This window comes from Phacochoerus africanus, chromosome 4 (assembly GCF_016906955.1).
Source record: "Phacochoerus africanus isolate WHEZ1 chromosome 4, ROS_Pafr_v1, whole genome shotgun sequence".
Lineage (NCBI taxonomy): Eukaryota > Metazoa > Chordata > Mammalia > Artiodactyla > Suidae > Phacochoerus > Phacochoerus africanus.
Genome location: NC_062547.1, coordinates 149580158 through 149866805, shown reverse-complemented (window position 1 = coordinate 149866805; position 286648 = coordinate 149580158). Strand labels below are relative to the sequence as shown.

The following is a 286648-nucleotide window of genomic DNA, read 5'->3' as shown; positions in this document are numbered from 1 at the left end:
TCTGTTACCCCTTGTTGAACTCCAGAAGCGTGTTATAATTACAAAAATAAGTGTCTCTGTTGTAGAAAAGGGGCATGAGAGGAAGATACACCAGGAAAGGTCTTGGGTCAGAGTTTTCTCTGACGCTCAATAATGTAGAGGTATCTGGAGACATTGGTTTACGTTTTCATTCCTTCATTTTTCTTTCATAAACGTTCTAGCTGAGTGTGGCACCTCGCCGTCTCGGTGGGTCGGAATTTCCTCTGAAGCTCATAATGTAAAGGTATCTTGCGACACTGGTTTACGTTTTCATTCTTCCACTTCTCTTTTAAAAAACTTCTAGCCAAGTGTGTGCTGGCACCTAGCACAATCTTGGTGCTTCTGTCACTTTTTTTTCTTTTTTAATTTTTCCTGGGGAAAAAATGCAGTAAGCTCAACTATCATAACGGAAAGCCTTAGGATGTGGCATTCATGAAACAAATGTTGAAAACTAGTGCAAGTTATATTCATGATACGGGTGTATTATGTTTCAGCAAGAAGCGTTGCTCGCTAATTTCATTCTCCAAGTGGTATTTTAGAAGGTTTCATTGAGTTGATCCATGAAATGAGGGTCCGGACTTGAAACCATCGAGAGTTTTGGATTTTGAGTGAGGAATGTCACCCTCAGAATACAACTTTGATTTTGTATCCTTGAAATAACTCTATCTTCAGTTTGCCCATGAATACTTTTTTAAAAATTTGCTAACTATGGAAAAACCAGCTAAGATAAAATCTGGTATTTGGGCTGGAGCTGTCCTCTCTATGTAGCTATATGTTTGAAAATTATCATTAGCATAAAGAGTGCACGCTGAGTAGTTTATATTAATGTTGGTCTTCTCTACTCTCAGTAAACATGTAGTCAGGTGAGGGGGCGAAACTGGGCATAAGACATTGACATTCATTCATGTAATTTGCATTACCTACTAAGGCAAGAGGTAGTGGAGATACAGAAATGAACAACGTAAAGTGTCTACCCTTACAGAGCTTACATTCTTACTCGTAAGATCTTACTTAATAGAATTTTCAATTAAAGAATTCATGGGAAGAGAATTTTTTTCCACTCATGATTTGGTGGTTGAGAAGGATTTTGACAAATGGTGTGGAAATTTTCAAGACTTAAGGAGGAGTGGGAGTTCCCGTTGTGGCGCAGCAGAAACAAATCAGACTAGGAACCATGAGGTTGCAGGTTCGATCCCTGGCCTCGCTCAGTGGGTTAAGGATCTGGTGTTGCCGTGAGCTGTGGTTTAGGTCGAAGATGCGGCCGGCTCAGATCTGGCGTTGCTGTGGCTGTGGTGTAGGCCGGCGGCTACAGCTCCAATTTGATCCCTAGCCTGGAACCTCCATATGCTGCAGATGTGGCCCTGGAAAAGACAAAAAATAAAAATAAAAAAATAAAAAGATTTAAGGAAGAATCTGAACAAAGGCACAATGATGTAAATATACAAATGTTCCCAGAAACCATAGTAAAAATTTTACTGCAGTGGTAGGTGGAAGAATAGACAGATTATGAAGGAAGCACACTTCTAATTTTCCTTTCTTTAATGCTAAATCAAATATTTTAAATAGATCACTGAGCATAGGCAACTCCTACGTATACATTTTAAGGGTCCCCAAGGATCAAATTTTAGAAACACGGACCAAAACATCTGATTGCACTGAGAATTTTCAAGTAGAAAAGAAAATGGAAATGTTAATACCAAAAAAGCAGCAGCTTGACGGGTCCTCCGCTTGATGGAGTTAACTCACCCTGGGTTGCGATGTCTTTGGCAAACACGATGGTACCGATTAAATTCCAACCCCAAACTAGCCACATTCAGTAGGAGCTCCACCAGTCAGGAAAAGTAACGTGAGTCGTTGACATGGGGCACTGCTTCTTGGTGGAAGAGTAACTTCAGACAGAGGGGAGCTGGATCGGTATAGAGTTAAAGTAAAAGGAAGCTGAAATTCTTAAGCACCTAGCCAGAACATCTTGATCAATTATCGTCTTTGGAAATATTCTGCCTCACTCTCTGATGAATTACAAACCTTCCCTGTGGGCACCGCTAGAGTCACACTGAACATTCTTAATCAGAACTTCTCATTTCTCTAGACCCATTTCCTTGGGCTGTGTCAGAACTACATGTCAGGGATTATATTGCTTGAGTTATATTTTCATCTCCTCCACCATATATGGGAAGAACTGTCGTCTAATGAGCGGCACGTTCTTAGAGCTTATTACTTCTGCAGATGGTAATCTCATCTGCTTCACATAGCTTCTCTTGGAGGGTGACATTAAAAAAGGAAATTGCATTTCTTATTTTCTTCATGTAATTGTTATACACATTTGATGTAGAAATTTGGATATAAACATAAACAAAAAGAAAAAACCCAAGTCTTCTATAATTCCGTCATACAAAAGGAAACATGTTACATATGCCATAGGATAATTTGTGCTACAATGGTTTAAAATTGTTTTCTGTGTAATTAAATATCCAGGCGTGAGATTCTCTTTATTTGTTTGTTTTTTGTCTTTTTAGGGCCGCACCCGTGGCATATGGACATTCCCAGGCTAGGGGTCAAATCAGAGCTGTATCTGTACCACAGCCACAGCATCGTGGCATTTGAGCCGCGTCTGCGACCTACACCACAGCTCACGGCAACGCTGGATCCTTAACCCACTGAGCGAGTCCAGGAATCCAGCCTGCACCCTCACAGAGACAATGTCAGGTCCTTAACCTGCTGAGCCACAACAGGAGCTCCTATGAGATTCTTTTTTAATAGCTATATAGTATTTTGTTGAGTTCATAATTACCTGGTTTACTTAGCAAATCCCACATTGTTAGATATTTAGGTTAATTGTATTAGCTTACACATTTTGCTGCACTGAATATTCTTGTAGTTTATTATTTTTGTTAACTTTTTCACCTCTTCATGGGTATTTCCATGAGAAGAGTCTGCATGTAGAATTGCTTGATCATTTACGTCCACATCTTGAGGCTTTTGCTAGATGCAGTCACACTGATCAAGATCTTAGAAGGCTCTGTAATGCGTGTGGCAGCTGCAGTGTTTGAGGATGCTTGTTTGCCTAGATGAAACATGTCCTTGTTTAGACTTGGTCTCCAAATTATGGGGTTTTCGAATTTGGAACCTATGAATTAGTTGATACATGGTGACCATATGGGAAGAATAGTGAATTTCCAATATGATCCCTGCCCGTGGCAGTTACATTTGTTAATAAAACGAGTGAATTAGGTAAGAAGGTCTTTTTTTAAGCACAGTAGTGCCAAATTCAAAGCCTTTAATAGAATGGAAAAGATTGAACGTCAACTTAGGTAACCTGGCTTGAATTCTGGCTCTTTAAACAGGTTCAGTTTTCTCATCTGTAAAATGTGCAGTTTAAGCTACTTTCAGTTGAGTTTTATTTGCAGCCAAAAGCATCATGGCTGATTCAAATGTCTTTTGCATTATGATTCAGAAGAACACAATTTGAGAAGCATAAAAACAAGACAATACCATGAGATGATAATTTTTGATGCGTGTATATGGTTGAAAGAGGACAAAGGTGAAATTTACAAGATTTCCGGAAGATGAGAAATTCTGACATTAGTGTGCAGTAGAGCTGTTCTGCTGTGAGGTGGGAGGTGGAAGCTGGATGGAGAACAGGGAAGGAAGAGATGCTCCTTGGTTTCACACATGCTGACTTCCAGAAGTTCTCTGTGCCCCGTTCTTTTGGTGCTGTGGTGCTTCTCTCTGCCTTCCCCGACCTCTCGGGGGACTTCAGACACCGCCTGCTTCACCAGATTGTTCCTTCCCAGCCCACCCGGTTTTGTCACAGTCCACACTTCTGGCCTGGAGGCCTCTTCCTGGATTCATCGCTTAACTAGTAGGGGGCTTAATGAATTAGCATATGTGAGAGGTTTCAGCTTTTTAGTGGCTTGGGGGTAATTAGGAAAGAAGAGGTTTTTATTACCTTCCTCTCTGCTTGTCTCTCTTCCTGCTGCTTCTGGAGAAACTAGCATTGATGGGGATTTGAATGCACTTAAACTGGTCATGCCGTCTCGTGTCATTTTTCATTAAATTGATTCAGAAATCACCTAGATTCCATGTGGGAAACACTTTCCAAGGATCGGTCATTTCTCCTGTAGACCAGACAAATTCAGTGTTGATAAATAATGCAGGCTTATAATCGCCATAAAGGGCAGAGTGTTTGAAAGCCACAGGTGAAATGTGCTGGATCCCTGCAGCTTTCTCCTGCAAGAAACCCTTTCCACTGGCCAGCTGGGACCTCAGTTCTCTCGTGATCCCCATCTGCTAATTCTCTCCCCACTAATGCACCATGCTCTGAAAATGAGGCAGTTTTAAAATGTTCTTTTTCCCCCACTTCTTGATTGAATATTTTTTGCTCTGCTTTTCTTATTTTACCACGCAGAGGATGAATCAGTTAGGAACTGTATTTGGGGGCTAATGACAGAAACCTGAAAGAACATGGTTTAACAGGGGGAGGTTCGTTTTTCTCTCACATGTAGAGGCAGCCTGGAGGTTGGCTCTCTGCAGTTATCACCGTGGTTCTCTGACACAGTCTGTTCCCTAGGCTGCTTCCATCTTTCTCTTCTATCGCTAGTAGCACGTGACTTCCACCTGCAAGCCAGATAGCTCCAGACATCAAGTCCGTATTCTAGGCAGGAAGAAGGAGGAATGGGAAGATGCCAAAGAGCCTCCTGCCAAATTGAACAGCCCTCCTGAAAACGTCATCCAGGACGAGCTACCTCTTTCCTACGGTGATGCTGGGAAGAGTAGTTTTGCCGTGTGCACATGGATGCCCCCAACAAGATCCAGTTTTTGTTACTACGGATGAGGTGAGGATGGGTAATTACCAGCTTCTATCACATGGCATTCCTGAAGTGTGTCTTAAATAATAATCCTTTTCCAGTAATAATTACTCATATTTGAATAGCATGTTAGGATGTCAAAGCCAAACCCTTCAGTGGTTGTGGCCTCTTGGGGTCTTCGGTGATTTAAAATAACACAGAGACCATTTTATCTGAGAGAACGTGAGGAAATTTTTATTTCCAGCTGTGACCCATCTAAACTAGAGATGGAGGGAGAAAGCTTCTCAAAGATTTTAATAAGTTCAAATATTACACTGACGTCCCCAGACGCTTTCCAGGAGTTTCACCTGAAATCACTCTGGAGCAAAAGGACAGAATAGGAGGCTCTCCTGCATCCTGTGTAGGGATCCTGACCAGTCTCTGACTCTTCCAGTTAGATTTATCTTGTTTCCTGTAGCTTCAGCAGTATGTTTTTTAAGGTCACTTTCTCACCATTTCAGGCAGCAACTAACGAAGGCAACCCAACTAGGGACACAGGAAGTCACTGCAGGATTCTAGGGCATTGCAGGGGGGCAACCACAGCAAAACAAAAGATGCTCATTGTGTGACGACCTGGCCATTGATCATTTTCAAAACTGTTCTGCCTCAGGGAGATAATGGCAAATGGTCGTGTGGGGATGAGCAGTGAGGGCGGTGCAGGAAAGAGACAGGTAGAAAAAGCCTCCACCATCTTCTGAGTTGATGTAAAGAAAAGACTCAGCAGAGAGCAGGTTGGCAAGTGCTCACGCAGAGTCAGTGCCCTGTGCCCTTTGGGATTCTGGGGCCAGCAAGTGTCAGAACGGCCGGGGAGATTCTCTCAGAGGCCTTTCGCCTCCGCTTATCTTTATGCTGTCACCTAGAACTAGGGAGAAAGGCAGAGCGCTGAGACCTTCTTCAGACCCCAAGTTAGAAAACATTTTCTCCACCACTGTTTTGGGACGGTTTAGTATTTGTGGGTTAGGCCTCATCCAGAAGCTATTTCTGCCAACAAAATGCAGTTTTCTTCTCTCCCACCACCCACTTCTTGCCCTGCCCTGCCTCTCTCAGCTGTTGTTTTCAAAGAGCAGGAAGCGGGACTAATACACCCTTGGATTCACTTCTGCTGTCTCCTAACGAGGCAGAGGTTCAGGTATGTGGAGATGCATTGGTCCTGTGAAGTCCCTTGGCCCTTGTCTTCTGCTGATGCCGTCTTAGAGCATTCATCAGTGCTCAAAGTTCAGAGGCAGTGCCATTGTTTGGGAGAGCATATGGAACCTGAGTCTCATTTCTCCCCTGGGACATATGCTGTTAATTAAACGCAGATTCTCAAGACCGCAGTCGGCGTATGCACTGTCACACGGGAGAGAACTGAAAAATCCACTGACTCTATTTCAGCTTCATGTCAGTCATTCTATACTTGAGTGAAAACAGTAAGCTATTCTTTATATATCACATTTAATGGAGGTGGTTAATACGCTGCTTAAAATCCTCCAGTGCATTCCCAACTCCTTGGAGAAATTCTAGACTCTGCAGCAAAGCCTCTAAGATCTTTTGTGGTCTGGTCTCTGGCCATCTACCTTTTCCATGTTTTACCTCCTGCTTTGCCATCTTCTGTGAGGTACTTGATAATCTAGTTGTATCAAGCGAACAGTCCTAAAAGGTCACTTTGGAGCCAGGATCTATGCGAAACTCTCGACGTAGTTTCCATTTAGTTCAGAGATCTCAGGGGCATCCTTCTTAGGGGTCCTGATGCACCTTGTTCATTGGTGGTTGCTGTTCTGTTCTGTTCAAAGTCCCCGAGACAATCATGTGTCTCTAATCACAGTTTGTACCTATGTCCCTAAACTGGATTTCTGCTTGGTGCTCCTGGGTCTCAAGGACGTTCTTCAGTGATGCCCAGGGTCTGCGGTCCGCCCAGTCTCCAGCCCATCTGCGTCCTCGGAGCTGCTGTGACACTTGCATGTCGGCATGTTGATTGACACTCATCTTTCGTTACTGTTAGGGGTGCCTAACCCTGTCACCTGCCCAACCTTGGTCAGCTATTATGGGGCAACTCTGCTTGCCAGAATGGAAAACTGTATGCTTTGGTCAGTATCTTCCATGCAGCCTGTTCTTTTTTTTTTTTTTTTTTCCTGAATTTGAATTTATTTTGTTTCATCAGTCAGCAGTACTTAATCACAACTCATAATATATAAAAATATTCTTCGTATATGGGGAAATAATGCATAAGGGCAAAAGGCAAAATGAGAGAATTCTACTTTGCTACAGGTTTTACTTGTATAATACTGTTTCTATTCCTCTACAAAAAATGATCGTAATAACTTATTTAAAAGAACTTCATTTCCATGCAGCAGCCTGTTCTTGAGATCTCATTGGTGGAGGGAAATATATGTGGGTGTAGAGTGTATTGAAATGATTCATTATAGGTGATGTACTGTAATGCTTTATATGGACATGCAATATATTGTTATAAAAACATATCAAAGACAACTTTATTAACAAAGCAGCATTTTCAGTAGGGTCTAGCTGTACGCAAGGTTCCTCTTTTAGTGGTCACGAAAAATCCTGTGATTTAAATAAATGAGATTAAGTCCTGTTATTGTTATAGATGTGGAAACTGAGGCTTAGAACCAGCTCACCGATGTGTTTAAGGTGCCGTACAGCAGAACAGCTCAGCCAGCGTCCTGGGGGTGGGGGCGTGCACCGATAGCTCTCAGGCTGAAATCAGCCACAGATTTTTGAGAGAGGAGAAGGAAGAGGGCCCAGTAGATTTTGTTATTATAACTTTAAACATTCCGATTTACTGGCAGTTTCATACACACACACACCTCAACACAGGTCTGGATTTCTGTTGAAAAATTAATATTTGTAGGAATGCTAGGTCCCGCCTAGCATTGGTTTCTGGAGCCATGGAGGTCTGTCGTCCTCTTTGAACAACGCTGCCCTCCTTAGTTTGCTGCAGTCCGCACCGCTCTCTCTTGACATTCCCAGGACTCAGCCACCTCCGCTCGTTCCTATCAGCTCTGGCTCCCGTGGTCCTCGGAGGTTAGGGTCACTCTTCAGCTCCCGCGCTCCCTTTGCAGTTCCTCTGAAGCCAAGCGCGCCTTTTCCTCCTTACAGGTGCTTGAAGGAAGGTTCGCTTGCCCTTCCCGCCTCTGTCAGTCCTTCCCAGCACTTTCCACCCTGCTGACAAGGGCCTCTCGAGCACTCCAGGCACACCTCTCTCTCAGTCCTACTGCGGTGTGCTGTACCTGTCCCTTGGGTGTGTTGTTCCCACAGACCCGCAGCCGGCTGGGAGTAGCGCAGGGTCTTTCCCCTCCTGCATCTTGAGGCCCAGATTGCTCTTTCTCGTTAGGATTTGAATGAGTGGATGGATGGAGGGGTGAATGCCTGGTGTGATGACTGGAACTCAGGTAGATACCACTTTCCGCTCCCCTTCTAGCGCAGGAGAGGTGAATCAAAGGCATCTGTGGGGACCTGCCCTTGGCTTTTGACCGGTGTGTAGCATGTGTTGGAACTGCTTGTTGATCTGCTCAGAAGTTGCTTGTAAACCAGAAATATCCAGGAGGAGAGACTACAGTGTCTTTTTCCTCTCAAAAGAACTTAGAGCACTAAACAATGTTAAACCACAGATAAAGCTGAATGATCATTTATATATTTATTTATTTAGTCTTTTTAGGGCCTCACTCGTGGCATATGGAGGCTCCCAGGCCAGGGGTCGAATCAGAGCTGTAGCTGCCACAGCAACGCGGGATCCGAGCCATGTCCGCAACCTACACCACAGCTCACGGCAACGCCGGGTCCTTAACCCACTGAGCGAGGCCGGGGCCCGAACCCGCAACCTCATGGTTCCTAGTCGGATTCGTTAACCCCTGAGCCACAACGAGACCTCCAAAGCTGAATGGTCATGTCGTTTTTAAGAATTCAAAAGAGCACGTCTCTAGGCTTCGGCACGGACTGGGGTTGAGAGCTGAATGCAGCCTGAACGAGTAGAGAAGACAGTTGCGGTCCACTTCGGAGAAACAGGACTGACCAAGACACTGTCGTAGCCAGAACGTTTCTAAAATGCCTCGTTATCCGATTATGCTACTGAAATATTTGAGTTGACTCTTATTTCAACGAGGCCTTCTGCCGTCTGCAAGTAACAATATCTTACGTATACTTTCCCAGCAGTGATTTCGTTTCCTCCTTCGTAACCATTGCACTGTGCAATTCCCCAGTCCAACACGAATTGTGAAGTTAAATGCCAACTTTGTTCTGGTCCTTACTAAAAAAATTATTGAGGTGATATATTCATATGGGTAAAAAAATGACGTAAAGCCTCATAATAAGAAACTGCTGTCCCTGGTCCTGCCTCCCCAGTTTCTCTCTCGTGGCAAGCGTTTCAAACTATTTTTAGTCATGTCTTATTTTAATATTTCTAAATGCTGTGCTTTTACTGCTTTTATTATTAATTTCAGATATTCTGTACTGCTTGTTCCAGAAGATGCTGAATCAGCTCTCTTACGCGATCCCTGCCTCGACTTTATCCTCCCCATCCTCTCCATATATGTGGCCAACGCCACGATTTTAAAAATGAGATCCATGACCCGTCTTCACTACTTTACGTGCAAACGCCACGATTTTAAAAATGAGATCCATGACCCGTCTTCACTACTTTACGTGCAAAATCCCGCAAAGGCCCCTCGTTTCTTCTCCACCCTCCCTGCGTTCTGGTCTTAACAGCAAGCGGAAGGCTCCTTCTACAATGCAGGAAAGATCCTGTCACAGCCTCTGCTCACAGCCTCTGCTCACAGCGGCTCCTGAGCTTACTCGGAGTGACAGCCCACGTCTTTAGTGCAGGGCCCTTCAAGGCCCCGCATGGTCTGGCTCTGCTCTCGTCTCTTCCCGCTCTCTGCTCTGCTCACATCTTTCCGGCTGCGTTGATCTTCCTGCTCTTTGTCAAGCGTCTCAGACCCACCCTTCCTAAGGGCCTCTACAAGGGCCGGCGCATCCGAATGTTACTCTCTTCTCCTAAATACTTGTCTGCCCGACGCCCTTGCCCTCCTCTCAGCCTGCCCTTCTCCTCCCTCTTCGTAGAATTTTTAGGTCCTTTCATTCTGTTAATTCTTTCAGTTTTTCAGTAGCACGTACCGCCTTCTCTTGTATTGAACTTACTCCCTTGGGTCCCCGTTTGCTGTCTGTAACCTACTCCTTGTTAGATCGAAAGCTCCGTGAAAGCAGAGCTCTTCGTTTTTGTTACTTATGTTTGCCTCATACCTAGAAGGGTGCCTTCCACATAGTAGCTGTTGAGAAAAATTGCAGAAGTGATTGAATCAGTGTTGTGACCAGATGTGACATGCTGCAGGGCAGGGCCAGGTGTAATATCATGGGGAGGTCCTCGTCTTTCTCACGCAGTTTCTTTTTCTTCCAGAGTTTATAACTATCCTTTTCTTCTCTTATCCCATGTTACCCATTCATTCCAACTCTCATCCCAAATGTTCTGTAACATCAGGGTTTTGCTTTTAAGGAGGATGACTGATGTTTCTCTGATAAGTATACTTTTGGCTTTAGTAAAAGACTTTTTAATCATATTAAGAGAGCATTCTTACACTATTTTTAAAACAGCCTTTTTTTTGGTCTTTTTTTTTTGCTATTTCTTTGGGCTGCGGCATATGGAGGTTCCCAGGCTAGGGGTCCAATCGGAGCTGTAGCCACCGGCCTACGCCAGAGCCACAGCAGCGCGGGATCCGAGCCGCGTCTGCAACCTACACCACAGCTCACGGCAACGCCGGATCGTTAACCCACTGAGCAAGGGCAGGGACCGAACCCGCAACCTCATGGTTCCTAGTCGGATTCGTGAACTACTGCGCCACGACGGGAACTCCTAAAACAGCTTTTTTAAAAACAGAATTCACAGATCACACAATTCACCCCTTTAAAGTATACAGTTTGATGATGTTCTAGAAGAATGAAGTGTTTTCAAAATTTATATGTTAAAGTTGCAATCTGCAAGATCTCAGAATGTAACCGTATTTGGAGGTGAGGTCTTTGAAGAGATGATGGTTTAAAATGAGGCCATTAGGGAGTTCCTGCTGTGGCACAATGAGATCGGATGCATGTCTACAGCACCAGGGCGCAGGTTACATCCTCGGCCCCTCACAGTGGGTTAAAAGGATCTGGTGCCACAGCTGCAGTATAGGTCCACCTGTGGTTCAGATCTAATCCCTGGCCTGGGAGCTCCACATGCCATGGCGTGGTGAATAAAATAAAATAAGGCCATTAGGGTGGGGTTCTAATTCAGTATGGCTGGTGTCTTTATAAAAAAGAAGAGACACCAGAAGTGCACATGTACCTTACGAGGACAAAGCCACAGATGGTGGCCATCTGCAGGCCAAGGAAAGAGGGCTCAGAGGAGACTGGTCCTGCCAGAGTCTTGTTGGTGACCTTCTAGCCTCTGGACTGAGATAATCCATTTCTGTTGTTTAATTTGTCTAGTCTGTGGTGCTTTGTTATGGTAGCTGTAAAAAACTTACAGAGATTTTCTTTTTTTAGTATATTCACAAAATATATGCACCCATCACCACAGTTAATTTTAGAGCAGTTTCATCACCTCAGAAAGAATCCCCATACCCTTTAGCTATGCCTTCTTTGTCCATCCCAGCCTTGGTCAACCACTAATCTACTTTGGGTCTTTGTAGATTTCCCAATTTCAGCAATTTCACATTAAGGATATCATATTATATGTGGTCTTTTGTAACTGACTTCTTTCTTGTGTGGTTTTTTTTTTTTTGTCTTTTTGTCTTTTTGCCTTTTCTAGGGCCGCTCCCGCAGCATATGGAGGTTCCCAGGCTGGGGGTCCAATTGGAGCCATAGCCACAGGCCTACACCAGAGCCACAGCAACCGCAGGATCCGAGCCACATCTGCGACCCACACCACAGCTCACAGCAACGCCGTATCCTCAACCCACCGAGTAAGGCCAGGGATCAAACCCGCAGCCTCACGGTTCCTAGTTGGATCTGTCAACCACTGCGCATGACGGGAACTCATGTGACTGACTTCTTTCACTCAGCATGTTTTTAAGGCTCTTCCATGTTGTGACGTAAATAAGTATTTCATTCTTTTTGTGGCCTAACACTACTCTTTGTATGGATATACCACTTCTGGTTTTCCGTTCACCAGCTGATGGATGTTTGGGTTGTTTCCACCTTTTGGCTGTCATGAATAATGCTGCTGTAAGTGCTTGTGTACAAGCCTTTGTACACATATGTTTTCACTCTCTGCTGTACACTAGGAGTAGAATTTCTGGGTCCAAAGATGACTCTATGATTGATTGTTTGCGGAACTACCAGACTGCTTTCCAAAGTGGCTGGACCATTTTACATTCCCACCAGCTGTATATGAGGGTTCCAGTTTTGCTGTATTTTCACTAACACTTGTTATTATCTGACATTTTAATTATAGCCATTTTATTAGGGGTGAAGTGGAATCTCACTGTGGTTTTGATTTGCAGTTCTTTGACTAACGCTGTCAAGTATCTTTTCATGTGCTTATTGGCCATTTGTATTTCTTCCTTGTAGAAATGTCTGTTCCAGTCCTTTGCCCATTTTAAATTTTAACAATTGGGCTATTTTTCTTATTATCACGTTGAAAGATTTCTTTATATTTTCTATACACACGTTCCTAATCAGATATATGATTTGCAGGTATTTCCTCCCATTCTGTGGGTTGTCCTTTCACTTTTTTGATAGTGTCTTTGGCAACACAAAGGCTTTCAGTTTTGAAGAAGTCCAACTTACCTATTTTTTCTTTTGTTGCTTGTGAGTTGGTATCATGTTTAAAAATCCATTTCCAAATCTGAGTCCATAGAGATTTATCCCTCTGTTTTCTTCTAAGAGTTTTGTAGTTTTAGCTCTTAGATTTAAGCCTTTAACCCATTTTGACCTAGTTTTTGTATCTGATGTGAGGTGGAGGTCCAACGTCATTCTTGTGCATGTGTTTCAGCACTTTTTTTTTTCTTTTTTTTTTTTTTTTGAGACTAATCTTTCCTGAGTTGCATGGTCCTGGCATCCTTGCTTAAAATGAGTCGATCACAGACACATGAGTTATTTCTGGCTTTCAGTTCTATTCCATTGGTCTGTATGTCTCTCCTTATGCTAGTACTCTACCATCTTAATTCTTATTACTTTGTAGTAAGTTTTAAGATTGGGAAGTGTGATTCCTCCTACTTTTTTCTTCTTTTTCCATATGGTTGTGACTAGTCTGGGTCCATTGCAATTCCATGTGAATATCAGAATCAGTTTACCAATTTCTACAAAGAAGTCAACTGGGATTCTGACAGGAATTATGTTGCATCTGTACCTAAATTTGGAGAGTGTCACCATCTTAAAATACGAAATCTTCTGATAATGAACATGGGATGTTGGCCATTTATTTAAACGCTTTAAAATTTCTTTCAGTATTGTTTTACAGTTTCAAGAGTCTTAAGTTTGCATACTTTTGTTAAATTTATTTCTAAGTATTTTATTCTTTTAATGTTATTGTAAGTGGAATTGTTTTCTTAATTTCATTTTAAGATTATTTATTGCAAGTGTAAAGCAATACTGCGGACTTAGTTCAGTATTTTCATTCTTTTTCCTCTCCACTTTTTCCTCTTTTTTTGATTGTATAATTTCTATACATTTTGCTTCATGTATGCGGATTCTTTCTTCTGTCATTTCAGATATGCTATTGAACACCTCTCGTGAAATTTTTATTTCCACTATTGTACTTTCAATTCCAGAACTGCCATTTTGTTCTTTTTAAAAATAATAGCTATCTCATCAATATTCCCTAATTGATGCAACATTGTCATATTTCGCTTCTTTAATCATGATTTTCTGTAGTTCTTTGAACATATTTTTGGTGCTACTTTGAATGCCTCGCCTGTTCAATCGGACCCTTGGTCGTCTCACAGGCACTTTATTCTCTCTGCTTTTTTCCTTTGTGCGCATGTCGCGCTTCTCTGCTTCTGTGCAGTTTTGATGGAAATTAGCTACTGTAGATAGTGTATTGTAGCAACTCAGTACTGCCTTCTCCTTTGCGGCTTTTCGTTGCCGTTTGCTTAGTGACTGGCGGGATTAGTTCAGTGGAGCGTCTTTCCTCCTCCACCGTGTTAAGCCTCTCGTTTTACTTCTCAGGGGGTGAAGCTGGCATATGCCTACTGTCCTCTTGGATTGACAGAGGTTTTGCCAGGGCTCTCTTCGACTATTCCTTCCCTTGCCCACAACCAACTGTTAAACTCTGTTAAATGCAGGTTGATTACTCTGCTGTTTTTGCTTTTTTTCTTTTAAAATGCCTTGAGGTGTAAATTACTCCATAGATGAAACTATCCAAATTTCGCCTCTTTTGAAAAGAATAGTACCCGAGGTCCGTGGGTTAGTACACTAGCTGCTTTACACCAGTTTCTTCCCATTGCCTTTGACCCATTGTCTCTCACTGTACCTGAGAGTGTCCTTAGGCTTGAACTTCTCTGTGTTCTATTCCAAGTGAATTCAGTTCCTTCGGGAAGAGGTTAGGATCTGTCTGCTTCATGGCCTGCTTCTCCCTCCGGCAGAATATCAGAGAGGGTTCTGGACTGGAGTGTGGGAAAAGGAGCCAGTTCTCTCGGAGTGGTATTCTCCTTTAGGAGCCGAGCTCTTGGTGGAAGTGGGGGCGGTCGTCTTGGGGTTTTCAGCCCGCCTCTCCTGCAAGGAGCCACCACCTTACAAGTTGGGGCAAGCCCCTTGCTTCTGGGCTCCAGTGTTCTCAGAGACAACATCCCCAAGGTGAAGCCTTCATACCGCAGGTGGAGGGCGAGTGGAAGAACTGAGCGCTCACCTCTCGGAGGCGCAGCCTGGAACTGAGCCTCACCAGCAGGTGTCTGGCGGCAGGGTGAAAAGTGCCGGCACTCTGCTCCTCCTGGAAAGACAGCTGTTTGATGTGGGGCTGAGGGAGAGGGGTCGCCGTTTTTCCGTCTGCCCCAGTCTGGAGCCGAGTTTCCAGCTCACTCATCTCAGAGGAAGGAGGAGGGAGTGTGTCTCTGTTGAAGTAGCAGACTCGCTATTATTACCAGGTTTTAATAGATTTTCCTGCGTAAATTTCATTTGCTGTGTTTCCTTGGGGCCATTTCCAGACACTTTAAATGATTGTTTTTGTTTTTATATACTCTCCACCAGTTTCGGGGGCGAGTGAGTGTGTGGACCTTGTCATGTTATCACGGTGCCTTTGCTATTTTTAAACCAGCCCCAAATCAGAACTGGGTCTTAGGTGCTGTCAAATGATTTATTGCTTCTCTTGGTGTAGTTTTATTGTGAATAAGCTTTTGAGATGAAAATGAACCTGAGATAAGGTCCATGAGGATGCAGGTTAGGTCTCTGGTCTGTCTTAGTAGCCTAAGGATCCAACATTGCTACGAGCTGTGGACACGGCTCGGATCCCGCATTGCCGTGGCTGTGGTGTCGGCCAGCAGCTGCAGCTCCAATTGGACCCCCAGTCTGGGAACCTCCATACACCACTAGTGCAACCTTAAAAAGAAAAAAAAAAAGAAAGAACTTTTGTTGTATTCTTCTAGCAAGCATTATTCTTCTGGCATTTTCTAGTGTGTAATAATGTGTCGCTTCATTCAGTTAGCTTTTTCTTATTATCAAGTTTATGTCTGCAAGGGAAAAGCTCCGCATTGGTGTGTGTGTATGTGTATACCCTGATCACAAGTAGGAATAAAACCAGTTATTCCCTTTATAGAAGTTTGAGTAGTTTGCTGTTGTTTTCTCTTTGGGGAAATGAAATAGATTACTCTTTGCTATTGGAAAGTTTGGAGAAATTTTGATCAAAACAAGTGTTTCCAGTTTTGTGTATGTGGTGCATGAACAATTTTTCAACGTATCTAGTTACGAGATGTTCAGATTTTCTCTTCCTTATTGTGACTATTTTTATGTTCTACATTTTTAGGATGAAAACGTGGAAAAGTATAAATAGTGTAGGCCTTGCAGATCTGAATTTGAATTCCAGCTGCGTCTTTTAGTAGCTGGGTGACCTTGGACTTACAGCTTCATCTCTCAAAACTGTGGTTCTTGCCTGTAAATGGAGGACAAATATTTATCTCACAGGGTAATCACAGCAGCAGAAGGAAGGAATGCAGATAAAACACGTAGCGCTGTGCCACAGTGTCTGGTCAGTGCCCAGCAAGTGATAGATAATTCCCTTGCTTTTGAGAAAATAATTTATTTCACATCAAATTTAAAATAATTAGCATTTAACTGTGCCAAGTGTTTCCTGATAATTTTTTCCTATTATCCTGGATGCTCTATTTCCTGCCTCATCTTTAATTTTATCAGTTTTTAAATTAGATTTGCTGTTTGTTGGCCATTTGTTAGTTTTTTCCCCAACACATTATCTTTGGTTATATCAATCTCTTTACATTTTCTTTACTATTCCACCAATTTGTTGTTCGTTTTGTCACATTTACAGTTTTCCTTGTTTTCTTACTCATTTCTTCATGTATATAATAAGATGAGAACTTAATGTTCCTTTATTTTTTTAAATAAAGACAAGTATAGTTATGAGCCTTCCTCTGAATGCTGTTTTGACCACTTCTCATAGATTTTGATTTATAATTATTATTATAATCATATTCTGCTGCTGTGTTCTGAGCACATACATGATTAGAACCAGATTTTCAGGGATGGACTAGAAGCAGGGACTAAGGAAGCTATCCCAGCTGAGAACGGAAAAGGATGTAGCCAACTGTCTAGCTGAGAATATGGTGGGTGCCAGAATCTCTGGGGCTTAGTAATAAAATCAGCCAAGACCAGCTGCATGCCTGTTAGGTGCCCCGAACACTGTTCTCATAGCAGTTTTGCATATGTGTTGCCTTAACTCCCACAGCAGTGTTGTGATGCTTATCTCATTTCTTTTTTTCTGGAATTGAAGATGCTAGAGTACTCAAATGACTTGCTCAACAGCACAGAATAAGTATAATCCATTTCTCAGGAATCCTGGTTGGACACTCTTGCCATTGCTATATGCTGTCACTTCATTGTAAATCTCCTCTAGGCTTCGTCTTAAGCCAGGTCTTATTCTCCAGACTGCCAATGGTGTTATTGCATTGTTAGCTTTTAATTACTTTTGTGGGGACAGAAATGGTTTGTGTTTACTTTGCAGTGTTACTTAAGGTCAGTTACCCTAAGAGAAGACAAGGATGTCAGTGGGAACAATTTTCAAATATAGGAGAAGGCTTACATGTGGAAGAGTTTACTGATCTATTTCACAAGACTCCCTAAGACCGAGCTAGGTACAAACGCTAATAGCAGTTCCGCTTAATTAAACAGCTGCTGTGTGCCAGACACTGTGCTATAAGGATATGACATGCCTCATGTCAATTAATCCTTATCATGGTCATGAGAGGTTTATTATTATTTTTATTCTTACTTATTTATAGGTTCGCATATTGCACTTCATCCCAAGTTGCAGAACCAGGAAGAGGCACAGCTGACAGTTAAATTCAGGTTATCTGACTTCAGAACGAGAGACCTTATCTTTTTTGCTTAATTGCCTCTCTCCTGGGAGCTATAAAAAGGCAGAATATTAATCAACATGAAGGAATATATTAAGAATGTGCTACCTCAGGACCTAGTGGATCTTTTTGTTTCTGGAAGGATCCAAACAGAGGCTTGTGTTCCTCTGTAGCCTGCAGGCCATAGTGGTGCTGACCCTGAAAAATACTCTAGAAGAATTTGTTAGAAATAGGGTAGTATGTGCTGAAAACAGTCAGACTGACTTGTGAGGTAGTTGGAGTCTTGTCAGTGGGTCGGGTGGGGTAAACAGAATAGACTTTTGCAGATGGAGGCTGCATTCGGAGGGATCATTTAACTCAGTGGCCTTTTAATTTTTTTCTGATGACCCTTCAAGGACTTTTACAAATTGAACATCTTAAATATTAATTTTGATTTTGCCAGAAAGAGAAGTTAGGACAGCAGTTTTCAGGTTTTTGAGCAGTGTGGCTCTGATTCAAACACGAGCCATTTAGAGCTCACCTCAAGGAATGAAGAGATTCGAAAGAGCTCTAAACAAGTCGAAATACTGCAGTGTGAACACTAATCCTGCGTACTGGTGCCTCTGGGGGTCTGCAGAAGCATCCAGAGTTTGTACCAGGTAACGTCATCACCCGTCAGCACTGGGGAGACTCACGCACAGCCGTATGCCAGCAAACAGGCGTCCTTTCTTAGGTGCCAGCTAGATACTGCGTTGCACCAATGGTCCCAAACGAGTTCTCTGCATCTTTTCCATAAACCACGCAACTCCATGTTATGCCTGAGAAACTGCCGTAAGAGCGTGAATCAGCAGTTAACGGAAGTGAGTTTCCACATTGAGTAGTGGTGGCAGCGCCCCTGTGTTGAGACCACAGTTCAGTGGTTAAGGGAAGAGCAGTGCAGAAACGGTAATGTTTTGACCACTGGTGCTGTCTGAGCACAAGCTGGTGGCTGATTTAAGGGGCCTTTTATCATGACTGTCCAGGAACTGGACGGCGTCAGTACCTCTTGAACACACCTTCAGTCAGAGGGAAGATCTGTCCTGTATTTTCTGCTGGGCTTCAGTAAGCCCTGCCTGGAGTCTCCGGCTTATGTGAGGAAGTCTGGCTGTGCCTCCGTGGCCACTCTTGCCCAAGGTGAACAAACTCCACAAGCCCTTGTTTCCAAGGCTCTTCTTCCTCTTTTGATTTATTGCTACGAAATCCAGGCAAGTCGCTGAACTTTTGTGAGCCTCAACTTCTTTCCCTGTAAAACTGTGGTATTAGTCATATTTTCTCTGTCAGACTGTTCTGTGGAGGAAAAATGAAATAAAGACAGTGAAAGGTCTTTATAAACTGTAAAGTGCCATGAAGGAGAAAGAGTAATCACTATTTTAAAAGAGAGGTTCTGGCAGAGCCTGGACTGTGGCCGAAAGCAGGCTGACTCAGAAGCAGGTCTGTGGGGAGCTGGGAGCCTGCTGGGGCATTGCCAAGGAAGCCAGCAGAGACGCAGACTGTCACCGAGCCCCATCCTTACCTGCCCCTGCGGGGCCTCCACCAAGAGCACAGACAGTGCGAGGGGCTGGTCACGGATCTTTTGGGGGAAGAAACACACCGGCTTCCATTTCAGGAGGGAGAGACAGCCTGAGCAGCCTCCAAAGAAGGAAGATGTTTCTCTTGCTTACGAAGAGGAGAGCACTTCCTGAACCTTTCTAATCGACGTGGGTAATGCCCTCGGGGAGGCAGAGGGAGAAAGCTGGCTTTTAGGTTTCCTTTCAGAAGGGGAAGCCTTTGTCCCTGGCATCACTTGGATATTTGTAAGGAGATCAAGTTTAGTACAGTGAGCCTTAGGAATCCCCTGGGCTCCGTGGCTGGGTCCCGTCGTCAGCTGCTTTATTGAGTAGAACACGTTTGGGTGAAAAATGAGTCTTGAGATCCCGGGGAGGAAAATTGCAGAAAGTCCCTGTGTGTCCCTTTGTATTTCACAACATCTCTCGCACGTCTCCTTCTTTGCCATGAATACTTCTCCTGCTATCGTCTTGATCTCCATGATTGATTTTTCTCCTTGCTCCCTTTACACCTGTGATGGAGGCGGCCTAATGAAAGTTCCAAATGCAACTTTCCTCATCATTTGTTCTCACTCTTAAGCACGGGTGTTCTCCTCCCCCAGCACTGGAATTGCAGCCCCTCTTGGATCCCTTAAGTTGTAGACTTCAAGGTGATTTTGCTCCTTGACATTCTCCTAACTAGTAAAATGTCAAAAAAAAAAAAAAAAAATCCTCCTGGTTTTGTCTTCCTGGATCTGCTAGTCCCCTGGGTCCTCACCTAGTCTTGTCTGAATGGTGGGTCTGGGCCTCGCCTCTAACTTTCAGCCACTCTAGTGCTTCTTCCTGAAGTAGCTAAATGCACCTTCCCGAGGTAGACAAGGTGTGCCTTCTCCCACTGGGAGTTTTGGTGACTCCCCATTGCCTATAGACGTGCACACTCTTTTCCGTGACATTCACTGAGTTCCTTTTAGAGGCGCTGCTGGGAATTGTGTGACCAAGCAAATAACTGTAGTGTCAGGTGGGGCCTAATGCAGTGTGGCCCTAGCTGAACCCTAGGCAAGATCAAGAGTCTTCCACAAACAAGAAATTGTTGTAGGAAATACAAAGATGCCTGGATATATTATCAAATTGCTTTTTATAAGTGTGTTTTCTGAGAATCCCATTGGTCATTAGCAGCTCTTTAGGTCCCCGAATTACCTTTGGCCTGGATAACTAGGCCTAGCAGAGGGGCCATGTAAAAATGAGGGATGAGTTAAATACACAGACGAGAAAGCCTTTTTTTCCATTACAAATTTGTAAGCATGAAAATTGGACTCGGGACCATTATTATCGAGAGTCAGTAGGTAGGGTTTGTTGAAGAAAGCCATTTATAGTCTGCTTTTCACACTAGATCACACTCAAAATTATATGTATTGTTTAGTTGCTTGTATACTCTTGTATTAATCACTGTCTCTTAATTATGGCTTTAAAAAACAAACCAAAATGTTGAAAAAACAAAGTATCTAGTCCTTTTAGAAATGGCAGTCTTTCGTGGAGGTCTCTTTTTTCTAACAACTTTTCCATTAGGCACTGGCGTAGAATCAGACTGTAAGGTCTTCCGGGTGACAGGCATGTCAGACAGACACACGGAGAAAGGAAAGTGGGACCACGGTAGCTGATCGGGGTTAAGACCAATTAAAAGCAGACAAGATGTATTCATACATGCTTAAAATATTCCAGTGGATACACAGGGAATGATGAATAGTGGTTACTTCTGCAACTGGGTGGGACATTTTTACTTTGTGGTTTATGCACTTTACATATGGAATTTGCTTAACCATGAGCATGTAGTACTTCTATTAAGAAACGATTAGGCATATGTATATGTATTGCTATGGAAGGTATGCAGAGTGCATTATAAACTGAAAAAAGTAAGTGGTAAGTGTTCTGTACTGTATAATTCCATTCTTGTTAACAAATATATATGTATATTTTTTTGGAGTCTTCTCTCTCTCTATATGTGTGTATCAAATTGTTTTCTTTCAGTCAAATGAAATCTGACTTTGAGTATTCATTGTGACAGGAGGACAAAAAATTCAATCTTTGTGATTTGGGGGGAGTTTTCCTCCCTTCCTAGAGTCTGTGTGTCGAGGTTTATGGAAGGTAAAATTAGAGTGAGGATAAAAAAGAATTTAATATCTTAAATCATGTTTCCAGACTCAGTTTACAGATAAGGAACTGAGATTCAGAGAGATGAAGCAACATATACAAGGTTAAGCACTAGTACGTAGCAGTGATAATTTAAAATTCTGATCTCTCTAGCCCCAAAGCTCACTCTCATTTCCTCGGACATTACTGTAACCACATTTTATAGTAAATACAAAGACTGCAAATTTAAGGCAAACTTTCCCAGCTAAAAAAAGCTATTTGAAAACTTGTAGGGAAAAATACCAAATTGCTTGATTTTTTTTCTCCCTTTTCAGACTATATCTGAAGGGCAGGTGTTCTGATAGAGAAACAACCATGAAGTGCTAGGATTGGAGGAGACTTTAGGGCTGAGTTGTTTTGTTTTGTTTTGTTTTTTTCTTTTGTCTTTTTAGGGCCGCACCCACGGCATATGGGGGTTCCCAGGCTAGGGGTCGAATCGGAGCTGTAGCTGCTGGCCTACACCACAGCCATAGCAATGCAGGATCCGAGCCATGTCTGCAACATACACCACAGTTCATGGTAACGCCAGATCCTTAATCCACTGAGCAAAGCCAGGGATAGAACCTGTGTCCTCATGGATGCTAGTCAGATTCGTTTCCTCTGAGCTACAACGGGAACTCCCGATTGTAGCTCATGTATATATGTATTTTTTTTTCTTCTAAGAAGCACTGTCCTAGGTTATGTGGTTTTAAGCAACAGAAACCCACTCTGCCTAATGTATGCCAGCGAGGAAACTACTGAGAAGATGTGGGTGAGTCGCAGATTCCAAGGAAAGTTGACATAGCAGACCTTTGGAAGAGCAGGTCTGGGCCATCTTTTCAGTCTTTTTCCTGGGAGTTAATATGTTCTGGTTTTGTTCCTTATGTGAATTCTATGTTTTAAACTTACTTTCCCAGCGAATCTGATCACCCTGATGTGGTCATGGAACCACCCCTAGGCAGGAGGCCTTGACTGACACCCCATGAGACACTGCAAGGTGGGGGTGGAGGCGGTCGTCTTTGCCCCAAGCTGCCCAGCAAATGTGGTGAGGACAGAAATCACAACCTAGACTTTCCAACTCCAACCCTGGGCAGCTTCCACTTTTGATATCGAGATTATCGTGCATTCCATCCCAAGCACATTCAAATTAGAAGCTACACTGCGGAGCTTGGAGTATTTTTAGGTGCTAAGCTCTTTTCAAGCATTTTTTAAAAACAACCGTATCCAAACAGTCAAGAAGAAAAACTGCAAACATTGTGGGAAGTGATTATCATTCATCAACTGAGATCAGATTTTCTACAAAACTGTTGTGTGTGGTTGATCTGCCGCCTGATTAGAACTGAATGAAACCTGGAAGCCTTTACCCGTCAGCTCTCAAACCTGGCTTCAAGCAGGAGTCAACTGTGGGTTCCGATAAGTGCTGGCTCTGGAGCTGTTTGACCTGGGTTGGATCCCAGCTTTGTTTCTACCCAGCTGCGTGACCATGAAAAGGTTGCTTAGGCTCTCCAAACCTCAGTTTCCTGATCTTAAAAAGCTGACAAATTTACTTTCAAATCGTAAGGTTGTTGGAAGAATTAAATGCAATCCTTTGTGAACTGGCTTTATCATCATGGCTTGGCACCTAGTACATGCTCAGAAATATTAGCAGTAGAGTCCACTGGATTCTTCTTCCTTCACTGTGACTTTTTAGGCTTTGCAAAACCCTTTCACGCATCACACACCGCATCAATCTTCTGCAGCTCAATAAAATCTTCTATAAAAGCTAGAATCCCATAAGGCCGCAAAACAGTTATTTCATGAAAGTAGAATTTCAGAAGTAAATTAGAATTGATCTGCTCTTAGAAATGAAAAGTATTTGATCCACTCTTATAGTTAAATCAAACAGCGCTTGAAAAAGCCACGAAAGATACTGTCAAAAGCAGAGTAACTTTCTCTTCCCCGTGAGGGTGATGACTCCTTTTTGGTGGGAAAACAGCCATCATGGGCTGTGGTTGGGGACCCACTCTCTACTCGCTCCTCTTTGTCACTGAAGAGGCTGCAAGGCCAGGGGCCAAGAGTCAGAGCCGAGATGAGACGTGGTGAGTTGCCTTTTCTTCCCTTCTGTTTGCAAGAGGCCTGTCCCTTGAAGTATCAGGGCGAGAGCAGTGGACAGGCAGGTGGAGGGCAAGAAGGGCTGTGGCTGGCACGAGACACACACAGAGTGGAGATTCCCTGCCGGCACCTGGGGAAGCCTGAGCGCTGATGTCCAACGCCCTGCAGTCCCAGGAGGGCCTCTCTCCGAGGAAACAGGCTGTGATGAGTAGCAAGTAGTGGTCTCACCAAATCCGAACACAGGTGCCGGGAAGCACGCCAGGGTGTGTGAAGAAGGTGACAGTGTGTGAGTCGGTGTTCATTTCACCCAGGTTGGTTTTGTTTGTTTGTTTTTTTGCAGCTAGGGAAAACTACATTTGTATGTAATATTCGCATCTTTTCTGATCCTCGGGGGTCACTCAAGTGATTTTGGCTTACCAGCTGTCTCCGCCCCCACCCCTTCAGGGGTCCATTCCTCTGAAGAGAAGCAAGATAAAATTGCAGATTCTGTTAAATGTCTTTTTAAAATGCTCTCTCAGGTTATACTACGAGTTGTTAGGTTCTGAAAAAAAAAAAGTGAACTTAGGAGCGAAGTCATTGAAACCGAATTGATAGGGCCGGCCGCCGTTGCTAAGGCTTGGAGAGAGTCCTGTGTCGCTAAGTTAAACACCGTGGAGGAACTATTACCAGCAGGTGTTCTACGGACTGCGAACGCAAGGGAAGCGACAAGAATGGATTTTAAGAGACTTAAACCTCGAGATCTTGAGCCTCTTGTTCTGGTTCTCTGCTGCTGTGTAACTTGATAACTGTCCATTTGTAAACCAGTGGCACAAAACACCACTCTCTTATTATGCTTTGGATTCTGGGAGTCAGGAAGGCAAGGGAAACTTGCCTCGGCTTCACGATGCCTGGGGCTCGAGCTGGGAACCCCAGAGGGCTTGAAGAGACTTAGCAGGTTGGGGCTCAGATCACCTCAAGGTCCCTTGTGTGTCTGGAGGGCTTTGCTGGCGACCCACTGGGGCGTCAGTGGGGGCTCTGGATGGAACCTCTCACGTGGTCTTTCTCTGTGGGCTTCCAGCTTCCTCACAACGTGACAGGGGCGTTCCAAGAGGACCAGGAGGAAGCTGCCTCTCTTTGGACGGCCTGGCCTCGGAAGTCGTGTGTGGCCACAGTCTCACCCAGATTCAGGGGCGCTAAGACAGACCCCACCTCTCCCTGGAGGAGCATCTGCTTCATGTCGAAAGAGGAACGTGGGGGATATTTGCTGGGGCCACCTTCGGAAAAGACAGTAAACCATGGAGTTCAATACCTTCAGTCCCTTTCTGGAGATGAAAACCCTTCCCCAGTTTCTGCCGCACACGTGCTGAAGTCCCGGGCCCTGGGATGGCCCCGGCGCCGGACTCCAGCCTCCCCGCGCCCCGACGTCTTGTCCTCTCTTGCTCTTTGCGCTCCTGCCACACCAGCCTCCTGGCTCTTCTTCACACATCAGCTCTTTGTCACTTGGGAGCCCCAAACATGCTGGCCCCTCGGCCTGCTCTCCTCTCCCCTTTGTAATGCCCCTCCCCCGGGGAAGGACTGAAGCAGGATGGTTTTCTGTTCATGGCACCAAGCTCGTATGCTCGTCACCGCACACACTGTCTTCCTCGGAGCCACTGACCCTGACAGAGGGATGGAGAGCGCTAGCCCTGCAGAGCATGCGCCCTCCTGACCCTCCTGGACCTGAGCACAGCATGAAGGAAGTGCGGATCCCAAGTCTGCGGCAGCCCCGGTCTCACCAAGCAGAGGCTGGCTGGCTGGCTGCTTCTGATGTCAGAGATGACAAGTCCCACAGGGCTTTTCGGTTGTTTGTTGTGTTTTGTTTTTCAGATGGGGCACTGCCAATGGAGCTCGCCTGTCCCCACCCCTGCAAGTAACTGCCTCACCCTGGCAGGCACAAGGGGCTTATGATACGGGAGTGCGGCCTCAGTTCTCTGTAAGAGAGGGCCCAGAGAGCAGGCTGGGCCCAGAGAGCAGGCTGATGGCGTGGAGGGCACTTTTCCTTGAACCAGTGTAATTCCAGTACTTTAAACATTGAAATCCTCCCCTTTAGCAGCATCTTCAATCCTGACGATTTCATCTTCTCCAAAGAAACCTTTTCTTATAATCCAGGAAAAGAAGTTATGGCAAACTTTTTCTGTAAAGGGCCAAATAGCAAATATTTTAGGGCTTTGCAGGACATACAGTCTGTCACAAGGACTCAGTTCTGCTGCTGTAGTGAGAAAGGAGCCGCAGAGGATGTGTGAAAGGGGTGTGGTCGTGTTGCAATGAAACTATTTATAGAAATGAAATTGACATTTCGTATGATTTTATTATATCTCATGAACTCTTCTTCTTTTGATTTTTTCCAACCATTTAAAAATAGAACCAATCGGAGTTCCCGTCGTGGCGCAGTGGTTAACGAATCCGACTAGGAACCATGAGGTTGCGGGTTCGGTCCCTGCCCTTGCTCAGTGGGTTAACGATCCGGCGTTGCCGTGAGCTGTGGTGTAGGTTGCAGACGCGGCTCGGATCCCGCGTTGCTGTGGCTCTGGCGTAGGCCGGTGGCTACAGCTCTGATTCGACCCCTAGCCTGGGAATCTCCATATGCCGCGGGAGCGGCCCAAGAAATAGCAACAACAACAACAACAACAAAAAAGACAAAAGACAAAAAAAAATAGAACTAATCTTATCTCTTGAGCTATACAAAAGCAAGCAGTAAGGCCAGACTTGACTCACTGGTCCTAGAAATTTAATTCATTCCTCTAGAATACTCAGTTCTCTCCAATTTACAATTTAAATCATCAGGTCAAATCATTTGCCAGGGGCAACCTGGCTTGATGGTAGTGTTTCTCCAGTTTCTATACCACGGCATCGGTCTTGTCTGCCTTGTTAACTATTACACATTCTTTGAATCTCAGTTCGGTCATTCTCTTTTTAATTTTTAAGGGACTCTCCCTACTGCTTCCCATAATGTCTGTACCAATTTACATTCCACCAGCAGTGCAGGAGGGGTCACTTTTCTCCACACCCTCAGCCACACTTGTTACCTTTTGTCTTTTTGGTAATAGCTCTTCTGACAGGTGTGAGGTGATATTTTGTAGAGTTTTTGATTGGCATTTCCCTGGTGATTGGTGACGTTGGCACCTTTTCATATACCTGTTGGCCATCTGTATGTCTTCCTTGGAGAAATGTCTATTCAGGTTTTTTTGTCCATTTTTATATCATGTTGGTTATTTGCTATTATGTTGCTTAAGCTTGTTATATATATTAGATATTAGCCGTCTATTAAAATATATGGCCTATAAGATATATGGCTAATATTTTCTCCTGTTCATAGGTTGCCTTTTTACTTTTTGATGGTTTCTTTGCTGGGCAGAAGCTTTTTAGTTTGAGATAATCTCACTTGTATATTTTTGTTTTTGTTGCCTGTGCTTTTGATGTCAAATCCAAACATTATTGCTGAGACTGATACCCAGTTTCTCACGACCTGTATTTTCTTCTAGGGGTCTTATGGCTGCAGGTCTTACATTTAAGTCTTCATTGGATTTTCGGTTGATTTTATATATGGTGCGAGATAGTGGTCTGGTGTCATTCTTTTATATGTAGCTATTTTTTAGTCTTAAAAAAGAGGAAACCTTGCCGTTTGTAGCAGCGTGGCTGGATCTGGAGGCCTAATTTGCTCAGCCCAGAAATAAGCCAGACACAGAAAGACAAACAATGCATCATCTCCCTTAAATGCAGACTCTAAAATGCTCAAACTCAAAGAAGCAGAGACTAGCAGCCTGATTGCGAGGGGTTTGGGAGGGAGGTCATGGTCAAAGGACACAAAGTTTCAATTAAGCCAGGTAAATAAGCTCTGGAGAGCCTCTCCTGAGTATCCTGCCTGCAGCATTACCCTATCATACACTTTCCACTTGCTAAGAGGACAGAGGGCTGTGTTAAATGTTCTTACCACACATGCGCACAGTTATGCAGAGACCAGGAAGAAACTGTAAGAAACAGTAAGAAAGATGGCAGATATGTCTGTGGTTATGATGGTGTGATGATTTCCAGGACATATTCTTATTATCAAACTCACGGAGTTGTGTATATTACATATGTACACCTTTTTACTGGTCAGTCATGCCTTAGTAAAATGGTTTCACAAGTCTTCCTAAGATGAACCGCAGTGCTTAGAAAAGCCCTTCAGGAACCTTACTCGGAATTAAACTTTCCCATTGGTTCCTTACTTCTTGGTACCTATAATTTGTATTGTCTTTGTTTGTGGATCAGGTGGATACCACCCATCTCTCCTACAAAACTGTGAGGCTCAGAAGGGAGCCCCGTCTGTCCACTGCACCGCCCATCGCCTCTTAAGCCCCAGCAGAGTGCTTGACACCCAGCAGAACTCCGTAAATGTCTGAGGAAGGAGTGTTTCCTCTGTCTCTGCTCCTGCTCTGAAGCGAAGCAGAGCCCCTGCAAAATGGCACTTGAAAAGTCAGACTAACTGGGGAGGCAATAGAGAATTTCTTGCTTAGGTCTTAGAGTAGGGTAGTTAGAGCTGAACTCAGACCTCAAACACGCAGGAAGGTAGAGTTGCCACAGACTGTCACTCTCCCCGTTCTGAAAGCTCGACCTCTGTGAATTAGATCGTTGCTACTCCTGGTTCCCTCCATTCATACGGCTTACTGCAACTTTAATCATACGTTTATTCGAATCTGACTAGGAACCATGAGGTGGTGGGTCCAATCCCTGGCCTCGCTCTGTGGGTTAAGGATCCGGCGTTGCTGTGAGCTGTGGTGTAGGTCGCAGACGCAGCTTGGATCCTGCGTTGCTGTGGCTGTAGCTTAGGCCGGCAGCTGTCACTCCGATTGGACCCCTAGCCTGGGAACCTCCATATACTGTGGGTACAGCCCTAAAAAGCAAAAAAAAAAAAAATATATATATATATATACATTTATTTGTGTTATTGCGTTATCACTGTTTTCCCTCCATGGCTGGAGGGACTATGTACATTTTGTGTAAAAATTGTCAAAATAGGAAGACTTTGAGGACAAACGTAGAACTAGGAAACTGCATGAGATAAGATAAATGAGCTGGAAAATGAGTCCATTAGGCACATTTATTTGGAACACAGTTTTTGGTCAACTTTATTTTTCAGTTCTTAATTTTGTCTAGTTATTACACTGTGTCTGATGATCTGACGGATTTAGACAATGTTTAACATATGGTTTCAGAGTAATGCCAGGGAAAGGCTGATCATTTAGCATTCATTCGTTGAGAAATGCAAGATTTCAAAAGCATGGTCCTTCCCCTGAAGAAGCACCGTGTGGAATATGCATACCGCTTCCCTTCTCCATCCCAGTCCCATCCCGGACTCACTCTGGAGTCTATAAACTGGCATCTGGTTAGGTCAGATCTGGGTTAATCCAGTGAGCCCATGACCACCAAGAAAATCTGTGCTGGTTTCTGGCCCTCTCTCTGGGCCTCTGAGGTTCGCCCGAGGGAGGGGGATTGTCAGTGTCTTGGATTCTCCGTAGCCTGCGGACCCCCTTCTCTGTCCCTGTGCTCAGTGAGAGCCCAACAACAAGATTTGGCAGCAGCTTCGTGTGCGGAATCTCCTGTCAGGAAAGCATGGAAGCCTGAAGGGCCCAGGACTGCAGATGGGAAACCTCGGTTTCCTCCTGGCGCCTCCACAGACGCACTTCATAAACTTAGGCAAATGGCTTTTCTCTTTCTGGCCCTTAGTTTCCAATACGAGCAAGGAAATGAAAAAATTAGGTAATTGGCCTCTCACACTGTATGCAGGGCTCACATTCTCCCTTTCTACTCGTTACTCCACATACGCCTGTAGTGGAGAAACCGCAGCCACCTCTGAAATGCTCAGCTCTTAGTTTACTAACCATCCTGTTTTGTTAAAGTCAGTTTTTCATTGTTTCTTAAAAAAAACCTGATTGGGTCTCTAGTGGAGAATAGATGAAGATCAAGAGAGGCTCTATGCTATGAAGTGGCAGTTGAAAGGGAAGGGAGGGTTTCACCCTGATTTTGAGGATTTTTTGGGGGAAACCTCTCTTTGGATGAACCCAATCTGATAACAGGAAGAGGGAGAGGGTGTTTCGTTTTATTTTTTATGCCCGCACCTGAAGCATATGGAAGTTCCCGAGCCACGCATTGAAGCTGAGCAGCAGTTGCAGCAACACCAGATCCTTTAACCCACTGCACTGGGCCAGGGAGGGAACACTCTCCCCCACAGCGACCAGAGCCACTGCAGTTGGAGTCTTAACCCACTGCATCCTAGCAGGCACCCCAGGAGAGGGTTTTTATAGTTCAGAACAGCTCACATTTATTGAGCATCTGTTAGATGGCAGGCACAGATTTAATTGCTTTGCATGTATTGCCCCTATTTAATCCTCTCTGCAACAGTATGCCATTCAAACAGAAAATTGAAAGAGTTCTCTTCTAACAGGCCAGCAAGGCACAGGATGCCTAGCACCAAGACGAAAGTGTAAAGGGAGCAATTAAAAATGCATTTTTATGAGTTCATGGCTCTGCAGTGAAATACCAGTGTTTATTTTATTCACCAGAGGCTCTCTAGCAGTCCCTTTGGTCCAAAGCCACTAGCTATTCCATGTCACTGCAGCTTAAATCCCGTGTTTAATTGTGAAAAATAACGGAGAGGAGAAAGAGAAAGAGGCCTGAGCCGGTAGGTGGAGGGGAGTATGTGTTTGCTTTAGATTTACTGGCCTGGGGATGGTTCATGTAGTAATAAATGGGAGAGTGGTTTGAAAGGGTGAATTGAGCAAAATTAGTAGACGGGTTTTATTCTATGATAAAAATCACTGTGTTTGTTTGCAGGGAAGTCAGAAGCCTGATGATGAGTGGTTGGAAGTGACAGATACACGCAGACACAGGAAGCACTAGCCGGCACCAAAGGGAAGAGTTAGGGTGTAGGGCTCGGTCAGGAAAAAGGTGGCAGCGGCTTAGGACCAGGAAGGCCGCAGGGTGTGTTCAGGATGGGGCAGATGTTGGAGGGAGGGAGGAACTGGCAGAGAAGGTGAGAGAGGGAGAATCCCCTCCAGCCCCCCTTTTCCCTGCTCTTTCTACTCAGCCTCTCAAAGGTCCTTCAAAAATCAGCATTCCCCATTTTCTGGAAGAAAACAAGTTCAACCCTGTTTTATTCTAAACACTGACTGTGTCATTGAATAAAATGGAATTGAACTTGTTTGCATTCGATCATGGTCCCTCCATCTTTCCTGTCTCATTAAAAGCATCATCCAATTGTTTATACCTAAAACCTGGGAATCAGCTTTGATTCCTTCCCAGTCCCCTACATTGACAAAACAAAGTTTATAGCAGGAGTTCTCGTCGTGGCGCAGTGGTTAACGAATCTGACTAGGAACCACGAGGTTGCGGGTTCGGTCCCTGCCCTTGCTCAGTGGGTTGACGATCCGGCGTTGCCGTGAGCTGTGGTGTAGGTTGCAGACGCGGCTCGGATCCCGCGTTGCTGTGGCTCTGGCGTAGGCCGGTGGCTACAGCTCCGATTCGACCCCTAGCCTGGGAACCTCCATATGCCGCGGAAGCGGCCCAAAGAAATAGAAAAAAGACAAAACAAACAAACAAAAAAACAAAGTTTATAGCAGACCTTACTCCACCTTCTGGGGATCTCAGGAAAGCTTCCCCCATTCCAGTGCAAGGAGTCGGACAATGAATAAAAGAAAAATAAAAACGACACTGCATGTTGAATGTGCCAAGAAGAACATGACGACAGGAAGGGTTACAAGACTTACCAGGGAAGGACATGCAGTTTAAAGAACATGCTGTGGACGCCTTTGAAGAGCCTCGCTGGGCAAAGGTGGACGAAGTTGAAGGGGTAAACCCTGAGAATTCCCAGACATCCTGGGGGAAAGAAGAGAAGGACTGGTTTAATATTCTAGAAACAGCAGGACATGCGTGTGGTGGGAATGGAGCAGGTGAGTGGGAGATAAGAGCAGAGCAGTGAGGGGAGGGGCAGATCCTTCTGGACCCTTGGCTTATACTCTGAGTCACTAAAGTGGTTTTTTTTTTGTTTTGTTTTGTTTTTTTAAAGGACCGTACCAGCAGCACATGGAGGTTCCCAGGCTAGGGATCCAATTGGAGCTGTAGCCACCGGCCTACACCAGAGCCACAGCACCATGGGATCCGAGCCACGTCTGCAACCCACACCACAGCGCACTGCAACACCAGATCCTTAACCCACTGAGCGAGCAAGGCCAGGGATCGAACCTGCATCCTCATGGATGCTAGTTGGATTCGTTAACCACTGAGCCATGACAGGAACTCCCATAAATGGGTTTTGAACAGAGAAATTACACAAGGAATTCCTTCAAAAGATTCCTCAAGCACTTTCACATCCTGCTGTACTCTGGCACTAGCCTTGTCTCCACCACGACCATCTCTCGCTGAACTTCTTGAAAATCTCATCCTGGCTTTCACAGTGTGTTCCCTTGTCAAGACTGCTCTCTGTGCAGCAAGCGTATGAGCTCTGACGTGTATACTGAACTGTAACGCACAGCTGCCTGCCCAGAAGGCTTCAGGGCCCGATTCCTCGCCACCACCCGCAGTCAGTGTCCTTGCTCTGCTGAGGGCCACGTGAGCCTTCCCTCCGTCCCTCAACCCCTGGACGCTCCGGCCTTCAGCTCTTTGCAGCTGCCTGGAACCATCCTCCCCCAGCCCTTCAGAGGCCCTCTCTCATCTTGGGCGCCTCTTTCTGAGAGACGCCCGGCCCCACTCTCCTCCCGTCAGGCCACCCCGCTCGCCCCTGCACCTCCCCTGTGTGCCCGTTAGGCAGTTCTCTCTCTGTGTGCTTGCTTGTGAGTCGTCTGTTCCTCCTGCTGAGCTGTGAGCTCCCCGAGGGAAGAACTCTTGTACCTCTCTTGCTCAGAGCCTGCCATGGTGTCTGGCACATTCTCGTTGGCACTTGTAAAAAAAACCAAATAAACAACTCAACGAATATTCATTTATTCATAACCGAGGAGAAAGGTTCCCACCCTGGTGCTGTGGGTTAGAATCTGACTGCAGTGACTCAGGTAGCTGAGGAGGCTTGGGCTCGATCCCTGGCGTGGATTAAAGGATCTGGCACAGCCACCACTGTGGTATAGGCCACAGCTGTGGCTCAGATTCAGTGACCCTGCGGGGTTTTTATACACACGCACACATAGTGTATGTGTATATATGTATGTATGTGTACACACACAGACACAGTTCCATCACAGTTGGGGCCGCTGTAACAGACTATCACAGTCTGGGTGGTTTACACAGCAGCTGGTTGTTTCTCGCAGTTCCGGAGGCTGGTCCAAGGTCAGGATGCCTGCAGTCCTGGTGTCTGGGGAGAGATCGCGTCTTGGTTTGAAGACTGCCGTCTTCTTACTCATCCTCGTAGAGCTCAGAGGACTATCCCGTCCCTCCTGTCTGTTCGTGGCAGGGCGCAGGCCCCTTTCAGAATGGCCCCAGCCTCATGACCTCATTATATCCCAAAGGCTGCACCGTCATACTGGGAGTTAGGATTTCAACAGGTGACTTTTGTGGAAACAGAGACACTCAGTCTGTAACACTATAAAAATAAACTGTATTGGTAGGAGGAAGGAAGGAAGGCAAAGGCATTGTTTCCTAAGCCGTCGTAAACAGTCTCCTAGACGAAAAGGGCAGCAAGCACAGTATGAGTCCTTGAAGGAGTGACATTCTTTTACTTTGCAAAAATTGTATTTTTAGTGTGTTCATTTCTCTGCATTTATTTTGGTTCCCGTGGGAACCTAGAGAGGGACTTGCCCTATTTTACCCACCCCTTTGGGCTTCAGTAAAGGACAGTGGGCAATAAGGTGTTCTTCAAGGGTTGCTTCAAAATTCACGGGTCACTAAGTGACTGGGGACAACAGATACTTGCTGAGACTTGCTCGGTGCCAGATGCTGTGCTTGGCATTGTGGAAAAGGAGGTGAATGAGATACAGTGCTTACCAGGAAGGTCAGGGGCCCCTCCAGGAGCCGCTTCAATCCAGTGTAAAAAGCTTTGTGATGGGCTTTGCTCAAGGTGTTATGTGGTTAAAGAGGGAAATCAAGAGAGGTTCTAGAGAGACAGTGCCTAAATTGTGGTTGTCAGGGAGTGGGGGAGAGGGATGGATTGGGAGTTGGGGGTTAGTAGATGCAAACTATTACATTCGGCATGGGTAGACAAAGGATCCTATTGTATAGCGCAGGGAACTATATCCCGTCTCCTGGGATAAACCATAATGGAAAGGCATATAAAAAAAGAATAGATACATGTGTACAGCTAAGTCACCTTGCTATACAAGGGAAAATAACATTATAAATCAAGTATGCTTTAATTTTCAAAAAATAGGACGTAGTCACTATTAAGTTACGGGGCTTTAATGAGGAATGCAGGCATAAAGTATGTAATTTCTCTTGCTCTCTCATTGGCCCACGGAGAAATCCAAATAGTGAAAGCAGCCATTATTCAAGGTAATGCATTTTCCTGCAATTTTTGTGGACCTAATAATTCCTTAACCCGATGATGACGGCCATGGAGGATGTTAGGCTTGGTGGTGGTCCTTGATGCTTGTGGCATTGCTCACGTAAATAGTTTCCTCGTTTCTGTTTTTAGCCTCATCTCTCATCCAAGGTGTCAATGCGTAACCTTAAGTAACTTGAAGACATTGCTTTGTAGATGTCCTTCAGCCAAAAGAAATCGAATAAGCTTAAAACTGAATTCATTGTTATTCTAGAACTATACTGTTCAATATGGCAGCCAAGAGCCACAAGTGGCTGTTGGGCACATGAAACGGGTCAAAATGTCTCTCGAGGACATTTTGAAGTGTCACCCATACTCAACTTCAAAGACTGAGTGCAAGAATGCACAGTATCTCATTAATGGTTTTTATGTGGATTGCATGCTGAAATGATATTTCATATGTATGTAATTAAAACATTATTGAAATGAATTTCACCTGTTTCTTTTTACATTTTAGAATGTGGCCATTAGAAAATTTAAAATTATATAACTTAGGTATTTCTATTGGACAGTGAGGTACTAAAAGATCAAAAGTGGGTGGGACTGCTCTCATTTATGATTAAAGAGTGAAAATAATAACATGATGAAGTTTTCCATGCCTAATAATGTACCTTAGCACTTACATGTATTGTCTCATTTAGTCTTTACTGCAATCCTATGCGGTAGATACTGTGGTTAGGCCCATTTTAGAGATGACGTCTATGGAGGGGAAGTAGCTTGTCTAGTGTTGGAAAGCTTGTAACTTGGATGCTCGCTGTGTAGCTTCAGTTCCTATAAATGATGGAAAAAAAACCATGGAGGCCGTGGGCATGCCTCCGTGGTTCCCGCTCACTGAATCCACCTTTCTCTGGTAGCTTGCTGTGCTATAGACTAACTCCTCAGCTATCTTGGCCTTTAATTCTCATCCCATTTTCTCCTTGAAAACAATATATGCCCAATCTAAAGGAAAACTCCTTCCCTGGGAGCAGGGACCTCTATAATTACTGCAGAATTGACTTTCTTAACTACCAAAAAATGTTAAGCTCTGTGGTGGGAGGTGAGTTTTCATTCTGCCAAGAGGTACATCTTACCTGTCACGGCAGCACATGGGCACGTTACCCATACACATGCGTGCACAGGCGTGCGCACACACACACACGCACACACTCACACACATGTTCATACACATCACAGATCTGTCTTCCCAGACTTTGTAGATATTTACAGCGCCGCTGCATCTTACGTTTGGTCTCAAAAGTTAGTTGAAAGGTGAAAATAATGTACGGGCAAAATTTATAGTGTCACTAGCTGTCTTTATGAAGGACAGCATTGGAAACCAGCCTGCTGTGTCACCATAAACCCAATTTGGCTAATGTCTTCTCCAATTTAAAGTGGATTGTTGCTTCGTTAGCTGCGTGTCAGTTGATGTTGGTTGTTTGTATTTAGGAGACATGTTATTTGAACAAATGTATCACTTTCGGCACTAAAGTCATGCTTAGCACAGAGAGATGTTCATTTCAGCAGAGGTAAGGAAAACTGAGAACAAAGGAAATTCACTCCTCCCATCTCTCGCTTATTCTAAGACATACAGTCCTTGACGGCAGTGGAAGGCAGAAGTGCCCTAATGTATTTAAATCGTTGTTTTTCTCTATTTTTTGATCAGCATATAAAATTGAATTTGTGCAAGTTAAATGGTAGATAACATGGGCTTCTCAGAGGTCTGTGATGCATGACAGTCCTCAAGGGGGGAATTGTGAGAGAGCAGGATGCGAAGTGTTCATCTTTCATGGGCTTGAGGAACGCCTGAGTTCGTTCACTATTCTTACACCAGTGACCGTGTGTCCTCTATATTCCTGATGCCCTATCAGGTGCCAAGAAGTCAAAGATGAGTTACGAGACTTCCTTTGTCCCTAGCTACTCAGAAATTTTTAAATGTTTGCGTATTTTAAAAAACAAATGCAGGAGTTCTCATGATGGCCCAGTGGGTTGAGGCTCCTGTGTTCTCACTGCTTTGGCTCTGGTTGCTGCTGTGTGGCCTCGGTTCGGTCACTGGTCCAGGAATTCCCACAGATTGCCTGTGTGGCAAAAAAAGAAACACACGCACACACCCCCAAGAGAGAACCTGAAATAAATGTTGCAACTCTCATTTAAAATAAAATAAAACAAAATAAAACCCAAGTGCCCAGAAGGGTTATGGGTCTTGTTCCTAAGAGGTCAGATGAATAGTTTACACTTGATCTCATTGTCCTCCCTATCAATATTATTAGAAAAAGGAGGCGGCAGAGGCTGGAAGGAAAAGGAATACTGGAAAAAGGTCCGAGCACTGAATGGGTCCTAGCACAGGAGGCTGAGGGGTAGAGTGAAAAGAGGCCTGAGCTTTGGAAAAGACAGGACACAAACATTATGAGAATCTGAGTAGAAAAGAATTAGAGTGGACTAGTAATAAGTTGTCTTCTTTTAAAGCATTTCTGGTTTAAACTGCGTGGGAAGTGCAGACAAGAGAACTAATCTCTTAAGGAACCAGCATCAACCTTGTTGGATGTTGGAATCCTGCTCTCCGGATAACGTTACCGTGTAACTTACCAAAAAGTTACAAACCTTTATCTTGTCTAATTATCGTTTTCTGTACTGTGGAATGAAGCTTGGAGAAATGCCATCAAATTTGTAGTTTATTTGCCAAGCAAATGTTTATCTTTTTTAAAGAAATTTTGTGCTTCATGTCTCCCCTAAGAGCATGATAACCTTGCGTTGCCTTGAAAAGCCGTTGGCCTGCGATCATCCCAACCCAGCTGCGCAGGGTTTCCACCCGCAACCCAGGCCCATCCCCGGCCCCCAAGTGGTCCTGCGAAACTGGGTTGGGAGGATCATTATACAGCTACAGAGGGGATAAATTCATTGGAGTAAAAAATAAGTTAATTGGAAAAAAAAAGCCAGTTGGGTAATTCATTTCAGAAGTGCCTCCTTGATGTTGTGTTCTTAATCTTGAGTTTATTGTATTTACTGGTGCCAACATGAGAGGATATCTCTATCAACTTTGTACCTTCTTTCATTTTCTGTCCTCAAGGTACTTTATGACCCAGGCTGACTTCTGGATCAGAAAGATACTGGAAGCTGTAAAACACACAAAGCCAGGCTTTGTTATCACCTGCATGTACGGAAGGACACCGGTCCTGAGTGTGAGCCTCCTCGGGCCCCGGTCACGTCTCCTCCGTCTTCCCCACCGCGGTCGCCTGGGTCCATCCCTGGACAGAGGATGAAGGAAGCCAGCGTGAAACCAGGCCGCCTGGAGCCAGCTGCCCAAGCGTGGAGGTGAGTTCCTGTGTTCACGTCTGTTGGAGCAGGTGGAATGCACTCTCGGCGTTCGCAGTGTTGTCTCGGGCTACACCTGCTTCTCTGGGCCTGAGAGGGTAGTCCTCGGCACGACTGTGAGGACGGCTCCGCTCACCTTGGGCGCCAGGCTGCTCCGTGTCCCATCTGTCTGAGCCCAGGTGTGGCCACAACCCCACTCTCGTCTCCCTCGGCGCAGCTGATGCCGGCTGTATTCCCAAACAGCGACATGGTGTCCATGCTGCACTCTTCTCAGTTAAGAAAAAAATGCTTTAAACACATCTGGAAAAAAGGTAATTATCACGTAAGACACGTTCAGTATGGAAAATTCGACAAATACTGAAAAGTGTTAGGTAGAAAAGGCAAAGCATGAACAGGGATTCTGCCACCCAGAGACAGCCATGGGCCATGTTTTAGAAATGCCGCCTAGATTTTTAATCCTGTACCACAGGCATGTCTGCAAGCGGGAAGGTTGCTGACAGGCAGTCCACTTGTTTCTCTTCATAATATTTTGTGAATATTTTTCCATATCATTTAATAGTCTATGATCCACGTTTGAATATATTATGTGTGTATACACAAGTACACAATGCTTTCTAGCAATGTCTCCTATAATTAAAAATCTCCCTTAGGTGGAAAATTATCCTAGAGTCCTGTATGGCATTAATTTTCATGTATGGGAGCTCTAGAGTTCCTCAAAATCATATGTTTTTGGTGTTTTTACTCTCTGGTCTCTCCATGACTCATTGTCTTCATAGTTTATTTTTTTCATCAAAGATTAAAAAAAAATCAAATAATGCAGTGCTTACAGAAAAAGTGATAGTTACCTGTCTGTTTTTTCAACCAACAAGAATCAGTTGTCTCTAGAGAAGAGAATTTTTTGTTTGAGTTCATCCATCAATACTATTTAACTTTGCAAATTACAGGAACACCAGCTGAATTGGTTAGGAATGGGTTTGCTGAATATACTGGAAAAGACACATCAATAGTAGCTTAAATACTTTATCACGTATTTTCTTGGATAAAAAGAAGCCTGAAGATAGGCATTCTTTGCTATGTAAGCTCCATGTTCATCAGAGACCTGAGCTCTGCTCTTTGCCTGCTTCCTCCTGGCGTCCATTGTCACGGCTTCAGAGTGCGAGCTAGACAAAGAAATACATCATGCTTTAGCCATGGCAAGAACCTTGAAGGAGTCTCTGTGGAAGCTGCGCACAGCATGGCTGTTAAGATTTAATTGCCCGGAGCTCAAGCCCTGTCCTGGGAGACTGAGAAGGTAGCCTTTCACTGGAGATTAGTACCCCGCTGAATAAAACGGGGGTTTATTACCCCTAGAAGCAGATGAAGAATACATTTCTTGGCACACCTGAATAGTTGGCAAGTTGTCTGGCTTCAGTCGCAGTTGGACCCAGCCGGTGGTACTCCATGAGGACTTCTGTTCTGTGTCTTGGGGCGTCTGCGTTTGCTCAGGCCTTGTTGCCACTCTCAGACTGGCTCAGCCAGGGTTACAGAGACGGCGGCGGGAGTATTGCATGACGTTGCATCCTTGTGCCTCACTGTCCAGGGAAGGACTCATCTCTCCTTCTTCACTGGTGGGTATTTACGGACGTCTCAGTGTCACATTCTCAGTTCCTTCTTGGGCCACCTCCACAACTTTAAACAGCACGACTAAACTTTGATTTCTCATTCCATTAAACACAAGGATGGACAGCCATTGATTCCCATGTGGTATGGTAAGGACATTAACATCCTTCTTCCATTCCTAACTTCCCATTTCACCTCTCCACCTTTGCCAGTTGTACCTTTATTATATGATGCTGAGATTGAGAAACACACCTCTGACCATCTTAGTTAGGTCGTCTTCAGTGTCCCTACGTTGATTCTCTAAGTTTGGAACCGAACACAACATGTGAATCACTGTGATCTGCAGGCGTCGTCCTTGAGGGTGCGAATGCTGTGCTAGGTGTGCCTCCTTTCCACGTGGTCAGAGAAATGCCTGTGCCGCTGAGGTTCAGTTCCTTCTGGGGTTTTTTTTTTTTTTTTATCTTTTTGTCTCTTTAGGGCCACACCTGCAGCATATGGAGGTTCCCAGGCTAGGGGTCGAATCGAAGCTGTAGCCACCAGCCTACACCACAGCCACAGCAACATGAGATCCGAGCTGCGTCTGCGACCTACACCACAGCTCTCGGCAACGCTGCATCCTTAACCCACTGAGGGAGGCCAGGGATAGAACCCGCAACCTCATGGTTCCTAGTCGGATTCGTTAACCACTGCCCACAGTGGGAACTCTGCTTCTGTTTTTAAATACCACGTTATTATTTCTGTAAGTTTTCTAGTATCCCATTTAAACTGATTTACCCCTTTCTGTGTTTTTCCAAAGAGAGAGCTCTTCTGCGGTCACCTAGGCCAAACTAGACCAAGTACTCTGCAAACCAGTGGCGTGAAAGGTCTACATCCAAGAGGCAGGTGTGGGGCGCTAAAAGGAATTCTGGGCGGGGCACAGAACTTGGGGCCTGTGGTGTGCAAATGGTGGCTAGAGCAAGCACGGTGGATGAAGCGGGACAGGGTCCTGTGGAGAGAGAAAGACTTGAGGAGGGGCTTTGACGTTTCAGTATAAGCCAGAGAAGGAGCTGGCAAAAGAGACTGGGCTTTTCGGACCTCCACATAAGAGACTCAGTGAGCGGGGGGCGTGGTGGATGTGATGCTGAACCTTGCATCCGGAACAGGGGCTCTTGCTTCTGCGTTCCTGGCAGATGGCACCCAGCCTGTGCTTTGGTACCTGCAGTGCTAGACAGCTGCAAATGTTTTTATTTACTTACTATCGCTCGAATTTTTATTACATTTATAGTTGTGCAGTGATCACCACAACCCAATTTTATCACAGCTCCAGATGTTAAGACAGTCTTACAGCAAGCTGAATTGTTCCTCCGTAGTAACCCAGCCCGTTTGCTTTCTTGTGTACCAAACTCCAGCCTTTCATCGTCTCTCTCTGTATAGCATCTCTTGAAAAGGTACGAAATAGCTCAGTGTCCAGTACCTTTACTACCATCAACAATTAATGTTGTTTATATATGGGTTGTTATTATTATGATCTTGTTTTTATTTCAGGGTTGCTTTCAGCAAAGCCTTTAATGCCAGACAAGCTGAATCCTAATCTTGGCTCTGACCCTTTCTAGACATGTCATGTCGTTTCAACACCAGGTTCCTTAACCCTGCTTGGGGATGTGACTAGCAGAGAGCAAGCTCTCAGAGGTTTGTTAGGCAATCGTAAAATAGTGACAACAGTGGTAACTACTACACGCTGCGTTTGCCACCTGGGCGCACCTTGTTGGTGCCCTCAGTGTGTGCAAGTTGTCTGTGACCGTCCCTGTCTCTCCAGTTGGCTTTGGGGGCTTTGAAAAGAGGGATCCATCCTCTCGGCTTATTTGTCACATCCCCCACGGATGAGCACAGGGTCTGACACATAGACGACTGGCAAGACATTTGTGGGACAGATATTTGCCAACCCCTTAGCTACCCATGTTGCCCTTCTTTTTGGTTTTTTTTTTTTTTGTCTTTTTGCCATTTTCTTGGGCCGCTCCCGCAGCATATGGAGGTTCCCAGGCGAGGGGTCGAATCAGAGCTGTAGCCGACAGCCTTCTCCACAGCCACAGCAGCGCGGGATCCGAGCCGCGTCTGGGACCCACACCACAGCTCACAGCAACACTGGATCCTTAACCTGCTGAACAAGGCCAGGGTCGAACCTGCAACCTCATGGTTCCTAGTCGGATTCGTTAACCACTGCGCCACGAGGGGAACTCCCAGATTGCCTTTCTTTAAACATAAAATGATATTTCAAAACATCCACCAACTGTCCTATTACAAGTGACCCCTTATTACCTGTGGGAGACCCCAAAGGGCCTCCACATGTGTAGCCGGAATCTCAAGATGTCAGCCATGCTCACCTGCCCAGCATGGCTCTGATCACTGCCGTTGCTCACAGTGCTTCTTGGTGACAGGCTACTGCTGCCTCTGTGCTTCATGGGGCCACTGCTGTCTGTGCCAGGGAGTCTGGCTCTGAATGACCTGCCTCTCCAGGCACAAGGACAGGCTTCCTCCCAGCTCTGAGCCTTGCTTCATTAGTTGGGACCTGAACACAGAGTCTTGACTTGTGTCCAGCTTTTCACATATCCTTCCTGAAGGCTCCTCTTGGTTTTTGCTTCTAACCCTTCCTCTCCACAGCTCAGACGGATCCAAAGAAGCTGGTGGGGTTAGAGGCCATTCCGTATCCCTCAGTTTTCTCTTTTTCCCACTGTCCTTTCTGCCTTCACTGGAGCCCCATCTTCTAGTTACAGGGGGAAAAGTGTCCAAGTTTACGAATGGGACAAACTGATGTAGGACAGGGGAGGATGGGCCGTGAGGAGGGAGAAGAGACCCGTTCATGTAGGCCAAAGCGCATCAGAAGTGTCCTCTTAAGTATAACAGTTAAAAGTTATCCCCAAATGCCCTTCGCCATGTTAAAATTTAGTTTTACCTTATCCTGAATGTGGCGTAAGTCATGCAACTCTATAAAGTTGTTAAAACTCACAGAACTGCACCCCCAAAAATACAGGAAATTTTTTGCTACATATAAATTTAAAAATAAATTGTAAAATTTCAGTTGTGCCAGAATTTTGCCTGGAAGATCACACTTCTGATGTTTTTCCCGTGACTTGGCTGTTCTTGGAAGATTTTTTTCTTTTCTAGTTTTCCTTCCCAATAGACTAAATATCCATGTAATTGATTTTTACTGGATAACAAAACATGGATTAGTTAACGGCTTGTTCAACCATAAATAGATTAAATCCAACAATATCTGAAAGACTGGAGGACAAAGAACAACTAAGCGGAAAAAAAAAAAAGGGGGGCCAGGAACCTGTTATCTGAAAAGTGATAACTCTGCTTGGCTGCCTTTTATTTGCCTCTCTGCTCTGCTAATTCAGGCAGCTGGCTTTTCAGTGTCAAACTAGGTTCGTGGAGACTTTGCCACACAGTCAGTTACTAACAACACCCTGCTCCCTATCTTTGGATTTATCTGGTCTCGTACGGTCTTGCTCGGTCCTGTTAATCCCCTTTGGAGTAGTCTGGCCTCTGAGCAGGTCTTTCCTGGTTAGAGGCAACCTGAAGCTTCGCTCCTCCTTCTCCAGATCCTCACCCACTTTTCAGGTGCAGACATAATGTCACAGCATCTGAACCCCCTATTCCATGTCACAGCCCCTCCTGCACACACGTCTGTATCTCCCGAAGCCACATCTGCTCCCAGAGGTCAGTGATCGGCCTTTCGTCCACAGGGTTGTGGGTTCCTTTGGCCTCCAAGGGCCTTGGGTTGCTGGGCGACCCTGACCCCCTGGAAAGCACCAATGCAAGTCCCAGTGTCGCGGTCACACTGCTGTCCGTTCACCTCTTAGCAAAAGGCACATCCACTCTAAGCCAGGTTCTTTCTGAGTGTGGAGTCTATTACCCCAGCAGCTTATGTTTTCCTGGGGAGGCAGAGAGTAAGCAAATAAAAGATACGTGAGTGAACGAGTCGCAGAGTGAGATAGGGCATCGGGTGACCTAAACAGAAGCTAGAACAAAAATAATGGGATGGTGGACACCCGGTCAAGGGGACACCTCTCCATAGAACAGATATTTAGGCCGAACCAGAAGAGAAGCATTTCCGGTTTACGATGCAGTGAACACAAAGGTCCTGAGGCCAGAAAAAGCTGTGTGTGGCTAGAAACCTGGAGCTGGGCGTGGCCAGAGCCCCGTGGGAGCGCAGAGCGTGTGACCTGGGAAAAAGGGCGACCAGCGTCAGGACCAGAGCGCCCTGAGGGCTGAGGTGCGCTGTCTGAGCCCAGGCCTCGCTCGGCAGGTCTGGTTCGGGATTGGGAGATAGTCACGCATTGCAGGATGTGCAGCAGAGCAAGAACAAACATGACCCTCTGGAGGAGATTGGAGTCCTACAAACAGCAAATTGCAAACGCTTCTCCGTTTTCAACTTCCTCTAGAGAAGGTTCTGTTAGAAGCTGTTGCCTGACGGAGAATGATTGTCTCGGAGGTAAACTGAGGACTCCCGTGAATGACCCAAGGGCCCATGGAAGCCCCATTGCCTTGTTCTAGGGTTTTGTTTATTCTGCGGTGTTTATTGGAATGAAGCTAGCCACCCTGGCTTTATTATAGGAAAGGTATTCACAGTTTGGTTTCCGTCCTTTTGCAGCTGCATTCAAACGCTTTGTGCAACTGTTTAAATTTTTTAGCAGCTCTTAAGTGGATAGAAGGTATGCAGACTTCAAGTCTGTGAGTTCAAGAGATGCATTGATTTATTTCAGCAGTTTGGATTTGGAATTTAATTTCCATCTTCTTTGTTCCTTCCGCTTTGTTCTCTGCCTACTTTCTTTCTCCCTCTCTGTCAAACACACACACACCCCCTCCCTCTTGCAGCTAAGGCACTCACAGTAAAATAAGCTTGAAACAAGCTTTGAGACTTTGGAGATAACCCCCATGGTGTGATGCTGATAAGGTGCTTTGGCCCATGGCAGCTGCTATGCAGTAACTGCGTAACAGGACATTTGCACCACTCCAGCAAAGTGTGGACAACCAAAAGAGAAAAATAGTACTTGCTTCTGCAGACTAGAAGAACTTAACAATAGAAAACCTTAGCTTTTGTTATTTTATCAATGAAATAATAGAATCAAAACTCTCTTAACCTCCTCGGAGTGGTGTTTCTGGCCTGGTAGCTCCACTGAGCTCTGTGTATCAAAGGCTTCCTGGCAGAGAAACTGGGCCTGGCAGGCATAACCGCCTGATAACCTGGCATGTTGAAGGGGCTCATAGTGGACATTGATAATGTTCAGGCTGCCAGCTGCCATCTTGCCTCCCTAACAGTACCCTGAATTTACTGGGGAAATAAAATCGCCTCCATTGTAATGTAGACTTGGTTGGAGGAACTGGATCTTTCCTGCCTCACTTTCTGATTCAGAACAGGGGGAGAAGACACAAAGCCAACTTTAGCCACTCTGTGTGTTCTCCAGTGACTGTGAACTTGGTTGAAGACCCAGCGATGGATGACTGGCAGAGGCCCCTCACCATGTCAGGGGGGTGACCTGTGGTCCTGATGAGTTTCTCTGTGAGCCAGGTGCTTCACTTTCTGCTTTTTGTTTCGCTGGATCTCTCTTGGTACCTGCTTCTCCAAGCCTGGCTTCCAACATTTTAGCAATTTTATGAGTCCTGAAATAGCATTCCAGTAATTTCCCTTTTGCTTAAGTTATCTAGAGCCCTTTTCTGTTGGTTGCTATTGAAGACCTCAACTGAGATAGCACAATAACTGTTCCTAGAGTGAATGAATTAATGGAATGATGATAAGCCCAGAGTATATTTCAAGGCTTTTGCGATTTTTCCCCTTCTTTTGTCATAGAGAGTTGAATCTCATCTGAAGATGAATTTTCTTGGAATTTGGAAAAATATTGAAGTTTTATACAATTTTCCTTTCAGAGGCAAAGCTATTTTCAAAAAACAATGGAACCTAAGTTTTAAATATAGGTTTATCATATGGTAGTTAGAAAATAAAGATAAAATATTCATAAGCATCTTTCTCTATAGTAAATATCAACTGACAAAATCATGTTTGATAAGTGAATGTAAGGTGGTAGAAATAATAATCTTCCTTTACATTGGGGCTGTTTTCAGCCCTTCAGTCTTACAGCAGATCTGGGCGTTCCTTTGTGTCTCCGGGGGATAAGGACCCAACGTTGTCACTACTGTGGCCTGGGTGACTGATGTGGTGCACGTTTGGTCGCTGGCCCTGGAATTTCTGTATGCCATGGGCACAGCCAAAAAAAAAAAAAAAATCCTGCAGTGAACATACTCTTAGATAAGTCTGTGGACCTTGGCTTACTATCGTTATGATACATTCTAAGTAGTAGAATTGTTGGGCCAAAGAGTTTGCATATAATCATTTTACTTGTAACAGTAGCCCTTTTTAAATAAAGCTGATAAAAAAGAACTTATATTGTGGGAGTCTTTTTCAGCAAAAGCAGAACAAAAACAAACATAAAATGAAGGAAAGGAAAGTCTGTTTCACGTTATGCATCAAAGCAGCCCCATTTAAAACCACATCCCATTAACTGAGGTACCTGGGTTGACCAACCCAACTGAGTAAAGACAGACAGGACAGGAAAAATGGTTAATCGCCCTGTCCCTTCCGCACAACCGACACTGCCCTTGCTCTCTTCATCCATGCATTCAAAAAAGAGAGTTACGGACTCCCTGCTCGGGATCCCTGCTGACGCCCTGGCGTGGATCTAGGGGCTGGGACATAGAAAGGGATGTAAGGCCTGCTGTCCCCTTGGAGACACTTACCATCCAGGGACCCATCAAACCTGCAAATTACTCATCGTCACAGAGTGTGGTGGTCACGGCTGCAGTAGAGAGAGTAAAGCAGCACTGCGGGACTAGGGCCTGGAGCAGTTTCAACTTGTGCGTATGACGTCTATTCTTTTCTCTTGTTCTCTTCTCTTCCGTTAGAAAGAATCCGCGGAAATGGACTGTTCTTTGAAAACGAGAGCGTTCTGGAGAAGGGAGCGATGAGGAGGAGCTCTGTGGAATCCATGAGCACCCAAGAGAGGTGGGATAGGCGGCATCTGGAGGGGGAGGCGGGTACTCTGGAGCGACAGCGTGAGCGCGGGGACAGACGAGAACAGAAGAGCAGGTGTTCAGGGAGCAGACTGCCCGAAACCCTAGGTTCGGGTATACCCGGATGGCTGAACGTAGGGGCTACTTCGGATGGCTGTTAATAATAAGGCAAGGCATTCCTGCGTACCTCTCCAAGTAAAAGAAAGTGTATTAGTTACCTATTCTTGCTGCAACAAATGGCTTGGTGGCTTCAGACAACACAAATTTATTATCTTAGAGCTCTCCTGAGCAGACGTCTCACCTGAGTCTCCTTGCACTGAAATCAAAGCATCGGCAGGGCGGCCTCCTTTCTGGAGACGCTAGGGGAGAATGCATTTCCTTGCCCTCCCCCGCTCCTGCATTCCTTGGCTTGGAACCCCTTCTTCTTCCTTCAAGGCCAATAGCTGGTCAGGTGCTTCTCACGCTGTGTCACTCTTGACCTCTTCTCGGGGCTGTCACTTCTACTTTCAAGGACCCTTTTAAAGGCCCCCTTGTGCCATCCGGGATAATCTTTCATCTCAAGATCCTTAACCTAAATCACCTCTGACTCAGTCCCTTGGGAATAGGGAGGAAAGAACAGGTGTTGGTGGCCGAGGGAGAGGCCCCCTGGGCAGCGGGAAGAGGCTGAGTGGAGACGGGGAGGCGGGAAGAGAGGTGGAGTGGTCTGGGGTGATCGGGGCTCTGTGCGTGAGTATCATCCACTAGGACGATTTGGTTTAGGGAAGTGGCAGTGTGGTAAATCTAAGTGCGGAGCTTATAGTTAGAGAAATAACCAACAACTTTTCCACTCTCCAATTCTGAACGGAGGGTATAAGGTCAATAAATACTCAAGAGGTATACAAGCCAGGGAGAGAAAAGATGGGTAGGAATGGCTGAGATGGAAGTGTTGAGACAGAGACAGGGCACAAGGAAAGGAGGGGAGATGATACCTGGGGTGGGGAGAGACTGCGATGCGACGGGAGAGACGGAAGAGAGACGCGTGTGCAAGGAGGATGGGGGAGAGATGCAGATGGCGAGGAAGACAGGCAGGGCCAACCAAGTGCGGAGCGAGGGGCAGGAACGTCAACCGAGAATCTAAGAAGGGCCCAGCCAGAGGGGTCTGGCATGGACAGGTTAGTGCATTTGCATTGCCAGTTGGCTGGGGTTGGGCTTACAGTTGTAAGTTAATAGTTTTTAAGATTGGAAAGATTGCTTTGCTTTGGAAGGTTACATATGTCCCAGCTTCTCAGTTATGTCAAGAGCTTCCTCGCAGACGCCGTGGGCCTGGAGGCAACAGGCCCTTGGGCCCCGGCCTGTCTCACCCAAGGACGACGGCTCCCCCGACCCCTTCCCCATCCGGCTTCGCTCTCCATTTGTTTTGTCCCTGGAATCTGAGGCCTTAGAAAGACGTCTGAGGAAAACCGCCTTTCAGCACAAGGCGCTCATGCCACAGGCAGAAGCGTGGCTTCAGGCTCAGGAGAGGAGTGCCTGGGCTCCACTTCACAGGCAGAGCCGCGAGCCTGCGCTTCCGCCTGCCCTGGGCGCAGAGGCGCGCGCAACCCCGGGCGGGAACAGGCTTCCTGCGAGCAGGGACGGACGCAAGTGTGGACAGGGTCCCTTAGGGAGGCTTTGGTCCCCTGAAGCACTGGCCCTGGGAAACCGAAGCCGGCACTACGGAGCGCCTTCTGACCCCTGCTCTGAACCAAGCCCTGGGAGTGGGGGCAGGAGATGCAGCGGAGGGGACAGCTCCCGCCAGGGCCCCCACGGCGCTTTCAGTTTGCCCCTTGCCTGTCTTTCAGTAGAGGAAGCGGGTGCTCCGAGACGTTGGCCCACTTGCCCAAGGTCACCCAGGGGCGGCGGGGCGCCATCCCGGACAGGCGCCCGCTGACCCGCCCTGAGCAGGGAGGTCCCTCCGACCCCCTGGCGCCCGCTCCCCACGCGTCCGGCCCCGAGTCCCCGCCCCGCCCTGCCCTGCCCTGCCCTGCCCTGCCCTGCCCTGCCCGGGCGTCCGCAGAGGGCGGTCGCGGGGACCACGCGGGCCGGGGGCTGCCGAGCCCGCGGAGCCAGGCCGGGAGAAGGACGATGCACAGCCCGCCCCGGCCGGGCCCGCGCCGCGCTCCCGCCGGCCTCCCCGCGCGGGGGCTGGAGCTGGCACCCGAGGGGGCGGCGGGGAGGGCGCAGGCGGCTGGGAGCGCGGCGCGGCGCGGCAGCGGCGGCAGAAGCTCGGCTGCGCGGCGAGGGGTGGCCGCTCCAGTCCACCAGGGCGCCGGGTCCCTCGCCTTGGGCGGCGGGTAGGTGCGGCCAGGGCGCCGGGGTGGCACCTGGAGCCCACGTGTGCGCGCGGCGGGGGCGGGGCGCGGGGCGGCTCGTGGGCTCTGGACGCCTGGGACCGGCTTCTCCTCGGGGGTGGGCTGCAGGTGGGCTGGCCGGTGGTGTAGGACATGTCCCCAGCGAGAGACCACGGGGGCCGGGCTCGGGCCCCGCACTTGTGTGCGTAAGTACTTGTGAAACTGCTTGTGTTCGCTGGCTCCGGGAGGTAGTGTGTGTAAAGGGTGTGTGTGCGTGTATCTGACAGAGAGAGCGAGCGAGCCAGGAGCATAGGCTGTGCGTCTGGACCCGTGTGTGCGTGTGTGGCCTGGGTGGATGGTTCTAGGTGTGTGATGGCGAGAGTGTGCTCTCACTCTGTGTGTGGGTGACAAGACGCGCGTGTCTGAGGTGTACAGCTGGCAGTGTGGCTGTGTGTGTAGGGGACCGTGGGTGTGCAGGCTGTGCTGCATGAAGGTTCACCGCGCTGCCGGGACCAGCGCCCTGCGGTTGGTTTGTCTTTCCCAGGATCCCAGTCCCAGTGGAAGCTGCCTTTCCCTCAGCTTGCTGCCCAGTGCGCGTGCCACGGCGCTGCCGGCGCCTTAGGAAAGAGTGCTGTCCGCACAGGGAAGGGGCGGCTGGCAGAGGTGGAGCCAGTCACGGCAGGGATGCTTATCTTCCTAAGAGTTCAGTGTTGAGAAAATGTTGGATTTCCTGTTGGTCCATTAAAATGGGCAAAAAAATGTTTCTTAGGGTACATGTTGTTGTGAACCAAAACGTGGCTTTTGATGGAAGGACACGGAGGCTAGTTTGCTCTCCTCGGCTTGGTGTTGCTGAGATGGAGTCCCCAGGTCAGAAAGCTGTGCCTGACCCTGCAGCTGGTGGGTGGCGTTTGCCTAGGCTCCTGTGCTGGACTTCCTGCTTTGACGATGAGGGAGGAGTTGCTGCGTCCTGCTGGTGAGCCCTGGTGATGAGGGGAAAGGACCTTGGCGAGGGATGCAGTGCCTGGGAAACAAGGAAGAAGCCAGGACGCAGGATGAGACTCAAGGGATTCTGAGGAGCAGCTCTCATGTATGAAATGATAAGTGTGGAAAAAATAACATAAAGAGATTTGCTGCATTCTCAAGTCATTTTTCCGTCTTGTCTATTCTTCCCATGCCATCCTTACCGTAAACTCTCTCCTGGGTTTGCATCATTTCCCCCCTTGGGAAATACCTTTATTATAATTGTTATTGTATATTGTTAAACTCCAGGAAAACCGTAGCACACCAGGCTAGCAGGAGCTTCAGGGAGTGTTTAATTTGGCCCATGTTGAGCAGGTGGAGGGCCCAGAGGACAGCCGTGCTCCTGGTTCCTCTAAGTGGTCTGGATTTCACTCCTGCAGCTGGTTTTTCTCGCTGGGGTATATAGCTGGCAGTGTGGCCGTGTGTAAGTGAGCCTCGTAACCGCCAGTTCAACGTGTTTCATTGCACTTGAGTCCTCCTGGACCTCCTGGACACTCTATTGCTCATCTCTCTCCCCAACCTCACAGACTAAAGATCGCACCTGAAACCCAGGGTGAGGGCCTGCTACCCCAGACCACGTCCTTGCCCTCCCGTCTCTTACGGAACAACCACCATCTTCCAAGTCACCCTGACTGGTACCTGAAGCCACGTTTTTACTTTTCCTCTTTTTTCATCAGTAGCGTCCACAGCTTAGTTAACAGGCAAGTCTTATGTTTTTTATCTCAGTAACTTCTGAATCTCATTTTTTTGTTTGATTTTTATCCCCACTGCCACCACGTTATCAGGGATTTCCAGAGATAGGAACAGGTTTAGACTGAGATTGTTGAAAAAATGTGAAGCAAATGCAGCTAGAGGAGACCCTTGATTTTCTCACTGACTAATAAATAAATTCTTTGGAAGAATCTGCACCTTCTGATGGTTGTAGTATTTCATGACCTGGATTAAGTTTCTTGGCCTTTCTAAATCTCAGTGTCTTCACCTGTGAAATGAAATGGAAGATTTAAAGTAGAATCTCTTGCTAGATCATATCTAAGACTTTTTCCAACTCTAAAATTCCCTGATTGTCTTTGATGTTCTTTGTTTTAGCAAGAATCTTTTACCCTAATGCTTTATATTACTTTCCAGTATTTAACCATCTTTTTTAAAAAATTCAGTTGGTCTTCAGGGAAAGGAAGGGGTCAAAGGGAAGGTCATGAAAGTGCACTATTGACTTCGTGTGGTTGAGAGGCATGGCCCGCATCAGGCCTTGGAGAAGAGAAGATCTGAAAGTTCACCCATTCTCAGCTCTTGTCCAGCACCAGAATCTTCCATCCCATTGTGTTTCTGAAAACTGGAAAAAGAATGTCAAGTTTTATTAAGATGACTTCAGACAACGTCATCATTCAGGGTTTCCCAAACCTCTGCTCATGTTTTGGGCTTGATCATTTTTTGTCGTGAGGGACTAGCTTATGCATGATAGGATGTTTCGTAGCATCTCTGACACCCATGGCAGGCCAATGGTGATTATCTGTTGTGACAGCTAAAAACATCTCTAGATGTTACTGGCATCTCCTTGGGGAACAAAGCCCCCCCCCCAAAAAAAAATCTCTTGAGAATCACTGTTGTTAATTCCAACACAAGTCTTGGGGCCTTAAACAGAAAGACCTCACAACAAAGTATTTTATTGGACGGAGGAACTGCTGTGTTGCCAGCTGCTTCTGCACCCCTTCCAGTTTAGCCTCTCTCACACATTTACCTTTACCTCCTGGTTTCACACTGCCTTGTTGCTATGTCTGGAAACGCTCAAGATGCTGCTGAAGGCTGAGAATCGTTTTAGAGACAACATAATAATAATCCTAATAGCTCACATTCATCCAGCCCTTGTTAGGTGCCTGGCGCAGTTCTAAATGCCTTACACGGCTGATCTCGTTTAATCTGCATTAAGAATCCTGTAAGAGAGATACTTGTATTCCTTCCATGTTAGAGATGAGGTAACTCAGACTCAGAGAGGTGGAGTCCTATGCCCAGGTTTGCTCAGCTGTGAACTGGGGGAGCTGGAGGGGGGCTGTGTGCGCCCGAGTCTGTGTTCGGCATCCTCCGACGGCACTGTCTTCCAAGAATGAGATCTCGATGTCACAGGGTAGAAATGATCTTCAGCAGCATCTCGTCCCTTGTAGACCCCAGTCTGCTTCTGCGAAGGCTAAGGGGCCGCGAGGCTAGGGACCGCGAGGCTAAGGGGCCGCGAGGCTAGGGACCGCGAGGCTAAGGGGCCGCGAGGCTAAGGGGCCGCAAGGCTAAGGACTGCGAGGCGGACAGTTGTGTTCAGCCGGTAGATTGTGACTTCTTCCCTTTTTTGTCTCCTCCTCTCTTTGTGACACAGGTTAATGAGAAAAAGCTCCAAGATGTATGCAGAGTGAGGGGGGTGGTGACAGGCTGAGGAAGATTACAGGAGAGGGGCTCTGGGAAAAGAAGCAAAGAGTGGATGAAACATTTCTTTTTCCATTAAGTCCTCACCATAATCTAAACTTCTTTTATCACCAGAATTAGAGTTGCCATATTTGTATCACCTCCCTCCGTCTGTATTAGTCTTGGCTTGCCCTTTCAGTCTTCCATTCTGCATGCTGTGTTTATACTTTGGGGCTACAGAAAGTGGTACACATTTAGGCAGAGGGAAATATAAGTGTGATATAAATAACCGCTAAACAATATCCATAGGGCTCATCTTTAATAGAGTCAGAGTAAGAATGGCCACTTTACCAATGACCATTAAACCTGAAGATCCAGGGCAAAAGCTCTAAGAAGGTTGACTATTTCCTCTAAGACCCTATGTCAACACATGGATTGGTGGTCCCACCTCCCAGAGTTTCTGATTTAGTGCTTCTGGGTCGGGGTCTGAGAATCTGCATTTCTAATAGGTTCCCAGATGATACGGATGCTGTTGGTCCAGGAACCACAATTTGAGAACCACGTGGTTAAGGCCTAATAACCAAGTAAAGCTCACAACCCACCCACTTGGGATTTTTGTTTGTTTGTTTGTTTGTTTTGTCTTTTTGCTATTTCTTTGGGCCGCTTCTGCGGCATATGGAGATTCCCAGGCTAGGGGTCGAATCGGAGCTGTAGCCGCTGGCCTACGCCAGAGCCACAGCAACGCGGGATCTGAGCCGCATCTGCAACCTACACCGCAGCCCACGGCAACGCCGGATTGTTAACCCACTGAGCAAGGGCAGGGACCGAACCCGCAACCTCATGGTTCCTAGTTGGATTCGTTAACCACTGCACCACAACGGGAACTCCAGGATTTTTTTTTAAATAAAATGGTACCTTGTTTTTAAGATAACTAAATATTTGGATTTAGGAGAATCAGTAGATAGAGCAAGATTGAAAGAACACCGAGCATCTAAGCTTTGACTCTCATTTTGAATTTCAGGAAGACCTTTTATTTTGGTCAGCTATGATACGTCTAGGTTAGGAATTATGGTCTTAGGTCTTTTCTTGTTCCTTCCTCCTGCCTGCCGTTCTGTTTGCGTAATACAATTCCTCTTTCTTCATAGGATAATCCGGCCAGTCCTGAGATTAACAAGTGTGTGTTATCTGCGCGTCCAGCTTTTGTTCCCTCTTGGCTTTTTATTTTCTTTCCTTTTGAATCAGCATCAGCCCAATGGAGAAACCCAGCAGGCATGCATGTCAGAACACTGATATGTAGCTGATTAATTTTTAACATGTTTCAGTTAGAAAAGTTTCTTTTAAAGCCAAATTTCAAACTCATTTAGCTCCGTCCTTCCTGACTGCCAGCATGTTTCTCTTTGCATGGCCGAATGCCTTCCACCTCAGCAGTGTGACGGCAACTACCTCCTCAGACATACTCAGTGATTCTGATGCAATTCAAATTTGCTCTGGACTGGGGGCTTTTACACCTAATCTTTTTTGATTGTTTTATCAACCACTGAGAGACGAGGTGTTTTTCGTATTTAGAGATGAGGAAACCAAGGCCTGGAAATTTAAAGAAAACTCTTTTATTATTATAAGGCAAATTATATGAGTACATATTTTTTTGCTTCTACATAATAAAAGCCAACACTAGCTTGCTTAAACAAAAAAATGAAATTTATGAGAAGGATAATGGGGCTTCTCATCCGTTCAAGCGACTAGACCCCAGGAGGGATGGGAACCAGGTCCTCTCTGGAGACCCCGGCTGCAGGAATTGCTCTGCAGTTAAGGCGGCACCTTCCCATGACTGTGTCTCTTGGTTCAAATTCTTAGCAGAGGAGTTCCCGTCGTGGCGCAGTGGTTAACGAATCCGACTAGGAACCAAGAGGTTGCGGGTTCGGTCCCTGCCCTTGCTCAGTGGGTTAACGATCTGGCGTTGCCGTGAGCTGTGGTGTAGGTTGCAGATGCGGCTCAGATCCCGCGTTGCTGTGGCTCTGGCGTAGGCCAGCGGCTACAGCTCCGATTCGACCCCTAGCCTGGGAGCCTCCATATGCCACGGAAGCGGCCCAAAGAAATAGCAAAAAAAAAAAAAAAAGACAAAAAATTCTTAGCAGAGAGAATCTGATATGCCGGGATCATAGCAGAAGCACAGTTTCCATGGACTTACTCCTGTATTGTGGTGGGTATTCCTAGTAAAAGTCATCGTTTCCTAGTAGGTCTTGAATGAACAGCTCTTGTCCTGTAACTGCTGTTGCAGGGACAGGATTTGATCTCATGTTTAACTGCACATCCAATGCATTTCTCCTACCACAGGGGTCACTGAGAGAGAAACACATTCGTTTGGCATGTAGAAATGGCCACTTGCCTTGATTTTCAAGCCCCCCGTGTTAGACCTGCCTTGCCTACGTCTTGCTGCATTGTCATCTGTGCGCACTTCCTGGTTGCTGATGCTTCTGTGACCGCATCCTGGCTCCACTCCATCCATCTGGTTTCTATGCCGTATGGCCTGGCTGCTAATTCTGCTCATGCATGTCGTGTCTGTCTCACCTAGCACAGCTCTGACCCCTAGATTCTAAGAGCTGGAGGGATCTATCATCTTGTCCCACTTCTACCTGTATTGTAAATAATCATTTCTTTTCTTTTTTTTTTTTTTTTGTCTACTGTCTTTTTTGTTGTTGCTGTTGTTGCTATTTCTTGGGCCGATCCCGCGGCATATGGAGGTTCCCAGGCTAGGGGTTGAATCGGAGCTGTAGCCACCGGCCTACGCCAGAGCCACAGCAACGCGGGATCCAAGCTGCATCTGCAACCTACACCACAGCTCATGGCAACGCCGGATCGTTAACCCACTGAGCAAGGGCAGGGACCGAACCCGCAACCTCTTGGTTCCTAGTTGGATTTGTTAACCACTGCGCCACGACAGGAACTCCTAAATAATCATTTCTAAAGCATGCCAGACCCTTAGCATGAGCATTGCTGAGAGCTCTGTATTTCACCCAGCTCTTCTAGCAGTGCTGCTATTGCCTTCTGGGGGGTTATTTCCCAATAGTGTATTTTTTTAAATATTTAAGAGAATCGTTGAAAGAATTGTATAGGGAATGACTACATCGCCACCAAATAGATTCTGCAATTGCTCTGTCATATTTCTTTCTGTACATTCCTCTACCCATTCAGCAGTTAATTTTTTGGAGGATTTCCATGTAAGCTGCTATCTATTTCTTTTTTCTTTTTTCTTTTTTTTTTTTTTGGTCTTTTTGCCTTTTCTAGGACTGCACCCTCAGCATGTGGAGGGTCCCAGGCTAGGGGTCTAATCGGAGCTGTAGCCACCAGCCTACACCACAGCCACAGCAACGCAGGATCCGAGCTGCATCTGCAACCCACACCACAGCTCACAGCAACACCAGACCCTCAACCCACTGAGCAAGGCCAGGGACTGAACCCACCACCTCATGGTTCCTAGTCGGATTCGTTAACTACTGAGCTACGACGGGAACTCCTGTGTAAGTTGCTATTTCTAATTCTCATTTTTATCACTGGGAAACTGAGACCGAGACAAGTGACATGACGAGGTCACTTAGGAGGAGGTGGTAAATTTAACACCAGCATCCTGACTCCCTCAAACCACTTTCTTAACCACCAAGCAACACTGTATCCCCTGGAAGGGGAGAGAGAAAGGCTCACTCAAGGTCACTGAGTGGCAGGCAGTGCCCAGCATCCAGGTCATCTGATCCTCTAGCTCCCGAAAGTTCCATTGCATTGAGCCATGATAAATATTCTACTTTCTGAGCAGAGGTGGTAGTTCTCCTGCTCCATAAAGATCTGCAGGTTTGGTACTTTACAACCTACTTGAGATCTTTGGAAAATCTGATTTTTGACAAAGATGATTTGGCAAAACTAATAGACTCTTCCTTCCTTCTCAACATTTTAAAATAATTTGTGGAAATGACAGGGCTGGGAAATTACCATTTCAGATAACTTTTTCCAGTGTTCAGAGGACTTTAACATATGTTATCTTATTTGAACTCGATGAGTAATAGCAGCTCTGGAAGACAGGTGGGCTGGATATCAACCATATTGAACAGCTGGGGACCCGGGGCTTATGGAAGCAAAACTCAGTGTCACCTGGTGCTAAGAGCAAAGTTAGGCTTTGGGTAAAAAAAAAAAAAAAAAAAATTCTCTTTCGGGTGTCAGAAGACTCTGTAGGATTTGAGGAGCTGTATAAATATATAGTTAATAAAATTGAGCTGGAAAAGTTAAGCCGGGGGACTGTTGAGATATGGATCCTTTCTGGTAACTTAGTGGTTAAAAGGTCTGGCTCTGGCGTGGCCTTGGACAGCATCTTCTTGTGCCTCAGTTTCTTCATATGTGAAATGGGCATAATTGCAGTGCTCCTTCATAGCATGATGTGAAGATGAAATGAGGAAGTGTAAGTGAAGAATTTGGTATTTAGCACGTGTTAAATAAACATCAGCTCTAGAAAGGGGTCATTACTCCTCTCCTGCTTCCTCCCCAGGAGTCTGATCTTCTGCCTTACATGCACCCTTCTGAAGTCCACGAGCATAGTTTGATCTTTTCTTCTTGGGGGGGGGGGGCGCGGTTTGTTCAGGAGCCATTGGAAAGAAACTGTGGGCAGCAGCCTTTCGGGAGGTAACATCTTATTAGGCCACTAAAGATGCAGATTCTACTTAAGGATCTCCATCTCAGCTCTACGTAGCCCGGGTCCTCTGAGATTGCACCAGCCTGCTTGATTGTTTGTGATAATCAGCACATGGTATCTGGAGTAGAGGGCTTTGTGTACACTGCTTTCTGCTCCGGGGGATTCAGAAAAAAATAGAAAAGCGTGCGGACAAAAGAAGTAAGTCTATTCAGGAGAGACCTTTTTTTGGTATGAACAGCAAATACTGTAGTCCTCCTTTCTCTGCTGATGGAGGCATTCTCGGGCCCAGCTTTCGGGGGCCTAGTCCGTAGAGAAGAGGAATCACTTCTGTAACCAAATCCCAGAGTAGGGGAGACCAGCCTACTCCCTAGGTGCGTTTGTGGAGAAGCCAAGTGTCCAGATTTTGATGACTGGGGCCCTTCTGAGCTGGAGCCCACCTTGTAGCAATAGCTGGCTAATATGATATTGTGAACTTTCTGGGTACCTGCTTTATAGGTATTAATTTTCTTTTACTTTTTGCAATAATCTTGTGACATTGTTATTTTGTTTATCCGTGTTACACAGATGAGTTCTACACAGATGAGTTCGCTGAGGCTAAGAAAAGTAATTTGTCCACAGGCATACTGGTAATTGCTGCCTTGAATCAGGGGCTGGCATACTATCTAAGTGGCTGCCTGTTTTTGTATGGCGTGTGAGCTAAGAATGGTTTTTACATTTTGTAGTTGTTGAAAAAACCAAAAGAAGAATACTGTTCTGTGACGTGAAAATTGTATGAAATTCAAATTTGGTGTCCACGGATAAGTTTTATTGGAAAGTAGTCCTGCTCATTCATCTGATATTGTCTGTGGCTGTTTCCACCCTCCAGCGGCAGGGTCGAGTAGATGTAATAATGACCCTACGCTTAAGACAGCCTCGGGTACTGCTCAGCGGCCCTTTAAGAAAAAATAGCATTGAGAACTTTGTCTAGATACTCATGTTGCAACAGAAGAAAGGCTGGGGGAAAAATGTAATTGTAATGTATACATGTAAGGATAACCTGACCCCCTTGCTGTACAGTGGGAAAAAAATAATAATAAATAATTTAAAAAAAAAAACGAAGTAATGCACACCAAAAAAAAAAAAAAGAAAAAAGAAAAAATCAAAACACCTGCCAATGTCTGCCTTCAGTCCCTCCGCTAGCAGGTCCCAAACTTGTGTTCTTGAGCGCTCCCTTTGTGATTCTTGCCACCTTATGCCATCTGGAATGTTAGCTGACAAGCACTTTTCTTTAGGTCAATTAGTTTTCCTTAAGTAAATTTATTTTACAAGGAAACAAAAGTGTAAGTGGAAACCATTACCACTTGCAAGAAATTGAAGGTATCTGTAAAAGCAAATACGAAAAAACACCCTCAGCTGTGTGTTAGATGTCAGCTAAATAACTGGAGCAGGTACTCTCCCTGTTCCTCCCGTTTTCCTGTGGAGCGCCTCAACATTTCTGCATGTTTCCCCTTGACTTCCAGTGATGAAGCTGCATGCTTTTTGAAGGGCTGGCCTCAGTCTGCTGAAACTGACCTTTCTCACAAGCGCTATGGACTGGCGGTGCCTGGGAATTCGTGTCCGCTGCGGACAGCCCTTAAGCCGTAAATGACGGGGGTGGCAGTATCAGTGCCCCAGTCCCTCCCCACTTGTCCAGGGTAACACCGAGGCACGTGTTTTACACCATGCTTCCCCGTGGGATTAAGCTTCGGTGGCTTAATAACGCATTCCTCCTCATTCACTTTTCATCTCCTTTTCTGGGTCATTACTCCCCTGCCTGTGTACCTGCACCTGCCAGATCCACTGGGTGCATCTGTTTAACCCTCACTTCAGGGTTTGTTTCTTAGGAGGACCCCAGTAAGACAATAGTATTTCTTACAAAAGACTGTGAACCTAGGACCTATTTTTTTTTTAAATTACAAAAGAGAAATTACCAAATATCAGGAAGGACTTGAAGATAAGGTCACACATATATGAATCCTTTTCTTCAATGTAAGTAACAGTGATTAAAATAGAAAATGAAAAGAGAACTCATTTTCTTAACCATATGATCTGATGGCACTTAATGCTCTGTCCACCTGTGGCCTGATATAGTGTGCTTTCTCCAGGAGGCATGAGAACCATGCTTGGAAATCTGTGTCTTACCTTAAGTAATAGTCCAAGAGCAGCAGCAGCAGCGGCAGCAATACCTGGGACCTTGTTAGAAATGTAACTTTTCCACTCGGCCTCCCAGGTCAGAAACTTGGGGTGGGGTGGGGTGAGGCCAGCCATTGTGTTTAACAAGCCTACGGGCGATTCTGGTGCATGCTTAAACCTGAGAACCCCTGTTCTATTATAAACAGCTTCTTAGTTAGTTTTGCTCTCACTGCATTCCTGGATTTCATTAGAATTCAGAATCATCTGAGTTGCTTCCTCCCCTCAAACGTGACGGATGGTTTCCTGGCTTCTCTTTGAGCCTCCCACTGAGATGGACCTTGTTGCCAAGGCACCCAGGTCAATTCCTTTTCTAATTATCAGGTAGAACTTTCATATCATGTCATGCCATTCCCTCAACAAATACTGATCCTGTACTGTGTTCCTTTCCCCATAGAACATATGGCCATACTGGGAGTGAGACATTAATCAAGTAATCAGAAAAGTAAATTTATGAGTAAATACCTCTTGAATCTTCTTTTTTTCCTTCGTAAAATATCCAGATCCATATTTAATTGGATCTGGTTTCTTATAACCTCATTCCACTCATCCCTTTCTTTTGGGGGAGGGGGCAATCTCTGCCTTTAAAAAATCTGATGTCTGGACATACTCTAGATATACTCCATGCAGTTGTGCATGAAAAGGCCGTGCATGTTCCTCCTTTACTTTTCCTATAATTCATTTTTGTCCCCAAAAGGTAGAGTGGCTGTGCCTCTTTATTTTCTCATTGGTTAAGGGCTGTTTTCAATATCAGTTTTTTAATAAAGGGACTACAGTTCCCAGCTGAGAAATGTTGACCTAGGAAGAATATTTTCTTAGCTATTTTGAAAAAAATTTGAAGTCGTTTTCTATGCTAATTGTCTTTATCGGCATGGTGGTCCCTTAAGCGTTACTGAATTGGCGTCTGTATGCATTTTCAGTTATGGAAATGAAACAGCTAGAAGCTGTTTTATTTAGGACTAAGTCTTTCTAGATGACTTAGCACAAATGGTATTTTGACTCCCAGCCCTAGAGAGAGACTCTTGCAATCCAAGTCCAGCTTCTAGAATATCCCCCCCCCCGCTTTTTTCCGGGGTTTATGCACATCTTCACTTGTGCATCATGTAGATGTCTGCATAAACAAACAATGGGGGGGCTTTTAGGGGGAGAAATTTACAGAGAGAAATTCTTTTAGAGAGTATGATCAGCTGATGCAGGTTAAAAACTTGCTGAGACAGCATTCTGCAAGTTCCAAATATTTTCTAGAAAAGTCCTAGTATGTAGCCAGGGAGAGGAATTTTTTTTTCTTCCATGTAGTGGAAATTTGCACAGTTGCGATTTTTCAGATGATCTAAGAGGTTGTTTTTGGTTTTTGGTTGCTTGTTTGTTTGTTTTCCCCCCACAGTGGCGGTTACTAGGAAATCATGATCACCAAGGGATGCAGAAGACGATTTGGGGGGATGCTTGTGTCTTGGCTCCCAGTGAGGTTGGGTGTTTTGGTACCTATGGCTGAGAGGGAGGGCAGTGAGGTGATGAGGTCAACAACAGCAGCTGACAGCTAACTCTTAACAAAATTCTGGCCTGAGTTAATGACACATTGCTCTTCTCTTAATCCCACTTGCTCACAAATGTCTTTGATTGTACGCAGTAGTTGGAGCCTGTTTGAGACAGTGTATGTGAATTGAGCGTGCATTTTTTAAAATTGGAAAATATTCAAGACACTTGGTCTTTTGCTGAGGGTTTGAGAAGCAGAACTAAGATGGATTATTATAGATAGTCCTACGGTTTTAACATTGGAGGAAACCCTATCAGGCACCAAAATCACATCTCTCATTTAGACGTCCTTAAATAGTTATCCACATGCTGCCTAAATGCCTCCAGTGGTAAGCAGCTCGCCTCTTCAAAATTTCCTTTAACTTCCAAGAAGTTGTAATTGTTTGAAAGGCCTCCCTTTACTCACCTTGCCCAGTACTCTCTCTCTGGTCCACATGACTCTCCAGGTGGGACGGTGGAGACCCAGACTGACACACAGACTTGCTGAAGGACGGGAAGAGTGAGGAGCAGGTCCGGGGCTGGGTGGCTCCTGGGTCAGTGTGCCTTCCATTGTGCCAAGCTCCCACCCTCAATTTGGCAATTAAATAATGTTTTACTTATTCCTGACACTTGTCCAAAACAAAGGTATTGGAATATGCCCCTTGATGTAGACATTTAACCCTTGCCGGCATACTCTGTAAAGAAGCACGGTCAACCCATGCACAGTTAGGCACGAATATCCGTCTGTGCAGCCAAAACCAAAGGAAAAACCCCCAAGCGCAGCAGAGCAAGCTGAGGTTATGACATAGTTCTAGGCTGGCAGATGTTGGCACTGTACCAAACTACATGTATATTTCACTCCAGTAGTCCAGTGGGGACTGTTTACAGGTGAGCCCTGTGCTCACACTTCTCATAATAGAGATGCAACTACACACTTTGTGTTAACCGTTCACAAGGGTTCCGCAGCAATCCTTCAGCGTATTCTGGGTAAAAGAACCAGGGTAAAGATGGGGTGTACTTACCTGATGGAGTTGCCCTTTAGTTATTTAAAATCTGTAAACTAGACAAGCAAGGGTTAGAATCAGCATTTAGTGGCATACAGATTTTTACCTCTTCCTCCTCCTCCTCCCATTTTAGGGAAAGATCAGTCTCAACATATCCAACAAGGAGAAGAAGCTCCAAGGAATCCGATGGAGGTGTTTGTTGCTGTAGCTTAGTTTTGTGACAGATAAAGTGTTTCAGATCATGAGGGGCTTGAGCCTGCCTTTTTCCGAGAGGATACTGAGACCTTCATTTGTACCTCCCTTGGTAGAAGGGTTTGTCTGGCTCCCTTTTCCACCCCTTTCCCAGCACTTGCTGTGCTGTTTTTCCAGTTCTGATGATCTTGGACTGTTTCTCTGAAGGAGACAGGGATAAAGCATGACTGTCATTAAAACACATGCACACACATATGCACGTATGTCACAGGCATACAGGATCTAATTGAATTTTAAATTAGAACTTTTTAGGAGTTCCCGTAGTGGCTCAGTGGTTAACAAATCTGATTAGGAATCGTGAGGTTGCGGGTTTGATCCCTGGCCTCACTCAGTGGGTTAGGGGTCCAGCATTGCCATGAGCTGTGTTATGGGTCGCGGATGTGACTTGGATTGGGCGTTGCTGTGGCTCTGGCGCAGGCCGGCAGCTACAGCTCCAATTAGACCCCTGGCCTGGGAACCCCCATATGCCGCGGGTGAGGCCCTGGAAAAAGACAGAAAGACCAAAAAAAAAAAAAAAAAAGGACTTTTAGAAGTGGCAGAGCTTATATCTGAGTATAGGAAATGCTCTCTATTGACTATGCTTTTAATTAACTAGGCGGTGTTTTGTTAAAGAGTCAGAGGTGTAAGGACACAAGATAGAAGCATGGTTCCTTGCACAGCCCCTCCCTCTGCTCAGCCTTCCCAAAGTGGGGTGTCCCTACAGTCAGGACTCTGATTAGATACCTGGGAGAGCGCGGCAGGGAAGAGTGGCCTAGAATTGATAACCCATTCAAGATAGGAACTGATCACCTGCTTCTCTTTTGTTGCAGTTCTTTTATCTCTAACAAAACGCATGTTCTCATTGGCTTGTTCAGTGACAGTTGTTTTGCATTTGGTCACTGAATTTCCCTGAGCAAAGTACAACAGTGTACATTGCTGTGGGTAGGTAGATGTTTCCACGTTACAACATTTTCAAATGTAGTCTCAGTGAGATGAACTTTAGCTAGCTCTTAACTGGTTCTCTTAGTTTCAGCTTTCTTCCTTCTAATCTCTATACAAGCACAATACTGATTTTACTGTATGTAACTGAAGATTCTTTTGGTTTTAGAGAATGGTTGGAGCCCAACTCAAACTGGCTTAAGGAGGGAAAAAAAGAATTTGTTGGCTCATGTAATTGGGAAGTTCAAGTATAAAACCATCTTAAGAGGCTGCTAGACCTTAAGCCTCAAATTATGTCATCGGGACACAGCATTCTCTGTGTCAAAACTCTCTTTTCCTTTGGGTATTCGCTTCATTCTCAGACAAGCTCTCCCCACAAAGTGGCACTGATGGCCACCAGCAGCTTTAAATTGAAAATCTATCAGTTTAGCACCATCAGGGAAAAGACACTCTTTCTAGCAAAAACCCCAGGGCTAGCTTTTCCAGTCTAGCTGGTGAGTTAGTGAATCCATGTGGCCAGAGAATGGACTATTCTGATTGGCCAGTCCTGGTCACATGCTTATCACTGGGATTGAGCAGGGGAGGGGTTCCAGGAAGGAAAAGCAAGGCCCTGTGCTCAGCGAACCAGGAAATAAATGACCAGTATAGCACGAAAGCCCTTTGATGAGGAGATCCCCTTGTTTACAGTGGGGTGAAGTGTGATAGGATGGCAAGGATGATGCAAGACAAAGCTCGACTTCTGAAATTCACAGACCTGAATTTAGTTCCCAGTTTGGTTACATGCTGGTAGGTGACTTTGTCAGGTCACCTAACCTCTTTGACCCTTTGTCTCTTCATCTAACGATAGAGATAAAGACGCAGAGGTTGGAGGATCAGGAAAAGGACAGGATTTGGCACTTGTTCACTCTTAGTAAAGGGTAAATAAATAAGACGAACTGGTTTTTGATACCTGTAAAAATTGCAATATTGTATTCTGGAGTGATTTATACACTACCTCCCAGAGGGAAAGTCACAAAGTCTCAAGCCTCAGTTTCCTCATTTGCAAAACAAATTAACTACTTAGTTGACTCAAGAAATATTTTTGAAAAAAATACAACATGTTAGGCATTTTTCTAGGCACTGCGGTTGTAATGGTGCTCAAGATATAACTATGCCTTCTTGAAACATATTCTAGTGAGAGAAATAAAGACTAAAGAAGCAAAAGAGTATATATAATGTGTGTGCTGGGAAGAAACAAATAGAATGGATACAAAGGATAGAAACTTTCTGAAAATGGGGTCTGAAATTTTACTTAAGAGGTTGTGGAAAAGGCGCGGGGCATGCTTGAGTGAGACAGGGGAGGAGCCGGGGCCAGATGGTGATACAGAGTTTGGATTTCATTCCAAGTGTGACAGGAGGCCACTAGAATTGTGTGCACTCAAGAAATGATCTGACTTACATTTTAATACTGTTCTGGCTCCTGTGGGGAGAAGAGGAGGTAGTGGATCCAGCAGGAGACCAGTTAGGAAAGTTAGGAGACCTGTGGCTTGCATCAGGTGCTTGTTTTGGAAGTGATGAAAAAAGGTCAGATTGAGGAATTCTTTTCTTTTCTCTTTTTCCCTTTCCTTCCCTTCCCTTCCCCTTCCTTCCTTCCCTCCTTCCCTCCCTCTCTCCCTCCTTTCTTTCTTTCCTTTCCTTCCTTCGTTCCTTCCTTCCTTTTGCTTTTTAGGGCCACTCTCACGACATATGGAGGTTCCCAGGCTAGGGGTCTAATCGAAGCTGCAGCCCCCAGCCTACACCACAGCCACAGCCATGCCAGCTCTGAACCTCGTCTGCAACCTACAGCACGGCTCACAGCAACGCGGGACCCTTAACCCACTGAGTGAGGCCAGGGATCAAACCTGAGTCCTCATGGATCCTAGTCAGGTTCATAACCTCCTGACCATGACAGGAACCTCCTGAGGAATCATTTTCAAAGTGGAAGGAGTGAGTGGACTGATGTTTTGGTTGTAGAATGTAAGAAAAATGTGTTGTTTGGTCTGTGTCACTCGGTAAAAGGTAGAGCCATTTACGGAGATGGTGGAGAGCACGAGGGAGGAGCAGGTTGTGGTGTTGGAGTGGGAAATGAAGAGTTTAATCTGAAATCCTCTTTAGTCCCAAGCTGGTGAAAATAGGTAACCGTGTTGTCGTGGTTAAAATCCTACCTTGCCAGTCACCATCTTGTTTCCTATGAAGAGTTTTAAATTTGTTTTTAAGCGTGGATCATCATTTATCACTTTGAGAGTCTAGTAAACTCTTGAGAACCATCTTCCTAGAAAAAAAAAAAATACATGTGCACAGGCATACTCACCCACTTTCTAGGGAGCCCACGATTCCTCGAGGCCACTCTACGCCTCCGGGCTAAGACCTGGCCACTGGAGGCGAGTCAGCCTTTCAAACCACCTGCGCCCTTTAACGCGCAGGCCCTCAGTCCTCTCTACCAAGTCTGTGCTCTTCATCGGCTGTGCTGGTCACTTTTCGGAAGAAGTCCTGTGTTTTTCACCACATTTGTTCCAAAACACGGTGAATCAGAGAATGTCGGGGCAGAGCTCTGTCTGTTTCTTTGGGGGTTTCCCTAAGCACATTCCTTTCTCCTTCTCACTTCTCCTTCTCGGATATTCCGTAATTCTGTCTGCTGGTTTTCCACCTAAATTTCAACGAGGGTAAATTATAAATCTGTCTACGTAACAGAACCCGAAACGCAGCCTCGGCCCTTGGATTCCTTGGTCAGGGCGAACCAAACATATGTGCCGGGAAGCCAGGAAAATAATGACAGGCCGCCAGAGCTGGAAAGGACGTAGATCTCTCTGTGCTCTTCCAAGTTTGTTCTTGACAACCTCTCAGGTTGGCATGGGCTCCCGTGGGCATCTCTGGGCCAGTGACAGGTTCAGGTAGCTTTTTGCTGTAGTATTGTTTATTGAATACCTTTTTGATCATCTGTAAAAGTCCTATTAGAGTTCCCGTCGTGGCTCAGTCATTAACGAACCTGACTAGCTCCATGAGGACGTGGATTTGGTCGATGGCCTCGCTCAGTGGGTTAAGGATCTGGCGTTGCCACGAGCTGTGGTGTAGTTCACAGACGTGGCCAGGATCCCGCATTGCTCTGGCTGTGGTGTAGGCCAGCAGCTGCAGCTCTGATTCGACCCCTAGCCTGGGAACCTACATATGCCACAGATGCAGCACTAAAAACACAAAAAGCGTGTGCCCCCCCCCCAAAAAAAAAGTCCTGTTTAATAGGAAACAATGCATTTTTTTTCCTTAATGGGCTTTTTATTGTTCTGCATTACCTTCTTGCCTAACCTCCTCTTTCCTTCTCTATTGTAGTACCCCCTGGGCACTGAAACCCATCTCACCCATGCCTGGTTCCTGTAATGGACGAACTTGATGCTAATGGGAGGTATGTGACACTGCTGTGCATGTGCTGCTGGAAATTGTGGTCCTTTGAACTCTCAGGCCTCTGAAAAGCCTGTTGTTGTGGAGGTGCAAAGCTGATCGACCTGGGTTTTCTCCAACATTTCATATATAATCACAAGTGTGGTGCTGTTTGATTATTAATTGTTTTCATTTCTGCTCAGATGCTAAATATAATATGGCCGTAAATGATTCCAGATGCCTAGACTAAAAGTATGCATTACGGGAGATGCCGTTCCATCAAAATAGATACTTATATCTGAAATAGGAAAAGAGAAGATATGTTTAAATGGGGGTGAAGAATTTTACCTGAACATCTCAACTTCAGATATGCACTGACATAGCTTTTGTGGTAGGTTCTGGTTGGCCAGTTCTCTGATCACCCAGGTCATTAGATTATGTGACATAATGGTTGCATGGTATGGTTACATAAGCTGAGTCTTTTTTTGGGGGGGAGGCATTTCCTATCGTTCCCTGCAACCCTTGGAGGTCAAATAACATGATGGCTCCTAGGGAAGGTTTTTTTTCTTTAAAGCCTTGTGCACTGTGCTCGGCACAACCAGGTAGCGTGGAGAGGATGGTGTTCAAGAAGGCCTCAGTGTTAGGAGTTGGTATGTGAGGCTGAGGACATCGTGACCATCAGTGGAGAGCAACAGCTGGAAGACAGCCTCAAAAACACACTCTTGGTGCCGTCACGTCACGGGAGCAGTTTTCCTTCACCTGGCATCTGTAGACAAGCACATTTCAGGGATAGATCAGGGCACTGTGCCCCTGTGTTTGACGCGGGAGGACGCTGTGCCAAAAGGGAGCTGTCGCATACCTTGACAGAGGTCCTAGTGGTATGTGACCGGAGTTGCAGAGACGTGCTGTCACCCAACCAGGGCTTCCTTAAGGGCGGACCGTGTCTCATGGCTCATCCGTGCACATGGTGGCTCTTTGCGAAGGAGAGTTTGATCAGCTAGTCACCGTGCCACGTGCCGCTCACATGGGGCGGTGTTTCAGGGCGCAGGTGTGCACAGACACCCACACCCGGCAGCACATCATCTCATCCTCCCAGCGGAAGCATCGCGGACTTCGTCATTTACCCAACACACTGACTTGGTGCCGAGTCTTAGGACTTTGACGCAGATTTTTAGGCTGGGGCTATGTGTAATTTTCCTCTAAAAGCTTGAGACGTTATTTGCACAGAGAAAGCATAGTGGAATCTAGAGAATGTCTTGCATTTTTACTCATTAAAAGGCCAACATGAGCAGAGTGAGCGGTGTTAAGTTTATCAAAATTGTTGTAGGTTTCCTACACTGTATTAAACTGGATCATTTGTTAAAATGCACTTCTTTCTGGATAATCAAGTAGTGTGACTCCTCACATTTCTAGCTTTTGGCATTTATTTATAGCAGAATCAGATTCGAATAGCTGGATACAGTTCATTAAATGCACGTTAGCTGTTCTCCCCGCTGCCGTGGGCCTGTAACGCGGGGTACGGGTGACAGCAATCCTCAGGCTCCTGTCGCTGGACCTTCCTCTCTGTCTGATTTCTAACCTCATCCCATCAGCGTGTGCCCATCCTCACCCACTCCCCCTGTGCCCACAGTACTGGTAGTGGGTAAATGCCATGGCCTTGCCCCCATTTCCTTCTCAGCCCACCTTCGTTTATTTACTCCGTTGTGATGCATACATCACGAGTCATGCGTGATGGTTTTAGGTGGTATGTGAACATCTGCTTCATTTTAAAATGAATAGTTATTATTCATTTACTTAATTTACTTTTTTACAAAAAACATTTACTTAATTTTTTTTTTTTTTGGTCTTTTTAGGGCCACACCCATGGCATCTGGAGGTTCCCAGGCTAGGGGTCTAATCGGAGCTGTGGCCGTCAGCCTACACCACAACCACAGCAGCACCAGATCCTTAACCCACTGAGCGAGGCCAGGGATCGAACCCGCAACCTCATGGTTCCTAGTCAAATTCGTTTATGCTGCGCCATGACAGGAACTCCCATTTATTCAAAATTTAAAAGTAAAAGCGGAGTTCCTGTCGTGGCGCAGTGGTTAACGAATCCGACTAGGAACCATGAGGTTGCGGGTTCGGTCCCTGCCCTTGCTCAGTGGGTTAAGGATCCGGCGTTGCCGTGAGCTGTGGTGTAGGTTGCAGATGCAGCTTGGATCCCGCGTTGCTGTGGCTCTGGCGTAGGCCGGTGGCTACAGCTCCGATTCAACCCCTAGCCTGGGAACCTCCATATGCCGTGGAGCGGCCCAAGAAATAGCAACAACAACAACAACAACAACAACAAAAAAAAAAAAAAAGAAAGAAAAAAAAGGTAAAAGCTATGTTTAAAGAAAAATATTATAGAGCAGTATTAACTGTATTTTCCATTTTGTACTTACTTTGAGAGTTTGCATCTTTTAACCGCCTTCATCCTTGTTGAGAGAGTAAATCCGAAGAGCTCTCATTATAAGGAAAAGTATTTTTGTCTATTTCTTTTATTAAGTGTCTACATGAGACGATAGATGTTCACTAAACTTAGTGTGGTAATCATTTAATGATATCTACCTACCTATATCTATATAAAACTATATAGATATGTCTGATGTGTATAAGAAGTCAGCTCATTATGCTATGTACCTTAAACTTAAACGGTGCCGTATGCCAGTTATACCTCAATAACACTGGAAAAAAAGGAAAGTAGTATGCACCTTAAAAACATTCATTACAGGAACGCCCATCGTGGTGCAGCAGCAACGAATCTAAGAACCATGAGGTTGCGGGTTCGTTCCCTGGCCTCGCTCAGTGGGTCAAGGAGCCAGTGTTACCGTGATTCGTGGGTCACAGACAATGGCTTGGATCTTGCGTTGCTGTGGCTGTGGCGTAGGCCAGCAGCTGTAGCTCCGATTCCACCGCTAGCCTGGGAACCTCCATGTGCTGCGGGTGCGGACCTAAAAAATAAAAAAATAAATAAGTAAATGAAAATATTCATTGATAAACAAATGTGAAAAAAATCACATGGGGGTACCATGCAGATGACTAGGATGCTGAAACCTATGTTCTAGGTATAAATAGATAAAGTAAGTTGGATCATTTGAAGAGTAGGAGCCAGAATTTCTTTTTGTAGTCAGGACATGTCTTCACTTGGTAAAGTGCCCGTATAGAGAGAGATCCTAAGGCCCTGGGTCCCTGGCACAGGGAGGAATTCTTTAACTTGCTCTGAAGACAGCAAGATGAGTGAACAGAGGAGAGAGAAGGTAGGAGAAGGGGCGATCAGAGGAGGGTCTGGGTCCCGCTGGGCAGAAGGGGAAGCATCTGGTGGCTTGGTGGCTGTAAGACACGGAGAGGGTGGGGTCGCATCTTTGCCTTTGTTTGTGTTATGAATGTGCATGCTGTGTGTAGAGACCTCTCCCAGCCCCGGGTTCTCCAGTAAAATTTTCCAGGTGGCTGGGAATTGAGTGTGGAATGTCTACTGTGCGTGAGGTCATCATGGGCTATAAACTTAACGTGTATTATCCCGTTTAATTTTTATTTTATTTATTTATTTTTTGTCTTTTTTTGCTATTTCTTTGGGCCGCTCCCACAGCATATGGAGGTTCCCGGGCTAGGGGTCGAATCGGAGCTGTAGCCACCGGCCTACGCCAGAGCCACAGCAACGCGGGATCCGAGCCGCGTCTGCAACCTACACCACAGCTCACGGCAACGCCGGATCCTTAACCCACTGAGCAAGGGCAGGGACCGAACCCGCAACCTCATGGTTCCTAGTCGGATTCATTAACCTCTGCACCACGACGGGAACTCCCGTTTAATTTTTAAAACAATCCTGGGAGGCCCCTTTTACAATGTGCAGAGACTAAAGTAAAACGCACTCGGGGTCATCAAACCGCACTGCCTCCTCCTGTACCCCAGGCGTGTGTGTGTGTGTGTGTGTGTGTGTGAGTGTGAGAGAGAGAGAGAGAGAGAGAGCGAGCGAGCGAGCTGGTGAGAGGCCCTGCAGCCTTCCAGCCTGGGTCGATGTCATTTAGAGAATGCACACCCAAAAGGCACAGGATGGGAGAAGCGCAGAAATGCCGGAGGAAGTTTCAGAAACCTGAGAGGCAGATTTGGGCTAGAGAATTGACAGATTCCAGCCACTTTCCCCGGATACCAAGAAATAGAGAGTTCCTAGCTGACACTGAGGGCTAAATAAAATATCCCGCTGGAATGTATTTTGTCAGGCCATCCTGGCTATTTCATTTTTTGTTGGTGTACTTTCATTTAATTGAGTTTGCTCTTTCAGCGTGATCCTTGCAGTTGTAAAGCGGCCAGTGGTGTTGGCTGCGAGTGTCAGAAACTAACTTGGTCAGTAGACCTCTCCTCACGGAGAGTGGCCACCCATTTGCTCTTCCCGTAAGCTACTGCGGAGGCAGAGGCAGACATCTGATTGGCCACGCCAGTTACCCGGCCCCCTTTCATAGTAGGAGGTAGGCATCACTCCGGAAGGAGACAGGCAATGCGGGAGAGTTCCGTCCTCCAGAGAAGCTGGTGCTGTTGAGGAAGGGGGACTTGAGGATGGGTAGCCAAAGATATTAGGGTCTAACTCCATTTGTTTTGTAGCAGTTAGATTTATCTGCGGTATTTAACTAGTGTTGCTCCGCTGGTAAATAACAAGTGAGGGTCCCTTCGTTAGTTGGGTGGAGTGACGTGCTAGACAGAGTTCACCCAAGTGCCTGTTGCCGGGATCTCGCCCTAGAAGGCCATCCCACACACGTGGAACTGAACACAGTGACAGGAGGACCCGGCGAGCGAGCAGTGCCCTGAGCTCTACTCTCCGTGAACTAAGAGGTAGGACTCAAAGGAGAGAACTGCTAGGTCTGGATTTTAGAAATGGGAGAAGCAGTACAAGCCTTTTTCCCTGAAGAGCTTTCATCGCAGAGAGCCGCTGATGTGGACTGACTCCTGATGAAGAGCCAGCAGTGACTCAGGCCCTGGTTAGAGAGACAGCTTCCTGGCTGTCCTTCGGTAAATAGGGTCTCACAAACGTCGTAGTGGCCTCTTCCCAGACAGGACGACACCCACCTGGTGTCATGTTTTGGTCGATCTGCTTGTTGTCGGGGCTCCCGAGGAGACTTAGCTGCCTCCTTTTTGAGGGACTGAGAAAGGAGGATGGGGGCGGTGGCTTTGGTCGCGTTTGCAGCAGATCCTTTCTGAGGATGCCATTGGCCTGTGTCTGGGCAGCGAGCCCAGTGGTGCCTGAGTCCACAAGGCTTCTTAATGCAGCTCTGAAGCTCTTACTGCCTGACTTCAGAGATGACTCAGGCCTTTCGGTTTGTGTAACTACCAGGTTCTTCCCATTGACATATGGTTCTCCTTGGCTCAAGCGTGATCCCTAAAGGCGACCTAGGGCTCTGTCCTTCTCTTCCTGCGTATGTTACACATAAGCACTGTATGCTTTCTAAGAATTTTTTTTCCTATCAATTTCTAGTTCCAAAAAGTACAGGATCCAGGCAGGGGATAATAAGAGGAGGAAAAGTCAAATATACACAAACTTGTCTTGGAAGATTTCTCAAGATCAAGACCTCAGACTCTGAGTGAAGAGAAAGTTTGATTCTTTTTGGCTGTGGCTTCCTCCTAGCCTTGACGCCTCTCCTACCCCAACAGGCTTTCCTGCGGCACTGACTGTCTCGAGGAAGAACACCCTGGGTAAACCTCTGTCTCTCCCTTACAGAATAACTGCTGTGGTTTCTAATTAATGGTTCTCGTTAGCACCCAAAAGGCGTCCTATACAAATGGCAGCATTTTCCTGCTTTTGCTAGGGTTTCTAGGAAAGTTGGAGCCACATTTATACCTCCTGCTTGCAGGCGTAGACCACCTCTGGGCAATTACTAGGTCTTTATTTTTCCAACTCTTTTTTTCACTTCATCTTCTTTCGTTTGCTTTCTTAACTGTATCTCATATTGTTTATTTTTGTAAGCCACTTTAAGGAATGAAGGAAAAAAAGAAAAAAAAGAGGAAGAAAAGAATCCAAAAAGAAACCACTTCTCCAAGGGAGAATCTTTGTTTCTTTGTTCTTGGATAGGGCTTGGCGCCGTGAACAGACCAAAATGGCAAGCTTTTGTGTAAAACACAGAAAATCTGAGTAAATACTAAAAGCTGAATACTTTAAAATATAAAATATATACACAATATGAATGCAGTCACCTGCTGTGTGCACAACATTAATTAAAACCATAAGAGAGATGAACATCCAGCTTTGAGATACAGTTGAGTCACATGGATCCAGTTATAAACATAGGGGCTTTTTAATAGTAACTGCTGCGCTGCTACATGGTCCGAGGTTGGTTGTATCCGTGGATGCAGAACTATGGGTAGCAAAGGCTGACTATAAGTGATACACAGATGCTTGACTGCTCGGAGGGTCTGTGCCCCCAACCTCCAAGCTGTTCAAGGGTCGACTCTCATTACCTGCTTGCGTTAATTCTGTCATGGCGCTAGTTGTAGTTCCTCACTTCAAAGCAAGAAATGAAATTAACTGGAAAAGAGCAATTTTTAAAAGAAGGGCATTGATTTCTGGTTTGATTATTAGTACTGGTGACAGTACTTATATTTCACTAGAGTCTCAGGATGAAGTTGGAATTTTTGATGCTAAATATTGTAAAGTCTTGAAATAACTCCTAGAGTTTAAAATCAGTGTGTACAAGTTGTCAGCCCTAAAGACTTAACAGTGTGTAATTGACTTGGAAGTGTAGTTAATTCATGTTTGTAACCTGGCAATCATAGCTGTGAACATGTGCAACTTTAAAGCAGTGAAATGTTTTGCAGGAAATCTCTCTTCAGGTTTTGAAACTGCCATGCGTTAGCATTTAGGGGAGAAAGCGAGTGGGTACCATTTAAAAGTTAGGGTTATTTTTATGTTGCTTCAGAAATGAGAATAATGAGAATAATACTCAACTTCATTGCTTGATACAGTGGTGACTGTTCACTTAGTCTCGTGAACAGATCAGGAGCACAGTAACTGCGAACTGGAACTTGCCCTGTGGTGGAAACCCCTTTCTTCATGGGGTCACAGGGGCCTTAAGGGGGCAAGTGACATTTACATTCCTGAAACAAGGGTCTTTTTGAAGTTCCCACCATGGCTCAGTGGAAACAAATTCGACTAGTATCCATGAGAACGCAGGTTCGATCTCTGGCCCCGCTCCGTGGGTTAAGGATCCAGTGTTGCCCTGAGCTGTGGTGTAGGTCGCAGATGTGACTCGGATCTGGCGTTTCTGTGGCTGTGGCATAGGCTGGCAGCTGCAGCTCCGATTCGACCCCTAGCCTGGGAACTTCCATATGCTGTGGGTGTGGCCCTAAAAAAAAAAGCAAAACACAAACAAATGGTCTTTTGCAATGTGTGAAATTGACTGGTTGTGATTGTGGCGCTAGGCTAGCAATCTTCTACTTGATGTCACACTATATAGCTTCCAAAGGATGCATGTACCGCAGTGGCTTCACCTGGCAGCACCACCAGAAGCTGGCAGAATGGCGTTTTGAGAAACAGAGTGATACAGTTTCAAGTCTTGGCTTTCCCACTCACTAGATACAAGACCTTGAACTAATTATTTCATCTCTCAGAGCCTTTAGTTTTGGCATCTGAAAAATGGGGGTTTTGTAAGGATTATAAGTAATATAGGGAATACCCTTAACTTAGTATCTCACACATGTATGTATGAGACAAATGGTTCGTGCTGTCTTCATTGGACGCAGTGGTCATGAGACATAGGTTTTTATTACCCTTAGGACTGCTAATTAATTACTGCATGCTACAAGTTTCTTGATTGCTTAAATTCAGTGCCCATTTAGTTGGCTGACCTTGTTAATCACTCGTTAAATTTTTTGACTCTCTCTCCCTGATTGTGCCCATTCTCTGTCGAGGAAACTGAGGCTCCCAAAGGTGACAGAAGCCCTTCACCGTTGGGGCTCATAAGTGGCATAATTGGGATGAAACCGCTGCTCTTCTTATTCAGCCCTGTTTTCTTTTCACTCTGCAGTTTCCATCAGTATGGACCCATTCCTCTTTGGGAATTGGAGGATCTGGGATTAAATCCTTTGTCTTTCTGACTCAGTTTTGTGCTCCATTCAAGAAAGCCATCTTCTCTTTATATGCGGTGCCTTCCTTGACTGAGGGTCTTAGTTCAGAGACAAACACCTCTCTGCTTCTGTCTCTGTCAATGTCCAGTTGAGAAAAATAGAAGCTATTTAATGACTTTCAAGCAAAGGGGGGGCTTAATGCAGGGAACTGGTCCCAAAGCTCCCTGGAAGGGCAGGAAGAAGGGGACGTTAACCAGGGGTTTGTTGCAAGCCCTGCTGCCACCACATGTGCTGCCTGAGGAATCATTGGCTGCCTCTCTGACTCTTGATGAGACCTGCAGAGAATGCTGGAGAAAATGGTTCTTTTCCCCTTTCGTTGTCTAATTTTCCACTCCGAACTTCCTTTTTGGAGAATATAAACAGAGGCCAGCTGGCAAGGAAGTGTGGAGAATGTAGTTTCTAGACTCATCCTCCGATCGAGGTGAGTGCCATCCTCCAAAGCCACATTTCTGGTGGGAGGTGGAACCAGTGTTTTCACCCAAGTTTGCCTCATGTCAGAGTCTGAGTTTCACAGTTTGCAAGGATTTCTGTGTTGTAGAATGTGTGTTGCTCTGCATTCTTAAACTTGGGTTCCCACACGAAAGGCCAGGTACAAACCTGTCTAGGTTTTTAAAAATTGACTTAAGTGCCTGTGGGGAGGCTGGGGACTGTCCAGTTTACCTGATCCTATTGTCTACAAAGAGCCATTACCTTGCCTTCTGCAGCCACAGGGTCCAGTTGGTCAGAGGCTTCAGTCCGCCTGCCACACCCTTAAAGGCTTTTTATTTTATCACTTAAATTTTGAAAACAGTGGTAAGAATCATCTCCACTTTTATAACCATATTACAACACTTAGTACCTGCTTTTTTCTCCCTGGAAATTTGTTTTATTACCATTTAGCAAATAGGGTTGTGTTGAATTAAAGAACTTTTTTCAATTAAGGAATTGGAACAGGTTTCTAAATAAATACTTGTTAAGTGATTGCCATTTTATCCGTCAGGTAATGATGTTCAGGCAGTGTGCTTATTTGCATTTCTAAAGAACTGTAAGAATAATCTTTTTTTTTTCCATTCTCCTCTTCCCACTCACTTGCTCCTTAACTTATAATAGCTTCATTCGTTTCAGTGCTTGCAGAAGTACTATACAAAGTACTCATCCTCAAAGGTTCAGTGCTCTCGTGCCTTTTGCATAACAGATACAGATGCATATCGACTGTAAGGTCGCACTAGCAACCGTGTAACTGACATTTTTAGCCTCACCTTATTCCAGATGTCGCTGTTATTCATCACGTAGATTTGTTACAGTATAAACCCTCAAAAGGTGAATTTCAGAAAAAGTATATGTGTACATAATATAGAGCTACAAAGTTGCTTTTTAAATATGAAAAAAAGACAACTTATCAGCTTTCAGAAACTATTGTTTTCCTTCGTCGATGAAGAAGATTAGATGCGGAAGGTCTTGAAATGTGTTCCACCTGCGCAGAAGAGGGAGGAGTCATGGCAGGTATCTGGGGAGGATGCCTCTGAATGCAGACTGAGCTACACGGGGTGACAGGGGTTAGGGGCCCAGGGACTCAGGAGGCTGTTACACTTGTCTAGAGTACAGTGGGTAAGAACCAGAACTAAGATGGAGGTAGCAGGGATAGAAGGAGAGACAGGTTCTGGAGGAAGTTAGGACATGGAGTTCGTGGTCGCAGGGGACCAGGTGCCTGAGAAAGAAGAGGAAGTGTTGAGAGTGACCAGGGAGGAGAGGGTGTCCGGAGAGAACAGAGCACAGGCTTGGAGCTGATGGAGACGGGGAAACTCGGAGACGCACTGCGGAGAAACCTCTGATGGAACGTGGGCTGCAGTGGTGCGGAACTCAGAGGGGACTGTTTTGGGAAAGATTCTGATCCCAGCTGATACACGATGGATTGACTAGAGTAGAAATTGACCCCAAAAGCTCTGCTGATCTTCTAGACAAGGGGAAAATTGAACGTAGCTCTCCAGTTGTTAATATCAAAGAGACTGCCTTTCTATGAAACTCCTTCCTTTTTGAGACTCTAGGGATTATTTTATTCTCTAACTTACAAGTAACAAGGAAGGTTTGCATAAATAGGATGTGTGTGACCCTACTGAATTTCTAAACTCAGAAAGCTTAGGGGAGCAAGCCACTTGCTGTATGTCTTTAGGTAATCTGGAAATATGAAGTATTTCCTTTGTGCTTCCATTTCTAGTCAGTGCGATTGTGGAATTGAGTCTAATACATTTCATGGTAGATAAATTACGTAGGACTCATGGGGTTCTGATGTAAGCACTGCGGGAGCATTTGGAACGTAGTCGTGCATTGACTAGTGTGAGATTGAGACAGGTTGTGATAACTGGATTTCAGCCCGTGTAGTGCTTTAAGAGAGGGTAAGATAACACCCCCTCCCTGCAAGGAACGTTTCGGTGGCTTGTCCTGGGATTCAGCTGAATCTTATCCTTGCATCCCTGGCAGACGTTTTGAAAGGAAGTTGAGTTGCCCCACCGAGTCGAGAGAATCAGGAAAATGGGGCAGATTTCTCGTTGTAACTCTGACTGTGTCCTTTTCTGTGGTTGATCATTGATGGGCGAGCATGCTCGTAGTTGGGGGGGGGGGGGGAGTTAACAGCCGGTCTTCCAGGGCGTTGAGAGGTTTTTTAGGCCTCTCAGACCCGTGCTCTGGGCAGTCAGCCTGAGGTCAGGGTGATGACTTCCTGCACTTACGAAAGAGGACTCGGCTCTGGCTGCAGATCCGCTTTGGGGTCCCGGGAAGCGTATTTGCAGAAATAGAATCTTAAGAGAAAGGTCCAGTCCACTTCAGGAAAAAACCTGCTTCTGAGAACCTCCCTTTAATTGTTTGCAGGAACATTGATGCTGCTGATTAAAAGCAGGAAAGTTGAAAGGTATTTAAAATATCTCATCTAGTCAAAAAACAAAAACAAAAACAAAAACAAAACAAAACAAAACCAAAAAAACACAAAACCCTAAGCAGTTAGTCATATTTTTTAAAATTTTGTAATTCATATTGGATTAATTGTGACATACCTCTATCCAGTTATGTGGAACCGATGAGGTTTTACTCTGTGAAGAAAATAACTAGTAACCTTTTTACACCAGCTTAATTTTAGCACTGTTTGCTTTAGAGTTATGTAACCTTGACTCTGCAACCCTCTCCTTCCCTCCTGTCGTTTCTGTCATTAGACGTCACCGTTTCTTTGCTGAGGGACTGGTGTCCTCTCCAGACTCTGTTTTCGACTGCGGCTGACCCACCCCCGATCGGTGTTGCCGCGCAGTGCCCAGCCACCCTTCTGTCGCTGTCTTTCATCAGGCCCAACCCCTGGCTTTTGTCCACGCCCTAGTCACACCTCAAGTTCAAACTCACCTTCTCTAGACCCACAACAGTACTGTTTGTCACTGTCCGAGTTGGTTGCAATGACTTATTTCTCTGTCTACCCCTCCTGCTAGATGTCTTGTGGCCCGTGTGTAGCAGGCTGTCTGGTGTGTTCCAGTGTGGGAGGAATCTCACTAAAATTGAGAAGGCCCTCAGGTTTCACTCTACAGCTCTTTAGGCGCTGTCGCGTCCTCACTGAAGTCCTGTCCTAGGCGGGTTTGCGCCCAGTAGATCTCAACAGCCTCCACCTTCACCGCCCCCCCCCCGCCCCAACCCCCCCCCCCCCCCCCCCGACCCCCGCCGCCCCGCCCCAGCCACTGAATTTCATTTGCAATTAGGGAGTCTCGGGCTGTGAGATTTGGAGAGGAGATGGGAGGGTGAAAATTCCAGTTCCCTCTTTAAAGGTGACAGGGCCTGTCCTGTGGGCTTTTCACAGATGACCCCCTCCAGGGGTCAGTGCTCCCTTTGTTTTGCATCCTGTACCTGGGTAGACGCCTTCCTGGTGCTGCCCTCGCCCCACCACCCCTGTTATGTCCAGCTACCAGGGAGCCAGCACTCAGGAATGAAGGTGCTGTGCTGAGTACTTTCTCAATACTTTCTCGTTAGCCCCGTCTAATAGTTCTGTGGAGGGTGCTCCATCGTCTGCATTGTATAGGTAGTCATGTGAGACTTAGATTAGTTAACTTGCCCGTGGCCACACAGCTCGTATGTGGTAGATTCAAGGGTCAAGTCAAGAGGTCTGGCTCCTGAGCTCCAACCCCTGACTCCTGCACTGCAGGTTCGTCCGGACCGCTGGACCACAGCAGTGCGTGGCTGATGCTGGCATCAAACCACCATTGCTCCTTCCTTCTGCAGCTTCTACCACGACTTCAGCTCTTACGATTCATTCTGTTGTTTCTCCTGTCTCTACTACCACAACGTTGCGTTCCTGACGCTTTCTTTGGTCCAAATACTATGCCAAGTGCTTTCTCGACAGTGCCTTGGGTCCCTGGGTCACAGTGCCGATGGGCAGACCTGCGAAGGAAACTGTGTTGCTCCAGGGAGGGGAGTCCGGGGCTCTGTGGTCAGCTCCCCAGGGGAGCTGCTGCCCCGCTCAGTGGGCTGTTTCTCTTTGCCTCGCTTTCCGCGCGTTCTTCTTCACCTCTACCCGGAGGTCCTTTGCTGCGTTACCTGTATGATCTCCCCAGCCTCAGGAGAGACTGAGAACGGCCGAGGACCTGGAACGCCAGCGTAACTGTGGGCCAGCAGAGACCCTCGGAGAGTTGCAGCCTCTCCTATGTCTCAGAATCCCCACCCACTGTGGTGTCCTGGAAAGTAGACACCTGCTTCTGCTTGGAAATTCCAGTCCTCTTTCTTAGTAGGTCGAGGTCAGGGGTTAAATTAGACTTAACCTTCAGTTCAGTCCAGATTATCACGTATTTCAGTGGGGCAAAGCAGCCCCGGTGGGGTTGTGTCAAATTATGCAATATTTTAATAGTCAGGTCTGGCAATAGGTTTTCTTTTACAAACTGTTGAGCTCGCCCTTGTCCCTTTACTCTTCCTCTCATTGTCTGTGCTCTCGCCCAACTTGCTAGTTGTTTGTTCGTGCAGCTGCCGTCCCTGACTCTCCCCGCAGAGAAGATGGCATCTGTATCTGCCACCAGGGAACAGGTTCGCTGGGCTGGACGGCTTGCCTTAAGACAGCTTCAGGGGGCCCATTCTTTCCTACCGCCTTGAAAGCCCCTGGGGAGCACAGAACCCCTTTCCATCTCAGTCCCTGGGTTTCCCAGGCAGATAATTCTTGTTTAAGAACGACGGAGGCCTGTCTGCTCTGTCACCTTTTCCTGTGCGCTGCTGCCTTTTCCACTCCTCCTCTTGCTCTTGGACGTTGTGTTACTGGCTGGTCATCTTGCATCCCGGTCACCTGTCTCCACGGTTCTCATTTCTCTTGCCTTTCCACTCTGTCCAGCGTTCCTCCTCTCATTTACGCCCCATCATTTCCTACCGCTTCTTTTTTCTCAGTATTTTCATCTCTCCTGACCACCTCGCTGACTTCACCGGCAAACATTTCCCTTTTACAAGTGGGTTTTAGGACTGCTTGCATACACATTTGTGGATTGACGAGTGGTCACCGACTGTCCACAGTATGTCTGGTTGGTTGTGGTTGCAGAAAAGTCTAAGAGTTCTGGCTCGTGAGAGGGCCTTCTAGTAATAGTTTATTCACATGGTATTTTAAAGTTTACAATGTGCTTTCACATCCTGCAAAACAGGGCAAGTATTATTAACCTAACTTACGGATAAAGGAAATGAAGATTTGAGAAGTTATAAACAATTTTCCTAAAGTCGTACAACTGATACATGACAGAACCAAAATTAGAATCAAGATGTTTTGATTCTTTATCCAGTGTTTTGTTTTTCACTATACGTTGGGCAGGAAGTGCACATGAGAGTATCGTTAAGTATATCAGCATGAAAACAGCGACGCTGTAAGATCCTAAAATATAAGCAGAGAATCGTGATACAAACCTAGGTATTTGTCCTACGTTGGGATCTATGGAAAGGCAGCTACTGAGATCTAAGGACAAATGATCCATCAGGACATGGAGAAACATAACGAGCACATAATGGAAATATTAGTCCATACAGTGACGTGATGATAAGCAGCTGGTATCAGGCAAATTCAGCAAACAGTAACATTTGTACCACAGCAGTAGGCAGTCTGAAAGTTGACTATTTCAAAACCGTATGGATTAGTGTCCTTAGGGAAGTTTTGCAAGGTGTACTGGCGGCTGGTGGGAAGGACGGCGAGGGAGACCTCTGCTGCCAAAGTGACTGGGGTTTGGGGACACTGCCACAAGAGTAGGAGACACAGGGTGCATTTTGTCACCAGTCACAGCGAGAAAGTAAACTGGCAGCTGGGTCTCAGGATCCCCACTGAAGCCAGGAGCCCAGAGCTGGGCTCCCATCCCAGTGAGCAGTAAGGACGGCTTGGTGCTGAGTATTGTCCGTAACTCAGCATCAGTTACTGAAGTGACCTGTGAATTCTCTCGGTTGTGGATGGGCCACATCTTCAAGGCAGGGTCTCACAAGGATAATGTGCCCTATAGAGCATTTATTTGAAAAGGATAGAATAAGAAACTTAGGGGGAGCACACACATCCACAAGAGAGACTTCTTGAGAAGCCGCCTTTGAAATACAGGGAGAATAGACATTATCCGGGTAGCACTTAAATTGTAAAGTGCTGTTAGTCAGGATTCTTCCGTTTGCAAGCCAATGAAAAGAAGCTTAAGCAACAATGAGAATTTATTAGCTTGCTGAGAACTGCAGAGTTCAGGAGCAGCTGGACCAGGGCCTCAGACAAATCCTTGGAATTGCTCTGTCTGCTCTCCCGTCCTCTTGAAGCGGGACCTTTCCGTGAAGTGATGCCTTGACGTCGCAGGCGTACATCCTCTGGGCTGATGAAACCAAGGTCTCCTTCCTGTCAGAGTCCCACGGTCACGTCTCCTGGGCCCGTTGACATCCGTGCAGCCATCTCTACACCACTGCGGTTTGTGTCATATGTCTCCGGACATTAAATGTGCTCTTCCTGGAGATGAGAGGCGGGAGAATAGTCTCAGTCCCACCAGGTCACAGGGACTAGAGCAGACGTGAGACGGTCACCTCAGGAAGGGGCATTCCTGTCCCAAAGGAAAGAAGATGACTGTCCGACAGCCTGAAGGTGCAGGTGTTCGGTACAGGAGCCAAACTCCTTACTTAGAGGAGACTAACCTCAATAGTTAAGAATTTTTTAAAGTGCAGATGTGAAGGAAATCCTTTATTTCCTAAGTAAGAATGTATCATCATGCAAACTTTTGTGCAAATGTATCATTATGTAAAATTATCCTGTCACTCTGGGTGGACCAAACCCGGTTTAGATCAGGAGTTCGATGCATTTGGCACATACTGAGAGGTAAGTGTGCCAGGTGATAGGTGCCAGTGACATTGACAAGGCCATAAGGACCAGGTGGCTCTTAGGATTCCGAGAGTGCCCAAGTCCAGAGAGGACACTGAGAGCCTGAGAGCTAGTTGTGGTGAATCACTAGAGGTTCTCATTCCAGGGAATGAAAACCAGTAGGTTTGGCTTTCATGCTCTGCTATGTACCAGCAGCCCTGGAACTCTTAATCGTAGGTGGAAGACCTAACACTAGGATTGCCTTTCAGTGAACTGGTTTCTAGTCAGGACACAGAAGACTCAAAGTTCAAACACTCTTGAATTTCAGAGAAACTCTCTGATTAACAAGCATGGATGAAGCTCTCTCATTCAAACAAATGACTGCAGTTGACTGTAGAAATGCAGACCTCACTGTACCCAGTGATTCGGCTAATATTCCTTCCCTAGTCGTGGGCATTCTTCAGACACATGCAGATACGGTTGTGTGCACACATGGTGCGCGGTATACATGCGAGGAGGTTGTGGGGACTGTTCTTCTACGGGGATGTATATTCTTGAGGGGGTGTGAGTTGTGGATACAACAGATGCTGTGTCTCAATGTGGTCTTCTTAGTCTGAAACAAGGCTGGGCTTAGAGATAGGAAAGACAGTGAGAGCTAAGTGCGTCTCCCCCACTGTCACAGTGTCACAGAAACCTGGAGAGAGGGAGGGACTTCACACAACAGCTCTCTCCACTTGAAATGGGGTGAGGACCACAAATGGGCTGCAAATGTGATTTGAAATTTTCTAGTAACTGTTTTAAAAATAAGTCAACTGCGAAAAATGAAATTGAGTTCAATAATTTGTTTTAAACTCGACATATCCCAAATATTATTCCTGCGTATAATCAGTATAAAAATTATTAATGAGATTGTTCACATTTTGTTTTCATACGTAGCCTGCAAAATCTGCTGTGTTACTTCCCACTTAACAGCATATCTGAATGTGGACTAGCCACATTTCAAATGCTCTCATCTGCATATGGCTAGTGGCTACCATAACAGACAGTGCAGTTCTAGAACTCCCGTTGCAAGGTCAACAAATCCCTTGAAAAAGCCACCACTCTCTTCTCACCCCAACCACAGACACTCCCAGTCTACCACTCTTTGTTCCCACGTCCTCATTCTGTGATGTCCCCCGCCTTGGGAACAGGTTTTGAGGCAGCCGCTCCCAGCTGGTCAACTGACTTAGAACCGTCTCGTCAACGCAGATAGTTCAGCCTCTGCCTTTCCTCCACCGTCTCCCCCTGGACTCCGTTACAGGTGGCCTGACCTGGCCTGACCTTGCCCTGAAGAAACCGCTAAGTCTTTGTCTCTGTTTTCCTCGAATATGCTGGCAGGTTCAGCCTCCCACACCGAGTTTGTCTATTGCCCGTTCTTGTACCTGGCTATTTATAATGGGTATTTTTAGCATAAAAAAACCTCAGAGCTTAACATTTTTTAAAATTCTTTTTATAATATCAACTGCCTCATTTCTGAATAAACAGGCTACATTTTCCAAGCTCCTTCTTGGGACCTGATAGGTTTCATGTTTTTCTATTTTCTTTTGTGACTCTGTCAAGTTACAGCTCATTTCCTGCTTTGGCCTTTTTTTTGATCTTCCTACTACAGCTCCCCCAGTCTTGGCTGGACCAAGACTGGACCAGGGACTTGCTCCTCTGCGGACTCCCAGCTGCATGTCTGGTCTTGCTCTGTGTCTGTGGCCAGGCTGTGTGGGCGCCTGCTGGCTTCATTAGTGCTTTTCTTGGGCTTCACTGCAGATCCCTGGTGATAGCTCCACGTTGTCTGTACATAACATTTGGTCTGAGGCAAGAATCTGAACAAAAAACAATTTTGTTTTGAGTCGAGGTCAGTGCCTTGGGTTTCCATTCCATTATTAACTTAAATGATGGCCTAGTTTTAAAAAATTTTGCTTTCTTGGTCAAAAGAGACAATTTTATCCAACTTAGGGAGATATCTTTGTTTTCTTTTACTGTTGTTTGTAAATGCATTTGCTTTGCAGGCATCATTAATTTTTGTTCATTAAGACTTAATATATTATTAAAATCCCAGTGTTTGACGGATCAGGACAGTGAGATCCAGCGAAAGACCCAGTGGTCCCAAGTCCACCTGTAATTAATTACAGGCAGAACCAGACCGATTTCCTAGTTCCGACTCCAAAGTCAGAATTTTTTATACCTGTTCCTTTTTTTTTTTTTTTTTGAGATCCCTTCCTCCCTCTTTCCCTTCCTTCTTTCAGTTGTTTCTAGGGAAGCTGGATCAATTGCAGTCAATATAACCTTTACAAGGTATATTCCAGATACACCTACTAAATCAAACAAATATGAAAGCGGTTGGGATTCCTAGTATGTGTTACCATCTTCAGTATATCTCTGTGATTGCCAAAGCCTCGATAACAGTGACTAGTAACTTGTATTAAATCAGCAGTGGCCCTTAACCTTGAGCTTTCAATGTTCACATTTATTTCTAGACTGGGGATTTTAATGGTTAACCAGATTTGGGGTTAGATAGATTGAAAGTAATGGGAGGCTGCACCTGTCACGGTCCCCCAGGAAAAATAACATGAATGGGGTAAAGGTGTGCAGGGTTAAAAGAAGAGGGGTGAGGGCGTACCTGGATCTCACCCAGCAGGGAGCTGTTACCACCCCTGTGTCTGAGGCGCAAAGAGAGAGAAGTATTGCCAGAGTCCGAGGATGATCTGTAACTGGTCGTAGCAGTTCACCCATGAGAAGCCGTGGTCTTTGGTACCGGAACACAGCTGCTGCCAGCTGAGGGCCCGGCAAGAAGAAATGGAGCTCTGGCTTAACTCTGCTGTTGAGAAACCCAGCCGGAAGCCGGGGGGAAAGGGAGCGGATCGATACGATCCCCACACAGAGCCGCGCGGAGAAGGCTGGTGAGCGGATCTGGAGCAAGTGGAGCACAGAGGCTAGCGGTCGTGAATAGTTACTGCTTCTGGCTTCCCAGCACCTGTCCCGCCTTTGCCTGGTAACAGCACCCTGATTTCGCTCTAGGGAATGACCCCTCCTGATTCTCGGGCTCTTGTGTTCATTGAGTGTGGTGACTTTGTCTCCAGGCTCCAGAGTGGGCGTGTCCTCCAGGCTTGGCTCCCCTCAGAGCCCTGGCTCAGGTGTGTATCGTCCGCGTGACCCCCAGGCCTAAATCCGAGAAATACTCTTTACCTGGAATTCCTGAGAACACAGAGCCCTAGAGGTGCTGACCCGCCATCTGGTCACCTTTAAGGTAAAGCCTTCCTGAGAGTTAAGCTGTTACACAAGAGGGAACTTCTGGGAGGCAGCGAGAGGGAGGTCATGGCCCACGGACCTTGTCTGAGTGTGTGGGTCCTGCTGTGCGTTCAGCCAGCCCCTGCTAATGAAACGTTCAACCCTCTCTCAGCCATACTTTCACTTTGGCTTAAGCTCCTTGGAGGTGTGGCTTCTGACATGTAAAACCGAAGAGTCCTAAATAATTCACCACTGTAAGAAGTTAGGTAAGAGGCTTTTACTAGGTTAATACTAGTAAAAATGGAAAGGAAAAAGTGGTGTAGGACTGGGGACTTAATAAAGATATTTACGGTTGTGTTCAGGAGACGAGCAGGAGTATGCAATAAGGTTAGTAAAATTATCTATAGCTGGTGGTTTATTCTGTTAACTATTTCAAGTTTTATGGCAGTAGATAAATAATGGCAGCATCGCATGGAATCCATTGAGGACCCTTTTGGCTCTTGTTGAGTTTGTGAGGCTTGTTATGACTTGGCGTATATGGGCATGCAGCTCTTTAAGAACGAAATCTGCGTGTGCGCAGAAGATAATCTAGCGTGACGAGCACCGAGATATTTGCGGTGCTGGTCTCTTGTGAACAGGATAAGGGATAGTGATGCTCATTTGTGTGTCTGTATTTTTCTGCTTTTTTGTTAATGATTACGCATTGCTTTGTAATAAGAACAAAATAAAACAGCCTTAATTATAGTCAACAATGTTACATTTTTCACCACAACTAAGGAGGGTAAATGTCGATCACAGCGGGTGGGAGTTGCTGTTAAGGAGATGGAAAATCCCCTTGTAATTACTCGGTTAGAGGAGGTGAACTGGTGAGGGTGGAGAGAAGACACGCAGAGATCAGGCGGGAGGCTGTTGAAATAGCCCGAGTTATAGGTAGTACAGGCCTGAAATTGGCAAATGGAAATAGAGGCCGTCTTTACCTCCTTCCCCTCTTGAGCCGATGATCATTACAGCATACCATGCCAACTTCCCATCGAGGAGAATTTTCAACACATCTTGGAAAAATAAACCACCAGAAAGGTTTAAAATAACTGTGCCTTCTCCCTTCTCAGAAAAATGCAGAAGCATGTGTGTCAAAAAGTACTAACCTCTGTGGCTCTCCAGACAGTTCACTCCCGGGCTCCTTCTATCTCTCTTCGTGCAGATGCTCGGAATCCATTCATCCAGCACATCCATGGCCCTTGTTGCCTGGCAACATGAGTGGAATTGCTGTGTTTGCTTCTTAATCACTATAAAGTCTTGTCCTTTGCTTTATATCAGAAAATAGAAAAGGGAAAGAAAGACTATGGGAAAAAAGTGAAAAAAAAATGCTCAGACCATGTCTTCCAACTGCAAATTAAATCATAGCATCCGAGTAAATTTAGGCAGGGGAAGATTTTTCAAAAAGATTTTTGGTTTCACCTGAAACCAAATGAAGATTGACAGATGACTGACAGATGAAAGTCCTGAGTCGGCGTTTTGCCTGAGCAGTTGGCAAGCAAGGAGGTCAGTCATTTCTTCAGGAACTTCTGTCTGTAAGGCCACGAGGGCCGGAAAAAGCCCCACTCGTTCTCTTTCTTGGAAAGTTGTTATGAGCAGTGGTTTGTTTGGGGTTTTTTGTTTTGTTTTGTTTGTTTTTTGGAAGCACAGCATCACATTAGGGTTGTTCTAAAATCCCTCGTTTCCTTTATAACGCTCCTGAAACTTAAAAAATTGGTATAAATAGAATTTTTAGGTTCTACAACTTTTAGGATAGTGAATTCCATTAATTGACTTTTCCTTGAAGTCAGATTTCACTCAAGGGTTTTTAAGATCAGTGCCTAAGATGTATTTTCACACAGTTTAAAAAAAAAAAAAAAAAGATCCTTAACAGTTCCTTCAGCTGCAAGCATTAAAGTACAATATACAGATGTGGAGACAGCAATGCCCTCTTTCAGTAAATCCATGTCACCATTTTTCTTCTCTTGAGAACCATGTGAGGTAGTTGTCGTCTATTTGGGGGGGGGCATGTTTTTAGAAATTCAAAAATGCATGTCTTTGCTTACCTGAATTACAAGCAGAGTGGCAAAGTTTGTACCCACTGAAGGGCAAGGGGAGCTGAGTTGCCTGAAGGAACAGCTGGTACCCAGGTCCTTCTCATGCTTTTGGGGGGCATGTGGTCCTCCAGGGGAGTGGTGAGCGGAATGCCTGCAGTATTCAGTTGGCCCCTTCCTTTCTCTGAGTAAGTGAAATGAGTGTACAATGCAACTTCATTAGAAGTCGTACTTTAGTTTTCTGTCTATTATCGTACCGATTTTCAGGCAACAAGGGGGATCCCTCCTTCTCTTTTTCGAGAAATCGGTGAACAAATAATTATTCACTCTTAATCCCTATCACCAGCCCAGAATTAAAGTACTGCAGACTTGAAAGGGCTCTTGCGTGCTATGAACCAGTCCCCGACCTGACGTAAGAATCCCCTCTGTATTTACCCCCCTAATAGAATATGTCATCTTGATTAGCCCCCTAGGCGTCGATGGTTGAAGGTCACGTGAGCTCAGAGGCTAACATAATGTGAAGTCCTCCTGCTTCCGTCTCTCAGGACGCCACCATCTCTCTCCTGGCTTATTGCAGCACTTCCTCCTGGGTGTCATGGAGGGACTGACAGAATGTTCTCCTCGCCTGTCTCCCTTCCGTCCATTCTCATACCACGTCTGGATGCTGTTCTGGAACGTGGATCTTGGTATATGCCACTTCCCCACTTAAAAGGCGTTAGCGGTTTCCTGTTGTCCAAGGTCCCTAACGTAGCCTTTCGGGATGTCTGCCCTTTGGCCCTGCTCCGTCTCTCTCACATCGCCCGCTCTCCCTGTGCTGCTTGCCTTCGGTCCTGCTAGAGGACTTCCACTCTGGCGCGCGTTGCGTGTTGCGTGTATCCTCTTACTGCTGAGAGCGTGTTCTTCACCTGGGGAGTTATGTCACTGCCTCCAGGTCTCAGCACAGAGGTTGCTTCCTCCAGGAAGCTTTCCTGCACCACCCGAGCCTGGATTAGGGGCCCTTTCAAGGTGTTCCTGTAGAATTTCATTTGGCACTTAGGATGTTGATGAGACATGGTATTTGCCTATTTGTTTTCCCTACAAGGTCTTAAGATATAGGAAGGCAGAAACTGTCTTATTTTACCCAAATTCTCAGCACAGTATATGCTCAATAAATGTTAGCTGAGTAAGTGCAAAAGCAAACTGGGTTCACTCTTTGGCTCCAGCACAGTCTTAGCTGCTGCTTGATAGCTAGCTCTTCAGCCAGCCAAGGCTACGTAGGCTGTGTTTTTGGACAGACTTCCTCAGTTAGGGTGTAGTCCCGACTACCTCAGTTTCCAGTTGTAGTTAGTGTAGAGGAGGTGTCTGGGCTGTTGGACTCGTCCTCATTTCAGCTGTCATCCTCCAGTACTCTGACTGGAACCCACAGGGGTCAGTGGCTTGGCAGCATCCAACTTCGCCAGGTTAACTCGGAAAGCCTAAAGACGTAACTTCCATGGTTTCTTCATTTCTGCATTCACTCCCCTGAAAACTTCATCCCTGAGTCAGGTGGGACTTAATCCTTGGGACTCAATTATGTTTTGGATTCTAAAGAAAGAAAAGGGAATCTTGTGGTAGTTCCATCACAGTCTCCTTATTCTTCCGGACGGACCGTCATGGGCCCTGTGCATAATACCTCATTGCCGCTGCCGGAGGGGTTTGGCTCTCGGCCAGGCTGGGCCTGGGCCACTCGCTCCGTCTCTGGAGAGGAGGTTGCCCCTCCCCTCGGGCCACCTGGCCTGTGTGTGGGGCTGGGGAGATCTGTTACGATGACTTGGGGCCTGGTTAGAAGAAGAATGGGAAAGCATGCTGAGGGGAAGGGGTTTGGGATAATAAAAATCCTTCAAAAATGACTGTTTTAGTTCCTTCACTTGTCTTTGCTCAGTTCCTGGCCCCCGGACAGCCTTTATTATTGCTGCCCGTGGTAGAGCATTGGACAGGCCAGGTCAGTGTTGCAGCTTGAGAACGGTCTCAGGTTGTCCGGTCCAGTCTGTGCCTGCTGCTTTTTTCCGTGTCTTTGTGGTGGTCTGAGACCATGGAAAAGCGGGAAGCATCGTGCGCCCAGGCACTGCAGTGAGCACCTAGGTATTTTATCTCAGTTAACGAATGGGGAATCGGATGCCTGAGAGATGAAGCGACTGATCTGAAGATGGAGAGGAAGGGACGGAATTAGACTCCGGTCCTGACCAAGCTGAGTCTGAAGCCTGTGTTTCCCCACAATACCTTTTTCTCCACCCAGGAGGAGTATTTAATCGGATAGGACTAGCTTTATTCTCTGGCAGTGGTTTCCTGTAGCATTGCGTAGGTGGGAGAGGCATGGAAACATGACCGGGTAGGCTTTATGTCCACAGAGTATCCACGTCCTTCGGTCACGTGGTGCAGACTTCCAGCTGTGGTTTTCTATACGAGGCTGGTTCATAGAAGTGACAACGGAGTTAGGGACTATGGATATAACCATCATCAAATACTTCATGCAGGCGTAAACCGTAGTGTCAGGCACACAAATTTTACTGAAATTTACAGTACGTAAAAGCTTATTTTTAGCCATCATTACATACAGGCTTGAGCGTGTATGTCGCCTCCTTCATGGAGGTTTGCGTATGAGGATCAGGAGCTGCCTGACTTGTTGTCCCCAGAAGGGACATCGAATTTGCAGTAGCAGAAACAAACATGTGGATAAAAGTAGAGACCCAGTAGAACACAGAGGAAAGTGTCCTGGCCACATTAGACTCCCTGGGTCCTGTTGGTCCGGATACCTAGCTGCACCAGTACCCTTTATTGTGGTTACGTGAGATATTTCAGTGAGTTTCTATGTCGCCTGAGCTGTGAAATAGAATGGCATAGTGATATCTTATTTTACGTGATGGCTTTTGCATTTTTTGCAAAAGAGTTTCCTTCCATCACCTCATTTAATGCCAGCCGTCTTCTCTATCTTCCAGCCAGATGGCCTGGGCAGTGGTAGAAGAGTTTTATTCTTGGCACAGGTGGGCTTGTGACTTCACTGTTTTGCCAAGAGTTGCAGCTGTATGAGGGATGAAGTATTCTAAGTATTTGTAACCTTCTATATGTAAGTGGCATTATTATCTTAAGATGTCAGCTTTGATAAAAGGTGTTTTTGGAATCTCTTCAAATGAATGTTGGATTCCGAAGTCAAAGACATCAGGAGGACTAGGAAATGACTTGCTTGAGAGAAAATAGATTGAGGAAGAGCCTGATGAGAACAGAAAATTTGCTTAGTTTTTCCTAAGTAAAAGTTTGGTTGAAGTATAAAATGCACCTAGAAATGTGCCCAGATAAGAATATACCTTGATAAATTTTCTCAAATGAGGAGACTTAAATAACTGGCACCCAGATCAAAAAATATGTTTCCTAGCCCGGAGCTGCCAGTCACTGCCCCCCATCAAAGGCAACCATGATCCCACTGGCTGACGTAAATTAGTTTGGGTTTCATAGAAATGAACTCATAGATTCTATGTTCTTTCACTCGCCAGTATAGCTCTGCGGTATCTTTCTATCTGTATTCATTTTGTTGCTTATAAAAGCTGTAGTGCATTTTCGAAACTCTTAAAGTATTCTGTTTGTGCCAGCATACCACAGTTGATTTATTCACTTCGCTCTTGGGTATTGAAATTGTTTACAATTTTAGGCTAGTAGGACTAGTAGTCTATAGACTTTTTTTTTTTGTCTTTTTGCTGTTTCTTGGGCTGCTCCCGTGGCATATGGAGGTTCCCAGGCTAGGGGTCAAATCAGAGCTGTAGCCACCGGCCTATGCCAGAGCCACAGCAACGCGGAATCTGAGCTGTGTCTGCGACCTACACCACAGCTCACAGCAACGCAGGATCCTTAACCCACTGAGCAAGGTCATGGATCGAACCCGCAACCTCATGGTTCCTAGTTGGATTCGTTAACCACCCGCCATGACAGGAACTCCCAGTAGTCTCTAGGCTTTTTTTGATAGGTGCGTGTACCCTAGTTTCTGTTGTGCATGAGTTAGTAGTGAGGTTGCTTGGGCCACAAGATGTGCGTGTGTTCAGCCTTAGAGAAAACAGTTTTCCACCAGAAGTGTGTGAGAGTTCTAATTGCTCCACATCTTTGCCAATGCCAATTAGAAAATGAAATTTTTGTTAAGTCTTTTGCCCATTTTATTATTACGTTTACTGCTTTTTCCTTATTGATTGTTGGGAGCTATTTCTATATTCTGAATTAAAGTCCTTTTCTCCCTAATATATGTATTGTAAATATCTTCTGCCACTCTCAAAGGTGACTTTTAGTGTATAGAAATTCTTAAAAATGCAACCCAATTTATTGATGGCATTTTTTATGGTTCAAAATTTTTTATATCCTGTTTAAGAAATCTTTGATTACCTCAAGGCTAAGAACATATACCCTGAAGGTTTCTCCTAGAAACTTTATTACTTTATCATTCACATTCAGATTGATACTCCATTTGGGATTGAGTTTTTATATGTGGCAAAAATTAAAAAGAATTTTTCAATATAGATATTTAACTGACCCAGAGCCATTCATTTAAAAAGCCACTTATGTCCATTCGACTCAGTATCCTGAATCAGCGATGAGTATGTGAGTGTCTCTTTCTGGACCCCACCCTGATCTTCCGACTGATTAGTCTGATTTATGGCTACACCACATCGTCTTAATTATTGTAGTTCATCATTTAAAGTTTCTTTTGATAGTTATTTTGTTACTATTAGTAGAAATAAAATTTACCTTTAAATTGACCTTGTATCCAACAAATTTGCTATTTCTTTGGTTAATTCTAACAGTTTGTTTTCGTATTATTTTGGGTTTTCTCTCTCTCTCTATAAAACAAGATCCTGTTGCAAATAATGACAGTTTTGCTTCTTTCATTTCCATCTTCGTCTTTATTTTCTTGCCTTTTTACACCGGCCAGGGCCTCCAGTGCACTGCTGAGTAGAAATGGTGAAAGTGAATGGCTTGGCCTTCTTCTTGATCATATAGAACAGTTTTTACTATTTCCCTATCAAGTATGATATTTGGTGCAGTGTTTTTATAAGATATTCTTTTAAAGATTAAGAAAATTTCCGGAGTTCCCATCATGGCTCAGTGGTTAAGGAATCCGACTAGGAACCATGAGGTTGTGGGTTCGATCCCTGGCCTTGCTCAGTGGGTTAAGGATCCGGCGTTGCCGTGAGCTGTGGTGTAGGTCGAAGACGTGGCTCGGATCCCACGTTGCTGTGGCTCTGGCGTAGGCCGGTGGCTACAGCTCTGATTTGACCCCTAGCCTGGGAACCTCCATATGCCACTGGAGCGGCCCAAGAAATAGCAAAAAGACGAAAAAAAAAAAAGTGAATTTCCCTGTATCCCTAGATAAGAGCTTTTTTTAAAAATTACAAATAGATGTCAGACTTTCTCAAATGCTTTTTCTAAGATAATATGAGTATTCCTTATTTTATTAATGGAAGAATTACATTTATTTATGTTTGAATGTTTAACCTCACATTACTAAAATAACTCTCATTGTTGCTTTAGATACTATTGCATTGAATTTGTGTTTCGTTTAGGGTTTTTGAATCTATATTTAGGAGATAAGTTAGCCTATAATTAGCCTTCTTGTAATGTCCTTTCTGATTTTGGTACCAAGGTCATGCTGGTCTTTATTTTCCAGAAGTTTCTGTGTAAGAGTAACGTAAACCATTTCTTCACTGTTTTGAAGAATTCACCGGTGAAGTTACCTGGTTTTGGAGATTTTGTGGAAAGGTTTTGGGTTATAGATTCAATTTTCTTTAGTAGACATGAAGAATAGATTTTTGAAATTTCTTACTGAGTCAGTTTTATAAATTATGATTTTCTAGGAAATTATCCATTTCACCTAAATTTTAAAGTTAGGGTGTTCATATTATCCTTTTTACTACCTTTGTAATGATTATAGAATCTCTGTCATGTTTCGTATTTTATTTATGATATTAATAACTTGTGTCTTATCTCTCTCTTTAAACATTTTTTTTTAATAATATCTATCCTGGGTCAATTTTATTAGTCTTTGCAAAGAAGGAAGTTTGGGTTAGTTAATTTTCTGCGTTATTTGTTTTAATTAAATTAATTTCTGCTTTAGCCTTTTCTGTTTCCTTTATTCTACTTTCTTTGGGCTTCTACTTTCTTTAACTTGCTCTTATTTTTCTATCTTCTTAGGTAAATATTTAAATCATTTAAGAAGTTTTTAATTTTTGTTATGGTCTCAATAAATGCTTTTTTTTTAATAACATATGCATTTAAGGTTATAGCTTTACCTCTAAGCACTGTTTTATTTGTATTCCACAGGTATTAATGCATCATATTTTAACTTTCATTTAGTTCAGAATACTTTCAATTCCCATTTTGATTCCTTCTGTGACCCTTGTTTTATTTAGAGATAGATGTACTGCTTAATTTCCAAATATTTTTTAAAATCTCCTAATTATTTTGCTTCTAATTTCTAGCGTGACTCCACTGTAGTCACTGGATTACTCTGAGTGATACAACTTTTCAAAAAATTTCTTGAGCTATACTTCTAATCAGGTTTGATACATTTCCATGTGTATGGGCAAAAAATATTCTGTCATGGTTGGGTACAGTGTTCTCTGTGTCAAATAGGCCACATCTCTTAATCCAGGTCCTCCATCCTTATTGTTTTTTTTGTTGTTTTTTGTTTTCTTTTTTTGTCTGTTTCTTCTTACAAGTAGGAGAAGAGTGGTTACTGTCCCCCACTCTGATTGTGGATATATCTTTTCTTTTTTATATTTGAAGATATTACATACCTGAAACTTGGAATAAATGTATCTTCTTGTTTCATTGACACTTTTGCCATTTTGAAATATTTCTCTTAACGTCTGAAATAATTTTAGCTTTGTCTGTTCTGATGTTACAATAACCATAGCAGTTTTCTTTTAGGTAGTGTCATATGTATATGGGCATGTGTGTATAGACACACAATTTGTATATATACACCCAATTCGATTGCTGAACCTTAGGGAGGATAGGAGTGCTAACCCCTCGCTGCAGTCAGAACTCTGCACACAGTTTATAGTTGGTCCTGAGTATATGCAGTTTCTTCACATCTTTGGCTTAAACCAACCTGGATCATGTTGTACCATAATATTTACTACTGAGCACAGTGCACGTGTAAGGGGAACTGCACAGCTCAAGCCCTGTTGTTCAAGGTGAACCGTACTTATATTTATATTTATTCGTGTCCTTATGTTTATATTATATGCAGCCTATATATTTTTTTTGTCTTTTTTGTTGTTGTTGTTGTTGTTGTTGCTATTTCTTGGGCCGCTCCTGCGGCATATGGAGGTTCCCAGGCCAGGGGTTGAATCAGAGCTGTAGCCACCGGCCTACACCAGAGCCACAGCAACGCGGGATCCGAGCCGCGTCTGCAACCTACACCACAGCTCAGGGCAACGCCGGATGGTTAACCCACTGAGCAAGGGCAGGGACCGAACCCGCAACCTCATGGTTCCTAGTTGGATTCGTTAACCACTGCGCCACGACGGGAACTCCTATATTTTTTAATCTAGTTTATCTTTTCCTTTATATTGATGTATTTAAACGATTTACATTCCAACTTGAGTCTGTCTACAATGTCAATTTTTAATTTCTAGTTGTCCTACCTACTATATGATTTTTTTTTTTGCTTTCGTGCCTTATTTTGGACTAGTAATTTATTTTTAATTAATGCATTATCTTCTTTATTACCTTCTTAGATGTCTATCCTTTTAGTCATTACTCTAGAAATTAAAATATGCATTTATGTGTTATTAGAGTTATATACAAATTTGTACTTTTACCACTTCTCAGACAACCCTAGGTTCTTAAATGCTTTTTCATTTATCTTCTCACTTTCTTTTATGTTTTGCATATTGGTCTACATATATTGTAAACACCACAATACATTATGTGTTGTTTGTACAGTAAAAAATAATTTAGGTTTATGCATATATTTAGCTTTCCCATTGTTCCCCATTCTTTTTCTTCCTTCCTTTCTTTCTTTCTTTCTCTTTCTTTCTTTCTTTCTTTCTTTCTTCCTTTTTCTTTTTTTTTTTTTTTGTCTTTTTGTCTTTTTGTCTCTTTAGGGCTGCACCCATGGCATATAGAGGTTCCCAGGCTATGGGTCCAATCAGACCTATAGCTGCCGGTCTACACCACAGCCACAGCAACGCCAGATCTGAACCACATCTGTGACATACACCACAGCTCATGGCAACGCCGGATCCTTAACCTGAGCAAGACCAGGGATCGAACCTGCGTCCTCTTGGATCTTAGGTTGATTTCCGCTGAACTCCCCCATTCTTTTTCATATTCTGTTTTACTCTGGGGTCATTTTCCTCCATAAGGGGAACTCTCTTTAAGACTGCCTTTGGTGCAGGACTAATGATGACGTGTTCTCTTAGTTTTATTTGCCTGAAAGTGTTTTTATTTTTCTTTCACTTTTTAAGGATATTTTCACTGGATATGGAATTTCAAGGTTGACACTTTTGTTTTCTTTCAGCACTGCAAAAATATTGTTTTATTGTCTTTTGACTTCTGTACTTCCTATTGAGAAGTCTGTTGTAAATCTTGTTGATTTTTTGAACAAATGTGCCTGTTTTCTCCTCATTGCTTTAAAATGTTTCTATTTGTATTTGAGTTTTAAGCAGTTTTTATTTTTTATTTTGTGCCTAGATGTGCTCTTTTTACTTTGTAGTTATCTTGGTTGGGTTCATAGTATTTCTTGAACCTGAAGTTTGATGTATCTTAGCAATTTTGAAATTTTCTTCTGGAGTTCCCATCATAGCTCAGTGGTTAACCAATCTGACTAGGAACCATGAGGTTGCGGGTTCGATCCCTGGCCTTGCTCAGTGGGTTAAGGATCCGGCGTTGCCCTGAGCTGTGGTGTAGGTTGCAGACGCGGCTCGGATCCTGTGTTGCTGTGGCTGTGGGGTAGGCCGGCAGCTGCAGCTCCAATTCGACCCCTCGCCTGGTAACCTCCATATGCCGTGGGAGCGGCCCAAGAAATGGCAAAAAAAAAGAAAAAAAGACCAAGAAATTTTCTTCAAATAATGCCTTAGCCTCTTCTTCTCTTCACCTTTCTTGAATATTAATTGCATTTACATTACGCTTTTTTTTTTGTCTTTTTGTCTGTTGTTGTTGTTGTTGTAGTTGTTGTTGCTATTTCTTGCGCTGCTCCTGCGGCATATGGAGGTTCCCAGGCTAGGGGTTGAATCGGAGCTGTAGCCACCGGCCTACGCCAGAGCCACAGCAATGCGGGATCCGAGCCGCGTCTGCAACCCACACCACAGCTCATGGCAACGCCGGATCGTTAACCCACTGAGCAAGGGCAGGGACCGAACCCGCCACCTCATGGTTCCTAGTCGGATTCGTTAACCACTGCGCCACGACGGGAACTCCCTACATTACGCTTTTAATTGGTCCTATCTGCCATGCTCTTTTTCTCTATTTGATTTTTATATCCGAGATTCAGTCAGCATTTTTCTACTCTCGTATATTCCTGTTTTTTAATCCTCTCTTCATCCATATCCAATCTGCTATTCGTCTCATCTATTCCATTCCTAATTTCAATAATAGTATTCTAATGTTATAGAATTTCCATTTGGGTTTTTAACAGATATTTAAAGCTTTTTCTTGTGTAAGTCTGGCTATCTTGGCATCTGTTTTCTTGGACATATGAATGAAACTGGTTTTAAAGTCTGTGTCTTAAACGGGCAGCTGCATGTAAATCCGTTACGCTAAAGCATGTCCTCACGTCATGCACGAACATGAACTTAAAATGGCTTAAAGCTGGAAACCTAAGACATGATACCATAAAACGCCTACGAGAGAACACAGGCAAAGCATCCTCCGACACAGACCGTACCAGTGTTTTTTAAGGTCAGTTTGCTAAGGCAATAGAAATAAAACCAACAACAAACAAATGGGACCTAAGCCAACTTACAAGCTTTGGCATATCAAAGGAATCCATTGAAAAAAAATAAAAAGACAACCTAGCAGATTGGATATGGATGAAGAGAGGATTAAAAAACAGGAATATACGAGAGTAGAAAAATGCTGACTGAATCTCGGATATAAAAATCAAATAGAGAAAAAGAGCATGGCAGATAGGACCAATTAAAAACCGTTAACAAATGATGCAACTGACAAGGGCTTTATCCCCAAAATATAAGCAACTCATACAACTCAGTAACAACAACAACAACCAAAAACACCCAGTTGAAAAATGGGCAGGAGACCTAAACAGACATCTCTCCAAAGAAGACACATGGATGACCGACAGGCGCATAGAAGACGCTCAGCATCGCTAATTGCTAGGGAAGTGCAGGTCAAACTATAGTGAAGTGTCAGCTCACGCTGGCCAGAAGGGCCGTGGTTATTAAGCCTACAAAACAAATGCTGAAGAGAGTGTGGAGAGAAGGGAACCCTCCTACACTCTTGGAGGGAATGTAAATTGGTGTAACCACCGTGGAAAACAGGATGGAGAGTCCTCAAAAACTAAATGTAGAACTACCGTATGATCCAGTAGTCCCTCTCCTTAGCACATATCTGGACAAAACTGTAATGCAAATAGGTGCATGCACCCTACATTAATTGGAGCACTGTTCACAGTAGCCAAGGCATGGAAATAACCTAAATGTCCGTCAGTAGAGGAATGGATAAAAACGATGTGGTGTACCTATATGCAATGGGATACTGCTTAGCCATAAAAAAGAATGAAATAATGCCATTTGCAGCAACATGGGTGCAACCAGAGATTATCATACTAAGTGAAGGAAGTCAGAGAAAGATAAATACCATCTTATATCACTTACATGCCGAATCTAAAATATGGCACAAATGAACCTATCTACACAACGGAAATAGACTCACTGACTTCGACACACTTGTGGTGGCCAGGGGGGGAGGGAGGAGGGCGGATTGTGAGTTTGGGGTTAGTTGATGCAGACTATTACATTTATAATGGATGAGCAATAAGATTATAGCACAGGGAACTATATCCAACCTCTTGAGATAAACCATGATAGAAGATAATATAAGTGTATATTATAAGTGTATATAAGTGTGTGTGTGTGTTACTGGGTTACTTTGCTGTGTAGTAGAAGTTGGCACAACATTGTAAATCAGCTAAATTAAAAAATAAAGTATGTCTTAAAAATTGTAAGTGAGTCTGCCAATGATACATTCAATCTTTGAATATGAGTTTTGTTACCAGAAGGAAAGCTGCTGGGAGACAAGCCCAAGGATGTTAGCCACACTGCTAAAGAGCAGGTTTATTTTAAGTAGAAGAAGATTTGGTCAGAATCCATTAACCAGATGTTTATGTAGTACCTGCCGTCTGCCAGGGCACTTTTTAAAATGCCGAATTACGTGGCTTGAAGATCGCATGGACCGTTAAACTTCACTGACTTCACTTATTTTGCTCTCAGCTCCTGGGCTTGGAGCATCACTTCCCATTCCACCCCTACCTGTCCTTCCCTCATTTTCTCCTTGCTCTTTCCGCGGTCTTGTTGCATCTACACTTTTGCTGGTCCTACTGTTTCCTCTTGGTCTCAGAGTTCACTGGACTCAAGCTTGGTGGCTACCTAAGTAATCTCATATGAGCCTTTCTCTGCCTTCAGCAACATTTGGTCAAGAGCTTTGAATGTCTGAGTGAGAGCTGGACTTTGAACAGTTCACAGTGAGACTCAGTCTAAGGGGGAAGTTCGGGAGTGATGAATTTGAAGTTTGTTTCAGAAAGGTGAGTTAGGACTGCTTGTGCATGAATTAGGGGTAATTGTACTGATTCATTGAAAGAAAAAAAAAAGAATTGCCTAAGACACTTTTAGAGACTAGTTTTATTATCATCGTGTTCTAAGCACATTTTCACAGAGGTTGTGCTCGTCGCTTAAAATGGTGTCAGATAACTAGAGTCCACACACTCTTGGGTTGGGAGACTGCTTATTAGCACTTGCTTAATTCCTGCGTCCGCATCTGCTGCTCTCGGTTGTAATGGAGGCACAGAAGCCACGTGCTGCAGTTGGTTTCCAGCTACAGTCTTTGCCCGGAAGTCTGTGGGCTGCTGATCGGTGCCTGAAGCAATTGATCTTCTGCACTGTATTTTTAACTCACTTGGAGAGATAAAAATATGATGTTGCAGTGATTATTAGTCATGGCAGTAAATAAGTGTGTCACTACTCTAACTCATGCAGCCCACAGTTTTATGGATTTCATCCCTGTAAATGGGTGGCAGCATTTTTAGAGTTTATATTATTTAAATTGGAAAAAGATTTTTAAAGCTATTTTTTTTTGAAGTTACTGAAGGATGGCGTGAGCAGGGGCCACAGGAAACTTAGAAATGATCTGGCACATCAGCATAAAGGGGTAGGAAAGGACAAATTGATCTCTTTATTACACTTAGAATTAATAGTAATTGCTTTCAGCAAGGTGATTTACATAGAACAGTCAATGCGTCAGTCTCAGGCTAATAATTAATCATGTCAGTATAAATCAAAACAACAAAACTATATGAAGATTTCTCCTGCTGTAAATGTTATATCACTGTATTATAAGATCTGTAAACAGCTCTCCTATGTATGGGGCATTTGTTTTTTTCTTTGTGAGTAGAGCATGTTCTGTGTCCTGAGTGCTGTCAGTTAAATCCGGCTCAGTGAAGTTTTTGGAAGAGATGAATGTGAGGGTACAGAGGCTGTGGGAAATCCACTTTCTGGCTTTGGGAGGCAGTCGAGGATCTGGCTTTAGCAGGAGGTCAGTACAGGTGATACTGGTTCTGATGCCTGCCCGAGCCCAGAATGTGAGCTGTGGCTCTGCCCAGTGGTGATAGCAGGGCTGAAATTTTCTCTGGAGTAGGCCCATAATGTTTGTTTGTTTGCTTTTTTCCAGTTGAGTAGACTCCAACCCTAGCTCTTTGGTCTTCCTAGAGATTCCGGAACTTCCTGGGTCTTTAATAAAACTCTTCTCTGTCTTAGTTAGTCAAGGAGTACTTTGCTCTTTGCACCTGGAAATCTTAATATCCCTCTATTATGCTGTTTTTTTTTTTTAAAGAAATTACGTTTGCCTGGAAATAAGTCACAGTGGTTGTTTCCACCCGGTGGGATTTCTGGAGAGTTCAATCTCTTACGAGTTTGTTTTTCTTTATTTTTGAAATTTTCTGTAATGGATAGAAACTATTTCTCATGTCAAAGCTTCTGGGTAGTAAATACATGGGAAAACTTGATTCTTTTTTATTTATTTTTTTTTGTCTTTTTGCTATTTCTTGGGCCGCTCCCGCGGCCTGTGGAGGTTCCCAGGCTAGGGGTCTAATCGGAGCTGTAGCCACCAGCCTACACCACAGCCACAGCAACGCAGGATCCGAGCCGCATCTGCAACCTACACCACAGCTCACAGCAACGCCGGATCCTTAACCCACTGAGCAAGGGCAGGGACTGAGCCCACAACCTCATGGTTCCTAGTTGGATTCGTTAACCACTGCGCCACGACGGGAACTCCAAAACTTGATTCTTTATAGTGTTAATCCATTTATGGAACATGAGAGACGAGAAATCCTATTGATTTTCTGAGATTAGACTGAAATTATCGTAAAAAGAAAAAAGAGTCAAAGCCATAGCACTTCTTGAAGATTAAGGAAATCAGATTCATTACCAGCTTTATCTCTGACTAAATGTGTGACCTTGAGTACATCGTAGCCTCTTTGGGCTTATGTTCTTTCATTTGCACAGTGACTGGGTTGAGGTAGATGAATGATTTTTAAAATTTGGTTCTATATAGCTTCTGTCTTTCTGGCCAGCAAGAGGAGGATTACATGTGCCTGGGACCGCAGTGTCCTGTAACTTACCAAAAGAGGTTGACATGTAGCTCTCCTTTGGATTTCAAAGTTTTTTGAAAAACAGTTTCATGGCTAATAACAGTTTTAAGAATCTATGCACTGGGAGTTCCCATTGTAGCTCAGCAGAAACGAATCCAGCTAGTATCCATGAAGATGTGGGTTCAATCCCTGGCCTTGCTCAGTGGGTTGGCGATCTGGTGTTGCCATGATCTGTGGTGTAGTTTGCAGACACAGTGTGGATCCCGTGTTGCTGTGACTGTGGTGTAGGCTGGCAGCTGTAGCTCCAATTTGACCCATAGCCTGGGAACTTTGATGTGCCGAGGGTGTGGCCCTGAAAAGCAAAAAAAAAAAAAAAAAAGAGAGAGAGAGAGAAAGAGGGAATCAGTGGTGGACCTAAATTATCGCAAATGTCCTTTGTTCCTTTTTGCCCTAATATTTCACGATTCCATTATTTTTCCTACTGAATTGCCCTTATTATAACACTAGGTAGCTTTTGTCTCTTCTCTCTCTCTCTCACTCACACACACACAAAACACAGAAGTTTCAGAATTTTGAACCTCAGCTTATCACTCTTATAATTTCTAATTGTATCATCTGAGAAGCAAGTTCCCCTTTAAGAGCTTACTTGACTTAAGCATTTATATGTTTATAAGGAGTCTATGATTATATTTATCATTGGCGGTATGTTTATAAGAAATACAATACCTTATTATTGGAAATATATTATGTCGTGACTGATATCTGAACAAATGAAAGTAATTCCAGCAGCATTACTTAAAAAGTAGAGTATTATTGCTAAAACTTAACAGGTTTTCACTACGAAGCAAAATGAAGAATAACAATTTCATCACCAGGAGATGTGTGATAATAATTCATGATGAGAATCTTGCACCTGACCTTTTTGGATCAGCTCATTGGTTTTCTCTTAGCATATTCCAAGTATATTTGCAGGGATCAAAGTAGATTTAAAATTGAGTGTGATTGAAGCATTGGTCATTTAGAGGCATTGAGGTGAAATTGGTAAGAGATAAAAGCATAAAAGGAACATGAAATTATCAATGGCCTTGAATTTTTTCTTAGATTTTGTATTTTATTTTGAAGGCAATAGAAAGGCCATAAAGATTTTTAAGCAGAAGAGTGTCAACTGTATTTGAATTTTAGAAAGATCAGTCTGGCCACAGTGTAGATAATGAATTAGAGGAGGTCAGGTTTTATAGCAGAGGGAGTAACTGGGAAACCTATTTCAGAGATGAGATTCAAATACTATATTAGTTGTATTAGAAATGGAGGAAAGTAGATGCATTCCAGAAAAAGTAAAGAGGTGGAAGCCATAGGACTCACATATTTGGATGTGGGAGTAAAGAAATGAGAGGCATTAAGGATGATGCTGTGTTATATTCTTAGATAATTTGCTGGAATAAAATCAGAAGGAAGAGGAGTTCCTTTGGTGGTTCAGTGATAATAAATCTGACTAGTATCCATGAGGATGCAGGTTTGATCCCTGGCCTCGCTCAGTGGGTTAAGGGTCCAGCATTGCCGTGAGCTGTGGTGTGGGTCGCAGACACGGCTCGGGTCCCGCGTTGCTGTGGCTGTGGTGTAGCTTGGCAGCTATAGCTCTGATTTAACCCCTAGCCTGGGAACTTCCATATACCACAGGTGTGGCGCTAAAAAAGCAAAAAATAAAATAAAAATTTTTAAATTAAAAAAATAAAATCAGAAGAAAGAGTAAAAGAGTAAATTTGGAAGCAAATGATGAAAAGTCCTATTTTGTAAGGTACATATGTGAGGTTCGGATTTATGCTACTTTAGTAGTCTTGGAAAGCAACCCTAGAAAATATCGTAAAATTGGATCTGGAAGGTTCCTGCCTTAAGAAAATTCAGATATCCTCTGGAGAGACATGCTGTATTTGTTTTCTAGAATTCTCACAGATCAAGTATTACCAAAGATAAACTCAGTCTAAAACTGTGAAATATATGAGAGAAAAGATTGTTTTCAGTGGGAGTCAGCAGACCCCCCCCCCCCAATCAACAGGATTTTAACTTTAAGAACTTGAGATGGTAAACCAATTTTATAGAAATTATAAAGTAATCATTTACAGTGAATAAAGCCATTAAAGAAGGAATCAAAACCGTGTCATGAGAGATGATAATAACGAATAAGCCAATATAACCAAACAGAACTTCTTCTTTTTTTTTTTTTAATGAAAACTAGTTAAACGTTTATTGGATATAATTTACATGCCTATATACAAGAATTAGTTTTCATTTCTATCAATTGTCTATAATTTACGGAGTTTTATTTTATTTTTATTACTCAAATGAATTTATCACATCTGTAGTTGTATAATGATCATAACAATCCAATTTCACAGGATTTCCATCCTACAACCCAAGCACATCCTCCCACCCCCCAAACTGTCTCCTCCGGAGACCGTAAGTTTTTCAACGTCTGTGCATTAGCATCTGTTCTGCAAAGAAGTTCAGTCTGTCCTTTTTTCCAGATTCCACATGTCAGTGAAAGCATTTGATATTGGTGTCTCATTGTTTGGCTGACTTCACTTAGCATGATAATTTCTAGGTCCATCCATGTTGCTAAAAATGCTGGTATTTCGTTCATTTTAATGGCTGAGTAATATTCCATTGTGTATATGTACCACATCTTCTCTATCCACTCCCAAACAGGACTTCTGAAAAGAAAAATATAGTAATTGAAATTAAAAATCTTCAAAAGACGTTTAAGTGTGAGATACGCTAGAGCTGAAGAGAGAATTAATGAACCGAAAGGCTGAAGTAAGGAAATGAGCACAGTTGCAACAGAGAGAATACCTTAAAATTTAAAAGATGGAAAACAGGGGGAAATTAATATTTAATCTTTAGTACATAAAGAGACACAAAAAAGTAACTTAAATGAAAGAAGAGAGGAATTATTCAAAGAAATTATGGCTGAGATTTTTCCAGAATTGATGACTATTAATACATAGGAATCACAATGAGTCCTAGGAATAAACGAAGAGTAAATCCATTTATAAACACATTTCAGTGAAACTGCACAACACTAAGGATGTGCAGAAGACAAAGTTATCAGAAGGAAGAAGAGCAGCAACACACTTTCAGCAGCAGTAGAGGCTAGAAGACAAGGGACTATTATCTTCAAAGAGCTGAGAGGAAATAGTTATTAATTTAGACATCTCTATCCATTCAAAAATCTTTCAATATTAATTCTGAAATAAACGCATTCCCAGACAAGACCGAAAGCACTTATGTATCCATCCCTCATTTAAGCATTAAGGGTAGAGTTTAGGAAGAAGGAAGCTGAACCAGAAAGTAGAAATACAATGCAAAAGGCAATATGAAGCAACGAATTTGATCAACGTACGAAAAATGCTAAGCAAGTGCTTGTTCTTCTGTTTTATTAAAATAAAAGTAATACTAATTATTTGGTGAAATAAAAATAAGGTAGAACTGAAATCCTTGTGAATATAGCATTTTAGATTAGAGAGATATTACAAACACCTAGGATGGTGTTAGAGTAGGGAAAACATCTTTCGTAAGACACATAAAGCACAATCTAATAATAAAAGGTTGACATCTTTGAGCATTAAAACAAAAGTTTCTATATAGTAAATATATAAAAACAAAGTTTAAAACACAAGCCAAACTAGAAAAGTTATTTGTGAATGATAACACCAACAAAGTATGAATATATGGAATATAGAGTTCCTACAAAATGGTAAGAGAATAAACACAAAATGAGAAACAAGGTATTTCTTTGAAGAACAAAACTGAATGACCAATAGGTAAATGGAAAGCTACATGATCTCATACTTGGGATACCATTTGATACCTGTCATATTGGCAAAAATCAATAAGGCAGAGATACCCAGTGATGATGGGAATACAGAGAAACGGGAACTCTCATTCATGGGATGATTAAAAAGTATAATTATTTTGAAGAGCCATTTGATAAAATTTGCATCTGTATATTTTGTGAAACTTTGGTATAACTCTTCCGGAGAGCAGTAGAATGGAAGAGCCCACACCCAGTAAGTTAGCCATTCCCCTCTAGGTTTCCTGCTTGGAGTTAACTGTCGAATTTGTGCACAAGGATGTTTAAAGCAGCTTGCTTATGACAGCAAGACTGGAAACAAATCCTCTTTCCTTCATAGGAGGGGGGATAAAAGGATCGTGGATCATTAATATGATGGCATGCCACTTAAGATGAATTCACTCAACCTCTTTGAATACTGCAAGGTACGTTTCGAAAGCATGACGCTGAATAAAAGACTATACAGTCAATATGATGCCATATTCATATAGACAGGGAGATACATAAAATGTGCAGGAACATGAACGTGGTGTGTTTGTTTCTGTCTGTGCGCATGTGTAGTAAAGGTACTACAGCTTAGCAGCGGGTGGTGTGCAGTAGTGTGCTGGTAACTCCTGGGGAAGGAGGGTGGAGGAACGGAGGCTGCAGTCATATCTGGTTTGCCCCAGAGTTGAGCGGCTAGTCAGTGTGACATCTTGCTGTTTCTGGACCTCAGGGCTTTTCTCCAGTAAACCTTGCTGAGGCCTGGGTGTCTGGTCATTTCGCCCTGGCTTTCTTAACTCAATGTGTTGTTTTCTTTATGTTTTGCAATGTAGGAAATGTTTCACAATTTAAGATTGTTTAGAAACTTTAAAGAAGCTCTTAATAATGGCAGGTGGTACAGTGACGAAGTTAGAGGGATGCTGAGAAAAGGCTCTTGCTCCTGTTGTCACAGAACTGATGAATAGTTTAGCAGGGGAAGCCCAGAGCTGGCTGGTGGCAGAAAAAGAGCTTGCTTTGAGTCTTGGGAATCTTGTTTTAAAGTTTCTTCCTTCTGATCACACTGCTTCCCTTTTTTGGTTAAAATTATTTAAAATGTCCCTAAATCTAGTTGGCAGGGTAACAGGGAGCGGCTGATCGTAAAGGGAGTGAGAGCAGAAGAGCCCACAGCTGCAGAGGCTGGGGCGGCCAGCAGAGGAAGTGGAGGAGGGCAGGGCTGCCAAGTGCAGCTAGCCAGGCGCCTTGCATGCGCAGCTTGCTGTCTGCTGGGAGGTGTTGAGTCTGATTTACCGACTCTCGGTTCTTGGTAGGCCTGGCGCTGGAGCCCAGGTGAGAGTATGAGCAAGAAAAGGGAAGAGAGCCCTGCAGCCCCAGTTTCCCTGTGTTCCAGGCTGTCTTGTTTCTCCAGAGGCTTAGTTAAAGGAACATCACTCTCTCCCACAGTTTGGATCCCCGCACAACCTGCTTGGAAAGAGTAAGCAGTAATTAGTTATATAAAGTGACAGAAAAGATACAGATACAAATTAGTGAAGGAGGCTGAAGGCGCAAATGTGTCATTATGTGGGAGGAGCAAGCATCCTACCTTTAAGAGTGCTGCTGGGAGGAAAAGCCTGAAAAAGGTGGGCTCAGCCCAGACAAAATCTTGATGATGTTCTGAAAATCCACCCCGTTCTACCCAGCTTCCTCCCACTCCCAGGACCTCAAAGCATCCTTGTCCTGTACCAGACCAGTTTGGTATGATAAAAGCAAATTTGATTTCCTGTCCCAGATCTGCCACGACCTTGCTCTGGGATTTAAATACGCCATCTGCCTTTCCAGGCTTCACATTCCTCATTCTCAAATGAGAGAAGTGGAACCAGACAATATCTACATTTTTTTTTTCAACTTTGATAGCCTGTGCAACTTGAGATATGTTTAAGATGTTGGTCTGGCAAAATTAGCCCTGGATCCTTTACTCATGGTCATACGTCATCTACTGCTAAGAGCTGGGAAAATTACATTTTAGCGCTAATACCAAGACGGCAAGCTCAGATGTCTTTGGGGAGCAGGGAGGTAGTATAAATTTCTGAAGCAGGCAGGTGTAACATAGTAGGGCAGTGTAGGCGTTGGGAAACCTGCGGAATGTCTGCTTACGCAAAGGCGTTCATGTGCAGATGTTTCATAAACACTGGGCTGAGCAAACAAAGAATTTCTGGGGCTGGATTTGGGCCAAGAGCCACCAAGTACAGCCCTTGATAAAAGAAAAGGAAAATCTGTGATGGCATTTCAGGCATCGGTCACACGAGGTTTAAGAGGGTTGGGGCCGCAGGGGGTGAAAGGATGAGAGACAAACGTTGACTGTAATGGTTAGTCGATTATAATGATTATAGTCAGTTATCACTTTCTCTCTCAGCCAGCGTGCATCTGACGTTTTAGACGGGTAGCCTGTGGTGGATTTCACCCTCACCTCGCCCCTGTTAGTTGGAGTCAGTCTGTTGGATCTAGAGGCAAGTATTAGGCTTCACTTCCCTGCCGTTTCGCAGGAAAGGGCTGGAGTATCTTTGTTCCAAGATATTTTCTTTATCTTATATTCTACAAAGCTAAATATGAAATGGCTGCAGGATTCATTCATTCAACATAAATTGCCAGGCATAATTCACAGGCATAATTCACAGGCATAATTCATCAGACGAAGATTTGCTTCAGGAGCCTAAAATTCTAGAGCTGAGATTCAGCATCCACTTGACAAATTTATTCACTAGCAGTTCTGTTTCCAGGCATTGTCCTGGCCTTTGGAATGTAGTTGTGAGCAAGGTAGACAAGATTTCTAATCCTATGCAGATAGCAACAAGCATTAGGGGAAAAAAATAGTAAGATGATTTCAGCGGGTTACATGCACTAAGAAGAAAATGCTGGGGTAAGGATAGTATTTTCAGAGGTGCTGTAAGAAAAGTGGCAATCTACTTGAGACCTAAATAATGAAAGAATGCCATCCAAATAAAACGAGGGAGGAAGAACAGCCCGATGAAGGGGGCAGAGAGTGTAAAAATCCTAAAGGAACAAGCTTTGCAAGTTTGAGGAGGGAGATGATGGCTCCTGGGAAGGTGGGTGCAGTGTCTTCAGTACGTGTGTGGAACAGTCTGGCCATGCAGTCATCACGGGGGAGTCTTTGCTTGCTCACTGGTGCTTTTAAACCACCACTAGGGATCTGTTTTCATTTGAACATCCTTTATGTGGGTTTTATACATAAATACACACACACAGAGAATGAAAGAAACTTATCACTTAGCAGAGCTTTGGGGGGTATCAGTCAGATGCCAGGCGGGGTCGTGTAACTGGAAAGGATATGGCCCTGGGCTCCTGGCGAGTGGACTCTTGCTGCCCGGCCAGTCCTGGTTCTGCCACTACCTCAGGATTTGAAGACACTTCTTTCCTCAGTTTTTCCATCAGTAAAATGGAGAGTTTGAACCAGAAGAAATTTAAAGGATCTTTGAGTGGCACCTGTTGCTAATACGATTTATGTCAATTGTGGGTTGGCGTTTGAAAAGCAGGAAGGGTGTTGGTTTAGTAGGCAGAAAATGTTTTATATGCTGTTATAAGATGTGAGAGAGCTTTTGAATACCAGTTGGGTTAGATGGGGTGAAAGGTTTAAACTAAATAACAGGGAGTTCCCGTCGTGGCGCAGTGGTTAACGAATCCGACTAGGAACCATGAGGTTGCGGGTTCGGTCCCTGCCCTTGCTCAGTGGGTTAACGATCCGGCGTTGCCGTGAGCTGTGGTGTAGGTCGCAGACGTGGCTTGGATCCCGCGTTGCTGTGGCTCTGGCGTAGGCCAGCAGCTACAGCTCCGATTCAACCCCTAGCCTGGGAACCTCCATATGCCGCGGGAGCGGCCCAAGAAATAGCAACAACAACAACAATAACAACAACAACAAAAAAAAGACAAAAAAAAAATAAAAAAATAAAATAAATAACAGGTAAAATAAGATAGAGGGAGTCATATAATCGGGAAACAAAGATGAAATGTAAATACCAAAAGAGCTGCATTTTGCACTCAGCAATGCAAATACCACCATCAAGTTGGTGTTAAGAGAAAGGAAGCTTCTGGATTCTGGTGTGGTCATTTCCAGGACTAGAGTTTCAACAGTAGTTGTCTCTAGGTGTATTCAAGAAGCAGCAAAAAATAAATAATAGATAAATAAAAATGGCCAAGCGTCTTCCCAGAGAACAGTGGGAGTGCTCACTGCTGCATGGCCTTTGCCTGGCTTGTGTGCGGAGCGAGTGTGTGGGCGGTGCTTTTGTAGGCTTTTGCGGTTCTTCTTTCTAATACAAAAGTGATGGTGGTGGTGCTGGTGGCAGCTAAGGTGAATTTCTAAGGGTTCACAGTATGTGCCATAGCCTGTAAGAACCACTTGGTAGATTTTATCTCTGAGCCTCAATTTCTTCATCTATAAAATGTGGGTATAGTTGTCTCCACCTCGTTCTTTCGTAGAATGAGTAATTATTAGAGACCTAGTTAGCAGCAGTCACCCAAGGGACCTCTGTACTAGTCTCACTTCAAAAGGTCTGCCTGGAAGATGAAATCATGAAAACAGACTAATGCTGCGCATACTAAGTACCTGGAAGTGTTTGTCCTCGTTTCTTTGTAGCCACCTGACTTTTTCTGTGCAGTGGGCACCTTTGTTCCCTTGACATGCTCGAGGTTCACGGGGTGGGAGTGGTTCACTGCATGTGTCACGATTCGGAGATGCTCCCACAAGATCTCCTGCTCCCTGCAGTACGTGCTCCTTCACCTGTGCGCTCAACGGAGCGCCAATCCAGATACCGCTGTGAGGGATTCTGCAGATGACCTTAGGGCACCATATTAGCGGACCTTGAAAGAGGGAGATTATCCAGGTAGGCTTGAGCTAATCGCATGAGCCCTTATATCTCAGTCTAGAAGTGAAAGTCACGGAAGTAGGAGAGGAAGTTAATATGAGGGAAGATCCTGGCTTCGAAGATGGAGGAGGCTCCATGGCATGGGATGTGGGCATCAGGAGCCCCAGCTGATGGCAGCAAGAAATGGGGTCCTCAGTCCTTCAACTGCAAGGATCTGAATTTGCCAACAGCCCTGTCAGCTCCAGAGAGGACCCTGAACTACAGATGAGGCCCTGATCTGCATGCATCTTGATATTAGCCTGTGAGATCCTGAGCAGAGAACTCAGACATAATATGCTCAGGCTTTTGACCTACAGAGCTATGGGTTAAAGAATGGGCATTGTGGGAGTTCCCGTCGTGGCTCAGTGGTTAACGTATCCGACTAGGAACCATGAGGTCGCGGGTTCCATCCCTGGCCTTGATCAGTGGGTTAAGGATCCGGTGTTGCCGTGAGCTGTGGTGTAGGTTACAGATGCGGCTCGGATCCCACGTTGCTGTGGCTCTGGCATAGGCTGGGCAGCTACAGCTCCGATTGGACCCCTAGCCTGGGAACCTCCATATGCTGCGGGAGTGGCCCTAGAAATAGAAATGGCAAAAAAAAAAAAAACCCAAAAAACAAAAACAAACAAACAAAAAGAATGGGTGTTGTTTTAGGCCATTGAGTGTGAGATAATTTGTTGTCTGGATATAGAAGACTGAGGTGCTTACCTTGAGACACATGACTAGCTGATGGCAGAGCTAGGATTTGAACTCAGGCCTGGCTGGCCCTAAAGTTTTGTTCCCAATCTCTCTTATCCTGGGGAAGTATACACATTCCAGATTTTCTGTTAGGCAAGAAATAGGCTTGGCTATTCTAAAGTGCTAAGTGCAAGTTTAAAATGCAAGTAAATGACTTGGTGGATTTGGCGTAAACACTGAGAATTACGAGGAAAATAAATTGCCTGAAAGTTACACATTTTATGCATAACTCAACCCAAGATGTTATTAAAATGAATGTGAAAAGGGAAGGTTGGCTGTGCCCCCAGGCTTCATTTAAAGAAAGAATGGTGACATAGAAATACTTAAGTGTATTACTCGTTGCCACATTAAGTTGGCAGAATCTGACAGCTGTGAGTGCGCTTAGGAAATTCCTCTGTAAGAAGAGACTGCCCGGAATTTGGACAGATAGAACCTGGTGCACAGAACCCAAAGACTGAACTTTGCCATGGGTTCCACAGTGTTTTGAAGGGCACCTGGTTTCTGAAGGCTGGCACAAGAGGCAGCGGTGGGCAAAGGGCATCGTGATTCTTCCGTGGGGTGCCATGCATTGGGCTTGGGAGTGCCATCCTAAGAACAAGGCATAGGCAGTAGCTATCAACAATAATAATAACCACCACAGCAGTATTTATCAGGGACCCCCCTGCGCCAGACGCTCCTCTAAATGCTTTGAGTGAATGTCCTCATCGAATCCTCGAGGTTGATACTTTTTTGAAGAAGCCTGAAATACAGAAAAGTTGAAGAGTCCTAGTAAATAGTAAGCACTAACTGGGACTCAGGCATGTCTCCAAAGGCTATTTTCTTAGTTGCTATACGCTTCTCCCTGGAAAAAGTGCCACAGTTCTAGGGAAATGTATTTTCGTTTACAAGGGGAGCGTATTAATATGATTAAGAAATAGTGTTAGGAGGAGTTCCCTTCATGGCACAGTGGAAGCGAACCCAACTAGGATCCATGAGGATGTGGGTTCGATCCCTGGCCTTGCTCAGTGGGTTAAGGATCCAGCATTGCTGTGAGCTGTGGTGTAGGTCGCAGATGCAGCTCAGATGAGGTGTTGCTGTGGCTGTGGTGTAGGCCGACGGCTACAGCTCTGATTAGACCTCTAGCCTGGGAACCTCCATATGCCACGAGTGTGGCCCTAAAAAAAAAAAAAAAAAAAAAAAAAGAAGAAGAAAGAAAAGAAAAGAAATAGTGTTAAATGAGAGTGTACGTGTTACATTATCACTTCCATAAAAAGGAAAGCCACACTTGTTCAAACAATGCTATATCCATATTGAGTAGAAAAGCGCTCGTAATTACTAACAGCAGATGTCCCAGCGCTGTGCATAGAATGAGGCCTCGAGTACTAGCAAAGTGAAGTTAAAGTTTATTTGAACTGCTTGAATTTTTTCCCTAGAGAGTTTGTAATTTATGATGCTAAAGGTCAAGGTAACAGGGTAACACACCGTGTAAAGAAACAAGTTTCCAGGTACCATCTTCCAGCTCAGGGGATGAGGCATTGCAGACACAGTTGAGTCCTCTGTGTTTGCATCCCCTTGCTACCCCAGCAGAGGCACTTGCCCCCCAGAATTTGGAGTCTGTTGTTCTCTTGCATTTCTTTATACTTTTTTACATTAGTGTATATTTCAAAAAAAATATTATTATGGCAATACAATATTCATGTTTCATGTATTTTTAACTTTACATAAACAATACACTGTATGTATTATTCTATAGTTTACTTTTTTAAACTCAGCATCATATGTGCACAATGTCCTTTTGTTTTTTTTTTTTTTTGGCTTTTAGTGTCACGCCTGTGGCACATGGAGGTTCCCAGGCTAGGGGTCCAATCAGAGCTGTAGCTGCCGGCCTACACCTCGGCCACAGCAACGCAAGGTCTGAGCCACATCTGAGACCTACGCCACAGCTCACAGCAACACCACATCCTTAACCCGCTGAGAAAGGCCGGGAATCGAACTCGTGTCCTCATGGATGCGAGTTCGATTCATTAACCACTGAGCCACGATGGGATCTCCTATGCGCAATGTATTGACATGTTTATCTAGATTAATTTTTTCACTCCTGCATAGTAGGCCACTATGTGACTATAACTTATGTTTTAGTTCTCCTGTTGATGAATATTGAGATAATTTCCAGTATTTTGTAATTATAGGAAATTTTTCCATAATCATCTCACCTTGGATAGATGAGTGCATCTCGGCAGGTTTTCGGCCTCAGAGTGGGGCGCGGAATGTATACATCTCGGCTTTATCTCTGCAGTTCCCAAATCCTCTGCAGTGCGACGGGACTGCGATAGCCGTTCATAGGCAGCTCCACTTTCTGGGTCTCGGTCCCCACACGGCCATGTCAGACATTACCTCTTGCTGATCCAGTTTTGTTGACTGAAGAATGGGTTCATGTTTTACCCATGTAATTACAAAGATAGAGAAGGGGGAGGAGAGCGGCAGAAATAGAGACAGAGAGAGAGAGAGAGAGAGAGAGGAGGGAGGGAGGGAGGGGAGGAAGGGAGAGAGAAGAAGGAATCGGGCCTCAGGCACAGAGAAGGAAAGGAATCCTGTCACTGAACGTGGCGCGACGGTGATGCCTGGGTGGATGGGGCCACGCTGGCACATGGGCCGGCAGCGTCGCGGGTTAGGCCTCTAGGTCGCTGACCAGGGCTGCTCACCTTTCCTGTGATCCAAGGCTGTATTAACCCCAGGATTGGCGCTTGAGAGGAGCCTGTCGTGGCACTAGGTTGGTGAGAAGAGACAGGTAGAAGCAGGTGGGCAAAGAGAGGACCACTCAGAAACTCTCCTCTGGCTGGGCCAGTGAGCCCAGTTCCGTCAGCCAGTCGGCCCTTCTGTCTGCAGGTGATGGAGCGCATTTTCAGGGTCCTGGGTGGTTAACTCGCAGGCGGACACAGTCGTTAGTTACCCGGTAATGCTGGCTTCCTCTTGGGGTGTAGTAACCAGCTCCACCCTGAGGACTTTTTAACGGCATAAACCAGAGAAAACTAGTTTCTGTCACTTGGCGATTTATGAAAAGTAAAATGGATTCTGTGGTGGTTGGAAAAATTTAATTTAACGTAGAATGTCAAAGATCAATACTACCCCTGAGGACAGGGGCAGTGCCCTCTGCTACAGGACTCAGGTCTCTCGAGCCCAGCCTTCCAGCACCAGCTCTGGGGGGCGTTGGGCTGATGAGGTGGTTCTTTCCCCACTGGTCAGTGTCGACAGAGGAGGCCGCCCATGCTGGGCACGCACCCGTTCGGGGCTTTCCTGTGCATGCGCCACCGTGTAGACTCGGTAAGAGTGAGTGAATGAAATTAATCTTTTTCAACCTGAGTTCTCTTATCTGAAAGTATCAATTATAATAAGGATTGTAACCTCTCTGAATTATTGTATAGACAGGAAGAGCCCGGGAAGCTTTCACTGACTGAAGGTGGACTTCAGATATTAATTTTGAAAATCTATCCTATGTGTCTGTGTGTCTGTGTGTGTGTGTGTGTGTGTGTGTGAGAGAGAGAGAGAGAGAGAGAGGGCCTTTGGTGTGTGTCTGCTGTTTTCTCACCTGCTGTATGCGTCACTGGCCAGGCTGACGACGGCTAACGGGCTTTGGGTGAACAGGGTATCATTTCCTCCCCGAACCATTTGCTGTCCTGCCTGTAGATGAACAGAAAGGCTGCTAGTCCGGTTCCGGCTTTTTAAAGGAATATTGGTAGCAGTACACATCTTGCTGTAGAGGTTTCTCCCAGTGGAAATCTTTTGCCTTTCTTTTTTGTTCCTTTTTAGAGCCACACCCATGGCCTATGGAAGTTCTCAGGCTAGGGGTCAAATCGGAGCTACAGCCGCCAGCCTACACCACAGCCACAGCTCTGTGGGATCCGAGCCACATTTGCGACCTACGCCATGGCTCACGGCAACCCTGGATCCTTAACCCGCTAAGCGAGGCCGTGGATCGAAGCTGGGCCCACATGGATGCCAGTCGGCTCATTACCGCCGAGCCGCGATGGGAGCTCCCTTGCTTTGCTCCGTTTGATGTTTCCGATCATCGCCTCTGCTTTGGAAGAGAGGCGGTGCCGTGGGCTCTTCTGTGGAGCAGAGAAGCAGCACGAATCGTCCGTCCGTGTTTTGGTCTGTTTTCGTTGCGTCACAATCACTCCAGTGCTGGGCCATGTGGCTGTTGCCAGACTTCAGTGCCAGAATGTCCCAGCCGGACCCAAGGGCACACAGCGCCCACTGAGCTGCTTGTGGTGCCCGTGGTGCTCCTCCCTGTTCTCGCCTCTGGGCACCTCGTGGGTTTGAAATCCTCTCTCCCCCGTGGCCGTGGGCGGCCGTGTGTCTCGTGTGTCTCGTTGTGGTGCTCAGCGAGTCGTCGAGTGGGAGTGACGTGAGCCACCTTCAGGCAGGGCGTTTGGCGACCAGTCTGTGTGACACGCGCCCCCTCCCCCGGCCCCTGTCGCCCGGGAGCAGGGCGCTGGCGGTGGTGAGGACAGCGGCTGCCCTGCAGTCTGGTTCCTGGGCCAGCGTGGTGAGTGGAGCCTCCCCGGCCACCCTCGGCGGCCACGCTCCAACATCGCGGGAAACGTAAACCTTTGCCCTTTGCAGCCGCTGACGGCTGAGGCTTGTCTGTGCCTGGAGTAAGATGCAGCCCATTCTGAGTGACGCAGTGATGACTGAGGACCCTCCTCAGAAGCGTTCTCAGGACAGCCTTTTAGCTGTGCAGGTGGACCAGACCCGTCCTAAGAGAAGGACGTGATTGTCCTTTTCCCTTTGGTTCCGTTGAATTCTCCTTCCAGTGTTCTCTCTCACTGGACCCAGTCACACTTTTCACCCATGTTTTTAACCCATTTTCTCAACTTGTCGTGCAGAGAATAAACCAAAGGGCTTTGTAAAAATTCTGGTAAACTTGATCTAGATATTATTTATTGTGTCTCCGGATACTCATTATCCAGGAGAAGTCTCAGGATGTCCTTGGACTTCCTGCAGCTCTAGCCTTCCTGTCTTTAGGATCCCAGAACCTGCCTGCAGTGTGTCATATCCTAAGGCGAGAAGGGGGAGAGATAGTGAAACGTCTTAGCATCGGTGGACTGACTGTCCCGAGGGAGTCTGGGAACCGCTGCAGTCAGACTGCTGAAGGCGGGAGTCCTACAGGTAGGAAATGATGGGTGGAGAGCGAGAGACTTGAGGTTGAGATCGCTGGGAGTTACAGCTCTTGGTAATGACAAGTGCAAGGTTTGAACATTCACGTGAGTGACCGAGGGAGAAGGGACACAGCTTGTTGAAGGACAGCAGGCTCAGAAACTTGCCGGGGTTCTCAAAGGAGTTTCTGAGGGGTTATCAGAATAGTTTGGGGGAGGTAACTAACGTTTATATTCATCTGTATTCCAAATTATGTATTTTAAGTTTTAGATTATCTTCATAAATTGTGTCACTGATTGTTAAATTTTTTCTAACATGTTAGAACATTTTTATCCTGGTACACCATAGATTCTGGAGTCAGGGAGACCTAGATTCAAATCTTGAATTTACTCCTTAGTGGTTATATGACTTCAGGCGCATTAATTCCAATCTTTGAGCCTCAGTTTCTTCATCTGAAAATTGAATAGAATAATAACACCCGTCTCCATAAGCTTGTTGTCACGGGAGAACGAGTTAATGCTTGAAAATCAGCGTTCTTGCTGGTGCATAGTGGCCCGCAGGTAGTGATGATAACTATCCTTTATCCCGTTGTCATTAAAGCAGAGAGGCCAAAGAGGCCTGAAGGATGGGAAGGCCGCGACAGCCAACCTTGAGGGACTACCCTGAGGTCACTGCATGGCATAGCATTACATGACATGACATGACATATTGCAGCCTCGCATTTATTTTCAAGCTAACAACAAGATTAATTTTTCTGTCTCTGCAGTGTGAGCACATGGAAGCCTTTCTACCCCATAAATTATTGAGAGAGAATAGCACACCCACAAATACCCCCTCACAGAACTCCCCAAACTTGATTTGTAAATATTGTCAAACTAGATGTTCATGAGATAATGAAATACAGCTTTTTATGGAAGATGTGTGTCACAGCTGTTAAAAATCTTCAGAGCTGTGAATGAGAAGCGCTTGAAGCTAGGGCAGATCTTTCTCATTTTCTTGATAGAGAAGTGGTGGGCAGCTTCTGCCTCTGCCCTTTCATGTCCAACTTTTGAGACTCACTGATCTTCTTAGCCACGGATTTCCAGGACTGCTAAATCAGGACCACTGTAGTGCACTCGTTTTAGACAAGACACTTAACATTCCAGAAAGTAAAGCAGCCAAGCTCCTGAAAGTCATTACACTTTGCTGGAAGTGATGCTCCATCGTAGCCACTCTGCCACTACCCTGCCCTTTTTATTTTTAAGTATTTATGTATTTATTGTCTTTTTAGGGCCATACTCGTGGCATATGGAGGTTCCCAGGCTAGGGGTCGAATCAGAGCTGTAGCTGCCGGTCTACACCACAGCCACGGCAATGTGGGATCTGAGCCGAGTCTGCGACTTACACCACAGCTCACAGCAATGCTGGATCCTTAACCCACTGAACGAGGCCGGGGATCGAACCCGCATCCTCATGGATGCTAGTCGGGTACGTTAACCACTGAGCCACGACGGGAACTCCCTACCCTGCCGTTTTTAAAACAAATATTTTATACTACCTCTTGAATATACCGAAATGAAATCCATGAGTAAAATAACCCATCTATACCCAGTTTTAAAATTATGCACATAATTCCTTGAATAGAATACAAAAAGCAATAAAATGAGTTATTTATAAAAAATAGTATGTTTCATTGTACAATGCTCAGACGTGTCTGCAATGGCAAACATAGTGAAGCAGTCAGATACGTGTGCGTGTAAATCACTGTGGATGCAGCAACTGCTCTCGAAGTCTAGCACTGGGTTTTGTTGTGTTGGCAACTCTGGTACACTGAGTGGCATTCACTCTTGTTTTGAACCAAGTGAAAGCAAAATTTCACCTTCATTTAGTATATAGAAATTACCTTGCAAAAAATTATTCATGTTTTTATGTAAAAGGAATTAAATTCCAGCTTGGGTAACTATAAACAAATTTTTCACTTACTCAAAAGGCTGATAGGACATTCTAAAATTATAAAGAATGTGGGAATGGCATTTTTTTAAATGAGGGATTGTCCTTCATTTTTTTTTTTTCTTTTTAAGGCTGCACCTGTGGCATATGGAGGTTCCTAGGCTAGGGGTTGAATCAGAGCCACATCCGCAGTCTACACCACAGCTTGAGGCAACCCCGGATCCTTAACCCCCTGAGTGAGGCAGGGCTGAGCCTGTATGTCCCTCATATTGTAATGTCCTCTGTCCTCTCCCTAAATGCCCTAGTGTTGCCTGGTCTTAACCACAGCCTGGTGCCCTACAGGTATCTCATACAGCCTCTGGGTGTGGTGCACTTCTACTGAGAACCGCATTCTAGATGTGTTTGCTGCAGTACAATAAATTAAAAGATTTTTTAAATTACTAGGGACAAAGACCATCTAAAAAGAAAAAATCTGCAGTTGTCCCTCTATGGCCCAGACATGTCTAAATGCAAGTCTCATCTTGTCGCTCTGATGCCCACCCTCTTCAAACCATTCGTAACCCCACACCAAGCTCACAGTGAAGGCCTCAGTACTGAGCCCAGCCTCTGGTCCCTCCTGATCTGACGCTGGGTGGCCCCATCTGATGGTGGCTTCCCTGGCTCCGGGCACTCCAGTTACGTTGGTCTGCTTTCAGCTGCTGGAATAAATCACATCCTTCTCAGTGCTGCACTTCTGGCCCTGGCCCTGACATTTCCTGCCTTTTTTCAGCCAACTCCTGCCCTTCCTAGAAAGCCCGTAGACGAAGAAGAAAGAAAGAGACCGTGGGGAGGGAGGGAGGGGAGGGGGGGAGGGCGGGAGGGAGGAGGGAGGGAGGGAGGGCGGGAGTAGGCGAGGGTGAGCGGGATGGGCGGGATTGGGGACGAGAATGGGACTGAAGGTATCGTAGGGATTGTGGAGGTGGAGCGTGAGTGCTTGTAGAGGATCGGGAGTGAGGGCGAGTGAGGGAGTGTGTTCGGCTGCGTCGTTCTAGGGAGCCTGATGAAGCGAGGTACTTGGAGGATGCGGAGCTGTAGGGTGTCGGCGTAGTTCGTAGTCTTCGTATTTCTTCGTTTCTTTCTTTCTTGTTCTTTCTGCTTTATTTCTTCTTCTTCCTTTCCTTCCTTCTCTCCTTCCTTCCTTCTTCTTCCTCCTCTTTCCTTCCTTCCTCTCTCTATCTCCTTCCTTCCTTCCTTCCTTCCTCATGGCTGTGCCTGCAGCACATGGAGGTTCCCAGGCTAGGGGTTGAATCAGAGCTGCAGCTGCTGGCCTACACCAGAGCCATAGCAACACAGGATCCAAGCCTCATCTGCGTCCTACACCTCAGCTTGTGGCAACACCAGATCCTTAACCCGATGATTGAGGCCAGGGCTCTAACCCACGTCTTCATGGATACTGGTCAGGTTCTTAACCCACTGAGCCACAGCGAAAGCTCCCTGTTCTTTCTTTAAATGGCAGCTCAGTTATCATCCCCTCAGGAAAGTGTTTTCTCATCTTGAAGCCCAGTTGGCACCATCATTTACCCCTCTTTTCATGGCCTCTGCTGAAGCTGTGTATGCATCGTCAGATCCACGTCTGTCTGCTCTCGTGGCCTCTGAGCTTTCCGAGCAAAGGAACCAGGCCTGTTCTCTTTCCTCAGGGCGTCAAAGAGCAGAGCCCCTCACGTATTGTGTTGCGTGCATACACAAATGGCTGAGCAGACACAAGGATGGTTGAAGGGACAAGTGACCCAGCAAGATGCCCTTGGCTAGGCTGGCAGGCCTGGGCCCAGCCTAGTGGAGTCCGTGCGTTTGCTTGCACGGCAGAGCTCACACGCACCTGCTCAGACACATGAGTGCTGTCGTGTGTGACTCAGGAGGCAGGAGCAGCAGGCTGGCCTTCTCGGGCGGCCGGAGAAGGGCCGTGGTGGGGAGTCCAAGGGAAGGCGGAGGTCGCCGCGGGCAGCACTTCCTCACGCTTCGGCGGAGCGTGCGGCACCTCGGTCTGTTCTGGCGAAGCCCCGGGTGAGCGAGTCTCCCATTGCCTTCTACGCCCCCACCCAGCCTGCGTGTCAGTAGCACTTGGGTGTACATGCTGCTGGCCGTAGCCTCTGAAGTTACTCCTGTGTACGTGTGGACACACAGGCGTCCGTAGCTCCCCTCCTCTCCGCTTTTGTTTTCCTGCCCAGGCTGAGGGTATCATTATGGGATGGGTCTATGATTTTTTTCATTTGACCACGTGGCTCGGAGATGCTGTTTTGTTAATATTTCATTTTACCACATATATGTAAAGATATACACACATATTTTTCCATTTTAAAAATAAAACACCTCAAATATAACCAAAGCTTCAGATACAAAACATGGCAAAGCTTCAGATGCAAAACATGACAAATGCCATTGTTTGCCTCCTAAAACAATGGCACCCTCTTCTTGCCCCACCCCACAGTCTACCCAGTGCTTGCCTTTATAGTTGTTTTTTGTTTTTTGTTTTTTGACGTGTATACAGATCCTTTCTCATTCGTTTTCACATCTGCATAATATTTAAGGTTGTCTGAATGCACTGGTTTAGTTAATCACGCCTAGATGGGTGAACCTTTACACTGTTGCCAAGCGTTTAGCGTTAGAAACGACGTAACAGCACACACCCTTTTCCATCTGAGCAAGTCGCCAGGCTTTTCACTGGAACAGAGATGTGGGAGATGTGCATTCACAGTTTTTAAAGGTCCTGCCAAATGAGCATCCACAAAATTTGGCAGACCTATCTTTTCCCCAGGTAGCCGCTTAGTACCTTCTTAGCCCACCTTGTCTCAGCTCAAAAGGTTGTTAATGTGTTTCCAACCCAGTGGGTGAAAATGATCTCTCCGTGTCTCTATTACATTTTCGTAACCACTTGCAGTGTATGCACCTTTAGGCAAGTTCACAGACCGTTTGTCCAAATGGTCTTTGCAGCGTATAATTTATACCACACGTTCCATGAGGACAAGGACCATTCTGTCTTGTTCTCCCCTGTAGCCCCAAGACCAAGCATGTTAGATACATAACAAATGCTAACTGGTTGGCTAGTTGACTTGTTGATTAATTAATTACCAAACCCTCATGTATACTTTGAAAAACTCACTGAGTAGAAATGCTCAGTGAAGAAAAATGAGTCTTGCAGACTCTTGCCTTTGGAATGGATTAGCTATGAGATCCTGCTGTGTGTGTAGCACTGGGAAATATGTCTGGTCACTTAGGATGGAGCCTGAGAATGTGAGAAAAAAGAATGTGTACATGTATGTGTAACTGGGTCACCATGCTGTGCAGTAGAAAATTGATAGAACACTATAAACCAGCGGTAATGGAAAAACATAAAAATCATTATATGAAAACAAAAAAAAAAAGAAAAAAGAAAAATGAGTCTTGCAATACTTATGGCAGAACAAGAAAGTGGCACTAAAGAGTGGCTAAGAACCGTAAACATTGAAAAAGAATACTTCAGCTGGGCTTTTATAAAGGCAAGAAGAGTGGAGAGGACAGACTTACTGTGGTATCTGCTGGATATAAAATATGTAGATTTGTGGAAAAGATAGAGTGTTTGATTTTTAAGCAAATGATAAAAGCATCTGAACGCAGTACTTTGGTCACAATAAATAACTGCATGTTATCTACTGTGGCCTGAATTGTGTCTTCTCTCACTAATACACTGAAACCCTAACCCTCAGCATGATGGTGTCTGGAGATGAGACCTTTGGGGTGTAATGATGATTAAACTTAGATAAGCCTCTCAAGGTGGGATCAGTGCCCCTCGAAGAAGAGATACCGGAGACCTTGCTCTCTCTCCACTGCGTAAGGACATGGAGAGAAGGCAGCCTTCTGTAAGCTGAGGACAGAACTTCCAGCCTCCAGAACTGTGAGAGAATAAATTTGTGTTAAGCCACCCAGCCTATGGTATTTCGTTTTGGCAGCTTGAGTAGACTAAGGCATTATTGTAGCAGGTGGTATAACCATGATTTATAAGATAATGTAATGGCATCATTTATTCCTTTACTTATTTAAACCAATATTTGTTGATTACCTGCTGTATGCCAATAAAACACAGGCTCTGCTGTCATGATGCTTACAGTCTATGGGAGGGTGGGGGTGAGGTGGGGAGGTGCATTCAGTAGACACCGAAAGAATCAGGCAATATGTTAAATGAATGCCGTGAAGAAAAATAAAACCGGAGAAGGAATTTTACAAAATGCCACATTTCTTTTATCAGTAAATTAACTAATTTTTAATGGGCCTTTCAAAGGAGTTTCAAGGGGAAATTTAATCTCAGACATTTTGTGGACGTCTTCCACAAGCTGGATCTTTTGCTTTCCAGTCCACTTTGATCACCACAGCTAGGCTAGTGGTCCACTTCTTTTTGGTCCCTGGAAGAAAGGAGGTTCCGCTGCTTCCGAGTTGAGCTGGACGCTGGAGCCTTTGGTTGGAGTGCTTGGTCTCCGTGGGTGCTGAGAGCAGGGTGGCGTTTCTTCTTGCTGTTCTTGGGGCCTGCAGACCCTGCTTTCGTCTTGTCGTAGCCCTTCAAACCTCCCTCCTTAGCTGATTCCCTCTGGCCTGGTCAGGTGCCTGTGTTCTGGTGCCAGAAACTGTTGCCTTCTGCCCTGAACTTGACAACCCTGTAGTCAGGGTTGCTGATCACTCAGAACCCAAATCTGTTATCTTCTTGGGATAGAGGAGAAAGATAACCACTTGTTCCTTCTGGGGTTTTTTGTGGTTTTCAGAAAAAGGTCACAGATTAATCTCTCAACAGTTATTTTTTTGGACCCATATATATACATATGTGTATATATATATGCGCATTTTTACAGAAAATGGAATTTGTGCTTCACTGGTATTTACGAGAACTTCCCCTGTTGTTAAACATTCTTTTCAAACCTGGGTTTTAATGGCTGTGTAAATATTAAATAAATGTGGAATTACTGATGTAAACGATCCCCAAATCTAGACGTTTGGGTTGTTTCCAGCTTCCCTAATTATAAGCAATATGGTTGTGAGTCATAATATGCACAAATCTTTAAGAGGACCTCTCCTTAGTTACTTCTTTAGGATAAGTTCCTTAGAAGAGGAGTTATTGGAGCAGGTTCTTTTTACACTTGTCATAAACGTAGCCTGGACATGCGTTTACGATCTGTAACACAGTACAGCTCTCAGGTTGCCAGGTGCGATTGCCCCAGCCTCATTTTTCAATAAACTTGCTTTATCGGCTCTCGGGATGGGGGGGTAGGACATCCAGGTGGAGGGTCTGAACGTGATCTGTTTGCCCCTGGTTGACAGTTCTTCTCTGGGCTCTCCTCCATTCCTGCCACTTCTCAGCCTGCTCTTCGGGATCATGCATGTGGAGGCGAGAGGAGTGTGCTCGTGCCGATGGTGAACTTGAATGCGGCGCCGCTCTCGTCAGAACCCTCCTACCCCATCCCCTCGTCTCATGCTCCTGGCAGCTCGGCATGCTTCCAGATCCTTCCCCTCACATGTGTCTATTCACCTTTCAAACTCCATCTCCACGCCTGTGAACTCTCAGCTTTCCCATTTGCTTTTCTCCCAGTTATGTCTGGAAAAACTCCAGTATATTCTTCCTCACCATCTCTCATCTCTGGACTCTATTTTTAGTTGTTATTGCAACAGCCCCCAGCCACATTACAACGTGCTGTCATAGTGATCAGTCATCGACCAGACTTTGTTGCTGTACCATGCGCTGGAGAAGCAGGAAAAAAATGTCAAGGCCATTTGTGCATTTTTGAAATAAACAGAAAAGGTGAGCACTCACAGCATTTATTGAGCAGGTAGTATATGCCAGGCAATATCCCGTGTGTTTTCCAGGTATTTTCTTAATTAATCCTTCCAACATCAGTACCTCGATGACTGAAAATAGATTAATAAGTATTGTTTCAGAAAGTCGATGTAGAAGTATCATTAGCCTTCAGAGTACAGCCTGGGAGAGGCTTCCGACGTTCTCTGGAGCAGTTAGCTGACTATTTGGTGATCTGCATGTGATGCTACCAGGTATACCTTGCAGTTCAAAGAGACGCTCAGTGGCTCTAATACACCTGACTCGGGGCATGACTTAGATGTAGGGTTAAATACAACCGTTCAGTTGAGGAAATGGAAAAAATACCTTTACGTTGATTGCTACAGTTTTTTTCTTTTAAGCAAGGGCTAACATATATCTTTTTACTTGTTTGGTACATGTTTGTTGTGCTAGGCACCGTGGATACTAAAACGAATTAGATAGTATGGATAGGGTGACATATATTTAAATGCATACTTAAAATATAGTGTGATTAAAAACTACAGCATGCAATTATAGAGTCCCATAAAGCACGTGAGAAGTTGTTGTCAAGGATGGGATGGCTTCCCGGAGGGTAAGATACTTAGCGGAGCGCCAGAGGACGTGCAGGGGCTGCCGGCTGAAGCAGAAGGAGGGGGTGTCTCACTGGCCTGAGCGGCCGTTGGGGCGCTTCTCTGTGGTGGAGTCGGTTGTGGAGAGCGTCAGGACGCGCCGGGGAACCGCGTGTGGACCAGGGTAAACCAGGTCCAGGTGGATTCTTTACCCGCGTTGCAGTCGGACCACATTAAGGATTTGGGGCAATCTGTGGAAGGTGAGCTAATTTCTTCTTGCAAAAACCAAAACAAACGTCGTTACTTGGTTGCTGATGACGGCTGGGAAGAGGCAGCGTCAAGGCAGGTAACTAATGACCGCGTCTCCATCCATTTCTTCACTTCTTCGTTCATTCCACAGATACTGTTTGAATACTTGTATGTGGCAGGTGATGTTTTCGGTGCTAGAGATACATCTGTAAACCTAGTAGACCCAAGTCCTGCTTTCAGCAAGATGACAGGCCGTTCTAGTGTGTGGGGCGGCAGGCTGTTAGCAGCTGTGATAATCAAACTGAAGACACAGGAATCGAGAGTGAGGCCAGAGGTCCTCTTATGAACACGGGGGTCAGGAAAGCCTCTCTTCAGAGGTGAATCTGAGCAGAGACCCGAATGAAGTGAGGGGCTGAGCCGTTCTCACTCCTTGGGATAAAGAGATCCAGCAGGAGGCAGCATCAAATGAGAGACACTGCGGTGGGAGCCTGGTTGGCTCCTTGGGGAATGCTGAGCCGCCTGGGAAAAGGAGAAGGTGGGAGGCGCCAAGGTCACGGAAGCTGGGTATCACCGGGCTGTGCTAGTGTAGGACGAGCCATCTCAGGGGTAGTGAGGCGGATGGTAACATGCTCCCCCCTGAACACATGACAAGGCTCCGGGTCTGCTGGTGGAGGGTGGATTGTGTGCAGGAAACAGTGGAGGCAGGATGCGCCGTCGGGAGGCCTTCGCCGTCGCCCAGGTGGGGCGCGATAAAAGGGGAACGAGGATGGCGGTGGTGGAAGAGCTTGGAAAGGCTCAGCATCAGAAAACACGTCTAAGGAAGCGTCTCAGGATTTGTTGACATAGGTGAGGTGTGAGAGAAAGAGACTTGTTAAGAATTAATCCATAGTTTTTGGCCTGAGCAGTTGGAAAAATAGATTTGCTGCTTGTTGAGATGGGACGCAGGTTTGAGGTGAAGGCAGTCTGGAGTTCAGTTTTAGACTCGTTAAATTCCAGGGAGCAGGTAAAGTGATACCTGAGGACACCATAGCCGTAGTGGCTGTCATACTCCAGGCAAAGAGAACAGGAAGACCTCCATTGGAAAACTGACAGCAGAAGTCGGGAATGAACCCGAGTAGTGCCTGTGAGGACATGGGTTCCATCCCTGGCCTCTCTTCGTGGGTTAAGTGTCCGGCGTTGCCCTGAGCTGTGGTGTATGTTACAGATGCGGCTCAGATCCTGCGTGGCTGTGGCTGTGGCCTAGCCTTGGAACGTCCATATGCTGCAGGTGTGGCCCTAAAAGGACCCCCAAAAAAGAATATTGACAGCAGACTGAAGAGAAGTGAAGAGACTTAAGAAACACTCTGAGTAGATAAGGACCTAGGCAATGAAGACAGAGCAGTGCAGGACGGTCCCCTGGAATGATACTGTTTTCCATTAAATGAGGAAATCCAGAGAAGTGAATGGCTCCCAGTTCAAGAGGTGCCTCTTCATACTCTCTTAGAGGATCTAGTATCTCTGCGCCATGTTCTTTCGACCGAAAATCTCTCTGATTCCGAAATAGCAGGGATCATCAACCTTATTTCATAAAGGGTCCAGAATAAATAGTTTCAGCTTTTGTAGACCGTACAGTCAGTGCTGTAATTACTCAACCCTGCCTTTGCAGTGGAAAGCAGCCATTGAAAATACATAAGCAGGAGTTCCCGTCGCGGTGCAGTGGTTAACGAATCCGACTAGGAACCACGAGGTTGCGGGTTCGGTCCCTGCCCTTGCTCAGTGGGTTAACGATCCGGCGTTGCCGTGAGCTGTGGTGTAGGTCGCAGACGCGGCTCGGATCCCGCGTTGCTGTGGCTCTGGCGTAGGCCGGTGGCTACAGCTCCGATTCGACCCCTAGCCTGGGAACCTCCATATGCCGCGGGAGCGGCCCAAGAAATGGCAAAAAGACAAAAAAAGAAAAAAAGAAAAGAAAATACATAAGCAGAGTTCCTGATGTGGCTCAGCAGGTGAAGGACCCGATGTCGTCTCCTACTTCCATGAGGCTGTGCATTCTGCCACTCAGTGGGTTGAGGATCTGATGTTGCTGCAGATCATGGCACAGGTCGCAGATGCAGCTTAGATCTAGTGTCACTATGGCTGTGATGTAGGCCTGTAGCTGCAGCTCCAATTCAGCCCCAGCCAGGGAACTTTCATACGCCACAGGTGCAGCTGTAAAAAGAAAAAAGAAAAGACATAAGCCATTGAGCATGCCTGCGTTCTATTGAACTTTTATTTACAAAAACAGACAGTGGGCTGGATTTGGCCCCCAGGCCATTGTGTGGCTACCCCTGCAGTAAAGTAACATTAAACACTTTCTTCTTTCATCTGAGCCTAAGATTTTTATATTATCGGAAGCAGAGGTGAGATAGGAAATCCTGAGTACACAGCAAGTCAGGACCATGCAAAATATGCAGAGCTGGATCCATTAGCAGTTAGGCCCAGTGACAGAGGCCAACTTGAGCAGAGCGATGGGAACAGGTCGTTATCAGGGTGTGGGAAACTCTGTCTCTCCTTGAGGCCTTTTCCTTCTGATAAAGAAGGGCGTGGAGAGGCCCCATGTGGTCCCTCTTTTTCCCTGGGCTGGATTTCTCTTAACCACAGGAATAATTTCAAAGAAATGATCAGCCAAATACTGAAAACATGCCACGTGTTTTATTCCAAAGGAAGACCTTTCTGTACCTGATGAACATTTTAATTATGGGCAAAGAGGTATTTGCCAAACAAGCCAGAGACCCTACACTGAATCGCCATATAAAGAAAAAACGTTATGATAAAGAAGGAAAAAAATCTTTCTCTGGACCTGTTTGCTCAGTCCCATTGGAAGAATGAGTTTTCTTAAAGTGAGACGCACCTCTGAGGTTTAATTTCCTGATGCTGTCACCTAGTGTTTTCTTTCCTAAAAGAATGGAAGCCTTGGTAGTTAACATTCTGTGCCGCAGTGAGGATCTTGTCGCATCAGCTCTGGCTTGGCTTTACGTCCAGACATGGCCTCAGAGAGCAGTGTCTTTGATCCTGCTATCTTTTGTGTTCCTCGCAGCTTTGAACTCCATTATATGCCACACAGACAGATCCTTTTTAGGCTTTGAAGTTTTTCTCATGCCCAATATATGTGATCTTTGAGGCTCTGGAAAAATCCATTGAGAGCTTGCCACATGAATTTTCCTCTGTGTGTTTCCACTTGAACAATAAACCTCTCTGACCTCCTCATGCCCCACTCCCCATCCCCACCCTCCCACCTTCCTCCATAGGCCCTTCAAAAACTATCGAAAAGAACTTTTAGCAGTGCAGAGAAATTCCACTAAGCATAATTTCCATCTGCATGAATTTTTTTCCCTGCCATTTTCTCTAGCCATCATCATATTTGTACAAGGCATATTAAACTGTCATCATCAACATTTTTAAGTTCCTTTTCTTCGTTACTCGATGAATTTTATCACACTTAGAGTTGTACAGTGATCATCACACCCCAGTTTTACAGCATTTCCATCCCAACCCCTCAACCTGTCTCATTTGGAAACCATGAGTTTTTCAAAGTCTGTGAGTCAGTATCTGTTCTGCATCATCAACATTTTTGATACTAAGTTTCTAGACACAAAGTAAAACTTTAGTATGTCTTTTTTTTTTTTTTAAGGAAATTCATTCAATTCTAAATGAGCATGTTTAACACTTAGTGGGTGAGGCATTAGGTTTGTAATCTGAATGTGTAGATTTAAATCCCAATTCTGCCCTTTGATAGCTGTAGAAGTTTTTTTTTTGTTTGTTTTGGCCTTTTTAGGGCCACACCCATGGCATACGGATGGTCCCAGGCTAGGGGTCGAATCAGCTGCAGGCCTACACTGCAGCTCACAGCAGCCCCAGATCCTTAACCCACTGAACAGGGCCAGGGCAAGACAAAAAAAAAAAAAAATCATATTGTTTAACCTGTGACTTCATGGTTACTTGTCAGGTTCGTTATCACTGAGCCACAACAGGAACTCCAATAGTTATATCATCTGAAGACTCCTAACCAGGCTGATCACCAGTCTGTTCTGAAAAAAAAAAAAAAAAAAAAGAAGGGAATTGTGCTATAGATTACATGGTAATTGTGCAGATGAAAGGAGCCAACATTAAAATTCTCCTTAGTGTGTTGCTTGCCATATAATAGGCGCTTGGTAAATCAATGTAACAGTCTCCCCACTTCCGAGCAGGAGGTTTCTAAACCTGTGAGAAAGAAAGTAACGGGCAATGGAGAAATGAGGGTTAGGGTAGTGCGTCTCTTAAAATGCTTGAGGTCAGTTGGTCTTCAAAGTGTAATTTCCAAGCATCACCTGGGAACTTGTTAGAAAAAGAGCTGTGGAGCCTCCTCCAGATACTTCGAATTAGAAACTGGACTAATGGTGGGTCCAGCAGTCTGTGTTTTAACCTAGCCTTCTGGGTAGGTGTGATGCTACCTTGTGATTCTAGAGCACCGCTACTCTGATGTTCTCGTTATAGAGACATTTCATATGAATTATTTATTTAGTCCTTCTGTTAAAAAGAAAAAACAAAACAAAAAAACATGTTTAGGAGTTCCTGTTGTGGTGCAGCAGAAACGAATCTGACTAGGAACCACGAGGTTGTGGATTCATTCCTTGGCCTTGCTCAGTGGGTTACAGATCCGGCATTGCTGTGAGCTGTGGTGTAGGTTGCACATGTGGCTCGGATCTGGTGTGGCTGTGGCATAGGCTGGCAGCTATAGCTGCGATTCGATCCCTAGCCTGGGAACCTCCATATGCTGCGGGTACAGCCCTAAAACATGACAAAAGACAAAAAAAATGTTTAGGAAAAAAAATCATACTGTTTAAAAAAAGCTAACTGGGCTACCTGAAATGCTATCATTAAAAACCCAAGGTAACACAAGCCAAGAGTATTTATTAAAGAAATACTTTTCCCCCAGAAAAGACTTTTACCTACTTTGAAAATACAGGATTCCAGGTAAGTGTAAAATCTAGAACATATCTAGAATGTGAAAACAAAGATCAAATGAATGAGGACAGAGACTGTTTAGAACTTGCTATGGCAGAGGAGTCAGCCATCAGCACTTGCATTTAGTCACGCCTCCAAGTCACGAGGGCAGTAGCAAAATGTATATTGGAAAAAAACCAAGGCTTCAGCTGTGCTCTGATCAAAGGTTGTTGACCTAGAGAAGCAGGAAGTGCCCTAACAAGAGGTGGGGCATCCAGTATAACCGCTTTGAGGAACATATTTGGTTTTCTGTGGTTAGTCTTTAGTTGGAAGCAGGTAGGAGGGAAAATATGGAGACTAACAGCCATTGAACAAGGGCTTGTTGCTACAGAGATCATCAGAGTTCTGTCGTTACTTAGGGTCTGGCTATTGTTTGTACATCAGTGTCTCAAGAAACCTGGGAAAAAATGTTCCCATATTTACGGAATGATGTTTACTTTAAAGAGGCTACAGCTACGTTATTTCCCAAGTGTTTTGTCTGTAGAGGAAATCAGTGAACATACTTGTGGACTCTACTATTTCTATTTTAATTAAAAAGGCTTTTAAAAATTAACTTACATAAGAAATATTGCCAACCCAAATATCATCTGAGTTTAACTTTCCTGTTTTGTTCATGGGGGGCAATACGTGCATGACCCTGTGAATGACAAAAAACAACGTACTCTGTTAAAGCAAGAATTGTACTGGACAAAGTTAACAAGTAAAGGAAGGATGACTCTTTTCAAAGCTGTTGCAATAGAGGAGAGAGACTGGAACACAGTCTAAACTCAGTCGCACTGCAGCAGTGGTCGGGAGAGGTTTGCAGAAGTGGAGTGGAGGCGGTGGGGTTGGGGCAGGGGTCCTCGGCCTTCTGCGTTTGCTGACTGGCCTTACCTAAAGGAAGCAGGAGGTGGTCTCACAACTGGGAGCAATGTTCCCACTGAAAATGGGAAAACAGGCTTCCACCGTCCCACGGAGACTGGGAGACGGGGGCTCTGTCTTCCTTGGTAATTTCAGAGGGGGGCTACCAGGTCTTTGCAGGAGACACCTTAGCTTGACAAGCTGGCAAGAAGCTTTTAAAAATGTTTACGTCTGAAAGGGCCAGAGGAAGAATTTACGGTTGCACGTTTTCTGAAGTAAAACGCTGTGAGACAAGGGAGGCCAGAGCCTGGAGTCCGGAGAAGCCTATCGAAGGGTTACTTAAAGTGTCTGACTCCTAATCTTTTCTCATTATAGAAGACACCAGAGGGAGACCTTGCATGTAATGTTAAGAAAAGTCACACTAGGAAGAAAAACATCCCGTTTTTCTTTGGGCTGCGTTCTTTGTGCTGACGGTGGAGGGAAGAAAATGAGCACTGCCTTCTCGCGTACACACAGGCATCTCTCAAAGGGCTTGCAGTGCTGGGCACGATGGTGACGGAAGCCCCTGGATGGGGGGACTCCGAACGGCTCGGAGTCTTTTGTGGATGTGCTGGGTGTCTTTTCCAGAAGCCTGGTTCCTGAGTGGTCGGCACTCGTGACGGTGGGAAAGGAGACACCTTTGCAGAGGTTGTTGGTCCAGCGATGGAGCGCTGTTGTCAGAATTTTATTGCCAAGTTCAGAACAGAGGAAGAAAAGGGAGAAGCACTGTCGTTGCCCTGCCTCCTTGCTTCCCTTCGTTCCCAGAAGCGACCCTGTGGTGTCCCAGGGAACTAGAGGGGGACACGTTTTTCCTCACTGGACACTTTCTCTGCGCTTGGCTTCCACAGCCACACTCTTACCTCGTGGTCCCCACACACCCCTGAGGAGGCCTCCTCTGCTTTCTTGCTCACCTTCTGCTGCTGCTTCCTTCTTCTGTCCTGTGTTCTCGGTTCCGGGGTTCATCAGGACTGTGCCCCTCTTCTCGGATGACTGCATGCTTCCCGGGGGCTCTGAATCCCAGGGAAGTGCTGCAAGTACCAAGCGTGTATCTCGGGCCCAGCCCTGCTTTCTGTGCTCCAGCACGAGCATCCGTCTGCCCACGTGACGTCTCCACGTGGGTGTTTTGTACATATCCCACACTTAACATTTTCCCGAGCTCTTGGAGTGATAGCATCATTCACTCAGCGAAGCGAATCGGAATGGTAATTTTCCTTTCTGCTTCTTCCTCTCCACTCCTGGATCTGTTGCTCCTACCTCTCCCTTTACTTCCCCAGCGTACCTTTATTCCACCCACTTCTCTCCACCCCCGGGGCCACTGCCCTTCTCTCAGCCGTCGTCTTCCCTTTCCTGGGCCTTGGCAAGGGATCCTTGCCCTTCTCTTACATCCACATCCCAGTGTCGCTTTTCTTCCTGACTCACCTCACTGCGTCCTCCTTTATCATCACATAGAACGTCAGCTTCTCAGCAGCACATCAAAGCCCTCAGGCTCTGACTCCTGGCTACTTTGAGAGCTCATCTCAGGTTCCCTGTTCCCTGCTCATTCCCTTCCTTTAGTGGAGCACAGAAAGTCTTTGCTGCCTCAGGACCTTTGCACGTGCTCCTCTCCTAGTTCCTCTAACTCAGGGATGCTTCACGTGTGTCAGAACAGCCAGATCCAGCGTTCCCTGCCTGCTCCAGGTTTCCCTCTAACCCACTTGCTCTCTGTCGCCATCATGCCAGTGCCCCTGATAGTCCTGCTGCCCCAAGTGGGATTGAGAGCCAGTGGCGAGAGCATCACATCTTCACAAGCCTGTGTATGGGCTCGGGAGGAGGGCACAAGCCTAGACCCCACCCCAGACCAAAATAGTCAGAATCTGCATTTTGCCAGTAACTTCAATAGATTAATATGAATTTTAAGATTTAAGAATGTGGGAGTTCCCGTCATGGCGCAGTGGTTAACGAATCCGACTAGGAACCATGAGGTTGCGGGTTCAGTCCCTGCCCCTGCTCAGTGGGTTAACGATCCGGCGTTGCCGTGAGCTGTGGTGTAGGTCGCAGACGTGGCTTGGATCCCGCGTTGCTGTGGCTCTGGCGTAGGCCGGTGGCTACAGCTCCGATTCGACCCCTAGCCTGGGAACCTCCATATGCCGAGGGAGCGGCCCAAGAAATAGCAACAACAACAACAACAACAAAAGACAAAAAAAAAAAAAAATTTAAGAATGTGATTTTGAAACACTGATCACAGACTATATTTCTTTATATTTTTATACTTGCTTAGCGTCTGTTTCCGCCAGTCATGTGAACTCCATGAAGGTGGGGGCCTCGTCCACTTTCTTCACTGTCATAACCCAGCGCTTAGCACAGATCTTGGCATGCGGTTGGCAATGAATACATGTTTGGGAAACCAGAGGTTTACTCCAGCTTCCTGGGTTGACCCAGGGTGAAACTGAGGCTCAGAAAGGCAAGTGACTTTTTTGAAGTTATATCGCTGTTGCTAACAAAGCTGGTACAGGGAGAGAGAGAGGCAAGTATTTTTGACTACTAAGACATTGTAGTGTGTGTGTGTGTGTGTGTGAGAGAGAGAGAGAGAGAGAGAGAGAGAGAGAGAGAGAGAGAGAGAGAGAGAGATCTTGGAACCAGTTTCTCTGGATGATACGGCAGAGCGTAACCTTAAACTTCCTTGACTGTTGTCCTTGGCTTCTGAGTTAATGCCGATGGTTTTACTTACATTCTACTTTGCTCTTCACCGTCCTCTTTGACATACACTGTCCTGTGTGGAAGTTTACCCAGAGTTCTTGTCACAGGTTTTCTTTTATTAAGAACAAAGGCACTGGTAAACAGACCCAGCAAGCTTGTGGAGTTTCTTTATTAATAGATCAAGAGATCACTAAAAAGGCAAAAAAGAAGAGAAAGTAAAATTTCTCTTACGAATAACTGTCCAAGAACTGGTTTGGTGACGTGGAAAGCTCGTTGCCAGGTGAAAACTGTCTGCTGGTGGTTGACACAGTTCCTGGAGGGTGTCAGAGGTGGCACGAGGATCTCACCAGGGAGTTAGCAGAAGTGGCTCCTACGTTATTTTCATTATCGTGGCTGGACTTGCCTTCAGTTCAAAGGACAGTTCTGCCTAATTAAAAACGCTCCTTCTCTGGTGACATCTTTCTCTTCCTTCACAGTTTGGTTTATCTCTTTCTGCCGCCTAATTGGCGTGGCCCCAAATGAACCGTAACCCTGAACCTGGGGTGCTCTGACCCTCCCATTCCCCCGTTCAACTTTGCTTTGAAACATACAGTCTCCAGAGCCAGAGATGCTCACTGCAGGCCCCGCGTCTGTTGAGGAAAGACAGTGCAGGGGTGGCTCTGACGGTGAGGGTGGGGATGACGGACCCTTCACGTCTGAGGACGTGTTCAGATCGCTGTTCACAGATGAGAAAGGGACCTGGAGTCAGCCAGTCCCACCTCCTGCAGGACGAAAGCCCTGTGTGTTATCCTCACGTGTGGTCATCCCTGCATTCTTCTCCTTACCTGTGATAAAATAGACGTAATATAAATTTTACCAGTAATAGCATAAAATAACCGTTTTTCATGTACAATTCAGTGACAGTAAGTTTATTTTTATTTTATCTTATTTTTATTTTTTTGCCTTTTTAGGGCTGTGCCCTCACCATATGGAGGTTCCCAGGCTAGGGGTTGAATTGGAGCTGTAGCTGCCGGTCTACACCACAGCCACAGCAATGCTAGATCCAAGCCACATCTGTGACCTACACCACAGCTCACGGCAATGCCAGATCCTTAACCCACGGAGCGAGGCCCAGGATTGAACCTGCATCCTCATGGATCCTAGTGGGATTCGTTTCTGCTAAGCCATGATGGGAGCTCCCACAGTAAGTTTATTCACAGTGGGGTGCAGTGGTGATCATTCTCCATTTCCAGAATTTTTCGCTACCCCAGGCAGAAACTCGGTGCTCATTAAATCCCCCGCCCCCGTCCCCGGCAGCCCAGCCCCTGGTAACTGCTCTTCTACTTTGCTTCTCTGTGAATTTGCATGTTTAGACTCCTCATGTAGGTGGAAGTATATGGGAGTTGTCTTTTTCTGTCTGGTTTGTTTTGCTTAGCGTAATGTTTTCAGGATTTCTGTAGCATAGATCCAAGCTTTCCTTGTATGACTGAACAGAATTCCGGAGTATGTACCTGCTGCATTCTTTCCACCCTTTCGCTGTTGATGGGCACGTGAGTTGTTTTCACCGTTCGGCTGCTGTGAACATTGCAGTGAATGTATCTGTTCGTGTTCCTGCTTTGGTTGTTCGGGGTGCGCTCCTGGAGTGGTGCTGCTGCACTTGATACTTAGCTTTTTGAGAAACCGCCCAGCCGCTTTCCGCAGCAGCTTCACCAGCGATGCAGAGGCTCCAGTTTCTCCACAGTCTCATCGACACTCAGTTCCGTTTGTTTTGACAATAACGATCCTAATGGGTGTGAAGTGATGTCCGACTGACACCCGGGGATTCTGCAGCACTTCCTGAGCCAGGGAGCTCAAGACACCACCAGGGCGTTCTTGTGGGTCATCCTTAGTTATTAGAAAATCCCTATTCTCTGCTGCCAGGTCTCGCCTCCCTCCGGCACCGGTTCTCCATCTCAATTTCACTCCCCGTCGCTTGGGAGCTTTTAAAATTCCAATATTCAGGCTTCACCACAGACGAATTAAATCGGTGTCTTTGTGAACAGGGCCCTAGAAGGTACGGTTTCTAAGACTCTTCAGGTGATTTCACTGCTTACAGTCTGCTCGCTGGGTCCACTTAGTTACATAACCTACAGGGCAGAAAGTGTGACAAGCCTGTCACTGAGCCTTCTCTGACAATCCCCATTAGATAGCCAGCATCTCAGCTCCCGCTAATAGTCTTGTCTCCTTTCCCTCTTAGATTTCTTTCCATAGTTCGTCACTAGCTCACTTTTCTTGTTTTTTTGCTTATCTAATCATTAGTCTCTGTTCTGCTTATGTATGCTTCCCAAGGAATACAATGCCTAATTGAAGACAAGGGCTCAGGATTATTGAATGAATGAATGCATAATCTATTCTTATTTCAAAGGACAATCCTTCAGATAGTTAAAAATAGCTATTAAGGAGTTCCCACTGTGGCTCAGCGGAAATGAATTGGACTAGTATCCATGATGACGCGGGTTCAATCCCTGGCCTTGCTCAGTGGGTTAAGGATCTGGCATTGCCATGAGCTGTGGTGAAGCTTGCAGACAAGGCTCAGATCCCACATTGCTGCAGCTGTGGTGTAGGCCAGCAGCCGCAGCTCCAATTAGACCCCTAGCCTGGGAACCTCCACATGCTGCAGGTGCAGCCCTAAAAAGACAGAAAAAAAAAAAAAAAAAAGCTTTTATGTTTCATCCTTGGGTCTTGTCTTGATTAGGTAAAATCTTTTCTGTACTTTTAGCCTGTCTTCAAAGACACTGAAGAATAAGCTTCACCATTGTGAATACAGCGTCTTTCGCTCAGTTGGGGAGTAGCCGTGCCCTTCCTGTGTACTAATCTGCCTTTACACTACACATGCTGTAGACGCTGGGCCAGCCCCTGGGGGTTGCGGTGAAAAGATGACCTCAGTCAGGATATGGGGGTGGGACACAGGCGGTAATGATGGACCCAATTTCAGATACGGCACGCATGCTATGAGGCGGTGTTGGCTGTGACACATTAAATGGGGGTTAGCTTTCCTCTGAGGCCTGAATGATGAGAAGAAGCTACGAGTGAAGAGAGCTCGAGAGGGGACAGGTTTCAGAGGGGTTCTGAGTCGCAGCCTCTGAGAAGGGACGAGGACAAAACCACCACCCCCTCTTTTATTAGACACTTTACTTTGATTGGCATGGCTTCAAATCAGAATGATTTGGGGTAGCCACAACTCCCGGTTGAAGTCTTTTTCCTCGTTAAATGGTACCTGTCCATTATATGTACTGTCTGTAGTTGGAAAGGTGATTTAGAGGAGCCCACCTCAAATTTCTTTTCATCTGCACCCTGGTACTTCAATCAGCAGTGAACACACTTGGGAGCAGAGTGGAGCTTTCCGACTCCTGATTCCAGGTGTCACCTGTCTTCCAGGCAAGGCCAAATGGAAAGAGCTTCAGACACCACCAGAGCCTGCACTTGGGGCCAGCAGCCATCCTGGTTTTGTCAGAAATGCTCAGTAATACAGATCTTTCTTGACCCTGTGGCCAGTGTTTCCTCTGGTGGCCTGCAGAACAAACAGCTTTTCCCAGACTAGCTTCTAACATGCTTTCCCCACCCGGGTCCCATCCCTGGGCCTTAATTTCTCCATGTTGAAAAATGTGTTTGGGTCTAAGAGTTTTAAGATCATTTGAAATTTCCTTTGAAAAGAAGTTTTTACTGCTCTATTAAAAACCAAATCTTTTTCTGTTGGTTCTTAATAACCTGCAGGTGTGCTTTTATTGACAGAGACCCCCCACTTTCAAGTTACAGAAACAAAATGCACAGTTGACACTAGGAGAGCAAGGTTTATAGAATTAAATCAGCTGCTGAAATGCACAAGAACACAAATTTGAACTTACATTCATTCAGCAGCAAAAGAAATGTGGTTCACGGAGTTCCTTTTGGGGCGCAGTGAAGGCGAATCCAACTGGAAACCATGAGGTTGCAGGTTCAATCCCTGGCCTTGCTCAGTCAGTTGGGGATCTGGCATTGCCTTGAGCTGTGGTGTGGGTCACAGACATGGCTCAGATCTGGCGTGGCTGTGGCTGTGATGTAGGCCAGTGGCTATAGCTCCGATCAGACCTCCTAGCCTGGGAACCTCCACATGCCACAGGTGCAGCTCTAAAAAGCAAAAAAAAAAAAAAAAGAAATGTGGTCCAAGGGCAGTGACAGGAGTCCCTGAGCTTATTGATTGTTATCTTTCCAGTGGGCTTTTCAGCAGCTGAGATCAGTTTGTGCAGGTCAGCCACATAAGAACAACCTTCAAACCATGACCTGTTTCTTGGACAGCTCGCCTGCACACAGCAGCTTCTGCAGGGGCTCGGCTGGGATGTACTGAAAGCCAGGTGGCCCTGGTATTCAGCAGACCCCAGTTCAAGTCCCCGTCTTTCATTTACTTAGCACCGTTTTTCTTTCATCCACTGACTATAAATGATGCATTGAAATTGAGCTGTCAGTGGATAAAACAGATGAGGTCCCTGCCTCCTGGAGCTCACAACCTAGCTGAGTAGGTGTGCCAGACAGGGACCGACCCAGTGCCATTTCTGAGCGCAAGCTGAGCTAAGTGCTCTGAAGGAAAACGGCGAGTTTCCTGATGCGGAGAAGCACTGTGCAGTCCCAGGGGAGCTAATCCAGCTCTCTGAGCCTCCTCTTGGCATGTGGGCGTCCCCCAGGGTAACATGTAAAGCGACAGGTGCGGACATTGCCACACATCAGGTGCACAGTAAACGTGTGTTGCAGCTTCGATGGTGAAGTTTCCTTCCTGAATATTAATGAGGGAAGATTAGGGTTCTTCCTTGGGTTTCAGAGTTTCCTTCAGTTGTGTTGGCCTGTGTGTCTTTCAGTTCCAAGGAGGGTTTCGGGTCCGTGGAGAAGGTCGTGTTGCTCACGTTTCTCTCGGCGGTTATCCTGATGGCTGTCTTGGGGAACCTGCTGGTGATGGTGGCTGTGTGCAGGGACCGGCAGCTCAGGTGAGTTGCTGGAGGTGACCGCACGAGGGAACCTGGGTGGAGTTCTGGGGTCTCCCTGGAGAACTGAGGTCCGAATGTGTAATTCCCATTATCATATAAAAGGGGATGACGCTTGGAAAATAGAGCAGGGAAAGAATCACACACAATCCCACAGTTGTGACACAGTATAAACATGTAAGTGTGATTTCCCCCTTCCCCCCGCCCTCCCTCTCTCTCCCTCTTCCTTCCTTGCCTCCCTCTTTGTCTTTCTTTCATATATATATATATATATATATATATATATATATATATATGTAAAATTCTCTCTTTCTTATATATGTGTAACTATATAATATATATATATATAAAATGGCTGAGAGCATATCTATTCTAACCATTATTAATTGGTTCGGAGAAAGGGTAGCTGACGAGGGGCTCATGTAGGGTTTAAACCTGGGTCTTTGGCTCTTTCCACTTTATTCTCATCCCTGGCTGCAAATTAAAAGCATTGGAAGGCGTTTAAGATTAATCATGTGTGGCGTGAGTGTGTGCCATGCAGGATTTGGGATGTACTAGAAAATCACTCATTGTTTATCTGAAATTCAGAGTTAACTGGGTGCCCTGTATTTTATCTGGCAAACTTGCGGGTGGGTAATAAGTTCATCATCCAAAGTCCCTGAGCTAAACTGACCTGGCGTGAGCCCTGGGCATCAATACTTTGAAAAAGTTACTGGGCGATTCTCTTGTGCTGCCTAGATTCAGAGGCGCCAGGCTGTAAAGGGGCTAGAGAATGCAGTCCTGCCCCCTCCTGCCGCCTTTCTAAGCAAGGCATGCTCTGATCAAGAAAGTGGAAAAAGCCAGAGTTCCTGTCGTGGCCCAGTGGGTTAAGAACCCAAGATAGTATCCAGGAGGATGCAGGTTCAATCCCTGGCCTTGCTCGTTGGGTGAAGGATCCGGCATTGCCCCAAGCTGTGGTGTAGGTCACAGATGCGGCTCTTGATCCAGCATTTCCGCGGCTGTGGTGTAGCTCTCAGCTGCAGCTCTGATTCATCCTTAGCTTGGAAACTTCGGTGTGCCGCAGCTCTGGTTGTGGAAAAAAAAAAAAAGGAAAAAGAAAGAGAAAGAGTGTAAAACGAAATTCTAGCAAGTGTGACAAATGGGAGGCCCATGGTCCTCAGTCTAAGAGTGGAGTTTGACGAGGCTCCTGAGGGGAGGGGAGCCCAGGCCTGGAAGGTGGTGGGCGGGGCCAGGGCTGCGGTGGGCGGGGCGAGGCCTGTGAAGGCTCCAGAGGGGCCGAGGGGGAGGCAGGGAGGGCGGGGAGCGCTTGCGGGGCGGGGCGGGGCGGGCTGGAGAGCCCCACATGACAGGAGGGGACACGGAGGCGAGACCCATCCGTCTGACTTCGCTCTCCTCTGCCCTCTCTTTGCTTCCTGACCCGCTGTGTGCTCTCCTGCTCCTGCCCCCACTTCCTCCTCCTGCCCCCCCCCCCCCTCCACTTGGCCTCCCACAGGAAAATCAAAACCAATTACTTCATTGTGTCTCTTGCCTTTGCGGATCTGCTGGTGTCCGTGCTGGTGATGCCCTTTGGAGCCATTGAGCTGGTCCAGGACGTCTGGATTTATGGGGAGATGTTCTGCCTCGTCCGGACATCTCTGGATGTCCTGCTCACGACGGCATCGATTTTTCACCTGTGCTGCATCTCTCTGGACAGGTAAGACCAGAGCCCTGCGAGTCGCGGAGCTCCTGCTGGAGACAGCCAACGTCTGGGCTACTGGGCTGTGTCTCTCTCTCTCTCTCTCTCTCTCTCTCTCCCCCCTCGTTCTTGGGGACGTGAGCCTCAGAGACGCAAACCTGGCTGTTCACTTTTTCCTTTGCTCTTCCTTTGCAGTCAGACGCTCTCTGGGGCCCTGCAGACCCTGAGCTGAGTGAGGCCTAGAATCTGCGGTCTCCATAGTGATACATTCTGCAGCCCCGTTTCTCGTAGGTACAGCTCAGGTTGTACCCTGATGACATGAGCAAAACTCTGAGGATGCCGAGAAGTGGGAATGAGTCTATCTGTCCAGCTGGCAGCAGGGCATGATGGTATTCTCTTTGAGCATGACCTCCTGAAAAAGTGTCCGTATCCTAATTTCGTGGGCTTATTTAGGTTTGTGCCTATGACTGTAGAGACGCTTCTCCAGAAAATTAAAGGTGGTTGTGAAACCCCACGAAGTACCTGCTTTTGGATCCACCGCTCATTTCATCCCTGTGTCTTTCTCTTCACTTCTGACTTGAGGAGGCCTAGTGATGCCCATCTTTACGCCATTTGTCGGAGGGGCATGCTCATTTATAGGCAACAAACAGTCAAGCCGGAATGTAATTAGAAATCACCCGACCACACACTGCCATCACTGCCGTCACATCTCAGGGGTGGTTCCCAGAGGAAGATGTGCTGTGAAGACCACATGTTGCCAGAGTTGCAGGGACAAGCTCTTACTGTCTCTCGGTTCGTCCGGCAGACCCGTCCTTCCCTCGTCTTGAATGGGTCACTCTTTCTTTAACGGAGTTCATTGGCTTAAAGTTAGCGCTTTGGTATATCTAAAATGTGGCCTTCGTACACTAAAATCAGAGCTTTCCCAGATAGTTACTCATGCTGGGAAAGCTCTGTAGGGACTGAAACCAGCTGAGGGACCAGCAAATTCATCTCCTTTTTTATGGGACAGGTGCTTACTGATTGGCATGGCAGTTGGGAGTTCCCACTGTGGCACAGTGGGATGGGCAGTTTCTCTGCTGCTCCAGGACACGCACAGGTTCGATCCCCAGCCCGGCACCGTGAGTTAAAGGATAAGGCATTGCACAACTGTGGGGTAGGTCGCAACTACGGCTTGGATCTGATCCCTGTCCTGAGAACTCCATATGCCACGGGGTGGCCAAAAAAAAAAAAATAATAATAAATCAGTAAGTAAATAGAAAGGAAAAAAGAAAAGAAAAAAAAAAGAAAAACAGAATGGCAGGTTTCGTAATGGCCTGCTCTAAATCGTGCATGTGTCTCCCTTTCTCTCTCTTCCAAGAACATGTAGATGCATGTGTGTAATTTAAATGCAGGGTATAATGAGACTCCATTCTACAACCTCAAAGAATAACATTGGTAAAACTGAACTGTTGGTTGCAGCCAGAACCACAGTGTCACAGTTGGATTTTCTGTGCAACAGTCTGACTTTGGTGCATAAAAGGCTTTTTAAGATGAGTTCCCGTTGTGACACAGCGGTAGCGAATCCAACTAGAAACCATGAGGTTTCAGGTTCGATCCCTGGCCTCGCTCAGTGGATTAAGGATCCGGCGTTGCCGTGAGCTCTGGTGTAGATCGAAGATGCAGCTTGGATCCCATGTTGCTATGGCTGTGGTGTAGGCCTGCAGCTGTAGCTCCGGTTCAACCCCTAGCCTGGGAACCTCCACATGCCTCAAGTGCAACCCTAAAAAGCAAAAAAAATAGAAATAAAATAAAAAAAATTTTAAAAGACTTTTTAAGACAGTTGGTATACACTAAAAAAGTTGCCATTAGGAAAAAAAAAATGCGAGGAAGGAAAAAAGATATGGAAATCCTGCAGGACAGCCTGTGACCGTTGCCAGAATAAGTGGTGAGACCCAAGGTATTACGAGAATGTGGAGAAGGCAAAGCTGAAGAGATCAAGGCAACTGGAGGGAACCTTGAGTTTGGGCAAAAGCCAGGGAAGGCGATGAGCAGGTGGGGAGCGAAGAACGGGGGAGGCGTCGAATCGTCTTCCTAAGGGGAGGGTTTGCTTTGGGAGGCTCGGGGAGAAGAACTCAGGTTTCCTATGAGGTTAGCTCTCATATCCTTTGGAAGGCATGAAATTTTCCCTGAGGAGGCCTGAATTACCGTGCAGCAGTGTGGACTCATCCTTAAGAACCATCTGCTTTAGAACTGAGGATGTCTGGGTTCAGATCCCAGCTCAGCCAGTTTTTAGCTGTGAGAATGGCAGTAAGTTCCTCAGCCTTCATGACTCTCAGTTTTCTCAGCTTTAAAACTAGCGCCAATAGCACCTATTTTATAGGGCGACAGTTAGGATAAAGTCAGATGCTTCGTTTAAGGCATCGCCTTTACCCAGCTTGGCACAGGCCTCAATGTCCGTGTGTATTAATTTCAGCTGCTTGTAGCCCTCCACACCATTCACGGTCTTTCTTACCCCACTGTGACCTCCTTCTCTGTAAACGGCTTTGCCAGCTGCCACGTCTAGAGGCCAGGTATTTACTCTTAAGGGGGTCTTTCCCGTCCTCTGCATTTCAATAAGGACAGTTCCTGTAGATTTTCCTTCGCGAACGCGTCTTCGTCTGTTTCGCCACATCTCCATCATCCTAGTCCAGACCGAGAATGTCTCTTGCGTGTCACTGCCGCCACCTCCGATTGTTTTCCTCAGTCTCTCCTACCCGCACCGGTCCCCTCGGTCCTCCCAAGACCTCACAGCCGTCTTTTAACACTGCAGCTCTCATCCCACTGGTGCTTTGCTTGGAACCCTTCCCTGCCTGTTCGTTGCCCTGAGGACCAGAGCAGACTCCGTGGTCTGTAGGGTTGGGTAGCATCCGTTTCCTGGCTGGGCCCCCGGCCCCTCACGCCCTGCACCGGCCTCTCTGTCCAGGCCTTCTCTCCCTTCCTCCAGGGCTCTGTGCTCAGCCGCCCTGGCTCCTCCTCCCCCCGGGAAAGCTCCTGCACCCTCTCCTCTCCTGCACCCTCTCCTCTCCTGCACCCTCTCCTCTCCTGCAGGTCCTTTATGTTTTAGCTCAGTCCTCTCTTCCTTGTAAGAGTCCTCTCTGATCTGACCCGATCAAACCCCACTTCTCCTTTAAAAACGTCATGCATTTATGATTAAAACCACAACTAGTTTTTCTTTAATTTTTTCCCTTAAATGTCTCTATCTCCCTCAGTGGGAAAAAGCACAAGGGTGTGAATAAGGACAAGGCTTCTGTCCTCACAGACTTACCTTTCAGTTGGGAGATTGACGGTTAACCAGTAAACACATAACTATTGACTTGGCTGGTTTGTGAACACGTTGAACAAACGCAGTACTCAGCACATTCTCTTTTTGAGCATGGCTGCCAGGAGTTCCATTACCTTCTCCAACTGACATCAAGACTCCAATAGTTGAAGTGAAATGGGATCAAATGGTTTTTTTTCTTCTTCTTCTTCTTCTTCTTCTGGTGCCTGGCAAACTTGCCGTCATTTCCTGTTCCACGAGGCCCATTGAGGTGGAAGGTCCGCTCTGGACGCTAGAGGACATGTGAGCGTTGCAGAGTGTGGTCTGACTTCCACCTGGCTTCTGTTTTGCCGTGTTCCTCTTCTTCTTCTCCGCCTCCACTGCTGTACACTTTGGAGTTAACAACTATAAATAGCAGCCCCTGCAAATTCCAGGCATTGCATGTGCAATGAGCAGTCTTGTTGTGTGAATATATTTTAGTTTACTCAACCGGATGTATGTTTTAAATGAGCTTTTGCAGAGGGCTTTCCCTGTATATATCCTAATGAATTCCCTGCGTGTAGTGTTTTTCCCAGCTTGCTTGCTGGATGGTACAGTAGTCCGGTCTTTTTCAGCGGTGTGTGGGACAGAAAAGACATCGATGGTTCGTCGCTGAAAAGTCACAGGCTTCAGACATGGTTCTGCAGGGTTTGAACGCTGTCATCTAGTCTAGCTCTCTCCCTGTGTTTCTGTCTCCCCTCCTCTTCGTCTCCCTTTCCTGCTCTTTCTCTTTGTGTCATCCTCTCTGTCTCTGTTTCTGTTTCTCTATGTCTGATCCTATCTTTGTACCCCTCCCTCTTTGTCCATATGCTGTTATCTTGTTTCATCCACTCTCAGGATTCAGAAAAATAGCTATAGGCAACGTGAGTCTTAAACCATCCTTATCGTCTGAGTCCAGGGAAGAGAAACCGAAGTGCTACCTCTCATTGAGGAACTTAGGTTGGCTTTGTCTGAGTCAGTCACTCTCCTCTTGACCGGTCAGGCGGGGGATGACACATCTGGTTGCTGGGCAGAGGTGAGGCACTGCGATGGTCAGCTTTACCAGAAGCATTTGCTGCAGGAGAATGGCATTTCCCTCTGGAAGGACGAATGTTGAGCAGACAAGGATAGCAGGTACCAGCTTCTCTTAAGCTGACCAAAGGCATCTCTCTGGAGCCTCCACAGCAAGACAGAGGTGTGTCTTCCCCAAGTCTTCTTTATATCAAGCCACATGGTGCTAGATCCTTCCACTGGCTTCGGATGTCTTACTTCTCAGACTTTTAACCATGCTGATCCTCCTTCTCTGATCATGCTGTATCTTGCCTTATATTTGGCTCAGATGCAGTTTCCTTTAAAAAAATCTATTTCAGCTCATTGAGGATACCATTGCTATAGCATTGCACCCATTTTCCTCTGATAGGTCCAGGTGAATTATCGCCCTTCCTCCTGGCAGCCCAGGAATTTGATGTGTTTTAATCTGCAGAAAAATCCTCCAGCAGTTACTCAGTCACAGATTTTCTTTTAAAACAGGTTTTCTTATGAAACATAAAATTCTGATTCAAAGATGACGTATTTCATCTTGTTCTAGAAATTAGTGTGCCTGTGTTTCCTAATGATCTCTCTGGAGCCAAAGTAAATGTTGTAGTGTGTAAATGCAGAGTGTCTGTCCCTGGAAACGTGTGTCACACAATTGCGTTTGTTTTCCCAAGAGGATTGAAAGGCATCTCTGCAAGGGGTGCCTCTTTTACGTTTCCCCTTCTCACATACTTTCGCTTCGTATGTAATAGTAATGGTACAGTAATGGGAATATTTATCTACTATTAAACAGTAATATTTATCGAGTCAGAGTTGATGCTTGAGGATATGAAATCTTATTCTTATATTCGTTTCATCAACTATTTATTGAATGCTTACTGATTGCCAGGAGCTGTGCGCAAAGCACTGAAAGGACGGTGGTGCACCATCCGAAAAGCTCTGAATCATGGAGGTTTTAGTCCAGTGGCAAATCCAGAGAGCACACAGGGGATTACGGTAACATCGGTGGTCATGGAAACGTAGTAAGGAGAAGTCAAGGAAGTTGCCTTCAGTGCAGGGAAAGCTTTCAGAGAAAGCGCTGCTGAACCTGGGATCTGTGCATGATGTAGAGGCGAGGGGGTGAAAGGGGAGAGGGCGAGGAATGGGCAACGGCCATTCTAGGAAATAACTTCTCTGAAGCTCGAGGTTTCTTCAGTGACACATTATCAACTAAAGGCTAAATGCTTAGCTTATTTTCGAGTACTTTTCCTGGAATTATCCTCAGTCTGCCTTTCCCATCTCAGCTCCCACCCATGAGTGGTCCGTTATCATTTCCTGAGTGTGCCGTGTGTCCTCATCGTTCCATGTTGTACCTGTGACTTGATTCCTTTTCTTTTCCTGGTGAACATGCACCTTCTTCAATGCTCACCTTCTCCACCACCTGGCTGAGCTTCCTTCCCAAAGAAGATGTGTTGTTTCTTCCTTTGCGCTCATGGAATCTTAAATATTAGCATAGTAGTTACCATTCATTTTAATAATTGTTTGTTTGTTTGTTTGTTTGTTTTGGCTCACCCTCCACCACCAGCTCCTGGAGAGTCAGCTTTTATCTCTTCTGTTGCTGTGTTTCTCTTACAGATCCACAGTAGCTGCTCCAGGCTTATTTAGCTGAGCATAGAAGGATCTCGATGTGACTTGTCTGACATGACTTTGGTGTTAGCTTTTCGACACTTTCAGAAGTCTTGATACATAGATGTGTGAGAATGAGGCCTGGGGTGCTAGGTTTCCTGGATTCATTCGAAGCCTGACCCCTTATCAACTGTGTGATCTTGAGAAAGTTAAATTTTCTGGGTTTGATCTTCTCATCAACGTATTTACACTAACAATAGCATGTTCTGCTTGGAGTTTATGTAGACTAAATTATTTATGCAGAAATCATAAACCGGGGTGTGGCCTCTAGTAGGCATTCAGTAAATGTTCACCACAATTATTATTCCATTACTGTTTTCCTTTCCAAGTGCACATTTTTAGGGGCTGCTATTGGTAGTTACCTTCTTCCCGTTGCGTAGCTGGGTGTCCTTCAAGGTGGGCTCCTCGGCCTTCTGGCCCCGGGTATCTCTCCTTTCTCTCTTGGAGAGGTCACCCATCCTGTGGCGTCACCTACACTGCTGCCCTCATCTCCCCTGCGGTACTGTCCCGTGCTGGGTCCTCGGGGCTCTGCTGAACAGGTAAGCTGCCTGTTCACCATCTCACCCTAAGTATCTTTCTGTCTTCTCAAACCCAGTGTGTGCAAGTGGAAATTTCCATCATAAGCTAATATCTTCCTCCGCTTTGTACATCAGAGGTGCATCTTTCAGTCACCTTTTCGTCATTTAACCGTAATTCTTCTTTTAGGGCATCTTTTACTAATCTACCTCGACCAGCCAGATGCCAAGTCACAGCCGGTTCCCAGTCCGTAGTGCGTTCACGCAGGCTTAGATGGACCTTGTTTTAGGGGGATTTCAGGACTTCGACAATCCTTCAGGTTTTGATATTCAGGGTTTCTGTGCTTTAATTGTTCCCAAAGTGGTTTGTAAAGAATTGGAAGAATCCCCCAGGGACCTTGAAGAGGTGGCAGAGAGAAGTGACAGCAAAGAGGGAACATCCCGGCCCTCAAGGGGCTCCCGGGGTCAGATTCCAGCTTGGTTCTTACCCGACTGTGAGCTTGGACAAGTCTCGACACTTCTGTGTTCCTGTTTCATCCTCTGTGGAGTGGGTGCACTTATAGCTCCTATCTCCAAAGGAGCTGTGAGGACCAAACCAGATGGTACAGGTAGAGGCCTTGATATGTAAATGAAAGATAGCTCTTGCCGTCAACTCAGCCGGTGTGCTTTGCCTGAATTCCAAATAACTTGCAGAGTCACTCGCTGCTTTGGTCTGTCACTGTTGTGCATGAGTTTGGGGGGCAGTTCGTAATAGGACAGATCTATTTCTTGTTAGCACTGGCAGTGGTATTCCCATGGAAGTTTTAAAAAGCAACATGATGGGTAAAAATCAAGTCATTTCCTTTCTATCTGGTCCTTGATCTATAGACAAGTTAATTTTAAGGAAGCTGCCTCCATTAGTCAGTTAATATTAGAACTCAGTTTTTATTTTTGTTTTTCTATTTATTTAATTTTTTTTTTTTGGTCTTTTTGTTTTTTTTAGGGCTTCTCCCATAGCATATGGAGGTTCCCAGGCTAGGGGTCTAACTGGAGCTGTAGCCGCCGGTCTACACCACAGCCACAGCAGTGCCAAATCCGAGCCACGTCTGCGACCTACACCACAGCTCACAGCAACACTGGATCCCTAACCTACTGAGCAAAGCCAGGGATTGAACCCACAACCTCATGGTTCCTAGTCAGATTCATTTCCCCTGCGCCACGACGGGAACTCCTAGAACTCAGTTTTTGTTAATCACTTATTTAGTAATGTTTGTTTTCACATACTTAATTTAGGTTCTTGAATGCAGCTTTCAAGAAGATGTTTATTTTTCTAAAAACCTTAGTTAGAAAGCAAAGATTGAAAAGATATGAGGAAAGAAATTAGAAGGATGTGAAGTGGCTTATTCATGGTAGCTGTCTCAAGGGTGTTGAGGCTTTGGTAAGAATCTTGGGCCCATAAAGTCAGGTGGATGCCCTAATTTTCACTCCAAATAAAAACCTTATATTCTCTACTCCATGCCACTTAAAAATCAAATTATTTTTATTGTGAGACACAGCATTAGATTGAAGATGTAGAGGAGAAGATTTAAGTAAAACATTTAAGTAAGACACAATTTGGTATTTTTATTATTTACCTTTAACTCTCATTCACAACTCAATCGATGTAATTTAAAGAAAAATAAACTTTTCTTTTTCTCTTTACTTACTGCTAATTTTTAATGTAGGAAGTCAAGGATTTCCCCTCCTTGGCCAGCCGCTGCACACCGTGCAGGAGTAGCCTTCATCACCTGCTGTGCAGGGACCCCTGGCTGTGTCCCACCTTCGCCCCCTGGGGCGGGAGAGCTGTCCGAGCAACTTCCTTGCAGGCACTCAGTGTCTGGGGCGCAGTCTGCAGGCGAACGCGCAGCGGGTGGTGGGCCGTGCGCTGCAGGTGCGTGAGCCCCTTGAAGCTGAATCTCAGAAGGAAACCTGTCACCACTATTGGTTTCTCTGTAGCAGCAGCGGGCCTAGCAGCCTATGGTGATGCAGATTGAAGCTTAGACATCTGGACAGCAGGACCCAGGGAGATTTTACTGTCCTGCGCTGTGTTCATGACGCCAAGGGAATCAGACGGCCGCCCTGGCTGCGCTCGACTAAGGCAGAAAGGCTTTCCTAACAGTGCTTAGAGCATCGGCATGGCTGTGTGTTCAGAGAGCCCTTCTGTAAGTTCTCTGATCTTCCCGGCGTAGTCCTCCAAGCACCTGCATCCGCTTACGGAAATTGCAAGTATCCTCATCTTCCTCCCACATACATTTTCTCCAGCAAGGTGTTTAATTTGGCTTTGTCTTTTTTGAACTTTTGGATTTATATGCCAAAGGGGCTCCAACCTAAATTGCCAAAATATTGTCTTTACCCAATATCTTGACATCCGGTCCACACCTCAAAAGTTATAAATTATATGACAAATGGGGCAGAATCTATTTTTCATGTACCCCTTGACTGTCTCCTTTGGGCTGGAGGATGAAAGGTGCTGTGATTTTAGCTATGATCTGGAGGCGTATTGAACAAAAACAAAAATGTTCTTACTGAGAACAAAGCATCTGTGAAGGACATATCTGACGTGCAAAATCATTTTTACCGAGGCAGAGTACTTTGGTTGTAAGTAACAGAGACTGCCTTTAGCCAGTTATTAGCTTTGGCTGGAGCTGTCGTCACAAACCCCACAAACTGGTGGCTTGGAACACAAGGGTATTTATTGTCTAACAGTTTTATTGGCTACAAGTCTGAAATCAGGTGTTAGCAAGGCCCTGCTCCCTCTGAAATTAGGAGAGGATTCTTCCCTGCCGCTTCCTGCCTTCACGCGTCTTGCTGGTGGTCTTTGGCTTGTAGAAACACCAGCTCAGTGCTGTGCCTTCACTTTGCTGTCTTCTTTCTGAGCACATCCGTGTTTAACTTTCCCTTTTAATAATGATGCCATCATTGGATTAGGACCCCCTCTAATGGCCTCGTTTTAATTGTGTTACCTCTCTAAGTAGTCTCTTTTCAGGTAAGGCCATATTCCAAGACACTGAGGGTCTGGGTTTCAACATCTCTTTCAGGAGAAGGGAATACACTTCAACCCGTAACACGAACTTCAGCAAAAAGGGAATTTGGGAGTTCCCGTTGTGGCGCAGTAGAAACGAATCTGACTAGTAGCCATGAGGATGCGGGTTTCATCCCTGGCCTTGCTCCGGCGTTGCCATGAGCTGTGGTGTAGGTCGCAGATGTAGCTTGGATCTGGTGTTGCCGTGGCTGTGGGGTAGGCCGGCAGCTGCAGCTCTGATTGGACCCCTAGCCTGGGAACCTCCATATGCCGCGGGTGCGGCCCTAAAAAGCAAAAAATACAGAGGGGGTGGCCTGCAGTGGGTAGATATGAGATGACTCGTTTAACTGAAGGACAAGCTAAAGGCTGAGGACCCGAAGGGGCGAGAGCACAACCGCACCGAGATCTGAGGAGCAGGAGCCGCTCTCAGCCCCTCCAGGCGGCTGTGGGAATGGAAGGCTCTTCGGGGAATCCCTAGTTGTCTCTGCATCGCTCAGTGTGACGTTCAGAGTCCCAGGAAAATGTCCGACTGTGTTAACTTCCCATCGAAAGAGCCCCGTTCTCAATTTTTCCAACCGCGTGACAGCAACAGAGAATTCCCAAAGGATTCGGGGTTCTGTTACCAAGGAAAGAGAGGAAGAGGGTACGTGTCTAATCTAGGCCCCGAAGCTGGGAATGAAGAAAACAGCAGAATTGGGAGGGAAAGACAGAGCGGTTTTCGTGTACTCCGAATTCATCAACTCTACGTTAGTAAACTGATGATTCTTAATACAGCCATTCAGAAAACGTACCACTGTGATAAAATTCGCTTTTCTTGTGTGTGTCAAGGGCACGGGCAGAATGGAGAGTTATCTGCGGTTGGATTGGGTTCTCACGTCAGCTTTGTGGGTAGAGAAAACGAGTTCCTGAGTGATTTCCTCTCCCACTGTTTTGTCTGCTGTTTGAGCTCTGGCCCAGTTCAGGACACTCCACTGTCTTGCTGGTCGCAGGAAGCTCCCTGGGACGGCGTGGTCAGCTCCTCTTTGAGGCCACGTGGGGAATCAAAGCCCCTGACATACTCCTCTCGTGCTCCGCCGCTGGGCTCTGCTTCTCATTTCGCTCTCTCGCCCAGCTCACCTACCACCGCTTTGTTACGTGAGTTGCACTTAAGAGTTAAGAAAAGGAAGAGGTGGTCAGATTAACACTGACCTGCGTCAAGTGAGAAGTATAAGGGGCGGTCCTCAAGGAGTGGTATTAAATATGAAAGCCTAGACTTCGCCTCCCAGCTGCCTTTTTGCAGTTTTTCTTTGACTCTTCTAAAGACGTAGAGCGGCCAGATCTACCATGGTGTTTCACCTGGCGTCAAATTCCACGAACTGTCTCGACGTGGAAGTAGCGGTCTCTGGGACTGCAGTGACCCCCAGCGTGTCGTCTGGGGGTTAGAGAGCAGACTCTTGAGTGGGGCAAGTTGTGCCTTTGTCCGGAGGACCAAGAAAGCTAGCGCCGTGGGCAGAAACCAGGCCTGGGGAAGGATGAGCAGGGAGACCCACGGCAGAGGCCATACCCGGAGGCATGGGATTGAGGTGGCCTCTAGCAGTAGGTAGGCAGTCATGACCAGGACACATTGGGGACCTGACGTTCTTGGCATCAGAGGAACAATTAAATGGTTCAGCCCAGAAATAACATGTCAGTTCTGCTCATGACTCAGAGGCTGGAACAGTCACTTGGCCCCGCTCAACCACGCGGAGGTTGGGAAGTGCAGGGGCCTGCGAGGGGGGTTGGACGTAACGGAGCAAACAGCAGTGATCATTCCGCTCTGTCAAAAGGGCGCACACTCCAGGTTCCTCCCCAACAGCTCAAGTCCAGGAGATCCTGGGACTTTGCGTTTTCGGTGGGTGTCCCCTGGAGTGTCTGATGCAGGGGAGAAAGGCAGAATCCTTGGACCGCAGTTTAAGGAGCGCGGACTTGGACCTTCTCCTCCGTACAGACAGGTGATGGGGAGAAGGAGGACCAGTTTGAGATGCCGCTCCTGGAGCTCAGGTGTGGGGCCCACTCTGGGTCACCTCAGGGCGCTCTCAGAGAGGACGTAGGTGTTTTGGACCCTGCAGCCCGGAGGGTGACGCAGAAGCTCCCAAATGCCCAGGCCTGTGGCTAGTTTTGGATCCGTGCCTGAGACAGAGCAGACCCGCGGGTGTTTGTCGAGCTTCTCGGGTCCTGGGAGAGGAAGGGGAGCGCGGGCCTGAGCCCTGGTAATGGCTCTTATGTGTGTGATCGACAGTGTGTAGGAGCAGAACCTCACCGGCCAGTGCCACACTCTATTGTACAGTTGCTTTTTCCCTCTTCTCCTCCCTCCTCTCCCTCCTCTCCTTCCCTTCGTCTGCGACCCACGCACCTCACTTCCTCGCATTATCTCCTTTTCCTTCCTTCTTTCAATTCCCTGCCTCCCCCTCTAATTCCCTCGGCCCCACTATTTCCTCCTCTAAACTGCCGCATCCTGCCTGCCGTCTCTCCTCACGTCTGCGCCCCTGCTCCTCCTCCCACCTGCCCTTTCCCGTGGCCCCTGCCCGGCTGTCCTCTCTCCAGGTACTACGCCATCTGCTGCCAGCCTCTGGTCTACAGGAACAAGATGACCCCTCTGCGCGTGGCGTTAATGCTCGGAGGCTGCTGGGCCGTCCCCATGTTGATCTCCTTTCTCCCCATAATGCAAGGCTGGAATAACATTGGCATAACTGACCTGGTGAGTACCCTGCAGACCCCGCTGCTCCGATTGGCTTTGTGTGCCTGGGAGTCTAAATAAACAAGCAAAGTCAGGTTGGGTGGGTAGGCTGAGAAGGAGCCTGCTGGTGGTCTGAGTAACGACCCTGACGGCCAAAAAAAGCGGGCCAGCACATGTGAAAGCCGACCGTGTGCCGGAAAGTGTGCTTAGTGCTTACAGTCCTGAAAACATGCCTTTGGGGAAGAGTCGAATAATTTCCCCCCATTTCATAGGGGACAAAACTCAGCCTCAAAAAAGGTGAGGTGACGTGCCCAGTGTCACACAGCCAGTGAATAGCAGGACCAGTGTTCAGAGGCTAGCAGAGGGGCTCCAGAGCCTGAGGGGCTCCAGGAGGCCTGTGTCCCACGTCCTGCTGAGATGTAGGAGGCTTGCGGTGACGCACAGAAACCCTGTCATGCGGGTGAAAGCTTCTGGAGAGTGAAGAGAGCCCTGGGCAAGGAAGGAGTCAGGAGGGCTGGGCCCTGCGCCCAGCTCTGCCCCAGACCCACTTCCTGGAGGGCGGTGAGGAGAAGACCCGTGGTCCTCAGGATGGGGCAGTGTCTTCGGGTGGCCCAGGCGGGCAGCACCCGCCAGCTCCTGTCTAGATGCTCTTTAGGAGTCTCCAGCTCTGACGCGCTGTGTTTGTAATCCCAGACTTGGGAGGAAGATCACAAGCTGTGGTCTGGATCCATGAGCAGATTATTCCCTAAGGAAGTTACGGGTCCCTTCCAAGTGGGTCCCGGGACTGTATGGAAGCAGGGAGGAAATGGGGAGGAGAGACAGAGAGGGAGCTCCGGCCCCGAGGACCAGTCAGCGCAGGAGCTGCCCCTTCCTCTCTCCGTCCCATTCCCAGCCCCTAATCTTGCCTTATTCTTTGTCCAGGAAAGGCCATCCAAACCAAGACTGGGCCAGGATTTGCATGTGGTATGTGAGAACACGAGTTCCTTGGGCTTCTGAAGGAAATGCTTGGGACAGAGGAGTGGAGCAGTGAAAGGGGACCCGTGCAAGGCAGACTGTATGGATATCTTCTTAAGTCCTACCCCTCTTCTTTCGCACCTTCAGTTTTATCATTCCTGGGGGAAATGAAATTCAAATTCCTAACAACCAGGCTAGTAATAATAACAAGGCCTGCAAATGTTGACCGGTGTACTCTGTGCCAAGCCCCACTTTTTTGGGGTCTTTATTGGTTTGTTTAGGGCGGCATGTGGAGGTTCCCAGGCTAGGGTCGAGTCGGAGTTGCAGCCCCCGGCTTACACCACAGCCACAGCAACTCGGGATCCTTAACCCACTCGGTGAGGCCAGGGATGGAACCTGCTTCCTCATGGATGTTAGTCAGATTCATTTCCCCTGAGCTGTGACAGCAACTCCAAGCCCCAGGTTAATTTCGTCATTATTTTCTTGCTCAGGTCTCACATCAGTGCTATGAGGTCAATCCTGCCATTGTCCCCGGGAAACAGAGGGTCAGAGAATGGGGGTGACATATCTCTAAGCCCGGGCTTACGGGACTCCAGAGTCTGTGCCCTCGTGTGTGGGCCAGACTTGATCCCCGATGGAGAAGAGCTTTGGAAGCATGAGCTTCGGTGCATCAGAACTTACAAGGGCATAGCTCTCTCAGCTTCTGCCGTAGACGTTCCCAGGAACCTAACCTAGGGAATTCTGTTCACTCATGCGCATGAGGTGGAAGCATCCTCTGTTTACTTCGTGCGACTGGAGAATGGGGCATGTGCCTCTGTTAACACGCGCCTAGTGCTCGCTCCGCGGTGTTGTAATGGCAGTCCGCGTCTTTGACTCTGTCTAGAGAGCTGGCATAACCCACATGCTCACAGGACATGGACACTTGCTCTTCATCAGTCACAGTAATTAGGGTCCATAAAGTTGCCCCAAACACTGAATTAGCAAATTATGTGTCTTTGCTCCTGGGAGAAATACAGGGTTAGGTTCCCGTGACTCTCTGGTCACAGTATTTTCATCAACCAATCAAAACATAATTTATGCTGCTTATAAGCGAGGGCCATGAAATGTAAGGTGACAGAAAGGTTGAAAAAACAATGGAAAAAAATAAAATAGGCAAACACTAACAGGAAGAAAGCTGCTGTAGCTGTTCTCATATCAGTGATAAAAATAAATTTAATGTACTTTGTCATATTAAGATAGAGATTTTATAATGGTAAAAATGTCAATTCAATAGGAGGATATACTTAGCCTTACAGTACACTGTAAGACAAGATACTCAGTGTGTATACAATTAGTGAAATAGTATATTGAGTGAAATAGTATGTTTTTATTCATATCTGTTCATGTGTATATTAACATTGGATGTAAGCTGGCTTCAGGAAGGGATGTACCATTGGCTTACACAGCTTTCTTCAGCCAAGAACTATTCCTAGAGAAGGCCGATAACTAAGAGCTGTTAGGAGGCAGAGTTTATAGTCAGAAAAAAAGCGTTTCAATTCTTAAGAGGGGTCTTATATCACAGGATCCAATACAGGTGAGGTTTGTTCCAGAAATGTAATCATGGTGATTCACTGCATTAATTAAAAAAAAAAAAAAAGCAAGGGAGGAACCCACTGGATCATCTTGTTACTGCCAAAAATGCATTGACAAAATTCAATATCCAATCTTAATTTTTAAAAAATTCTCATTGGGGAATTCTCTTGTGGCACAGCAGGTTAAGGATCTGGCATTGTCACTGCAGCAGCTTGGGTTGCTATTGTGGCAAGGGTTTGATCCCTAGCCCAGAAACTTCCACATGCCACAGATGTGGCCAAAAACGTTAATAATGATATACAAAGATGAAAATTTACATCAAACTAAGAGTAAAAGGGAACTCCCTATTTCTCAAATAGAGGGCTCGACGAAAACACTTAACAGCAAGTATCATGTTTAAATCATTCTTAAAAGTAAAATATTGAAAACCAAGATGGCAGGTCTTATTAAGTTCATTGCGCAAGAAAAAACGGTGTTAGAATAGAAAAGGAAGAAATGAAATGTTTGACAGTCACATGAGTGTTCATGGGAAAAATGCAGAAGAACCTAGAGTTGAAGTGTTCATTACTAATTTTACAAAGTTGCTGGTACATAGCTAACATACAAAAAATTTTATCTGAAGTCTACGTATTAGCAACAGAAAATTAGGAATACGAATTTTAATGTGCTGTTTGCAATAGAATAAAAGACAGTACTTAGGAATAAATCTAGTAAAAGATGCACAAGACGTTTACACACAAAATATAAAGTATTACTGAAATAAATATTTAAAGATTTACATAAAGGGAGAGAATTACCATTCTGTGAATTGGAAGACAACAGTGAAAAGATGTCAGTTTTCCTTGGTCATTCTATTCTAACTCTAGTCCAAATCCTAGATTTTTATGGACTCAATAAGCTAATTCTAAATTTTATCAAGAAAATACTGAGATCTAAGAATAGCCAAAGCAGGGGAGTTCCCTTCCTGGTGCAGCAGCTCGGATCCCACGTTGCTGTGGCTGCGGCGTAGGCCAGTGGCCACAGCTCTGATTCGACCCCTAGCCTGGGAACCTCTGTATGCCATGCGTGAGGCCCTTAAAAAAAAAAAGAAGAGGAAGAAGAATGGCCAAAGCAGCCAAAAGCACATTCCTTTCTGCCGTCATGGCTCTGTGTGTTGTAGGCTTGTTCGAAGAAGAAGAAAGGCTGTTTTTTTTTTGATGTCTTCTTTTTTATTTCCTTTCCCCTTCACCCTTTCCTTTTCTTCATCCCTCCTTCTCTGTTCAACACCTCTTCTACCGTCCAACCCCTCTTTTTCTCTTCTTTTTTCTTGTAATTTTTCTCCTTCCCTCCTACTTCTTCCTCTTCCCTTTTTCCTTCCCTTTGTCCCCACCGTCCCTGTCTCTCCCTCCACCTCTCAGATAGAAAAAAGGCAGTTCCGCCAGAATTCGAACTCTACGTCCTGTATCTTCATGGTCAACAAGCCCTACGCCATCACCTGCTCTGCGGTGGCCTTCTACATCCCGTTCCTCCTCATGGTGCTGGCCTATTGTCGCATCTACGTGACAGCTAAGGAGCACGCCCACCAGATCCAGATGTTGCAACGGGCAGGGGCCCCCGCAGAGGGCAGGCCTCCGTCCGCAGACCAGCCCAGCGCCCGTCGCATGAGGACAGAGACCAAAGCAGCCAAGACCCTGTGCGTCATCATGGGTTGCTTCTGCCTCTGCTGGGCTCCGTTCTTTGTCACCAACATCGTGGACCCTTTCGTAGACTACTCTGTCCCCGGGCAGGTGTGGACCGCCTTCCTCTGGCTCGGCTACATCAATTCCGGGTTGAACCCCTTTCTCTACGCCTTCCTGAATAAGTCTTTCAGACGTGCCTTCCTCATCATCCTCTGCTGCGACGATGAGCGCTACCGAAGACCTTCCGCTGCGGGCCAGACGGTCCCCTGTTCAACCACAACCATTAATGGATCCACGCACGTGCTAAGGTGAGTGCTTGGGGGCAGGCGTGCGTGCGTGATTGTCTTCATTGGCGTGACTCAGAAGAGAGGACGTCCCGGTGTCTGTTTCCAGATGGGTGATTCTTGGAAACCTGTGCAGTATTTTCAGAGATGAAAGAGAATTCTGCCGTCTGGAATAAAGCGGTGGGTGAGGGCTCAGGTTCTGGGGAAGAATGACGTGTGTTCAAATCCAGCCACCTCAGTTCTTTGACCTTGGGCAAGTCATGTAACCATTCTGAACCTTAATTTTACTAACCCCCCCCTGAAAATCAGCATCGCGATTTCCACGTCACAGGGCTTTCGTGAGGATCACACTAGCTCCTGTCGGTAGGGCACGGGGTGCAGAGGCTGACGTCAGTAGGTCATGGCTGAAAGCATGGTAGAGTAGCTTTGTTTTGATTCTCAGTGCCACTACTGTCACTTGTGTAATACTGCTTGGTCTTTCTTTTCTTCAACTGTTAAGAAATGATAATAATAATATCCATCTTGTAGGGCTTTTGTAACACTCAGGGGTATGTGTTCCTGTGGGGCCTGACACACAGTACATGCTCATGCTACTGCTAATAGTGTTGTGAATATTAGTAGGAATAGTCATAAGAGCAGGTAACCTGGCACCCTGAGGTAGCCGTAAGTAACGTGACAAGCCAAACTCAGTAAACTAATGAACAGGCAGTAGCAGTGCCATGTGATAAAACACGTAATGAAGGACGGGCAGTGTCGAGCGTGGATTTGAGCAGCAAAGAAAGGGTTTCGGTTCAGGGAATCCAGGAAAACGTCACAGAAGAGCGTTTTCTAAGAATTTGAGCCTTGGAGGAGCTATCAAGGAAGGCATTCCAGATGGAAGGAACAGCCCGAGGAAGGGTGTGCATTATGAGCGAGCATGGGCCGCGTGGGTGGTTAGCCCCAGGGCACACAGCCCAAGGAGGCGGGACTAACTTTGGAGGTGCATTTCAGTGGCCAGGCGGGATGCCTCTTGCCAAACTCTGAGCGTCTTCTTGCTACCCTGGCTTAGAGTTGTTCTCACCTGTGAAAAGTCATGTGTGATAAATACATTCCTCCTGTGTCTAAGATGAATTGTCAATGACAGTTTTTTTCCTTTGCCCTGAGATGCATAGGAATTTCCAAAGAGCAATTGCTTCTTTTGGGAGAAGCACTTAATTTTTCCTATGATGACGATTTTAGCTCTTCTGGCAGCTGAAAGTTGGGCACTTTTCATTTGCATGTGTAAGAAAAGAAAAAATAGGAATTGCCACGAAATACAAATACTTCTTCAGAGACTGCTCGGAAGCTTGAAGTCAACTTTGTGCTACTAGTGTGGGCAAGCTTGTGGCCGAAGCCTAGTATGGTGTTGAGATTGCAGCTGGTGGAAGGGCCTCAAAGGGCACTCCTGCAGGCTGACATTCTTTTTTTTTTTGTCTTTTTTTTGTCTTTTTGCCATTTCTTGGGCTGCTCCCACAGTGTATGGAGGTTCCCAGGCTAGGGGTCGAATCGGAGCTGTAGCTGCCACTGCAATGTGGGATCCGAACCGTGTCTGTGACCTACACCACAGCTCACGGCAATGCCGGATCCTTAACCCACGGAGCAAGGCCAGGGATCGAACCCGCAACCTCATGGTTCCTAGTCGGGTTTGTTAACCACTGAGCCATGACGGGAACTCCCAGGCTGACATTCTTAATCATCGTGCCTCAGCGAGTGTCATAGAAAGGATCCAGCAGTAGAGTGTGTGCGCAAGAACTTCCGTGTGGGTGCCAGAGAGTTTCCAGCAATTCGAGCGTAGCATTTGCCCGTGCAGCTGTCAGCTCGTTCCAGAGTAAGCGGTGCACTTCCTAAGTCAGCTGTTTAGAGCTGGCACCTTTCCCCGTAGAAACCATGCTGGAAAGATGGTACAAGAATCCGGGTTCTTGTTCACGGCGGTCGAAGAATGAACTGTGCAAACACACAGCCAGCAAGCAAGCCAAGTTTTTATTAAAGGAAAGCAGATGGCTCCCAGGTTTACTGGGAAAGGGGAGAAGAGCCCCCCCCTTCTCTATTGTCCTATAGGGGTTTTTATTCCCTAAAGTTGGGGGGCAGGAGTACCCGCGTGGGGTCCAGAGAGGTGTGGTCTTCTCCCATTGGCCTTATCCAGTACGGTTCTAGGGGTGGAAATGTCTCGTAAGTCTCATAGTTTCTTTGACCTTTTCCTCCCTAAACTGAGTCACAGGGGATTAGGGATTAAGGTCCATCCTCCCTGTAGTCAAAGGGGCCTGTGGGGTTGTTACTCCCTGGAGCCCTTAAGCCACGGATGTTCATCAGTGGCCATATCAAAGAATGCCTGGAAGCCCCTGCTCCTGCACTGAGGGCCCGAGTTAATATTCTGCCTCAGAAACAGACCTAGACAGAGTTGAGGGTTACTAGGGCAAACCAAGACAGGTGTTTTATTAATACTGTACTGTTTTATCCCTGCTTCTTCTGCAAATCTGTGCATGATTGTTAAACAGAGATAGCAGTTTAGAGACGGCTACGTGTATTCTTATTATACTCCTTACAAATATCTCTTCCTGAAGTCATGAAGAGTGCGGGAAGTTGGTCTGAGTTATTTTTCTGTGGGGGGCGAGGGATTTTGTGAGAGTGGGGATAGCCTATACTGAGAAGAGAAAACTGTTTGGAACTTGGATCCACTAGAGTATAAGCCTTGCAAGGACAGGAATCTTGCCTCTTTATTTCCTGCTACATAATAAATATCCAATATGTTGCCTGATATATAGCAGAAACTTAAACTCTTGATGAATAAATGAACAAATCTTAACAATTAATTCTCCACATCAACTGCTTTAACTTAACACAACCTAAGAAAAATTTGTGTTTTTCCTAAAATGCCCACAAGTAGGACATCAACAGATTCAGATGAATCCATGAAATATGAAACCAAAACAGTGAAAAGTAAAATCAGCTTTTATCCTGCCAACCCTACCCCTAGCTTCGGAGACAGCACTTACCACTAGCCGGGCAATCTTTTCAATGTATGTACACCCATTCCTAAAAACAGACAAACTCATAGATTTCCGAGGTTTTTCTCCCTTTTATTTTATATAACCGGGGCCATTCTGTGTGTACTTTTCTGCGTCTTGCGTTTTATCCCTGAACAATGCATTTTAGGTATCACCTCACCTCAGAACATATAGATCTAACTCATTTTTTAAACTGTTCCATAATGTTCTGTACTTAAAAATACCTATTAGATTTTGTTTAATTGTTTCCCATGAGTGATATGTGGGTGTTTCAATCTTCTGCTATTACAGACTGTGCTATTTTCATTGCCGTGGAACACACTTCTTTGTGCATATGCCAGTATTTCTTTTAGGGGGCTACTTGGCATGTATATACATTTTTAAATGTTCTGTTCACCATAAAGTTGACCTCCCAGGGTACCATTTCATCAGCAGGGTGTGACAATATCTGCTACTCAGATTCTCCTTCCCTCACCAGCACTGGTGGTTATGCATCTTTTATTAGCATGCTAATTTTAAATACACGCATTCATTTAGTTTGCATTTCCCCGAGGATTTGGTCGGAACCTTTTTTAAATTAGTTGTTAACTGCACCACCATATGCTTGGTGCATTATCTGACAGCTTTGGTCTATTTTTCTCATCAGTTAATCTTTGGTTATATAATTTGCAACTACATCTTCCCATCATCTGCTTAATTTTGAAATTTGGTTAACTTTGTCTTACAGCAATTTCAAATTTTGAAAAAAGCTTTTCTTACTTGACCTTTTCCGACTGACCCACCTTCCTTCTTGAAATCTTTTCCACGTTAGTTTTCCTCAGCACGGTCCTTGTCCGGTTCCCTCCTGACTAGCAACCTTGCTTTGCATCCTCTGCAGTTCTTGCTCCTCCGCTGGCCTCTTCAGAGCTTGGTTCCTGACACGCTCCTTGAATGACAGTCTCACGTCATGTGATTTTGACACTGACAGCACGTAGGACTCAAATGCAACCAGAACCCAGATTGGGACTTGAACCAGTGGTTTTAAAATTAGAATCGCTCACCCCATGTCTGGACTTACTGAAGTTCAGGTTCTTTGTGCTTCAACACAGAAGGAATTCAGTGAGACAAAGCGATAGGCAAGAAATACATTTATGAAGGTAAGATGCAGGTGGCAGGCAAGGAGGCTCTGCCCTGAGGACCAAGTGGGCTGTGTTTTTATAATCCAAGGGAAGTGGGGGTGGGAAGAGGCCGCCCCCTCCTCTTTCTTAGTAGAAGCTCCACTTTGGTGTCCGGTAGGAGAGTGTTTGACCCTGTAAGGTCAAACTAGGACTGTCCGGGTGCTCATTCAAATCAGCAGAAGGGCGGTCCTTAAACTCCTGCCCTCGGTCTGAACCCGAACGCAGGCCTCACCCATCCCCCACCCAATGACCTGAGGCCTCGCTCCTGCCTCCACTGTCAAGCAGGCCTGCCTCCTTCCGATGACCCTCCTGAGGGATCACCAACCCACAGTGATCTCCCGAAGCTCCCCAGGCCCCCTCTCCATCCACGGTCCCCCACTGGGACCCCCACAACCACGCGCGCAGCGGCCCCACTCCATCCCTATCAACTTAACCGTCCATGGCTTTAAATGCAACCTTCATGCTGTCAGCTCGCTCTTTAATGACCATCTCCAGGGCATACCCCGAACTCTAGACCACAGGATACAACTTGCTTCCTTGATAACCCCATTCAGGTGCCAGTTTGAAGTAGCAAATTTACTTTATTTTACTTATTTATATTTTATGGCCATACCTGTGGCATATGGAAGTTTCTGGACCAGAGGTCGAATCGGAGCTGCATCTGCCACCCTACGCCACCACCACAGCAACTCCAGATCTAAGCCGCATCTGCAACCTGCCCCACAGTTTATAGCAATGCTGAATCCTTAATCCACTGAACGAGGCCAGGGATCAAACCCACATCCGCAGGAATACTGTGTTGGGTTCTTGACCCTTAGAGCCACAACAGGAGCACCTAGAATATCAAATTTAGTGCATCCAAAACAGAATTCTCCTGTATCTCACCCCCAACCACAGATTTCCTGAGTCTTCCGTTTCTCCACGAGTGGAACCATCATCTACCAGACTCTTTGTGGCTCTGAGGGAAAACTAAAATGTTAGAAGGCAGACTTAAAGATTTTAGAAAGGGACTTCCTGTCATGGCTCAGGGGAAACAAATCTGACTAGTGACCATGGGGTTGCGAGTTCGATTCCTGGCCTTGCTGCTCAGTGGGTTAAGGATCTGGTGTTGACATGGGCTGTGGCGTAGGTCACAGATGCAGCTCGGATCTGACGTTGCTGTGGCTGTGGTGTAGGTCCGATTCAACCCCTAGCCTGGGAACTTCCGTGTGCCATGGGTGTGGCCCTAAAAAAAAAAAAAAAAAAAAAAAGATTTTAGAAAGGAGAACCAACCAGCCAATATTGGAATATAGAGTTAAATAGAAATAAATGTAAAATTCAACCAAAGTAGCAAAATATAAATCACAGAAATGTGGGATGATGCCTGAACGAATGTACAGCTGCGTATGTAAAACCTGGAACTTGGTAGGTGTACGTTCATTTTCCCTTTTCAAGGCACCTGTTGACAAAGAACTGGGCAGGGCCTCAGAGACCTCCTTCTACATTATTAAGAAAAATGATCATGACACCTAACATAATTCTGGAAAAGAGTGTGCCCGTTTTGAACGCACTATTGCATTTAGCTTGTGTGACTCTCCCAGATTTCGGTCTTATAATTATCATTGTCTTAAAGGTGAGGAAAGCCAAGGTTTCGAGAGGGTACGTCACCACCCTGACTCACACGAGTCGGAAGCGACAAAGCTGGGACTCAGACCCGAGCCACTCCAACTCCAGAGCTCAGTCTTGCCCGGGCACTTAGAGTCAGGGATGAGGGGACCACTGCTTGTGCTTCCCTTGACTCCGTGGATACATCTGGCGAGACATTTGCCAGCCAGCTCTGCTGTCCTGCTCGTATTTCTCTATCTTACCTGCACACTGTGAAGGTTAGTAACTTGGTCAAGTCCAGAAAAATTTCCGTCTCTTTTCTAAAGAGGAACTAAGGGTAGATCAGAAGGGCCTATTCTTAGTATTCTCATGGTGACTCCTGTCCCTGGGTACACACTGAGTATTCCAAGAAGTCACCCATTTACTAGAAGCTCACTTCCGGGTGGATACCAAACTCTCCCTTCTATGGAAAACACCCTTGTCCTCGTTTCTCAGTTGGGTCGTTGGTTCATTTCGACTTCCTCTGAGTGGCAGTGGCCTGTTGACCGTCCTGTTTTTCATGGAGTTTGAGCTCTTTCATAAAACTCTTAGTTTAAGTCCTATAAGACAGTTATTTCTTACAAGTAAGAACTTTGTCTTACAGGTAAGAACTTTGTCTTTTTACAGTGTCTGTAAAAAAGTAGATAATCAAATGATCAGTACATTTTTGCTGGTGAAATATCTTCATGATTGTTTTCAGGTTTATGAAGTGTTCTCATGCTCAAAATTGGAAATTACCTGTTTTCTGAAAATTCTTCCCTGGGACTCTAAAAAGTGTGGAGACATTAGTTTACAACCCAAGACTCACTCTGGGGAGACTCAGTTCACGGCAGCCCTCTGAGACAGTGGGCATTTCCTCTTGAAGTCTTCTTGAGGGACTGGGGTTGTATTTTGTCGGTTGAATTAAAATCAAGCCAGTCTGGCCTCAGTGGTTTAGAACAGCAGGTTTCCGTTGCTTGGTCCTGTCCTCCTAGTCCTCACCTGATGTCCTCGTAGCGCTTACCTGAACTCGCCTGATGTTTATTCTAAAACAAGCAGTTGGGCAGCCAGTGAAATAAAATGGGCTTTTGCAAGACGTTTTTAGAGGACTTAGGTACCCAGATTGTGCTGAATAGTGTACACAGTAGCTGAGATGGCCACGGTTGTATTTGGGTTGTCGGATAATTGTCGTCTTTGGGAATAGTGAGCCCAAAGTCAAAATACCACTTCAGCTTCGATACCATTTGACTGGCTAATGAAATAGTTTGTCCAGATATATTGGTTACACAGTTTTAAAAAAGAGCTTCCAAACATGAATAGTTGTCATGTAAATGTTTCTTGGAGCAGTTTTAATATGTATGCACACGTATATAAGAAAGAGGCGTAATGCCAGCACATAGGCGGTGGATTCTTACAGGTTCAGCTTGTATAGGAACTGATGCTTAGTGAATCTGGAGCCTGCTTCTCTCTCCTTGTCCTGTCTGTAACCTGATTCTACAACTGTTTTCCCCGTCGGCCAGTATCTCCCTTAGTCTTAGAGAAGTCATTTTGCCAGTCTAGGGAACACATCAGATATGAGGGCAGAGAGGGGAAGAACTAACCTAATGAGAAAACATTGGCTGCAAACCCGCTCAAGTCAGGGATGAGGCGTGGATGCCTTGTCGCCTCTGCTGTTCAACACTTGGATACAAAACCCAAATGATAGAAAGGAGAAACGTAAGGTATAAAACTTAGGAAAAAAGAGCAAAGCTGCCACTATTTATAAGCAATAGGATCACCTATCAGGAAAAATCGATCGTACACTGTGAAAAGTAAGTCATTGCGCAAGGATGTCCACATATTAGGTGACATTTGACCTTCAGTGATTCTGACACACTAGAAACAGTATGAATATGAAATAGAAAAAACACTACCATCCACAGAAGCAATAGCTAAAATTACTAAAAAAGAAAAGAAAAGCGTAAGACATTTATCAAAGGAAACTTTAAACTTTACCGAAGGAGAAGAGCAGGGATATTGCTAAGGGTCCATTGTGGATAGCAGAGGACATTTCTGTAAAACCCAGATTTTTCTTTGAAGTTACAGGAAATTCATCAGAAATCCAGGTTTGCATATTCTGGAACTTGATGTATTAGGTTCGAAAGTTGGATTCACAGTAATAGTGTGCTGAGCACCTAAGGTGCCAGGGACTGTGTATGACCGGGTAGATGTAAAAATAAATTAGAGGAGTTTCCGTCGTGGCGCAGTGGTTAATGAATCCGACTAGGAACCATGAGGTTGCAGGTTTGATCCCTGGCCTTGTTCAGTGGGTTAAGGATTCGGCGTTGCCGTGAGCTGTGGTGTAGGTTGCAGACGCGGCTCGGATCCCGCGTTGCTGTGGCTCTGGCGTAGGCCGGCGGCTACAGCTCCGATTGGACCCCTAGCCTGGGAACTTCCATATGCCGCGGGAGCGGCCCAAGAAATAGCAAAAAGACCAAAAAAAAAGAAAAAAAAAAAGATCCAGTGTTGCCGCAAGCTCGGATCCTGCATTGCTATTGCTGTGGCTGTGGCTCTGGTGCAGGCTGGTGGCTGCAGTTCTGATTCGACCCCTAGCCTGGGAATCTCCATGTGCCAAGGGAACAGCCCAAGAAATGGCAAGAAGACAATAAATAAATAAGTAAATAAATTAGAGGTGGCGTTCCACTGAGCTCACAGCCTGAGGAGGGAGAACATAGACAATGAATCACGGTACAGTGGATGTTGCTGGGGTTGTGCACAAGGTTTAACAGGAGCTGGAAGCATTGTTGCCTAACCAACAGTTTTCTCGTCATCGCTGAAAGTCGTTTAATTTCTGCTTGAACTCCGTAATGAGAGGAGCTTATTACTTACTTGATGAGCTTGCTCAATGGTCGAGCGGCTCCATAGTTAACAAGAGCTTTCTTATGCTGACTTGAAGTCTCTAATTCCTGTGGATAGATTCAGAGAACGCTGGAGCAGAAGACAACCAAGCTTTGTCTTCTTTGTTGAAATGACCTTTTTTGTATGTTTTAGTCGTATTTTTTTTTTCTGAGATTTTTCTTGACAGTCTAAATATCCCAATTTCAAATTTGGATCATATTATAGAAGGCGATGGCCATGAGAGCTCGAAGAGTGGACTGATACCGTTCACCTGGTCGCAGTGGAGTACGGGGAACTCTGTTCACTAGTCTGTGACGGCCCATATGGAAAAAGAATCTGAAAAAGAACGGCTATGTGTGTATGGATAGCTGGATCACTTTGTTGTATAGCAGCAATTAGTATGACGTTGTAAATCAATAAAATCAATAAAACTTCAAAAAAGATAACTGGGAGCAATCTGGAGGGGGCATAGGCGTTGATGCAGTTTATGAGAGGTGATGATGAGCTGGTGTGGGGAAGTGAGGAGGCAAGACAGATTGAATATGAACCAATAGGACTTTGTTGTTGATGGACATGTAAATAAATAATTCCCATTTGTTGCTGTTAGTCTCGTAGTGCAGGCACATACAGGGCGCTGTACAAGGTCAGAGAAAGCTTCACAGATGAAAGGACATTTAAGGAAAGGGGAAGCTCACTGAGCTTTACGACCTGACGAGTGGGAGAAACACGATAACATGATGTGGTTGATCCGGCAACCAGATGTTGCGGATTCTCAGTGGGGTTTCTTGTTAGAGTTACCTGGGAAGCTTAAAAAAAAAAAACAAAACATTAATGCCTAAGACCCACCGTGGGAGGGCCAGATATAAGTAGTCGGGTGTTGGGCCCAGTTACACATGCGTTTCCAGAGCTTTCCAGGTGATTTTCACGCGCTGCCCGCATAAGGCCGCTGGGCTACGCAGCAGCTCACCGTGGTTGGGGCTGGGCGTGTTCAGAAGAGCGGGGTACTTGAAGTCAGAGGTTAGCCTGATGCCATACGAACCCGGGACATTTTTCAGAGTAAAAGGAAGCTGCTGACAGTCATTTACTGGGATGGTAGGTGACAACCAGGACGGTTGCAGGGTGTGGATGTTTAGTCACACCGTCGTATGAACTGTGAGGAGAACGTGATGTTTCTAAGGATGGTGTGTGATTACACGTCATGTTTGGAACTGTTTTGACTACAGCAGTGTGGGGACGGGGTTGGAGAGGGCGAAGGCTGAAAGCAGGAGCCTAGGTGGGAAATGATTATAATCTTTCAGAGCAGCAAGACTGTAGACCCAAGGAACGATTTGGTTGTAGGATCAGAGAAGAGAAAGACAGAAATGTCACGGAGTCACCTTGGCTGGAATCATAGCACAAGTTGCTCTGGGCTCAGTTAAACCGGCAGGGAACATTTTATTCAAAGCTACTGCAGTAGGGAAGTGAGAAAAGAACTTACTTCGAGCTCAACGCCACTGAAACAAAGGTTAGGAGGCTTTCATTTTTTTAATGAGGTGTAGTTATTTTACATTGTACTATTGGTTTCAGGTATGCAGTGTGGTAGTAAAGATTTTCAAAGATTTTGCTCCATTTAGAGTTATTGTAAAATAGTGGCTGGATTCCCTGTGTTGTGCAATATATCCTTGTTGCTTATATAGTTTATACATAGTTTAAAAAAAAAGAATAAAAATGAAAGAAATACCCCAATTTCTTCCTTTATTCTCCATGCAATATTGCTGAAAGTTTGGAAAACATACTTATATTTCCATATTTGAAGCCTTTATTTTTACTTTTCTTGATTATTTTTCCTTCAAAGAATGGTCAGAAGACCACCTGTATTAGAATCACCTGGAAGGGGAGTTCCCTTCTGGCACAGCAGATTAAGGATCCAGCACTGTCATTGCAGTTGCTCAGGTTACTGCTGTGGCTTGAGTTCAGTTCCCAGCCCAGGAATTTCCATGTGCCTCAGGCATGGCCCCAAAAAATTTTCAAAAAAAAAAGAAAACAAATCATCTGGAAGCTTAGTAAAAACCCCACATTCCTAGGCTCCATTCCCTGAATCACGGCAAGCTTAGGAAAATGGTATTTTTGTCGCGATGACTCTAATACATGTCAACCTTTGAGAACTGGAGTCCTGAGCTTTTTTTGCATAGAAACTGCCCAATTGTATGCTGTCATTGATGGTGCTTCGGGATTATTCCACACTTCAGAATTCTTAGGTTCTTTTAGAGTCTTTTAGATGACAATAGTTTTATCTGCTATTAACCAGTAAAATATGGGAAAATATTCCTTTGGGAGCTTGCCTCAGCTCAGCCATTCTTCAGGCCAAGTGACGCCCGCCCTCCACTTGGGAGGCGGAGTGTGAGCACGTGGACTGTGACCACATGTGGTCACACGAGTGATCGGTGACAGGAATAAGCCATGTTGGTTTGATTTGGGGTTGTGTGGGGCATTGCATCAGGAGTTCTTCGTTCACTGGATAAATGCCAAGGAGTGTGCCATCTCCTTCACAGCTGTATCCTCGGAGCCTCGTAAAGTACCTGGCACATTGTGAGACTTGACAGAGGGATGGAGGAATGCTTCTGTTCCTTCTTCCCTGGCCTGGCTTCTCTTTGGTTTAGCGGTCTGTTAGCCCGGATGCTCCAAGGCAGAGTCGGAACTTGGAATGCTAACTGTAGCTTCAGGAACAGAAACTTTTCTCTAATGAAATCCACTGAGAATTCCAGTTTGGGCTTCTTGGATAAATAATTCCCATCCTGCCTATCTCACTGCCTCACTGTGAAAATCAAACAAATAATGGATGTGAAATTGCTTTGCTAACTGCAAAGCTCTGTCCTCAAGGGAGAGATGATTATAAGAGCAGCCTGTTTATAAGTTAAGTAACACAAGCAGAGATCGTATGCCTAGTTTAGCATTGGGGATGGGTTTCTCTGCTCATGCCAGGCTTCAGTATCTTCCCAGGTTCATCCAGTTTAGATCGTGCTCCAACTTAGGTCACTCACCTGATTCCTGAGAAGCCTGAAAATTTTGGCCAGCACTTCCCAAAGAACTTCTTACCTACCTAACTTGGATCTTGGCTCTCGTCTTCCATTACACAGCCTCAGTCCCCCGACCAGCCAGGTGTTCCATTGTCCCGGAGGTCTCTAGACCTGCCGTGTCCAATGTGGTCACCACTAGCCACATTCCAAGAGCTCAGGAGCCACACCTGGTAAGTGGCTACCAGATTAGACGTGCAAAGGTAGAATATTTTATTCATTGCGGAAAAGTTCTAATGGACAAAACAGCTCTGAGGCAATGTGAGCCTTCTTTCTGGAAGGAGGCAGTGTGCACTCTTGTCATCCTCCAAAGCTCGATGGTGAATAAACTGATTGTGGTGGACAGGTTGTGAGGCTTTGCCATTTCCATGCTCAGGATGAGTACGTGCGAGAGGTATATGTGGACTCAACAGAGGAAAAGATACGAAGCTAGAGGAAAAATGAAAGTGAAGAAGAGGCAAAGAGAATGAGGTTCCCCTAAAAAAGAGTAGAAGAAAGCAGGAGTTCCTGTTGCGGCACAGCAGAAACGAATCTGACTAGGAACCATGAGGTTGCGGGTTCGATCCCTGGCCTCACTCAGTGGGTTAAGGATCCAGCATTGCCATAAGCTGTGGTGTAGGTCGCAGATGTGGCTTGGATCCGGTGTTACTGTGGCTGTGGCATAGGCTGGCAGCAACAGCTCCAATTGGACCCGTAGCCTGGGAACCTCCATATGCTGCAGGTATGGCCCTAAAAGGACAAAAGACAAAAAAAAAAAATTCCACCCAGGTCATTACTGCCTTTTGTTATCACATCTTACAATTGTACTCATTTATTTTTTACTTCTTTGTTATGAGTCTCCCCAGTCAGACTGTCAGTACCTGAAGGCAGATAATGTCTATTTTACTCCTAAAATTTCCTGCAGGGACTAGCACACAGCTCAGGGAATTCATTTGTTGAATGAACATGCCCTTTTCAGATCCTATCCAGGCTCTGTCACTCCCCTGGACTCTGTACACTGAAATACATTTTCACCACCTGAAAAAAAATTTTTAGCTGGAACTTAACTTGAATAGTTGTTTTTTCACTGTGAGGCGGCCACTTGCCAACTTTTAATTTCCCCGTCCAGAATTTCCCACTTAAAGAAAGGTTTTCACATACTAGATTGGAAGATTATACATGGATGAGGAAATAATTTAGATTTGATTTACTTTGGATCCTTAGAGGTTTCTGCTAGTGTTGGAAAGCTGTTTGACATTTAAAAGCATTTTTTGGCCTTTGCCTTGAACTCTGGAGATTGCGGTTGCACCCACCATTTAGCTCATTGTTTTGAGCCGAGGCGGTCTTCAACCCGGTGGAGCAGAGATGGATGAAGACGACCCTGCCGTCTGTTCCCCGGTCGCCCCCAGGGCTGGCCACGTAACTTGCAGCCCCAACTCAAAATGAAAATGTGGGTCCCTTCGTTCAATGGGGAGGAGCAAATTTCTGTTAAAAGTATTACAATGCAAAGCTTTTTTCTTTCAACTGTAGTCTTTCTCTCAACTTGTCATGTGTATTTTATTTGCTACTTCCTTCTCTAGTAGAAAAACAAAATGCAATTTTAAATTATTAGCAGAAAATTCACCTTATGTCTTTATATTGTGCAGTGACAGTTTTAAAAGCAAAGATAAGAGAATTTAATTTGTGTGTGGAATCACCGAAATCACACAAATTGTATTTTGTAGTTCAGACACGCTTGTGTGTTTTATTTTTGTCAGCACACAAAACTAAAACAACTTTTTAAAAAAAATTTTTATTGAAATACAGTTGATTTACAATGTTGAAACACACTTTTTTGTTTGTTTTTGTCTTTTTTGGGCTGCACTCACAGCACATGGAGGTTCCCAGGCTAGGAGTCTAATTGCCGTGGCAACACCAGATCTGAGCTGCATCTGCCACCTGCAGCACAGCTCATGGCAACACTGGATCCTTCACCCACTGAGCGAGGCCAGGGATCGAACCTGTGTCCTCATGGATACTAGTCTGATTTCGTTTCCGCGGAGTCAGGACTGGAACTTCAAAACAAAACTATTTTTATTTTATTAGATACACACACATCTTACTAACACTGTCTTTTTCTCCTTTCTGAGGAGAAAAGAAGGACTAAAGGGAAAAGAACCATGACTTCCTCTGTCTTTTCCTGTCTCAGCCTTTGTTTTGATGTCAGTGTTTTCAGGGTAGGTGCTTGGCTAATGCAGGGAAGCAGCACAAGAGAGAAAGGGCTTGATAGGATTCCTCGATGGTTCCTTTTCCTTAGATAAGTCACTGCCTTCTTTCTGCATCCGGAAAGTGCAAAATGGTAGTGGCCCTGTGATCGGTGGGAACAACTCGGCAGATACAAGGGAAGCATGTTACAGAAGCTGCGGACGGCGAGACCGCAGAAGAGGGAAGAATGCCTCGCGGATGTTGTGTGTTCATGTTGTATTTGCTCGAGTCTTGCTAAGCCTTGGCGTCTGCTGGGTCCACCAGAGTCCTGGGCCTCACTCGTGATCGGCAGCGAGGAACCACTGCGCGCACACGTCTTGCGCGTGTCTCTGCTCACGTGCATGCTCAGTTGTGCCCCAGACTTCACGGGTTCAAAGATAAAGTTATTGAGAGGATCCCAAGATGAGGACAAGCTGAACAGGGCACCAACTCTGGATTCTCCGTCGCTGCTCTGGTCACACAGCCATGAAGCTGGCTCTGTCCCCGGTCCTGCCCCGATCCTCGCTTGAAGCTCCTCTCACCAAACATTGCTCTTGTTGAGGTCACACCAGGAAAACAGTGAGACTGACGTCAGAAGAAGCTGCACTTGGCTCATCAAAAAGTCAAGGTTAGAAAAGGTGGGACTCTTTGCAGAACGTACCTGCACAAGTTGGGTAACCAAACGGCTGAAGCTGCCCTCCGGGATGCCCGCTTCTAGGCTAACGTGCTGAGGTTTAAACATTAGCGCATCTGCTGAGACACGGCGTCAAGGACGGGTCCTGCCTCTGATGCAGGAAGAGGGGCTTTGGTATGGAACCCAGTGAGGCATCCTGGCCGTAGGGGCTGGAGTCTGTCCCACCTGGGCGTCAGTCCCGTCTGAGACATGTCATTTACTATCTGTGTAACCTTTCGCATGTAAGCAAACATCTCCAGGCCTCTGTTGTCTCGCCTGCGAGATGGGGATAACGTTAGAGCCCCTGCTGAAGGTTAAGCATGGTACCGTATTGGCAGAGCTCAGCCCAGCTCCTGTTACCCAGAAAGTGCTCCATGAAGGGAAGCAGCTGTCACTGTTGTTATTGTAACTGCGCAGCTATTCCCCTGTGGCACGGTGGGTGAAGGAACGGGTGTTGTCACTGTGGCGGCTTGGGTTGCTGCTGTAACGTGGGCTCATTCTCTGCCCCAGGAACTCCTATGTGCTGCACCCCCCCCCCCCCAAATTGCAGATATAATAACATCGTTCCTATCTTGCTTAAAATAAACAACTTCTCCAGCTTCCTGATAAGCACTTTTTAAGAAATGAGTCAATAGAATCTCTCTGTTCTAAGCACAAGCACTGCTGCTTAAACCAGGAATGCAGAGCTCCCTCTGCTAGAAGAAAAGCCAGAAATAAATGAAATTAAATTAATCACACTATAAATAATTGTTTAAGCAACACGAGGCAAGGCTTGTTTGCTGGGTACCTCATGCTCTGTGATGAACAATTGGGACTATCATTTTGAATATGCCTTCTGGCTTTTAAATTACCTGTAGGCATTTCTTTAATTTTCTTTCTTAATTTTTAAGGTAAAACTTGCTAACCATGTTGAATAAGTTGGGTTCGTTCTGTTTTCCCCTTTTCGCTCTGCACATGCTCTTGTTGCTAGGGTGGTAAGGGTCTGTGTAACAGGCCCCTGAGATTGGTGCCCCCTCTGCGTGCCACGTGGCAGGGCACATCCCAAGCCACACCCAGCTCCACAGGGGGCCAAGTGGTTTAATCAGAGGTCAAGGATGGAGCCAGTGTGCTGGGGGCTCTGACCCTTGACTCTGGCTGCACGCTTGTCACCTGAGGGCTCCTGAGTTCCTTGTGTGGAGATTGTACTTTGATTGGTCTGGATGGAACCCGAAATGCACATTTTTAGGAGCTCTAACGTCCAGCGGCACTGAGAACCATTCCTGGAAAGAGCAGGAAGCCTGTCTCCTCACCCCTTACTGATCTTGGCACCAGTGAAACAGGAACGTCGGAGTAGCTCATGCTTCACATTGAGGCCTGAGTCCATGTCTTCAACCGCTGAGAGAGCATGGATTTAAACTGGCCGTTCTTGAGGGGGGACCAGGAGACATCTGGCAGCAGCTAGAGGCACTTTTGGTTTACCCAGCAGGTAGATGCCCCTGGCGTCCCCTGGGTAGAGGCCAGGAGTGCCACCAAACGTCCGAGATTGCATGGAACAGGCCCCCCACCCCAAGAGAATTGTCTGGTCCCAGATTTCAGAAGAGTGCTGAGGCTGAGAAAGCCTGCTTGATGCCAATTCTCTGCGCTTTGCAGCCAAGACCCTCCTTCCCACTGCCGGGGGGCAGCAGGAGAGGCCTCAGGGTTGTGCCTGGAGCCGCGTGTGCATTTATCTGCCCGCTGCAGTGCAGCTCCTGCACCCACGCCTCTTCCTCCGCATCCTCCCCAAGACGAGACGAGACAAGGGGGGGACCCTGGAGAAGGCAGCTGTCGTTTCGGGAGGAAGGGCCCCGAGCGTCTGTGGTTGGAGCGCCCGCGGTAACCTTGTGGCGAAGCCCTTCCACGAGGCAGCCTCCGAGAGCTCGTTCCCTCACAGCGTGTACTTGGCAGGGACACGGCCTCCCGATTTAGTCAGAGCAGCTGCTCAGGAAGGACCTCCTCCAGAGCACACGGAGACACCCGCCAGAAAACCATCCCCTGTAAACGTGTGCCTTGTCCACACTCGTGATCCCCGACCCCAGCCCAAGGAGCGGTGGGGTTTCATCTCATTCTGGGCGTTGACAACCTGGAGCGTCTCCGCGAGACGGGAAACACCATGATTTTCCTTGCAGAATTCCCGACACGTGCAGAACAGCGCAAGGAATGGGCGATGCTGGTTTTAGGGCTCAAAGGAAATTTGGGTCCGAAGCATTGTTTTATCGGAGGGCTGTTTTGGGAAAGAAGGACCCGATTTGTTCTGGAAGGTCCCAGGAGAGAGAGGCGGATTCAAAGGACTGAAGATTTCAGGGTACATGTCTCAGCACAGGTGGAACAGACCCCCTACTAAGATGAACCCGACTAGGAACCATGAGGTTGAGGGTTTGATCCCTGGCCTGTCTCAGTGGGTTAAGGATCCGGTGTTGCCGTGAGCCGTGTGGTAGGTTGCATACTTGGCTGGGATCTGCTGTGGCTGTGGCATAGGCTGGCAGCTGTAGTTCAGATTGGACCAATAGCCCTGGAACTTCCATGTGCCACAGGTTCGGCTCTAAAAAGACAAAAAAAAAAAAATTGACCCTGAGTCACAGGAAGCACTGCCTGCTCATCGGTCAGCACGGCCAGGGAAGGGGCGGGAGGTCAGAGGTGATCTAAGACCCTCCCTTTGTGATTGTGTGAGTCCCTGAACCACGAGGTGTCCCCCCCCCCCGCCCCCGCGGTGCCACACCTACTTCAGCTGGCATAGCATTTTGTTTGGTCGAAGCTGGAGACCTTCTGGAAGAAAGGTCGCCAGTGGGAAGAGATGTGCCAGAGGGGATCCTGTCCATGCCAGGGGGCATCTCATTTCCTTTAGGGTTCCTTTAGCTGCCTGGCTGGTGGGGAATGTAGGCACATCTAAGGAAGGGCTCTGTAGGTGCTCAGTGGTGAGCAGCTGATGTGATGTCTGGGATTCTTTTTTGAGAAACATGCTGTCATATCCCCCCTCAGGGTCAGTGTCTACTGTTTGAGGCTTTGCTATGAAGAGAGGCATCGCTGTTTCAAGATTTGTGTGGAGAAGGAGACCTAGACTGAGATTGAAGAAACATCCCCTCAGTCTGGTTTTCATGGCCTTCCTTTTCGATGGGGACAGTTAAGACCAGGGCTTCAGGCTCTGCAAGTAACAAGGCGGGAGCCTCATGTAGGAGAAACCAGAGTCCTGGGGAGGCAGCTCAGAGTCAGGGCTAGAAGCGCAGGACTTGGCATTTGAGGGACTTGAGTCTGAATGCAGGTCCTGCCCTTTGAAGCTGCGTCATCCTGGGCAAGTTGCTTGATCTCTTGGCGCGTCGGTTTCTTCCTGCACAAAAGTGACCCTGCTCTGAGGCTGGTGAGAGATACCAGACAGATAGCGCCTGCACCAAGCAGTTACTGATAAATCGTGTTCTCCTTATCATAATCGTCATCTTGGTAGGCAAAAAGGCAGGGACACAGGTTAGGAGGTTACAGCTCCTGTTTCTGGAACACTGATTTATGGTCAGAACCGGGTCTGCGGGGAAAGTGTCAAAACCACCGTCATAGCTTCCTCATCGGGGACAGGGTAGTCTCCTGCAAAAGGAGAAGGAGAATGGCTTTAGCTGCAAGAATAGGGGAGCTGTGAGGAAGGGAGTGGGGCAGAATGCTCTAGCTGCTGTTCTGCAAGAAGTGCTGTGAAGTCGTCTCAGCCCCTGAGCAGGGAGATCCAGTGGATGGCTTCTGGTTATACACGCAAACACCTGAGTGAGCTCGGAGTAACATTTGACCAAAGAGCCAAGAGCCTGCTTTTCACAAAGTGATGTCTGAATTCTTTTCTCATTCTCATTTTTCACAAGATTCTCTGAAACATTTCATGGTTAGAATTGTTCCTGAAGAGCTTTTTAGTCTCTAAGAAATGGGTAAGTCTATGTTTTGATAAACCTGAAAACAAATATATTTGGTGCCTGTTCATGTTCCTTTTATTCTTTTCCAACGTTTATGTCCTTTGCTGGCTGGTATAATGGGATTTCTCTTCTATTGGTAAAGTGGCACTGTCCGCTTTGAGTTTCTCACTTTGGGGGGAGAGAGAGAGAAAGACGGAGGGAGAGAGAGACTGGCGGTCATGTTTAATAACTAGTTGTCTGTGAGTCATTAGGTTTCCTGGTCCAGGCATCGCTATAGCCATCATCGTCATCTTAGCATCTGCCGTTTACCGAGCACTGGTTTTATACGCCAGACAGTGAGTTGAGTGCATTACACGTCATCCCATCGAATCTTTAGCATGAGCAATGAAGTAGGTATTGCTATCCCCGTGTTACAGACCGAGACTCAGAAAGATGAAGTAACTTGACAACTGTTCCATAGCTAGAAAATGGTAGGGCCAGGATTCTAACACATGTTCATCTGATTTCAAAGCCCCTGCTCTTAGCCACTAAGCTGTGCTCTTTGCTAGTCAATTGAAAAATCTTGAAATAAGCACAATTTTTGATTCTTAGACATGGGAAGGGGTTCGAAAGGGCTCTGGTCGAGTATCCCAACCAGCGCCGTGATCTCTCCTGCAGTTTACCTGGTAGGTGGTCTGCCTCACCCCCCAGTGAGGGGCAGTTTACTATTATTGAAGACAAGACATTGGCAGGGGTGCACATTATAATTTTTTGCCTCTGATTGTCTTTTGGGACTATGTGTGTAATAAAGCCAGAAGCTATTTCACGTGTATTGTTCAAGCGGCTGGAGGGGCCCTTCAGGCATGTGGGATTTTAAACTGGAAATGCCAGCTGGATTGAGCTATCACGGAATAATCGTGGGCAAATAGTGTGACTTGCACTGGGCAGATAGTAAAGGGCTTATAAAGAGCTTCTTGCCCCACCCAGTCTGATTTTTATGACTTATCTCCCTAAACGCTCCCCTGATTTAACTCTCTGCCCAGTGAATTCTTGGGCCTCTGGGTTACTTTTCTGCTGCCTCGGGTGCCCTTTCTCTTTGCTGCAGGGCACAAGCTCACTCACTCCTGGGGGCGCTGTGCCAGTATGAACTCGCTCGGCTTTCCTGAGCCCCAGCCCTCAACCTTCCAGCCAGTCATCTCCTCCTCTGGGCTCTCGCACCACATGCTTCTCTTTCTCTGGAGGCTCAGCTCAGCTCGTGGGATCTTTCATGCACCTGACACACTGTCTGCTCACCGAGGCAGCTTCTCGGGAGCAGGACACTTTCCTCCTACCTGCAACGCCTAAGAGTCAAGGGTGCCTGTTTCGTGAAGGTGCACATGTGGGGAGGCTGGGCCACAAAGCTCTGAGTCGCATCACCTGGTTCAGGTCATGGCTGCACCTCTCCTGAGATGTTTGACCTGGGCAAGTTCCTAGGCTCCATTCCACTCAACCAGAGCCTGTAAATAAGAAAACCTGTGTCACAGGATTCTTGTGAAAATTATGCGAGAAAATCCATGACTAGCTTAGCGTGGTCACTGGCACATAGTAAACAATAAATATTGGCTGATTTAATTATGGGTCCGTGCCACCAAGACACTTTCTCCTACGTATTTCTAGCTTCTGTCATACAGAATAGTTCCGCAGGAGAAGCGGGCAAACAGTCTGATCCCTCAGATGCTCAAATCTCCAGTCTTTTATTTGTCATGTAGGAACTGCGGTGGGTAGTGGGGAAGAAGTTCCACAAGGCAGCTGGTTTGGCCTTAGTTGCATGTGCTGATGGAGAAACAGAGGTGCATGGGCATTGGGATAAGCCATGCCTACTGATTTGGTCTTGCGTTCGGTGTGTTAAAACATGGACATATTCGAGGCTGAGGATGGAATGAAAGAGCCCCTGAGAATACATTGTGTCCAGAGGCAACATGGTCAGGCCCTCCAAACTGTGCAAATGCAGCTTTCTGAGGTCGTTCTGCAAGCGGCACAAACTAACAGAAAAAGCGCCGGCCTAAGATCCCAGCATGTCCGCCCTGAGGATGTGTTTCCCTGCGTCTTTGCTGGGACACTCTGCACTCTGCAGTTAAGTTTTGTCATCTGTCTGATGGGGATTTTTGTCATTTGCCCGCTGTGTTCACATTTTTTACCCATATCAGCACTTCGCCTGGGCTATTTTCAATCTAAATAAATCTGTGTGTAAAGGAAGCTCTATGTCATAATGTTAGATGCAAAACCACATAGAGAAGATCATTTTAAAAATAAACACGTTGAAAACGAAACAAATTATTATTTTACATAAATTGTTATTATTAAAGTTTAATAATATTTCTTGCCAGAGGCTCTGAGCCGAAGGCCTTCTCTCCATTTTATTAGGTGTTGGAGACTTAAATAAAAAGCCAGAGTGGGGCCACACCGAGTATTTCTCTTTAAAATCAGCAGAATGAGTGAAAGAAGCATCGGGTCTCTTTACTGGGTCCACAGCCTTTAGTGCTGTGCCCTGTTGTTTGGCATATGGCCTGTGGCACGTGCCCATGTTTGGGAAATACTGGATCTTCCAGAGTTACTCTTCTCTTCTGGTTGATAGTAATCTAAAGACAAATGAAGAAATTGGCTTGGACTATCTCCTTTGAGTTGTTGAAATTACTGATAACTCTACTGCTCACTGTTTATAAGCAATTCAGTTAGTTTTTCTTTAATCAGCTCATTGTACCCAAGCATTCTATTTTTTATCATATGAAAAACACGTTAAAAATATTGCCTTGTGCACCTCTTTAGGTTTTTAGCCATCTCATTTTCATAATTCGTCACCAAGCCTTTTCTCATTTCTTCATTGTCAGTGTCATAAAAACGAACAGATACCTCTTGTCCGCGTTGCTGAAATGGCCTGTGTGTGCATCCGCTGCTTCCGTGCTGAGCCCTGTGCCCAGTCCCTGCATGCCTCGTGCCCAGGCCGCCAGCTCCGGCCCTTCCCACTGGCCTGTCCTTTGTCTTTCCTGCCGTCTGTGTCTCTCGTGCTAAGCTCTGCCTCAGGCGTGTGCAGAGCAACCGGACGTTTATCTCCTCAGAGGAGCTTACATGCCTGAGAGCACTTTCCAAAAAAAAATGTTATTGCAGTATAGTTGATTTACAGTGTTGTGCTAATTTTTAAAAGTGCAGATTGCCTGTCACCCCAGCCTCCCCCTCGGAGGTCTGATGTGGGTCCTGGGAATCCGTATTAGAGGTCCCCGCGGTAGTTCTCATGCGCGTAGTCTCTGGACAGGTTTGTGAAGGATGCCTTAGCTAACGCTCCTCTCCTGTCTTCCTCCTCTTCCCTCTCCTCCTCCTCCTGCAACAAAGGCGACTGCAGTTCTCTTTCACCGACCGTTGGTATTCAACTTCGTCACCAAACTTCTCCCACCACACAGATCGTCTCCGTGTTTCCCGATAGATGGAGTCCCTGATGTGGGGGGCAGGATGCCTGGCTTCCAGCACTAGGTGGCTGCGAATCAGCCCCTACCCCCCATTGCCCCCGCCCTCCTTCCTGACAGATCTGAGCTGGCTCCGTGCGAAAAATGATACCAGAATGCTTCCTAAATTGTAGAGGATTTTACCAGGATGATTAAAACAAAAAATTGCATTTTAAAAACTCATCTGTTAAAACATCCGAGATCCTTTTTTAATGGTATTTTGCGTCAGGGATTTTGAGCGACTCTGCCAGTGTTTCTGGTCAAGCATATGTTTGAGGACTGACAGTTGTGCTCTCACTGCATTTGACGCTGTGGCGTCTCAGCCCCTCCCTGTCCTATCCTGCCCAGATATATTTAACAGCTTTGTAAAATAATTTCACAGATTCAGAAATTGAGGTCTTCCAGATTCTTTAATACAAATCCAAAAATTATCCTCCCTGGGTTTCCAGCAAAACTTCTTCCCTCCACACAGAATATAAAGCATCAGATACTAACAATAGAATATTAAAAGCCAGATTTGAAGCAATTACCCACAGCTTTGGAGAACAGTCCCACACACAGCTGGTGCCCAATCAGAAGGTCTGTATCTGTCACCCACCATCTCTGCTACTCACAGGACTCGGGTGTCATAGCTGCCCCACATCTGACAGATGATCCTCTGATTTAACGAATAGGGAAAGTGAGGCACAGGAGAGGGACTCAGCCCTCAAAGGCTTGCACGGATGGAGGCTTAAAAGGCATTCGAATCCAGATTCCTATCTTAGGGCTTAATGATCCCATTGCTGCGTTAGTAGAGTGGCTTTGGAGCTGAAAGTGAAAGGGGCTCACTGAGTGTGAAAGCCGAGGGCACTGAGTGTGATTTGTTTTGCAGGAACCAAGTTGCTGGGGCTGCAGCATTTTGAGCCATGATTTTACATCTAGAATGAAGACTTGAAGGGCAAATGACATTAAACTGTTAGCTTTTAAAAATTAAATTAATATTGTAAATCAACTATACTTCAATAAAATTAAAAAAAAATTAGGTGCATACCATAGTGTAATCGGAAAGGCCAACGAGGGCACAAGATTACCTTAGCGTTATTCTCAAGTACCATTTTTCCCTGCTGAGAGGGAGGTGGTTGTGAGTTCTCCGTGGAGTTGAGAGGCTTGGCCGTTCCTCTTTCTTCCTGACTCCTCTCCTTGGCAAGGGTCATGTTGATGTAGTCTGAATGAGAAGGAGGGGTGCCACACAGCCCGTAGCGACTGTGCATAAACCTCAGTCGTTGGTTGGCTCTAGGGAAGGATTATGAGAGAAACAATGGAACGTTTAGAAACACGTCTCCAGGAGCCTCCTCTTTGTGCCCCAACTGCCCTGGAGCCTTCCACACCCCCAGCTCTGTGGCTCTTTAGTCCTGGGCTTCCTGCCTGTCTTCTATCCACTGTCCTCATTCTTTGTGTTTATTCACTTAGCCCCTTCCTCTGCTCTTTCTGCTTTCCTCCTGACTTTGCAGGCTCTTTTTCCTTTTCCACCCAGTCTCCCCAATTCTGCATCACAGAAAATATATGCACCACCTGGCAAAGGATGCTCCTTTGGTGGGCAAGACAGGTTAGCAGGAAAGATTCTCTTGTTAAATAAAGTCCAATCACACTGTGTTTCAATAAAAGGAGGAGCCACATCACACTGTAGGCTTCCCACAGGAGGAGCCGATGTGACATACAGATGTACACCCATGTACATATTCCTTTTCACCCTGGAGTCTGTGATGACAGACAAGGAAATGCTAGAGGCAGCAGTCCCTGGACTTAGTGGTAGTTTTCATGATGACAAGTGACAGTATATCACGACCATTAGGAGCCCAGACTTTGGGATGAGAAATGACCTGAACGTAAGGTCTGATCCTACCATGTATTAACTGAATACATTTTGGCAAATTATTTAAACTCTGAAACTCCATTTCCTTGTCTCTTAAGTGGGTATAAAATACGTGAATCCATGCGTACAGCCCCCTTAGCCCCGCACACAAGCGCTGCCCTAGCGGCAGTGGTTTTCACTGCTGCCAGTCGTGAGGATGGTAAGTGCAACACGGAGGGGGATGAGAAACTTTTCCTTCCTTCCCTCCTCCCTTCCAGCCCGCCCTCCTTCCTTTCTCTTCACCCATTCTTTCTTTTAATAGCTATGTCTCATGACTAAAACAGATGAAAATGTGAGGGGGTGTGTCACGACGCGAGGCCACACCTCCTGTTTTCTGCAGAGCTTCTAGTTGAAAAATGGCCAGTGGGAAATCGAGAAGACAGAACATATAGTGAAGGATAAATTAAAAGCTGTGTTCAGAATGAGTAGCAAACCCAGAGCTAGTTAACTGCTATTATTTAGGGGAGATACCTTACATATTCTGCTCTAGTAAGAGTAGTCTTCCCAACTGGAAAGAAGAGAGCTGCTGCCTGGGTCGACAGAAACCTTCCAACTGTCTCTGAACCAAGATATGCGAAACCTCAGAGGGTTCAAGACCTGCTCGTGGAGACCTCTGACTGCTGCGCTTTTGTGGACTCAGGGTGTGGTGGCAGCCTGGAGACCAATAAATACTACCCCAGGACTCAAAGACGAAAGCTTGACTTCACGAACCCTAGACTTGTCTCTGGAAATAGACCTGACCAAAATTCTAAGACAGTTATTACACACATGATTTGCAAGCCAGAGCCAGCGTTATTTCATTAAAAAATAATTCATGCCAACTAACTGCATTATCTATTAAGACAGATTTACTGCTCAGCAGAGACATCTCAGCAAGGCTTGGCCCCGAGTCTTCTATGGGTGGGTCCGTTCTCAGGCACTCTGTTTGTTACCCTTTTGCTGGGCTGCCAGGCTGTGGTGGGTACCACGATTCCCGGGCGTAGCCCTATTCAATCAGTGGTTTTTTCTCTTCACTCAAGAGTCAGGATCTAAATGGCCCGTGATACTAAACTGAAAGGTTATCTGATCTTCCTCTGTGCTCGTAGACGCCTTAAGGTTAGTTCGAGTCTGTGCTGAATAATCGAAATCTTGAATGTTGAAATTGTTATGATACAGAATTGGCTCAGTTGACTAAAATGATACCAAGACAATAAAATGAAATTCAACAGAGACAAAATCCATTATTTGGATTAGATGAATAAATGAATGAATGAATAAAAATAAACTAAACTTCACCAGTGAAATCAAGAACCGCAGGAACTGACAGCTGTGTGTCAGAAAGCTGAACGGTGGCAGTGGCCTGAGCATATGAGCAGGAGCACGTCTCTCTTGCCAGAAATGAACTTAGTGTCGCCTGTGTTCGCAGACGTGAACTAAACGGATGGCGGACAGGCCGTGCCCGGTCGGGCTCCCTGTGCAGATTGGGGCTCTTGCCTGGTACCGAATTTCAAGATAATTACGGTGAGGATTGTGTTTAGAAGACAGTGCCCATTATGGGCACTAATCTGGACGCTGTAATATATAATGAACTGTCACAGAAAATGGACGCGTGTAGCCTGGAGAAGAGGCAGCTTGGAGGGTAGAAGGAGCAGAGGGAGAGTTTTGAGGGGCCTGGAGGGCGTGGTCGTTCCACGGGTAGAAGCTGCAGGAAGGCTGATTTGGGCTGGACATTAATGAGCTCTTTCCAGTGACTGGAGCTGCTCAGACTCCACCATGGCCTCTGGCCGGTCCGTGGAGACGTGTACGCAGGGGCCGCACGCCCTCCCGTCTGCATGCACAGGGCTTTCCTGCAGGGGGGCTCTTTCACCGTCCGCGACGTCCGGTCCAACTCTGAGGTTCTCTGGTCTTCTCCCCTCTCTAGGGATGCAGTGGAGTGTGGTGGCCACTGGGAGAGTCAGTGCCACCCGCCAGCAACTTCTCCTTTGGTGGCTGCTCAGCCCAGTGACACTTAGGGCCTGGGGCCGAGACCCTGAAGACAGCATCCCTCTGAGAGCAGGCCAGGTCCTAAGCTGCTGCGTGTATGTGACCGCGCCCCGTGTTGTCCTCCCCCAGCACCGCACACCCATGGGGCTTCTCCTCCGGGATTCCAGCAGGTGGCACTTGAGGGGGTCGGGGGCAGGAGGCCCCTCGTGTTCCCTGGGGGCTCTCCTCCAGAGATCCCCCTCGAAGGGCTCTTTTTATTTCCCTCTCTCTGGCCTTCGCCTTCGCCTCCCCCTTTCCGTTGTTCCTAATATGCCCCCTTCCTGTGCCTTGTTTGTCTCGCTCATGTTCCAAGCAGAAGCACTCACTGCGTCCTGTCTCAGTCACAGAGTCTCCAAATAGTCCTTCTTGGCTTTGCCTGCTCGCAGACGCTGTCAGAGCAGAACCGACCCTCCCTGTGCTGGCCTTGGTCAGAGCTGTGTCCAAAACACGCTTCTCCTGCCCGTTCTCATCTGTCACAGCCGTGTTGGAACTACTCCCTGGCTCATCTCTGTCATGCTCTGTGCCAGACACGGGGGCACTTCCCCCCCGAGTCTGGGTCCAAGTGCACCTCCTCCCGGCAGCCCCCGTGCCAGGTGCAGACTCCCCTTGGCTGTCCCTGTGTCCATGTCGCTGCTTCTCTTCAGGACATGCTCTGTGTATTCACCGTGGAAGGAGCAGAGTAAAGACCCTTCAGAGGAAACAGCCTCTGCAGCAGCCTCGGAGGGAGCTGAAGACAGGAGCCCCCCAGTGCCGTGGCCTGAGGCTCTTCTGCCCTGAGATGCTCACTTTCCTAGAACAGATCTTCTCCTCAAGAGCCTTGGGCAGGGCTGGCAGCGTCGTAGTGTTTGTGAGAAGACTTTGGAATCTTTCCCATGAGCTTGCGGCAAAGCCCACGGTACCCGTTTATAATCCCTGAATCTGGCCCTGTTGCTCCCAGAGGAGAGCCGTGCTGGGGGCTCACATTGCCCAGACTTGTCACTCACGGTGGTCTCCCCAGGTGGAGGAAGCAGGACCAAGCAGCGCTGGACTCGACGTCAGAGGACCTGACTTCCAGCCCTGGCTCCTCTTGTAACGTGCTGTGAGATCGTGACCCACGCTAGCCCATCCCTGGACCTCCCTTTCTGCATCGATCAACTCAAGTTTGGACCAGGGGATCTCTACCTTCCTGTCTGTTTCCATGACAACAGGATGCTGCTATAGCCATCAGCTACCTCGAAAAGGTGTGGCCTGCCTGCCTTTTGACCTCGTTTCAAAGAAACTAGACGCCTCCTCTGGGCCTTCTAGACCTTCGACTTTGCCAGCTTTGCCCTTCAGATGACTCTGGATGTCTTCCATTCAAAGCTGAGTTCATGGCTCTTGCCGTCTGCACTGGAACGAAGGTCCCAGGGAGGTGAACACTGCCGCATCCCAGAGCCAGGGAGGCGTCCGTGTTCGTCTTGGCTGTGATGTGGTCGCATCGCAGGACTTCATCACGCTGTCCTTGTTTTTACTGCTTGAAGTCACTTACCTTTACCAGCGATGCTTGCTTCCGTTGCGGAATTGTGCCAGGCTGGAAAGGGACTTTGGAGTGAGGAAGAGAAGATGGCCCCCAAACCATCCAAAGGCCAAAATAATAATAATAATAATAATAATTCTGTGTCCTGCAAAGGCTTATAATTTTGTTGGGGAGAAAGTCATGCCTTAGGGGAGTGTGACTTGGAACTCCCAACTGCTCTTGAGAAATACTGGGCCAGGCTGAAACCTCCTGGTGTAGGCTGGGGCACTCGCCGGGAACTGACGGGGGACCTATTCTCGTCATGTGGGAACAAAGTTTAAGTCCTAACTTGTGCGTTGACTCTGGACGAACCAGTCCCTGTGCTTCCTTAAGTCGCTGCTCCTCTGCGGTTGCGAGATTGGGGTTTTGGAGGCAACCACCTTTCTGGGGGTGGGAGGGTCCTTCCCTTTGTCTTAACGATGGAGGGAGCAACAAGGTTTTGAGTCTCAAGGCCCTGAACCTGGCCATGAGACTCACACTGTCGGCCTAGCTGCTACCCACACTGCCCGTGGCCTCCATGCGCCCAGGCAGTGAGGACAGGGGGGCGGCAGAGTCGCGGCACCGAAGCAGTGTGGGCTTACCATGTGACTCTGGACCCCTAGCTCTGGCCTCAGAAACAGTTTCTCCTGCCTACTTCACAGAGTTGTGGAGATGAAGGTAATTTTTGTGAAAATGTTGTGTAAATCATAAAATCTCATTCTGTTTGTTTGTAACTTTGAGTTACTGTGGATGCCCCTGGGCTTTCAGGGACTGAGACTTCCTTCAAGAGATGAGCCAGTGTGGAGAGTGAGCTTTCTGTGCTGAAAAACAATATCATAGGGCTCTCTTTCTGGGGTCCATTCTTCCAGATTCACCCGTCCCCCCACAGGTTACCCACAGCATGCCAACACTGCAAATTCATATGTCACAAACACTCTCATTTGAAGGGATTTTGTTGTTCTCAAAGCAGAGAGGTGGGTGGAGGAGTTCCCGTCATGGCGCAGCGGAAACAAATCCAACTAACATCCATGAGGACGGGGCTTCGATCCCTGAACTCACTCCCTGGGTTAAGGATCCAGTGTTGCCGTGATCTGTGGTGTAGGTTGCAAACATGGCTTGGATCCTGCGTTTCTGTGGCTGTGGTGTAGGCCAGCAGCTGCAGCTCCAATTCAACCCCTGGGCTGGGAACCTCCATATGCCTATGAAGAGAGAACCTTCCACTGTGGATCAGATCATGAATGACCAGCTGACAAGAATTTTATATAAAGATTCTGTTAAGATACTGAACCAGATAATTTTGAGACTTTTTTTCCCCCAATTGATAGTCTGTGTGAATAATTGTTAGTTGTGGTTTAATGTTCTTTAGTTATCATTAAACACATTAATTCTTTTACATTTTTGATAAAGCAGAATTACAAGTAGGGCCACTGACACAGTTTCTGGTGAACTGAGTCCCCTTGTGGAATCCACATATGAAGCACACATGTGCCCATTATATAGAACATGCAGCTTAATGACGTAACTTCAGAGGCATACAAATTTTTTTTTTTTATTTCCCCAATGCATTATTTTTTTTTCTACTGTACTGCATGGTGACCCAGTTACACATACACGTATACATTCTTTTTTCTCACATTATCATGTTCCATCATAAGTGACTAGACATAGTTCCCACTTAATGATGGTTGTATTTTTGGTTTTATGAAATTGTTAGTTATGCTTATGATTTACTTGAATCTAAAAAAGGTTTGAAACACAAGGATCCCTGATTCTAATTTATCTCTATGGAAAATATCCTTGGCTTTATAATGATCTGCTTTTGTCACAGTTCCCAAGATGCATTCTGGGAAGAATAGGAGCCTATGTGGACTTTTTGGGGAGGTAACTGATAAATTCTATTTATTGATAAACATTGATAAATTACACATTTATATCTGTGCATTCTGTATACATGTTTGTATAAATCGTACATGGGGGAAATCTTCAGTCTTCAAGCTGGTAATGGAATTTTAAGTACATAATAAAATGCCAAAGTCCGTTCCTTGCCCAGTTCTGTGGAGCGTCTCTGTAACCTCCGCCTCAACTGTTAGGACACGTCTCTCTTTCGTGGGTCATGTCAAGAACACAGGAAGGGCAAGCGTTCAGCCAGCCGCTCCGGGGCACACGCCCTTCAAGGCAGGGTGACCGCAAGCCTGTACATTCAGAGGTCTTGAAGTGGGTCATGGAGCATGGGCCTCCTTTCCTGGTGTCACAGAGCCCCTGGAATCCTAGAGTCCCACTCCCTTGCCCCGGAACTCCTGGGGTATTAGCCTGGGCCATGCGCCGGTGACATCCAGGCCCCAGCTCTTCTGAGGGCAAGGCGATGGAAAGACCCCATCAGCACTCAGGGATGGGGTACCCAGCCCTGTTATTCTGTTTGGTCCATCTCATATGTAGAGTGCAGGGGTGGGAGTTCCTGTCATGGCTCAGCAGTTAACGAACCCACCTAGTATCCATGAGGACACAGGTTTGATCCCTGGCCTTGCTCAGTGGATTAAGGATCTGGCTGTGAGCTGTGGTGTAGGTTGCATATGAGGCTCAAATCTGGTGTGGCCGTGGCTGTGGCCGGCAGCTGTAGCTCTGATTGGACTCCTAGCCTGGGAACCTCCATGTGCTGAAGAGAAAAAGAAAAAAAAAAACAACGTGCAGAGGTGGCTAAGAATGAGGTGTTCAGCCAGAATCCTTTCTCTGTACACAGATTTACCGGGAACTGCGTTACAGTAGCCGGAGTAGGGTGGTCAACGGGGATCTGGGTCCCTCGTCTCTGTGTGTTATTTATTATCCATCCCTGAAAGGAGACTTCTTGGCAGCCAAAACACCTAGGCAGCTGGACCAGGCTCTTTGCACTAAAAGTGGGTGATGGTGCTTGGTTTCCCTCAGTTTTCCTAAAGCATGTCTGAGACTCCTGTGAGCTGTTTCTCCTGATCACTTTGCTCAGAATCACACCCGTCCACGTATCTCCTTCCCGCTTCCGGAAAACGCCCCATGTCCTGAACCGTCCATCTGGAGTGACAACCTGAGCCTCCGCTCTCAGGGGAGCACCTGCGCTGTCAAGGCCGAGAACTAGACCTCAGGACCTCAGCCCACCTGGCCTTGGACGGCTGTCCTCTCTTTGCTTCTCCTTCCAAATCATCTTTCCTCACTATGGAGCCGCGGGTCTCCAGACCCACGCAAGGCGGGGGCACCAACACTGACTTAAGAGTCACTGTGCTAGGTGACTTCTGTGTCGTATGGAGTTTAATTCTGTCAACAACATTGCAACGTTCAGAGAAACATATTTTGTTAAACACGTACCACGTTTCAGGGCCTGTAGCCAGAGGTCCGGTAATAAACAATACTTATGAGATCTCTGCTCCCTCATTTGGGTGGCAGAAAATACACAAGGAGACATATATCCATTAACCAGACCCCCAAGTGCTGCAGAGAAGGAGGCATAGAGCTGAGGCAGGGATGCGTATGCCCCCTGGGGTAGCAGAAAGCCTCCAGGAGGAGGCCAGCCCCCTGTGACCCAGGACAGGGCCCTTGAAGAGTCAGTCAGGGGTCAGTCGTGTTAATTTGGGGGAATGTGATGGCAGGCAAAGGGAGCAGCCAATGCAGAGAATCTGAGGCAGAAACAAGCTTGGCACGTGTGCATGGCATTCAGCGAATGTGGGGAAAATGGTAGGATATGGGGTCAGAGAAGTAAGCAAAACTGACCATAACATGGTAGCTTTAGTTATCATTCATCGGCTGCTTACTATGGGCCAGGCTTTGTAGGAAGCATTTTACATGAAACCCTACAAGGTAAGTATCATTTTCCCATCACATAGAAGTTACCCTGGGAGTTCCCGCTGTGGCTCAGCAGTAACAAACCTGACTAGTATGCATCAGGATGTGGGTTTGATCCCTGGCCCTTCTCAGTGGGTTAAGGATCCGGTGTTGCTCTGGCATAGGCCGGTAGCTGTAGCTCTGATTCTCTCATTCGACCCCTAGCCAGGGAACTTCCAAAGTTAACCTGATACTTCCCAAGAATAAAGAAATTATCCAAAGCAGAAATGAGGAAATGGAACCACACCCTGCCAAGGCCAGCCTTTATCCCTGTGTCCACCTGCTGAGGTGGCTCGATCCACTTGAGGCCTGTTTTCTTTAGCAGCAAGAACCATCCTTGAATCAGGAGAATTTTCTTCTTATATGTGTGTTTCCTCTTGCCTCTCCTCTTTCTCCACGGAGTGTTGACTGTCTGTAAATGAGTGAAGATGCATTTCTACAGTGGTTCTTCACTGATTTTACATATGCTCATTCCAAACAGCGTCTAATAGGAAGTAAAGACCAATTCTTAACCAGCCGGAAAGCGGTTTTCTATAAAACCATTCATTGCATCAGAGATGAGAGCACGTGCGATCGATCTGGTTATAAACTCAGTCAGTTTTCCTCACGCCGCTTCTACCTCCATCCTTCCTGACATCATCCTTCTGCGAGGGGTGCTGTCTTCATCTGCACCAGGAAGTCTGGCTCGAAAACACAACTTTGAGGGCGCCATTCCCCGATCACAGCCTCCAAAGGACTCCTCCTTGCCAACCAAACGCTGGCCGTGCTCAGTTTCCTAAGTCTACTACTGAGAGTTTTGCCTCCAGCCATGCCTCTTTATTCCTGCAGAGCAGACTCTCTGCTCGATGTTCCCCTCACCTGCTCTTTGCGTTTCACCCTCAGCGTGTTTGCTGCTTCCTTCTTTCCACTGGGTGCGTGTCTCCTAGGCCTCTGACACGGTCTGTCTCAGATGCCACCTCCACCTGGAGTCTTTTCCAGCCTTCACGACAGCATGGGGATTTCTGTTGATTCCAATCCCCAGAGCACTTTACCTCTTACTCTCCTGGCGTTTTCCTGTGCTTTTCAGTGTGGGTCATGGACGATGCCTACTCTGAGCGTTCCTCCAGATCCCAGATTTTGAGCTCCTTGAAGACAGGAGTCCCTTCTTACCGATCATCTTTTTTTTAATCCCTCTTCCTTGTGTCCAACACAGGATTTTATGCACAGTAGCTCTGCAGTAAATTCACTGAGTTTGCTTATTTGGAAGAATGTGGAGTTTTTATTCACAGCAGCTGCACTGCATCATCCTGCAAAGTTCTTTCAGCTCTCGCCTCTCACTGCGGCTCTGCTGGGTAAGACTCCACATGTTGCAAAATCTGCAGCCTTCTGATAAGAGGAAAAACTTTCTGTGACAGTTTTCAATAAAATCAAGATATTTATCATATTTCTTACAAGGAGCAAAGGATTAAAGTTTTAAAATATTTTTATTTCCCTAATTTATGGCAAGGTTTCCCCCCGCCTTTTTTGGTTCATGTCTGTCAGTCAAAAAAGAACTTAAGCTTATAGTTTTGTACGTCTAGAGTGTGGTGGTGGATCAGGCTGAAGTGTGAGTTACCAGATGTTGTTGTGTCATCCTGGAGAACAGGGGCACCCCTTCCCCAGTATTAGCGTTTGCAGACGTGGGGCAGAGCACCGCGTTAGTGGGTGGTCTGGGCTATGGGTGCGGAAGGGGCACCGTGGGAGTTGCTCAGAGATGTCAGGAAATGTCCCGTTTCCCTCCTCATCCTAACCTGCTGTGTGGCTCTGCACAAGTCTCTGCCCCTCTCTGGCTTAAGTTTTGCATCTATAACTTGCGAAGCTTTTTGTGCTTGAAAGCTTGGGCTTTGTCATTAGCTGGACATGAGTTTCAATGCAGGCTTTTCTAGTTACTGACTGTGACTGTGGGAAGGTTTGGGACTCTCTGAGCCTCTGTTTCTTCTTAGTGCAGGGATGGGGGGGTCACCTGTCCTGAGAGTGTTGCCGTGACGCTTCAGCAGGTGAACGCTCAGCAGCAGCGGAGCAGAGTCCCTGCGTGCAGGCGGCACTCCCTGGAGTGTAGCTGGATGCATTTGAAAGCCGGGACTGCGCGTAGAGACATGTGCAAAGGGTATGGAGAAGCCAGGCGTGGGGAGCTGGTGAGGGCGGCCGGCGGTGTCGTTTCCATGACAGCCCCCAGTCCAGAAGGGGGCAGGCTCTGAACACGGCTCAGGAGAAGCTGGAGCGAAGGGATTTGGTTACAGAGCAGAGAAGATTCACATGAGGGGTGTGGGCAGGACACAGAGTTCAGCTGTCTTATTAATGGGACGCCCAACATGTCTCTCTCTTGTCTCCAGTGTGAGTTTGCCAAGCCATAGTCACACTTGCCCTTCCAAGACGGTGAGAGGGCCCAACTGTATCGAGCCTCTAAGATATGTCAGTACTCCTCTGACACTTTGCATGTCTTTTCACATGTAATTCTCAAAAAAAAAAAACGTTGCCTGCATTGACTCCTAGCTTCACAACTGCCATCTGTGTTTCCTCGGGCCAGTTCACGTCTGGATCCTCAGTTTCCTCATGAGTGAGATAGAGGCGTCGGTGCTGCCTGACTTAGGAGGTTGTGGAAGTGGGGTAGAATTGCACTGTGGGACGTCCCCAGGGCCTGCGACGTAACTGCACAGTTTCCTCCGCCGCGGCTTGGCTTCCAGCCCTGGACCTTCCACGTGCCACGAACCCGGTTTAAAATAAATGTGCGTGTCATAGCGATTAGAACACCACCAGGCAGATAGTTGGCACTTTACTGTCATTTTCATAATTCTAAATAATAACCCCATCTTTCGGATAAATAAAATGAGGCTTAAGGTAACTAAGCTTCTAAACAAAGGACCTACAAGTGATAATGAGCAAAACCAGGATACAAGCCTAGATTCGCCTACCCGAGAGTTCCTCCTCTCTTTTCCTGTCTGTGTAGAAGGTAAGGGACAGAAGCAATGCCATCAAATTTTGAAGAGACTCTCCCTCCAAAATTAGAAGACATTTCATAGTATGTGTGAGTATCTGGGCAGCCTGGATGAGAGGTCAGACATTATCTGTGTTTTTAAATTGGTCTGGAGCCTTGGATGAAAGGTCAGACGTTATCTGTGTTTTAAAACCCTGGGTCGACAGATAGCTGCTCCAGCCCCCAGGGGGTGCTGCACTCCTGAGGAACAGCTGCCCAACACCGCCAACCCCCTGAAAGAACCCCACAGCCTAAAAACACCAGAGCAAGATCTGCATGACCAAGTGAAATGTGCTACCATCGTGGTGTGGACCTCCCACTCCTGTCTACCCTCAGGAAGTCCTCCTTTGCTTCAAAGAAACACTGTTAGCCCCATCAACACTCCAGAAAAGGCACACTGCCTCAAAAAAGATTGACCAACAACGCCAGCCCTCAGGAAATATTCCACGGCAGTGACAAGGCAAACACTACCCGATAACGGAGAGTACAACTCCCTCAGGAGAAAGAAAACAACAAGCAAGATGAAGAAGCTGAGAAACCACCCCCAGCCAAACCAACAGGAGAACTCACCCAAAACAGTCAACAATGAAACAGATCTCTGCAGTCTGACAGACCTGGAGTTCAAAAGAGAAATAGTGAAAATACTGAAGGGATTAAGAGAAGATATGAACAGTAATGCAGATACCCTCAGAAAGGAACTAGAACATATAAGGAGGAGCCAAGAAAAACTAGAACATTCATTTGCAGAGATGCAAACTGAACTAAGGGCAGTAAAAACCAGAATGAATAATGCAGAAGAACGAATCAGTGATATGGAAGGTAGAATAATGGAAATCACCCAATCAGGTCAGCAGACAGAAAACCGAATCCAAAAACTGGAAAGCAATGTAAGAGACCTATGGGATAATATAAAGCGGGCCAATCTACACATAATAGGAATTCCAGAAGGAGTAGAAAAAGATAAAGGAATGGAAAATATATTTGAAGAAATTATCACTGGAAACTTCCCAAATCTAAAGGATACTGGTTCAAGATACAAGAAGCACAGAGGGCCCCAAACAAACTGAACCCAAATAGACCCACAGCAAGACACATCATAATAAAAATGGCAAAAGTTAGTGATAAAGAGAGGATCCTAAAGGCAGCAAGAGAAAAACAGAATGTTACCTACAAGGGAACCCCCATAAGAATATCAGCTGACTTCTCTACAGAAACACTACAGGCCAGGAGGGAATGGCAAGAGATATTTAAAGTGCTCAAAGGAAAAAATATGCAACCTAGAATACTCTATCCAGCAAGAATATCATTTAAAATAGAAGGGGAAATAAAAATTTTTTCCAACAAACAAAAACTTAAAGAATACTGCAACACAAAACCCAGGTTAAAGGAAATTTTGAAAGGGCTTCTCTAAACCAAAAAGAAAGGAAGGAAAGGGAAGAAAAAAGAAAAGAGAAAAAAAAAAGAAGAAAAGGAAGAACTAGGACTGAGGAAACCGCAATCAGAGAGCAGTCACTCAAATAAGCCAGCATACAGATTTAATCATGAACATGCTTCAAACAAAATAAAATTAAAAAGAAAAAAATAAAAAAGAGTCATCAAAACCATAAAATGTGGGCAAGGGATGTTAGGAAATAAATAACCCTTTTTGTTTGTTTGTATGTTTCTCTTCTTAATTTTAATATAGTAATGAAGTGTTTGAACTTACAGGACCATCAGGCTAAAACACACAATTATGGGAAGGGGTTAGCATACTTAAAAAACAGGGCAACCACAAGCCAAAACCAAATATTGCATTTGCAAAAAATGAAAAAAAAAATACACTCAAGCAGATAATAACAGGAGACCATCCAACCAAAAAAAAAAAAAGAAAGGAAGAATGGAGAACCATAGAATCAACTGGAACATGAGGTTCAAAATGGCAATAAATAATCATCTATCAATTATCGCCTTAAATGTCAATGGACTGAATGCCCCAATCAAAAGACACAGAGTGGCTGAGTGGATAAAAAGGCAAAAACCTTCAACATGCTGCCTACAAGAAACTCACCTTAGGACAAAAGATACATATAGATTGAGAGTGAAGGGGTGGGGAAAAATATTTAATGCCAATAGACATGACAGAAAAGCAGGAGTCGCAACACTCATATCAGACAAAAATAGATTTTAAAACAAAAGACATAAAGAAAGACAAAGAAGGACACTACTTAATGATTAAGGGATCCATCCAAGGAGAGGATGTTACTATCGTCAACATATATGCCCCAAATACAGGAGCACCCAGATACATACAACAAATATTAACAGACATAAAAGGAGATATTGATGAGAATACAGTCATAGTAGGAGACCTTAATACACCCCTCACACCAATGGACAGATCCTCTAGACAGAAAACCAATAAAGCAACAGAGATCCTAAAGGAAACAACAGAAAAGTTAGACTTAATTGATATCTTCAGGACACCACATCCAAACAAATCAGAATACACATTCTTCTCAAATGCTCATGGAACATTCTCAAGAATTGACCACATATTGGGACACAAAGCTAACCTCAATAAATTTAGGAGCATAGAAATTATCTCAAGTATCTTCTCTGACCACAATGCCATGAAATTAGAAACCAACCATGGGAAAAGGAAAGAGAAAAAACCTACTGCATGGAGACTAAACAACATGCTACTAAAAAACCAATGGGTCAATGAGGAAATCAAGAAGGAAATTAAAAACTACCTTGAAACAAATGATAATGAAGACACAACCGTTCAAAACCTATGGGATGCTGCGAAAGCAGTGCTCAGAGGGAAATTTATAGCAATACAGGCCTTTCTCAAAAAAGAAGAAAGACCCCAAATTGACAACTTAACCCTCCACCTAAACGAATTAGAAAAAGAAGAACAAAAAAGGCCTAAAGTCAGCAGAAGGAAGGAAATTATAAAGATCAAAGAAGAAATCAAGAAAATAGAGACTCAAAAAACAATAGAGAAAGTTAATAAAACCAAGAGCTGGTTCTTTGAAAAGGTAAACAAAATTGACAAACCCCTGGCCAGACTCACTAAAAAGAGGAGAGAAAGAACCCAAATAAACAAAATTATAAAGGAAAAAGGAGAAATCACAACGGATACAGCAGAAATACAAAAAACCATAAGAGAATACTATGAACAACTATATGGCAACAAGTTTGACAATCTGGAAGAAATGGACAATTTTGTAGAATCTTACAGCCTGCCAAAACTGAATCAAGTAGAAACAGACCAACTGAACACTAGAAATGAAATTGAAGAGGTCATAAAAACACTCCCTACAAATAAAAGTCCAGGACCAGATGGCTTCACAGGCGAATTCTATCAAACATGTAAAGAGGAATTGGTGCCCATCCTCCTTAAACTCTTTCAAAAGGTTGAAGAAGAAGGAATACTCCCAAAGACATTCTATGATGCGACCATCACCCTCATTCCAAAACCAGACAGAGATACCACCAAAAAAGAAAACTATCGCCCAATATCATTGATGAATATAGATGCAAAAATTCTCAACAAAATCTTCGCCAACCGAATCCAACAACATATCAAAAAAATTATACAGCATGACCAGGTTGGGTTCATCCCAGGTTCACAAGGATGTTTCAACATACGCAAATCAATCAGCATCATACACCACATTAACAAAAAAAAAGTCAAAAATCATATGATCATCTCAATAGACACAGAAAAAGCATTTGACAAAGTCCAACATCCATTCATGATCAAGACCCTCGCCAAAGTGGGTATAGAGGGAACATTCCTGAATATAATCAAAGCCATTTATGAGAAACCCACAGCAAATATAATACTCAATGGGGAAAAACTGAAAGCCTTCTCCCTCCAATCTGGAACAAGACAGGGATGCCCACTCTCACCACTGCTCTTCAACATAGTTTTGGAAGTCCTAGGCATCCATATAGGAAGAGAAGAGATCAAACTGTCACTGTATGCAGATGACATGATACTATACATAGAAAACCCTAAGGACTCAACCCCAAAACTACTTGAACTGATTCATAAATTCAGCAAAGTAGCAGGACATAAGTTTAACATTCAGAAGTCAGTTGCATTTCTGTATACCAGCAATGAAATATTAGAAAAGGAATACAAAAATACGAGACCTTTTAAAATTGCACCTCACAAAATCAAATACCTCGGAATACACCTGACCAAGGAAGTAAAGGACCTATATGCCGAGAACTATAAAACTTTAATCAAAGAAATCAAAGAAGATGTAAAGAAATGGAAAGATATTCCATGTTCCTGGATTGGGAAAATCAATATTGTAAAAATGGCCATCCTACCCAAAGCAATCTACAGATTCAATGCAATCCCTATCAAATGACCCAGGACATTTTTCACAGAACTAGAACAAATAATCCAAACATTTATATGGAACCATAAAAGACCCAGAATCGCCAAAGCAATCCTGAGAAACAAAAACCAAGCAGGAGGCATAACTCTCCCAGACTTCAAGAAACACTACAAAGCCACAGTCATCAAAACAGTGTGGTACTGGTATCAAAACAGACAGACAGACCAATGGAACAGAATAGAGAACCCGGAAATAAACCCTGACACCTGTGGTCAGTTAATCTTTGACCAGGGAGGCAAGAACATAAAATGGGAAAAAGAAAGTCTATTCAGCAAGCATTGCTGGGAAACCTGGACAGCTGCATGCAAAGCAATGAAACTAGAACACACCCTCACACCATGCACAAAAATAAACTCCAAATGGCTGAAAGACTTAAATATACGACAGGACACCATCAAACTCCTAGAAGAAAACATAAGCAAAACACTCTCTGACATCAACATCATGAATATTTTCTCAGGTCAGTCTCCCAAAGCAATAGAAATTAGAGCAAAAATAAACCCATGGGACCTCATCCAACTGAAAAGCTTTTGCACAGCAAAGGAAACCCAAAAGAAAACAAAAAGACAACTTTCAGAATGGGAGAAAATAGTTTCAAATGATGCAACCAACAAGGGCTTCATCTCTAGAATATATAAACAACTTATACAACCCAACAGCAAAAAAGCCAATCAGTCAATGGAAAAATGGGCAAAAGACCTGAATAGACATTTCTCCAAAGAAGATATACAGATGGCCAACAAACACATGAAAAAATGCTCAACATCGCTGGTTATAAGAGAAATGCATATCAAAACTACCATGAGATACCACCTCACACCAGTCAGAATGGCCATCATTAATAAATCCACAGATAACAAGTGCTGGAGGGGGTGTGGAGAAAAGGGAACCCTCCTGCACTGTTGGTGGGAATGTAAACTGGTACAGCCACTATGGAGAACAGTTTGGAGATACCTTAGAAATCTACACATAGAACTTCCATATGACCCCGCAATCCCACTCTTGGGCATCTATCCGGACAAAACTCTACTTAAAAGAGACACATGCACCCGCATGTTCATTGCAGCACTATTCACAATAGCCAGGACATGGAAACAACCCAAATGTCCATCGACAGAGGATTGGATTCGGAAGATGTGGTATATATACACAATGGAATACTACTCAGCCATAAAAAAGAATGACATCATGCCATTTGCAGCAACATGGATGGAGCTAGAGACTCTCATACTGAGTGAAATGAGCCAGAAAGACAAAGACAAATACCACATGATATCACTTATAACTGGAATCTAATATCCAGCACAAATGAACATCTCCTCAGAAAAGAAAATCATGGACTTGGAGAAGAGACTTGTGGCTGCCTGATGGGAGGGGGAGGGAGTGGGAGGGATCAGGAGCTTGGGCTTATCAGACACAACTTAGAATAGATTTACAAGGAGATCCTGCTGAGTAGCATTGAGAACTTTGTCTAGATACTCATGTTGCAAGGGAAGAAAGGCTGGGGGAAAAAAATGTAATGTATACATGTAAGGATAACTTGATCCCCTTGCTGTACAGTGGGGAAATAAAAAAAATAATAATAAAAAAAAATAAAATCCTGGGTCGAGATCAGAACATTTCATTTCAATTGCGTCTTTCCCAAGGCCGAGTGCCAGTGGGGTTACGTCATGTCTTTTCCAGCCTTGGTTCCCGAATGAGCGTGGTAGTCACCAGCATATGTTCTTCTTGTCACCAGGGTCCACGTGGGGCCATATGCCCCCGAGTAACGATTAAGTTCTTGGCCAGAACACAGACTGCCCTCCTCCACCCCGCAGGCTTACGTCTTCCTCCAAAGCCTTCGCACGCATCTCGTTATCATCCTCAGGAGCTTGTCATGGAGGAGACGGTGAGGTGTCCGTCTCTGGGGCTTTGAGAAAAGGAAGTCGAGCGAGGGACTTATAATTGGAAGTGAAAAGCCCCCGGCTGGCTGAGCCAAGGCACTGTTTCTGGTGGACGGCTTGTCCTGGCCAGCCCGCGAGTGGGCGGTTGGCCAAGGGGACATGAGTCAGGGGCGGAACCAGGAGAGAGGGGTCTTATCGAGGGCATCCTTGGGACTGCATCTCCTCTCCCCACACAGAGCCTCCGGAAACATGCAGTCAAGAAAGGAAAAGGCCAAGTTATTCCAGAACTCTGTCTCATGGAGCAGTGGCCCTCTCAGTGGAGAGCAGACTCTATTTATTTTCTAATTTCCTGGCCTTTATTTGCTATTTAAACCTTCCTTTGCAACCGATTGTTTCACTTGCGATAGACTGGAAAAAAAACATGGATTCTGATTTCACCTTGAGTCCTGCCCTCACCAGCTGGGTGACTTCTCGGCAAGCCACTTTCCCTCTGGGCCTCAAGTTTCTCATGAAACAAATGCCTTAGCCCTCCTCACAGATACCAGATTTTATTTATTTACTTGCCCAAGGTTTTTGTGCTGCTAGAGGAGAGAGAAAATACATGAACTTTGCTGCATGGGCCTTTGTGGCCCCACGTTACTAGTCAGGAAAAGATAGAGTCGCAACAACTAGAAAGCCAGATAAAAGAGCTAAGTCCCGGAGGCTAATGACGCCGCCGTATTCTCCAGTGTAGAGGCCCGGCCGACAAACGCGGAGTATTGCTGTTACTGTTTTGATCGTCTTTCCAGATACTCCAGGTGAGAGGTCATCTCTGGTTTCTTTACCTTTCCTGCCGGTTCCATTTGGTCTTCAAATCCTCTACCTTCGAAGACACTTCAGTCTGGCCTTTCCTCTCCGGGTTCCCTGCCGCCTCTGAGCACCTGTTTCCAGTCCCCTCATTGTGGATAACTACCTTTATCTTCCCGTCACATCTGTAGAGAGTCATCCATTTTCAGGGCCACACATATGCACAAAACACCTAACAGAAAGAAAAACTAACACCCCCCCTAAAATTCTCTACGCTGCAAGTGTTCTGTATTCAGCTCTATTCAAAACCGTAAGGTTTCTCACCGATGTACTGCCCACATGCATAACAAGATGCCCAGCTCGGAGTGAATGACTGGAAAATGGCCCAAGTCCCACTTCCTTTCCAGCCGTCAAGTCCGGATGGGATTTCTCCCTGCACGGCAGCAGCAGCCACTCTGCCCCTCTCCCGCCACTTGCAGGTTAAAGCAAGGTCTAGTCCTTGGGCTGCTTTGTCTGTGAAGCCCAATCAGCCCGCTCTGGCCTAGGCCCACGGGACCTAACTCCCCAGGGAAACAACCCTAATCTCCCAGGAAGGTGCGCTCAGGCTCACAGGCAAAAGAGAAGCATCCGAACGAGCCCTCTCGGCACAAAACCATCACCACCCACAAGCAGGACGAAGTACAACGCCCTCTAGATGCCAAAGACCAATGAGTCAAACGACTCCATGTGCACAGGCCACGTCAGGGAGCAGCTCGAGAGACAGTGGAATGACGCAGTCGTCATCTCAGGAGTGTAAAGCCCAGTTTGTACCTGCGCCACCCTTCTCCTGGTCTTCATTCCGACGATTTTTTATGAAACACGCGGTGTCTGCTAGGCGTTGTGCTCGGTGCTCATGGTGGAAAAAACAAGCCTCGGGCTTGTTGCGGTGGCCGTCTCCGTGGGCCTGCTCCTGGGGTAAAGGTAAAAACGAAGCGAGCCTCCTGCTGCGTCTGTGGCTGCTCTTGCCCTGTTGGTTTCCCCGAGGTGGGTCAGTGCACCCAGCCCGGACGGGTGATCACCTTCGCGCGGGATGCCCGCCCACACGCCGGCGCCAGGGCACCGGGTGAGCTGCGCCCGGAGCCCACACGGTGTCTTGGGACTAAACAGAGCATCACCCTGACGGGGGCACCTGGAAAACCTAGTGCCGATCACTCCACACCAAGTTTTATCCTTCCCCTTTCCTCGTCAGGTGCAAACTACACTGCAGCAGTTTTATTGGAGTTCTAACATTTAAGGCATACTAAAACTCGTTGAGAGGCTGATAAAATCTATAGCCTTTCTCCTAGAGATCTGAAGTGAATTTTGAATACATTTCCAAGAAGTTCACTTGTTCCCTGAGGTAAAAACCCAAGGCGAAAGTGAGAATCCCTGCTTTACGGTGAGGCTACTTTGGCAGATGCAACTGTTAACTTGGTGAGGTCACAGAGTCGCCCCTTTGGTCCTGTCTCTGTACGTGTTTCAAAGGCGGAAGTGGTGTCCCCAAGAGCCACTGTTGTCAGCAGAGCAGTTCATTGTGAAGATCGCATTTCTTCAGGTGACACCTTTCCTCCCGGAAGTGCTGTGGAGGTTATCTCCTGAATGGTTAGAGGCTCCCCGTGAGCCAGGGAGAGGACTGATACGGCACTGCCTTCGCTTGCAGGCTCAAACACCACAAGGTCGAGAGAGTTTGAGCAAATGGCTGGTATCTTGGCTAATCCCCGAATCTAATGAGAAATCAGCCTTCTTTCCCTCAGGAGGGATTTGCAGCATACCCACTGTGTGTCAGGCACTGCACTAGGCCTCAGGTCTGCTCCGTCTCGACTGTGTCTTGTCCCCACGTCTGTTTGAATAGAAGAAGCCTGTTCTCTTTGGACAGTGACCGGGATGAGTGCGGCCAGCGCCTCCAACACAGTGGTCATATTGTACGTTTTCACAGCATACATGAAAGTGGGTTGACACACTTTCTGGAAGCAGAGGAAATTGGATTAGAATCCCGCTTTCGATTACTGGAGGGCTTGAGCATTAGTTTCCTTATCTATAAAGTTGAGATTGTCTCTGGAACAAGGATCATCAAACGAAGGTGGCCACGTCCAGCCGTCAGCCTATTTCTGTGTAACCTTTGACCTAAGAATTTTTTTTTTTCAATTTTATTTATTTTTATTTTTTATAATTATTTTAATTTTTTCCCATGATAGCTGGTTTACAGTGTTCTGTCAGTTCTCTACCCACAGCAAGATGGCCCGGTCGCACAAACATATTTACATTCTTTTTTTCTCACACTGTCAGGCTCCATCATAAGTGACTAGATAGAGTTCCCGGTGCGGCACAGCAGGACCTCATTGCTCATCCCTTCCAAAGGCAATAGTCTGCGTCTGTTAGCCCCAGGTTCCCAGTCCATCCCACTCCCTCACCTTCCCTTGGCAACCACAAGTCTGTTCTCTGTGCCCATGAGTTTCTTCTCTGTGCCAAGGTTCATTTGTGGAATTTTTTTTTCATTTGTAAAGCAGTGTAAAAAAAAAATCAACAGCAAAAACTAAACAGACCACAAAAAAAAATTCCCCCAAAGAAGAATATGCAACAGAGATGGTATGTGGCCCCCAAACCTAAAATTCCTTTTTTTTCAAATTTGAATTTTCTATTGAAGTATAATTGATTTACGGTTGTGCCCGTTTCTGCTGTATAGCAAAGTGAGGAGACTGGATCTAGTTCCTCGAGCCGTAAAGTAGGACCTCACCGCCCATCCATGCTACATGTCCTAGTCGGCGTCCATCAACCCCACGCTCCCACTCCATCCCCGCTCCCCCTCGGCCCCGCAAGTCTGTTCTGCCCGTCTGCGAGTCTCTTTCTGCTTTGGGAGTAGGTTCATTGGTGCCCTATTTTAGATTCCACGTGTAAGTGATATCATAGGATATTTGTCCTTCTCTTTCTGACTGACTTCACTCAGTATGAGAATCTCTCGTTGCAGCCACGCTGCCGCCAGCGGCATTATTTTGTTCTCTTCTGTGGCCGAGCGCATTTCATTTGTAACACATGTGCCACATCTCATCCATGTGATGGACGTTGAGGTGGTTTCCATGGCTTGGCTATGGTGAATAGTGCTGCCGTGAACGTAGGGGCGCATGTGTCTTTTGAAATCTAGTTTTGGCCAGATATGTGCCTGGGGGCGGGGCTGCCGGATCCTACGCCAAACCTCAAATTCTTACATCTGGCCTTTTGTAGAACGAGTTTGCCGACCCCGTTCTGAAATCCGAATGCCGGTGTTTAATTCCTTTGGCCTCATCACCAGCTTGACCTTGAGCAGCTCACCTAACTGCCACATCTAGTTTTTCTTGTGTGTCAATTAGAGATGGCAGTAATACCTATCTCACCTGATGAAAGGATATTAATATGCATAAAATGCTGACACTTCAGAAATTTAGCTGTAGTTATTAATATCATTATTCCCATCCTTAGCAATTTTGCAAATGATGCTTGTGAGTATTAATGAGAGGGCGTCTATGAAACACCCACTAGGATGCCCTTCTCATGATAGGCACTCGACGAATGTGTCAATAACCTAGTTCTCATCACCACCGTCCTCACTGCAGTTTCCAAAGCTCTTTTCACATCATGTCATTAAAAATCTCCCAACATCAAGGATCCAGCATTGCCGTGAGCAGTGGTGTAGGTCACAGATGGGGCTCAGATCTGCTGTGGCTGCAGCTGTGGTGTCAGCTGGCAGCTGTAGCTCCGAGTCAACCCCTAGCCTGGGAACTCCCATTTGGCACTGGTGTGGCCCTAGAACCAAAACCAGCAACAACAACAACAACAAAAATCTCCCAAAGCCCAGTGCTTGACATTATGACTGTTTTCTTAAAAAAAAAAAAAAAGCAAACAAACAACAAAAGAAACAGAAGCTCACAGAAGTGAAGGGATAGACACGGAGCCCGGAAGAGGTGGACTGCGGAACAGCAGTTCACTTTGCGTTCTGGACCAGTGTGTCGCCTTTCCACACCGTGTTGCCTGTTCATCAGAACACCCGAGGATCTGTTTGTTAGTTTTCTCCAAATGATATACTTTGAGTCCTGGGAGCTGACAAGGCCGGCAAACATGACTGTTCTTCCCTGGCAGGCTCTGCAGACAGGAAGCTGGGATAATTGGATTCCAGCCATTAGATCTTAGGACTGCATTTGTAACCAGCCAACTGCTGATGACCAAGCCTGGTGGAAAAAGCCCTGACCAAACAAACACCCCCTACTCCCCCCCCACCGCCCCGCCAGGACCTCATTGTTAATGCTGCAGGGAGTGAAATGCATCAACAACAGCCAGCACCCTTCTAATGGTTCCCATGCAGGGCAGAGATGGTTTCAGAGTCCCCAGCCTACCACGAGGGACACACAGGAGTGCACAGAGCAGAGAAGGGTGAGGCAAGGAGCCAGGACATTTTTGACAGGGCTGGTGTGGTCAGAGCAGAATGTATTTTATTTGGTTTTGTTCAAAGGCTAAAGCACGGAACCAAGGGTGCGCTCAGTGTGACGTTTACAGCGTGTTGTTAAGATGGTCGTGTTACAGCCTTGGAGTGAGTCAATGACAGCATGAAAGTAGGTAACTCTTCAAAGTTACCCTGTAAAAGGAGTCCCTGTCATTTGCGATCAATTTTACGGTAACTTAAACCAACTTGAGCTCAGAATTTTTTTTTAAGGCAGTAGATTCACATAGGCACTGTTGTTGGGCAATATGTAAAGTTGTGTTTCCTGATATTGTTGCTGCAAAAAATAATGAAAATTACCCTTCAGAAGCTTCAGCATTGCCCCTTGTGTGTAGGGCATAATGAATGGAAGTATATATACTTCGTGGATGGGGTATGCCATGTTACTGCTTGGGCTATGGCAGTAAGCTTTGCTTAGAAACAGCTCTGAGACTTGGTCCTCCTCTGGTCCAGGAGACAGAGAACCTTCAGTCTGAGCAAGAGGCTTATATGCCCTCCTGGCCAGGGAGGGCTCCCTGTGTTGGGCCAGATGTTGGCTTCTCATCTGAACCTGTGGCGAATGATTTTAAGATATTAGCTCAGTTATTTGTGGATAAGAGTCTTTCAAGTAGCAAAGAGTTTCTCTAAGAGGACAGGGATGGAGCAAATCAGGACACCAGGGCTCTTAGTCAAAGCAGGTTGCAGGAGGTGTGCAGATGTTCACAGCACTCTGAGCCGTTGTCTGGGAGCCCAGCTCTCGGCTGGGCCTCTCTCTTCTATCTGCCACCAAGCCTGGTCTTCTTGGCTTTGAGGTTTTGGCCGACCACCAACAGATCCCCAGCCTGTCACATCCCCATCCAAATAACAGCCGAGGCAGCTTGCTGTCTCCTGGGTCTGTGACCTACCCCAGCTCTGTCCCAAGCTGCCGGGCCAAGGCAACATGCTTGAACTTGAGAAAGGCAGGGCCCATCAGGTAGCCTCGACGTCTAGGCAGGTTAGCCTTGTCTTCTCGTTGTCTGGGCAGGACGAGGGATGTGTGACTTCTTCCCTGCTCACACTTTCGTAGCACTAACCTCCTGGGCTTCTAGTGAAAGAAAATAAAACGATGGCTGCCCGGGGCTTAGTGAAGTCACGGTCTGCAGTACAAGCGCGAGGACCAGTCTCTGCGAATAAAAATGGAGATGCAGCGGGGTAAGGGCTTCGGTGAGGAGTCCAGCCAGTAGAAGCAGAGTCAGCCAGAGGCCGCAGGAAAACTATTCAGCAGGGTCGGCGTAGCCGGGGGCAGCAGTAAGTCCTCACTACAAATTGTAAAACTCATAAAGTGTAAATTTTCATTTCAATATTTTAAATTTCATCTTAGTATTTCTTCAATATGTTGCTTTAATCGTGTCTCCCATTTTTAAGTGTAGCCCAGCACCAAAAAGAGTTTGTAAAAATGGTATCTTCTGGGAGTTCCCGTCGTGGCTCAGTGGTTAACGAATCCGACTAGGAACCATGAGGTTGCGGGTTCGGTCCCTGCCCTTGCTCAGTGGGTTAACGATCCGGCGTTGCCCTGAGCTGTGGTGTAGGTTGCAGACGCGGCTCGGATCCCGCGTTGCTGTGGCTCTGGCGTAGGCCGGTGGCTGCAGCTCCGATTCAACTCCTAGCCTGGGAATCTCCATATGCCGCGGGAGCGGCCCAAGAAATAGCAACAACAACAACAACAACAAAAAAGACAAAAAGACAAAAAAAAAATTGTATCTTCTGAGACTTTAACAGGGAACGTTTTTTTTAGCCAGAGTTGCTCTCTACTTTCAGACATGTCTCTAACTCACCTACACATGGCACTTTCAAAGTTTGCTCATTAAACTCTTCTACGGCTTGTATCCAAGAAAAGCAATGTTGTTACTCAAATTTATTTTTATTTTATTTTATTTTATTTTATTTTATTTTATTTTATTTTATTATTTTTGTTGTTGTTGTTGCTGCTGTTGCTATTTCTTGGGCCGCTCCCGCGGCATATGGAGGTTCCCAGGCTAGGGGTCGAATCGGAGCTGTAGCCACAGGCCTACGCCAGAGCCACAGCAACGCGGGATCCGAGTCGCGTCTGCAACCTACACCACAGCTCACGGCAACGCCGGATCGTCAACCTACTTAGCAAGGGCAGGGACCGAACCCGCAACCTCATGGTTCCTAGTCGGATTCGTTAACCACTGCACCACGACGGGAACTCCTCAAATTTAAAAGGAAATGTTGGAGTTCCCGTCGTGGCTCAGGGGTTAATGAATCTGACTAGAAACCATGAGGTTGCGGGTTCGATCTCTGGCCTTGCTCAGTGGCTTAAGAGTCCAGTGTTGCCGTGAGCTGTGGTGTAGGTTGCAGACGCGGCTCGGATCCCGTGTGGCTGTGGCCCTGGTGTAGGCTGGTGGCTACAGCGCCGATTAGACCCCTAGCCTGGGAACCTCCATGTGCCGCGGGAGCAGCCCTAGAAAAGGCAAAAAGACAAAAATGACCAAAAAAAAAAAAGAAAGAAATGTATAAATATATGAGTAGTTAAATTTTTAATCAAGTAATCACGAAGTTCTAGTAAAACGATAGACATGCCAAGTATTAGTTTTTCGTAAGAGTTCATATTGTCCTGTGCATAATCCTAGCCCCACACGCATCCTGGAAACCACTCAACCCGGAGGACCCGGAGCCCAGGAGGGTGTGTCGCTCCTCTTGCGCCAGAATCCACATCAGGGCCCCTCGGCGGGAATGCCAGGGACTCATCTTCTGATTTCCAGGAAAGCACGGCGTGCAAACAGATACCCAGATATTTAAATCTGCAACTGATTATTTATAGCTCACCAAAAGTTTCTGTTTCTTCCTTAAATTTTCATGCCAGCATATGAGTTACTGAAGTTGGAACTTTTCCTGGAATTATGTACATAGTGTCTGGATGTAAGCCTTAGAGCCTTGTTTGTGAAAGGATATTAAAACATGTCATCAGGCTAATGAAGGGCTAGAGAGAAGCAGTGGAAGGAAGAAAAAGTTGGGGGTCCCTCTCCCCATTTCATCGTGTAATTAACTTAATGTTGACTAGACTAGACATGGCTCATGTGTTCTGAGTACCATGGCAAGCACGATGAGCACATATGAGCAAGCCTCACCATAACTGGCTGAGGGAGGTACTGTTTTTATCTCTGGGTCACAGGTGAGGAATCCGGCACAGGGAGGTCCAGGTTTATAAGGCCACTAAGTGATGGAGCCGAGACCAGAATTCTGGGCGTCGCACCCTGAGCCACCATGGCTTGGTGAATGGTCAGTCCGCTAACAGTGGCAGACGAGCAAGTCATGGTTCCTCTCCGAAGAAGCTCGTCATTTATCTGGAAACGGGCTATTCCAATGCATGCGCCGCAGAAAGGGCTGTCACAAGGCAGTTTATATCCCCAGGTAAATTGTAGAAGCAGAAAGTGCTGTGTTTTAAAAGAGGGAAAAGGAATATATTGAGATGGCCAGAGACGGCTCTAAGGAGGAGGTTGTAGTGGTTCATACCCAACTACCTTCTCAGAGATTCCTCGCCATGGACATATCATAGGAGATTAGCTAAGAAAGAAGGGCTCAGAGGATGGTCTGTGCTTTTTAATCTTTATGGTGAATTATTTTAATCAGATTGCCCTGAAAAATTCTAATCCCAGGAGTCTGGCTTTCTGCCTGGCCTCTTGCCTCTTCTGAGGTGGGGCTAGATGTGTTGTTAGGGGAAGAGGTGGGCCCAGTCGGGAGACCTTCTTAGGAGCTGGGGCCCTGAGGCTGTGGAGGGGACATGGGATAGGGTTTCCCAAGCCTGGGGCTGGGTGTCTCTGGGACACGTAAGGGAGCCATGCATGGCTCTTCCTCCTTGGAATGGGACCCAGAGCTCAAGAACAAAAGAGGGTCGGAGCTTGCCTGGCCCAGAATCAGGCTGGGGGCTGGTGATGACGGGGGTGGGGGTGGGCATTGGGACTCTGAGACGGGGGTGCTCAGGGTTTGAGGGGGTGCGCTAGTCAGAGGGGCCGAGTCACCATCTGCCCTCTAACTAACCAGACTATCCCAGGGACACTGCGTCTAAGCCTCAGGTTCCACATTAGAAAATGGGGTTGGAGGTGCCCACCTCACAAGGTCGGCGTGAATATGATGTGGGATGCTATATATGGAATATTTTCTTTGGGACTGTTACGTGGGGCGATTCACGCAGGGAAGACAGGATGGAGGCTGACTCGTGATGGGGAAGCGGGAGGGAGGCCGCAGGGTGGCCTTCTGTACCTGACCTGGCCGAAATACCGTGAAGGCTCCTGTGAACACTTAGCTTTTGCTCTGCTTTGGATGCTCGCGCCTGGGCGCCCCCGGACGGGGAGCTTCCGTCTGCGCCTGCTTTCTGACTTGGTCACTTAAGGGGGTAAAACCACACCGTGAAACTCAGAGGAGCGTCTCACACACGGCTCGAGCTGTGCAGGAGCTTCTTAGAGATGCAGTGTGGTGTGACCATGCTGTGCAATAATTATGCTCCCTCTTAACCTCCCTCAGGCCCTTTGAGCCTCGGAGAAGGCTCGCGTGGGCTAAGATCACCTGTCCACTAACGTCTGCGTTGTCTTTCTCTTTTCCTTTCCCAACTTCTGCTTGGCTCTTCCTCACCGGTGGCGGTTTTCTGTTCCAACTGGAAGTGGCTGTTCCTCTGTCTCCGGCTTCCTCCTGCTCTTCTGCAGTAGACCCCTTCCTGCCTAGCTCTGAGCGTGCTCTGTAGGTCTGTCACTGTCCGCGTTGTGCGTCTCCACATCTGTCCGCTTGCGTCTTCCTACAAAGCGCCCTCGGTTTCTGCTTCTTCTCCTGTCTTCCCTGGATCAGGTTGAGGCCGGTGGACTCCTCGCGTGTCCGGGAAACATCACCGCTGTGGGCGGAGGCCCGCCGCGCCCAGGGGTCCTTCTGGACCTTGATTGCTGTTGACCTGGAGGCCAAAGATTCATGGAGCTTGAGGGCTGTTTTTAAGTTTTCTATTCCTTCCTTGTAGACTTTGCTTTGGGCTTCTTCCCTGTTCTGGGGGCACAGCCTTCCCAGGCCCTGCGGGAGATGGGTGCTTGGCCTTGATGAACTCAGCCAGTGTCATTGTGGTTCTCAGAGGGCCTCTCGTCTGGCTGACCCCAGGCCACCAGGTCACCCTGTATCTATAAGTGGTGAACCCCATCTTTCTCAAATAAATGATTGTAACCAAACTGATTTTCCATTTTTTAAAAAAGTTTATTTTGCATCTTTTGCATAGCTATAGAAGAATGGTACAAAGAATGCCTCTGTCCCTCTCCCCCAGCCTCCCCTCGTGCTTGCATTCTACATAAGCGTAAGGCATTTCTCAAAGCTAGAAAATCAGCATGCATTCGTACCACTCCGTCAACGACAGGCTTTATTTGGCTTTCCCCTAGCATCGAGCCAGGTTTTGAGCAACTGTGTCCAACGTCATCGTTTCGAATTTCCGCTGTGAAGTTATTTTACACTGCGGTGATGGCCTTGAAATAGTTTCCTCTGCCCTCGGTGGCCCTGGTGGGTTCTCCTGTGTGGATTTTCGGTGGCTTTCTTATGTTGCTATTCTCTTTGCTCATGTCAGCCCTCGTTTTTTCCTCCAGTCCGTTTATCCACCTCTGGTGTTCCACATCCCCCTCCCGGTCCTGGTTTCCAGGCTCTTCTGCGGTGTGCCCCAGAACCAGGCTTTCCAGGGCTCTGTGCAGACGAAGGTTTCGTGTTCTCTGAGTGAGAAGCCAGCAAGGCTGCCAAGGAAAGCCCACCCCTTTGGCAGACTGCTCTGATCACTCAGAAGAGGCTCTGAAAAGAACAAACAAGCCAACAAAACCCACCTCCTTTCAGGATTCTGGCTAGTTAAGGTCCCTGGATGCCTGCCCTTTGGATAAACCAAATGTTGTTAATGAAAGATTCACAGAAACGCGTGCCCCTCGGGCAGTTCTTTTACTCTTGATGCCTTGGGTTTTCCTGAATTAGTGGCTAATGGCCAAAAGTCCTGTCGCCACCGCCTGCGCTGCTGTTTCCTCTCTCTTCATCCCCATCTCCCTGCGACTCCCAGAGACCCTGTACTGGTCGCTCCGTCTGCTCCGGCCAGATTCCATGGACTTCACACCAGCCATTTGATTCTCAGAGTGTCACACGCTGGGCAGGCCAGCATCAAGGTGGAAGCACATCGGGTTCCTGGGGAATCTGCCCCCTGCCTTGCAGACAGGTGCCTTGTCACTGTCCCCACGTGGAAGACGCACACACATGCACACACACCCACACACACACACATGTACACGCACACACAGCACTCAATTCTTTCCTCTTCCTCTTTTTTAAATTTTTGCTAAACACAATTACACTTTTTTTCTTTTTTAAAAAAAAAGGTTGATGATTTTTTATTTTTTTCATTGCAGTTCCCATCCCAGATGCCTCACCCTCATGACCTCATCTAGACCTGATTACCTCCCAAAGACCTACTTCTGTTGTGAATTTGGAGAGAGAGAAAAACATTCTGTTTATAATACTTTCCCATCCTGTGCCAGCTGAAAATACTCTGTTTTTATCCTCAGACTCCCAGCTTCTTTGCTAGGTGGTTTCTGTGAGAATGGCCCTGCCCTGGATATGACTTGTGTGCGAGAATGGCTCTCTCGGTCTCCCCGTGGAGAAACTGAGGCCCAGGAATCCCCGCAGCAGGGCTTTTCCCAGGAGGGGGTGTGTGGTGGGGCTACATCCCCCAGCCCATCCTCCAGAAGACATGGCATATTGAACACAAAATAATGGGCAGCGACATCGCAAGGCAGAGGCCATCTGGGGGTGCGGCACACAGGGCTGCCGTGAGGTCGGGGAGAGCGACTGCCAACATCCCTTGTCACCCGTGCGCATCCCGGGCCGCGTGGGCAGGCGCGTCTCGTGCTGCGATCCCCTCGGCGAGTGCCTAGAGTCCGTGCCCTTCGGCGCGCTGTGCGGCATCGCGAGCCAGGTAGCAGGTATTAAAAAGAATGAGGCTGGAAACGCTGAGTGGGAAAAGGGCTTGGGACTCTCGCCTGCGTGGGTTTGCGTCCCGGCTTTGCCGCTGCCAGCTGAGTGACCTCCCGCAAATTGGAAGCGAGCTTCTTCGCTTCCCTCCTCTGTAAAGTGGAGGCGTGTCGGTCGCATCAGTGCCGACCTCACAGACTCCTTATACGTGTTAAAAGCAGCGATAGTTTTCAAGTTCTCGGTGCAGGGCCTGGTGCGGAGGGCTGGAAGATTGTTACTTCTTAGAATAAAACGCGAGCTTTGTGTTCCAGGAGTGTCAGGGGGCCAACGTGTGTCCAGTCAGACGCCTGACATTAGCGGGCAGTCTGTGTGCCTACAGGCACTAAATGCTGGTGGATGGGTAGGAGGCTGCGGGAAGGAGGTGGTCTTGAGGGCGGGTGGGCTTTGGAAGTGGCAGGGCGTGGGCGGTCATTGCAGACAAGGCAGACGGGGGATGTGGGCATCACGTCATTTAGAATGCTTTGTCCTGTAAGTGCTGGAACGCCTGACTGAAATGAACTTTAAAAAATAAGGTTGTTTAGGAGTTCCCGTCGTGGCACAGTGGAAATGAATCCAACTGGGAACCATGAGGTTGCGGGTTCGATCCCTGGCCTTGCTCAGTGGGTTGAGGATCCGGTGTTGCTGTGAGCTGTGGTGTAGGTTGCAGACGCGGCTCGGATCCTGCGTGGCTGTGGCTGTGGTGTAAACTTGGCAGCAACAGCTCTGATTTGACTGCTAGCCTGGGAACCTCCATGTATATGCTGCGGGAGCAGCCCTAGAAAAGGCAAAAAGACAAAAAACAAAAAAACAAAACCAAAAAACAAACAAGGTTGTTTATCCTTTTACAAGATAGCAAGCCCCAAGTTTGCTAGTTTTAGGCTTGGTTAATTCCGTGATTCAACAGCAGTGTGAAGGACCCAGATTCCCTTTACCTGCTTTTCTTAGCCTGTCCCTTTTCATCCTGGATGAGCCTCACATGGTCACAAACTAGCTGCCACAGCTCCAAACATGACATCCTCCTCACAGAGTCATAACCAAATGCTAGACGGTGATAAAGCAGACTCTTGTAGTACTTGCCTTTATTCACGAGGAAAACATTTTCCATGAGGTCTCCCCGCAGACTTTGAAGTCCTTTCAATCAGAAGATCCCAGGCCAAGCCGTTAGCAGTCACGCATCTGGTGGCTCTGCCTGTCCCAGGAGACAGGCTTCCTTAGACAGAAAGAAGAGTGTGCAGGTGCATGCTTTCAATCAGTCACTCACAGTGTCCACGCCAGGCTGGGCGTCCATTCATGCTTCCTAAAGAAACCCAAGGGAGACTTATTGGAAAGCTGCAGAGGTATCTCAGGGGCCCCCCGAAGAGGCAGTGCACTGGCCTTCACCGTGGACGTGAGGGACGCGCATGCTCTCAGGAGCCAGCAGCCCCCTTCCGTCTCTCAGAGACCGTGCTCTCTGGTCTGTGTCACCGCACATCACCGCGTTCTTTTCTCCCCGGACTCCACCTTTCTCTACGTCTCTGAGCCCATGCGTCCAGCTGGGCTCCCCGGGCGGCCTTTCCCATCCTCACGACAGGCGCTGAGACCTTGACGCTGTCTCCAAGTCCCCGGCCACGTGCTTCCTGGAGAGAGAAGCAGAGTTCTCCGTGGCCGGGAGATAGAGCCTGCTGCGGGGTGGGGAGGTTCCTTGGGCCCCGGGACGAGGCTGGAGAGCACTGCCCCTGCTGTGCCCTGTCGAGGGGGGGGGCACGGAAGCGACTGCAAGCCCCCGGCGGCATGGGCTGGGGGCACCAGGAGAGGAACACGCTCCAAGGCAACGTTCCCTGTTTTGGAGTAGTTATCAATGCCTGGGTAAGACCGACAGCTGATGCCCGGGTGTGGGTTTTGATCCTGGCTCTGCTGATAACCAGAGAGAGGACCTGAGGCCAGGATCCCTTCACCCTTAACTGGAATCTCTGTCTCCTAACGACGAAAAGAAGCACGGCCAGAGCATAAAAGCGAGCAGCTGAGGGGGACCGGGAGCCGTGGTCCCGGAGGCGCCCTGAAGGACCGAGGTGGGGAGGAAGGCCCCCGGCCGAGGGCCCGGTCGTTAGCGGCAGCAGCACCCACGGGGCCTGCAGGCCCCCCTGGGACGGCGTCCTGCCCGGCTCCCTCCTCCCGCTCTCCTCTCTCCCTGTGCTCACGCCCGAAGGACGAGCCCCACGCTGGTCTCAGGGTCCCCGTCGGCCCAGTTTTTCCCCGCGGCGCAGTCGGGGTCTCTCTCTCTGTTACTCACATTCAGCCCAACCTCTCAGCCCCGCTTCTGAGACCCGCAGCGAGGCTGCCTCGACCTCCTTTAAGCCTCCCCTCCCGGCAGCCCCTCCCCACCATGTGGGGTGTCCCGTTAGAGCCTGTTCCCCTCCCGCAGACAAAGCTGCTCCAGGCTCTCTCCCGCCTCTGCGCCTGCCTAGCCCGTGCTGTGCCTTGAATGCCCCTGTGTCCCCGCCATCAGTGGGTCCTGTCAGCTCTGTCTTCAAGATATATACCCTGGAGTTCCCTTGTGGCACAGCAGGTTACAGAGCCGGCATTGTCACTGCAGCGGCTCAGGTCGCTGCTGTGTCACCCGTGCGATCTCTGGCCTGGGAACTTCTACATGCTGTGGGTGCAGCCCAAAAAAAAAAGATGTATCTTGCGCCTGACTGCTTCTCAGCTCCTCCACTGCTACCATCCCACAGCTCTGAGTCACCAGCATCCGTGGACACCCTGGAATCGCCTGTGACAGGCAAAGTAGTGTTCCAAGAAGGCCCCTCCTAATACCTAAAATCGGTGACCGCATGACCTTAGGTGGCAGAGGGGACTCTGAAGATGCGATTAAGCCGCACGTATTGAGATGGGGAGGTCCTCCTAGATTGTCCAGGTGGGCCCCTGGAATCCCCAGCATCCTTATAGTAAAGAAGCAGGAGGGTGCAGAGGTCAGAGCCATGAGGCCACGAGCCAAGCAAGGCAGGTGGGCAGCCTCCAGAAGCTGGAAAAGGCAAGGAAGGACCTTCGGCCCTTTTGCCGACATCTCCCTCCTCTTTACCCGTTTACCCCCCACCTGTCTTCGAGTTCTCACCTCCCTCACGGAATTAGCATGGTCACGCTCTCCTGTCACACTAACCTGGGCCACATCCCCTATGGCGTGTTCTCACAGCACCGCCCGCTATCTCTCGTCCCTAACGCTGCTCATGGCTGTGACCTTGCATCCGGCCCTGGGTCTCCCACACTATCCTGTGAGCGCCACGAGGACACAGACTGTGGATTTTCCTCCCCGCCCTGCTGCCTCCAGGACAGGGTACGGTGGTGGACTCTCAAAATATGTGGGGGTTTTTCCTTCCTTTTTTTCGTTAAGGGCTGCATGCGCGGCATATGGAGATTCCCAGGCTAGGTGTTGAATCCCAGCTGCCGGCCTCCGCCACAGCCACAGCCACAGCCACAGCCGTGCCAGATCTGAGCCGACTCTGCAACCTACACCACATCTCACAGCAAGGCTGGATCCTTAACCCACTGAGTGAGGCCGGGGATCAAACCCAAATCCTCATGGGTACTAGTTGGCTTCGTTACCACTGAACTACAATGGGAACTCCTTAAAGTACATTTTTAAATAAATAAGTGGCTGAATGAATAAATGCCTAGAATTTGAAAATCTCATTTCTCCCTGAACATAAAACAAACAAACAAACAAAAAAAACAAAACACCCAGTATGAGATCTTTGTTTCCGGGTGATGGGGCTCTGGCTTTCGTGAAACTCTGCCTTAGGTCTGCATCTCTTTAGACCCGTGCGCCTTTCATTTTAATAATTAAAACTTCTTGCAAGCGCCCCCCTGTGAGCACTGCATGCGGGGGAGGGCCGGGCTGATGTGTGATAAAGTCTAGTCATTTCCTTATAATACTAGGCTGGGCAGGCAGAAGGCTATTATTATGCGACTAATTACTGCATCCAGGCTGCTCTGAGTGCCATGCTAATTGCTCAGTGAATGAATTTGTAGACTCAGGTAATTACCAAACCTAATGTGGCTTCCGTCATGTTTGAGTAAATTAATGCAAAGATGGAAAGCAACCCAGCTTGAAGGGAGCGGCCTCCTGCGCCGCCGTTGCTTGGGAAACAGCAGGTGGGCTTTCTCATCTGGACTTGGAACTGCCCAGGCGCACCCACACACTCGGGTCAGAGCTCTGCAGCGTGGCTGCGGGATTGCAGGTGGGTCCCACACCAAACAGCTGGGAGACTTTTAGCCCTATGAGTAGATGACCCTTTCTCTCTGGAGCTGGCTTTTTGTTTTGGGGTTTTTTTAAATCTGTAAAGCCACCTTGATGGTTTCTTTCAACCCTGTCATCCAGGCTATGTGAACAGACATTTGATCTGTTATTAAAGAATGGATTTCTGCACAGAATCAGCAGTCAAGTACTGGGTTCAAGTCTTAGGTCTGTCATCAAGTAGCAGCAGTGCTAATAAACATTATGGAGTGTTTATAGCCGGCTGGCACTGTTAGAATAAGCATGTTGTGTGTGTCATCTCACTGAGTGCCCACAACACCCCGGAACATTTGGAATAATTCAAAGTGCTGGTCAGTGCCAGAGGCAGGATGTAACCCAGGCATTTTGACTCAAGAGCCTATATGCTTAACTACTCCATACACAACTACTTCTCTGACCCTGGAAAGTCACACTTCTTGCACCCTTGACGATTCCTGCACCCACTACTTGTCAAGCCCTCTGCTGAGCTGTCTAAAGATGTTCATTTTCTCGCCGCGGCAAAGCCATGAGGTAGAGTCCTAATCTACGTGACTGGGTCACAGAACCAGTAAATGACAGAGTCAGGGAATGAATGCTGTTCTGCTTGCCTGCAGTATCACATGCGTTCAGGCCTCTTGTTAGAGAAATGCTGCAAAAAATCCGTGACTGTCACCACAACATCAGGTGGACCCGCATGTAACCGAATGCAATGCGCAAGGCGCTAGGAGCTCACAAAGTGGCTGCTAGGTCGTCTCGAATCTGCCCAGGTCGCTTATTTACCATCAAAGTGAAAGTATCAAATTAAACATATATCTCATGAAGGAGTTCCTGCTGTGGCTCAGCGGGTTACAAACCGACTACTATCCACGAGGATGCAGGTTCGTTCCCTGGCCTTGCTTGGTGGGTTGGGAATCAGGTGCTACCATGAGCTATGGTGTGGCTCACACACACAGACGTGGCTCAGATCCTGTGTGGCTGTGGTGTAAGCCGGTAATTGTAGCTCCAGTTCACCCCCAAGCCTGGGGACCTCCATACGCCCCAGGTATGGCCCTAAAAAGCAAACCTGTCTCTGGCTCTAGCTCTCTGTCTCTGTCCTCGATCTCTCTCTCTGTATATATCTGTATCTACATCTGTGTACAGTTTGGGAAAACCTCTGCAGGCCAAACGTCATGCTAGCGTGCTGCCCAGGGAGTTAGACGAATTCCTCCTTTCTGGGTGTACCACCCACCATGAGGAGAGGACCACCCAAGGGCTGTAACAGAAAATATGCCTGTCTGCCCCCCACATCTGTAACAAGAGATGCCGCCTCTCCACCGAACTCTGGAGAAAGGAGCTCTGCTGGTCCTGCCTGAACAGCTTACTTGCTAGCATGTGAAAGGCAGATACTCAGGAGACACTGTTAGGTAGAGGGTGCCTGAGTCCATGGGGGCGTATCTTCGAACACGATCCGAAATATAAACACGGTACCTCAGCCAGGACACCTGCCTCTCGTGCACTGGATTGATGGCCAGTGAAAACGGCTTATTCGCGGTGAATAGGGCGGAGGTGCGGGGTGTGTTTTGAGGGTGAGCGTGAGCATCACTGACCCTGTGACCTTATCACTCCTCCACCTGCTTGACTCCTCTGAGCCTCGGTTTTCTCAGCTTACTGATAGGAAGTCTCAGGACAGTTGCTACCATTTAGGGCTGTGAAAAGTAACTGGTATAAGTGACATCATGTGTGTGATGATTAAAACTGTGCACGGCACATACCCTAATTCCTCAATAAAATACGCAGGGCACGCTTTCTTCTTCCTATTAGCAAAGCTTCTCCTGCACAAGCACCCACTTCGGGGACATTTCTGCGGCTCAGCTCCTGGAGCACAGCCCTATTTCACATGGACGTTGGACTCTGAGCCCTTTTTTGAAGACCTGTATTCAAGTCATGAAGCAATGCCATTCAGGGCAAGAGCAGCAGGCAGGAGTGTGGCCGTGGTGCTGGCCAGGCTCTGCCGCTCATGCACTGTGGCGCTCAGCACTCACTCAGCTGCTCCGAGTCCCACTTTCTTTTCTGTGTAATATCAGTCTAGTTGTCTGTCTTGTCTGTCCCGGATGGGAAAAGCAGTCCTTGCTGCTTTGGTGTGTGCATGCGTGCCACAAGAGGGCTTGTGATTCTGATAAGGGAGAAATGCAAGATCTGGGAGCCTTCTCTATCTTGAGTTCTTGTAGGTTTTACCTATAAGAGAAATAAAGGAGGAAGATACTTTTAAACAGTCAACTGCTGGGTGTTCCTGTCATGGCTCAGCAGTAACAAACCTGACTAGTATTCACGAGAACTCACGTTTGGTCCCTGGCCTCACTCAGTGGGTTAAGGATCGGCCTTGCCATGAGCTGTGGTGTAGGTCACAGACATGGCTCGGATCCCATGTTGTGTGGCCCTGGTGTCAGCCAACAGCTGTAGCTCCAATTCGACCCCTAGCCTGGGACCCTCCATATGCTGCAGGTGCCGACCTAAAAAACAAACAAACAAAACAAACAAACAGTAAAGTCTAAGCGTGTATTATTACCCCCATTATCATATACTCATAACTAAATGAGGTATTGCGGGCAAGAAGTAAGCAGGACATTTCGATATTTGGAGATTCTGTCTGTGCCAGACCCTGTGCCACTGGTTTTCATGCATGACGTAGTCTGGTCCATGCCCCCGTACTGCAGGGTAGGCAGGAGCATCCCTCTGTTACACTGCAGGGAAGCAAGGCATAGAGAGATTCAGTAACTTGCTGCATATCACCACGCTGGTGCGCGGTAGAGCCCGGTTTGGGGTCTGTCTGACCCAAGCCGTGGTTTAGGTCCCTCGGAGCGTCACACAGCCTCTGGTTGGTGAGACACGGCAGGGGCAGCACAAGCACACGTGATGGAGTCTGAGCTGTTGTAAAGGCTAAACCTTCTGGTGGAATTAAGTATACCAGCCACCTTCTCGCTCCCCTGGATTGTCGCTGGGCTCCCTGGGCTCGGCCCACCTCCATTCCATCTGCTCTCAACAGAGCAGCCAGAGGGAGCCCGCCAAGAAGTCGTTCAGATCACGTCAGGGCGCTGCTCAGAGCCCCGGCCCTGAACCCCTGCACTCCGGCCTCAGCTCTCGCCTCCTTCCGCGCTCCCCTCACTCCTTCTGCCTTGGCCCCGGCGTCCTGCTTTTCTTCAGACGTTCCCGGCAGGATCGAGCCTCGGCTCCTTGGCACAGGTTGTTTCCTCTGCTGAGAAGAGTCTCCTCCCAGATGCGCCCACGCCTCCCCCGCTTCACTGTGTCTCGGAGGATCCGGTCAGAAGGCAGAAGCCGCTCCTGCTCTTTAAACAATGTTTCAGCATAAAAGATTGTGAACTAGGCACATAGTTGCTAACTACTGAAAGGGTATACAAGAATACCCTATGGTATCATGAGGCAGCAACCACAGGACACAGGTACTTCCTTTAGGGCTGAGGGAACAAAGGGAAAAACTAGAACGACTGGGAAACTTAGAGGGGCCCCACAGAGCAGAGCCTCGGACCCCGAGAGGAGACACTCTCCCTGAGGGGCGGTCCTGAAGCTTTGCAGGAGCTGGGGCGACTGTACAGTGGACTTCCTGCTGCTTCTGGAAGGCAGCACCTCTGCTGGGCTCCGGGAGCTCGGCTGGGATGACGCTCGGGTGACGCAGGGACAGGTAGGAAGCTCCCTGGAGGGTCCGGCCCTTCTGCCCCTTCGGCTTCCCTCCCAGCGCCCCCGTTGGAGGAGCCCGCTAGGAGCCGGCCTGCAAGCCGACATGTGGTCTGCAGAACTGCAGAGCCAAGCGTGGGAGGGTGATGAGCCGAGAGCAGGTGGGTCGTGCTCCCCCGGACCTCTGCTCCCCGACTCGCTGGGACCCGCCCTGGCCGTCCGCGCGGAGACCGGGTGGTCCGACCTCTGCTGGGACCTTTCCCGCTCCCCCTCGCTCCCACGCAGGTGCTTGCGCTGCTTCAGGTCATCTCCCTTTGCTCGGGTCTGTCTTCGCGGCCCCTGCAGGGGACGTGTTCTGAGAGCAAAGACGCGTGTGTTCCTCAGCTGCACCTGCTTCTGTCCAGCTACGAGGGCGTTTTATTCTGCAGCATGGTTCTCAGTCGTGGTGCTGTGGACACTTCGGGCCTGGCGACTCTTAGCTGTGGGCATCTGTGCTGTGTATTGAGCCACATTCAGCAGCACCCCGACCTCTACCTACCCAGTGTCAGTAGCATCGCCCCCACATGACACCCGAAAATGTCTCCACATGGTCCCTCTTGAGAAGCACTGTTCCAGTCTTATACCAGGTCCATGGTGGTGTGTGACCCAGTTAAGCAGTGGGTGCTGGGGTCAGACAGACCAGGTTTGACAGACGGCTGCTGCGTATTTCCTTTACTCCTCTGGGCGAGTAGCGGAAGCCATGCATCATTTTACTTAAATGAAAAATAACCATAATGCTGGTGTGCAGGTTAAACAAGCTTATGTGTGGTCTATGCCAACCAGCCGACACAAGTCAGCAGCATGCCGCTTCATTCAGCGTAATTAATGTAATTCTTGAGAAACTGCTGACAAGTTGGCTGTCCACACATGATGCCAAATAGCTGGTACGTGTTTGTTAAGTGTTTTACTGAATGCGGTTGGCCCTGGCCTCACGAGGGAGTGGTCGGAGTGCTCCTAGACTTAGAAAGGTCCCAAGAGTAACTGCCAGTTGCTGGAACCCGGGTGGCTGAGGACAGGACCCACTTGCCATCGAGACCGATTTAAATGCAGTCAACATAGAGACTGCAAGTGTGTGATGCTGCAGAAAAATAGTCAGCGCTTGTCCCGCAGTAAATTTCACTCCGATTCTTAGTGTCAGCTTGCTGTGCCAGGTGTCACCGCGGGGAACCGGCCAGACCCGTGCAGCCACAGCGCCTTCCAGACTCTGGTTTACAACGCGCAGCACTGGACGGGTGCAAGCCCCAGGTCCCTGCTGGGGAAGCGGGGTCTCCCGGTGCAGCGCGAGGTGGGGTTCATGCTGACACCCGGGCCCCAGGCTTTGTCCCAGGGACTAAGTCGAGGCTTCCAGGCCCAGCTCGGCTCCTCCCTCTCCACGTACCTGGGCCTGTCCTTCCCGCCAGGCCTTCCGTTCCTCCTTTTCAAATGAGCTCTTCTGACGTTCTTGGGGCTTCTTCAGAGCAGGTTGCATCCGCCGCGCGTGCCGAAGCCGCAGCCTGCGTGGAGAGGAATTCTGGCGTCGGGGGAGTGCTCTCCTGGGAGCATTTGCAGGCTGTCTTTCAACCTCTCAAGCTTTCTGCCCTTCTCCCCAGGTATACAGTCCTACACAGTGGGCGTCGCCAGGAGCTCGAGAAACTGCCCGTTCACAAGGACCCCGAATCCTTGGAATCCTGCTTCTGACGGAGGGCGCGCTCCCAGCGAAGCTGCTCATCCCCCTTCGTGTCTGCGCGAACAGGGTCCCCTGGCACCTCTCCTGACCCCTCATCACCCCAGGGAGGCCCGGGCGGCCGGCCGAGGCCCAGGGAAGGTCCGCGGATGACAGGCTGGGACAGGCCCCGAGGCCGGAGCGCAGAGAGCCTCAGAGGTGAGCAGGAGCTTCGGGCACCGCGAGGCCCAGGCTGCCACCGCGGGCAGTTCCTCTGTTGTGCAGAAGCGCTGTTGCGAAGGAAGCTCTCTCCTTTGCTGGGACACAGCACGTCCCTGCTGCCGGTGCGTCTTCTCTGGCGGCGAGCATGTTGGAATCGAGAGACGATGATCTCCCCCCACCCCAAAGCCTTCCCTCTGGAGCCGCGGCTCCGGTGTGCTTTCCGCTCCGACCCTCTTCTGGACACGCACTGGTGGGTGAATTAATCAAGGCTCTTTTAGTGAAATTAGCCTGATATCAGTGCCGAGATGTCTGTCCAGGAGCACTGAATTATGACAAGTGACGCGTCAGTGCTTTTTGGTTCATAGACATGAAAATTTGTCTGTCTTCTCTCTTTTCTTGGGGGTAGACTTTGGAAATTCTGCTTAGGTTTTAATTTTGGATGCATTTCCAAAGGTCATCTTGACAGCCAGTCTGGGGTGGGTGTGTGTGTGTGTGTGTGTGTGTGTGTGTGTTTAAAGCTGACATTTGCTCACGGGCACACTGGCTGTGCGGTCACTGGAAGTAAATCTCGAGTCTCTCCCCTTCCGTGTCCAGGGCAGGGACCGACCCCGGCACAGAGAATGCGTGTCGGGAGGCTCGCGACTTCCGCTTTGGGGAGGGAAACTTAGTAACGTGGACCCCACGGCTTCTGGGGCTCCCAGGGCCCCATGCCGAGGCAGTGCCTGCTCTCAGGCCGGGCACTCTGTTCATTTGAGCAAAGACGCAACCGCAGACCAACTTCCTTTCTTGGGAAACCTCATCGGCTTCCCGCCTGTGAAGCGCCTGAGCTTCCATCTTTTACGTCTTTTCCAGTGTCTCACTTCCTCCACATTTCCAAGGAGATGACTCTCTGATGTCCACACTGCCCCACACACTTACTCGGGGTGAATTATCCTCTCAGGTGGAGACTGAGGCTTTTCAGTTGCCTCTCTTTTGGCTGCGGATAAAAGCCCTACTGAAACGGTTGCTTGCGGCTCGTTGTAGGAAGCCTGGCGACAGACAGTGTAGGGCAGTTGGGCGCATGTGTGACCAGCCCTACAAGGTGGAGACTCCCCAGCAGCCTCTCACCTCAGCAGCTCTGCTTACTTCTACTCAGCCTGTTGGCCCTGCTTTCCTTCCAGCCCCTTCTTGTCACTTATTTATTCCAGGAGGGAAGCACCCCATGACGCCCCTCTTCTCTGTCCCCTGATACAGTGAGAAGGCTGGTCAGACAGGTGGTGTTGGCCCAGAGTGACCCACACCCTGGTTTTAGCCCCACAGTCCCACATTCCAGGAACGCCTCAACGGCAGACAAACGGGCTGGTTGGTTCCCCGACTGTGGGCCCCTCCCTGTGCTGAGAGAATGAACCACCTCAAGGGGCATTTCCACTTCCTCCCACTTTGTCATGGAAAGGCAGAGATGCGTGAATTTGGAGGCATCCAGAACTTTCCACGTACAGGCCGAGTGTGGTCTCTGTTCTCCAAGCACAGAGGCCCTGAGAGGCCTGAGAGCCCTGAGCGGCCCTGAGCGGCCCTGAGCGGCCCTGAGAGCCCTGAGAGCCCTGAGCAGCTCTGAGCGGCCCTGAGCGGCCTGAGGGGCCCTGAGCGGCCTGAAGGGCGCTGAGCGGCCCCAGAACCAGCACACGCGACGAGGAGCACGTTCAGTACTTGGAGGCAGCGGGCCGACGGCAGTGTCTCCCAGACTCAGTGAGTTCTGCCGTTTCATGCGTAGTGTGTCCACACACACGTAAACACAGTAGGTAGGGTTTCTTCCCTGTGAAATTGTTCTTTTCCCAGAAGCTTAGCAAATGCTGTTTCTCCGTGGCAGTCTCCCACGTTAAGTGGCAACTCGAGTTCCGCAGGGATCCATAGATTACAACACGGGTGGGAAAATGAGATCTTACCAAGCCATGGGCCCGCATCTCTTGGGCTCCCTGGTTATGCTTGTGGGGCCAGTCCGTGATTGGCGTCTGTGGAGGTCACAGGCGCTCTTGGGCAGGGAACGGACAGAGCCTGCAGGAGTAGGAGCCCTTGCCGTTGTCAAGACGAAGGTCCCCTCTCAGAGGGGGCCGGACAAGCAAATTCTGCTGTCTGTTTGGAGCAGGGCTGGGACGGTGTGGGTGACACACCCGGCGCTCGCATGGGGGTTCGCGGGGCAGAAGCAGACTTGCTCTACCTGGATGGTTGCGGGCCTGGCCTGCCTCGAGTCCAGGCGCGTGTGTGGGAGACTCAGAGGGAGGAGGCGTTTTGCCGTTGTCTCTGAGAAGGCCGTCCTCTTCCAGAAAGCCCGCCGCGCCGCGTCAAGAAGGGACGCTCCCCGGGAGGAGGGCCCGTGGCCACGCCCGCCGGCTCGGCCTTGACCACCACCCAGGCGAGGACGCCGCAACCAGAGTGCCCTGTGCCTGGGGTAAAGGGGCCGCCTGTGCTGCCTCGCAGCCGGCTCTCCAGCCCACGGGGCTGTCCAGGTAGAAGCCCTGAGACTCTGTCCAGCTCATGGTCAGCGGCTGGAAAGCAGCAGGGCTAAAGAGACTTCCACTACCATCCAAGTGTGTGTTGGCAGGAAACCGCGTTCTCGCTGAGACTTCGTCCTCCCGACTCACCAGCATTTCCGCTTCCTGCTGCTGACCTGCTCCGTCCTGAACCAGACGCCCTCGGCTGGGGGAACCAGGGCGGGGGCGCGGGCAGGGCTGTCCCGAACTGCCTGCGATGGCGTCTTCAGTAAGAACAAAGCCACGAGTCTTGGTGCCGGGCTGTCTTCTGCTTTACGGCTCTTCCTTGCTCTGGCCAAGGTCCTTGCCTGCTTGGTGGTCCGGGGGTGGGGGGAGGAGACACGAGTGCCTTGAGCTCTTGCAGCTGTAATTTCCACCCGCCTTTCTGTCGAGGCTAGAAAACTGAGGCAGGATGTTTGGGTTGAGTTTAAACAAATCAGGGATGGCTTTGAAGGCCTGAGGTTGGGACACCACATGGCTTTGGGTCTCAACCAGCGCTTGTCTCACTTGTCTCATCTACAGAAGGAGGCATTCCCTCAGCGGGCAGGACGGTTGAATGTTCCACCACGCATCACCCAAGGACTTTTACTGAATGTGTGTCCTGCCTGAGCATTTATTACAAAGTATTTTTACCTAAGTCAGTCACTTCAAGTTTTCACTTACATAAATTTATTTTAGAAACATTCTATCGGTACTCCAGAAAGAAAATTGGTATTACTTACCATAAATAAATAGAAAGCAGCCATAGAGAGAAATAAATGAAAATAAAGTAAGGTTATTTAAAAAAAATTTTTTTTTTGGTCTTTTGTCATTTTTTAGGGTCGCACCTGTGGCACATTGAGGTTCCCAGGCTAGGGGTCAAATCGGAGCTGTAGCCGCTGGCCTACACCACAGCCACAGCCACGCCAGATCTGAGCCACATCTGCGACCCACACCACAGCTCACGGCAACACCGGATGCTTAACCCACCGAGCGAGGCCAGGGATCGAACCTGCAACCTCATGGTTCCTTTCCTGTGTGCCACGACAGGAACTCCAGAAAGTAAGGTGATTAAGTTCTAACTGGCAGCCTGCCCTCTGCTTCCGTGTCTGAAAGGGGGACATTGTCAGAGCCGTCGGGGCGCCCACTGCACGCAGCGGGCTCGTTGGGCTGGGGAGGCCTGAAGGAGAGCTGACCACAGGCGAGCTTGCCGCCCTGGGCTCACGTGGTTTCATGACACGCTTCCTTCCCCGTATTCGGGCTGCGGGGAGAGAGGGAGTGCACCTGGGTGTGTTCTAATTACTGTTGTGTTCAGCTTGGGTTCCCCTTTCCCTTTGCTTCTTTGTTCAGCTCGCTCCAGAGCGTGTCTTAGACAATAACAAACCAGCAAACTAATGACGTAGCAGTGAGAAGAAAGTAACACTTAATGAGCTCCTTTCTACCGGGCACTGTGGTCGGCGGTTTACGTGGATTAGCTCACTTGATCCTCATCCCTTCCTAGCGAGATGCGAAGCAGAAGGTGCCCTGCTTTCCAGACGGGCACACGTTCACCGGGAGACCTGGCGATGAGCCTGAGTGGCAGGCCTGGTTCGTGTGGATTGGAACGGGAGCACCAGCAGCCTGACTCCCAAGCCCGCAGCCCGAGATGCGGCCACCTCGGCCCTTGTCAGGACGAAGTTATCCCACGTCCGCCTGTGGGACCCTGTGCTGGGAGAGAGCAGTGAACGAGCCACGCTCGGTCTCTTGCCTCATCTCGGAAGACCCTCCCTTCCAAGTCGGCCGGGACGCGGAGAGGGACTTGGGACGTGCCCCCTCCTGGGGACGACGCTGCCACACACCTGCTGTATCGTCTGTCGCTCCCGTGACCTCTCTGAGCCTCCATTTCCAGCTTTAAATGTTGCCAGATTCAGGCGGATGCTCAGTCCGGAGGAAAGGCCCTTCCACACACAGCCGTCCGGCCTCCCAGGGTTCAGCAGCCTGGAGTCACTGGATAACCAGCCCGGGACCCCGAGCATCGGGTATGTATGAGCCCAGGGTTAGCCTTGTATGTTTCGGACCACCCCCGGGGCCATCCACGCTGCCGGTGGTCCCAGCGAAGGCAGCTTGGCGCCCCGTGTTCCGGCAGGAGCTCAGGGCGCTCCGTGGCCCATCAGCTCAGCGCCGCAGGCACGTTCGTTGCGCTGCACCTTCACAGCTCCGTCTCTGAGCCTCTCGGGGCAGCTCGAGCGGAGGGATTACTGACTTCATTTTGCAGAAAAGGAAAGGTGAGCCATGGGGAAAGCCATCTGCTCAGGACACAGCCCTTCTCCGGCCGGAAGTCAGGGCTGAAAACGCTCCCTTCACTCCATCCCAGCAGGGCTTTCTCCCCTCTTAACACCGGCTTCGAAACGTGCAGACGTGTTTGCAGACGAGCTGGGGGATGGCTTGTACACAGAACGTGTTTACGCGCTGCAGCCTCATTGTAAAAGCGCTGGTGCTGGAGATACTGCACCACACCCCCGACACCCACCTCAGCCCCGCTCCCCTCCCGAGGAGTGGTTGCTCTTGTCACCTGGCTCATGTCATGCAGGACATGTTCTGTGTAATTACATATGTCAAATGTACATGCAAACATTCATGGTTTTGGTTTTATATATAAATCAGATGATGCAGCATGTAAGAACTGCAACTTGCCTTCTCTTTTCTTTTTCTTTTTAAGCCCGCACCCCGGCACATGGACGTTCCCGGGCCAGGGGTTGAATGGGTGTTGCAGCTGCTGGTCTACACCACGGCCACGGCAACGCCGGATCTGAGCGGGGTCTGTGATCTGTACTGCAGCTCACAGCAGCGCTGGATCCTTAGCCCACCAGTGGTGCCAGGGGTTGAACCTGTGTCCTCAAGCATGCTCGTTGGGTTCGTTACTGCTGAGCCGCCCCGCGGACTCCCTCACCTTGCCTTGCCAACGGCACTCCTTCGTATCTTCCTTGTCAGCAGGTGGCCCTTCATTCTTTTCTGGGACTGAACTACCCACATGAAGGTCAGCTGGAGCTGTTTCAAGTTGGAGTGGCAGCAGCCACGCTGACTGGGCAGCTCCCTGGGGCCGGGTCGGGTCGGGGGAAGGCCTGGCCTCCTCCCTCCCTTTGCGGGACTGAGCCGCTTTGCTCCGTGGCACAGGCTTTGGAGTCAGCCTGCTCCCACCACGTCCTAGAAGCAAGGTGTTTAAGCTCACACAGCCCAGCTTCCCCAGAGTCAAGGGGCAGCGTCAGTGTTGGTGGGAGGAGGGGGGTGCAGAGCACTTGGCACACGACCTTAAAGACGCTTTCATTTCATAATGTGTTGTTGGCTTCTCTTAATGGCCTCACCAGTTCTGTCTCTGCTTCCTACTATCCTAAGGAATGGAAGGTTCTGGAAAGGTAAGTTACAAAAAAGAGAGAGCCTTTTCCTCCTCCTTCCACTTGCATCACGTTGTCCATTCGGCGGACGGTCAGTGGACCTTCACGCCTGCCGTGTGGGCTGTGCTGCCATCTTACACGTGAGGAAACTGAGGTTCCAGGGACGGGGCAGAGCCGTCGCCTCGTCCCCCAGCAGTCCAGTTGCCTGAGGGAGTCAGAACGTGAGTCCAGGGAGTTCCCCTGTGCTACAGCAGGTAAGGATCCACTCTTGGCGGTGCAGTGGCTCCGTTGCTGCCGTGGTGCAGGGTCCATCCCTTTCGATACCTGGCCTGAGGAGTTCCAGGTGCCGCAGGTGTGGCCAAAAAAAAAAAAAAAGCCCAAAAAACAAAAACCAAACAAACCCAGAATGCGTATGTACTTCCTGGAAGAACTGTGGTGCCAGATGTTATTTAAAGTGATTGCCAGGTTTCATACACCTGGAGGCATTGTTAAGAAAGACACGATTCTCTCTCAAACTGACATTAACTCAGTAATCCATCCATGAAACAGTTTTTTTTTCCTCCCCTTGGTCTTTTTAGAGCTGTACCCACAGCATATGGAGATTCCCAGGTTAGGGGCTGAATGGGAGCTGTAGCCACTGGCCTACACCAGAGCCACAGCAAAGCCAGATCTGAGCTGCATCTGTGACCTACACTGTAGCTCATGGCAACGCCGGACCCTCGACCCACTGAGCAAGGCCAGGGATCGAACCTGCGTCCTCACGGATCCTAGTCGGACTCGTCTCCACTGAGCCATGATGGGAACTCCCAGAGACCAGACACTGCACTGCAGCAGGTGGGCAAACGGCAAGCCTCTGGTCCATCAGCAAGAGTGGTTTTTTGTTTTGTGAAGTGGTTGGAAAACAAAGCAAAAGACCTTTTGTGATGTGGAAATCATATGAAACTCAGATTTGTGTGCAAACACGAAGCTCTGTGGCGACACAGCCAGGCCCATTCCTTGACGTTTCCTCCGTGGCTGCGGCTGCGCACGTGTCACAGTCGCCTGCGGGCCTGCGTGGAAGAGCTCAGCCGACGGCTGCCGCAGGGCAGGGCCGTCGGCCCAGCCGGCCATCCCGGACGTTTACCTGGGGCCTGCCGCTGAAGGCGCCCTCCCAGTTTTGCCTTGTTTCTGAGGTGTTGCGGTCCGGGCATCTTCGGAATGATTTTAGTGTTCCTGGCTGTCCTTCTCCTTGTTCAAGCCGTGCATCTAGTGACCGATAAACCACCAAGACTTTGAGAGCAGCCGCCGCTGGCGACGTCCCATCTACGGGTGTTCTTCCTCCACAGTCTCGCTCTGTTCCCACGGGACGGTCTGGTTACGACGGGTGCGGTGAGAAACTGGGTTTAGACGGAGTCTTAGCTGCAGGCTGGGCTTCTGCATTGCTTTGGAATCCCGAGTGGCCCGTCGTCTGTCTCGCGCCTTCTAGTGATGGCAGTTTTAACCTGGGGAGTGGGCAGAGGGGAGCTGCGCTCCACAAGGCGGGGAAGACAGCGCTGGACCCTTCTTCCTAATGGCAGCAGGAGAATTTTCAGTCTTGGAACAGAGAGAACTTTGAAGAGAGCCACTGACTTCCTGCACACTGCTAGGGTCAGGAAAAGCTGCCGGCACCTTGGGTTTCTGTGACGCGAATGACAGCGGGACGTGGGCCCTGAGATGCCCGTCCTGCCAGGCCTTAGCCACGCCGGACCGCGGGGAGCCGTCTGCCTCCTGCGCACCAGTGAGTCCCTGCTCAGTAGAGGGCCGGACCCGCCACCTCCCACGCAGTTACGGATTCCGTCTGGGAAGCGTTTCCAAAACGTCCCCACGGACCTTCCGTTGGTGCACCTTGCAGAGGTCACTCAGCTACCAAATGGCAAAGCCAGCCCCCCGAGGAGGTGCTGCTCTGAAGGCTTTTTGGCCTTAGCCCCTGACGCCCCAGTACGGCATGTAGCCCTGCTGTGCATCAGGTGAGCTGCTCTTGAGGAAGCAGAAAGGACATCTTGGGACGACCAGGTATGTGGAGAAATTCCGCTCTTCCTGGTGTTCTGCGTCCTACGGAATTCCGAGAGCTGAACCTCTTCCAGCAACAGAACTTAAAAGAAAGCGGTCAGAACTTGGTTTACAGTGAAGTCTTACTCAGACGCCCCTTTACGCTTTGCTTTTCCACGCACTACCTTGCACTCGTCCGTAACATGAGGGATCCAGTTCCAAGGCAAGAGAAAAGTTTTTAATAAACTTTTATTTTTATAGTCAAGATAAAGCATATACACAATTGAATATGGAAATAAATAACTAGAAATGTTTTTTGGGAAACTTTTCCATTTCCTCTTCAAACTCAGTTTTGTTTTTTTGTTTTTTTAAACTCATAAGTCTTTTTACTTGATTTTAAGAAATATGGCAACCAAAATACCAAGAGAAAAAAGAACCACCATTTTGCACAAAAACAGAGCCACCTCTGACTACAGGGTCTAGTTGGTGTTTTAATAATAACGAAAGCAGCACAAGACACAAAGACGCTTCAACAGGTTCACTCGGACGGACGGACGGCTCTGCTGGAGAAAAGGCACAGATTTAAGGGATGACTGGCAGGGATGTTAAGACTGCAGTAAATGGAGGCTCAGCCAAAAAGTGACCCTTGATGAACTAAGTCTGGAACAAAACGGACAAAATGAACTCTTTCCAATTATCTGCCTTCGTTTAAATGACTTCTTAAATTAAACTGCATAAACACAGGCTATCCAGTGGGTTCTCAGCAAGGCTCTTTGTATTGTTCCTCTGTGTACACACCTCGTACACAAATTCGATGCTCGGCACCCATTTCCTACAGGCCTCGCCGAGCCAGGGCCTCCCGGCTGCACGCCCCAGGCCTCTGCGGAGCTGCCTGGCAGCTGGCCGGCCCCGGGGCTCAGGGGCAGAGGGCGGGAAAGAGGGCGGGCCAGCTAAATGTAGTCGTCTTCCACGGGCTCGCCGTTGACATCGCAGTAGTGGATGAAAACGGCCACCACGCGCTGGAACACGCCCTTCTTCATCTGGCGCATCTCTGAAATCTCCTCGCCTATTGTTTCCATGCAGATGTCTGCAGACAGCTGCCCTTTCCTTCGAGGCGCGTAGATGGTACCTTGGGATTTGGAAAGCAAAGGGGAAACGTGCAATTAATTATCAGAAGCATTGGGAAAGTCGCTCAGATTGAGCTGGTCGAGGAGACAGGCCTGCAACTCTCAGGCGGTGTGACTGCTGCACGCGTGGCTCACGGCCTCAGTTTGGTTCTGCACCCCGTCTGCTGCCCGGGAGAGCACGCGTGCCCGAGGGGAAGACGCACCTGGGGGTAAGTCATATACACGTGCAGTTTAGGAAATCCGCCGCCTCCTCAAACATCTGTCACATGTCTTACAAGTGGATATTGAGGCGTGCTCACACTGAAAAGAGCTGTATTCCCAAGCTCCTTCAAGGGCCCCCGTCGGGAACCTACACCTAAGTCCTGAGTTCTCATGGGCTACCTAACAAGCAGCAGCTCCTACGGAGCAGAACAGGGAGGGTTAACTGGAGCAACTGCGAAGCGACACAGTTGACCACCTCCTCCGGGCGCAGCAACGCGGGTGTGCAGGTTGAGGTGACGAGATTTCGAGGCAGGAAAACCTGTTCTGCTAACCCTTCCCACCAACCTTCGTACGGCCTCGGGGAGTCAACCAAGCGTCTACCGTTCAGTTTACAGTCACTGCTTTGCGGCTGTTTGTCTTCCGAAGGGAGAACCAAACAGCACCCAGAAGCATTCTTACGGGGAGTGATTTAAACGCTCTCCTACGTGTGACCTCAGAGAAAAGATTACAGGTTGACTTAACACAGTAGGACACCTCCACACTAGAGCATAAAAACCACGCCAAGTCATAATTACTTTCTTCGTCATCCTCAAAGTCGTATCGGGCGAAACTGTTGGGTTCGGCTGCGCGCAGAGACCTCAGCCAAGGGAAGTCGGAGATCATGGAATAGGGCGCTCCGTCCACGACACCTGCGGGGAGACGGGGGAGCAGGGCCGCTGGTCAGGACGGGGCGGGCGCTGCGCTACTCTGTCTTTCCCTCGCAGCCCGGCCCCGAGATGGGGATTCTGCCTCGAGCTCCGCTCCTACTTCGTCAGGCGATTTGGGGCACCTTTTGCTTTTGTTAAGCCTCAGTTTCACTCTCTCCACACACACATACACGCACGCACGCACACACACGCTATAAAGAGGCCGAGACAGATGCCCTCAGGTCGCCAGCAACCCTCCCACCGCAGCAGGTTTCAGTTTGCGTCTGCTTTTTGTGTCTTAACGCCGCTCCGCGTTATCTCAGGGATGGCAAAGACGCCAACGGAGCAGCGCGCCTCTGGTCCTGCTCCCTGCCGACAGCCAGTGCCTCTACCACCCTGAAAAACCGCGAGGCCCCCGTCCCGTCTTCCCCGAGATGCTGACAGCCCGTTTGGCTTCCCCACCGTTTATAAACCCAGGCTCACCTTCTAGAGTATAGATTTCTCTACCCCAGGGGTACTTGGGGTACTTCTTTAAGTCATCTTCACTGCGCGTGGCCTCAGGGAAAAATTCATACTTAATAAGCTCTCTGGAGGCAGCAAGAGAAATGAAATAAAAATGATAAAACTGACGGTAATGCTGGGATGTGGAGGAGAACGGAACTAGCAGAATGTGTCAGGCCTAGATTCCCACGAAGACCTCAGACAAGACCCTGAAGAATCACTGCACTCGAAGCGCAGGTTTCCGAGGGGCCAACGGTCCTGAGAGCGCTCGTCTGATCTCCTCTCCACGCCCAGCGACTCACGGGACGAAGCTAAACATACACCAACAGTCCGTTTTTGTAATTTTTCTCCAAGTTTGAAGATAGAAGGTGACGGATGTATATGTATGCATTTCAGTTTTAAACCCTCATTTCCTTTGGCTTTTCCTGCTATATTTCCTATGTTTCAGTGCTTGAAAAGCCCAGATGAAATCACTTAAGGTAAAAAAAAAAAACTACTAATAATTAGAGCCAGTTTCTGGCGGCCTGCTCTTGAAACGGACCGAGAAGGAGCAGCCGCCGGGGCTGCAGCTGACTTACTGGTTGATGTTTGCTATCGTGTCCATCCAGCTGCGAATCCGAACCTTGTTCCGGACGTTGGGAGGGTTGCTGAATTCATGGATGATACATATGTGATAGGGGTAGGGGCCACTAAATAGCTTCTGCTCCAGTGTCAGAGTGTCCACCTGCGGAAGACATCAAAGAGGAAGGGACCAAGGCAGAGAAGGCTTTAGAGATGCATCTCCTGGGGCTTGAACAGTCTCTCCTTGGGACTTGAGTTTTTTGATCTCTGGCTGATTGGAAAATCGTCACATTCTGCGCTGAACCCCGCTTGCTGTGCTAGGGGGGAAGCTCAGCAAATTCATCTGTCTAGCCAGCTCCATCTCCCTGGTATTCGAGTATGTGACCCCAGGAATCCAGCTCTGAGAACACCCTAGACAGGCTGTGTGACCGTGCAGGACCACGCGCCTCGCTCTAAGGAGACTTCTGCCTGGTGCCGAGCACGCAGCACACTCCCTCGTCCCTCCCCGAGGCCTGTGCTCCCCCTGCTTCCTTCTCATCCCTGTCTTTCCCCATGACATGCCCCTGTGCCATCGTCAGGACATCTAAGCCTACGTCCTTGGAAAAGCACCTTCCAAGGCAAGAGCGATGTCCTGGGTATTTTTCAGCCCCAGCAAATGATACACACGCAACAAGCCATTTGTTGGCTGAAATGCCTCTTTTGGGGCCAGGCTCAGACACTGCCTGCGAAAGTTCCTATTTCCTTTAAACTTTGTTTTGACATGAAGCAGAGTCTTCTGTGCAGGGCTCCTCTTCTCTAACCCGCGTTCCACTGAGCCGTAGCTGACACACACCACGGTCCAGGTCTGAGATGTGCGCACGGCGCGACGACGGCCTGACTGACATGGATTTGCGACACGATGGCTGCAGGAGGCTCCGCCAACAACCGCCGTCTCACGGAGGTACAAGACGACGACTGCGCTTACTCTCAGCACTCCTAATGACAGCCGCAGCAATTATCGTGTGATTGCTGCTACGCGCCAGCAAGCATTCTAACACCTCGCAGGTACCACTGCAGCCACCACCGTAACTTTAGGTTTTTATTCCCCCAATTTGAGGGCTGAAGAAACTAAGACACAGAAGTTAAGTACCTGCTACCTACCGGTCAGTGAACCAGAGCTGGAAACGGGAAGTCTGAAACTAGCATCTGCTCTTAACCACAGACGACCTGAAGTAAGGGCAACACTTGCTGCAGAACAACTCCTCATATGACCTGCTAAACCCACAAAGCTCTACCACAAAAGTGCTGCCGAGGAAGACTGCCGAGGCCGTCCAGCTTGGTTCAAGGAACTCTCTGGAATCTAAAGGCTCATCGCTGTGGGTTCCACGAATGAATAAAAGCTACTCCCTCCGAAAGAAAAGGCTGAAGACTTAAAGAAAAAAAATCACTGTAATGCGGGGAGCACCAAAGAGACGCAGAGCTCGTTACCTGCTGCATGGGGCGAAGGTATATGATGCGGTTTCTCTCCGGGGGCATCCTCAGGATCTGGTCCAGCACCTGATCCATATTCAGTTTCTTGCATTGTGCGTAGTCAAATCGGTTTACGATCGGTGCGTTTTCCACTTTCAAATGTTTCAGGACCCTGCACCTGGTGGCTACAAAATGAAAACAGTGGTAAGCTCGAGAAAGAATTCATGCAAAATAAGAGAGCAGTGTACAGCTTATGTGGAATCCTCTCTGGAAGACTGGTCCACCTTTGATTAGCATAAAATGATACAGACGTACACATCTTTCACGGACAGTTATCCAAACGAGTTGAAAATGTGATTCCCTCTTATTCGAAAGAAGGAGGTCACGCTTACACTTGACAGGATGTTAAGATACCTTTTCCCGTCTAAGATGTTCCTGGCAAGAACTTCAAGTCTCAGAGAACGACTTGGAATTGCTTAGGAAATAATCACTGGCGAGAATGAACAATAGCAAATACTGAATTACATAATTTTATGGGTAATGGTTCCTGGAGTAACTCACGTGTAATTGCATATTCACCCGCAGGAAATGAGCAGTGTTGGTTTTAAGTCTTACCTCAAGCTTAAAACCAGAACCTTCAAAAACAATGATTTAAAAATACCTGGATACTTTGGTCTAAAGTACAGCCCAGCCCAGCCTGGTAGCCACTAGCCACTTGTTGCTACTTAAATTCAAATTAACTAAAATGTAATAAAAGTAACAATTTAGATCCTCAGACACTAGCCAGAGCTCAAATGTTCAACAGTTACATGCAGCCAGCGGTTATCATATGGAACACTGCAGATACAGAGAAATGTCCATCACTGCAGAAAGTTCCACTGAAAGTGCTGCTCTGAAACATGAGAACTAGTCTTCCCATTTCTCATACAAAATGTGGGGGTATAGGGGAAAGCCACTGTGATATAACAGACATATAACTATAAAATATACCAACTGCAGAAAACTATCCCCTTCCTTTTCTAAAACCTTGAATTTCAACCTGATCCAATTTTTCCCATAGATTTTGAACCTGGTTCAATTCAAGACAGAATCAGCTGAATGATACTCTAAATCCAGTGCGGCCGACGTGCCTGATCCTTTGTCTTTTCACCCAGACGTGTCTGTAACATCCCTGACCCGAGTGCCAGCATCCTCCCGTGCAGTCGAGCCCTGTAACTGATGCTGAACACTGAGCAAGTCCCCTGCCTTTCAGACTCCTTTTCTCCGTTGGGACGTGGCAGGAGGAAGAGGAGGCAGTGACGGGGACAGGAAAGGGAGGTAGAGAGGACTAGATGGTGAAGAACCAGACGTGGCTGAGGTCTGCTCTCACCTCATCCACAGTGAACAGGCAACCTGTCCATCAGGGGGGTGCTGGGGACCGAGCTGCGGTGAGATCCTCTGTCCCGTGAGAAGCTGAACGGAACAGTCGGTTTGAGGGAGAGAAGGCTGGGCCTGAAGCCATGTGAGCCAACATTAGTTTAGAGAAGATGCGGGGAGGGTCACCAGAGTCAAGTGCCAAGGCGGACACCAGTCGGTCGCTGAAAGCGCAGAGCAGAGGACTGAGTCACCTGCGCAGCAGAGTCCGAAGGCGAGGGTGAGTCTCCGACCGCGGAGGACAGACAGCCGACGGCCCGAAAGCTCTCACAGTGCCGCCTGCAGCTAGGCTGGGCGTCCCTGCCGTTAGGATCTGAGCTTTGGAAGGACTCCTCTTCTGTTTTAGGGGTACACTCCAAAAGGAGAGTCACTTAGGAGGTGTTTCAAGGCCGCCCCGGTGGGAGTGGAGCAGGGGAATACCCTGTAAGGGAGAACCGGGGTTTGAGGGTCCCCAGGTCTGGAGTCCTGGGAATTGGAGAAACAGGAGGTGCTTACACGTTGAGTCTCCTGTCGCCTTCCTGAGAGTGTCCTAGTTTATGACGAAGTGTTTACTAGGCCTGTCCTTGTCTTGTTTACTAGCAGCACTGGAGAAGCGCAAGGGAAAGAAATCCCCTCAGTGTTTTTTTGCAACACGAATCTGATACAAATGAGCATCTGCTAGGTTTTAGCAGAGGTGAGCCCTCTACGGAGTGTGTGTGTGGGTACACACGTCTACACGCACGCACGTGGGCACGTGTTGCCCTCCGTTAACCTTCACAAAGGCTTGAGGAGGTGGGCATAGTTATGTACGCCTTGCACACTGAGAAGAGCGAACACAGAATGTATACCTTGCCCAAGGCAAGAAACAAGTCAGCTCTGCATAACTTTACATGGTTAGGCATGAAAAACACGGTTTGGGGCAGTAATGGAGAAAGAAACAGGTCATGTACGAGGTGAGCTAAGGATAACCGGGGTCACGGCCGATCCCTGGACTCAGATCCAGAGGAGGTGAGGACTTAAGGCCCAGCCACCACGCTCCCCCAACACGCCTGACACGGGTCCGGCATCGCACGGCTCGGAAACGGCCAAGACAGGATTCGGGGTGAGCTCTGTGGGACTCCGAAGCCCACCCGTGTGCTTAACCTAGCCTCGGTCCGTCAGGCAGCAGCTGTCACTTGCAGAAAGCCGGACCCCGTCTGGGCACCCGGTCCCTCGCCAGTGCCATGGAGTCGGTCGCAGAGAACCGTGGCACGAGGACAGAGCGCGAGAACTCCAGCCTCCTGACTCTTTGGAAGACACGGCGCCGGGGCTGCAGCATCTGCGAGGCACGGCTGCTTTGAGCTGGATCCGTGTGTGTGTGTGTGTGTGTGTGTGTGTGTGTGCGCGCGCGTGCGTGCTTTGAGCTGGATCCGACCCCGTGTGTGTGTGTGTGTGTGTGTGTGTGTGTGTGCTCTGAACTGGATCTGACCCCGTGTGTGTGTGTGTGTGTGCGCGCGTGTGCGTGCTTTGAGCTGGATCCGACCCTGTATGTGTCTGCTTTGAGCTGGATCCGACCCCGTGTGTGTCTGCTCTGAACTGGATCCAACCCCGTGTGTGTGTGTGTGTGTGTGTGTGTGTGCTCTGAGCTGGATCCGACCCCGTGTGTGCGTGTGTGTGTGTCTGCTCTGAGCTGGATCCAACCCTGTGTGTGTGTGTGTGTGTGTGTGTGTGTGCTCTGAGCTGGATCCGACCCCGTGTGTGCGTGTGTGTGTGTCTGCTCTGAGCTGGATCCAACCCTGTGTGTGTGTGTGTGTGTGTGTGCTCTGAGCTGGATCCAACCCCGTGTGTGTGTGTGTGTGCTCTGAGCTGGATCTGACCCCGTGTGTGCGTGTGTGTGTGTGCGCTGTGAGCTGGATCTGACCCCGTGTGTGCGTGTGTGTGTGTCTGCTTTGAGCTGGATCCGACCCCGTGTGTGTGTGTGTGTGTGAGCGCGCGTGTGCGTGCTTTGAGCTGGATCCGACCCCGTGTGTCTGCTTTGAGCTGGATCCGACCCCGTGTGTGTCTGCTTTGAGCTGGATCCGACCCCGTGTGTGTGTGTGTGTGTGTGTGTGTGTGTGCTCTGAGCTGGATCCGACCCCGTGTGTGTGTGTGTGTGCTCTGAGCTGGATCCGACCCCGTGTGTGCGCGTGTGTGTGTCTGCTCTGAGCTGGATCCGACCCCGTGTGTGTGTGTGTGTGTGTGTGTGTGTGCGCGCGCTCTGAGCTGGATCCGACCCCGTGTGTGTGTGTGTGTGTGTGTGTGTGTGCTCTGAGCTGGATCTGACCCCGTGTGTGTGTGTGTGTGTGTGTGTGTGTGCTCTGAGCTGGATCCGACCCGGTGTGTGCGTGTGTGTGTGTGTGTGTGTGCTCTGAGCTGGATCTGACCCCGTGTGTGTGTGTGTGTGTGTGTGTGTGTGTGCTCTGAGCTGGATCCGACCCCGTGTGTGCGTGTGTGTGTGTCTACTCTGAGCTGGATCCAACCCTGTGTGTGTGTGTGTGTGCTCTGAGCTGGATCCGACCCCGTGTGTGTGTGTGTGTGTGCTCTGAGCTGGATCTGACCCCGTGTGTGTGTGTGTGTGTGTGCGCGCTCTGAGCTGGATCTGACCCCGTGTGTGCGTGTGTGTGTGTCTGCTCTGAGCTGGATCCAACCCTGTGTGTGTGTGTGTGTGTGCTCTGAGCTGGATCTGACCCCGTGTGTGTGTGTGTGTGTGTGCTCTGAGCTGGATCTGACCCCGTGTGTGTGTGTGTGTGTGTGTGCGCTCTGAGCTGGATCCAACCCTGTGTGTGTGTGTGTGTGTGTGTGTGTGTGCGCTCTGAGCTGGATCTGACCCCGTGTGTGTGTGTGTGTGTGTGCTCTGAGCTGGATCCAACCCTGTGTGTGTGTGTGTGTGTGTGTGCGCTCTGAGCTGGATCCGACCCCGTGTGTGCGCGTGTGTGTGTGTGTCTGCTCTGAGCTGGATCCAACCCTGTGTGTGTGTGTGTGTGCGTGTGTGTGCTCTGAGCTGGATCCGACCCTGTGTGTGTGTGTGTGTGCGTGTGTGTGCTCTGAGCTGGATCCGACCCTGTGTGTGTGTGTGTGTGTATGTGTGCTCTCAGCTGGATCCGACCCCGTGTGTGCGTGTGTGTGTGTCTGCTCTGAGCTGGATCCGACCCCGTGTGTGTGTGTGTGTGTGTGTGTGTGTGCTCTGAGCTGGATCTGACCCAGTGTGTGCGTGTGTGTTTGTGTGCGCTCTGAGCTGGATCTGACCCCGTGTGTGCGTGTGTGTGTGTCTGCTTTGAGCTGGATCCGACCCCGTGTGTGTGTGTGTGTGTGTGTGTGCTCTGAACTGGATCTGACCCCGTGTGTGTGTGTGTGTGCGCGCGCGCGTGTGCGTGCTTTGAGCTGGATCCGACCCTGTATGTGTCTGCTTTGAGCTGGATCCGACCCTGTGTGTGTGTGTGTGTGTGTGCTCTGAGCTGGATCCGACCCCGTGTGTGCGTGTGTGTGTCTGCTCTGAGCTGGATCCAACCCTGTGTGTGTGTGTGTGTGTGTGTGTGTGCTCTGAGCTGGATCCGACCCCGTGTGTGTGTGTGTGTGTGCTCTGAGCTGGATCTGACCCCGTGTGTGCATGTGTGTGTGTGCGCTCTGAGCTGGATCTGACCCCGTGTGTGCGTGTATGTGTGTCTGCTCTGAGCTGGATCCAACCCTGTGTGTGTGCTCTGAGCTGGATCTGACCCCGTGTGTGTGTGTGTGTGTGTGTGCTCTGAGCTGGATCCAACCCTGTGTGTGTGTGTGTGCGCTCTGAGCTGGATCCGACCCCGTGTGTGCGCGTGTGTGTGTGTCTGCTCTGAGCTGGATCCAACCCTGTGTGTGTGTGTGTGTGTGCTCTGAGCTGCATCCGACCCCGTGTGTGTGTGTGTGTGTGTGTGTGCGTGTGTGTGTGTGTGTGTGCGCTCTGAGCTGGATCTGACCCCGTGTGTGCATGTGTGTGTGTGCGCTCTGAGCTGGATCTGACCCCGTGTGTGCGTGTGTGTGTGTCTGCTTTGAGCTGGATCCGACCCCGTGTGTGTGTGTGTGTGTGTGTGTGTGTGTGTGCTCTGAACTGGATCTGACCCCGTGTGTGTGTGTGTGTGTGCGCGCGCGCGTGTGTTCGTGCTTTGAGCTGGATCCGACCTTGTATGTGTCTGCTTTGAGCTGGATCCGACCCCGTGTGTGTCTGCTCTGAGCTGGATCCGACCCCGTGTGTGTGTGTGTGTGTGTGTGTGTGTGTGCTCTGAGCTGGATCCGACCCCGTGTGTGTGTGTGTGTGTGTGTGTGCTCTGAGCTGGATCTGACCCCGTGTGTGCGTGTGTGTGTGTCTACTCTGAGCTGGATCCAACCCCGTGTGTGTGTGTGTGTGTGTGTGTGTGTGTGCTCTGAGCTGGATCCAACCCTGTGTGTGTGTGTGTGTGTGCTCTGAGCTGGATCTGACCCCGTGTGTGTGTGTGTGTGTGTGCTCTGAGCTGGAACCAACCCTGTGTGTGTGTGTGTGTGTGTGCGCTCTGAGCTGGATCCGACCCCGTGTGTGCGCGTGTGTGTGTGTGTGTCTGCTCTGAGCTGGATCCAACCCTGTGTGTGTGTGTGTGTGCTCTGAGCTGGATCCGACACCGTGTGTGTGTGTGTGTGTGTGTGTGTGCTCTGAGCTGGATCTGACCCAGTGTGTGCGTGTGTGTTTGTGTGCGCTCTGAGCTGGATCTGACCCCGTGTGTGCGTGTGTGTGTGTCTGCTCTGAGCTGGATCCGACCCCGTGTGTGTGTGTGTGTGTGTGTGCGCGCGCGTGTGCGTGCTTTGAGCTGGATCCGACCCCGTATGTGTCTGCTTTGAGCTGGATCCGACCCCGTGTGTGTGTGTGTGTGTGTGTGTGCTCTGAGCTGGATCCGACCCTGTGTGTGTGTGTGTGTGTGTGTGTGTGCTCTGAGCTGGATCTGACCCCGTGTGTGCGTGCGTGTGTGTGTGTGCGCGCGCGTGCGTGCTTTGAGCTGGATCCGACCCCGTGTGTGTGTGTGTGTGTGTGTGTGTGCTCTGAACTGGATCTGACCCCGTGTGTGTGTGTGTGTGTGCGCGCGTGTGCGTGCTTTGAGCTGGATCCGACCCTGTATGTGTCTGCTTTGAGCTGGATCCGACCCCGTGTGTGTCTGCTTTGAGCTGGATCCGACCCCGTGTGTGTCAGCTCTGAACTGGATCCGACCCCGTGTGTGTGTGTGTGTGTGTGTGTGTGCTCTGAGCTGGATCCGACCCCGTGTGTGCGCGTGTGTGTGTCTGCTCTGAGCTGGATCCAACCCTGTGTGTGTGTGTGTGTGTGTGTGTGTGTGTGCGCGTGCTCTGAGCTGGATCTGACCCCGTGTGTGTGTGTGTGTGTGTGTGTGTGTGTGTGTGTGCGCGCGTGCTCTGAGCTGGATCCGACCCCGTGTGTGCGTGTGTGTGTGTCTGCTCTGAGCTGGATCCAACCCTGTCTGTGTGTGTGTGTGTGCTCTGAGCTGGATCTGACCCCGTGTGTGTGTGTGTGTGTGTGTGTGTGTGTGTGTGTACTCTGAGCTGGATCTGACCCCGTGTGTGTGTGTGCGCGTGTGTGTGTCTGCTCTGAGCTGGATCCAACCCTGTGTGTGTGTGTGTGTGTGTGTGTGTGTGCTCTGAGCTGGATCTGACCCCGTGTGTGTGTGTGTGTGTGTGCTCTGAGCTGGATCCGACCCCGTGTGTGCGTGTGTGTGTCTGCTCTGAGCTGGATCCAACCCTGTGTGTGTGTGTGTGTGTGTGTGTGCTCTGAGCTGGATCCGACCCCGTGTGTGTGTGTGTGTGTGTGTGTGTGCTCTGAGCTGGATCTGACCCCGTGTGTGCGTGTGTGTGTGTCTGCTTTGAGCTGGATCCGACCCTGTGTGTGTGTGTGTGTGTGTGTGTGTGTGCGTGTGCTCTGAGCTGGATCCGACCCTGTGTGTGTGTGTGTGTGTGTGTGCTCTGAGCTGGATCCGACCCCGTGTGTGCGTGTGTGTGTGCTCTGAGCTGGATCTGACCCCGTGTGTGCGTGTGTGTGTGTCTGCTCTGAGCTGGATCCAACCCTGTCTGTGTGTGTGTGTGTGCTCTGAGCTGGATCTGACCCCGTGTGTGCGTGTGTGTGTGTGCGCTCTGAGCTGGATCTGACCCCGTGTGTGCGTGTGTGTGTGTCTGCTCTGAGCTGGATCCAACCCTGTCTGTGTGTGTGTGTGTGCTCTGAGCTGGATCTGACCCCGTGTGTGTGTGTGTGTGTGTGTGCTCTGAGCTGGATCCAACCCTGTGTGTGTGTGTGTGTGTGTGTGTGTGTGTGTGTGTGCTCTGAGCTGGATCTGACCCCGTGTGTGTGTGTGTGTGTGTGTGTGCTCTGAGCTGGATCTGACCCCGTGTGTGTGTGTGTGTGTGTGTGTACTCTGAGCTGGATCTGACCCCGTGTGTGTGTGTGTGTGTGTGTGTGCTCTGAGCTGGATCTGACCCCGTGTGTGCGCGTGTGTGTGTCTGCTCTGAGCTGGATCCAACCCTGTGTGTGTGTGTGTGTGTGTGTGTGTGTGTGCGCGCTCTGAGCTGGATCTGACCCCGTGTGTGTGTGTGTGTGTGTGTGTGTGTGTGCGCGCTCTGAGCTGGATCCGACCCCGTGTGTGCGCGTGTGTGTGTGTCTGCTCTGAGCTGGATCCAACCCTGTGTGTGTGTGTGTGTGCGCGTGTGTGTGTGTCTGCTCTGAGCTGGATCCAACCCTGTGTGTGTGTGTGTGTGCGCGCTCTGAGCTGGATCTGACCCCGTGTGTGCGCGTGTGTGTGTCTGCTCTGAGCTGGATCCAACCCTGTGTGTGTGTGTGTGTGTGTGCTCTGAGCTGGATCTGACCCCGTGTGTGTGTGTGTGTGTGTGCGTGTGCGCGTGCTCTGAGCTGGATCCGACCCCGTGTGTGTGTGTGTGCGCGCGCGCGGGCGCGGCCGGGCCGAGCACCTACCGTGGATGAAGACCATCTTGGGACAGTCTTTGAGCACGAGATCGGTGATGCCGCAGTTGGTCATGGTGACTCCGACGAGGTTTTTGGATTTTAATATGAGGACCTAGAAGGAGGAAAATGCGAAAGATTTATCGTGCTGTACGTGCTTGCTTGCTTAAGCTGAAAGGCTTTCACGGCCCGAGGGAGAAGCAACTGCTGCCCGTCTCTTCTCTTTGGGGCGGAGACGCTACAGAAAGACGGACGCTTTCGTTCCTTCCCGTTGTCCAGGAACGAGGCTGGACGGAGCGGCCAGCGAGGGCTCCCCCTTCACCTGCACGTGGTCGTCCTCGATCACAGGGTCACTGGTACTGGTGGACTTATCTGCCGTCCGCTTCCGCTTCACGGCGTGGCGTGGCTTTGTGTGGGCAACCTCTAAAAAAGGCAAGAGGAAAACCCAAATTTTAGCCTTGCCCTCTTTCCCTCACAGACAGCACCTCCAACTGCCTATGTGTCAACTCCATCACGGCACCGCTCAATTCCACGACGTGGTTCCCAAGGAATCCGGTCCGAACACGGCTCCCACGGACTGTTCCAACACCAGAGGACCTCCCACCGTCTCCAACGTGTCGGCATCACCCTGGGCCGTTCCAACAGTCTACTGACAGCCTCAGCCCTCGTGCTCAACCCATCCCAAATCCTCCCCCCGGGCACATGGACTCCCTCTCTCCTGCTCAGCAACCTTAAACCACTGACTCCTGCTGAACCACTGAATTCATCTGAATGCCTGACATTGGCAGCTATGCTTTAGTTCTAACTGTTCTCAATTTCCGTTCATGCCACTGCCAGTGCTTCTGACGTCATTAATCATTCTAGGTTTTTCTGCCCAGAATACCTTTCCTGACTTCACGTTGGAAACACTACACACCCCTGAAAGGCTCAGCTCAAATACCACCTGCTCCAACAAGTCACCAGGACGCCCAGCTGTCACGTGTGGTTCTGGAACCCCCCGTGTATGTCTGATGCCTCCATTTAAAGTAAAACCTCCTCGGGAACACAGTGCTGTCTTATTTCCCCCGTGTACCCGCGTCAGCCGCTAGCAATGAGCTAAACTGAGCAGTGACTGGCAGCAGAGGCAGTCAGTATTCACCGAATGAGTGAACGCATCAGATACGCGCACGGGACAACGCTAGCAGCACGTAGTTACTGAGCGCTTACTGTGTGCCAGGCCCCTTTCTCAGGGTGTTTTTACCTGCATTAACTAACTGAACAGCCCGCCGAGGTGCGTTACTCTCCTTACTCTACAAGTGAGCAAAGTGTGGCGTGAGGAGGGAAGACAGTTTGCCAAGGTGTTTGTTACTGGGCTGGAAAATCTGCGGTCATCTACCTGCCAAACCCTGGCTCGGAAGGCCCCAACGCCTTTCCAAGTTCTAACTTCATCTCAGAAACTTTACAAGCACACACAGCTTCCAAGACAAGGCCCTCAGAGTCACTGTCCTCATTTCTGATGGTCATGGGGCAGCAGGGCATGAAAGAAGCTTGACCTTCATGACTCCCCCCGCCCCCAACCCCCGCAAACTGCTGCTACTAGATACGAACGTTTCACCTGGTCATTTTCTACCTTGGAACGTGGGAGATTATAAAGAAAGACAGGACACAAGGAGCAGAGACTGCCAAGGGCCGAAGACCGGGGCTAGGCAGGAGCTCCAGAGATCCAGTCCCAGTGTTTTGTTTTGTTCTGGAGCCACCAGTGCCCTCTGCTCCACCATTCCAAACCTTTGTGCAACTTTACTATGCACAACAACCAAAAGCAGCTACTCGGGATGGATCCTAAAAGGGAGCCCAAGAGTTTTATTCATCCAACTCCCTTTAAGGACCCTGAATCCAAGTAAAACCCCAGGGTTCTAGAACCCTGAAAGCCACCTTCCACAGTCTCCCTGAAGGGGCTTCATGAATAATCTATCTTCATTGACGAGGCAGCACATTTCTCAGGACAGCAATTCAAACAGCTGTTACAACCCATAATAGGTCTTTGTTCCCTCTCCCAGTGCCACACAAGTGAAAGCAAATGAAACACAGGGCTGTTTCCATTCCTTCATCACAGTGTCCAAAAAGAATCTTCCATAGCAGTCTCCTTGTAGGTCCAACGTTCAGACTTTTCACCTTCATGGACCGCCTTCTCACCTCTTCTTTAAGTGGTGAGAATAGGGGGTTCAGAGTCACATTTCCTGTTCTCCTGAGCAGGAACTGTTTTCTAAGACAAGCTATCAAACTAAGTCACGCTTCATGTACAGACAATCCTGAAAAACAAATGCTACCTAATGTAAAAGGAAAACAGGTCATCGCGCTGGCAGTTCCCTTACAACTCCCTCTGCTTACGACACGACGTCTTGTTGAGGGAAAAGCCTAGTGATTTCACACGCCCACCAACGTCAGCATACCTCAGGGGTCGGTCACTACCACTTATCCAGGGCACAGGGCTTCACTGAGCCGCCCACCACGTGAGACAGGGCGCTAGTCTCTGCGGATACAACGGTGAGCCAGCGGGCAGTGTCCCTGCCCTCGGGAAGCCCAGAGGCTACTGCAGAGACAGACAGGAGGAGGCGGGATGCGACACACAGGCAGTCCACACGCGCAGAGGCGATGCCGCCGCAACGCAGACAAGCAGAGCAGTCCAGGCACGGGGTGCCAGGGACGGAGGATGCTGTTTACGGCACCATATCGTATTCACCTTAAAGGCTACTCTTTTGACAGTCCAATTATTTTTGTGATGTGCGTTTTACGAAGTATTATACAATGAGGATAAAAAGAACAACTTACAGGCATTTATTCCCAGAAGAGGAACTCGCAAGGCAAATGCCACTTCTAACATGGTTTTAACGAGACAGGAGGCCATAATTTAAAACCAAATAAAAAAACCCAAACATTTTCTTTGAAGTGATCTTAAAAAAATCCCCAACAATCAAGTTCGTTCCTTTTTTAGTTTGGATTTTTCTCCCGAAAACTTTTAAAGCAGAATGGCCAAGAGATATCAAAAGCATGCTAGATTAAAAATAACAAGTTGAAAGCCACCCAAATAATTTGGTCTTCTTTCCAAAAGAGATCTGGATAATTTAAAAATGAGCAGTTTGACATTATCCCGGAAAAGTTGTTATTGTAAGCAAATGAACATTTGTATTGTGTTTAAAAATACTAGGAAATAATTTACCTGCCATACACACATTAGCTACACACATTAGAATTCTTTTCAAACTGGGGGGGGGGGAGTTCAAGACAACAGAGTAATTTACCTAAAAAAATAAAAAGCAAAACATAAATTATTTTTTGCTTCAATTCTAAGAAATTTCTTAACCTAAGAAAAAGTTCTGATCATGAAACAACTCAGAAGAAAATGGCAAAGGGGACGCCTAACACAAGGCAAAGAAGTCAAACCTCCTCTATGTGGGATTCCTATTCAAGATGAAACAAAACAACCTGCCCCAAAGAGCAACACCTATAAAAATTTACCAAGACAAAGAGCCCAAAGTCATCCCTAGATAGGAAGATTCAAAGCTGTAAAAATGGCAGTTATCTTTTTAGTCAACCGACACAATGGAATTCCAAACGAAACGTAAGATCTGTTTCTGGGACGTGTCAAAGTTATTATCAAATGAAACTAAAAATAAATGACAAATGCATGACTAGCTAAGGCAGTTTTGCAACAGGACCATGAAAGAGGATGGACCATCGGAATCCGACAGGAGAAGAGAAACTGCAGTCCAGCCGAGGCACACGATCAAAGAGAATCAAAAATAATGACATGAGAACGGATGTCCAACAGGATTGCGACAACGTGGAATAAAAAAACAGAGCTGGTTCCCGCGGATTAAAATAAAGAACTAAGCTAAATTAAGCCAGTAAGTGAATACAAGACTGAGGTGACGTGAATAAGGACGTGCGCCCGTGCAGACAGCCTGCCAGGGCGCGAAAGAAACACCTCGCGCAGGGGAGTTCCCGTCCCGGCTCGGCGGTTCACAAGCCCCACTAGGATCCTTCAGGACGTGGGCTCCCCGCCCGGCCTCGCTCAGCGGGGGAAGGACCCGGCGTGGCCGTGAGCTGGGGGGGGGTGGGTCGCAGACGCGGCTCGGGTCCCGCGTTGCTGTGGCTGTGGTGCCGGCCGGCGGCTCCCGCTCCGATCCGACCCCTAGCCTGGGAAGCTCCAGAGGCCAGAGGCGCAGCCCTCCAAAGATGAAAAAGCCAGCCAACCAACCAACCAGCAGAAGCCCCCGCAAAACAAAGAGAGAAATCACAGAGGTGAACAGGCAGGCGAAGAAAGAAGCACCGAGAGGGTCCAGGGGGCGTTTCTGCTCAACGGGGACGCAGCAGAGCGGGGCCGAAAAGGCCGAGGCGGTGCTGACGGCCGACGCCAGGGCGACTGGACTGAACGCCAGCGACCCGAGCTTCGAGCGCTCTGCTCTGCGTCAGACAGGCCGAGGACATGCAAGGGCAGCCTGGGCAAACCGGCCTCCCCACGGCAGACCGCGTGCGCAAAGCGTAAGGAAACCTCCAGACGAAACCCCGGTACTGAACGCGAGTTTACGCGACTCTGGCGAGCCCATCACCGAGTCCCATCTTCCGCTCACGAGAGCTTGCTTCCGTCGGCGGCGTAAGGCCACGCGATTCAGCCAGCTCTGTCTAACGCAGACAAAGGCGCTCTGCGTCCGGGATTTTACACCTGAGGGAGACTAGAGGTCGACTGGTCGTTGACAGGTATGTGCGACGTGGCGAAGGCAGGAGAGGTGACTTACCTAGCAGATCAGAAACGGAAGAAGAATCAGGATGAAGAACGGCGCCCACGCTCCAAAGCCACGGCCTCAGCACGCTCAGGAGCATTAGCGACGAAGCCGTCCACATACGTTTGTTTGAAACACGCCTTGGCAAAATCACTCGGCTAAGCTACTTGCTCACCCGCTTGCCTTCAGGCCGCCCTGACCGGGAGCAGCACCTGCACTGGGGAAAACACCCCTACCTCCTGCAGGGGCGAACGGAGGGCATCCCCACGGGCCTCAGCTGTGGCTAAGGCTTCCACCCGTCACTCAGAGTTACCACTCGGCCGTGTGGGACGGGAGCAGAATTTGCACACTGGGCGTCAGACATCAGGGTCAGCCCGGGCTTTAGAGTCAATGGAGGCAGGTATGGTTTTCGCGGAAGCTGAGCCACTGGCGTGTTTCTTGGTGGGCTCTCTTACAAACCGTTTCACAGGCCACCCCCCCCTCCTGCTCCCACCCCGCTGCCCCACATCGCCTTCAAACCCAGGCACCCGCAGAGCCCCAGCAGCGGCTGCGGGCGAGGCCGCTTCCCGCGGAGCGGGCAGCCTGCGCGAGTCCCACCCCGCAGCGGCCAGTGCAGGGCGCGGCCTACCTGACTCAGACACCAGCGGCACGTGCGACAGTCTGCTCCTGGCCCGGGTCAGGGGCCTCCGAGGGTAGAGGTCAGGCGCCTGCGCGGCCCCGCTCTCGGGCTGGGGGCGCCCCCGCCCGTCCTCACCTGCAGCCCCGGGGCCAAGCCCATTCGTCCGCTGGGCGTGTGCTGGGCCTGCAGACCCCCCTGGTGGCAGAGTCCGAAAGGCAAAGGCGGATCTCGGACCATCCGGGCCACTCACAACGCAGGCTCGGCTGGTGGAAGGACGTTCCTCGTCAGAACACCTGCTAGTTCTCCTCTGGGGCTCCGGGGGCCTGTGGCAGCAGCATCGGGGGCAGACGGAACTCTCTGCGTCTCCCTCCTCCATGGCCTCCGAGTCCTCTGACCCGCCGGGGGAGCAGACACACGGCCCGGACGCGTCCACGTCGGGAGGGCCCGGCTCGGCCGAGCCGCTGCTGTTCACCGTCCTCGCCAAGCCGGGGCTTTGGGACGCGGGGCTGCGTGAGCTGGAGTTTCCCACTGTGCCGGCGGAGGCGCTGCTGCAGCTGGGGTAAACATCCTTGCTTTTTTTCTTTTCAGGAAGATCCCTGGCTGCTTTCATATCGGCTTTGATCTGCTCGCTGGTGACCTGACAGCCCTTCTCGCAGCTGCTTTCCTCGAGGGGAAACTGCTTCGATGGGCCCGTCTGATGGGAGGTGTACCTCTTTCGAAGTGGCGTCTTGCCTTTTCCACTCACTGCCGACAGAAAAAGAAGAACGGCCCGAGGAAAAGACAAGATTTCAGCACACGTCCTGGATCAAAGGCAGAGTCAGTCTGGGGCAGGAAACAAGGCCACTACCTTCCTAGGGCACAGTGCTGACCACCTCCCTCGGCCGCTGCCAAGCTCCCACGGCCTCCTTGTGCCCGCCCGGTGTACACGCCTCCGCTGCGCCGTCAAGGCCACGACCTAACTGCGAGCTAACCCTCCGTGCCCGTCCAGGCGACACACACACTGCACCCGGCCCGGGGCTCTCCGACGCGCCCCCCACCCGCGGCCTTGCCGGGAGCCTCTGCTCTGCCCACATCTTCAGCCGCGGCTTCCGCTCAAGCTCTTCGCCCCGCCCCCCAGAGCCCCTGCAGTACATGCCCGGTGATGGCACCGTTCATGCCTCCGACCTGATTCTCCCACCAGACTAGAGGTTCCCGAGGGAGAGGGAGAGGGAGAGAATTCCGGACTCCTCGTCTCTGTTCCCTCACAGCACCGCACGCAGTGCCCGGCGCACAGCAAGGCTCAGGCGTACACAGAGGAGTACTTTCAACACGTGGGGTTTTGAGGGGCTGACAGATCCGCTTTCTAAGTTCAGAAACTCAACTTGCCGGGAATCGCTCGTGCATCAGCGTGTCACATGGCTTTGCCCACATTCAGTGTCCATAAAATCTTTTCGACCATAGGGCAGATAGCCACATTTCTTACAGGGAGTAAAGTAAGAGTTGAGTGATGGGTCAGTGGTTACGAAGTTTTTCCAAGTGTCAGGAACGGAGCTTCCCTGCACACAGAGATGTGTGGATGTTTCCGGCTGGGCGTTAAATGCACACACATACATATGCAGCGCTCAGCTCTATCAAGGAGTAGGTACCCAAGAAAAAGCGGGTGGACAGTTTTAAAAAAAACCTCATCCTCTGCAGACAGTGCTAAGTATATGGTTCTGAGAAGCAGAAGGGAAGGCAGGGAAGAAAGACACGCCTCAGAGTTTAGAAAACGCTGGTTTCTTGATGAGGCGAATGGCAGGAGGCTGGTGCCCGATGCAAAGGGGGACACGTGCCCGGGGACCTCCTCCAGCACCAGGCCGGCCACCAGCCTTCGCCGAGGACAGGCTGCGGCGGGGGACGCCGCTGCCTCACTGCTCCGCACGAGCCCCCGAGGCCGCATCCCTCAGCGGCCCCGACACCCCGACGCCTCCGCGGGGGATGGACCGGCCTCGCAGCTTCTCCCGGAGCCCTGACCCCGCAGCAGCCTCGCGCTGCTCTGGCCCGAGGGCGCCGCGGCGTCCTCCTCTGCCGGGGCTGCCGCCTTTCTCGCCCCGCCGCACGCCCTAAGGAGGGGGGAGCTGTCCCGCGGGCTGCGACAGGGACAAGGACGGTCACAGAAAGGCCGGAGGGGCCGCCCTCACCTGGCAGGTCCCGCGGCGGTGGCGGCGGCGGCGGCGGCGGCGCCGACTGTCCGCCCTTCTCTTCGCGCTCGGAGGCGCGCCGGGCGCCGCTCTTGGGGACCCACACCTCCTGGAGCTCCAGGCTGTCCTCCTCGTCGTCACTCTCCGAGTCATGCACAGTAATTGGGGTGGGTTTCACCACGCGCTGCAGACCGCTCGGCCCTAAGACAGAAAGCACAGCGGGCCCCGTCCCTTTCTGCCCAAGAGGGGCTCTCCCTCAGCGCTGCTCCCGCGGCTCCGGGCTCGGGGAGCTGCCTGGGCTCTCCCTGCCGCCCCCCCCGCCCCCGCCCCCGCCCCCGCCCCTCAGACAGCATCCACGTGGCACGACGTCAGAGCCTTCTGTAAACACCACCAGCAGACGGTATCCGTCTGCAGGGAAAGCCACAAAGGAAGAGCGCGCGGCATCCCCGCCCGTGACCCTCACTGGCTGAAAGGGGCACCGAGCCATCCTGAAGGTCGTCAGAATAACAGTCCTAATAATCATTAGAGAAATACGTCCAGGAGTTCCCGAATCTTGCACATGTGAGAATGAGAGCAGAGCGAATGCAGGTGAGCCTCCGACAGCTATGGGACTGGTGAGAACTCCGCCCTCTTTAAGTTCAGGTCCCACGCGCCGGGGGCTGCCGATCTGTTCTCAGAAGGCTCGACGCATGGTGCAGTTTGGTCATTTGAGTATGTAGAGCTACGTTAAACCATGTTTTATCTGCTTGACATTACACACTGTAAACTCTCAGCTCTCACAACCCACTCTGCCGAGTGCCTGAGAGCTGTCTCATGAATAAAACCTAAGTTCCAAGCAAGCTTCCCTTTTGCCTGTCACACTGTACAATGCCTGGCACAGAGGAGGGAAGCAGTAAGTGTTTGTTGAATGAATCGCTGCCTCTGTAAGACACTTAAAACAAGGGTAGTTAATGATATTTTCAATTCAAAGACAAGGGAGCATATGAACAGACCAGGAGTGAGAAAACCTGAGTTCTCATCTCAGTTCTGTCCTTCGAACTCCGGCTAAGTGGTCAGGAGGAAACCACTCAAATTTCTGAGAGAGTTTTGGTTTCCCATCTGTGAAAATGCACGACTGGCTAAGGCAACCTCTGCGGGCCAACGCCTGCACAGTGACCCAACGCGAAACAGACTAGGACCTGGCCTCCTGAGTAAAGCAAGTCAGCCTCGCCACCTGCTCCTCCTCCTCCCAAAAGGAAGGGGGAGAACAAGCAGACTATTCCATCAGCTCTTGTATTTTCCCATCTGTAATCTGAGCGCTTTCTTTCTCTACCCCCCCAACACACACCCATTTGTATGTATACACACAAATGGAAAGACAGGCTGCTGCCGCCGTTATGAAAAATAAAAACCCCAAACTTTAACACACACACACAGAGCGAGGAGAACACCAACATGTAACACAGGCCTCGTCAAAAACAAACACACGTGTTTGGTTGTAATGTCAGAAAATAATCATGCTCGGTGCGTTCCTTTGCTCATCAGCCAGGCCCTAGTTTTCAGGGCCAGGGATGAGGGAAGTCACGTGACCGACTACCTGCTTGCTCCTCATCCGCGTCCACAGGGATCACTGCCTGACTGTGAGCTGGCGTCTCAGGCCCACTCCCGGCCACGTCTCCATCCTCGTGCACCATGTCTTCCATCTCGTTCAGAGCTTAAACGAAAAGAACCACAGTCAAGGCAAAACCAGGAGCGGCCTGTACACCGCAGGGCAGGCGGCTCCCCGGAGAGACGGACCGCCCAGGACGCCCGGGCCCCTTGGGCAAGGGCAGCCGCTGACTGTGCTTCACTGTCTCGGCGTCCGTCAGAAGCAGCCGATTCTACAGGAGGGGAGATCACAGGGGCGGAGCAGCACCCGGTGGAGAGAGCGGCCTTTGCAGGTGAAAGCAGGGAAGAGGCGCGGCGCACCGAAGGAGGCGCACGGCCATTCCCGAAAGTCTCCGCAGGGACAGCGGGAGGGGGCTGCTGCCAGACGCGTGATCACCCCGTGAGCCGTCAGTCCTGCCCTATCTGCCCGCCCGCCCCCACGCACCGGGCGGGCGAGATCCCACCCTGTGATCCTTTCGCCGCTTTCTAGAGACTGTGGCATCGTTTTCGGCCAATGCGCGGCAGGTCGGGTCACGAAACCCACCAGGGACATTGTCAACATCTCAGCAGCGCCCTGCGGCTGCTTTCTTTGCATCCGCGTCTTCGCTGGGCGTGTTTGCGCCTGTCAGTGAGCGGGAACGTGTCAGTTTTCGCAAATGAGCACAGGGAGCAGTTTCAGACAGACGAGCATCAGTGAGTCTATCTGCATCGTCTTAAGACGAAACAGTCCCTCTCCTAAGAGGGTCCTCAGTAAACTAGTGCCCGGCTTTGCCAGCTTTCGCAAGATCAAGGCCAAGTCTCTCAAGGCGGCCCTGAAAGCACTCAGGCCAGCACCCTCCCTCTACCTCCACCCAAGCCTGGTCCCTGGTCTCCGTCTGAGTCAGGACAGTGCCAACGCTGTGCTTTCCGTGTGCAGCGTGGTCACGCCTCCGAGGGCGGCAGAGGGCGTCGAGGCTGTGCACCAGGTATCCGCAACGCCCAGGGGAGCTCAACCCCACGGCTGTGAAATCAGGCGGTCAACCATCTGAATGAAAGGAACAAACCCACACGAAAGACAGGATCCTGATCCAGGAAGAACTCAAGACAGCGACCTAAGAAGACAGGAGAAGTTCACAGAAACCACAGAGAAATGAGGTAAAATAAGAGCACGCCAGCCAGAAGAGATAGAGACAGATGCCAATGAAAGGCACAGCGGCGAGGCCAGAGGTTTCAGGGGGACAGCAGGGGACTCCCGCTTGCCTTTGTCCCCCCACCCCGCATCCAGCCCAGCCCTCAGTATCAACAGGTCACTTAGGGCCAAAAACAGGACTGACCTGGCCAAGCACCATTACATGATGAAAGCCCATCAGCTGTCGTCTTTCATTAAATTCTCAAGAACGATTATCAACAGCAGCTGCTAGTTCACGTGTGCATGTGCTACGCCCAGCTCCATGCTAAAGGCTCTTCATTCAGCACGTTACTCGTCGACTCCTGACAGCCGTCCTAGGAAGGTACTACCACTGGCCTCGTTCTTCCAGCTGCAGACACTGAGGCTTAGCAGGGCTGGTGATTTGCTAGATTTTGAGCATTAGTCTGTTTCCGGAGTTTGCTACAGTGTACAGACAATGAGTAGATGAGCAATTCACAGTCCCTGCTCTCAAAGGGAAGGTGCAGCTTCTGGCAAAAATGTCATCCATACAGAATAAGGTCAGGATCTCCTCACTGGGGGCTAGAACAGACCACGCCAGGGGAACACGGGCAAAAAAGAAGCCGCTGATTCTCCTGCTGGACAGGGGAGGTTGCACTGGGATGGGATGGCATTTCATTGATACCAGGAAGCTCCGTGACATGTTCCAGGAGAGCAGGTAGTCAAGTTAGAAGAACACGTGTTTGTGTTTTTTCTTGTGATGAGAAATTTTAAGATCTACTCTCTCAGCAACTTTCAAACACGGTATCACTAACTTTCGTTACCACGCTGCGCACGACATTCCCGTGACTTTTATTTTGCTCTATTTTGTTTTTTGTCTTTTTAGGGCCCCACCTGTGGCGTATGTAAGTTCCCAGGCTAGGGATCGAATCAGAGCTACAGCTGCCGGCCTACCCCACAGCCACGGCAACGCAGGATCTGAGCCGAGTCTGCAACCTACAGCGCAGCTCACGGCAACGCCAATCCTTAACCCACTGAGCAAGGCCAGGGATTGAACCCGTGTCCTCATGGATGCTAGTCGGACTCGTTTCCACTGAACCACGACGGGAACTCCTGTATTTATTTTACAACTAAAAGTTGGTACCTTTTGTACACCTTACCACTTTACACAGCCACCAGTTCGGTCTCTGTCCTCCCCCCGCCTTTGAATTTCGTTCATGAGGTACTCCTATCTGATTGTTCTCACTACTGCTGATTCATAAAGTCCTCCCCTCTCCCGGCTGGACCAAGCGCCACGAGAACGGGGATGGTTAACCATCGCCACCGCTGTTTCGCAGCACCAAGGAACAGAGAGGCACTGCAGCCGCCTCTCAGGAGACATTCGAAGGAACAAACGCAGCTGAAGAAGTTAAGCTGAAAATACTTGGGGCCCTGCATCTGCGCAGGTGCTGCGGCAAAACCTAAAAAGCAACTGCTCGGCAGCGCTGGAGAGCAGCCTCCCCTCACAGACCTCAGCGTGCCTCCTTCCGCCTGGAAGCGGCAGCTGCAAGCCCTTCTCGGTCTGGGACCCGGGCTACCCTTCCCGCCCCGGCTCGTTCGCACCCAAGGACCCTGGTGCGACTCTTTGTGCTTTCTCTGCTACTTTTCCTTTCATTTGAATTCTTTCCACTCCTGGTTTTGATCAACAGTCACTGGCCTTTCTCCAGCCAGGTCCTTAATTTTTGTCTCAAAGAAGCAACCTGACAGGTGTGTCGTAAGACACACACGTTAATCTACTGCCAACCTGGAGAGTCGGGAACCTAAAGCTGGACGCCAGTTTGCACTTCCCTGCACTGCTCTCCCATTCCGCCGCCGTCTGGCACGCTCGGGCTTCCTCCTGGCCAAGCCTGGCGAAGCCTGGCAAAGCCCTCCAACTTGGCGTTTATGTCGCTCATGTCTTTGCTTCTCAGCTCATGAAGACACCACATTTGACAGATACTGAACCTCAAGTATTTGGCTTGTGCGCCCGTCTCTCATCCACTGAAGCGGAGTTTCAATGTTAGGTGATTTACATTTTATTTTTCTCTCCTGACTCAAATCCAGGGATCTGGCACGTGTTCCGGCTCCCGCTGCATCGACGGCACCATGAAGGCCCCCTCCACTCCACGGTGAGAAGCCAGTGCTCGCGGACCTGCCAGTGGCATCTGTCATCTGCCCAGTAAGTACATCAACCTCAACCACAACCGGTAGGGTTCGCGTGGTTCTGCTCTGCAAGTGCCGTAACAATTTCCTGCAGGGTCTGTGTGCTCTCAAGTCCAGACCTGGACAGTGGCACTTCGGGGACCACGAGGCAAAGGACCCTTGACTTCATCCTCCTCCTTTACCCCAGCACCTGCCAGCCCTGCACGTTTGCTTTTTTATTTTGGGAGGAAAGATTCAGCCACAACTCTGAAACGCCTAAGAATACGCGTGTGGAAATGAAAAGCATGAGGTATAACGCCAGTTACTCTGAAAAACAGAAAGATCAAGAGCCAAAAGCAAAGATGTATAATTCATCAGCACATGAAGCCTCGAGACCGAATGATCTCTCGTCGGGAGAAAATGTGCAGAGGAAAACAGGAAGAGCAAGGACTGGAGAGACCGAGGAGGCGCTGCGAGGAAAGGACACCGAGGCAGCGCGTGTCCAGGGAGACGGGAGGAAAGCGGGACGTGGTCTGAGATGCGGGAGAAGCAGATGACCTCAGGGAGACACAAGGGCACATCGGTGCCGCGTGCTGCTGCGATGTCACAGCCGACGCAAGCGGAGAGATGGCTACAAGCCTCTGCAAGGGCCGTGATGGCTTTGCCAGAAGGCGAAACGGAGGGTTCTGTGGGGAAGACGTGGGGGGAGGAAGATGACGCCTCCCGAGGACCCTGGGGCCGGGACCTGCCCGCCCCGAGGGATCCTAGAGGAAACGCAGCTCGGCAGGCGCAAGACTCGCGCCAGGAAGGGGCATCTTGTTTCTCAGGAGCAAGAGACTGGGTGAGGCCAACACCAAAAGGCGGCCAGAAGGGACGCCTCTGCCCCTTCTCAAGGGTCAAAAGGGGAAGCGGAACGTCTGTGCAGGAAGCAGCTTCACTCCGTCCTCACGCATCCGCGCGGGAGGGGCTCGGCCAGTTTCCGAGAGCTGGGGGACAGTTACCTAAGAGAAACCCCCCAGGGCCTGAGCAGCGCGTGGACTTAATTTTCTGGGTGCCCATGAAGACCTGACGCTGAAAGGCACGAGGGAGGGTCCGTCCAGCGTCTAGCACGGGGCCGCTATCCCTCTTCCCAGTTCGTGCGGCATCCAAAAGCGACCTACACATTCAGGTTCAACGGGGCTCTCAGAGACTCACGGAGAGGCGCTCCTCCGCCCTCACCCTCGACGCCACAGTTCCGACAAGCCAGGCCTCTGAGGCTCACCGCCCCCTGCCTTCCCTGGCGGCCAGGGGTCCCTGCCGCCCGCCCCGTCCCAGGAGATTCTGCGGAAAGAGGCGTCACAAAGACAAGCCAGCGATGGCAGATTCCATCCACCCGCTCGGCTGCCCTGTCAGCGAGGCCCCCCGGGTGTAAGGGACAAACTGAGGCGGGGGAGAAAGAGTACACGAGAGCCACAGAAACACGCCCCGGAGGAAAAATCATTTCTGTGTGGAGCTCACAAAAGATCTGGGTTACCGTCGGCTGCAAACTGCTGCTCTCCCGGCTGCAGGTCGTGCCGGAAGTCGTTGTCCTCGTCCGAGTCGTCCGGGTGATGGGCATTGTTGTCGTGGAGGTTGGCGTTGTTCTGGGCGTTGTTCTCGTTGTCGTTGTTGGAGTTCTGGTTGCTGACAAGGGCCGAGGAAACCCCGATTCCTGTGCCTGCGCTCAGCCCCACCCGAGCACAGCCCTAAAGCAACACAAAACCACACGCTTACTGAGACCCTAGCGAGAACGCTCCATTTTTACTATTTCTTCACCTTTACGTAGAATATTTACATAGCACTTTATGAAATATTTTCACGTGTGTGTGTATATATATAAAACCTCGTTTAAGGCCCACAACACTTCCAGCAAGATAAAACACTATTCTTTTTTTTGTCGTTTTAGGGCCGTCCCTGTGGCATGTGGGGGTTCCCAGGCTAGGGGCTGAATCAGAGCGGCAGCTGCCGACCTGCATCACAGCCACAGCCACAGCCACGCCAGATCCGAGCTGCATCTGTGACCTACACCACAGCTCAGGGCAACGCCAGATCCTTAACTCGCGGAGCGAGGACCTGTGTCCTCGTGGATGCTCGTCGGGTTCACCACTGCTGAGCCGCAGCGGGAGCTCCCACTACGTTCTCATTCTTCGCTTACAGACAGGTGTAAGGGGAAGGGGGCTGCCCAACAGTCCTGACCAGGAAGTGGTCCAGCTGGCACCTGAAACCCAATAACCTGCCTTCAAACCCCCGGGCCCCCGCTCTATCCCACTTCCGCACCGGTGGGACCATGACATTGAGAACTGAACGCGAGGGAACACGGGAAGTTGCAACGTCAACTTCTACTGGAGTAGGTACAGAGCTTTGTTAAGTTGTTTTCAAATAACAGTTTGGGAGTGCCCATCGCGGCTCAGTGGAAATGAATCTGACTAGTATCCACGAGGACGTGGGTTGGATCCCTGGCCTCGCTCAGGGGGTTAAAGATCCGGTGCTGCCAGGAGCTGGGGTGTAGCTTGCAGATGTGGCTCAGATCGGGCGTGGCTGTGGCTGTGGCACAGGCTGGTGGCTACAGCTCCAACTCGACCCCTAGCCTGGGAACCTCCATGTGCCATGGGTGCGGCCCTGAAAAGATGAAAAAAAGAAAACATAAAATAGCAATTCTGGGCAACTTCAGAATTCCCCGGACAAGCAAGTCTATAGAACAGTTAGCAGCAAAGTAAAACATGTTCAAAGGAAATTCCTAACCCTTACTTCTATTTTGGGTTGCCAGTTAGTGATTTAATCTTCCAACTAATTACTCTGAGTAATAATTTTTGCTTTAGCTCAAATTTCCCCCTTTGCTCTTACCTTCAGTTTGTAAAACCCGCAGAGACAGCTTTCCACTCACTTTTCCCTTTCCCTTCTCTGGAAACCCATCCATACACATAATAAAAATAAGAGGCTGTATATTATGATAATCTTTATACCTTCACTGAGCCTGGCAGTAAAAAGTCAAATTATAACACTGTAAAGGCATACTATTAGGAAAAAAAAATTATGTAGGTTGTTTTGTTTCCTTCCTCCGGCACTATAACAAACAAACAAACAAAACAAAACCTCCCTCAAATGTGACTTACTTTGGGTGGTTCTCGAAACATCTGGTCCAGGGAAATAAACTCCAGGCTGGGCAGCAACTCAATAAACTGGCCAAAGGAGTCCAGCTTCAAAGCGTGGCAGCGCACCAAGTTGATATCCACCAGTCGAGTCCACCTTGAGTGGTCTGTGGGCGGAATGCTAAGGTCAGAGGGCACGGGACCGAATGCCCCCGAGACTCGCTCCATCACTCGCGAGTTCAGCTCAGGCCACAAGACGGTGAAATTCCTTTGCTCCGACTCCATGGCCTCTGACACTCGATGACGCTGTCAACGATGATGCCTCCTTACCTGATTTCACCTTGAGACTAACTGTGAGGTTTGGAGGTCACCACCCTGAAACTAAGTCAGTCTTTACCGAGACGAGATCCACATAAAACCCGCGTGCCTGTGTAACAGCAGGACACCAGTTACAGCAACGGTGGTGCGGCCCTTGAAGAAAACATGATGTAACTATTTTTTTTTTTTTGAGGGCTGCACCTGCGGCATTCGGAGGTTCCCAGGCTCGGGGGTGAATCTGGGCCGTAGCCGCCGGCCTACCCCACAGCCACAACACCACCAGATCTGAGCCGCGTCTGCGACCTACGCCACAACTCACGGCAACGCCGGATCCTTAACCCAGTGAGCAAGGCCAGGGATCGAAGCCGTGTCCTCATGGATGCTAGCCGGGTGTGTTAACCGCCAAGATAGGAACTCCCTACGCAGCTATTAAAAAGAACTGAATATACTTGTTAATAGGGAAAGCCCTCCAAAATATTCTTAGTGCAAAATACAAGCTACAGGACAGTGGATACGTAGTAAGGTCCTCTCACACACACAAACCATTTTTAAAATGCTACACAGGTATAGGCTCCAGTGTGCACACCAACAACCTGTCCAGAAGAACGTAAGAAACCACTGACGGTGGTTACCTTTGAGGAGAGGAGACTCTCCGTTTTTGTACCTTTCTGTATTGTTTGATGTTGTTTATCAAGTGCATGTACTACTTTTAGTTTTAAGTGTTAACAGGAGTTCTGAGCGATAGGATTATAGGCCATTTGTTTTGTTTGGTTTTCTTCTTTCTACTCTTCTGTATTTAAGAAAACAAACAAATCAAAAACCCAATAAACATTGTTTTTTACAAGTGATCTGCGCTTGCTATGACCTCGAGTTTGTATTTCCCACTAACTTCCTGGTGTCGCTGGGCCGGGGCAGAATTTCTCTTTTCATGGGTGAGGCATGGCCATGCTCTGGAGTGAGCACAACACAGCCCCCCACCCGACAGGTCCGGGGACGGCTTCGGCGAGGAGCTGCCGTCTCCCCATGCAGAGGCTCAGACGGCAGCGGAGGCCGGCCTGCAGGTGTCAGTGAGGGGGCTTGATGTGGCATAAGGATGTCACAACCAAAGTTCTCTAGCTCTGAACTTAAGATTTGTGGACTTAGGGAGTTCCCGTCGTGGCGCAGTGGTTAACAAATCCGACTAGGAACCATGAGGTTGCAGGTTCGGTCCCTGCCCTTGCTCAGTGGGTTAACGATCCGGCGTTGCCGTGAGCTGTGGTGTAGGTTGCAGACGCGGCTCGGATCCCGCGTTGCTGTGGCTCTGGCGTAGGCCGGTGGCTACAGCTCCGATTCGACCCCTAGCCTGGGAACCTCCATATGCCGAGGGAGCGGCCCAAGAAATAGCAAAAAAAAAAAAAAAAGATTTGTGGACCTAGGTATTTAAGAGGGGCCTTAAGAGAAATAAACAGCATTCCCCTCAGGGGAAGACGAACTCCCTTCCTGAGGAAAAGTACGAGGTACAAAGTCACACTTCCGCACACAGGAGATGAGGCAGGGAGGGGGCTCTGGAACAGCCTGGGGTTTTAAGGAAACAGAAAGTTTCACCACAAGTCCATGTTTAATGTCACCTAATTAAAGCTATTTTTTTTTTTTAAAATACACACCCGCTGTGTTCAAATGATAGGCCATTTGAAGGCAGTCCAGAGAGAACAATCATCATAGCCCCCGCAGCAGCTCCTGACTGCGATTCGAGGCGCCTGGTCCAGAGGAAGGCTCGGTGCAGCTCAAGCCATAAGCTAGACGGGCCGGCGTCTGGGCCAAGAACGCGGGGCGTTCAAGGACACACTGCCAGTACTTCCCACTCAACTGTCGAAGGGTCCCAGAACGTCAACACACAAGCTACATCAGAGACCTGCATTTTACATTAGGAATGCAACGCGAGCCACACGCGGGCCCCACACACACACTATCTCGACCCCAACCAAAGAGCGCCACGTGCAAGCGTACGGTACCTGAGAGCCAGTTGTAGGGGTTGTGCAGATGCGGGCAATTGTAAATGGCTAGATACTTGATACAGGAAAACACTTCATTGACTGCCTTCATCCCTATGTCAGTGATGATGCCAGGGTTTTCCACCACATCAGCCAAGCCATACTTCACCAGATCTGCATTTGCCATTCTGCCTAGAAAGAGACATTGATTAAAAGCGGGGGGAAACAGACTCTTGGGTATCACGGAGGGTCGCCACTTCTTTATCTTCACCCCCAGGAAGACCGCCCTGTGATCCTCTCAGGTCATCCGTCCATCGTCAGGCTCCGGTTCAGGTATAATCCCAGGCTAGGCGTTTTGTACCAACAGTGCATTTCTTGAGCAAAATAAGAATTTCTATTAAAAATCAAGCGACAGCTAGTAGGAAAAATTATTTTCCACTGTTTAGAAAAGGAAAAAAGAGTGCAAGTCTTAAAGCGAAACTGAGGGATAGACTGCACTGGTTCATATTTATGGTGACGTTTTAGTCACAGCTTTTTAAAAAAAAAAAAACTCTTAAAGATGGAACTCTCACCGTACAAGGAACATGTTTCTGGAGTCAGTGTGGCCTTATGTAGAGAAGAGTACACTTTAGGAATTCAGATTTTTTTTTTTACTTTTTGCTTTTTAGGGCCACACCTGTGGCATGTGGAAGTTTCCAGGCCAAGGGTCGAATTGTAGCTACAGCTGCCGGCCTCCACCAGGGTCACAGCAACGAGGGATCTGAGCCACGTCTGTGACCGACACCACAGCTCACGACAACGCTGGATCCTCAACCCATCGAGCGAAGCCAGGGATTGAACCCGCATCCTTGTCAACACTAGCTGGGTTCGCAACCCACTGAGCCACAACGGGAGCTCCCCGATTCATTTTTAGAACCTGGGTATTGGTTAGTAAATATACCCCTAACCTCAGGAAGCGGACTTCCACTCGGACTCAGCCGCGCGCTCTGCCCTTCTTGGGCTTTCGTGCGCACTGTCTGGTCACAGACGGGGGGGTGGGGTCCTTAGGAAAAGACCGGACCCCTCGCTTCCTATCAGTACTCCCGCCAGCTGCCTGTCCTTGACGCCGCAGGGCAGTCCACCTGATTGGGGGCAATTTGAAGGAAAAGGGGACTCTGCCCAGTCTTAGGTTTCCAATGCCGAGCACGGTGCTGGGAAACAGGAACCCAATCAACTCCTCCCACAGTCACTGCGACCGACTGACACGAAACACAAAGAAAACCCCTCTGCTCTGGCGAAGCTGCCCTGCCCATCACGGGCGTTTATGCCTTCAGCTCGGAGCCGCCTCTCACAAGCCATCGACGCCCAGATCTTCCAGGTTCACCTGCATCGAGCTCACGGTCTTTCTCCTCGAGTCCTCGTGTGGTTGTGCCTTTCCTGGCATTTCTTGGAGACTTCACCCTAACCCAGTCTTCATTCCTTAGCAGTTTTCTCTGGCCTCCTGGTAAAAACTTCTTTCTCGCCCTCTGGACTCAGAAGTTGCCTTCTGCCTTATGATCAGGTAGCTCCCGAACTGACCCCAAGTGCTGTCGGCACGAGTGCTCCAGCCAAGGCGACACATCCACGCCCGACGTTCCTCCTCTGAGGCCACCGTCCTCTTCCTGCTCTCAGGGTCTCCCGACGGCCCCACCTCCTCAAAACGCCAGCGACATCACCCAGCACTCAGGTTGTCTTTCTTCGTTAGCCCACGGGTCAGCGAAAAGTAAAAGCTACGGACGCTTCCTGAGTGTCAGAGATTTAATAATAAAAGCCCGTGTTTTCTCATTATTTAAATGGAGACAGGGCTGTTGCCATTTGCTTCCTGGGTGGCGTGAATCCAAGACAGGACCTGCCCAAGGTCCCACGGTTCATGAAATTCCAGCTCCCTCCCTCTCTCCAAAGCTGCAGCACTACACTGGTCTACCATTACCTCTGCATTTTAATGAGCCAGACGCCCGACAGCCTTGATGTGAAGCTCTGAGATCATAAATCTGTGTCATGTAACTCACGCTTCTCTGTGACCATTCAGCCTTGAGTTACTTTTCTCATATTCCTAATACACCGCGGCAACTTGTCAGCACATCCATGTCCCCAACCTGGGACTGTGCGGGGATGAAAGCGGTATTTCTATTTCTATTTTGCCAGACTCTTGGTAACAAAAAACGGGTGCAAGTTTTACTCAGAGCCGCCCCAACGTCCTGGAGATGCTTCAAAACCCAAATTCCTACGAAGGAAGAGATTTCGGGAACGAGTGTAAGCACTGCCCCCTCGCTGCTCTCTACATGGTCCGCTAGGGGCACCTGGCACCTGTTCCGACACAGCAGATCCCAGACCGTCTTTGAGTCCCTGAGCAGAGTACGTGTACGGGAGAAAGGGGTGACTGCAGGGCAGAGACTATTCAACATGAAGGGGACCGGGAAGCAGCTGGTGGACAACGCCAGATAACGCTCATCAAGATGCAAAGAGCTTTCCGCCTCAAAGTGTGCGCGCGGGGGAAAGCAACGCTGCAGGGAAATCACTGGTTGTGCAGATACGTCGCCAAGACTGTCTTTCAGTGGCCTTCCACCTGACCATCTTGAGGATACAAAATTTGCCGAATTTGAGCTTTTGGCAAGAACAAAACACAGGGCTATGGAAAAAACGACTGCCAGGCGAGTAATTTTAAGTGACGACATAGCTCCTGTTGAGACCAGAGAATGTCAGCAACATCATTCAAAACCAGAAAAGCCTCGTATCACACACACTGCTTGTATATGAAGCTGCTATACTGATTTCGCATTTTAAGCTACATTCGTAAAAAGCTGACTTTTTTCAAAGCCATAGAGGTCAGAATTGATTCCTGTGTTTACACGGCTAGGAGATAATTCTTTGATTTTTTTTGTTTAACCCTTGACTTACATTAATGGAACTGCAAGAAAGTAAAAACAAAACAAAATCAGGCAACTATTCTTGCGACATGGGCCAGCAAGGAAAAGGACCCACAGCAGTCACGCTGTTTGCCCCGGACTGTCTACGGAAGCCTTCTTAGGTTCTTCTACGATGCAAACTGCACTCAAGAGGACACGCTACGTGGTGTGGCAGTGAGAGTTTAAGAAAGACGTGTTACAAGCTACATGGGCAAGAAACTAGTTCTTGCAAAAATGAAACCATGCTGACGGTGTCCGTGTGCCCGCCTGTCTGACTAGTGCCAGGTGATGAACCGACACGCACTCACACCCAAAGCCATGACTCCCCAACTGTAAACGCATTTCAGAAAATGCCGGGAGCAGGCCCTCCAACAGCAGCCATCATTACATGAACACTGACCATTACCTGCTCACACTCTCGGGGGGGTCCAGAACCCCCAGCGGCTTACATGGACATGAAGAGCCTGGGCAGGGGACGGGACCGCATCTGAGGGGACCACCAAAAGCTTCAAGAGGAGTTCCCGTCGTGGCGCAGTGGTTAACGAAGCCGACTAGGAACCACGAGGCTGGGGGTGCCGTCCCTGGCCTCGCTCAGTGGGTTAAGGATCCGGCGTGGCCGTGAGCTGTGGTGGAGGTCGTAGACACGGCTCGGGTGGCTCTGGGGTAGGCCGGCGGCGACATCTCCGATTCGACCCCTAGCCTGGGAACCTCCATGTGCCTTGGGAGCGGCCCTAGAAAAAGCAAAAAGACAAAAAAAAAAAAAAAGCTTCAAGAAGGAACTTCAACGAATGGAACCAAGGATGACAGTCTGTGAAAACAATGAAGCAGAACAAGAAAGAAGCTTGGGCAGCAAAGTGGACACAATATCAAATGTAGGTTAGGATGTGTTTTTGGGTAGACTGTTAATCACTACATTTTCTACAATATGCTAAAATCAGAAGCGACATAGAAAAAAAAAATCACTTTCGCCTGGAGTTTAAATTTTTCAAGAAGTGAGAGAACCTTAGACTTTAAGTTGTAGTACATTCCAGAAAACAATGGCACACCCCAATGTAGGCTTCGGTTTGTCAGGTAAGTTCCCTGCAATAGTTTCAGGGAATTAAATGGGCCCCTTCTTACTCTGCAGCAAGAACTCATCCACATATCCCAGATGAAGGGTTTCAAACTGGGGGAACTCCAACTCTGCCATCTTCAGGGCCGAAAAGACGCCGTCTTTGGTCAGCGAAGGCTGGATCCGGACTTCATGCAACCTGCGAACAAAGAGATACAGAGCAGCCTCAGAGGAAAGGCCCGAGAACCCAAGGTTCTCCACGCATCAGGCTCTGACGGAGGCCCACCCTACTGCGGTGTCAAAGGCGAGCAACTCCCTCCACCACAAACCAGAGGTTTCCCAGGAGTGTCGTGTAAGGTCTGGGCACCTCTTCCTCGCACACCGAAGTGACAGTAGGTGACAAGGAATCACCAGGAATGATTCTTATCTCTTCCCGGTACTTCCTGAAGCCTGATTAAGTTGAGCTGAGAATCTGCACCTGGTATTTTGGTATTTCTTTAATACCTCTTTTTAGGCTAGCTATGACGTCTCATTTTAGCAAAAAGTATAATTCTATAGTAGGTAACAGTATCTCCTTACTTAGATACAGTTTGTTTTATTTATAGTCTTAATATTCTATTGACAGAAAGTAAAGAGTTCTGTTTTTTAATAACTAAAAAACTGGAAGTTCCCACTGTGGCTCAACAAGTTAGGAATCCAACTAGTATCCATGAGGATGAGGGTCTGATCCCTGGCCCCGCTCAGTGGGTTAAGGATCTGGCGTTGCTGAGGCTGTGGTGTAGGGAGGCAGCTACAGCTCTGATTGGACCCCTAGGCTGTGAACTTCCAAACACCACAGGTATGGCCCTAAACACCAAATGAAAAAGAAAAAAAAGGTTGGAGGGAGGTCCCTCGGTGGTGCAGTGGATCAAGAGGATCTGGTGTCACAGCTGCGCTTGGACTCAATTCCTGGCCCAAGAGTTTCCTTATGCAATAGGAGCGGCCACAAAAAAAAATGTTAATTCAATTAAATATTGTAAAAGTAAATGCAGAGGCAGACTTTTGATACAGAGGAAACAGGAGATGCGGCATAAAGTGATGTGAAGACAGGTTATAAATACAAAGGTGTTAAAAGGTCAGGACACTGAAAATGCTGACTTAAATTGTTGATTTCTACATGGCAAATATTTCTGCCAACTAACGACAGCAATCTGGAAGGCTGTCCAGAGGGTGAAACAACGGCTGCTAAGGGGGCTGCAGACAGACACGTGAGCATCAGAACCGACTCCTGTTGGACTCCCAGGCCCTTCCAGATAACGGACTGCTTTTTCTGATGAGACCAAGCCCACTCGGAGTTTGCTGGGTCTGGAGCGCAGCTCAGCCAGTCGTCAGTTCTAACAGAAGACTCTAAGTGATAACCTCCCGCAATTTAAACAACTCCTGTGTATGTGAAATCTGAAGGAGGCCTCATCAAACTTCATGCATATATTCTCTCCCAGTTTTCTGGGCCACGTGTGACATGCGGAAGTTCCTGGGCTAGGGATCCAACTGGAGCCACTTCAGGGACACGGGATCCTGAACCTGCCGTGCCACAAGGGAACTCCCCCCAGTTTTTATAAAACAGGAAAAAACGTAATTCTGAGACGAAAACGCAGTGTCAAGAGGAAACATACCTACGGGCGGCAGTGATGATGAGGTACCCGAGGTCTACTTCAAGGGCGTTTTTGCAGGCTCCCAGAACAATAGTGTGCAAATTCCTAAAACCACCTGAAGGAAGAAGGAGCAACACCGAGAAACATCTGAGTACAGCACTTTCAGTGAAGCACTCACACACACCTTTTTTCTTTCTTTTTTCCCTGGGCTGCTCCCGGGGTATATGGAAGCTCCCGGGCTAGGCGTCAAATCGAAGCTGCAGCTGCCGGCCCCCCGCCACAGCCACAGCCACGCCAGATGTGAGCTGCAGCTGCAACCTACACCACAGCTCACGGCTTGCTCATTTTGCATGGTACCTGATCACTTTTCATTTATATTTTCGAAATCCAAATTTATATTTTTGCTCCCGACTATTAATGGTCTATACGGCTAAACGTCTTGGTATTTTTGTTGCAATGAGGACGTAATTAACATGGAGAGCATGCTGCTACCCGTAGTCATTTGAAATGCAACTGAGAGAGCTGGAGAGTTAACTATTTGTTTCTTTTAAAAGCCATCATCTGATGGATGGCCCCAGGATCCAAATGATCACCAGGAAAACATTTTATTTACTCTCAGGTGTGAGACAAATGTTGGCTGACTCTTACTAATGCCTGAATTCTTTGACAGACCCAAGATGTCAAAGTCAAAAGACATCCCTTCTCAGCAAAATGCACTAGGGTAGCTCCATTAACACTTCTCAGGAGGATTCCAAATATGACGGGAGTTATGAGCTAAGTCATGAGCATTATCGAGCCAGAAAACAAGCCTTATCGCCCCACTATTTATTTTGAGAAAGTTTAGCATAAAAGGGAAAGGAGCAGCAGCCCACACTCAGGAGGCTCCTTCTTCGTCAAAAGCACCAGACAGCAAGTGCAAGTGCCAACACGCATTTTCTTTTACAAAGACTCAGAAGAAAAGCTAAAGAGGCGTTACAGATGTTTTAAACCAACTTCTAAAACATTCGGAACCAAAGAGGAGCCAGTACCCGATCTCCAGCTGTCCTCAACCACGTGCTGGATGAGGCCTCCGAGGAAAGGGACGCGGACCATCTCCAAGTGCTCCAGGCTGCGGGCGGAGGCCAAGCCTGTTACCAAAGGCACGTATTTCAAGGAGTTCGTGGGTCCTGGAGGAAAAAAATGTCAGTGTCACACCGTCAAGAGCCGAGATGACTTTTCACATCAGCAAGTGAAGTGGGTAACTTATAAATTCCACGTCTGAAAATGACAGCCAAGCAGCTGGCTCTCTGCACTTTATACTTCTCATTGGAAACAAAAGCATTCATCTGTTCACCACATACTCAGCATGAGGATTTTCCAGTAACAGTGAAGAGATATTTAGTGTTTTTTGTAAATTCCCTGAAGTCTCAATAGCTTTGAGTTCAAAATAACTAAGGGGGAAAAGCCGAGTGGAAAATGTGATCCTTCGTTCAAATGCACAGCTCAAGGCTTTAAGCATCTCTGCATCTGATCAGTGTCATTATTAGGCGTTAGGGAAGATTTCGAAGATAGGATCCTATCCGTGAACGAGCCTGCAACCGACAGGGACAGAAAACTAACATGGATCCTCGCAAAAAAGAGAAAAAGCAGAACAATCAAACATAAAAATAAGATCTAATATACTACGTAAAAAAACAAGAGAAGAGGAAAGTAAGATGGAAGAGGCACAACTTGAAGGATGTGTGCCAGGACAGACAGCAAGGACGGATCAACCTCGGGACAGGGAGACAGACCCGATGCGACAGCGGCCGCAGCTGTCCGGGAAGAGGCAGGCCTGGCGGCAAGAAGGGCTGTCTTGGAAGGGAGTCGGAATTAAGGACATCAGGAAGGGCCCTGGTTACTACGACCTCTGAAGCACAACAGCTACCACGTGACACACGAGGGCAACAGAAAGACTGAAGAACAAGAAACCAGTATCAGAAACGCAGAGTTTCAGGCTTTAAGGCAGATCACGTTGGACAGCTATCTACATGCAGGATGACTAGGAGACCAGGGATAAAGAAAGCAAATGAAATGTATTTAAATAAGCCAACTAAATAGTGCCTATAAAAAATACAGAAAGACATTAGGACTGTTTGTTTCCTACTAAGGGTCAAACAGATCATAGATCTACCATCTTCAAAACAAAGAGGTCACTTACCTTCATAAAGTGAATAAGGTACAAAATATAAATAGTAGAAATACGACTTCATTTACAAATAAGATACAGAATACAAACAGTGAAAGTACAAGGGCATTCACAACTGGAGCTACTTGCTTTCGAATGTGCTCGAAGAATGCACGGGTCATGCTCGCAGTGACGACCGGCCCTTACCTGCACAGTTCCTCATGACGAAAGTTCGTAGGCTGATGCAAAGAAAATCTTTGAACGGCTGTGGTTTAGTGAGCCTTACCCACTTCATGTAAAGGTGCCTTAGCATTGGGATACAAGGAATTTCAGGAACATTCACTCCTAGAGCATATGTACAAAAAAAGAAAAGTCAAGAAAGTCACTAAGAGACTCTCTATTCTGTGTAAAAGCTCAACAGTCTATTTCTTAAGTTGACAATGTATCTCTCGTGAATATTTTCATCAGAACAATTACCTAATTCCAGCCTATTAAGATAAGCTTATTTAAAACAGGCTTATAAAGAACAATTTAAGCAAACCATAAACAGACAACTTCGTTGTCACTTTAGAAAAAGCATATGGGAAGACGGGATTTAAAAAGTGTTTCTACATTTTATACACACACGTTTTCCTCACAATGCCCTCACTCTTCCAGGATACATGTGCGCAGCAGATGCACAATGAAACTCAGTTGCTAAGAGAAAGCTGGGGCTGCGGGAGGAAGAGGCACAAGGACCCCTGACCACCCAGGCCTGCGGCCCCCGGGGCAACTGAACTTCTCAGCACAGAGGCCGACTCGCTGGCTTTGAACAGCGTAGTTCCTGGGTGATGTGCAGAGACAGAAAGTAAAGCTGTTTCTACCAGTTTCTGAATCGCAAGCCTCTCTCGATGTGCGCTGGAGGCCAGTCCGCGGGACTGAGCGCGCGAGACACCCGTCAGTCGGTCCCTTTCACCGGCGGACCCCTGGCGCTCTCTGGCCCTTGCGGTCCTCTAGCGGCTTTACCGCGGGGAATCGCCCCCGCAGAGGACCATGCCTGCAGGACGGGGGTGCAGAGGGGGAGGCACATCAGGAGGTAGGGAGGAAGGGAGAAGACGGGAAACTGGAAAATTCTGAAGGAAGGAAGCCGGCCCAAGAGTCTCAACACTGGAGACGAGGGGAAAGCCAAGGTGACAGTTCGCTGAGGGAAATGCAAGGGCCCAGGGGGATGGCGTCTCAAAAGCAGTAGCTGGTAAAACCGGTTTAACGTCACTTTTAACCTTGAGTCAGGAGACGTCTCCCAGCAGCAGCAACCAGAGAAAGCAAAGTCGGGAGTCCTCCAATTGCTGGTTCTTGGCAAGCTCAATTCTGCAGAATGCTCCTATGCTAGGATTACTCCTTGACCTGGTCCACCCAAGAAGGCAGCGTCAGCTTCAGCTTAAACTATGCACACACACTGTACGGCAGCACGTGGGACGTAAAAGTGGGGATTAGGCCCAAGGAAGAAAAGCAGAGGAAATGACGTACAGGCTGAGACTCAAGGTGCAAACTGCACAAAGGCACATGGAGCATCGGCCGTGACGGTGGTAGTTCTGACTGGGAAACCCAAGGTCCAGACAAGACAGACGCATTCTATGCCCAACCCGCACTTTATCCCCAATCCACTCTACAAACAAAGGACACAGTTACCTGACTTCCCCAGCAGGTTCGTTAATTTACTACATGCGTTTGTATCACCATCAGTGCTAAACTGTCAAATTAATCCAATGAGGTAATGCAGATCAACAAAATTTACTAAGTACTTATTACATCTGCAGTGAACTCGGACAGGCATCATGGAAAATATAAAGATCAAAAACAGTCTCTGACTTTACAGAGCTTCTACTATAAACTTCAGATATCACCGAACCCTTTATTATCCAAAAATCCAATGCGACCTGGACATTCCAATCCCTCATCAGAAGCACTCCTCAATCCTGTAAATGAAGGGCCACCAGGCAGCTTTGCTCTTCTTCCACTGCTGCACTCCTAAGTCTTATTCAGACCCGCTCCTTATCATCCCCGCTCTCCTTCCCCACCTAACCCAGTTTCCGAAATGTCTGCCTCTTCTGGACCAGCCTCAATACCTGGAAAAATGCTTGGAACATGGAAGATACTCAATATTTTTATTGTATTTATTTGGGGGTTTTTTGGTCTTTTTAGGGCCGTCCTCATGGCATATGGAAGTTGCTGGGCTAGGGGCGGAAGCGGCCCAGCAGCTGCCAGCCTAAGCCACAGCCACAGCCACAGCCACAGCCATGAGGGATCCGAGCTGCATCTGTGACCTACGCTGCAGCTTGTGGCAGTGCCAGATCCATAACCCACTGAGGGAGGCCAGAGATCAAAGCCGCATCCTCAGGCATCCTAGCTGGGTTCTTAGCCCACTGAGCCACAACAGGAACTCCCCAGTATTTATATTTTAAATAAAATATTTAATAAATATTACAAGCTGGACTATAGTAACAGGAGTCCCCCAGAGACAAATTCAATTTGAGAAAATATCTGCTCTTATCATACACTTAGATTGAAATCACTGGGATATAATTTCAGAGACTGTTTCGATGGAGAATATTCATGGTGACACTGCCGAAGAGGTGCCTTTGGGACAAAGACCACTCCTTCCCCTTCGCTCAGGGAAGACGCGAGGTGGCGGAGTTTCCAGGGGCTGAAGAACGCGGGGGAATTTTCTGCTTGGAGAAGGTGCAGGTGCGTGCAGAGCTGGGTATGATTTTTTAATTCTATGAGGTCCTAGAGCTGAGCGGTGTAATAAAGCAGCCACGAGCCGCATAAATGACATAAAGTCCACATAAACTTGATAAATTCGCACAAAATAAAATTTAAAAATGCAGCCTCTCTGTTTCACTCCGGTACCACGGCGGGCACCAGAGATGACAGTACAAATACGGGACATCCCGTCGTCACAGAAACTTGTACTGGAAAACTCGCCTCTGCAGGGCAGAACGAGGAGCAGGTGGACACCAGGGAACAAGGGCAGGGTTCTGAACCATCCAAACAATGACAGAACACCGGAAACCCACACCTTTCAAGGCGACTCAAACTGTTTATGAAAACGGGAACAGACTGCTTGTGAAACAGCACATATCTCACCCATCTCCAGCCGAGTCCCCACCTCCCGGGCTCTCGAATGGGAAACCCGCAGTTTATGCAGATGTCACAAGCACTCATCAGGCATCATCCATCAGCAAGGCCATTTCTACCATCCCCCTCACTTCTTCAGCAAACACGAGATGTGTGGCATTTCCGAGGCGTCACAAGCAACCCAAGGAACATGTACTCACCAACTAAATGCAAAGTCTGAATTTTGGCTCCTATAGGAATTTTCAGTTTATTTTCAGGAGGAATGGGAAATGCTCCATTACGATTACGAAATTTCCCCAAAATATGAACATGCGGCATGTATGTCCAAATGGATTCTACCAATTCCAAGTGAGACGTTTCCACTCCCTACAAAATAATGCCGAAACAAGCATGAGGAAGGCTTTTAATTTAGCATTCAAAGCTACTATTTCTGTAGCGTCAGTGTGCAACGGGTCTCAAAAGTCCGTTGTGGATGAACTTTGCCTGTGAGTATGTTCCATCATCCTTCTCATTCACACGTCACCCATCAGGTGATGTCCAATGTCCCACCACCTGCACTCACCACTAAGTTAGGGCACGCCTGCAGAGCTTCCAGAACCCCTGGAATGCTGAAGGCCTCGTGGCCCCGTACCCTTCGCCGCTCGAGGTATCTGGGGTGAAGGCCATACAGCTGTTCAACATCTGGCATCTTCTTCAGTAGTGTCAGGAAACTGGAATCTGTAAAGCCTGAGAAGTTCAGAGGTATTTAGAGCCACATTCATCTCTCTGCTGGTCAACGTTGACAGGTACTTGCACTTTTTATCAAAAGTTAAGACAACAACAAAAAGAGACTTCCTTTGAAAATTTTCGGAAGGTGAACACTACAGCTGAACAAACAGAAAATATTTGCCTGATTAACAGAAGAAATGCACCAGAAACTCCATTTATTCTGACTTGATACTCTGCAGCTGAGGCTTTTAATTAATTATTGTCTTTTTTTTTTTTTTTTTTTTTTGGTTGCTGCTGCTGCTTTTAAGTCACAGAACTCTCCAACTAGGAACAACGGAACAACACACTTGTAACCCAGACGACCTGGAGCCATCTGATTGGTGAGCAAGGACCATCGACCTGGCCGCCGCCACCTCCCTCAAAGGCACCTGCTGGTCCATAAACCTCGAGGCTCCCCAGAGCACACAACGAAATCAATGAGAAAGACGGGACCCTTGTCTTCAGGGAGCTCACAGGTCTAGCCTCAACCCCTTCTCACACTGGATTCTCGTAGTTACCCATCTGCCACTAATGACTCTTCCCTGTGTTTATCAATCCCAGGACATTCTGACAATTCATTATTTTGAAAAAGACAGATGCACGTTCACTAAGAAAATGTAAGTGCTACAAACTAGCTCAGAGGATGCTGAGCTACCAGAAGACTGTTTATCCGGGAGGTCAGCTCTGCTCCACAGTGGGAAGCAGCAGAGGAGAGGAGAGAGACCAGTTACCTCGACCACACGAGCGGCTGGTGAGGTTAGGAAGGCGTCAGGTCTCAGAGACAATACTTTACGATCTTGTGTTTTGTTTTTAATGGAGGCTGTCAGGAAGCCAACTGTCTGCTCACTAATGACAAATCAAAGTATGACTTTTCAAGAATAGAAATGCAGCGGAAACGAATCCGACTAGGAACCATGAAGTTGTGGGTTCGATCCCTGGCCTAGCTCAGTGGGTTAAGGATCCGGCATTGCCGTGAGCTGTGGTGTGAGCTGTGGTGTAGGCTGGAGGCTGTGGCTCTGATTAGATGATTGGACCTCTAGCCTGGGAACCTCCACATGCCGCAGGTGTGGCCATAAAAAAAGGACAGAAATGAAGGTGTTCCCATTGTGGCTCAGTGGGCTGGGGACCCAACACAGTCTCCATGAGGATGCAGGTCTGATCCTTTGCCTCACTTGGTGGATTAAGGATCTGGCGTCATCGCAGGCTGCAGTGTAGTTCACTCATGTGGCTCAGACCCTGCGCTGCTGTCACTGTGGCGTAGACTGGCAGCTGTGGCTCTGATTCTGCCCCTAGCTGGGAACTTCCACGTGCCCCATCTGTAAAATAAAAAAAAAAAAAAGAATAAAAAATGAAGCCCCAAATCTCAAAGTCTTACTGCCGTTTTCAAAAGTTGTTCTATTTGTACCGGGCTAGTCTAGATGATGTATTAATTTCAGAATCACGAAAGCCAAGAATAAGAAGGGACCTCAGAAGTTACCTGGTCTCTCTAATTATAACAGCAATTCCTCTTGTCCTATACAGTAACTCTACTGACTAAGCCATTCAATGTGTCCGTCGTTTTGCAGGTCTTCCTACCCACGCTCAAACCCAAGGAAAACATTATCGCCACATCTGCAAATGTGAAAAGGAACCTGCGCTTCTGCCAAGGGTCTTTCTCTTGGGCACTCCATGTCGCCTCTCCCCAAAGGAAGGCCAAGTTCCACCTTCTTCACAGACAAGCATGGAGGTCCAAGGAGGTCCAACAGGTAAACCATCAAGTGCTATATACGAACCTTCTTTAGCGTTAATGTATAGAGACTTCGGGTTTCAACTCCCGAGAGCAGCCCAAGGCGCCTCGGCAAAGCAGGGTGAGTGAGACGTACTCTGGGCTAGAGGCTGTTCGCTTTGACGCTTCTCTTTTCGCTGCAGTGACGGGAAGCTTTGGGCTCACAGGTATTCGTCACAGGCTAAAAAAGGCCAGACAAATGCTTCTCTAATCTGGTAAGCGGCAGAGATTGAACTGCACGACCGCGTCACGTGGGAGCTCTGCTATCCTGGCCCTGTACGCTGGGCATTTACCCTGTCTCCACAGTTTCTAGTGGCCTAACACGGTTAGAGCCAATCCAGTGAGAGAAGTGACAGTCGTTTTCACAGTGCCCTAAAATTTTCACTTCTGCTGGAAGCAATTCCTCTCCGCAATAGGCTGGATCCATTCCCTTTCGATCGTGTCTTTCATGCATTTAAAGACAAGTGTGGCTGCCTCCCACTGAGCTCAGTCCCAGCCTCGAGTCCTTGCACGGTTCTTCACAAAAACATACATACAGCGAGAGCTCTGGCCAGGTGCTAAGAGTTACCGGCTGCCGAGTGACCCTCTCGAAAGGCTATACAGCACCCTAAACTGGACAGTATCTCAGGATCTCAGAAGCAGTCTGTGCTGCGCCACAAAATACAGCAGAATAAGTCAGTTATCTCCCCAGCCCTTCGCTTCTGTTAAGGCTCCACCCGCCCCTTTGCCCAGCCCCAGAGCTTCATCACATTTTCAAAATATCAGGACCTGAGTGTTGTTGATGAAAGGTAGGTAAAAAAACAACAACCAAAAAACCACATTTAAAATTGCTCAACGGTAGCAGCCTAAAGGGCGCTAATTAACAGACTGGTGTTAAGTGGAAGGTAGTGGGACTAGCCTTTAATCGTCTTTCTTCCCCTTCCGGTGTGCTCTGCTGAAGGGAAGGTCATCAATTTTCTTTTTTTTTTTTTTCTTTTTAGGGCTGCCCCTGCGGCATATGGAAGTTCTTGGGCTGGGGGTTGAAGGTAAGCCACAGCTGCTGGCCTGTGCCACAGCTACAGCCATAGCACAGCCACGTGCGATCCAAGCCACACCTGCAAACTATGCAGAACGCCCATCAACTCTCATTTTTGATGGTCTCTGTACCTGAGGTCCATCTGTTGTGGTCGGGCTACTAACTTTGAGCTCTTTAGGGGCAAGGCCAGTGCATCATTTGAGAAGTCTCCAATCCCTAGTATAGGCCTTTTGAAAGTGTCAGAGAAATAAAAGTCCCAGAAGTGCAATTTCTGAGCCCTACAACTAGAACAGCTTTACAAAAATTGGTAAATACTTGTTTCATCAGAGGGTATCATGAAGGCATGGAGGAAATCGGAATCCTGCGTCTCGGGGGGACCTTGTGTCTAATGGGAGAGACACATATGTTTAGTCGCTCAAAGGCTCAATGAGGATTCTGCAATCATACTGTGGAAAAGACTGATGGAGTTTCTTAAGGAGGAAGTGAAAACAGACCCGGAAACAGTAAAGCCTCGGGCAAAATGCAGTTTATCACCTAAACCAACCTAAATGATTTAGGAAAATTGGCCTCCCTACTTACAGGGCAGGCGGCTTAGGCTCCCTGCCCCCAAGCAACAAGCAGCTTTTGATGGGAACGTCCGCAGTCGCCGGTTTCGGGGGGGCTGCCCTCTACATCACGGGCTAAGTTCACTCACCGCCGGGCATGTACTCCCACCATCGCCCCGCGCAGAGATCCACAACCCTCACGACTCGCAGATACAGGGTCACCGCTTCCTTTAGCTTTCGGGAAAGGCATTCCATACACATGATATCCTGCAGAGGGAGGTACCTTTGTAAGAGAAAGAAACTCACATTTATCAAAGGAGTAAATACTTCATCTCACAGACAAGTTATCTTTCCTTCCTCCATTCTCCTACCCCTCAAATGAAATAAGAAATTAAGCACAGTCACAGGATTTTAGGATTAACATGCATATGTGGCTTTTTACTAAAAAAGAAAAAAAAAAAGTCAGTAAATACGGAAGCATCCAAATAAAGGACTGAGCTCCCGCCTTAAAGCACTGACTAAATCCTGCCTTTCTCTTTTTCAGTTTTTAAGAACAAGGAAAATCTCAAAAAGGAAGACGAAGGAGAAAGAGACACCAGTGCAGTGGGATGCACGCTGGTGCCGAGGGAACGTGTGGAAGTCGGAGCGGCCTCCGCCTCGCTTCCTCATCCCCCCACTCAATCATCTTCACGCTCCAGCCGCGCCGATCTTGTACCCTGGGTCCTGCACTCGCAGAGCAGGCGTCATCACTGCTCCACTTCACTAGTGGCGAGACTGGCCCAGAAAAGTCAACATCGAGGAGAGCGCGAGCAAGAGCAGGGATGCTGACAGGCGGGCCTGGGAATTCCTGCTGCTGCCCAGTGGGTTAGGAACCGGACACAGCGTCTGTGAGGATGCGAGGTTGGTCTCCGGCCTCACCGAGTGGGCCAAGGATCCGGCGTTGTCGCAAGGTGCAAGGTAGCGCAGATTTGACTCCGATCCAGTGTTGCTGTGGCTGTGGTGTAGGCTGGCAGCTCCAGCTCCAATTTGACCGGTAGCCTAGGAACTTCCATATGCTGCAGGAGCAGGCGTAAAAAAAACCGAAAGCAAAAAACAGGTGGGTTGGGCTATTTCCTAAAAATCAAGCTAATCCTAAATGAAAGTCCAAGGAGGCCTGCTAAATATTTTTCTTCTCTATTTTTTTCTACCTCTGGCCCCTCTGTATTTTCCTTTAAAACTCTTTAAATAAAGAGAATAAAATAATCTACCAAAAAAGCATTACTGCCAACTTAATTTACAGTTTCCATAAATTAGATACAAGTAGGATACTTTTCAGAAATTATGACTCTACATTTTACAATGAAAAACATTGAATGTTTTCTAAATCAAGTTTTTCCACTAAAACTTTCCCCCGAATCACTGATATTTGTTCAAAGTATTTGCCTGAGTTAATATTATACTCCCTTAGGAGTTCCCACCATGGCTCAGCAGTTAACCAACCCGGCTAGCATCCATGAGGACTCGGGTTCGATCCCTGGCCTCGCTCGGTGGGTTAAGGATCCGGCGTTGCCATGAGCTGTGGTGTAGGTCACAGAGGTGGCTCGGATCCCGTGTTGCTGAGGCTCTGGTGTAGGCTGGCAGCTATGACTCCAATTGGACCCCTGGTCTGGGAACCTCCATATGCTGCGGATGCAGCCCCCCCCCCAAAAAAAATTATACTCCCTCAAAATACAAACATCAGTAATTTTATGAAGATTATCTTATATTTTCCCTCAGAAAAAGACTGTATTTTTACTACATAGATAGATATTCAAAAAGGTGGAGTTCAAAAGGCAGATCAAGTATGTTTTAGAAAAATGTTTTAACATGGCAAGTTCTGCAACGATTAGGTTTTTTTTAAGGTGCAATAATTTTTCTTGTTTCAGGAGAATATGCTAAATAGTTACTACAGGGCTACAAAATAAACATCCCATTCCAAATTCAAGTATTCACAGTTCTCCTGACATTCCACCAATTTGCTGCATGTGTTTTTCATTATAACCAGGGTACCATCCTTCTACTTGATTCCATCCCTTTTATTTGAATATTCTATTTGGACAGCAAAATACAATCTTCTCTCCGTTTAAATACGGTCAAATTTGTTCGTAACACGTCCTACCAAGAGTCAACAAACATCTAACACACAGCTCTAGAAACAATTTTATACATGCTTTCCTTTCGAATTCTAGTATCTTCATTGTCCAATTCATTGATCCAGCTTTTCTTCATGGATGTGAAATATTGTTTATTATAAACTAGATTCCCCACATGTTTTTAAATCCACATATGCAGCCTACGTGGGGCGTTTGTCTGTTTTACCCAACTGTCTGACTGTGTTTTCCAGTACCAATTCTTTAATTATTATATATTTCAGAATATATTTGAACATCTGGTAGGGTTAGACTCCTTTTCTGAAAAATGTGGCTAGAGACTTTTTCCTGCCAAATGAACTTTAGTGCCATCTTCTTACGTTAAAAGAAAAAAAAAAAGTCTTTTATTTTAATTGGGTCTTTAATTCCCAGAGAAAACGGAACAAAAACAACGTTGTGTCACAGAATAACAAACTGCAGAAGATGAACAGAAATGTATATTAGAAAAGAAAAATAAACTGCCCATGGTTCTCTAGCGCGACTCTGCTATGATTGTTTTAAAACTTCCTCATGGCAAATGTGCAATACCTCTTTCAAAATTCAAAATGTTTTTAGGAACTTCCCCTATAGAAACTTCCCCGAGGTAAATACTCTAAAAGAAAAGGAAGATTCAGGTGCTTAGTGACGTTAGCTGGACTGTGTAAAAGAAAAACAGAAGCAATCGGGATGAAGGAACACCAGCAAGAGGGAAGCATCCCGTCCTGGTGGGTGGACTGGAGGCAGGAACGAAGAGGAGAGCTCTGGGGACTAGGCAGCAGCTCGAGGACAGGCAGAGCCCTCGCCCCACCGCCCCCTGCTCCCGGGCGCCTCCGCCAGCGGCCTGAGGTGCTGCAGAAGCACAGTCGCACCCAACCCGCAGCCCAACACCTGCACCCCTAGCGCTGGTCCACGGCTGGGGGGCTCAGGGTTCAAACTCGGGTTTCTCCTTCCACTGACAAAGCAGGTCAGGACTGATTTATTTGCGTGGATCAGGAAAGAAGCGAGCAGGGGAGACTGGAACGAGGCTTTGTTGTTGTTGTGCTGGTTTCCGTAATCGTTGCTGTAACAACAGAGTTTCGGTAAGAACAGGATTCTCAGTGTTTTGAACATAAGGCATCCTGCAGCGGCCTTAAGGTGTGCCCTGCACAGAGTCCTGGTGATTTCACAAAACCTCTCAGGTACGTGTGTGTGCTCGGAGCCGCGGGTTTCTCACTGCGGGGGGCAATCACCACGTCACAAACACCGCCGTGGGCCGCGCCTCTCCAGGAGCACGGCTTCCAAGACGCCTGGAATGTTCCCAGAGGCCAGTTGCCACAAAGGGGACGTCCTCTGTCCCCTGCGTGGGCGCTGCCGGTGCCGGTACCGTAGGCGCCAGCCACACCCAGCGGGGGCGGCGGGGGGGGACGGGCTCCTGATTGAAATGCCGCACGCAGCTAGTGGCTGTGACAGTGGGCAGCGCGGCTCTAGGACCTGCTCCCACGTCCACAGTCCCGGGAGATGAAATCAACCCAACAAGGCCTCACCTGAAGATATGGCAGAGCACCTCGTGCGAGAGCTGGTTCATGTAGTCCTTTGTTTGATCTGGCGTCGCCTCCTCGGGGAGCTCGGCGTTCACGGGACACGGTTTAACGCTTTTCTTCCGCGGACCCATCGCTGCGGCGCCTCCAGGATTAAAGAGCAAATAGCCCTCTTGGTCTTTTGAGTCCAAGGCACCTGAAAGCAAGCAGTGATGGGACTAGACCAAAACACATCACCCCGGATGCAGCAACTGTCTCCACGAGAGGCATGGAAAAGAATGTTCACTTTAGAACACACACACACACACACACACACACACACACACAGCAGTGCTATTACCTTGGTACGGAGGACATTCAAATTAATAATAAAAGTATCACACAAAAGGCACAGGACAACTTTTTCTGAAGAACAGGAGCGATAAAAACTCATTATTTAGAATACGTGAAAATCCAAGGAATAAGGAGTCCTGGATTCCATTTGTAACTCTGCTGCTTCCGAGCTAATCCATTCAATTTCTCCCCAGCATCAAATTGCTCACTCGAGCCAAGAGCATTAAACGAGAGGACGAGAACCCTTTCCAGCGCCAGGAGGAGGCTAAGCCTAACACACGGAGGCGAGAAGATAGAAGACTTTCGGATTCTAGTCCTGGTCTGCCACAAACTACCTCCATGAACTTGAGTCATCTTTTAAATGCTTCATTCTCCCACCTCTGAAGTGATGGGATAAAATGCCACCAGTGGGTCACATAACCTTCTCCACAAAAACCAAAAGCAAAAACCCACTCAATTTTATGCGCAACTTCAGAGGAAGAATAAACCCACCCTCTCCCTCTCCCATACACATTAAGGAGGAGAGGTTAATTCACTTCTATCCGATGTGTGCTGTTCTTAAAAACAAGCTGCAGTGAGGGGGGAGGAAGGAGAAATGGGGGAGTCGGGCGAGATCAAGTCAGATGAGCAACCTTCTGCCCAGAGGTTTTTTGTTTTATTTTGTAGATTCTGTTCGGAGGACACCATGTGAAAGCAGTGTCACTTAAATAGCATTATAATCACCTCTGGTACAATTCTGAAAAATTACGTGGATTCAAAGTGTAAAAACTCTAGAGTTCAGAGCTTACACTTAGTCAGACTACAGGGACGCACAGCATTGCTGTCCCAAATCAGTTCATCTCCAGATTAAACAGTGTTTGCTCCCTTTTATGCACCAACTTTTAAAAATTACAATCTGTTACTACCAAAACTCTGAATTGGACCACATGCTTCTGCCTCCTCACAGCACCGACTCAATCAACGCATAACCTTTTCCTGATGACCCGAGGCTGTCAACATGAACAGACGCTACGCCCGGCAGCAGTTTCTCAGGGGCTGCTGCACTGCACGGAGTTCCTCTGCTCCAGCAGTAAATGGGAGCAAACTCCAAGGCCATCCGCTCGTAGACTGCGTGCGTGTGTGTGCGTGCGTGCGTGCGTGCGTGCGTGTGTGTGTGTGTGTGTGTGTGCGCGCGCATGCGTGTCCATGCTCGCTGGCCTCTTCCCTTACTGAGCAGTTACGGCTGCTGCTTCTGGGCGGCGTCAGCAAGCTTGCTTCTGCTGCACTGGGAGCAACCCCCCCCCCCCCGCCCCCAGGCGCTGCTTCTCATCAGCTATGGCCCGAGAAACCAAGGACGTTTTTAAAACTGTCTGGGGATTCATATCAACAGGCAGCTGGTACCACGGACCTCAGGAATTCTGCCAAGAGAAGGGACACGAGCTGCCGTCCACTGCACCTCTGACGTCTACGCTGGCTTCTCAGGTGCCTGTTTCCCGGCCCCATCACATTTGGGCGCACAGGTTTCTGGAGAAATAGTTTGTACTCAAAACTCCCCACAAAAAAAGTATAAATATGCTCATTTGCTCCTGATTGTATCACCCCCACCTTTGCTTCCCCCCCCCCCAAATGAGTCTTGGATTCCACGTTCCCATCATTCCTGAAACGGCGCTGAGCTCCTCTGGCCCAGCCATCCGGCCCCGCCGCCTCTGTTCAAGCTCCCCTAGCTGAACATCTGCGGTGCGGGTCACTGCTCGCCGCGCCTTCCTCCAAACCCTCCCGTTCCGTGGCTCCCAGAGGGATGCCCTCTTGGACCTTGCCGTTCCCCCATGACCACAGCCCAGCTTCCTCTGCCAGTTCACCCCATAGCCCTCCTCTCCCTGGGCAGCTGTACCCATCCTCAAGGCTTCAGCTACGACCCACAGACTCAGAACGGAACTCAGAACATCTGCTTCTCGGCTCCTGTCTCTCCTAAGCTGACCTCTACTTCCTCTGCCCATCAGAAGCTGCTTCTCAACACCCCAAGGGCCTTCGGAATATCATGGGAACTCTCTCCACCACCGCAAAATGCCCCCGTACCAACACACACACCCTCGTCTGCTTCTGTGTTCCCGACTGTGTGGTTTGGCAGAGTCTCAAATGACAAATGTTGAAATCAGGGAGTTCAGAGGTAATGAACCCGACTCGCATCCATGACGATGTGGGTTCGATCCCTGGCCTCGCTCAGTAGGTCAAGGATCCAGTGTTGCCGTGAGCTGTGGTGTAGGTTGTAGACGCAGTTCGGATCCCGTGTTGCTGTGGCGAAGGCCGGAGGCTCTAGCCCTGATTCGACCCCTAGCCTGGGAATCTCCGTGTGCTGCAGGTGCAGCTTGAAAAAGAAAAAAAAAAAAAAAGAAAGAAAGAAATGTTGAAATCAACATGAGTATATCATGTTCGTTCACTTTTCAGTCCCTTGACTGGTGCTGGCTGTCAGATCTCCGCCAGCCCCCTGGCTGCTGCACGGCTTCCAAAATGATGCACACCGCTGCATCCCGAGGGCTTGGAACCCAGCCTACACAGGAAGCTCACAAAAAATGCTGACCCTGCCACACACCACACTAAAGCTAGGGTTTATGCTTTCATTAAATTTTTATCTATCTATCCTTGGCCATGCCTACAGCATGCAGAAGTTCCTGGTCCAGGGATCGAACCCGTGCCACAGCAGTGACCCCAGCACACAATCTACACTTCAATGTTTAAACATGGACTGCAGCTTAGGTATCAATGAGTTCATATATGTTCCCTTGTTTAGAACTCCAAAAAATATTTACTGACAGATATGGCATTATACTAGATTATCGAGAAATTCGCTCTCCAGCAGACCCAAAACAGTCTATTTCACCTGGCACGCATTAACACTAACCAGCATGGGGCCTAAGTGAGCAGGACTGTAACAAAAACTTGGGTGAAATTGTGTATCTATTTCCCGTATCACATCTGAATTGAAAACTTGGTAATGCAGCTACTTATCTGGCAGCAGGTGGAGTAGCGACCCCCTGTTGTACGCGTCTGGTGGGGAAGGAACTCACGGAGATGAACGCTGGGGGGAGGGAAGATCGCCCCCCTCCACCCGGGGAGCCTAAGAGATCAGCACCCAGAGCTGGGGGGGCGGGGGGGGCCTCCATTCTCTCCAGTCCAAGCAGGTGCCCCCGGCAAAGCTTCCTCCTCCTCCGCCTCTGGAACACACTCATTTATTTGTCCTTACCACCCCTCAAACTCCGTTAACAAAACGAAATACCCCAGACAACTCTTACAAGGACAGTCGGCTTCGCTGTCATTCAAGAGAAATCCATGACTACACCCTGCTGAGCGATTTCTCCCAAGCGCTGAGCACGCAGGCCTGGTGTCCCCGTTTGGGAAGAAACGTCACGAAAGACACACAGAGCCCCAAGTGACCACGGAGGCGCTCTTACAGGCGCGCTCTCTCTCTCAACTGCTTGTCTTTTAGTGGGATGGGGGATAAAAGCAGGGGAGAACGGAAAATTGCCACGAGTAGTCTTCTGTCTGGGTTTCTTCCTCTCCCGACCTCCAAAAGATCACCACGTGCCACCTGAGAAACTCTGAACAAGGGAGGGAAAGGCCACAGCAGCAGGAGGTTAAGAGGAAGCGGGAAGGCAGGAGATTCCCGCCATCAGCAGGGCAGGTGCGGATGCCTCCCCGGAGTGGGCTTAGCAGGGGAGCCAGAGGGCCGCGGGAGGGCTGAGTTTGAATAACAGGTGAGCACAAACACGCAGAGACTACGTTTTGCAGCAGGGGTTATTCAGGGTTACCAAGATCTGGAGGCTGAGGCTCTAAACTTCAAAGACATGTCATTCTGAATCCCAGAACGCTCAAAGTTGAAGGGGCCGCAGAGATCAGTCACACAGTTCTTAATTTTTGTGGGTCACAAACTCATGGGAGACGAGGATGAAGCCGGACACCGCTCCAAGAGAAAAACGAAACCCACCCAGACTCACACACAATTTCAGAGGTTTCAAAGCAACATGGAAGCTCACCCAGAGGTCCCTACCCAAGCCTGGTCCCTCAATTTTCAGATGGAGAACAGAAGCAGAGGGTGAAGGCATGCATCACGTGTCACGGTTCAGGCTGGGAATCCCAGCTGTCACCAGGCCAGTGCTCTGCACCCCGGCTGGCTGCCTGCATCCCAGAGCCACGGCCCAGCGCCTGGAGACGCGCTTCTGGATGCTCCGACGGCACTGCCGCTCACCTCCTCCTTCATGAAGTGGACCTGGGGTCATCGAATTTAAACCCTCACACAGTGGCCTACGGCCGCCCTGGGTCTATCACACTCGCCCTGTGGCTGGCTGTTACGCCGCCCTTGGCTGCCAGGAAGCATCACTCTTGCCCTGGCCCAAGGCCATTCTAAGAAGTAAGCCTGAAGGGTGTGAGCCTTCTTAAACCTTGGCAAACTCGACAAGGTAAGGACGGTCCCTTCCGAAACACAGGTTCTCTTCGGTGTGCCCCGTTCTTTCCAGCTGCCAACCCAGGTCTCCGCCTACCCCCGACTGACGACACTGTCTCCCACTAACTCAGTTCGTCCTGGTTGCTCGCGCATTTACCCTGTCCTTCCCTCCTTACCGCCCGCCCCCCAAGGCTGTCTCCACCTCTCCTAGAGGAGCACCAGCAGTCCCTCGTTTGCAAAAACCAAGTGATTTTTCCTTCGCTTTTCTATTTTCGTTGTAGAGGTTTTAATACTTATTCTTTGTAATTCTGACAACGGCAGGTACCTACAGAAGTCCTATATAAATCCGGCCCTTTAGGCCCTAAATGCATGACTCCGGGGCTTCTTATACCTGATCCATCTTCTCAACATCCTCCTCAATCCCTTTTTCTACTAATGACTCCTTTTCTCAGATCACGCTGGACCCTCCAGGGTATGCATTTGTCTCTTACTAACACACTTTATAGGGTAGAGACTTAATTACCTTACAGCTAACCAGAAAACAGGGACCTTTTCTTTTTAGAAGACTTTCACAATGGTGAGGCAATTTCCCATTCTGTATCAAATCAGTAATAATTCACCAGGGAAACTCCTTTTTAAAAATTGCTATGATCTATTCATCAATCCATCCAGCAAGCCCCTCTCTTGATTACTTTTTTACTGCCTACTAAGTGCTAGACAGTGACCAGTCTTTCTCCCCATAAAGCTTATAGTCTCAGAGTGGAGACAGATTCCACCACCGGTTTCTCACAACTCAGACACTTCAATTACTATACTTAAATTACCTTTCGTTAACCTCATCACAAATATCTACCTCCCATGTAAAGCTTCCCAATGTCTGCATCCTGTCTGGTCAAGGGCTTCCCGGCCCTTCAGGTTCCTAACAACTTTTCTTTAGTTGATATGAGCAAGCTGAAGCCAATAGAAAAGTCATATTTCAGGAGTTCCGGTCATGGCTCAGAGGTTAACAAACCTGACTGGCATCCATGAGGATGCGGGTTCCACCCCTGGCCTTGCTCAGTGGGTTAAGTATCTAGCGTTGCTGTGAGCTGTGGTGTAGGTCACAGATGCGGCTTGGATCTGGTATTGCTGTGGTGAAGGTCGGTGGCTACAGCTCCGATTTCGACCCCTAGCCTGGGACGCTCCATATGCCAAGGGTGCGGCCCTAAAAAGACAAAAAGGCAAAAAAGGAAAATATTTCATGTCACTTGATTTCACACTATTCCTCACCATAGATCTTCTATGTCTACCACCTAAAACAGCTTCTCTCGCCTAAAGAAAAGCCACACCACAACCGCCAAGCTGCTAAGATTAAGAAGCAAACAAATAAGAAAACAGACTTATAGTGCTGAAGGTGTCTAGGAATCACCCAGTCCAATCCTTCATTTTCCAGGTAAGGAAAGTGAGAACCGGTGAGGTAAGCCGGCTTGCCCAGTCACATAGCCAAAGTACCAGTCCTGAAACAGGGATCCATGCCTTTAGTATAAATCCAATCTTATTTCCCTATGTCACTTTACCTCACTGAAATCTAGTCTTTCCATTTTCTCCTATCCTTTCTCCACACTTCATCTGAAACAAAAGCTACCTGTGTAACTGAAGCATAGAGTCATTTAAACAAACACACACACAAGTCTATATTCTTTACCCAACGAGGATGTAAGACTCACAGCATCACAAATTTTCAAGAGAAAGAGCCTTAGTGATCACCTAACCCGGTAACTGCCAAAAGTGAAATTTAAAAATTATAAGCACAGAATTTTCCATCTATACGGCTACATAATACGTACACTCCACACCTCACCTTCTCTCTCCTCTAGAAAAACATGGCTTTATAGAACTATTATTTCATTGGATTCATTATTAGTCGTTACTTTATTCTTCAGTTGTGCAGAGACTATGGGGAAGGGTATTAAGAACCAGAGACCTAATCTAACACTTTGCCAGATGAGAAATCTCCAGCCTAGAGGAAGGTGTTTGCCCAAAGTAAAGCAGAAATAGCCATTTCAAGTCAAAAAAACAAGGTCTCCCGCTTTTCACTCTGTATATTTTACACTGCTGGTAGAAGACTGTAGAACTGCACAGGAAAAAGAACCTGCCTACGTGCCCAGGTGTCCTTGGCCTGCTTGGTGTCTGGAAAGAAAAACAAACATGGTAGACACCGCCGGTAGGTCATCGCCTGGCAACACAGGATGCAGGGAAGCGATGCTTTTCAGGTCTAAGGAAAGATTCCTTGAAAGGGAGTTGATAATCTGATTTCAGAGCTAGGAAGAGCACAGAGGCATCCAACACCTTCATTTTACAGATCTGAGAGCCGAGCCACAGAGAGGGTAACGGACCGGGACAAGGTCAGAGGCGGCGGACGGGGTAAGACTGGAGCTCGGCGCTCCAGATCCCTGGGCCGCCTCTCAAAGACGTATTCACTGCGTCCTGCTCAGAGGCGTCCCCTCAGCGAGCTTACAGGCCTCAATTCGCTGGCTTAAACACTGACCTCACATTAAAAGCCTGGAATTCGTGACGGCCGGAACGGGATGGGGTTGCCCAGACCATCCCCCCGCCCCCCAGTTTGCTGACTAACTCGCGACTTAGGGCTGTGTACGCGGGGTCTCGAACCAGGTTCAGACAAGGTGGCACACCCCACCTTCAGGGCCTACAAGGCCAAGAATCACGGACCCAACCCTGGCTCTTGGGGAGCCCTAGGCCCGAAAGGAACCGGAGGCACAGCCCCGGCGGTCGGGGGCCCCGGAGCCCCATCCAGCCGCCTCCACACGCCGCACGCACCCGGGCTCCGCAGCCCGCCGCCGGCCCTCCCGACCGCCGCCTCACCTACGCCCGCCCTCGGTTTGTTGTAGTGGTGGAGAGGGAGGGAGAAACTCGACAGATTCTTCCCGCGGCCCCCACCGCGGCGCCGCTTCCGCTTCCGCTTCCGTCGTCCCTCGGGCACTTCCGGAGTGTTGGCATCCGGGGCTGGGCAAGCGCCTCGCGTCCACGTTGTGTGTGGAACTCAGAGGGGCAGGCTTGGTAGCCATGTTAAGCGTGGCGGTTGGAAAGAGGCGCCGGGGGGAGGGGGCGTGTCCTCTGATCACGTGACAACGTCCTCGCGTCGGGAGAGTCCTGAGTTTGAAGCGGGAGAGATAGTCGGGGTTCTGCGGTTTGCTCTTCTGAGTCTTAGGAAGAGGCTTTGGGTCTTGGGTTTTCTCGTTTGCAAAATAGCTCGGTTGCGGTAGAGCTTCTTCCAGAATTTGTTCACGTAAAAACAGAGGAAGCGGGGGGCGGGGTAGGCAAACCTGTTAATGTTAAATCAGCCTTTTTGTACTTGAGGGGAATTGTCGCTGCACGTAATTAACGGTATTTTATAGTTTCCAAATGGTTTTCACATCAGTGTCTCGTTAAAAACGCCTTACTACGCTGACGTATGGGCGGGAGTCAACTTGACCTGTTTTTTTAGTTATAAAAATTATCCTCAGAGAGGATGCGGACTGAAAGTTGAAATTGTCGACCTGAAAGTTTGCAATTACGTTTTATTCGCCACACTTGCTGAGGACCTAAACCTGGGATGTAGCGGCTCAGATCTCTCCGAGGGACTGTTCTGAAGAGGTAAGCAAAGAGAGAGATAGGAGATTTTGCGATAAACAAAAAAACCTGGTAATGAACATTGAAAGCTTACTGCTGATTAAAGAAAAAACAGACATATCAAATTAATAAATTTAGCCCTTTTCTAACGATGGGAAGGTGTGAGAATCTGGGCTTTTTGAAACCATTTCTTTAACATGCACCTTAACTATGTAGGGACAGTATCCTGTTCTTCTCCATCCTAAGTCCCCGTAGGGTACACCTTTGGGGTGGCTGCAGGGACTGATGGCTTGATGGCCTCAACACCCCTTGTTAAATGAGATGGTTGGCAACATTCTGGGTCCACAGAGATAACTGCGCAGTGTCATGTCGCTAGACGGAAACCCAGATTTTCGCCCTGCAAATCCTGCATTCCGGGCCCTGCTTACAGTGGACCCTTGAACAAGTCTGGGGTTAGGGCCAGAAAGTTCGAGTATAACTTCCCAGTGGGTCGTCTGTATCACAGTCCTCATCTGTGGGCTCAGCCAACCACAGGGTACTCACTGCGACCTTGAAACTTCAGCGCTAAGCCTTGGGCTTTTAAAGTGACAGATGGACACCACTGGGGTACCTACGTATCAAACCACGGCGGAATTTAGTGGCTTAACACAATAAAAATTTTATTAGGCATCCGTGAGTTAACGTGGCTCAGCTGAGCAGTTCTAGCTTGGGGTGGGGGTTGGGGAGGGCGCTCATGCATTTAAAGTTGGGTCAGCGGAGACTTTTAACTTCAGGCTGAAATGGAAGTTGCATTGTTGGCAGTTGAGGCTGCAAGCCCCCTGGGGCTCAGCTGGAGCTGTCTGTCAGCGGTCAGGTCCGCTCCCTGCCCTGGGTCACCCGCAGCTTTGAATTTCTCACAGCAGGGTGCTGGGTTTCTGATAGGGAGCCCTCAGAAATAGAGCGGAAAACTCCTGAGCTGCTCCAAGCAGTACAAGAGGAAACTCAAGGGCAGGACTTCGCAGGCTCTACCCTTGAGGGTCCTCGAAGTTCCCTGTCACATTTTGTTGGCCAAGGAAGCCACTAAGGACAGATGGAAAAGAAGAATGGTAAGCGTCTCCCTCTCAGTGGAAGGAGGAGCTTGTGCCATCTCCAGTTTACCATACTGCCTTATTTGAGTGTTGGTTTTTAGTTATTTTGGATGAATGTAGATTTTATTAGCACAAGCGTCGGAAAAGAAGCCTACCATGTTTTCTTTTTAATAGTGGTTAAAATACACATCATGTAAAATTTACTGTGTGACGTGCGCAGTGGTATTAGACCACCACCCACCTCCAGAACTTTTTCATCTTCCTGAGTTGAAACTCTCTAGCCCCTAAGAAGTCACCCCCATTTTCCCCGCCGCGCCACCCCAACCCCCGGCAACTCCCATTCTGCTCTGTCTCTGTGCCCCCGTAAGTGGACTCATACAACACGTGTCCTTTTGCGTTCAGCGTTTTCCACTGAGCATCGTGTCTTCGCGGTTCATTCACGCTGTGACAGGTGGCAGATGTGTCTTCCTTTTGAAGGCTGAATGATACTGCATTATAGGGATCTCGTATCTTGTTCCGTCATCAGTGGGCATTTGGGTTGCATTCCACATGTCTATTGTGAATAGACATTTGTGAATAATGCTTTCGAGGACGTGAGCGTGCGGGTACCTTCCAGATCCAGCTCGCCATTCTTCTGGATGTATGCCTAAAAGCGGGATGGCTGGAACATGGTCATGTTGAATTTTGCTGCAGCAGTCGCACCGTCGTACGTGCTCGCCAACAGTGCGCGAGAGTTGCAGTTTCGCCACAGCCTTGCTCACGTTGGTTTTTTTTCTGAAGTCATGTTTGGGATCCACTTTGAAGACTGCCTGGCACACAGCACATACTCCACGGAGGTCAGCTGTTAATATTTGATTGTTGGGAAGCCGCCTTTTCTTGCTGCTGCTCGGCTGTGTCAGAGGTTGCACGGGCTCTCGGCTCTGAAGTTGCGTGTGATGCTTCTGAAGTCGCTTTCAAAGCATCTTAGATTCTCCCAAGGTACATAACTGTGAACGGTATGTACAGGGGAATGAGTTCAGAAGCCAAGCACAGCGGGGTAGATGAGGCAGGAAAAAAAAAAAAAAAAAAAAAGACAAGACTGCTTGTAAACCTGAGCTCTTTAATAAACAGAAGCTCTGAGGAAGCACAAAGGAGGAAGACCCTTTGCTTTTCCGTTTCCTTTTGGACCACACTCAAGAGCAAGGTTATTTCTCAAGAAAGTGGAAAGATTAGAAATGAAGCTTCGGAAGCTCGAAAAGCTTTTCCTTTTTCTTTTTTAACAATTAACTGTATTGTGTTTTCCCTGTCGCTACCTCCAGTGCACGTTTTTGAGCCTGATCCCTAGAGGTGTGAGAGTAGGGGAAAAAAAAAAAGTTTGAAATGCCAAGAGCTACTTCCCATCAGCCAACATTCACTAAAAGACGGTATGGGGCCTGGAAGTCTGTTAGTCGGGGCTGCAGAGGTGACTCGGACACCATCTCTGCTCCTCGGCAACCTGGGGCACCTCCGCTACAAAGGACACGTCAGTGAAATTTGGGAAATCCTGGCTCAGCGAGATGTCAGCCCGGATGACAGTGAGTCCAGGCTCCAGGCAGCTACCCTTGAGATAGTAATTACAGCACCCTCTTCAGCTTCCTTTTCCTTGCCCCGTGAGTTTCTGGATCACTGCTTCTTGGTTGTGTCTCTGTCTCGTCGTCCTGGCTCTAGTCTCTCCCTCACCAATTCTTCCTGTTTTCTTTTGTGCTCTTTTCATCACAGTGTGTCTGCATCCCTCGTTTGATATCTTATCACGTTCAGTCCCCGAGAGCTTCGTTAGGTAAGCATTGCTTTGCCCCATTTTATAGATGATGTCACGCAGGTTCAGAGCGATGACGTATTTTGCCACAGGTCACACAGCTAGCAAATAGAATCGTTGTGAAATCTGAGCTGTCTCACTTAAATACCCGTATTCCTAACTACCAAACTGCACTCTTGTAATTTTTCCTTCAAATGGCAATTCAATTAGTCTTCCGAAAGTATCTCATGGATTTTTGTCCATGGCTCTTTTTTGCTTCCACTTTAAACCTCAAAGCATACATATGCAACGTGTTCATCAGACCTGCAAGGCCCAGCAGGCATTGCTTGCTGCCTGCCTTTCAGTCTCATTTTGCTTGCATGTCCCAGATGCAAACGGGACTCCCTGTTTCCCCTCACATGCGCTAAGGCTCTCCTGCACTTGACGAAATGAGTAAGACGAAAAAGCTTCAGGTCTTTCGCTAGGAGTTTTGTGAAAGGAAAGCTCTCTTCTCCTGACATTGTAGCTCTAGAACTGCCAGGTTCTACCACTGAGGTGGGGGTGGAATGAAATGGGCAAGTCTGGAGAATGAAGACAACATCCAGGAAAGCGTTGGTGGATCCAAAGAATGGAGAGAAAAAAAATTCTGGGAGTTCCCGCTGCTGCGTGACAGGATTGTAGGTGTCTCTGCAGCGTGAGGACGCAGGTTAGATCCCTGGCCTGGTGCAGGGGGCTAAAGGACCCAGCATTGCTGCAGCTGGGACCTGCATTGCACCTGTAGCTAGCATCCGATCCCTGGCCTGGGAATTCCA

The 286648-nt window shown here is 47.8% G+C and overlaps 2 protein-coding genes across 6 annotated transcripts; one reads left to right on the top strand and one right to left on the bottom strand.

Moving 5' to 3' along the window:
- Positions 1-47860: 47860 nt before the first annotated feature.
- HTR4 (5-hydroxytryptamine receptor 4) lies at positions 47861-220718 on the top strand. Of its 3 annotated transcripts, XR_007134651.1 has the most exons (9): positions 47861-47916; positions 65230-65302; positions 136399-136524; positions 138014-138214; positions 150309-150462; positions 151363-151404; positions 154365-154933; positions 217176-217447; positions 219751-220718. XR_007134651.1 is itself a non-coding variant. In XM_047778991.1 (8 exons), exons 2-8 carry the CDS (start codon positions 65277-65279, stop codon positions 217261-217263), a joined length of 1206 nt encoding a protein of 401 aa, XP_047634947.1. In that variant the 5' UTR covers positions 47861-47916; positions 65230-65276; the 3' UTR covers positions 217264-217736. The 3 variants fall into 3 exon arrangements, 2 of the variants coding, with proteins under 2 accessions (XP_047634947.1, XP_047634946.1); XM_047778991.1 differs by lacking the exon at positions 219751-220718 and having other exon boundaries at positions 217176-217736; XM_047778990.1 differs by lacking the exons at positions 217176-217447; positions 219751-220718 and adding an exon at positions 180642-183282.
- A 5067-nt stretch (positions 220719-225785) lies between these two features.
- Positions 225786-282380, bottom strand: FBXO38 (F-box protein 38). 3 transcript variants are annotated; one of them, XM_047778982.1, is made up of 22 exons: positions 282270-282380; positions 274664-274853; positions 271143-271276; positions 267484-267647; positions 267122-267287; positions 264012-264149; positions 262687-262824; positions 261680-261773; positions 260096-260226; positions 256074-256244; positions 253789-253931; positions 252171-252381; positions 247322-247438; positions 245746-245946; positions 243596-244330; positions 238530-238630; positions 238220-238322; positions 229858-230024; positions 228408-228553; positions 227812-227915; positions 227218-227331; positions 225786-226443 (listed from the first exon to the last, which is right to left on the bottom strand). In XM_047778982.1, exons 2-22 carry the CDS (start codon positions 274789-274791, stop codon positions 226265-226267), a joined length of 3585 nt encoding a protein of 1194 aa, XP_047634938.1. In that variant the 5' UTR covers positions 274792-274853; positions 282270-282380; the 3' UTR covers positions 225786-226264. The 3 variants fall into 3 exon arrangements, with proteins under 3 accessions (XP_047634938.1, XP_047634939.1, XP_047634940.1); XM_047778983.1 differs by lacking the exon at positions 282270-282380 and adding an exon at positions 276378-276471; XM_047778984.1 differs by lacking the exon at positions 282270-282380 and having other exon boundaries at positions 271143-271260; positions 274664-274785.
- Positions 282381-286648: the final 4268 nt, after the last annotated feature.

Coding starts and splice junctions, on each gene's coding strand:
- HTR4 (XM_047778990.1), top strand. CDS start 65,277: ATGGACGAACTTGATGCTAATGGGAG. Junction 138,215..150,308: donor TGCTGCATCTCTCTGGACAG/GTAAGACCAGAG, acceptor TCCTCTCTCCAG/GTACTACGCCATCTGCTGCC. Junction 154,934..180,641: donor GGATCCACGCACGTGCTAAG/GTGAGTGCTTGG, acceptor TCCCCTCTCTAG/GGATGCAGTGGAGTGTGGTG.
- FBXO38 (XM_047778982.1), bottom strand. CDS start 274,791: ATGGGTCCGCGGAAGAAAAGCGTTAAACCGTGTCCCGTGAACGCCGAG. Junction 261,774..262,686: donor TGAGGACAGCTGGAGATCGG/GTACTGGCTCCT, acceptor TTCTTCCTTCAG/GTGGTTTTAGGAATTTGCAC. Junction 245,947..247,321: donor CGCGGATGAGGAGCAAGCAG/GTAGTCGGTCAC, acceptor TTTCTGTCTTAG/GGCCGAGCGGTCTGCAGCGC.